Below are 288,358 nucleotides of genomic sequence, written 5' to 3'. Positions count from 1 at the left end.
AAGATCAGCTGGATTGAGAAAGCAAAATTTATACCATTGTCCCTATATCATAACATATACTTATTAGTGCCCATAGACTCAATTACTAGCTCCAATCAGATGACTATTTGAACTATATATTCAGCCCAAGTCTCTCCTGAGATAGTCATGTCATCCACGATGAGTACTTCCATGTGCCCTGAAACCACACCATAATTATGAAGGCCTGGCAAGAAACCTGAAATGACAGCCAATTGGGTTCTGATAATAATACTGATTGGGTCAGCACTCTGGTCAATTAAATGTAACTGACACTATGAATCTAAGCAATCGAAAAACAACAGGGTCACAGGGTGGCCCTACCTCAAACTCTCAAACTCTCGATTTGATCTAATGAAATAAGTGGCCCAAGATAAGGACAAATCCAAAATACCAATACCCCAATAGCTAGAATTATTTCAGTACATGTAATAACCACAAAAACACAAACTACAAATGTGCATGAAATGGATTCAAGATATGAATGTTCATATTATTTGTCAATACTATACCATAACAAAATCATAAGAAATAGCTTCATCTCTAGACCCAGACTAAATAAGAGCAGATGTTGAGGATGTACTTAAATATAAAGAAAAACTTTTCATTTAATATAAATTTGAGAACTGCTGCCAGATAATGAAAAGATGGAAATAATAATGCTGTTATCTCAAATGATTTTGAAAGGAAGGTAGGCATACTTAGAATGGAATTTTTAAAGCCCTATTTGTCAGGGAACCAATACAAATATCAGACCAATAGTAACTCAAAAAAGCCTAATTCTGCTATTGCCATGACAAAAAATGCATTCGTCTATGCTATTTGACCAAGAATGTAAAAACAATTAAGGACTTGTATACATAGTACATGCTGCAGCTGTTTTGCCACAGTAAGGAGCAAAGGAAGAAAGGTGGCACTCACTAGAAATACCTCCTAAGGTCAGTTATCAAAAACTACTATGGTGGCTGTAGCTTGAGAAAATTATTGAGGTAAAATAATAGGAGATTATATCAATTCCTAGTCACTTCATACAACAGAAACTCTGAAGACTACCTTATTTGATTAGAGAAAATAAAAAATGAATATCCAAAATAGAACTCAGAAAATAAAACAGAAACTCTTGCTTACTGTGTATGAGGAACTGTGCTAGGTACTGGGGACGCATAAATAGCAAAAACAATCATGTCTGTTCATAGAAATGGAGGATTTGTTTTAGAGATTGTGATTAGGTCACATTAAGGGAGCTAGACTTGGACAGTGATGTAGATTATACAGTGAAGTAGTGGAAACTGCAACATATCACTACAGGCTGCATAAATGTAGGAACTGCTAAATACTTAGCAAGATATGATCAGGTGACCAGACTTCTCACCAGAAATGACAAATTCTCCATAATAGAAATATGAGCCCTGAAACATCCTTGAGAATTAGACAAATAGACTATGCTGGAAGAAAGACATCATTACAGACAGAAATGTTGCCTATAAAACATCCAGACAAAATGCTAATCCATAAAAATCTAAGATTATTTTTCAATACCTTTTGTCATGCTGAACACTCACATCTCCAAATTACATGGAATGAAAAAATTTCAAAGTATCAAGACCTTATGAGAAAAATTCTAACCACATGAGAAGAGGATGAGATAGATATCATCCCATCATCCCATCTGGCCCAAAGATGTTCCAAAGATGTTTTCAATGAGTCTATAAAGATAAGTGGATTTGTCTTCAATTTTTTAAAAATAATTTTATCAACCTGGATAAATCCAAAAACATTAAAAATAAAATAGCAATAATAGATTAGCAACTTTTTCTTGGAACTACCCTATCTGAACCTATTCAGAAAGAATGAGAAGGATGAAATGAATGGTAATAATAGCTATTTACATGTAACTTTAAAGTTTACAAAGCACTGTATCTCATTTAGTTTCATCATCTCATCTGACTCTCACAATTATCCCATAAGAAGATATTATCCTCATTTTATAGATAAGGAAACTGAGACTAAGAAAGATAGTTCACTTGATTTGCTCACCAACTAATAAGTGTCAAAAAGTAGAAAATAAGGTCTCTTCTGTCACCAAGTCCAGCCCTTTTCTCACTATACCCTATTTTTCCTTGGGCCTCAGTTTTTCTACTTAAAACATGGGGAGAATTATCTCTTTTTGCTGCAGCATAAAAATATTATATAGTTCTTATACTTCAATGATTTGTGATTTTGTTGACTCTCTCTGAGATTACAGGTCACAAACCCTAAACTTAGTAAATGGTTCAGGAGTTGCTGTGGCCAAAAAATTCATCAACCCACATGTGGCCAACCTGGTAATGAGCTAAACAAAGCTGCCCATATGATCTGTCAAAGGGCAAATGAGTGAAGGATGTCTAGTTTGAAAGGGCCTGTCAGAGCTCACACTCTGCTGGAAAAACCATGATAATCCAGTCACCTCAATGCCATGATGAAGCAGTTGAGCAAGGACTTTAATGGAAACACAGGAAAAAATAAGAATCCATGTAAAGGAACTCAGTTCTATAAATATTTGTTGGTCTGACTGATAGGGCACTAAACGAGTAAATTAATTCAGGCAGAATTGTCATTTTTGTTGCTTTGACCTACTCATAAGCAATTAATATTTTTCCAATTGTCTGGATCTGACTTTTTTGTGTGAAAAGTGTTTTATAATTGTGTTCATATACTTCCTGGGTTAATCTTGGCAAGTATATTCCAAAGTATTTTATATTGCCTAGAGTTATTTTAAGTGGAATTTTTCTTTTCTATCTCTTGCAGCTAGACTTTATTGGGAAAATATAGAAATGCAGATGATTTATTGGGTTTATTTTATATCTTGCATCTTTACTAAAGTTGTTAATTATTTCAGTTAGTTTTTTTAGCTGATTTTCCAACTATACCATTATATCATCTGCAAAAAGTAAGAATTTTGTTTCCTCATTGCCTATTCTAATTCCTTTAATTTCTTTTCCTTCTCTTATTACTATAGCTAGCATTTCTAGCACAATATTGAATAAGAATGGTGATAATGGACATTCTTGCTTCGTTTCTGATCTTACTGGAAAGGTTTCTAGCTATTACAGATAATTCTTACTGTTTTAGATATACTGTTGTTGTTTATAAGAGGAACAATAACATCTTAGGATGCCTTGACTGGTGTGCAAATTGAGTTTAAGTGAGACAAAGTTATACCAAGTCATCAGCCTCTTACTCTCTTCCAGAGTCGTCTGACAAGATTTTTGGCAAGACAAAAAGTCAGTTAAACTGGTGATGGCCCAGGATGCCGTGGATGACCTTGGCATCTTTGATGTCTGACTAAGCTCTAAACACGCTACAGCATTTGTTTCAGCCACTCTCATGGCCATTAAAATAAATTGTTCTCATATGCCCCTTCTGCTAGAAGTTTTCATATGCTTGGGCTAGACACCTCCCCCCCACCCCCATTCACCAGTGGGTTTGAGGTCTGTTGGTTACCCTCAAACTGGTTTAGCCCATCTGCTGAGAAAGTTTCACTGGAGAGAGGTGGCTACATAAGCTACAGCTTCTTGGGACCACAGGCAAAACATAGACACCAGAGCCCTCAGAAAGGCTTGGGCAAGCCCTCACACCAGAAATACTAGTCCTCCCTGAACACCCTATAAATCCCTTTAGATATACTACTTACCATTTACTCCTATGCTTTCTAGTGTTTTTAATAGAAATGTTTTATTTTGTCAAAAGCTTTTTCTCTAGAACTCCTAGCTTCCTTTAAAAAAAAAAAAGATTGTCAGAACTAGAAGGGTCTTAAAACAGAATTTCATTTAGAACAGAATACTGGATGGAAATCAGGTCCTAGAAACATCAGGGCTAAAAAACAATTTAAGAATGAAGAATGTCAGAACTGAAAGGGAAATTTGAACCTAGAGGGTCAGAGGTGGGTGGAAATTTAGAGTCCAGAAAGTCAGAGCTAGGGGGATGAACTTGGAAAACCAAAGTGGGAAAGTTGTATGATCAATGACAAAATTCATCTAAAAAACTAAATCTAAAAAGACCTAAAATATTAAGGGAATTTGTGAAAAAAAAAATGAAGGTGGCTTGGCTGTACCAGATCTCAAACTATATTATAAAGTGGCAACCATCCAAACAATCTGGTATTAAGAAATAGAGTAGTGGACCAATGTATGGATTAGACAGTCAACATGCAATGGTAAATGACCATAGTAATCTAGTGTTCGAGAAACCCAAAGATCCAAGCCTTTTCAAGAATTCCCTATTTGACAAAAACTGCTGAGAAAACTGGAAAACAGCATGGCAGAAATAAGGTATAGACCATCATTTTACTCCATATACCAAGGTCAAATCATAATGGATACCTGATTTAAAATAAAGGGGATACCTTTAACAAATGAGGGGAGCACAAAATAGTTTACCTGTCAGACTTATGGATAAGGGAAGAATTTAGATCAAAACGAGACAGGGAAAGCTGTGAGTTTCAAACAGAAAAAAATAAAAGAAGTGGTTTTGCGTCAAGGAATATGGGTTCAAATCCCACCTCGACCATTCCTGTGATCCTGGTCACACCACTTAGGTTATCTGGGCCTGTTTCCTCATCTGTAAAATGAGGGGCTTGGGCTCCGAGGTCTCTGAGCTCCCTTCCACTTCCAAGTTCATCTTGTGCCTCATTTCCCACAGGAGCCTGGCCTTCCCAGACCCACGCGTAGCTCCACGAGTAACCCCACGCCTGCCACCCACTCGGTACCAGGTCTCCCCAGGGGGACTGAGAGACGAGGGCTGGAAGCTGGAGAGAAATCACTGAAGGTCGGTGACCCCTGACCCCCAAGTGACATAACTCAGGCAGACAGAGCAATACCCGGATGGTGACCTCTGACCCTGAGGTTATGGGACCTGGAAGCCAAGCCGTGTTCACCCTACCAGACTCCTCCAAGCCCAGTGAGATGCCTTCACCCGATGTACGCACCAGTCAAATTTGCCCACTTGGTCCTCGTACACTGCCGCCGCTAGGACCAGGAGTGCGGCCCAGAGCCACAACCGAGCGGCCAGCGCCGCCGCCATGATGGGGAAACCGGCAGCGGCTCCCGACCGCCGCCGGCCCGGCATGCACAGCGCTTCCGGCCCAGTAGAATCACGGAGGGGGGAGGCGCAGGCGCGGGCGCCGGAGCTGGGCGTGGAGGTAGGGCGCAGAAACGACGGAAGCTAGGATCAGGCACTCGCCAGAGGCGCCTTGAGTCGGCCGCATCCCAGGAACCCTCGCGGCGCCGGGGTCCTCGTAGGCACTGCCGGCAGCCGCACGTGTTGGGAGCATCATGCCTAAGTCCAAACGTGACAAGAAGGGTGAGTGCTGAGGGCATCCGACCCGGCCCGGGAAGCGGGGGCCGCTGTGGCGAGCCTTTGGGCGGCTCCTAGGGAGCCAAATACCCCGACCCCGTCTCCGAGCAGCTCGGACCCTTCGCAGATTTCTCTGGCGCTACGATCATTGCTCCTACCTTAACAGATGTAGAAACTGGGGCTCGGAGAGAGGCAGGGCATTCCCTTCCTCCAACTTTATGGATGAAAATGGGGGTCTTGGTGATGACCAGTCAGCAGTTCGTCCAGGGTCACACATTAGAGAGCACCCTGAGGCCGCATGGACTGTGCGCCGGGAGTCGTATTGAGCGATTTGCAGTGTTTATCTTTCTTCATCCTAGAAACAACTCCGGAAAATGGGGGCTATTATCCCCGTTTGATAGACAGGAAAACTGAGGCCCACAGGGTGAAGTGACTTGTCTAGGGTCACACAGCTAATGTCAGGCTGGATTTGAACCCAGGTCTTCCTGTTCCCAGACCACTTGATTGCCTCAATTCTATTAACAAAAAATCTTGTCACCCTACCTCCTGGGGCAACCCAAACGGGGATGGAGTAGAGGACTTGACAAACCTTCCAGTACTGGCCATCATTTTACCCTACAGTACTGCCCTCCTAGCACCCAGGGAAGAGACCCCAGGGACAAAGAGTATATGTAGTACAGGGAGATCAACAAGCATTTGTTTCCTTACTGTATACCAAGCTGTACTAAACAAACATTTCAGATTGGAGTCAGAGTCTGGGTTCCAGCATCAGCTATTCCAGGGAACTTTTCCTTTCTGTTGCTTAGTTTGCTTTTCTGTAACATGAAGTAATTGGCATGTAGTTTTTAAGGTCCATTTCAGTATTATTTGTAGTGATTACTTCTCCACCCAAAATTACTTATGCAGCAGATCAGTAGTAGAGCTGAGTTTTGAACCTACTTCTCATGATTTCCAAGCACAATTTTTTGTACTTACTTCCCCAATGCAGCATTTTTTTTAACCCTTACTTTCCATCTTGGAGTCAATACTGTGTATTGGCTCCAAGGCAGAAGAGTGGTAAGGGCTAGGCAATGGGGGTTAAATGACTTGCCCAGGGTCACACAGCTACGAAGTATCTGAGGCCAGATTTGTACCCAGGAACTCCCATTTCTAGGATCTCAATCCACAGAGCCACCCAGCTGCCCCCATAACATCTTTCTTTAAAAAATTAAAAAAAAAAAGAACTTACCTTCTGTGTTAGACTCCATACAGCATATTGGTTCCAAGGCAGGAAAGGAATACGGGCTGGGCAATGGAGTTTAAGTAACTTGCCTATGGTCACATAGCCAGGAAGTGTGAGAATTTGAACCCAGATCTCTTATTTCTAGGCCTGGCTCTCAATCCACTGAGCCACTTAGCAGTCTCCACTATATATATATATATATATATATATATATATATATATATATATATATATATATATATATATATATATATATATATATAGTGGAGACTGCTATATTAAATCCAAACTTTGTTCCAGTAGATCTAGTCACTGGAAAGGTTTAGGCACAAGGAAGGTGAGCTACCAAGGGGTCTATAGACACTGACACTTTGGAATTTGAAATCTCCATGTTGGGCTGAATAAAACAGTGTGACATCCCCTGAAAGGCATCTGTCCCCAGTTTTGGTGTGGGACAGTTAACCTTGACCTGCCTGGTCACTGCTGTGTCTATTCAATTACCTGGAACCCATCAAAACTTAACACATGTACTCTTCTTTGTCCCAGTTTCCTTAACGAAGACTGCCAAGAAAGGCTTAGAACTCAAACAAAACCTGATAGAAGAGGTAAGAGGAACATCTTATAATTATTTTCTATCCCTCCCTGGACAAAAAGCCAACTATTTGAGAAAATTGGGGGCAGAGCTGTGGGTCAGGGAAACTCAACTTCTTCAAACAGTTAAAGAATCTCAAAACTTTCAGTTCTCCTGACCACAGTGGATAGAAGTTGCCAAGAGGTAGATTTAGCCTTAAAAGAAACAAGAACTTTATCACAATTAGAGTGGCCGAGACAAGAAAATTGGTGAGCCCTGTTAATAAAAAGATTCAGACAGAGTCTGGATGGCCCCCTAGGGGATGGGAGATTTCTGTATGAGGTGAGAAAGACCACTAAGAACTGAGGAAAAGGGAAGAAAGCATCACTTGAGTGGATATTTGAAAGAAACTAAGGATTCTGTGGGAAAGAACTAAAGAAGGAAGGAATTTCAGATGGGTAGCACAGCAAATACAAAGCTATGGAAGTGAGAAATGACAGTGCTTATAGAATCAACAAGACCTGCTGATGAGGAGTGGAAAAGAGGGAAGAGTGTACTGTGACTCAAGTTGCAAATCTAAGAAATTGGAAGGATGGTGATACCCTCCATAGAAATAGGGATTCTGCTCTAGGGAGCTGGGCCAAGTAGAAGTCCCAGCCTAATCGTTTCCTAAAATGTTGAAAATTCAACAGATATTTATTATGTGCCTGCTACGTACACAGCACTGTGGTATAAGCTTTGGATAAGCTCTGACCCCTCCCTTCATGGTCTATGGTCTAATAGGGGTTAAGGTTAAGACACAAGGAGATAACTATGGTGCATATTATTACAGGCTCAGGGACTTAGCAATTGCAGGAAGAAAGTGATGGGGAAGGATTGAGTTGCCTAACCCCTGGGCCCCTTGAATCTTCCCACAGCTTCGAAAATGTGTGGATACATACAAATACCTTTTCATCTTCTCCGTGGCAAACATGAGGAACAGCAAACTGAAGGATATCAGAAGCGCTTGGAAGCACAGCCGGTAAGGAGGGGGTCTGAGGGAGAGCTGTTCATATCCAGGGCTGGGGATACAAGGGTATACTTCAAAACAGAATCTGCTTGTAAGAACTTAGAATTCGGCAGAAATTTTTTGGAAACCAGCATTTACAAAGCACTGTAAGATCTATAAAGTTGATCCAGGTTGCACCACTAGGATAAGATGTGGGACTGGAATTCAAGTCTAGCATTCTGTATCCACTGCCTCTCACATCAAGGTGATACAATTTACTTATGAACCAGCAGTTTTTGATGGATAAAGATCCAAGCTATTGACAAGCACATGAAAAAAATGCTCTAAGTTGTTAATATAGAGAAAATAACTTTTGAGGTTCTAGCGCACATCCATCAGAATGGCAGATGACCAAAGAGGACAAGGACAGATATTGGAAGGGTTGTCAGAAAAACAGGCACGTTGATTTGGCATTCAAGGATTGGTGAACTGGTACAACTGTTCTGGAAAGATTGGGAATAATACCCAAAGAGTAAGCAACATGCACAGCCTTTGACCCAATTTTTTTTTTTAATGAATTAAAGGGGGGCTGCTAGGTGACTCAGTGGATTGAGAGCCAAGCCTAGAGATGGGAGACCCTGATTTCAAATATGACCTCAGACACTTCCTAGCTGTGTGACCCTGGGCAAGTCACTTAGCCCCCATTGCCTAGCCCTTTCCACTCTTCTACCTTGGAACCAATGCACAGTATTGATTCTAAGAAGGTACAAGTAATTTATTCTAAAATTAATTAATTTTTAGAAAAGGAAATAAATTGAAGTTTGGTACAGTCCAATTCCAGGCCGATTCCTTAAGACTCTGAAGGTCTTCAGAATTTTTTCCATCCCCTTTGGGTCTGTGAAGTCCATTGTGAATATTTCCCAGGCTAGGGGCATCTAATTTCCATTGTTGTAATGCCTCAAAGCTTACAAAGTGCTTTTGTTACGGCTTCCCATAGTATAGCCAGGTTAAGGACTGCCCCCATTTTAAAACTGGAGAAATGTAGGTGGAGGGACCTGCTGATAGGCATACAATGATGACATGTTTCCTAGTACTTGAGTCCTGATATCTTCTACCACCTTGCAGAATTTTCCTACAAGGCCCAGACAAGATGCCTTCTTGATAATCCCATTATCTTTGTCTTCAGGATTTTCTTTGGCAAGAACAAGGTCATGATGGTGGCTTTGGGCCGAGGTCCTACTGATGAGTATAAAGACAACCTACACCAGGTAGGTCCCTGCTCTTGGTTCTTCAAGAGGAGTGATCCCAGTACAGCTGACCTCCTTTAACCAGGACAGCTACAGACACTAGGAAAGAGTGAGTCCTGGCTTCTTCAAGCTCTTAGGCTTCTGGGGCCTGGGTCTAAGCATCTGGGAGGCCCAGTACTCCCTTCTCCATAGCCACAGAACACCTCCTCCTCCCCAGTCATTCACCCCTTTCTCTTCAGTCAGAGAAGCTTTCATTTTTCTGCCCTTAGGAGCAATACAGAATAGAAATAGCATCAGTGTGGTATGGAGCATCTTCCCCCACCCCATCCTGTCTGTTTTTGATGTTCTGTGGATCATCCTTTGGCAAGGCCCCTGGATCCCTTCCATCTAAGAATTTTTTAATTTATTTTTAAAAGATTACAAAAGAAATTAATTCTATTGAACTACAGTGATCAAAATACGGGTCTGGTTTGTTGTTTTGTTTTTTAAAAGCATGCTCATAGGTGTCTGATCAAGGATCCCAATGCTAATGGGAATGACCTCACTGCAAATTTGGCAGGTGGATTGGGTATTGCTAACATAAGAAATTGTGGGGAAATGAGGAAAAGAAGGCCGTTTGCCCCTGGGCAGGACCAATGAAAGCACCTCCTTAATTTGATGTCTCTGAGCGTCTTTGATCCTCTGATGTCTGGCCCTCATCCATCTGACTTTACCTTTTCCTTCCTTCCCCCTTGCATTTTTTAGCTCTATACACTTCCCAGTTCAAACTTTATTGCCTTAACCCAATCTTTAGATTTAAATTGGTCAGATGTACCCTCATCCACTTTGGTGGGAGAGTATGACTGTGGAACCTTTTTACCTGTCTGCCTAAGAGCTAATGATTCTTTTGTGTACAAAAGTAATTAAAATGCCTTGACTGATAGAGGAAAACGTAAGGCACTGAATGGCTTCTCAGCAGGGCCATGACAGGATCAGGTTTGGGGGACTCATTATGCGGAAAGTCCCAGAGCCACCTAGTAATGACATGGATTGCCTTGCTAAGAAATGAGTTCCTTGTCCCCAGTCCAAGCAGGCTGGAGAAACTCCTTCAGGAATGGTGTAGAGGGGATTTCTGCCCCAAGGTGGAGGGAATGAGTCCCCAGTTTCTGCTCCTGGGAGCTTTCTTTTGACTTTAGACTTTTTTTGTTTCTTGAAGGTCAGCAAGAAGCTGAGGGGTGAGGTCGGTCTCTTGTTCACCAATAGAACGAAGAAGGAAGTAAATGAGTAAGTTTTAAGACTGCAAAAGGAGTCAGAATTAGGGACAGGGAGGGTTTTTGATTGAAGAGAGAAGCAGACATGGCATCTGAAGGACTGTGTCTGGTGGCATCTGTTCCTGTCTCTGGCCAGAGGGCTGCAAGCTCACAGCTCAGGCCCAGAGACGTGGTGGTGCTGGGAGGATTTCCAGGATCCCTGCCCCTCTTCATGTTTAGTAAATAAATGCTGGCTGGGTGCAAGGCAGAAGACCAGCCCCTTCCTGTGGGTCCTTCAGGGGTAGAGTTTCATTCTGATAGAACTGAGGTCAGAAGGACTGAGCTGAAAAATCAGTATGTCACAGGATGGTCCCAGCCCAGGCTCCTTCATCCGTAGATACCGTGCTAGAGAAAGAACGTAGATACCGTGCTAGAGAAAGAACGTTTTGCAACAGCCTGACCAAATTCCTATCCTAATAATGCCCAGACTAAGCTGGGAAAGTGGTACTGAGCAGCATGGGGGTGCAGTGCCATCACTTTTGATCACCTCTCAGCCAGGATCATCCAACCAGAAAGTGTCTGAGGCTGGATTTAAATTCATGGCTTCTCCATCACTGTCCACTGAGCTCCCCAACTACCTCAGACAACAGAAATAGTATCAAGCCCAAAGTCAGAAAGTTCTAGCTTCATTTATTAGGCAGCTCTTCTATTTAAGAAGGTCATGAGATCATAGCTCTAGAGCTGGAGGTGGCCTCAGAGTCCTTCTAGTCCAGTCCCACCCATTGTATAGATGAAGAAACTGAGGCCCCAGAAGGGGAATTACTTGCCCAAGTACAATTATATCAATGCATACAAGGTGGGATCTGAACCCAAAGCCTGTACTAGGTTCCAAAAGTGGCCTTGTAGCCTGGTTCAAATTCTATCTCTGACACTGTGTCTGACACCCAGTCTTTCTGGGCCTCAGATGTAAAATGAACAAAATAGATGAGATGACTGCTGCAGGCCCACAAGCTCCAGATCCATGAATGTGTGATACAAAGACAAGGCAGTGACATCTGGCTCATGAGAGCCCCTCATTGTGTGGCAGGGGCAGTCAGTGATTTCTCCCCCACCCCCACTCTTTGTATCCCAGGTGGTTCAGTAAGTATACAGAAATGGATTACGCCCGAGCTGGTAACAAAGCGACTTTCACTGTCAGCCTGGACGCAGGGCCCCTGGAGCAGTTCCCCCACTCTATGGAGCCTCAGCTAAGGCAGCTTGGTCTGCCCACAGCCCTCAAGAAAGGTAAAGGACGCTGGGTTAGGCGGGTGTTAAGAACTTGGCCTAAACCTCCCTCTCATCTTTTTTTTTTTTCATTACACCATTTAAAAATTTTTTATTTTAGTTTATTTTTTTCAGTTACATGTAGTTTTTGGTTTCTCCCTCCCTCCCCTCCCTTTCTTTTTCTCCCCTCCCCTCTCCAAGGCAAGTAGATAGTCTGATTATATATTATACCAGTGCTTTTATATAATACATATTTCCATGTTGCTCATGTCCTGATAGAAGCCTATAAAATAAAATCTCGTGAAGGACATGAAGGTTGACATACCTTCATCTGCGATCAGACTCCAACAGTTCCTTCTTTGTCTGTGGAGAGCATTTTTCATCATAGGTTCCTGGTGATTATCTTGGGAGCTTGCTCTGCTGATAATGGTTTCATCCTCCACAGCTGATCATCATATAATAGTTCTGTTACCATATATGGTATTTTCTTGGTTCTGCCCACCTCCCTTTGCATCAGTTCATATAAGTCTTTCTAGGTTTTTCTGAACTCATCCTGTTCATCATTCCCCAAGTAATGAACAACCCCTCAGTTTCCAAATCTTTGGGACTACAGAAAGAGCTGCTACATATTTGGTACAGGTGGTTCCTTTTCCCTTATCTCTGCCCTCGACTTTTTAGAGGGGGTGGCCTGTGGGTGTGGAATATCACATAAGCCATCAGACAGAGTGGGCACGATGGTTGCTTTGGCTAAATGGCCTTTTCTTCTCCTTCTGTCTTTTTTGTTCTCTTCCACAAGGGGTGGCCCAGTAAGGAAGAAAGGGGAAGGTTTATGTTAAGAAAGAAATGATGATAAAGGAAAAACATTATTGGCCAAAATGAAAAAAAGGAAGAGATTAACTCCATCACCCGTCAGAGAAGCTGCCATTTGCCTTCACTGGCAGGTATCTCTCCTGATCCACTGGCCTCGAGTGGTAGTACTGAGTGACAGGAGAGCACGGGGGCTAGAAAGCATGCCAGCCTCGTGGAGGTGGCTCCTAACTTGGAAATGAGAAGTCTTTGGAGCACAGGCTGTGCTGGGGCTCATCTTCAGCCTTTGGAAGATCTGTCACTTCAGGGAAAGGTTAGACTCCTTTAGTTTGGCCTCCAGGACAGAATAAGGAGCAGTGGGTGGAGCTGGAGCTCTCACCTTCAGTAGGAGCAAGCACATAGCCCAGGCTGGGAAGGGTCAGGTGGCGAGTCATTGGCAGAGGTCTTCTGAAAGTCCACCACTTGTTCAAGGAGGGCCTATACCACGACCTCTTCTAAAGACCCTTCAAGAAAAGCAGTTGGGGCCAGCAGGGATCTTAGACAGTTCGGACGCTGAGCAGAGAGCCCACTTCACTGGACCCTCACTCCCTGCCTGCCATCTCTACAGGTGTTGTGACCCTGCTCTCTGACTACCAGGTGTGTAAGGAGGGTGATGTGCTGACCCCTGAGCAGGCTCGAGTCCTGGTGAGTAATGGGGCTCCTTCCTCCTCCTCCTCCTCCTCCTCCTCCTCCTTTCCCTCCTGGGCCCCTCCCTTCCCCCCCAGGCTTTCCACTAGCCCTGATCCATCTACTTTTCCTTTCTGCAGAAGCTGTTTGGGTTCGAGATGGCAGAATTCAGAGTTAACATCAAGTATCTGTGGCAGGCTGAGTCAGGGAAGTTTGAGCATCTGGGGGAGGATGCGGAGGAGGACTACGATGACAGCAGCTCCTCAAAGGAATCAGAAGACTCAGAGGATGACGATTAACTGCAGACAGCCCAACCCAGGAGCCCCCTCGGTCAGGCACCGGACTTGGCTCTGTTCCAGCCTCTCAGAGCTGCTGCCTCCCCTCAGTAAGGAAAGAGCAATTGATTTTGCAGGACTCTCAGGAAAGAGGTGCAGGGCATGCGTGACTTTTTATATAGAATAAAGTGTGGCCAGAGGAGTGGGTGCTCTCCCTGTGGGCAAAGGGAAGAATGTGGCTCTGCTGTGGAGTCCCACTTCTTTCTGGTTTTCAGCCTAAACCATTCTGTCCAACGCCTGGAGGCTTAAAGGGAACGAGGTAAAGAGGAAGGGATGGAGTTTACTCTCCTGCACTTCTCTCCTGACCTTGCTAGCTTCCCCCTGTACCTGGCCTTCTCCAGATGTCTGTGATAGGAAATACCAAAGTTGGGAGTATGGAAGGAAAATGCAGCCTTTACAGAAGAAAGTGGCCCCTGGTGCCCCTGGGATGAAGCCAGCAGCCATAGGGAGGCAGGGTATCTCGGACCCTGAGAGGAGAAGCCAGGAGAAGTTGGGTTCCTTCGTGTGCAAAAACCTTTGAGTGTTAGTGGTATGAGATATCCTGGATTAGACCATATATAGAGATGTCGTAAGACACGAACCACTGGGTAGACAGGGACCACTTCACATTTTTCATTACCTCCCACAACACTAATTCATTTATATAGCACACTTTGAAAATTTGCAGACCCTCTGAGGTAGGTGTGACGAGTATTATCTCCATTTACAGCTGAGGAAACAGACTAGGCTTCCCCTGCCCACGTTCACACGGGAAGTAAGAATCAAAGGCAGGATTCCAATTCGAGTCTCATCCCACTGTGCCCTGCTGTTTCTCATAGTCTGAGAGGCGCAGCACATCGGAGTGCTTGCTTCCGGAGTGGCGCAGAGGCATTTTCAACAGTCCCCAGGCTCAAAGTCTTATCATCCTGGGCAGGGCTTCTTCCATTTTCTGTGTTGAGGACCCCTTGGGCTGTGTCTAATGAAGCCCATGAAACCTTTCTTTTCTCCCATATTTAAAATTCCCAGGATCACAGAGGAAGCCAACTATTTTGAAATAACATTTGTCCAAATATTTTCAAACATGTTAAGAGCCCCTGGTCTAGGATCAAATTGGCCTTTTTTTCCTTTCACCTTCCCAGCAAAGACCTCACCTTCTGTAAGAAGTCTTTCTCGGGCCGCATTAATGCTAGTGCCTTCCCTATGGTCGTTATCTTCCCCATTTATCCTGGAAATATCTCGTTTGTACCGAACTATCTGCATGTTGTCTCCCCAATTAGCCTGGGAGCATAATAAATGCTTGTTAGCTGACTGTCTGACTTTTCCAAATCAGAAGAGGGAGAGCTTGGCCCAAACCTCCCACTAGGAGGACCTGCAGACCCATGTCTAAGAAGGAAGTCCCTGGAACCTCCATCCACTGAGGCCCAGAGCCAGGAGAGCTGGGGTCCTAATCCCAACTTCCTGTCCTTGGTCCTTGGCTGGGAAACCTGAGCTTGTTTCCTCCATGGAAGAACAGAAATACATGATCTCACAGGGATGGTGGGGACAAGGGAAGCCCATGCCAAGCAGGGGTTTGCACTGGCAGCCACGTAGCTGGGAAGATGGAGTAATAATTTGATCAGCATTTATTAAGCACCTACTATGTTCCCAGCACTGTGCTGGGGATATGAGAAGTCAGAGCTGGGAAATCCTGTGAGATTTAAACCCACTTCTTTCCAAAGGCACCAAGGCAAGGTCTTCCTGGGCCAAGCAGAGTCAAACTTGCTTCTTGTTTACTTTCCACCAGAGACAGGCTTCACTGATTCCTGAAGCTTGACCAAGCCCGAAAAAAGGCTCTTTGGACCACAGGGGATTTCTGGCCTTTAGAAAAATGCATGCGTAAAACCATTAAAAGACTTTTCATGGTACAATGGCAGCCCCATAAGTGTTCTGTTCTCAGAGTAACAGCATTCTTAGGGCACTGTGAGGTTTGCAAAGAACTTTACACAGAATCTCCGACACAACAACTGAGGAAGACAGGCACTGCCAGTGACCCTCTTACAGATAGGGGAAGAGTGACTGGCCCAGGACTCTGGCTTCAGATGAAACCAAATTAGACCTCTGGTATTCCCAATTGAGGCCAGAGTTCCACTCCAAAGTTCAGGCCCTTCTCCAGAAACAGCTGTTAAGCCCTTATTAACTCACAGAATCGTCCAGGTATCATTCACATTTTTCAGATGAGGAGACGAGAGGTTTGTAGGCTATCTGATTACATAATTAAATGTTTATTTTTATAATAATTGTCAAAAAATAAATAAGAACCAGGGGGTGGTTAGGTGGCTCAAGGGATAGTCAGGCCTGGAGACTGGAGGTCCTGGGTTCAAATATGGCCTCGGACAATTCCTAGCTATGTGACCCTAGACAAGTCACTTAGCCCCAACTGCCTAGCCCTTACTGCTCTTCTGCCTTGGAAATGATACACTTAGTCTCAACTCTAGGACTGAAGGTTTTCAACAAAATCAAAAGCCAGGATCCAAACACAGTTCTCTAGCACTTCCCATTCCAATCAAAAGGTCCAAGTTTTGTTTCATGTTGTGGAACCCTTCCCCAGTAAAAGTACCTTTCTCATTTGGGGAGAACCCAAATAGGAAAAGAAAGGGAGCCCCCCGCAAAGAGGGGGCTGCTGTGGCATGAAACAAGCCAACTGCCCCCAGACTGAAGGCCCTGGGGCTGCTTTTCCTGGAAAAGATAGGGGAGCCAGGGGAGGAGAGATGGGCTTGTTTGGTCTAGTAGGATGGGCCAGAGGGCAGATTTAGGATCCATGGCCAGGAAAACCTAAAATTACAAATGGCCAACAGCAGGCTGGGTAAAGTGCAGAGGAGTCTTATTCAGACAGCCTGGTTATATGGCTTGGGGATTCATCCATCGGGAGGCTTCAATTCATTTTTCTTAATCCTTACCTTCTGTCTTAGAATCCATACTGTATTGGGGTTCCAAGGCAGAAGAGTGGTAAGGGCTGGGAAATGGGGGTTAAGGGACTTGCCCAGGGTCATCCAGTTAGGAAGTATCTGAGGCTGCTTTGGAATCCAGGTCCTTCCATCCCTGGGCCTGGCTCTTGACCCACCCAGCTGCCCCCTCCATGTTCTAATTCTCCCCCAAGGCCCCAGTGAACCCTGAACCCCAGAAGAGCCCTGTTCATCATCCACTCCAGGCCACTCTCTGGTTCAACACCTGCTTTTATTTATTCCAAGAGGACAGGACAGAGCAGCCTCGGCCCTTGTTCTTGCTACCAGAGACAACCACAGGGCAGGAGGCCAGAAAAACCAGGACTCAGAATGGGACGGTGTGAAAGGCAGAGCTCAGGCGGATGTAGATGAAGGCACAGGCTGGCTGGTGGGGCTCGGGGACAGCCAGGGTCAGTGAGGGGGGCCTCTCTCCCCCAGCCCTGGGGCTCGACCTAGCGGAAGTAGTTGGGACATTCGTGGGCCACGAGGTGCCAGGCCTGGTCAAAGGCCCTCACCACCTCGGGCTCCAGGGGGCCCTCCTCAGACGCTGCCAGGTTCTGCTGCAGCTGCTCCAGGCTGGACATGCCCAGGATGACGGCGTCTCCCCGGGCACCCTGTGGAGAGAGGAGGGAGAAAGCCAGCTAGGTGGGCGAGTCAGTGTTTAATAACCAGCACAAAGCCCATCATGTCTTTAGCAGCCCGAGGCTCCCCCGGTGCTGAGGCTCCCTCTGCAGACCTCCTTCCCATTATTGTGGCATTCTATGTGTCAGACCAAACCACAAGATAGCTTATTCCCTCCCTCCAGGTCTCCTTGTCCCCATTTTACAGAGGAGGGAGTTGAGGCCTGTGGCACGAGGCTGGACTCTAACTCAGGTCCCTGACAGGGAACAGGAAGGAGCGAGAAGGGAATTCAGAGGCAGATGGAAAGATGCCCATTAGGGGACACTCAGAGGGAGGAAGAAAGTGCCCAAGGACGGAGAGTGCATCCTGGCCACACAGTGACCCAAGGTGAGGACAGCCACAGGCTCAGGAGGTCCAGAGCAGACAGCCCAGCCCAGACCGGGAGCTCGTCCCAGGGGAAGCCATCTTGTCCCTTCTCGGCCTCCTCAGCACTCATCGGCCGAGGGCCTGGGACGTGGGCAGCGTCTCTCGATGCTCCATGACGGCCCGTCTGGCACCTGCCCTTCATTTAAGGAAAGGCACCGCGGCATACCCGGCCCAGGCATCGCCGTTTCCCTGTGCATTACCGAGAGCGTTGGAGGCTCTCCCTCAGGCCCTTTCCCTGTAGGCTGCCTGCAGTGTGTCCCTGAGAGGCCCCCGGGGCGGCGCCGGGCCATTACCTGCAGCCCCGAGTGGTGGTACATCCATCGCAGGGCTGCCGACGTCATGCTGGGAGGGCTGGCCCCGTACGAGGCCGCCAGGGCTTTCTCCACAAGAGCAATGGCCTGAAAGTGATGCTCCTTCCAGAACCTGTGTGGAGTGGACACAGGGGGAGGCTCGCTGGTCAGCCGGCCCAGACCAGCCTCAGCAGGGCCTGGCAGACAACCCATGATGGGGTCCATCAGCCGAGGCTACTCAGCAGGTGACCCCGGGGGCCGTCCACCCCGAATCTCCCAGTGAGGACCCCGAAGCCCCCAAAGTGACCTCTGCTGATTCACGTGTGTTACCCAAGAACATCACTGATCCCCAGGATCCCCCAGCTCGTCCCGTGACACCCCAAGGGAAGGCACGTCTTAGGGCTGGTCGCCACAGTCTGGGAAGTGTCCAGAGGAAGGTGGGGACCCTCCAGGGCACAGACTACAAGACGGGCAAGAGGATCTGGGGGTCTGGGGGTGTCGAGGCTAAGTTTGGGGGCAAGAGAGCGCGTGTCACCCACGTGAAGGGCTGCCCTGCGGAGGAGGGCTCAGCTTTGTTCTGCGTGGCACCACAGGGCACAAGTAGGGGCAGTGGGCGGCCGTGCCAGAGGACCCTTCCTCACAATGAGAGGGGTCCAAAAGGGGAGGGGCTGCCTGAGCATTTGGGGGGGGGGGTGCTGAGGTCTTCGAGCAGAGCTTGGAGAGTGACCTGTGGGAGGGTGACCAGGGGCTCTTGTTGGGCTCTGGGTTGGATCAGATGCCCTCAAAGGCGCTTCCCCAATTTGAATCATCTCCTACTTATCCCCTCTATGGCTTGTTTGCACATATTGGTGGCATGCTGAGATGGGAGCTCCTGGAGGGCAGGGACTGTCTTTTGTCTTTTAGCACTCGGTTTATTGAATCGAACTGAAGGTCCTCTCAGGCTCTAAGATGTGGGATGGTTTCCCAGAGGCGGGCCAGGGCTCATTCCCAGTGTCACAGATGGGGCAAGTCCAGGGTTTCAGAGATCCCGAGTCTCCCCCAAAGACCCCCACCATCTCAGACCTCCTTCCTTCCCCCACACGCAGCTCACCGATTCCTGTAGGTCTCGGACCAGCTATTTCCAAAGAAGCGGCCCAGAGGCTGGGATTTGTCCTTGTCTTCATACTTGTACTTGCCAGTCAGGAGCCCACCTGAGCACAAAGAGGAAATGAGATTCTGAGGATTCTACCAAGGGCGAAGGGCATCGTGGGGGCCGAGAGCTTGGCCAACAGTCAAGGCTGTAAAGGGGATCGGGGAGAACGTACATGGCGGCCTGGCCTCAAGCAAAGGAGGGTCCAACTTGGGGCCCTCGTTCACTCCCACGGGCACCCCTGAATTCCAACTCCATCCCACTCCTGAGCTGAACCCACAGAGTGAGGTCAAAGGACACCAAAATAGCCAAACAGATTAGATTTTGAAAAGTGGCACCCACATATAACTCCTGTAGCAAGTGCAGAGAGTGTTCTCCCTATTTGGACAGAGGCTAAGTAATGCCCATGGACACACAGCTAGCCAGTGTCAAAGCCCACATTTGAACCCAGATCTCCTGACTTTCACATCCTCATTCTACAATCCCATCCTAGACACTCTGGGATCCCCCCCTTTTCTGCGGGGGCCTCTCCTCATACCAGCCAAAGGGTTGTAGGCATAGAACCTCAATCCAAAGTGATGCAGGCAAGGGAACAGCTCTGTCTCCACTTGTCTGGTGGTGGCGTTGTACATGCCCTGTGGGGAGGGGGAAAGCACAGCTGGGGAGGAAGAGCTGGGGAGGCTCAGGGAATGGACAACCCTCCATACCAGACCAGGGAAGGAGAGATCATGAGCCAATAATACACTGGCTGGGGGCTCAGGCCAAAATGGAAGTACAGATGAGGAAACTGAGGCACAGAGAAAGGCAGGAAGTGGTAGAGTTAGGATTTGAACTCGGGTCCACTATCTCCAAAGCCAGGGCTCCTTTTACCACCTCCCTCCATGGGGTGGTGGTGAAAAGAACAAAGGCTTGTGTCACATGGGGCCGCTTGCTCCCTTCTCTGGTCCTTGGATTCCTCCCCTGCAAAATGAGGGGCAGGTCTCTCAAGCTCCTGGCAAGTCTAACCATCTGATGGCAGAAAGGGGCCCTGCCCTTGGGTCAAGGGGAACCTAGTCAAGGCCCACAAGGGTCCCCAGGAGGCCCAGCATCATCCCAGGCTCAGGCCGATTCTCACCTGGTACACAGTGGGGAGCACCCAGCCCTTGCTCTTGCAGAGGGTGCAGATTTCAGCGACTTCCCAGGAGGCGTAGTTAGAGAGACCGAGCTCTACAAACTTACCCTGTGGGGGAGAGACGGACAGACAGAGAGATGGAGATGCCATTATCAGGTCAGGGCTAGGTCTCTGCTCCAAGGTGCTGCCTTTCTATTTTCACCTCTACTTGTCTCCCCTTTTAGACTGGAAAAGAACGTCTTTGTAAGCAGGGCTGTTTCGTTCATCGCCAGCTCTAGCATAGTGCCGGCTCTTCAGCAACTGCTTGACGCTCTAAGAGCCCCTCCAGCTCGGACATTCCAGGTTCTGAGGGTCCTCCCAGCTCGGACATTCTGGGTTCTGAAGTCCTCCAAGCCCTCCCCGCTTTGCCGTTCTCTGCTCTCACCTCCTGGTACAGGTCATTGCAGGCGCTCAGGGTCTCCTCCACGGGCGTACCATGGTCGGGTGCATGGAGGTAGAAAAGATCCACTCGAGAACACTGCAGCCGCTCCAGCGAGGTCTCCAGCTGAGACCGGACACTCTCAGCCCTCAGTGACTTCCCATCCCAGGGATTGGCCTTGGTGGCGATTTTTGCTTGGGGAAAAAGGTGGTGGGAGCCAGCTGAGATTCTGTTCAACCTAACTCACCAAACAGAGTAAATCCCCTGCTAAACCCTGGACCCCAAGAGGCAACGTCTCCACCCTGCCCTTGCTGACCCAGTGCTCTTCCCAGGACTCAGGATGCTCTTCCCACAAACCGCACAATGTTAGAGCTAGAAGGGGCTCGGAGAGCATCTGGTCCAAACCTTTCATTACAGAGAGGAAAACTGAGGCCCCCAGAAAGGCAGGGGCTTGTGCGGGTCACAACTGGCACAAATGAACACAGGTTCATGAGAAGCATGTTGGGGCTGTGAGAGAATGCTGGATCTGGAGTCAGAGACTTTGGTTTCAAATCTTGGCTCTGCCACTTACTCCCAAGTCACCTTGGGCAAGTCATTTAAATTCTCTCTTTGGGCCTCAGTTTCCCCATCTGTAAAATGAAGATGTTTGATCAAATGGTCTATTAGTTCCCTTCCAGCCATATATTGGTGATCCTAGGATTCTGTGACTTAAACCTGTATTCTTTCCAGTATAATACACCACCTCCAGGTCATCCTCACATTCCAGAGCAATTATGATCCCCATTTTTCAGATGAAGAAACTGAGTCCTCCAAGAGGTGGCATGGCCTACATACATCACAAGCCCACATCTTCTTACTCTAAAACCAACATTCTTAGCACTCTGTTGTAAGGTTGTCATCTAATATCTCCTTCCTACAAAAGTAAGAGATAATAGTCAAGTGTAAAACACTGCTTCTTTCACTAAAGCACTGAAGGCCACTTTGCCAAAAGCAGCAAAAAAAAAAATCTGTGTAAGAAACTCTGGGAAAGTAACTTTACTAGATGTTTGAAACAATCTTTCAGAGGGCTTTAGGGAAAACCACTTCTCAGATAAGGAAGTCTATTTTCATAATTTGGACTTAAATTAAAAACTATAACTCAAATAATTATTTAGGGAATATGGAACAATTATATTCATAGCTAACAGAAAGGTAAACATTCTGAATTTCATATTAAAGATTATAAGAAGTACTTGTTCAGTCACTCAGTCATGTCCAACTCTGACCCCATGGCCCATCCCATTCCACTTCAATCCTCCACTGTCTCCAGAAGCCTGTCCAAGCTCACATTCCTTACTTGCATGGCGCTGGCCATCTTATCATCTGCCATCTCCTTCTCCTTCTGTCTTCAATCTTTCCAAACATCAGGGTCTTCTCCAATGAGACTTGTCTTCTCCTTATGTGGTCAAAGTATTTCAGCTTCAGAATTTGACTTTTCGGTGAATAGACAGAATTAAGTATTGACCAATCTGATCTCCTTGCTATTCCAGGGACTCTCAAGTCTTCTTCAACACCACAAATTGAAAGTGTCAGTTTTGTGGCACTCAGCTTTCCTTGTAGTCCAACTCTCACAGCCACACATTACTACCAGAAAAGCCAAAGCTTGGACTATACAGACGTTTGTTTCTGATTTTAAGTAGTGTTTCTGATTTTTAGTATACTGCCCAGATTTGCCATAGCTTTCCTTCTAAGGAGCTTTTTTAATTTCATGGCTATAGCCTGCAGTAATCTCTGGGCCCAACAATATAAAATCTGACGCTGCTTCCATCCCAGTGGCCAAGATCTTAATTTTTTTTGAAGTGAAGCTTCAAGCCAGCTTTTACACTCTCCTTGTTCACCCTCATCAAGAGATTTCTTAGGTTTTTTCTTCACTTTCTCCTTCAGAGTAGCTATCGTCTGCGTATTGAAGAGTGTTTTTATTTCTCCCAGCGACCTTAATTCTATCATTTGATTCACCCAGCCTGCTATTTCACATGATGTACTTGGCATAAAAGTTAAATAAATAAGGTGATAATATACAGCCTAGCTGACCTCCTTTCCTAATCTTAAACCAATCAGTCATACCATGTTGGAGTCTGACTGTTGCTTCTTTACCTACATACAGATTCCTCAGGAAACAAGAAAAGTATTGCCATCTCTTTGAACACATGGCACAGTTTCCTACCTATGAGCAAGCCCTGATTCAAATGATTAGAGGAAGAGGGATAGGAAACAACTAGATCAAAATATAAGCAAGAAAGGAAGCTGAGAGTGGGGAAGCAGGAATGAGGATGGAAGACTTAGGCCAGGCAGGTGACAGAAGACAGAATACAAATGCTCAAAGAAGAATTAAGGTGAGTTCTCATGGGAACTGTGCTGATCAGAAAGGAGGCGCTGCTTCACTGAAAGCTGACTGGCTAGAGCCATGTTGGTAAACCTATGGCATGTGTGCCAGAGCATGCTATGCTGGAGGGAGCTGCTCCCCTCCCTCTCTCCATCATGCCTGAGGACATTTCTCCCATCACCCACCCCTCTACCCAGCTGCCCAATGGGAACACTTCCTCCCCTGTCCAGGATAAGGGGGTGGCTCACATGTGGCATGAGAGTTGCAGTTTGGGCACTCAATCTCTAAAAGGTTCACCATCACTGGGCTAGAGGAAGCCATTATTGCCCTTGACTACTACCTACTGCACAAAATGGAAACCTTACAGAGGATTGCCTAGGTAGCTTTTTTATTGACCTACATGGAAGGAGGAAGGGGGAAATTGAGAAGAAAAGACAAGCTTTGAGCTTTCTTTGCAATTAACTATGATAAATGGAGAAGATGTACAGCTTGAGGGCTGATGAGAAAACAATGGAACCCCATGCTATTTGAAGAACTGGTTGCAGAAAGGTTATGTAGCCTTATTGCTAACTTGGGAGGGAAAAACTCAAAGCCTCAGAGAAGATCTATGGAGTTTGACATTTTTCTGAACTAAGGGAACTACTGTCACTGAAATAAATAGTTTAATACTTTCTCAGCACTATGACAAGAATGGCTTTATCTTAAAGCTAATCAATAAACATTTACTTATCACTTACTATATGCCAGACACTATACTACGTCGCAAATACAAAAAGAGGCAGGAGACAGTTCTTGCTCTCAAGAAGTTCACAATCTTACCGGAAGGAGCCAACAAATAAAAATATACCAAGGAGTTATATAATGGCTAAATGGGAAATAATTAACAAAGGGAGGGCAATTAGAATCAAAAGGAATTGGGAAAAGCTTCTGGTAGCAGACAGAATTTTAGGAGGGACTTGAAGGAAGCCAGGGAAGGTAGAAGGCAAAGACGAGGAACGAGAACATTCCAAGCATGGGGGACTGCCAAAGAAAAATGCCTGGAGCCTGGAGACAGAGGGTCTAAAAGAGCTCAAAACCATTTCAGCAGCCTTAGAGTAACAGAAAAGCAATTGGGCCCAAGAGAAAAGTTGTGAGGACCAGAAGGCCAGCAGATAGCAGAGAAGTAGTTCTATATGGTGCCGACTACTCTATGACCAAGGCCATCAAGGTCTGATGTCTACTCCTACCTCCTCCCCCAAGACAGTGTATGCTGTGGTAGGAGAATGTGACCCAAGTTTATGCACAGTTTGGTATATTTTGATTATTTGTGCTTGTGTTCTATTGAGTAAATGTTATAATTATTTAATAATTAAATGTTAGAATTGAGTAAAGGTTATAATTATTTTTATTCCTGCCTTCTACTGAGTAAATGTTCTATTTCTTGCTTTTCCCTTCTAAGGAGTAAATATTATTATTCTTGCTTTTGCCCTGTCGTTTAAACCCTTTACTTCCCGCTTAGAATCAATATCAATTCCAAGGCAGAAGAGCAGTAATGGGGTTCAGTGACTCACCCAGGATCACATAGCCAGGAAATGTCTGAGGCCACATTTGAACCCACAACCTTGGCCTGGTGCTCTATCCACTGAGCCACCTTGCTGTCTGTGTACATAGTTGTTTGCATGTTTTCTTCCCCTTAAACTGTGATCTCCTTGAGGGCAGGGACTATTGTCTGTCTTTCTTTGTACGCCCAGAGCTTAGCACAGTGCCTGGCACATAGCAGGGATTACATAAATGCTTGCTAAGATTCAGTGGTGTGATTCTGACTGATATTTGTATAAATGGGAAGCACAACAGTAGAGGGTCATGAACTAGATTGGCAAGTAGTAAGTGTATTCCCACCATATTCCCCTAGGTTCATGAAAAAAGGAGCAGGGTAATCAGGGTTCCACCCCCTGGGAGCATCACTCCTACCTGCCAAAATGAGTGTGTAAACCTCAAAATTTCTCAGACTTATGAATGTTAGGGGTTTCCCCCATTGGGGAATCTTCTACTTCTACTTGAGTGTGGGGGCTCCTTGCCTTGGGAATATCCCTACTCCACCCTACTTAGGACTGCTTTAGGACAGAGAGCTCCTTGAGAACAATGAAAAGTACTTTGATCCATGCTTATGGAAGGGACAGGAAGTTCTTTGAGTCATGACTGTTTTAGAATTGATACAATGGGATACTAAGTACCTATAAAGGTGGGCAACTTGTAAACTACTTAGACCTAAAAGGTGAAAACTTACTCAGAGGTTTTCTCTTAATGAAATTAGTCAACACAGCAGCATTTTTTTCTCTCTTACTAAAGAGATTAAAACTACTCAGCTGTGAATTCAAAATGGGCGGTCCTTTAGAAACATCTACAGTGATTGGTAGATGTAAGGACTTAGGGGAGGTGACATAGGAGATTTTGCCCTTAAAAATAAAAGCTCAGAGAAGAGCTGGATCTGATTCTGAGGGAGCTCATTTTGAGAAGACTCATTCTGAGGATCTTGATTTCTGACTCTCATTCTGAAGGAGAGTTCCTTGAGGAGCTCCTCTGAGGGACTCTGTCCCTCTGGGGTAGGAGCTCTGGAGGCTTTTGAGAGAGGCCCTTTGAAGCAATCTCTGGCTGGAAGACTCTTTGAGGAAGGACGCTGGCCTGGTGTCACTAAAATCCTTGTTTAGTCAGACCTTGTGGTGAGTGTTAAAAAAAGTGACTGATTTCTCTTTTAAGACTCAGGTCTAGGTCATATTGGCTTGAGGCCCTTCATACTTATTCCTTTCTTACTCTCTCTCTCTCTTTCTTTGATTACTCATTGTATTGTTAATTAAAATCTCTATAAAACCCAATTGACTTGGGTATTTGAATAATTGGGAATATTTCCCTGGCGACCACCTTATATTTGATTTTAAAACCCAAGACACTGTAGTGAAACATATTTCTGCGGTCAAATTTACTCACCCCGGGGGCAGCTGGGTAGCTCAGTGGATTGAGAACCAGACCTAGAGACAAGAGGTCCTAGGTTCAAATCTGATCTCAGACACTTCCCAGCTGTGTGACCCTGGGCAAGTCACTTGACCCCCATTGCCTAGCCCTTACCACTCTTCTGCCTTGGAACCAATACACAGTACTGATTCCAAGATGGAAGGGTTTAAAAAAGAAGAAGAAAAAGAAGTCTATTTTCCAAATTTACTCACCCTCTCTTATATCTATCACAATTTATATCTTCCACTATTTAATCACTACAGTTTAAGACCTCAACCATTTTAAATCTCACAAGTGTGGGTTGGGGGAAAGCAAGCAAACTCCAATTAAAGAAAATTATTTTACTGGACCTATTTCTTTAAACAGAAAAGGAAGGAGCTGGAGGATTGGATGCCCACCAGGATCCTTCCAGCTTTAAATAATGTGTTCAGATTAAATGGAGATTAGGGGGAAGAGGAAAAGGAATAGAAGACAGGAAGACAAAAGGTGAGGACAAATATCAAGTCCAGCCCTGACCTAAGAATTCTAAGTTAAAATGAGGTATAATTTTTATTGTGATCTTTTCATACCTGATTCCATTCAACTGCCTAGAATGGAAGAATTTAGTGAATTTAGTGAATTTTACTGAATATCACCTTCCTCCCTGTCTTTCCTTCATTCCAAACCAGAAATTCAACTCTCTCTCATAGTGAACTTTGGTTCTGGGCATGGGGAGGGAAGAAGAAGAGGTTTAAAGGTCAATGAAAAACGATAGAAACTCTGATAGCAGGTTTAGAGCTGGAAGAGACTTTGGAGGCCATTTAATCTAAAATTACTACTTTATAGCCAAATAAATTAGAGCCTTGGCTTTGGAGTTAGGAAGACCTTATCTACTAGGGATTCACTTAGCTGTGTGACTGAGAAAGTCTTTTAATCCCCCTAAGTCTCAGTTTCTCATTTGTTAAATGAAAAGATTGGACCAGATGATCTCTAAGATTCCTTTAGTTTCTAATTCAATGATCCTATCTATGCCCAGATAGGTGAAATGATATAAAAAGAGGCAGAGAAACCAGCACTTATTCTACTAAACTCAAAAGAAGCTAGGTGGTCACATGGCTGGTCTGGGATTCAGGAAAACCTGAGGTCAGATCCTACTTCTTCCTATGCAACCCTAGGCAAGTCACTTAACTCAGCCTGTTTTTTCCTCTGAAAATAAGGATGATGATTGCACATCTCCCAAGGCAGTTGGGAAGGTCACATTAGATAATAATACTTTGCTACTTAGTTGTTATTAATACAAGATGAAAAAGTCAAATTCCAAAAAAAGGGGCAGAAGCAACCATGGGAGAGAAAGAACAGTGAACTGCAAATGATAAGACCTGGGTTCTACACCCATCTACAATACATTCACTGATATAAGTTCATTTATTTCTCCAAATCTCAGTTCTCTTTATAATATAGGGGTTGAATGAAATCATCTCCAGGGTCCTTCACAGCTCTTTACATTCTGACAATTTACTTTGTAAGGTCCTTCTCCCAATGTGAGTTCTACAGTTTCCTCCAGCTCTAATATTTTAAAAATCTGAGAAGACAGCAGCTAAGGGCTGCTACTGGAAGGACAGTGTGGAATGACAGTGAAAGGGTTAGAGGTGGATCTTCTGATTTCAGTAGATTATTTGGCAGTCAGGGCACCCCTGTACTTCAACCCTCCAGGACAGACACTTCAAACCCTATCCAGGGCAAGGAAGACCCTGCCTCCCCAATGGAGACCCTGGACAATCACAAGTTTGTAAGATAACAGTTATCCACCTTAGTGGAAAGTCAAGACTCGGACTAAATGGTCCAAACATGCATGCTGTAAGGGGGAAAAGGGGTTAATTTATAAAAGGTTGGACTGGATTATATTTCAAATAGGGTCACCAGAAATTTAGAGTTAAATTTAATCTTCACAATGCAAAGGAGCAAGGAGAGCTTGGTCCAAGCCCCTGGCTTCCATCTAGCTGCCACCATCACCATCACCACACACACACACCAGACACTCAGGTACCTCAAACTCTTGGATGGGGGTAATGAGGGCATTTGGGGAGTACTGGTGCTTATTAAACTAGCTGATGCCCAATAGCTTGGAATCCTGTGAAGGCTTGGGCCAATCTCTCAAGGTTCCTGGGGTACAGGGGCAGGGAATTTCTGGACTACATCAGGGAGGCATTAGGTAGTGTCATAGGATGAATAAAGATACCTGGCAAGCCATCTGGAGATGAGCTATCACTGGGGCACCCGCGGTTGTAGAGTACAAGGCGGGGCGAGGGAGATAGAAGTTGGCAGGTGAAGCGTCCAAGGATGCATGCCCTCGATTGCAACAGGTAGAGGTCGGGGTTCCTTGCCCCCTGGGCAGGGCTGTGTGGGAATGGATGGGGCTGCACAGGCTGGAGACCCACAACTCAGGTCAAGGGTTCCAGGGCGCATGCCCACATGCCAGTCTTGGGGGATCGGGGTTGGCACGACCCCCGGGAGGCCGGGAGCCGTCTGGCTTACCTCTGCTGCCGCCGTCTCCCAGGCCCAGGCCCAAGCTGCCCACGATGCTCTCGGACTGGCCGTCGCTGTACATAAAGGCCGTGTCCAGCTCGCGGTGGCCGCGCTCCAGGAAGGCTTGCACGACGGCCGCGCTCGTTGACCCGTCCATGCGCCGGCCCATCTCCATCGTGCCCAGCACGGAAGCCGGCAGGGTCCGGGCCGCCGAGGAGGCGCGGACCGCTCGGGACATCACGGCGGTAGTGACGACGGTGGCGCGGACGCTACGGCTGCGGGAGCTGGCGGCTCCGCGGGCGGCTCGGGCAGAGCGGGCGGCTGCGCGAGCCACGGCGCGAGACGCGGCGCTCAGCATTGGTGAAGAGAGGACGCGGCAACCTGCGTGCCGAGGCCCCGCCTCCTCAGTGACGTCATCCAGCAGGCGGGTAGGAAGGGGCGAAGGTGGAGCTTCCGGTCTCAGGGACTGTCTGCAAAGTACTCTGTGCCGGAGTGGAAAGTGCAAGACCTGCATCCTCCGGGACCAGGAGGAAAGCTCTGGGTCTGGTTGATGCAGGCAACTTCTCTGCTCCCCCCTCTGACCCTTCTCCGGAGTCCTGGCGTCTGGAGATGAAAGGAACCTTCAGAGAGCCTGTGGTCCAACAGGCTTCTTTTTTTCAGTTGAGGAAACTGAGGCTCAGGGACAGAAAGGGATTTGCCTGAGGTCGCACTGAAGCTTGGATTCAACCTAGGACTTGTTTATCCCGCTGCCAGTCTGGACTGGGAGGGGCAGGAGGGACAGAAGCTGCCAGATCAGGTTATCACTTATTTATTAATTGTTCATTTATTATTTATCTTCTGGAAGGGACCCAGTAATCTCACGGGAGTAGGAGAGAAGTTCTGAGGATCCAGAGCCTCTTGTTCTCTCACCCCCATTCTCCTACCCTTCCAATACCTAAGCAAGGAATTTTTTTTTTTAAACTTTTACCTTCTGTCCTAGAATCAATTCTGTATGTTGATTCTAAGGCAGAAGATCCTAAGGGCTAGGCAATGGGCATTAGGTGACTTTGGCATGGGCATTGTACCCCCCCAAAACTCGGGCAGGCAAACTATTATCAGGGAAATTCCTTTGCTCTTAGGTCCTCCTCACTCCCAACCCAAAACATCTGACCTTGAGGATTACCCTCCTTTGATTGTCCCATTGAATTGAGATGGACAAAGAGACACACCTCATCTATCTAAGGTCTAGTCTACCCCACCCCCATACCTTGAGGCAAACCTCCCCCGACCCCCAACCCCTTGCTCCCGAGTCAAGTCCTCACAGTTGTAAATAGTATAAAATCCCCAGAATTTATGGGGGGGGGGGGGGACAGCTTTTCCTCCTATGCTGTCCCACCTAGGAGGCGGGCTTCCACCTCCTGGCCAGATTCAACATTACCTTCCAAATTAATAAATTTCTCTCTTTATTTTAAGCTAAGTTTTGAAGTCTTGCATTCTTGCAAAAGGTATCCTTCCCAAACCTTGGGGGTTCACCTCTGCACCCCACCAACTACTTGCCCAGGGTCTCACAACTAGGAAGTGTCTGAGTCTACATTTGAACCCAGGACCTTCCCATCTGCAGACCTAGCTCTCAATCCCACTGAGCCATTTTAATGAACATGCCTCCAACAACCAGTGGACAATGGGATGAAATGGAAAATATAAGTGATGTAGCAATAACTTCTATCAATCAAAAATCCAGCTAAGTGGTTCAGGGCATTGAGAGAGCGAGGCCTAGAGACAGGAGGTCCTGGCTTCAGAACTGACCTCAGATATTCCTAATTGTGACCCTGGGCAAGTTACTTAACTCCTATTGCCTAGCCTAGACCACTCTTCTGCCTTGGAACCAAATACACTGTGTTGATTCTAAGACTGACAATAAAGGTTTTTTTTTTAATGTATTTTAAAATACTTTAAAAATAAATGTGCTACAGTAACTGAAACATGGGACCATCAAATGTAATAGACTTTGCTACTAAAAGCAACACAATGATCCAGGACAATCCCGAGTGACTTATGAGAAAGAATGCTGTCCACATTGAGTGAAAGAACCGTTGGAGTAGAAATGCAGAAGAAAATATACAATTTATCACTTGTTTATATGGGTATATGATTTGGAGTTTTGGTTTTAAAAGATTACTCTATTACAAAAATGAGTAATATGGAAATATTTTGAATGATAATAAATGTATAACACAGTGGAATTGCTTTTCAGTTCTAAGAGGGGGTAGGAAAGAGGAGGGAGACAACATGAATCATGTAACCATGGAAAAATATTTTTTTAAAAAATAAAATAAAAATTATATTTTACAAAATGAATGTGTGGCAGATTTCCAGATTCCATAGAATTTGAACTGGGTTATCTGGCTTGACTAGGATTTCTTTTTCCCAGATAAAAAATTGAACTGAACTATACTGTCAAAATTACTAGAAACCATGTCATAAAATCTTTTTAAAATATTATGAATGGGCAGTTGGGTAGCTCAGTGGATTGAGAGCCAGGCCTAGAGATAGGAGGTCCTGGGTTCAAATTTGGCCTCAGACACTTCTCAGTTGTGTGACCCTGGGCAAGTCACTTAACCTCCATCGCCTAGCCCTTACCTGCCAGAGGCCATCATACCCTAACCAGTTGACAAGGTCACATCTGAGGTCTCCTGTCTTGGAATCAATACACAGTACTGACTCCAAGATGGAAAGTAAGGGTTTAAAAAAAAATTATGAACTTGATAGCAAACATCATTCTATATACAAAGAAGAACAGGAAAAGAGAAGTACATGTGAAACCACAAATTTCAAGTATATAAGGTTGGCTGGTTTGTTTTTAAATATAGAATAAATTTAACAGGGTAATTCCAATTCTGTTCTGCACATCTGTACCTCAATTTTCATATGCTTTTTTCTGTGTATTCTATAAATGTTTCATTAGCTCTCTTTCCCATTTTTTTAAGGTAGACATCACTATTCCTTCCCCTTTGCTCATAACTTTTTCTCCCATCTAAGTAAAAGGATGTTTTTTTTTTGTTTAAATTGTTTATTTAGATTGTTTAAATCCCCCTTTGAAATGAATAGAGTCAAGAAAAACAGAACTTACCTTGTCAGAAAACATGTATCTCCTTCTCCATCTAGCATCATTACTGGAGGTATGAATTGGTCTAACCATTCTGGAAAGCTGTTTGGAATTATAGTCCCCAAAGTTACTTAACTGGGAATACACTGTACCCCAAAGAGATCAAAGATCAAAGGAAATGACATATATTTTTTAAAATGTTTATAATAGAACTTTTGTTTTAGTAAATGGTGTGGCTCTCATTTGGAGAATGGTTGAACATATTGCATATGAAGGTAATGGAATATTACTGTGCCTTGAGGAACAAAGAAAAGGTTGGATTAAGAGAAAGCTAGGACTACTTATATGAATGATGCAAAATGAAGCAAACACACCCAGAAAAATTATTTATATGACTAAAGACTGTCAAAGAAAACAACTTTGAACAGACTTAAGAACTCTGACCAATTAAATGAATAGTCTTTTTCTGATGGGTTGTTGACAATATACAGAAAACCTAATTATTTATATGAGTTTATTTTATATCCTGTTCCTTTGCTGAAGTAATTGTTTTAATTAATTGTTTCTAGTTGAATTTCTAGGATTTTCTAAGTAAAGCACCATATCTTCAAATATCAGTTCACTTCATTTCCACTTTGTCTATCATTATTCCTTTAATTTATTTTCATGTATCATTGCTATAAATAGCATATCTAGAAATATGTCAAATGTAATAGTAACTAGAGGATATCTTTGTTTTACTCCTAATTTTACTGGAAAGAATTCTAATATTTCTCTATTACTAATAATTTTTGCCATTGTTTTAGATGCTTACCATTTTTCATGATAAGGAACTGTTCATTTATTCTTGTGATGTTTAATGTGTTTTTTTTGTTTTTTGTTCTCCATTTGAATAAGTTTATTTAGTCAATTTAGAACATTATTCCTTGGCTACAATAAACACATTATATCCCTCCCTTCCCTCTACCCACTCTTCCTGCAGCCAACGTGCAATTTCATTGGGTATTACTTGTGCCCTTAATCAGAACCTATTTCTATGTTGTTTACACTAGGATGTTCATTTAGAGTCTACCATATCCTTTCGACCCACGTATTCAAGCAGTTGTTTTTCTTAGGTGTTTTTGCTCCCACTGTGTTTCCTCTGGATGTGGATAGTAGTCTTTCTAGTAGATTCCTCCAAGTTGTTCAGGATCATTGCATTGGCACTAATGGAGAAGTCCATTACATTCGATTGTGTAGCAATCTCTGTGTACAGTGTTTTCCTGCTTCTCCTCTCACTCTGCATCAATTCCTGGAGGTTGTTCCAGTCCCCATGGAATTCCTCCACTTTATTATTCCTTTGAGCCCAATAGTATTCCATCACCAACAGATACCACAATTTGTTCAGCCATTCCCCAATTGAAGGGCATCCCCTCTTTTTCCAATTTTTTGCCACCACATAGAGCACAGCTATGAATATTCTTGTACAAGTCTTTTTCCTTATGATCTCTTTGGGATACAAACCCAGCAGTGCTATGGCTGAATCAAAGGGCAGACAGTCTTTTAGCGCCCTTTGGGCATAGTTCCAAATTAACCTCCAGAATGGTTGGATCAATTCACAACTCCACCAGCAGTGAATTACTGTCCCAACTTTGCCACATCCCCTCCAGTGTTCATTACTTTCCTTTGTTGTCATGTTAGTCAATCTGCTAGGTGTGAGGTGATACCTCAGAGTTGTTTTGATTTGCATTTCTCTGATTATAATAGATTTAGAACACTTTTTCATGTGCTTATTAATAGTTTTGATTTCTTTAACTGAAAATTGCCTATTCATGTCCCTTGCCCATTTATCAATTGGAGAATGGCTTGATTTTTTGTACAACTGGTTTAGCTCTTTATAAATTTGAGTAATTAGACCTTTGTCAGAGGTTTTTGTAATGAAGATTGTTTCCCAATTTGTTGCTTCCCTTCTAATTTTGGATGCATTAGTTTTGTTTGTACAAAATTTTACATTTTGTGATTATTTCTAGCTCTTGCTTGGTTTTAAAGTCTTTCCTTTCCCAAAGATCTGACAAGTATACTATTCTGTGTTCGCCTAATTTGCTTATAGTTTCCTTCTTTATATTCAGGTCATTCACCCATTCTGAGTTTATCTTGGTGTAGGGTGTGAGATGTTGATCCAAACCTAATCTTTCCCATACTGTCTTCCAATTTTCCCAGCAGTTTTTTTTTTTAATCAAATAGTGGGTTTTGGTCCTCAAAACTGGGATCTTTGGGTTTATCTGTCTTGCTGAGGTCATTTGCCCCAAGTCTATTCCACTGATCCTCCTTTCTGTCTCTTAGCCAGTACCAAATTGTTTTGATGAGCACCACTTTATAGTATAGTTTGAGATCTGGGACTGCAAGTCCTTCTTCCTTTGCATTTTTTTTTCATGATTTCCCTGGATATCCTTGATCTTTTGTTCTTCCAAATTAACTTTGTTATGTTTTTTTCTAATTCAGTAAAAAAGTTTTTTGGTAGTTCAATGGGTATGGCACTAAATAAATAAATTGATTTGGGTAGGATTGTCATTTTTATTATGTTAGCTCGTCCCACCCATGAGCAATCAATGTTTTTCCAATTGTTTAGATCTAGTTTTAATTGTGAGGAGAGCGTTTTGTAGTTGTGTTCATATAGTTCCTGTGTTTGTCTCGGCAGATAGATTCCTTAGTATTTTATAATGTCTAGGGTGATTTTAAATGGACTTTCTCTTTCTAATTCTTGCTGCTGAAATGGGTTGGAGATATATAGAAATGCTGATGACTTCTGTGGGTTTATTTTGTATCCTGCAACTTTGATAAAGTTGTTGATTATTTCAATTAGCTTTTTGGTTGATTCTCTAGGATTCTTTAAGTAAACCATCATATCATCCTCAAAGAGAGATAGCTTAGTCTCCTCATTGCCAATTTTAATACCTTCAATTTCTTTTTCTTCTTTAATTGCTACTGCTAGTGTTTCTAGTATAATGTTAAATAATAGCGGTAATAATGGGCATCCTTATTTCACTCCAGATCTTATTGGGAAGGCTTCTAGTTTATTGCCATTGCAGATGATGTTTGCTGATGGTTTTAGATTCATACTGTTTATTATTTTTAGGAAAGGCCCTTCTATTCCTATACTTTCTAGCGTTTTCAATAGGAATGTGTGTTGTATTTTGTCAAAGGCTTTTTCTGTATCTATTGAGATAATCATGAGATTTTTGTCAGTTTGCTTGTTAATATGGTCAATTATGTGGATGGTTTTCCTAATATTGAACCATCCTTGCATTCCTGGTATGAATCCTACCTGGTCATAGTGAATAACCCTTGTGATGACTTGCTGGAGTCTTTTTGCTAGTATCCTATTTAAGATTTTTGCATCTATATTCATTAAGGAGATTGGTCTATAGTTTTCGTTCTCTGTTTTTGACTTGCCTGGCTTTGGGATCAGTACCATGTTTGTGTCGTAGAATGAATTTGGTAGAACTCCTTCTTTGCTTATTCCGTCAAATAGTTTGTATAATATTGGGATTAGCTGTTCTTTGAATGTTTGATAGAATTCATTTGTGAATCCATCTGGACCTGGGGATTTTTTCTTAGGGAGTTCTTTGATGGCTTGTTCAATTTCTTTTTCTGATATGGGGTTATTTAGGTAATCTATTTCTTCCTCTGTTAATCTAGGTAATTTATATTTTTTTAAGTATTCATCCATATCACCTAGATTGCCATATTTGTTGCCATATAATTGGGCATAGTAGTTTTTAAAGATTGGTGTTTAATGTTTTTGAACAATAAATGGTATTATTTTTAAAAAACTTCTGCATCTATTGGCATAATTGTAATTTAAAATTAATATGATCTATTATGTTTTTAGTTTTCTTAATGTCAAACCTGCATTCATTCCTGCTATAAATCCAACACAAAATGTTTTTAAAATGTTTCTGTAGACTCTTTACTGGTATTTTATTCAATATTGTAAAATTAACATCCATTGGAGATATCTGTCTATAGGGTTTTTTTTTCCTCTGTTTCTCTCTCTCCCTGGTTTAGGCATCAAAACCATGTTTATCTAATGGAAAGAGTTTGGTAGGATCCTGTGTCCTCATTTTACAAATAATTGATATGATATTGAAATTGTTTTTTAACATTTCATAGAATTCACTATTAAAACTATCTAATCCTGGGCAATCTTTCCTTTGAGTGTTGCCTTTTGACTTGCTCAACTGAGCAAGTTTCTGAGACTGGGTTATTTGAATTTTCTATTTATTAGTCTGCTCATTTGAGAATTATATATATTTGTAAATATTCATCCATTTCATTTAAATTATCAGGTTTTTAAAAAAAACTCTTACCTTCCATCTTATAACCAATACTGTGGATTGGTTCCAAGGCAGAAGAGCAGTAAGGGCTAGGCAATGGGGGTTAAATGACTTGCCCAGGATCACACAACTAGGAAGTATCTGAGACCAGATTTGAACCTAGGACCTCCCATCTCTAGACTTGGTTCTCAATCCACTGAGCCACTTATGTGCCCCCTAAATTATCAGTTTTGTTGACATAAAATTGAGCAAAATGAGTTTTAATGCTTTCCTGATTTATTACAAGTTCTTTTTTTCATTCTTGATACTTGCCCATTTGACTTTCTTTTTAACAATCATTTATATATATTTATTAGGTTTACTATGATTTCTAATTATCATTTTGATTTAATTATTTTTGTTCTTTAGGATTAAATGATATGGTGTCCATTTAATTTTAAATTATTTCTTCAAATACTCTTTAGTAATTACTTTTTATTGTATTAAGTTCAGTAGGTTATGTTTTGATTTTTTTCCATTTGTTTATAGGATTTTTGTGCAGTAGTATGATTTTTTTAATGGTACTATGGACAAGTAAAAAACATGCAAATGCCTTTCTATTTCCAATTCCTTAATCATCCAAAATGCACCCAAGAAATTGTAGTATGTAGTCTCATCACTATCATTGTCTTCCATAATTATTGTCTCTATGATTTGTTCTCTGACCCATCTGTTAAGATTTCATTTTGTCTCTATTTGGTTCTATGTTTTTTGGTTGTCCTTTGTAAATCTTGAAATTTCTCAGACTTGTGAATGTTAAAAAAATTCCCCATTGGGGAATTCTCCATTGGAACAATTCCCTATTAGGGACCATTCCCCATCTAAAATGTGAGAACTCTACTTGGATCAGAAATGGGAGGACCTCTACTCCACCCATACTTAAGACTGCTTTAGGGGAGAAAACTCCTTGCTAAACAATGAAAGTACTTAAACCCATACTTATAATGAGGCAAAAAGTTCTCTAAGCCATGCCTATTTTTAGAATTAATACAATGGGGTGCTAAGTATCTATTAAAGGTCAGGCAACTTGTAAACTTGCCAGGAGCAAAGAGGTGAAAACTTATTCAGAAGTTTTTCTGATTCAAACTTACTAAAGGGATTAGTCAACCCAGCAGTGAATTCAGAATGGGCTGTCCCTTGGAAAACGTCTACTGTGATTGGTAGATGGAAGAACTTAGGGGAGGTGACATAGGAGAAAACCCCCTATATAAGAAAAAGCAGAATCTCTTGAAGGAAAAATCCTTTTGGAAAGATCCTTTTGGAGAAAAGCTCTTATGAGGATCGCTTGAGGAGAATCTCTTGAGAGAGGATCTGGAGAAGGGAAGCTCTTGGAGGACAATCTCTAAGGAGGTCTCGCTCCTCTGAGGGGACTCTGTCCCCCTGGAGGCTCTTGAGAGAGGCCCTTTGAAACATATTTTCTGCAGGGTCAAATTTACTCACCCACTCTTATATCTACAACAATTTAAGTCTTCCACTATTTTAATCACTAAAGTTTATCCCTCACCAATTTTAAATGTTACACCTTCTAATTTGATTACTACACTTTGATTGAATTATGGTCTATAAATGATACTTTCAATATTTCAATCTAATTGAAATTCCTCTCTTTCCTTTTTTGTAAAAAATGCCACATAATATGCAGAAGTACTGGTTCCAAAGTGCCATAAATATTTAAGTTATAAATTCACCAAGTTTGTTCATATCTATCTATACAGTGGTTTTCCTTTTATCTTCCTTAGCTCTGTACAGCTCTGAGAATTACAAAATGAAAGTCTCCTATTAGTACAATCACTATTGGTCTTTTTGCAATTGTGTTAATTTTTTCTTTATGAATTTAGATGCTATGTGATTTAGTGAATATAAATTTAATATTGATAGTGGCTTGATGTCTATGGTTCCTTTAAACAATAATATAATGTCCTTGTTTGGCTCTAATAATATTGTGGGTACTTATTTTCCCATTGCCTAATAACATAATTGTAACATTTGCTGTTTGGATACACCTGATGCATTTTACATTTTTTTTCCATCTTCTTATTTTTATTATGTATATCTTTGGCTTTTAGTAATTTCTTGTAAACAATAGATTGGTGGGGGGAGATGTTTTTTTGTTTTTTTTTTATAGACTCCACTCTGTCACTCTTTTTATTGGAATGCTTAGTCCATTCACACTTAAAGTTATGCATTAGGTTCCTTCTATTTGGGTTAGTACTAATAAGTTAGGGTTTTTTTTAAGATTTATTATTTATTTCTCCCTTTTTAAGTTGTTACTTTGTCTCCTAAATTGATGGAATGTAAATTCCACTCTGAAAATTCTCTACAATACCAAAATCATTGTTCTAGACAAAACAATAGTAATAAATGACATGTGATCTGACAATCCATCAATAAGAAGTTATGAAGCCTCTGCTTTATATAAGACCTATGAAAGGTGCTGAAAGAGTACTGTGGAGTAGGAAGATCTGAGTTCAAATCTCTCCTCTGATGTTTATATGGAAAAGTTACTTTTCTCTCTAGACCTGAGTTTCCTCATTAGGAAAAGAAAGGAGTTTGCAGTAGATGCCTCTGAGGTCCTTTTTGGCAATAAAGACGTGATCTCATGAAACTCCAAAGTGAGATAGTCCTTGCCCTTGCGGAGCTAATATTCTACCAGAAATGCAAGTTGAGCAAAGCCCTGTGTGAATTTCAGCTATGATTACTGCCATTTTTCCTGCACATTTTAAGGTTTACATACCTTCCTCTCCTGAAACCCTATTATGCAGCTATCCCCATTTCACACGTGCATGTGCTGAATAATGATTACTCATTTATAGAACACTTGAAGGTGTGCCCAGGTAAGCTTCACAAGGAGCCTTCAATAAGATGTAAAGTTTCCTGAGGAAGGTCAGTTCCCTGACTAGGGAGGGAAATCCCCATCCCAAGTTCTTAGACCCCTTCCCACCAAGGACTACCAAGGACAACTCTGAACCCCAGAAGAGCCCTGCTCATCATCCACTCTGCTTCAATAGCTGCTTTTATTTATTCCAACAGGACAGGACTCAGCCCTTGCTCTTCTCACCAGAGACATCCACAGGATGGGAGGCCAGAAAAACCAGGACTCAGAGAATGGGACATTGTGAAAGGCAGAGCTCAGGCTGCTGTAGATGAAGGCACAGGCTGGCTGCTGGGGCTCAGGGCTTGGAGATAGCCAGGATCAATGAGGGGGGCTTCTCTCCTAGACCTAGCGGAAGTAGTTGGGACATTCGTGGGCCATGAGGTGCCAGGCCTGATCAAAGGCCCTCACCTCCTCGGGCTCCAGGGGGCCCTCCTCAGACGCTGCCAGGTTCTGCTGCAGCTGCTCCAGGCTGGACATGCCCAGGATCACGGCATCTCCACGGGCACCCTGTGGAGAGAGGAAGAGAAAGCCAGCTAGGTGGGCAGGTTGACCAGCCTTATGAGTGGAAGCTTTGTGAAGACCAGGATTATGGCTTACTTCTCGTGTCTCCCCTGAACACAAGTCTATCATCTCATTGGCAATATTCTCCCAGTGGGCTCCCAAGCAAAAGGCAACAATCTAGAAAGATTCACTATCGAGACACCACAAGGTGGGGAGAAGAAGGTTTTATCCTTCCAGACATGTTTCTCATTTTTCCACCAAACTGGATGGTTTTTTCTTTCCTTACTCAGATTTCCATCTCCCACTTGGTACAAAGGTCATAGGCCATACCTGGCATGAGCTCCCTTCTCCTTTCCACCACTTAGCATCCTTTGCTTCTTTCAAGGTTCAATACCTTCTCCTGGAAGCCTTCTCTATTCCTCTTAACTGTTTCTGCTTTCTCACTCTCACTTAAACACACTGTAGGACAGAGGGTTTCCAGACTCAGTATCTACCCAGAGAGGGTAACAAGAGGGTTTCCAGACTCAGTATCTACCCAGAGAGGGTAACAATCTTATTGAATCAGAATAATAATTTTTCACATTTATAGAGTACTTTAAGGTTTGCAAAACACTTTACATAGATGATGTCATTCGATCCTGACATCTCACTTTATAGATGGAGAAACTAAGGCAGGTAGAGGTGAAGCGATTTGCCCATGGTCACATAGCTGCTGGTAAGTGTCCGAGGCTGGATTAGAACTCTGGTCTTCTGACTTCAAGATTAATGTACTACCCACTATGTCAATCTAGCTGCCTCTAAAACTGATTATCAAATCCCTGAGATGGAAATGCCAACAGTTATATAAGGGAATCCAGAGGAGAGTTAGTTAAAGGTTTCCTCTTTGATTCATTGTGTCATGGAAATAAGAGAAAGAAAGAAGGAAGGAAGGAAGGAAGGAAGGAAGGAAGGAAGGAAGGAAGGAAGGAAGGAAGGAAGGAAGGAAGGAAGGAAGGAAGGAAGGAAGGAAGGAAGGGAGGGAGGGAGGGAGGGAGGGAGGGAGGGAGAGAGGAAGGAAAGAAGGGAGGGAGGGAGAGAGGAAGGAAGGGAGGGAGGGAGAGAAGAAGGGAGGGAGGGAGGAACGAAGGAAGGAAGAGAGGGAGGAAGGAAAGAGGGAGGGAGGGAGGAAGGAAAGAAGGAAGGAGGGAGGAAGAAATGAAGGGAAGGAGGGAGGGAGGAAGGAGGAAGAGAGGGAGGGAGGGAAGGAAGAAGGGAGAGAAGGAGGAAAGGAAAGTGGGAGGGAAGGAAGGAGAAAGGAAGAAAGACCTAGGTACCAGCCTCTAATAGACACTGTGTGACTTTGGGCAAGTTAATAAAGTTCTCTGTGCCCTTAAGAAGTTCCCATAGAATCCAGGAATAAAGAAAAAATGTTCCAAATCAACAATTGGATCAATTCAAGTTAAATCAACTCTGCAATTGACAAGGATGATAGGAATAATAAAGAAGTGCTTGAAGGGCTCTGGGAAAATTGACACATAATTTATTTTACTGTTAGTGAAGCTATAAAGTCCTACCATCCTCCGAGTGACAAAATTGGCAATACTCTGACTCAGTAATATTACTAGAAGGCATATTTCCTTAAAGAAAGGAAAGGAAAGGGATCCAAGCCTACAAACATTGCTAACAGTTTCTTGTGTCATGTCAAAGACCTGAAAAATAAGACGTGATATCCTACAATAGGGCAAAATCTGAACAAATTTTGGTAGATGAATATTATGGAACAATAATGTGCCTCAAGATGAGCAATTTCAGTGGAACCCAGGAAGAAGTGTAGGAACTACTGTAGACTACAGGGAGGAATTGATAACCTGGTAAAAGCTAACAACTTGGGAAGATGTCTCACCTCTTATTGAACTTATCAGCCACTGTTCCAGAGACTCACCAGGAACTGTACAAAATGTCTTTTGACTGAGATATTAGATATAGAATAAAAAGTCCATTTTCGCAAATAAAAAAAAGCAGTTTTCGCAGCCTAAAAGGCAGAATTGTGACTGATTTATTACCCTGGAAGAGACAATTTCCTCGGCAGGAGTTCTTTAGAATGATGATAACACAAGTCCAGACCAAGAAAAAATTTAAAATACCACATATCTTGGGCAGGGTGGGGTGGGATGGGGGGGGGGGGGGGGGGCCCAGCAGCTAGATAGCACAGTGGATAGAGAGCCAAGCCTAGATTTAGGAGGACCTGAGTTCAAATCTGTCCTTAGACATTTCTTAGCTAGATGACCCTGGGCAAGTCTCTTAACCCCAACTGGCTAGCCCTTACTGCTCTTCTGCCTTAGAACTGGCACTTCATACCATTCTAAGACAGAAAATAAGGGTTAAAAAAAAAGTTTAAAATGGCACCAAAACTTTTGGGACATCTTGTATCTAGCAGAGAGGGAGATACTGATTGGGCCCTTTTAAATTCATCAAGTACTTTGCACATGATCTCTCTTTTGGGCCTCATAAGAGCCTATTAGGGTGAGTTTTTAATCCCCATTTTGCAGAGGAAGAGCCTGAAGTCCAGAGAAATCAGGTGACTTATCTAGTGCTACCCGAATACCAAGGGCCTGAGGTGGGCCTCCCACCCAAGCCTTCCTATCTCGATCACCAGCTCTTTATCCATTTTAACCAGCTGACTCTCACAGGACATTGTGACTGCAGGAAAGAATGGACGAATAGAAAGAATTTAAAAACACAGGAAACCTCATAGGAAGTGATTCAGAAGTGGCTCGGTGGCCCAGTGAAAAGAGCAAGAATAGTACCTGGAGTGAGGAAAACTTGAGGTCAAATCTAGTATCAGATGCCTACTGACTGTGTGACCCTGGGTAAGTCATTTCAGCGCTGTCTACATCAGTTTCTCTAATGATAAAATGAGGCTAACCAGGGCACCTACCTCCTAGGGCTGTTGTAAGAATGATATGAGATAACATTTGAAAAGCGCTGAGCACAGTGCCTGGTACATTGTAGGTACTGTATAAATATTTATTCGCTTCCCCTCCAGAATGAAGAAAGCTGAGCCCAGAGGTCAAGAGAGAGCTTTGCTGGACAAAAGAACGTCCTCACCTAACGAGGGGTTTCAGGAAGCTACTTCCTAGTTTCTTTATGGGTTCTTTGCCAGTTGAGTTAAAAATGTGTCCAGTTTTACTAAGAAGGACCAAGGGCAGAAAAACTCCAGCAAAGGCACTTCTAGAGAAGCATCCTAGAAGTAACACAAAAGCTGGGAATGGGACCCCCCTCCCCGAAGAGCTCAGGCCCCCCGGGGCGGCGCCGGGCCATTACCTGCAGCCCCGAGTGGTGGTACATCCATCGTAGGGCTGCCGACGTCATGCTGGGAGGGCTGGCCCCGTACGAGGCCGCCAGGGCTTTCTCCACAAGAGCAATGGCCTGAAAGTGATGCTCCTTCCAGAACCTGTGTGGAGTGGACACAGGGGGAGGCTCGCTGGTCAGCCGGCCCAGACCAGCCTCAGCAGGGCCTGGCAGACAACCCATGATGGGGTCCATCAGCCGAGGCGACTCAGCAGGTGACCCCGGGGGCCGTCCACCCCGAATCTCCCAGTGAGGACCCCGAAGCCCCCAAAGTGACCTCTGCTGATTCACGTGTGTTACCCAAGAACATCACTGATCCCCAGGATCCCCCAGCTCGTCCCGTGACACCCCAAGGGAAGGCACGTCTTAGGGCTGGTCGCCACAGTCTGGGAAGTGTCCAGAGGAAGGTGGGGACCCTCCAGGGCACAGACTACAAGACGGGCAAGAGGATCTGGGGGTGTCGAGGCTAAGTTTGGGGGCAAGAGAGCGCGTGTCACCCACGTGAAGGGCTGCCCAGCGGAGGAGGGCTCAGCTTTGTTCTGCGTGGTACCACAGGGCACAAGTAGGGGCAGTGGGTGGCCGTGCCAGAGGACCCTTCCTCACAATGAGAGGGGTCCAAAAGGGGAGGGGCTGCCTGAGCATTTGGGGGGGGGTGCTGAGGTCTTCGAGCAGAGCTTGGAGAGTGACCTGTGGGAGGGTGACCAGGGGCTCTTGTTGGGCTCTGGGTTGGATCAGATGCCCTCGAAGGTGCTTTTTAACTGAGATATGAGACGGCTTTCCTCAGAGGTGAGCCATGGGCTCATCCCCATTTTACAGATGAGGAAAAGAAGAACTAGACATGATGTCTGATACAAAGGCCAAGTTAATAATGAAAATGGGCCTAGATTTCCAGGCTAAGATTTTTTTTTTTCCTTAAACACCTGCCATGCATATCTTCTGTAAGAACCCCTGTTTAAGAACCAGGGACTCCTAATTCCAGGTTCAGTCCCAACAGTTCTGGCCAAGAAGGTGAATTCAAAAAAGCAAGACAGATCTTAAGAGGGGAGTGGCAGGGTAGAAAAAAAGCCAAGCAATTTCTTTGAAGCAGAGGACTCAGGCTCAACTGTGTCACTCAATCAGTTGTATTATTCATCTCTGTGTGACTCAGTTTCCCAATCCATAAAATGAAAGTGTTCACTTCTAAGGTCTACTCTAAAAGCCCAGGAGAGCCGGGACCACTGGATTCTGGACAGTTTCCTGACCCACAGGAAAGCAGGACTCCAGGAATCAAGGTGGATCAGAACATTCTCCTATCTCTCACCCAATCATATGCATCTTACCGTTTCAGGTAGATCTCAGAAAGATTTCCAAAGAACCGGCCCTTCGGCTGTTTTTTGTCTTTGTCCTCATACTTGTACTTGCCAGTTAGGAGTCCACCTGTAGAAAGGATGGACAGTTAGCACTCAGGGATTCCATAAAGGAATAAGAACATCCGCATGGGCTAAGAGCTCAGCCAAAGGCTGCACAAGATGGGGGTCTCACCCTTGAACTTGGCACCAATCAAGGAAGAAGTGGAATAAATAAAAAAATTATTAAACATGATTAAACTATGTGCCAAGCATTGTATAAGAGTTGTCGATACAGGAACAAAATCAAGTCCCTGCCCTCATACAGCTGACATTCTAAACAAGGGAGACCATATGGCCAGGTTCTATTTTGGTGCCAAAAGTATCCAAGATGGTGAGTGGAGGAACAGAGGAATAGACTGACATGCTCCATCCAGGGACAACGGCCATGGCTTATAAGTTTATAATTCCAGAAGTGGAAGGGAAGAGGAGAAAGGTAATACCTCTAGGGCAGAGGTACAAGAGACAGAATCAAATTAAAATGTAATAAGGAAATATTTAATGAAAACATTTTTAATTTTAAAAAATATATACTGAAATTAAAACTAAGTAATTATGTGAAGCCGCTAAGTGGCTCAGTGGATTGAAAACCAGGTCTGGAGACAGCCTGGCCTCAGACAGTCTATTTGTGTGACCCTGGTCAAGTCACTTAACCCCATTTGCCTAACTCTTATTGCTTTTCTGCCTTGGAACCCATACTTAGTATCCATTCTAAGACAGCATGCAAAGTTTTAAAAAAGAAAAAAAAAGTCACTATTGTGGCTTGCAAGGATCCTTCCATAAAGAATGGTGACCCCAAATGAATGGATACCTCTGCTCTAGGGCATGATACAGTTTAGGACTCCCATCCATCCCCACCCCTACCATCCCTGGACACTGTCTCTATCCCCTCCCTCTTCTCCTTCAAATTGGGCTCAGAACAGTGACTTAGGGAGTTTAAGGAAACCACAAAAACAATTCAGCTGTCTTGAGTCCTGTTTATGTTTTAAAAGTAACTCCTTGCAACAACTCTTCGGGGAGATCAGTATATTATTTTCCCCATTTGACCAAAGAGGCTCAGAGAGGTTGTAATATGCCCATGGACACACAGCTAGCCAGTATCAAAGCTCACATTTGAACCCAGATCTCTTGACTTTCAATTCCTTATTCTACAGTCCTGTTCCAGACATTCTCCCTCCCCCTTTTCTTCAGAGGCCTCTTCTCTTCATACCAGCCAAAGGGTTGTAGGCATAGAACCTCAATCCAAAGTGATGCAGGCAAGGGAACAGCTCTGTCTCCACTTGTCTGGTGGTGGCGTTGTACATGCCCTGTGGGGAGGGGGAAAGCACAGCTGGGGAGGCTCAGGGAATGAACAACCCTCCAGACCAGACCAAGGAAGGAGAGATCATGAGCCAATAATACACTGGCTGGGGGCTCAGGCCAGAATGGAAGTCTAGACTAACTGAGGCACAGAGAAAGGTAGTGTAGTAAGGGATTTCTAGAAGGGCGTAACAAGGCAGGCTGACAGCATGGGACCCTGCAGACCAACATTCCACCCAGAACTCCCAGGATTTGCACTGGACACAGAGGCAGTTGCTGGAGAGAGGGTTGGTGAACTCTGGAGGAGTGAGGCTGCTTTCTTCTGGTAGTCAAGAGAGCCATATATATATATATATATATATATATATACCTGACTTGCCAACTGTTAAGGGAAGGGTTAAAGGAAGGATTCAAACTATATATTTATAAATTAACAGTTTATTTATCTAAAGGGAGGAAGGGAAAAGGAATCAGGGATTAGCTAATTTATAACCCACTTAAGAGATTAAACCTCTTATACTTACATAACTATTCTAAACTAAATTTCTAAAGTAATACTTAAGGTTAAGGAGGTTTTGTTAAGAACAGGGCCAGGGACAAATGGGTCTAAGATCCTCACAACACCAGAGTCCTCCTTTGGGTCAATCAGCATTCCCAATAATAGCTCAGATGAAATCTTCTGCACAGCAGTAGCACCAGCTCCAGTAGCAGGGACAGGCAGGAAACAAGGAAGCCCAAAGGAAAAGGAACCACTGGCTCTCTGTGTCCACCCCAGAAATAACTAGATAGCACCCCTAGACTTTCTTGACTGCCAGAGGAAAGCAGCCTCACTCCTCCAGAGTTCACCCACCCTCTCTCCAGCAACTGCCTCTGGGTCCAGTGCCAGTCCAGGGAGTTCTGAGTGGAATGTTGGTCTGCAGGGTCCCATGCTGTCAGCCTGCCTTGTTATGCCCTGCTAGAAATCCCTTACTATATTAGGAAATGGCAGAGTTAGTATCTGAACTCAGGTCCTCTGTCTCCAAAGCCAGGGCTCCTTTTACCATCTCCCTCCATGGGGTGATGGAAAGAACAAAGGCTTGGGAGTCAGAGATGTGGACCTGAATCCCAGCTGGTACATTTCCTAGCTGGTGACATGGGGCCGCTTCCTCCCTTCCCTAGTCCTTGGATTCCTCCCCTGTAAAATGAGGGGCAGGTATAGATGGTCTCTCAAGCTCCTGGCAAGTCTGACCATCTGATGGCAGAAAAATGCCCTGCCTAGTCAAGGCCCACAAGGGTCCCCAGGAGGCCCAGCATCATCCCAGGCTCAGGCCGATTCTCACCTGGTACACAGTGGGGAGCACCCAGCCCTTGCTCTTGCAGAGGGTGCAGATTTCAGCGACTTCCCAAGAGGCGTAGTTAGAGAGACCGAGCTCTACAAACTTACCCTGTGGGGGAGGGAGAGAAAGAGAGAGATGGATATACCCTTACCAGGTCAGGGCTGGGACCCTGCTCTAAGGGTGTTGCCTTTCTATTTTCACCTCTACTTGTCTCCTCTGTTAGAATGAGAAAAAATGAGCAAAAAAACTGCCTGAATACAGCGGTTGAGGGGACATGACAGAGGAGAGACTCTAAACGAACACTCTAATGCAAATATTATCAACAAAGCAATGGGTTCAAATCAAGAAAACATGTAATGCCCAGTGGATTTATGCGTCGGCTATGGGGGGTGGGGAGGGAGGAAAAGAAAATGATCTATGTCTTTAACGAATAATGCTTGGAAATGATCAAATAAAATATATTTTTTTAAAAATGAGCAAAAAAAGCAGCTGGGTGGTTCAGTACATTGAAAGCTAGGCCTGGAGATGGGAGGTCCTGGATTCAAACCTGGACTCAGATACTTCCTGGCTATGTGACCCTGGACAAGTCATTTAACCCCCAATGCCTAACCCTTACTGATCTTCTGCCTTAGAATCAATACATAGAAGGTAAGGGTTAAAAAAAAATGGAATAGAATGTCTTTATGAGTGGGGACTGATTCATTCATCTCTAGCTCTAGTACAGTGCCTGGCACATGATTAATAAATACCTCTTGAATGATTGACATTCTAAGGACCCAACAGCCCTGTGTTCTAAGGTCTCTCCCAGTTCTGACATTGTCTGTTCTAAAGTCTCTCCCAGCTCTGACATTCCCTGTTCTAAGGTCTCCCCCAGCTCTGACATTCTCTGTTCTAAGGTCTCCCCCAGCTCTGACATTCTCTGTTCTAAGATCTCTCCCAGCTCTGACATTCTCTGTTCTAAGGTCTCTCCCAGCTCTGACATTCTCTGTTCTAAGGTCTCTCCCAGCTCTGACATTCCCTGTTCTAAGCTCTCTCCCAGCTCTGACCTTCTCTGTTCTAAGGTCTCTCCCAGCTCTGACAGTCTGGGTTCTAAGGTCTCTCCCAGCTCTGACATTCTCTGTTCTGAGGTCTCCCCCAGCTCTGACATTCTCTGTTCTAAGGTCTCTCCCAGCTCTGACCTTCTCTGTTCTAAGGTCTCTCCCAGCTCTGACAGTCTGGGTTCTAAGGTCTCTCCCAGCTCTGACATTCTCTGTTCTAAGGTCTCTCCCAGCTCTGACATTCTCTGTTCTAAGGTCTCCCCCAGCTCTGACATTCTCTGTTCTAAGATCTCTCTCAGCTCTGACATTCTCTGTTCTAAGGTCTCTCCCAGCTCTGACATTCCCTGTTCTAAGGTCTCCCCCAGCTCTGACATTCTCTGTTCTAAGCTCTCTCCCAGCTCTGACCTTCTCTGTTCTAAGGTCTCTCCCAGCTCTGACAGTCTGGGTTCTAAGGTCTCTCCCAGCTCTGACATTCCCTGTTCTAAGGTCTCTCTCAGCTCTGACATTCTCTGTTCTAAGGTCTCTCCCAGCTCTGACATTCCCTGTTCTAAGGTCTCTCCCAGCTCTGACATTCTCTGTTCTAAGGTCTCTCCCAGCTCTGACATTCTCTGTTCTAAGCTCTCTCCCAGCTCTGACCTTCTCTGTTCTAAGGTCTCTCCCAGCTCTGACATTCTCTGTTCTAAGGTCTCTCCCAGCTCTGACATTCCCTGTTCTAAGGTCTCTCCCAGCTCTGACATTCTCTGTTCTAAGACTCTTCCCAGGTCTGACATCCTAGGTTCTAGAGGGCCCCCTCTTTATCCTTTGTTCTCACCTCCTTGTGCAGATCATTGCAAGCCCGCAGTGTCTCCTCTATGGGGGTGCTGTGGTCTGGCATATGCAGGTAGAAGAGGTCCACGCGAGGGCACTGTAGCCGCTTCAGTGAGGTCTCTAGCTGGGACCGGACACTCTCAGGTCGGAGAGACTTCCCCTCCATAGGATTGGCCTTGGTGGCAATTTTCACTGGGGAGAAAGAAGAAGGTAAGAGGTAGCAGAGATTGAGTTCAATTCAAACAACAGCTAGTTAGTCCTCTGTGGAGCCCTATATCTGAACAGCTGACTTTTTTTTTTTAACCCTTACAGTCTGAGAATCATTTCCAAGGCTAAAGAATGGACAGGGCTAGGTAACGGGTTAAATGACTTGCCCAGGGTCATATAGGTAAGAAGTGTCTAAGGCCACATTTGAATCCAGGACCTCCCCTCTCTATCCACTAGGCCACCTACCTACCTGCCCTAACTATTGACTTAAAAAAAAAAAAGATTGCATTGATGCCCTTTGTTTTTATATCCTCAGTTTCCCTTAGTATCCTTAATTCCCCTCTCAGAGATTGTTCTCATGTACCAAAGAGTATGTGGTACAGTAAATAAATTAATGGACTTGAATAGAACTGAGCCCAAGTTCGGTGTGGGCATAGGGAAAGGGGTGGTGGAAGTGAAGGGGAGTTAAAGGGCACTGATTAGCAAGAAGGCCAAAGGTTTCTTAGGAATCATGGGAACAAAAGTTTAGAGGTAGAAGGCTGTTAGAGGCATTTGGTCCAAACCCGACCCTTTACAGGTGAGGAAAACTGAGCATTTACCCTTTTGGGGTCTCAGTCTCATCTGTAAAATGAAAGAGTTGGGATCTGAAGCCCTCTAAGGTCCCTTCCATCTCTAAAGGAACAGATCCTATGCCTGGAAATATCAAGTGCTTTCTCAAGGCCACACTGAGAGACTTGAACTTAACTATTTAAGATCCTCAGTTACAATACTGAATCCCAAACAAGATGAAATAGGAAATGCCGAAGTGGAATACTGTATAGGGCAAAGTGCCAGAAAGAACACCATGGCTGCAAATCTGGTCCCATCTCTGCAGCTGTGGCACTGTGTGACCTTAGAGAAGTCATTTCCATTTCTCTGACCTCGGTTTCCTCCTCTGTAAAATTGGAATTGTTGTGGCCGTTCACTTGTGTTCAATCTTGACTTCCTGACTCTGTTTGGGGTTTTCTTGGCAAAGCTACTGGAGTGGTCAGTCATTTCCTTCTCCAGCTCATTTTACAGAGGAAGAAACTGAGGCAAACACAGTTAAGTGATTTTTTTTTTCCAGGATGGCATAGCTATTGAGTGACTGAGACTGGATTTGAACTCCTGAAGCAGGGTCTTATTCCAAGTCCAGTGCCCTATCTATTGGCGCCACCTAGCTGACCAGCAAATAGGCAGCAGAACTAGAAATGATATGGAAGGTCCCTCAGTTCTGACATTCTGCTTTCTAAGATCCATTTGAGTTCTAAGGTTTCTTCCAGCTCTTACACGGTATAAATCCGAGATGGCAGCCGCTCAGGGAACTATTCAGGGCGGGAGGAGTTTGGAGTGAGAGTGGAAGAGTAAGACTGCAAGAGAGATTAGGTGGGGTACCAGCCGAGGTCACCACGATCTAGCCTCCCAGGAAGACACCCCAAGCTCCATTCAGGGCAGGGAAGATCCTCTCTGACTGTTTCCTCCTCCCCCATTGGAGTCCCTAAAATAGTGCTACAAGCTAGAGACAGAGTGGCCCAAAGATTTCCTCTCCCTATCCCCCACCCCCAAAGGGGCAGTCCTGATAGACCCCTTGTTCAAAGTCCTTCACCTGGCACGCATGAAAAGCATGGAGAGCTCCCGCTCCCGCCCCCTCCAGTTATGTTTCATTTCCTTACCGGACTCAACTCAGCCTAGATAAGCTACTAAGGAGCTAAGGAGGGCACGCTCCTAGCCAATGGGTGACTGACATGTTAGGATCCAATTACTGCTGGGGCAAGGGGCAAGGCTCTGAGGATGGGTTTGGGGAGCAGGGGCTCTCTCCAAAAGCCACGGGGATGCGCCACTAGAAGTCAGAGTGCTTGGGAATCGGCCAACAGTAGGAGGCAGAGACTATTCTGGGGAGGCGGGAGTGACCAGGAATTGCATGGTTCAAGGCGAGGAGGCAGCACCCTCAGAGATCGGGATGCAAGACCTCTGGACCCTCCCACCAGGTGAAAGCTGTAGGCCCAAAAGGGCCAGGAGACCCAAAATGTTTTTGGGAGGGATAGAGTAGCGGGGGATAGAGAGCCAAGATCAGGGGGTCACGGGCTGCAGATTTCGACGGGGATGGGATCTCAGCCTCAGCACTCAGGATTGGGGTTAATGCTTAAGGGGGGTACTGCCCGGACTGCAGCATGGGGTGGGGGAGGCTGGGGTTGCAGGGCCTCAGATCCCACAGCAGGGTCTGGCTTTGGGTGAAGGTGAGGTTCAAGTTGTACGGGTCTAGGTGGCGCGGACCCCAAGGGCTGGGCAGAGGCCGGTGCAAGGGGTCCAGGCAGGGCAGGGAACGGCTGCCTTACCTCTACTGCCTCCTTCGCCCAGGCCCAGGCCCAGGCTGCCCAGGAAGCTCTCGGACTGGCCGTCGCCGTAGATGAAGGCCGTGTCCAGCTCGCGGTGGCCGCGCTCCAGGAAGACGTGCACGGCGGCCTCACTGGCGGAGCGGTCCATACGCCAGCCCATCTCTATCGTGCCCAGCACGGAGGCCGGCAGGGCCAGAGCTCGAGCCTTCGAGGACATCACGGCTACTGCACGCGGAAAGTTCGGGGAGGGGGAGATACTACCTGTGTGCTGCAGGGATTCCGCTACAGCGGCTGCTGGGCGATTTGCGTCGGTCGCAGGCCCCGCCCATACACGTCACTCAGGGGCGGGAAGGGCGGGGCGAAGGCCGAACGGTCGCGGATTCTAGGGACCGTCTGCAAGTAGCCTTGCCGAGACGGAGGCGAAGGAGGTGGAGGAGGAGAAAAAGGGGAGAGGAGGAGGCACGGCGGGGAGGCAACTCCCGGAGGGCGGAGCAGTCTTAACTGATCAGGTGACCCGAGCCTGCTGGACACCCCCGAGCCGCCCGGGGCTGCGGGAACCGATCCTGCTGTCGCCCGAACCGTCTGCCTGCTGCGGTATGTTGGGGGTAGGGAGGGCGGCTGGTCCAAGGCGGGGCGTCCCTAAACCCTTGAAACTCCCCCCTCCGCTCTCCTCCAGCTTCCCAGGGCCATTGCCTGAACTGGCCAGGGCTTTACTTTCTCTTCTTTCCGAGGAGGCTCTAAGCGCTTTGAGATCTGGGTCTTGGAGCTGGCGCTGGAGAGGCACGTATGTTGATGCCCTGCGTACTCCAGTACTGGAGCTGGATGCTCCTCGGACCCCTCCGATCCAGTCCTTGAGCTCCGGGCGAAGAGCAGGCAACATCCCCTCACCCCGTGGCCCCCACCTCGAGCCTCTTCTCTAGAGTCCCGGCATCTGGGACTGGAAGGAACCTTAAGAAAACCTCTGGTCCAACACGTTCCTTTTTCAGATGAGGAAACTGAGGTTTAGGGTCAGAAAGGGATTTATTTGCTCTGGGTCGCCCCTGAGGTAGAATTCCAAGCTAGGTCTTGTTTATGTAGTCACAGCCTCCTGGGCAGGGAGGGGCAGGGAAGGACTGATGCTGCCCAGCCAGGTTATCATTTATTTATTGTTTGTTCATTAATTTATTTATCCCCTGGAAGGGACTCAGGAATCTGACAGGGGTGGGAGAGCAGTTCTGGGGACCCAGAAGTCCTGAACCCCATGTCTTCTCACCCCTATTCTCCTCTCCCTTCCATCAGCCAAGCAGGCAATTAAAGAGCGTACCTAAGCTGTCAGGTAACCCTGTATTGGCAAATTGCCAAATGTATGGTAGCTGTCTGGTCATCTAATATGGACTAAGGAGGCCCTACTGGTTTATCTAGACTTTTTAAGCAGTTCTTTTCACTCCCGGATTTTTGCCAAGAAAACACAGTGGGATCACTAGGAGTCTAAGGACTGAAAGGACTGAATAATCATCAATCCAGGACTGGAAGAAAGCCTTCCAAAGGATCAGACAGCATTCATTAATCACCTTCTATGTGCCAGGCACTGTGTTAAGCTATAGAGATACAAAAAGAGACCAAAGATAGTCCTATCCCTCAAGGAGCTTCCAATCTACTAGGGGACACAACAGACAAAAACAAGCTTCATAAAGGATACCTAAGAAATAATTCACAGAGGGAAGACACCAGTCAAGGGTTCGAAGGACCTGGCCCCGTGATTTTAATCTTGTATGAAAAATGACTGGATACACAACTGTGTGTCCTATGAGCAGGCCCAGCCCCCCTTTGTGAGATGCCAGCTTAGGGATCCTCCCAAATGCCATTGTCAAATCAACAGAAAAACCCAAATGAGGTCACCATCATAGCTGAATTATCCTTTATTGGTCACCTGCTATGGTGTGCTTAGTGTCTGGCGCTTAGTAGACATTTAATACATGCTAGTGATGGAATGATGAATTGATTTAACCTCTTAGTGCCCCTAGGAACTCTTTTCTGATTTAAAAAAATTTTTTTAAATCCTTACCTTCTGTCCTAGAAGCCATAGGTTCCAAGGTAAAAGAGGCTAGGCAGTGAGGGTTAAGTGACTTGCCCAGGGTCACACAGTGTCTGAGGTCAGATTTGAGCCCAGGTCCTCCCTTCTCTAGGCCTGGCTCTCAATCCACTGAGTCACCCAGCTGCGGCTCCTACCCCCAGGAATTCTTTAAGGAACTCAGTTACAAGTTAGTGATCTTCTTTGATTGAAAGTGTTTCCATTTTGATATTTCTTGTGGATAAAATAATAATTAAGTAACATGAAGTTACAAATTCTCTGAACAAGGTTGATTACATGACTAGGTGGGAAATCCCCTGTCCCTAGACCTTAGGTTCCTGTTGCTGAGACTTTGGCTCTCAAATTGTTCTCTCCTCTCACCACACAGATGATTTCACTGTTAGTCTATATTAGTGGTGTCAAACTTAAATAGAAATGGAACTACTAAATCAGGGGTCCCCAAACTTTGTACACAGGGGCCAGTTCACTGTCCCTCAGGCCACCGGAGGGCCGGATTATAAAAAAAAAACTTTGAACAAATCCGTATACTGCTGTCTGGGATAGTGGAGGCTGCAGCGCCGGCTGTGATGGGCTTGTCACACCTTGCACAGGCCCATCACCGCCACCACTATACCTGGCAGCAGCATACACAGTGCGGAATCCCCTCCCCCAGATCGCTGCTCACCATGCTGACAGTCTTTCATTGTGTAGCCCCATAATCCTTTGCACGGCGCCTTGTTCTTGTTCAGTTACTCTCAGTACAAGGCACAATGCAAAGGATTATGGCACCAGAAGTAGTACTGTATGTAACACCTTGCTTTGAGGCACCGCCACATACAGTGCTCCTCTCACTGACCACCAATGACAGAGGTACCCCTTCCAGAAGTGCAGTGGGGGCCATAGTTTGGGGACTCCTGCACTAAATCATATGAAAGGATTTCTGCCTCCCTATACAAACTCAGAAAACCACATATTAACATTATCTCTGTTCTGTTGTATTTTTACTTATTTTGTTAACTATTTCCCAATTACATTTTAATCTGTTGGGTGACACTGGGGAGTGTTGTCCACCACCTGTGCAGATATCCCTGGCGTCTCTGATGAATGAGTTATAGCCCATCCCTTGCCCTTTCTAAAGGCTAGACAGGGATATCAAAGGCAGAGCTATCCAGAATTCAGCCCGGGTGGGTTGGGTATTGGGAGCTGATTCAGGATTTTGTTATTGGATCTAGGTTTCTCTACCTTCAATGGCTGTGCTCAGGCAGCATCCTGATGAGAGACATGGTGGGGATGAGCATTGTGGGACATTGTGTCATTGGGTGTTGGGGCTGAATGGTTACCATGGCTTTCTAGTTATTCCAGAGCAGGTGTATAGAAATGGACCAGATCCACACAGTTGGGGAAGGGGGAGTCTCTGGACTGTGTTGAGAGCTGTGAAAGAAAATTCTTGGTTCTCTTTGCCTAGTTGAAGTTAAAACTTTGGTTAACAATAACTTAAGGGGGAAGCTCAGTGGATTGAGAGCCAGGCCTAGAGATGGGAGGTCCTGGGTTCAAATCTGGCCTCAGACACTTCCTAGCTGTGTGACCCTGGGCAAGTCACTTAACCCATTGTCTAGCCCTTAGCACTCTTCTGCCTTGGAGCCAATACACAGTATTGTAAGGTTAAAGGTAAGGGTTAAAAAAACAACACAAAAACAAACTTAAGTACCTCTACTCAGTACTTCACTAGATTATGAGGACAGGATTAACTCTCCTTTGTCTACTTTTGAATTAATATACTTATACTTAACCCTAAAGTAAGGGAAGTCCACAAACTCTTACTACAGGAGTTTATACCTCCAAAAGGAAGACACCCACCCCTAACTGTGAATCCTAGGAGGAGAGTTAACCCCTTTAGGGGTGAGAAGTGAAACAGGTATTTGGGAGATGGGATTTGAGGTGATAAATAAACTACGTAGGAACAGTAACAAAGGTTTACACTGTGGGTGATGGGGTAGGCCTGCCCAGGCAGAGCCTGGTCAAGGATCCAACCCACACACCACTCAGTTTACAGATTAGGCAAAAGTCACTGGAAGTTGTAATTTATTCTTTGAAAGAGGTTTGAAGAGAAAAGGGAATTCCTCTCACCATGTTTCTAGCTAAGAAACCCAGGACCTAAACCTTCGAGAGAGTTTGATGAACTAATCTCCCTCACCTCTCTCACCTAGAACCCTAAAATCTAGCTACCCTACCCTAACCCAAACCCCTTTTGATAGTTTACTTGAGGTATTGGTCTGTGGCTTTAGGCAGGGACCCAAGGGAGAGATTCCAAGTCCAGATAGACTCATATCTCTGCTTACTGACAGCTGCAGATGACTGAATGTTGGGAAACACGGGTCTCAACAGCAAGGATAGTAGGTGCAGGAACTCCACCAGGTATTTGGCAGCAAATCCTTCCAGGTGCTTGCAGTCAGCAAACCCCCAGAGAGAGTAACTGCTTCTGAGTTTCCAGCTCAACCCTCCTTTCAACGTTCTAGAATCTTTCCCTGTTGGTCTCATGCTCTGTCTTCTGCAAAGCCTACCTTTTCTTACTATAACCCTCTCTTCCTTATAACAGAGGTCAATCCCACAGACATTGCTTCTGGGCAGTGCTGGACAAATTGGAAACTGTGATTGGACCCTGCTAAGAGGAGCAGGGATAGGAGACCACCATAAAAGCCACGAAATCCTTCGGCTGGGGCAGTCTCCTGAAGTTGAGTCTCGTGGAGAGTATCTCCTAGAGATTGTCTTCAAGGGAACTTCACTGGAGACTGAGGCTTGGATCGTGGCTCCAACTTAGACTCTGACTCCTGGACTACTTTGTTGGGTGAGTGAAAAAGTTGATTCCCTTCCTAATTTCCTAAGAGACTAGCTTCTATCTTGGAGGAGGCCCTGGTTACTCATCACCAGCCCTCCTGGCTGAGGACTGGTATAGGTATATTCTCTAGCCTCTTTTCTTATTTTTCTTTTTTAAATTCTTACCTTCCATCTTAGAATCAGTATTGTGTATTGGTTCCAAGGCAGAAGAGTGGTAAAGGCTAGGCAATGGGGGTGAAGTGACTTGCCTGGGGTCACCCAACTAGGTAGTGTCTGAGGTCAGATTTGAACTCAGGATTTATTATGACACTTCTTAGCTTTGTGACCTTGTGCAAAGTCACTTAACCCCCATTGCCTAGCCTTTATTGCCCTTCTACCTTGAAACCATACACGGTATTGATTCTAAGATGGAAGGAAAAGTTAAAAAAAAAAGTCTACTGTGCAGTATGGCCCCGAGAGAGAGTTCCAGGCACAAAAGGGTTAAGTCTTCCAAGGCTTATTTTCTGGTTCATTCTGCTAAAATGGCTCTGAAGAAAACTTATCTAATATTGCTTGGAGTGAGATGCCTTCTTAGATCTCCTGAGCAATTTTGGAGAGGGAATTAGAGTTCCAGATTAGTGTCCTTGGAAGGGACTGTAAATTATTTAATTACGGGGAGAATAGAGTGAGTATCCACTCTAGGAGAAAATCCTTAGCTATTAAATGAGATAGCAGGGGGAGATTTGAGTTTGATGATCTCTGACCTCTTATTTTGTGAATTTCCAAAGTACAAAGCAGAGTTTCCAAGGGTCAGTTTGCTGCTATCCCATATCAGTTTGGGAAGAGACTAAGAAAACTGGACACTGCCACTACTCTTTAGAGAAAATCCCATTTTATCTTTTACTCAGAAATCAGGATCCAGGAAGCAAAATTATGCTCTGAGCTGTCCTTGAGGCCTCTGGAGTCTCCCATGCTTTTTAGTGTTCCCAGAAAGGAGAATGAGACAAGAGAGAAAAATAGCAGTGGCCTGAGGCTTGATACACAACTAAAAGCCTCAGAGCCAGAAGGATCCCAGGAGGAGTAATGTTCCCTGCTCCTCCCAACCCCCACCTTTTGAGGAACAAGCATTTTTTAAGGGCCCAACTGGTTTTCTGTTTTATTTTCTAGTGCAACACTTTTTAATGTGACTGAAGCTTCAAGAGATAACTTCTCTAATGCTAACACTTTAACCAGTCAGATATATGCAAGGATCCTGCCAAAGGTGGTTGGTTGTTGTTTTTTTTAATTAATTAATTAGTTATATTTTGAGTTTTGAGTTTTCTCCTTCCTTCCCTCCCAGCCCCAAACTAGAGAAGGCCCTTTGTGTGGATCCTTACAATTCCTATTTCCAGATATCAGTTCTTTCTCTGGAGGTGGATAGCATCTTCCTTCACAGGTCCTTTGTAGCGGATCCGAGTGATCCTGTTATTCAGAATAGCTTATTGTTATTCAGTTCTGTCTGACTTTTAGTGACCCAAAGGACCACAGCACACCAGGCATGCCTACCTTCCACAATCTCCCTAAATCTGTCCAAGTTCATACTTGTTGCATTCATAGTTACTCTTTGAACAATCTTGCTGCTACTGTATACGTTTCCTTGGTTCTGCTTATTTTACTTCTCTTTATTTCATGCAGGTCCTTCCATATTTTTCTAAAACCAACCTGCTCATCTTTTGTAATAGCCCAGTAGTATTCCATCATGATTGTATACCACAATTCATTTAGCCATTCCACTGTTGATGGGCATCTTTTCAGTTTCTAATTCTTTGCCTCCACAAAGAGGACTGCTATAAATATTTTAGAACATTTTTTTTGTTTTCCTTTTTCCCCTTATTGCTGAGCAACAGAAAATGGTATTGTGGGGTCAGAGAATATGCATAGTTTTATTACTCTTTGGGCATAATTCCAGGTTGCTCTCCAAAGTGATTAGATCAGTTTACAATTCCACCAACAATGTATTAGTGACTCCACTTTTCTGCATCCCCTCCAACATTTGTCATTTGCCCTTTTTCCTTTAGTCAGACACAACTAAACAACAACTGTATCAGATTTAGCCAATTTGATAGGTGCCTCAAAGTTGTTTTTCATTTACATTTCTCTAAACAAGAATAATTTCAAGCATTTTTTATATGACTAGATAAACTGATTTCTTCGAACAACTCTGTTCAGATCCTTTGACCATTTATCAACTAGTGAGTGACTCATATTCTTAACAATTTGACCCAGTTCTCTTTATATTTAAGATATGAGGTCTTTATTGAAGAAACTGCCTATAAAACAATTCTCTCCCAATTTTCAGCTTTCCTTCTCATCTTGGCTTCATTGGTTTTATTTGTATAAAAATTTTAAAATCTATTGTAATCAAAATTATCCCTTTTCTATCCCATGATGTTCTCTATCACATAATTGTTTTTTAAATTTGTTTTTAATCTTTTTTTTTTAATTTGGAGTTTCAAATTACCCCCCTCCCTACTGCAATAAGATATCAATAAGCAATAAGATATCAGTTATATATGTGGTCATGTGAAGCTTATTTCCATATTAGCCATCTAGCAAAAAAATGAAAAAACAAGAAACATAAAGAGAATGGGGGTAGAGGAGGAGTATGCTTTAATCTCCATTCAGAGTTCATTAATTCTCTTTCTGGAAGTGGACAGTATTTTCCCTCCTGGGTCCTTTGGAATTGTTTAAGGACTTAAGAATTGCAAATCTCTTGGCAGAGTACCTGGCATTTAATAAGAGCTATTTAAATGTTAGTTATTGTGGATAGAGCACTGGGCGGGGAGTAAGGAAGACCTGAGTTCAAATTTGACCTCTGATACTTACTAGCTGTGTGACTCTGGGCAAGCCACTTAAACCCTATTTGCCTCAGTTTCCTCACCTGTAAAATGAGCTGGAAAAGGAAATGGCAAACCACTCCAGCATCTTTGCCAAGAAAACTCCAAATGGGGTCCTAGAAAGTTTGGACATCACTAAACAATAACATTACCTTTATCATGATTATTGTTATTATTGCCAAGTAATAATGTGCTAAGTAAATGCTTTACAAATATCTCATGTGGCCTCAGAAGCCATTTAATCCAATCCCTTTTTTTTACGCTGGTGGAAACCCAAGCTCAGACTTTAAGTGACTTGTCCAAGGTCACCCAGGTAATAAGAGGCAGCTTGGGGTTAGAATCCAAGTTTCTTGACTCAGTTCCAGTGCTGTTTTACGTGTTGTCTCCTCTCCCATGAGATTGCGCTCTCCTTTGAGAGAAGTTTTGCCTCTGATCTTCTGTTTGAGTCTCCAGCACTTAGCAGAGTGCTTTGCACCTTGTAAGTGTTTAGTAGTAATGTTTCTTCAACCATCCATTTCCTCCCTAATAATAACAGTAATAATGGCTGAAAATCATATGCTGTTTTAAGGAATACTGATTTGACCTTCCAGAGGCTGATGCCATTATTAATGTCTCCCCATTTTACAGACGGGGAACCTGAGGTTAAGAGCTCTTAAATGACTTGCCTTGGTAAGTTGTTCTGGAGGTAGATTGGAAGGACTCCGTTCTTTCTGCCCCAAAGCCTAGCACTCTAGCCACAAGGCTATACTGTCCCAATCTCTAAATTATGATTATTTCTTGTGATCATTCTTCCCTAACATGTTAGGAAAAAATGAGAGGAAATGGAAAGAAAATCTGGGAGGGTCCAGATTCAAGGCTGGGGGCTCTGTGCTTGCCTTTGCTGAGGTCTTTCTCAGAATATGGGCTCCAAGGTTAGTTGGGCGGCTCAATGGTTGGAGAGCCAGGGCTAGAGATGGGAGGTCCTGGATTCAAATCTGACCACAGATACTTGCTAGCTATATGATCCTGGGCAAGTCACTGAACTCCCATTGCCTAGCTCTTACTGCTCTTCTGCCTTGGAACTGATATTTAGTATTCATTTTAGGATGGAAAGTAAGGATTTAAAGAATAAAAAAAGAGAATATGGATTCCAGTAGGATGGAAGGAAGACAAACTTTCAAGCTCATCAGTCCCTGATCCGTCCCAGGACAAGGTTCAGTTAATAGAAGCCCTTTAAACATTACAAATATTATAACTCCTTTATCTATAGCTCTTTAAGGCTCCCTGCAATGGATTTAGATTCCAAGGGGATGAGTTCAAATCCTGCTTCTTCTGCTTAACCCTCTTTGTAAACCTGGAAAAGCCATTCCCTGTGTCTGGACTTCATTTCCCACTTCTGTAAAGTGAGGGGGTTGATCTGAAGGCCTTAAGAGCTCTGATCAATGCTATACCCAACCACAATTCCAGAGCCTGTGGCTCACCTCCTGATGGACACGAGATGGACCAAGAGGTCAGACTGAGTCACACTTTTGGACTTTTCTAATTTCAGATTTTTTCTTTTTTGCTTGACTCCACCTATTCATTTACAAGGATTTCATTTTCACTTTTGTTTTTGTTTTCCATTTAGGGAGAGGGAGGGACTAGGGAGAGAAAATAGATTTTTGTTTAATGAAAAAAACTTTTTTTAAGTTGTTGTTGTTGTTTTTAAGTCATTACCTTCTGTCTTAGCATCAATTCTAAGACAGAAGAACAGCAACGGCTAGGCAATAGGGGTTAAGCGACTTGCTCAGGGTTACCCAGCTAGGAAGTGTCTGAGGTCCCATTTGTACCCTGGCTCTCTATCCACTGAGCCACCTAAAATGGATCCTTAAATTTAGTTTAGTTTTGTTTTTTTAAAAGAGGGGCTTAGATTAGCTTGTTTGTAGGTTCTGGATAGGTTCTAGATTTATTCTATCTTTGGATAGGGTTCTAGATTTGGGTCTAGAGGAGGCCTTGGGGGCCAGCTAGCTGAACCCCATCATCCTGGAGATGAGCAGAGAGACTCCTCCGACATCCCACCATCACCCCTTGAGTCCTTCTGCAGCTGAAAGGCAGCTCTCCGTGATAGGGACATCCCAGCTGCCTTGGGCTCACATAGAGCTCTTTAGAAGTGGGGGGTGAAGGGGAAGCTGCTTCTGGGTTTCTTTCACAACCAGACACAGTCACATGACCCCAACCTCAGCAGTTTCTTAGGGTCAGGAGACCAAGGACGTCTCTGGGGGAGGGTTCTCTGCACACAGTGGGGGATGCCTTAACCCAGGTGAAGAAGGAAAAAGAGCCCCTGGGAGAGCTGGGACGGAGGGGGAATAGCCCGCCTGGCTTGGGTGGGGAATGCGGTATCCAAAGGGCTCGGCCTGGGGGGGAATGAAGGACCTGCTTTTAATGAATGACGGGTTTGGGACTGCCTTGAGCATCATTTAGAGAATTTCCCCCTTTACTGCAGATTCACCTTAGAGACTCTCAGACATCGAGTAACGTGTCTGAAGTCACAGCCGGTGTGTCAAGAGGGGCCTTGAACCCTTGAGGCTGGCTCTCTGCTTCTCAGTAATAAAATAACCCACATTGCGGGCTCTGTTTTATTTATACTCTTATTTGCATCTGTGATTTCTTGTGCCAAAATCCTGACTCGGGGAGAGCAAAGGCTGCTGGATCTTTGTCTGCTTTTGTCTGGGCGTTGCTTTTCTTGTTCTATCCCCAGCATTTAGCAGTGCCTGACACACCGCAGGAGCTTCCTAGTGCTTGTTGACTCTTTTAATGTATTTTATTTTATTTCATTTTTTACGATGACACGTAATAACAATCGTTAACATTCACTTGTCCAAAATTTGGAGATCCAAATGCTTTCCCTCCCTCCCTCCTTGCCCCTTTCCCTGAGAGGGTAAGCGAGGTGGTCTGGGTTATACAGGTGTGATCCTGCAGAGCGTGTCCCTTAGTCACGTAATGGAAGAAGTCAAAGGAAAAAAGACGGAGAAAATAAAATGAAAAATCACGCCCTTCGATCCGTCTGGGATCCATCAGCTCTGTTCTCTGGAGGTGGAGAACATATTTAGTCACAAGGCCTTGGAGTTGTCTTGGGTTCTTGTATTGATGAGAATGCTAACGCTTGCTGACTTGGCCAGACTTGACAGCATGCAAACAAAGATTTAAGTTGACTATTTGTTTTTTAACCCCTCGCCTTCCATTGTAGAATCAATACTGTGCTTTGGTTCCAAGGCAAAAGAGTGGTAAGGACTAGGGTGTTAAGTGACTTGCCCAGGGTCACACAGCTGGGAAGTGTCTGAGGCCAGATTTGAACCCAGGACCTCCCATCTCTAGGTCTGGCTCTCTATTATCCACTGTGCTACCCAGCTGCCATTATTATTAAACCCATTTTACAGGGGAGGAAAATGAGGCAAATACAATAAAAGTCAGGCTTATCTCTGTTCAATCCTTTGATCCTTTCAGAGTCATTTCCGCTGCCAACATGGTGTGGAAGAACTTTGGCTCCCGGGTGCTCAAGGCTGAGAACTTCTCGGACTGTCCCAACGGCTCCCGCTGGATCTGGGACGTGTTCAGCGAGTGCACCCAGGACGGCTGGGACTTCGCCAGTGTCATCCTCGGCCTGACTTCCATACTCTGTTTCATCCTTGCTGCCTTCCCGTAAGTGGAGTCCGCGCAGTCGGCAGAAACCGTGAGCTCTGAGCCGGGGAAGGGGGGCCCTTCATCCGGGGGGCGGGTGCTGGGCCAGAGCCAGGGGCTCCGCTGCTGTCCTCCGCCAGGCCGAGGGGAGGAGGCCTGAACTGTCGGCCCCGACAGACGGAACTGGGGCGTCGAGGCAGCCCCCAAGGATGAGGCCGAGTCTGTGGTGGACCGAGCTCCTTTGGGGGCTGCGGTGTTCCCCCTCAGACCCCCGTGCGCGAGGGTTGTTGCAGCAGGACAGTGACCTCCTCTCTGGCCTCACTCACTTTGTGTTAAACAGTTGACAGAAGGGGACAGCTGGGTGGCTCAGTGGAGGGAGAGCCAGGCCTAGATACAGGAGGTCCTGGGTTCAAATGTGGCCTCAGACACCTCCCAGCTGTGAGACCCTGGGCAAGTCACTTGACCCCCATGGCCTAGCCTTGACCGCTCTTCTGCCTTGGAGCCAATACACAGGATTGACTCCAAGACGGAAGGTGAGGGTTTAAAAAAAAAAAAGAAAAATATGGAAATAGGTATCAAGTGATAACACTTGTACAACCTAGTGGAATAGCTTGTTGGCTCTGGGAAGGGGGAGAGAAAAGGGGAAGGAAAGAAAATGAACCATGGCTATTTTTAAAGTAAGTAAATAAAAAATATTTTGGGGGGCAGTTAGAAGGCTCAGTGAAAAGAGAGCCAGGCCTAGAGAGGGGAGGTCCTGGGTTCAAATGTGGCCTCAGACACCTCCCAGCTGTGTGACCCTGGGCAAGTCACTTGACCCCCATTGCCTAGCCCTTACCACTCTTCTGCCTTGGAGCCAATATTGACTCCAAGGCGGAAGGTAAGGGTTAAAAAAAAAAGAAATCAGTTGACAGAAGGAGGTTTACTGAGCCAGAGGAGGAGGCGAATACTCTGATCTGGGAAGGGATGCTCGTCCCAAGTAAAGCCTTGCTGCTCCCTCCAGCTAGTGCCACTTCTTCCACCCTGGTGGTCCAGGCCCAAAGCCTCAGGAAGGGGCTCCGACCCCTTGGGGCCTGGCTATTTTGTATTCAGGGGACCAGTCTCAGTGGCCTCAGCCTACGTCCCCGGAGCCAGTCGGATCTCCAAGACAATCTCAATATATTTTATTTTATTTTTTCATTCAAATAGACTTTATTTTCCCAATGGCATGTCATCATGTTCAACATCCATTTTCCAAAATTATAAGATCTAAAAACCGTCTCCCTTCCTCCCTCCCCCCACCCCATGGGCCGTACATGAATTATCACACGAAGCATCCCTTTCTTTATTTTCTCCATGAATTTTTCTCTAGTGTGAGCAATATCTATCTTCTTTCACAACATGACAAATATGAAAATATGTATTTTATGAAACACACGTACGACATCCCTTATATTTTCTATCTTGGGGAGGCGGGAAGAAGAGCACGGACTGCAAAATTTCAGAAAAATGAGTCAATCTTAATATATTTTTTTCATTTTTTCATTTTTTATTTAATTAATGTAGAATATTTTTCCATGGTTCCCTGATTCATGTTCTTTCCTTCCCTTCCTTCCTCTCCCCTCCCAGAGCCGAAGAGCAATTCCGCTGGGTTTTACCTGTATTGTTATTCAATCTTAATATATTTTAAAGAAAAATGAGACTAACTCTCCAGGGGCAGGGGGTGGGGAACACTATACCCGCCACGTCACACACCACCCATGGTGGGAAAGTCCTTGAGGTCTTTTAGATGAGGGATGTCAAGCTCAAATCAAAATAGGGACCCCTAAAGCATACTTAAGGACCCCACATCAACTTAGATAATTAATATCATAGCAAATCATATCTACATTTTATTGTATTTTAATTTTGTTAAATAATTTTGTTAAATATTTCTCGATTACATTGGAATCTGGTGTAGGCAGCCCTGCGGGGTCCTGGGGTTGCGTGGCTCACACCCCCACTCTTGAGACACTTCAACCACCCAATAACCTTTGGGACTATTCCTGGACAGCCCTGACCTCCCATCTCCATCAGGCCTTCCATCTAGTCAGTTACCGAGGCTCGAATCTACCCCTCTGGCCCCTCTTCATCCATTCTTCCCCCTCGGTCCCTGGGGCCACCATCCTTGGCATGGACCCCCCTCCCCCTCTCCCTGGCCTGATGCAATGACCATCTCACAGGCCCTCCTGCTAACTCTTCCCCCCCAGCCCTTCCTTTATGCAGTTGTTCCATTAGTCTTCCTTCCCCAGAGAGGAAATTCATCAGTTCAGTGCTAGGCTTCAAGGCAGAGAGGCTGGTTCAGATCCCAGCTCTACCCTCGACTTCCTTAGGTCTCAGTTTTCCCATCTATTAAATGGGGTGGAAGCAGGGGGTGGTGTGAATGGGTGGGACTAAAAAGCCTCGGAGAGTCCTAATTCTGGTTCCATTCCTCTTAATCTTGTTCCCTGTCTGAGCCTCAGTTTCCTTATCTGCAAGATGAGAGGTTAGAGTAGAAGTCTTTGAGGTCCCATCTATGATCCTTTGAACCCAAGTACAACTAGCTCCTCCGATCCTTTTCAGTCAAGTGGAGGGGACTGACGCCCCTCGGGTACCTTGGAGGGCCCGGGGGAGGACTAGTTTGGGTGAGGAAGGAGCAATTCTTGTTTGGCGAACTGAGACGAAATAGGGTGACGCCTCCTTTGTCTTCCTCAGCCAGTACTTGAAGGCCTGCAAGACGGGCAACATGGCCCACGCCTTTTCCATCTGGTTCCTCCTGGGTTGGCTGGGCGGAGACTCCTGCAACCTCATTGGCTCCTTCCTTGCCAATCAGCTGCCTCTGCAGGTATCCCTTCATCCTTGCCCCTGAGGCGGCCCTGGCAGGGCAGGGGGGCAGGCGGTGGGCCCAGCCTCGTGGGGTGGAGGGCTGGGGGGACCCTGGGCCAGAAGGTGTGCCAAGGCGACAGTGACCTGTCTGGGCTCCCGTTTCCTCACCTGTAAAAGAAGAGATGAAAAAAGTGCCAGGAGTCCAGAGAACCAAGGAAGTGCTGCTTCAGCTGCTTTCTAGCAGTGTCCACCTCCCTGGGCCTCATTTTTTCCTCTAAGTCTTATTTCCCGAATACTTGAAGGCTCAGAAAGCCGTTCCTCAATAGGTGTAGCAAGTACGATTATATCCTGGGTCATCGAGAAGCTGTCTCTTGCGGGACAGATTTTGGGAGATACAGACTTAGAATTACTTCATTGTATCTACAATAACTTCTTTCTGTTTCCGTTTTCTTTCTCTTTCCTAAGATTTTTAAGTTATAAATAGCTCTTTTTTATTTAAAAAAGAAAAAAGAAAGTCCTTTCCTCCCAACTACTCTGGGAAGAAGTTCCTGCAGATGTTACTATGGGCCTTTTCCAGATCAGTAAAGGGAGGCCCAGAGAGGGGAAGCCTCTGACCCAGACCTGGGCGTCCTGACTCCAAGGGGAGGCCGAGGCAGATCCTCGTCCCTCTCCGACATAATGTTGAGCCCCGCTGCCATCTTGGGGGTCAGGCTCTCCACACCTAGCCGGGTTGGTCCTTGTACGATAGACATCCAGCCCGGCACCAGGTCCACAGCCCGAGCTCCCCCCTTCCCTTTGAGAGCCCAGGGCCATCCTTTCCCCCTCCCCGTGGAAGCCTATCCGTGCCTTAGGAATGGAGTCTGGGCATGTCTCGGGGCTCTTTTGCAGACCTACACCGCCGTCTACTACGTGCTGGCCGACATGCTGATGTTCTTCCTCTACTTCTACAGCAAATACAAAAATCGGCGCTCCTTCAGTGAGTGGGGGGCAGGGGAGGCCGTGGAGAGGGGGATGGGGCCCCGGTCATGCCTGGGAGGGGGACAAAAGCCGGCCCCTTCTCCCTGTCCCGAGGAGACTCTCAGAGAGCCCGTCTCTGGTTGGCAGGCCTTTGTCCTCTAGAGAAGGAAGTGAGACCTCATTCTGGGGCCCTCTGCCGGCCTCGCCTCAGCTCCTGGGGCCTTTCGTCATTCTGCTTATCTCTAAGGATTGCCCTCTGCTCATTCTGGCCCTGGAGGAGATTCAGCTCTTCCTCAGAAACTCTTCAGAAGGCTCCCCGATTTCAGCTTAATCTCCCCCACCCCCCACCCGTCTTTGTTCACTCTCCCAAACCCCCACTCCGCTGCCCCCCCACCGAACAGGCCAGGCCACCGCCCTAATCCTCAGTCTTGTCCATGTCCAGTATCGGCCCCCATCAACGCGGCCTTCCTGTTCATCTCCTTCGGGGCAGTGGCGGCCAGTCCCCTCGTCCTCCAGCTCGAGCTCTCCGCCCCGCACGAGGCTTTCCGCAGCAGGACCCTCCTGGGCTTGGAGCCCACTGAGAAAGTACGTCCTGGCGAATGGGAGGGAGCCTGAGGGGAAATGGCCTTGGATGGGGGAAGGAGCAGAGTGGGGTCCACTCTGAGCCCAGGCTTTGTCTGGGGCCCACAGCGCTGCAAGAGCCGTTGAGCCGTGGGACTCCCTAAAAAGGGGCGGGTCAGTCCGGGTGTTCCTCAGCACCCAGAATGACTCCAGAGGGCCCAAGATAAAGCTTTGTGCTTGGAGTCGGACCTGGGTTCGGATCTAGGCTCTAATACGCTTGTTCGGGAGATTATATACAGGAGTGTAGATTTAGGGTTGTTAGCAGAGGGGGACGTTGGTTCAGATCTTGGCTCTGGGCAAACCCGGTAACCTCCGTGGGCTTTTGTGGCCCTCCCCATCTCCTTCATGGGGGTGGGGCTGGGTGGTCTCTGAGGCCCCTCCTAGTGTTTCAGTCGGGAATGCTGGGATGCCTAACATGTGGGGCTCCCCCTTCCGCCCCCCCCCAGGGCTTCACCAAGCAGGAGATTATTGGCTTCATCATCGGCTCCATCTCCAGCTTGCTCTACCTGCTCTCTCGTCTGCCCCAGATCTACACCAACGTAAGTTCCGGGAAGGCCTTTGGGCCCTCCCAGCTCCCCGGCTCTCCCTGGCGCCTGCTCTGGTCTCTGGCCAGGGGAACGGCTTGGTCCTCAGCCAGGTTGGGCTCGGGGTCTCCGGGGCAATGACTTCCTCTCCCCAGATGGCCCGGACACCTGAGGGGCCCCACAAAGGGAGGCTGGGGATCGCTTGGGACTCCCCGGCTTCGAGAAGGAGCCAGAACTGTGGGTCTGGGCCTGGGGGACTTTGCCAGTCTGTGAAGATGAGTTCGAGGGGAGGTGCCGAGGGACCCCGCTCTGGGCTGGAAATGGGGATGCCTGGGTCCCTCCCTCAAAGCAGAGCCAGTGGACGCTGGAGCCCTCCTGGTTCGGTCTGCCTGGCTTTCAATGGGCCCCCCTCAGCTGGCCCTGTTCTGCCCCCGCAGTTCCAGAGGAAATCCACGCAGGGCATCTCCTACTCTATGTTTGCCTTGGTGATTCTGGGCAACACGGCATACGGGCTGAGCGTGCTGCTGAAGAACCCCGAGCCTGGGCAGAGCAAGGGCAGCTTCCTGATCCATCACCTGCCCTGGCTCATCGGCAGCCTGGGCGTGCTCCTGCTGGACATCCTTGTATCCTTGAGCCGAAGGGCGGGGATCCTGGCTGTGCCTCCCTGGGCCAGAGATTAAAGTCTCAGCCGCCTGCCCCGAAAAGGGGGGCTTATTTGTATTATCAGCGTTCTCCATGTAGATGGGTCCGAAGGAGGGGGATGGGCATGTGGACCCGGCTGAGTAGAGCCTTCATTTCACTTGAGTCCGTCATCCTTGGATGGACCACATGCTCGGGAGAGGGGGGAGTCGGGAAGACCCAAGTTCGAGCGTAGCCTCGGACACTGGCTGCCTGTGTGACCCAGGGCAAGCAAGTCAAACCTCTGGGAACCCCAAGATTCCCCCAGGACTTCCCGCTAGGCCCTACGTTTCTTGGGGTTCTGTTTCTGCCTTTTTCTGTTGTCCCCAGCACTTAGCACAGGGCCTGGCACATAGGAATAAGCCTTTACTAAATCCTTAGTGGCTTCCTAAGCCCCAGGCTGGTTGGGATTCTGGCAATAAAGGAGTCAGAGACCCATCATCCTGCTCATGTAAGTCTTTACCGAGTGCCCAGTGTGCCAAGGGAAGTCCTTGGCATCATCCCTGCCCTCAAGGAATTTACCTTCTATTATGGGGGGCACAAACATATGAAGTAAACACGAAATGATTGGGGGGAGGGAAGATGACCCCTGGGAGGAGGGATGTAAAGATAAGGAATAGTCCCTGCCTTGTAGAATTTGCAGCCAAACTTTAGGGGACTTAAGACACAAAAATAAGATTATTTCACAATAAGTGTGTGCAGAGAGAAGCATCGGGGACGTGCTCTCTGAGGCCAGAGCTGGAATCTGGAAGGGCTTTCTGGAGGAAGGGGCATTGACTGGAGCTCTAAAGGCTCTTGAGGAGAAGTAGGGGAAATTCCAAGATGAGAGGACAACCTGAACATGACGAAGGGCTCAGCCTTGTCCAGGAGCGAAGCCGGGAGACGAGCCAAACCCTCGTCTGCAACAGTCCTTGACTCTGTCCTCCAGATTTCCATTCAGTTCTTCATCTATAGGAATCAACTCTCCTCCTCCCTTGAGAGGGAGCCCCTGCTGGGCCAGAATCGAAGCTGACCGCGTGCCAAGGCCGAGGTGGAGCCCAGGAGGGCCAAAGGACCAGGCAGGCCCCAAGGAGAGGAGCTCAGAAGGGAAGCCGTGGTGCAACCTGCTCATGACTGAGATGGGTTTAGATGCTAAGGACCTGGGGTTGGGGGAAGACCAGGGGAACCCTGAAGCTCTCCTGTCTCTTGCTGCTCTCCTGCCAGAGTAGTCTGATCTCTGAAAGGCTCCTTCCCTCCTTCTGTGAACCAGGCCCTGCCTCCCCAAGGACCAGACCCCAGTGGTCCCCAACTTCGGTCTCAGGCAGGGCAGGATGAACAGGGATTTGTGGTTGGAGAACTTGACTGTTTTCGGTAAGGATCACCAGGACGTTTCCCTTCAGGTTTCCCCTCAGCTGGGTTTTGCTCTCCCTGACCAGGAATCTCCCCAGGGGCTGGCCCCTGGTCCCAATGACTCACTGGGAACTTCTCTTTCCCCTGTATTTTATTCCGCACCAGATTTACTAGTAAAACTCATCCAAGGGGGCAGCCCTGTTTCTATTTCTTATTCCACCTGCGGTGGATTTGGCCCTGAATTCTCAGCTGCTCTTGGGGGGAAGAAGAAGACCAAAGCCCGTCCAGCGGACTCCAGGATCTATGCGCTGGAGCATACGGGCATGCGGGGTGGCCAGGATGGGAGGGTCTTGAAGGATCCTTCTAGGAGGATCGTTTGTGAATGTTGAACCTGGAGAAGAGAACAGAGCTCGGAAAAATGTCTTCTGGAAAAGGGATTAGACTTTTTCTGCTTTGTCCAAGGGAGGAATTACCCAACAGCACACTGCCATTCATGCCATATAAGGGTCAGTCGAAGGAACTAGGGATGCTTCGCTTTGGTGGAGAGAAAAAAGATAATAGCTAACATTTAACTAGCGTTTACTCCATGCCACACACGGTACGAAGGGTTTTACAATTGCCGTCTCATTGGAGAAGATGGAGCTGCTGCGGATTTGAAGGGCCCTCTTGGAGAATAAGGTTTGCTTGGTCCCAGAGGCGAGGCAAAGGAGTGGCAGGTAAAAATTCTGGAGAGGCAGATCTTGGTTTGATCTCTTACAAAGCATCCAAGATTGGAATGGTTTGCCTCAGAGGGCTGAGGTAGCCTCCTTAGAGAGCCTCAGGGAGGGGGAAGCGGGATCACTTTTATTCCTGCTAGATAGGCTGGAATGGGTGGCCTCTGGGGCCAATTCCCTCTAACTCAGAATCTATAACCCAGCTTACTGGCCCTGCCATCTGCAGTCTCCTTGAGACCCCAGTTGGCTTTTAGCCAGCTCAGCAGAGAAAGAAGCAGGCCCTGGGCACCATCCACCCAGAGCAGTCTGGGCAAAAGGCCAGCTTCTCCCCAGCTCCTCCAGGCAGCCAGAAGCCATAGGGATGTCTCGTGGAAGAGGGGACGAGGCTTGTGTTCTGGAGCCCCGGCGGGCCAGGGGAGAAGCAGGGGGCTAAGGCAGGGTCTTGGATCTGGAGGTTGAAAGACCTTCAGAAGTCATCAGATCCTGCCCTTGGCTTTACAGATGGGACTGGAAAGAGGCAAATTGAAACAACTTTTTGTTGTTGTTTTTTCTGCTGTGGAGGAAATTCTATCTGGCTTCTTGACCTTAGAGTATTGCCAGGGACACTGAGGTAGCATTGTTACCCTTGTTGTTATCCTCATTTTGGGGTAAGAAGCCCTGAGGCTCATATATGTTGGTCATTCAGCTGTAGGAACTTTAATAGTATCAAAGGCAGAATTAGGACACAAGTCCTTTTGTTTCTAGGCTGGCACTCCATCAAGGATAGCCTGTGTCTGTCTCCAAATGGACTGGGTTGCCAACTATTTAAAGAGCTTTATGGAAGAGGAATTGGGTAGCTTTGATAGGATAGTGTTTAGAGTGCAGGGCCTGAAGTCAAGAAGACTCACCTTCATGAGTTCAAATGTAGCCTCAGACATTTCCTAGCTATGTGATCCTGGGCAAGGCACTTAGCCCAGTTTGCCTCAGTTTCCTCATCTGTAAAATGAACCAGAGAAGGAAATGGCAAACCACTTCAGTATCTTTCTTTTTTTTTTTTTAACTTACCTTCTGCCTTAGAATTGATTCTAAAAGAGTAGTAAGGGCTAGACCCTTGAGTTAAGTGACTTGTCCATGGTCACATAGCTGGATGTGTCTGAGTCCCAATTTGAACCCTGGGCTTCCCATCTCCGGGTCTGGTGCTCTATCCACTGAGGCACCCAGCTGACCCCAGTATCTCTCTCCAAGAAAACCCCAAATGGTGTCAGGAAGTGTCAAATATGACAAAAATAACTGAACGACAACATGGTTCCTGCTTGCTGGAGAGCTTCATGCAAAGGGCAGATGGATGACCACTTTTCAAGGGTATTTTAGAGATGGTTCCTGTTTAGATACAGGTTAGATTCCATCGCTGCTGGGGCTCTCTCACTTGGGAGATTCTGTAACTCTGGTGACCACAGCTGTGAAGCTTAGGATCCTCTGGGGGCAGGATGAGACAACATTGGTCCCAAATGCACCTTGAGGCATGGAAAGTATCCGTTAACAAAAGAATGTACTACCTGCTCCTTCTGTGTCCTGGATAGACAAAGACAAAAATGAAATAATCCCTGCACTCAGGGAGTTCATATTCCATGGGGGATGGGGCAGAGGAAAAGGCAGGACATTAAAAAAAGAGTCAATGTGATATACTGGATAGAAAAATGGTCTCTAAGCCAGGACAGCCTGGGTTGGAAGTTCACCTCTGGTGGATCTTCGTTGGGTAGTCCTGATCAAGTGACTCGAATACCCAGTAATCTTGGAAACTGACCGTATAGACTACAGAAAAGGTGCCAACCTTTACTGGCAAAGGATTCAGACATTCTCTCTGATCATATACCAAAAAATATACAGCGATAGTGGTTGGGGATGAGGCCCCAGCTAGAATTAGAATAGCTCTCAAAGAAGGTGGCACTAGAACAAGACAGAGAAAATGATGGACAGAGCTAGATTTAATATTTTTTTAAAAAGCAGCTAGGTGGTTCAGTAGATTCAAAGCCTAAAGACAAGAAATATTGGATTCAAATATGACCTCATACTTCTTAGCTGTGTGACCCTGGACAAGTCACTTAACCCCCATTGCCTAACTCTTACTCCTCCTCTGCCTTGGAGCCAATACACAGTACTGATTCTAAGACAGAAGGTAAGGTGGTGTTGTTTTTAAGGACCATGATCTGAATTTGAATTATGCCACTATTAGCTGGCTAATCTTAGGAAAGTCACTTTGCTGCTTTGTGCCTCAGTTTACTCCCTTCAAGTTCTAAGTTCTATGACTTGGTTACAAAAGCATTGTCTGTGCAAGTTAGGAGGGATGACCGAAAGATTTAAACTGAATTTACTGATATTTATTCTCTGAGGTCTGGCTCCTCTCTTTGGACAGGAGAGCCAAAGGTAGTTGATGCCTCTTCTGCCAGTTTGGGGAGGGATGGGGAGGCCCAAAGAGTTCAGTAAGGCTGACTAATCCTTTCTCCAGTCTCTGGAAAGGGAGATCTGATAGAATTCTATCTATCCTTTGATTATCTCAGGTCTTGAGATATAGGTCCAATGAATTTGCCAGTGAAGTCTACCAAACCTTCAAAGAACAATTAACTCCATTATTACATAAATTATTTAGAAAAAAAGGGGGGGGGGAATCCTTCCAAATTCTTTTTATGACATAACATGGAACTGATATCTAAACCAGGAAGAGCTAAAACAAAAAAAGAAAACTATAGACCTGTGTTGGTGAACCTATGGCATATATGCCAGAGGGGGCTGCTCCTTTCTCCCTCTCCACCAGACATGAGGACATTTCTCTCATCACCTGCCCTCTGCCCAGCAGCCCAATGGGAGCACTTCCCCCCTCCTCTATCTGGGGTAAGGGGGTGGCTCACATGCAGCATGAAGATGCAGTTTGGGCAGCCAGCCTCTAAAAGGTTCTCCATCACTGCTATAGACTAATCTCCCTAATGAACATTGACACAAATGTTTTAAATAAAATACTAGGAGGGAGAATACAGCATTATATCACAAGGATCATACATTTTGTCCAGGTGGGTTTTCTAGTAGGAATGCAGGGATGGTTCAATATTGGGAAACTATCCACATAATTGACCATATCAGTAACAAAACCAACAGAGATCATATTATTATCTCATTAGATGCAGAAAAAGGCTTTTGGCAAAATAGAGATATGAGTCCACAGAAGGCAATTTGATTCTCTGGTGGTTGCTAAAGGGGAAGGTAGCCCTCGGCTTCCATCCACCAGAATTAGCCCCTTCCCAATAAACAACAATTACACAAAAGGTCATTGCAAATAGCAAGGAGCAAATAAACCCATTTATTCAAGCAAAACTGCAAACAAGCCAAATTATACATATTAGAATATAGCAAAGAACACACTAAAATGAATGAGCGTTTCATCCGGAAGAGACTTAGAAAAGAGAGCTCAATCTCACTTAAGGAGGTCCAATCTGGAAATCAAGGATGTGGAAAAGAAACAGCTTCCCCTCTACATCTGCGGCTTCTGCCTCTGTGCATCCCCCCCCCCCAAACTCAGGGAGCCTCCTAGGCAGGTACAAAGTAGGCACCAACACTCAAGATTCATGACTTTTCTCCCAGATACCCATCACACAATGCCCCAGGCTAAAGAAGTACTGGCTGTTCAAAAGGAAAACATTTCATTATTTTTGCTGATCTTCCTCCCCAACCCCTACCCCTACAACCTTGTTACAAGAGGCGGCTTTCTCAGAAGAGAAGGGGGAGAGGGAGATTTGGTCATAAAGGTGAAATCAAAACAAGAGAATGCAGTCATTTTTTTTAAAAGCCCATTGATACACAGTGGATAGGGCGTCAAACCTGAAGTTGGGAGGACCCAGGTTCAAATCTGGCCTCAGACACTTCCTAGCTGTGTGACCCTGGGCAAGTCACTTAACCCCCAATGTCTAACCCTTACTGCTTTTCTGCCTTAGAATGGATATTGATTCTAGCAAAGAAGGTAAGGGTTTAAAAAAACAAAAAACCATCGGTAAAGATGGAAGTGATTAAAATTCACTCTTACCTGGCCTCAGTGGCTAGAACTTGAAGCCATGGGTCCAACTCTGTGATGCTATTTGGAGTCTTCTTGGCAAAGATACTGGAGTGGTTGGCCATTTCCTTTTCCAGCTCATTTTACAGATGAGGAAACTGAAGCCAACATGGTTAAATGACTTGCCCAGAGCAGCACAGCTGGTAAGTGTCTGAGGCCATTTTTGAGTTCAGACATACGAGTCTTCTTGATTCCAGGCCTTGCACTCTCCACTGTTCAAATACCACTTCAGACAATTGAGTGATCCTGGGCAAGTCACTTTCTCTCCTCAGTTTCCTGATCTGTAAAATAGTGATAATGGCTCCTATTTCATAAGACTATTGTGGGTGCTCAAAGAAGGTATGTAAGGATCATTGCAAATCTTAAAGTATATCTATCTACAATACACCTATGCATTTATAATATATGTGCATATGTATGTATACATACACACAATGTAAATATGTATATATTGCAGGGGAAACAGAATTGAACATGGAGCCAAGAAGATATGAATTCAAATCCAGTCTCAGACACTAGCTGTGATTTCTAGCAAGCGGCTTAACAGGTGCCTGCCTCAGTTTCCTCATTTGTTAAATGAGGATAATAATAGCCCCTACTTCTCAGGGTGATTGGAAAATCAAATGAGAAAAATTAATTTAGCAAAGCAGGTGAGTTGACAGGTGCCTACCTCGGTTTACATATTTGTCAAATAAGGATCATAATAGCCCTTGCTTCCCAGGGTGGTTGGAAAATCAAATGAGAAAATATTTAACAGAGCAAGTGACTTGACAGGTGCCTGCCTCAGTTTCCTCACTTGTAAAATAAGGATAATAATAGCACTTACTTCCCAGGGTGGTTGGAAAATCAACTGAGAAAATAATATTTAGCAGAGCAGGTGATTTAACAGGTGCCTGCCTCAGTTTCCTCATTTGTAATATTTGGAACAATAGCACCTACCTTTAAGTTTTGGGGGATGACAAAATGAGAAAAACCTCTGTAAAGTGTCGAGCCAACCTTAACGTGCCCTAGAAAGACTGGCCAAACATCCGGTAGAGAGGCACCTTGTCCAGGGGTGTGTTGGGCTTGCATACCCCTTAGGTGCCTTCCAGACCAAAGAACACAACGGGCTCCTTTCTTTTTGTTCCTTCTAGGGAGCAGAGCCTGCCTCTGACGAATGATCCAGGATCCTCAGGTGCGGGGACTAGACCGCTAGAGGGCACCACAGGCCTGGAGAAGCTGTGCCCTGGCCGCAGGGCAGAGAGCTGTCTGTGGGCTTCTAGAGTGACCACTAGAAGAGCTCGGTTTCCCATTCATGCAAAGGCTCTTAGAATTAAGAAGTGGAGGGCTCCCAGGGTGCCCTAACTAACTTCCCAGGGTGGTTGGAAAATCAACTGAGAAAATAATATTTAGCAGAGCAGGTGACTTAACAGGTGCCTGCCTCAGTTTCCTCATTTGTCAAATGAGGATAATAATAGCCCTTACTTCCCAGGGTGGTTGGAAAATCAAATGAGAAAAATTGATTTAGCAGAGCACCATCTCTCCTGAGTCTGCCGAGGGCAGGAACTCACCCAGCCCAGAGCCAAGTGACCCTGCTGGAGCCACAAAGGGCACAGGATCAAAGACCTGCTCTTTGTTGGTCCTCTGGTCCATCCCTGCTCATTTTACAGCTGAGTAAACTAAGTCGCAGAGAAGTAAACCGACGAGCCAGAAGGGACCTCGGAGGCCATCTAGTCCATTTTTACAGATGAGGAAACTGAGTCTCAAAAAGGTTAAGCAGCTTGCCTGGGATCATACTGTGGCGGAGGAAGAATTTGAATCTGGGGCTACAGATTTGAGAGCCAGCCTTTTTTCCCCCTAGGTCTTCTCTGAGCCTCAGTTTCCTCATCTGTAAAATGGCAGGTTGGATTGAAAGACCTCCAAGGACTCTCCTGGTTCTAGATCTAGGATCAAAAGTCAAGTGATTGATGTGCCCAGGGCCATTTAGGCAGGGTCCCAGCCCACTGTCCTCCTTGACGCCAAACCCAGAGCTTCTTCCATGAAATGGGGGTGATACTAGTACCTCCCTCCCAGGGTTATTGTGCGGATCAGATGAGATAAAAACTGTAAAGCATGCTGCAGATCTTGAGACCCTCCGTCAATTGTGTGTCCTCAGGGGCTCCTGGAACCTCGCGGGCACCTAATAAGTGCTCAGAGTCTGCCTCCTCCCGCTGGCCACTTCCCTCTTCTCCAGGTGTTCCTTATCTCCATGTTTTCCTCTCCAGAACGAACCAAGTACTCTGAGCATCTCTGAAGAGAGGCTAAGAACAACCCGTTACCCCTGGCGGGGGGGAGGGGGGGGGCAAAGCCTGGGAGGCGGGCATAGGGCTGGCACACCGGCGATCCCCCCCCCCCCCATCCGCCCTTCTGCCCCCAGTTCCATCTGGTTATTTATTTTAACCTGGAACGTTCTGGAGTTCCAGCTAAGACAACATCCGCTTCCGTGCTGGCCGGGGGGAATTCAAGTCATCCCTCCCTGCCTCTTCCTCCCCCTGACCCAGGCTTTCATCTGAGCTGAAATGGCAAGACCCTGGAGCTCTGGGTTAACATTCGGGCCCAATTCTCTAACCAGTCCCAGATGCCCAAGTGCTGAACGGGTCAGGCGAGTGAAGCTCCCCGCCGGGCGCGAGGTGGGAAGGGCTCCGAGACGCCCTTTCCCAAAGCGGCCCTTAAAGCCAGACGCGTAACGGCCGCTTTAGCTCGCAGGATCGTGGCTCCGTAGCGGGGCTTTCCTCACAGCCCAATAGTCAGGGACAGAGGCGCCGAGATCTCGTGAGAACTCTGCTAGAAGCGTGATCAGACCATTCACAGCCTTTGACCGGCTCTCCTCACACGAGACTTGGATCCCAAGGAGGCCAAGGACAGAGGAAGTGTTCCGTGCGCGCTAAGGGGGGGAAGCGCTTCTCGCTTTTTGTCTCGGTCCTCCGTGCCCGAACGATGCTTGCTCCAGAGTCGGTGTCTCAAGGGCTTGCTGAGTTCTTGATGAGTTTGTAGGAGCAAAAACCCACCCCAAACAAACCATAAAACCTAGAAAGGAACTCGATGCCCATCCACCGGAGAATGGCTGAAAAATGGGGAGGTAGGGGGCAGCTGGGTAGCTTGGTGGATTGAGAGCCAGGCCTAGCGACGGGAGGTCCTAGGTTCAAATGTGGCCTCAGACACGTCCCAGCTGTGTGACCCTGGGCAAGTCACTTGACCCCCATGGCCTAGCCCTTACCACTCTTATGCCTTGGAGCCAACACACAGTATTGACTCCAAGATGGAAGGTAAGGGTTTAAAAAAAAAATGGGGAGGTCAACGGAACGGAATATGACTGTGCTTTAAGGAATGGTAAGCGATGGGGGCAGCTGGGTAGCTCAGTGGATTGAGAGCCAAGCCTAGAATGAGAGGTCCTAGGTTCAAATCTGGCCTCAGACACTTCCCAGCTGTGTGACCCTGGGCAAGTCACTTGAACCCCCCACTGCCTAGCCCTTACTGCTCTTCTGCTTTGGAACCGATACATAGTATTGACTCCAAGACGGAAGGTAAGGGGTTTTTAAATTTAAAAAAAAATAAAAGGTAAGCGAGATGACTTCGGAAAGAGCTGCAGGAACTGATGCAGAGCGAAATCAGCAGAACCAGGAGGACAGCGTACATTGTACACAGTAACAGCAATAGTGTACGATGATCATCTGGGCAAACTTGGCTACCCTCAGTGGGGCAACGATCTGGGGCAATCCTGAAAGACTGATGACAGAGAATGCTCTCCACCTCCAGAGAAAGATTGGTTGGAGTCGTCTTTCACATCAGTGTATTTATGGTTTTATTTGGGGGTTTGGGTTTTGTATGAGTGTGCCCTTACAACAGTAACCAGAAGTGTGTTTTGCATGACAAGAAAGAAAAAAAAAAGAAAAAAGAAACATCAAATACATGGATAGTTATGTGGCTCAGTGGATTGAAAGCCAGACCTGGAGATGGGAGTCCCTGGGTTCAAATCTGGCATCTTTCTAGTTGTGTGATCCTGAGCAAGTCAAAACCCTATTGCCTAGCCCTTAACACCCTTCCACCTTGGAACCAATACTCAGTATCAATTCTACAACAGGAGGTATGGGGGAAAGAAAGAGAAAAGAAAGAAAGAAAGAAAGAAAGAAAGAAAGAAAGAAAGAAAGAAAGAAAGAAAGAAAGAAAGAAAGAAAGAAAGAAAGAAAGAAAGAAAGAAAGAAAGAAAGAAAGAAAGAAAGAAAGAAAGAAAGAAAGAGAAAGAAGAAAGAGAGAAAGAAGAAAGAGAGAGAGAAAGAGAGAGAGAGAGAGAGAGAGAGAGAGAGAAAGAGAGAGAGGAAGGAAGGAAGGAAGGAAGGAAGGAAGGAAGGAAGGAAGGAAGGAAGGAAGGGTCAACTAGAAAAAACACAACTATTAAATAGTCAAAATCACTCTTTAATCAAGGGAAAAGGGGTTAGCGCTACTAATATGACAACAGAGCTGCTTCCCGAGACTGCAGAGTCTGGACGCCCTGGTCACTAGCCCCTGGGAGTGCCACTGACTCAGGATGGACTCCAGGGAACAAAAGAACTTGGGGAACCTATATACCCTTTGGGAAATCCAGGGGCAGGGAAAGATCATTGACATTACTATGGCTACAAGGAAAATGGGAGTGTTCAAACTACACTGACAAGATACAATCAAGCTAGGGAAAAGAATCATAGCTAGAAGCTAGGGTGCAAGAGAAGGGGGCTGCTTACAATAGTTACTAAAGGATGGTTCATGCCCAGGTCTGACCTTCCTGAGAAAGGTTCTAATACAATAGGGGACCTACCTAAAACAAAGAATGTCCTTAGCATATGCTTATCTCACCCAGGGTCATCATTTCCCTTCAGGGTAGATTTCTCATGGGAACAGGGAACAAGGACAAGCTTTTGGGGTCTCCAATCTACAAGCTAAATCTAAAATTGGGGTTCATCAGATCCCACTAGGCTACAAGTTTGGGATTCCTAAATTCCATGTTGATGAAAGAAAGAAAGAGAGAGAGAGAGAGAGAGAGAGAGAGAGAGAGAGAGAGAGAAAGAGAGAGAGAGAGAGAGAAAGAGAGAGAGAGAGAGAGAAAGAAAGAAAGAAAGAAAGAAAGAAAGAAAGAAAGAAAGAAAGAAAGAAAGAAAGAAAGAAAGAAAGAAAGAAAGAAAGAAAGAAAGAAAGAAAGAAAGAAAGAAAGAAAGAGGGAAGGAAGGAAGAAAGGAGGGAAGGAAGGAAGAAAGGAAGAAAAAGAAAAGAAGGAAAGAGAAACATCAAACACAGCTATGTGGTTCAGTGAATTGTAAGCCAGACCATGGGTTCAAATGTGACCTCTTTCTAACTGTGTGACCTTGGGCAAGTCACTTAACCCTTTTTGCCTAGCCTTTACCATTCTTCTGCCTTGGAACCAATATTCAATATTGATTCTAAGACAGAAGGTTAAGGTTTAAAAAAAAAAAAAGCAAACATCCAATACAAAGAATTCAGAGAAATATAGGAAGATTCCTATGAACAGATACAGAGCAAAGTAAGCCAAACCAAGAGAAAATGATTTGTAGTGACCACAGCAATAGAAAACAACCTGAAAAGATAGCAGAACTCGTGTCCATGCAATGACTGTGAACTCTAGAGGAGGGATGGTCCACGTAGGAGTGGAGGGAAAGACTCTATGTTGCTGAAGGTTCCATGCAAGGGATAGGGGTGCATGGACAGGTCACAGGGTGATGTCTGGGGCTCTGAGGATGTAACAATAGGGTAGATAGTAGGGCCTGTTTATCTCAAAGGTCACAAGAACAGAGCAGATGGTTAGTACCTCCTTTCTATTCATTATCTCAATTAACCATTTATTTATTTATTTTAAAGCCCTTACCTTCTGCCTTAATATGGAATCTAAGACACAAGTGTGGCACGGGCTAAGAAATTGGGGTTTCGTGACTTGCTTGGAATTGCCCAACTAGGAAATGTCTGAGTCCATATGGGAACCCAGGTGCTCCCCACTCCAGGCTTAACGTTTTATCCAGTGTGCTACCTAAGCTGCTCCTCAGTTAGTCATTTATTTAACATATTTGTATAAAGTCATTTCCATGTCATCTCCCCCATTAGACTGGGAGCCCCTCGAGAAGAGGGATTGTCTTCTGACTTCTTTTTTATCCCTAGCCCTCAGCACAAAGTCTGGCACATAGGAGGTGCTTTATAAATGTTTATTGACTGACCGCTTTTGACTGCAGGTTCGTGACTTGGTGACTTCCTTCTCATCAAAGCAGTATGATTGGCCATTTTTGCCCCACAGCCAAGGAGTCAGAGTAGTCTGGGTCCATGATTGTTAGGAAGGGCACTGTGGGCCAAGGGTTAAAATGAAGGAGCTCTGGACTCCCTATTGAGGGGATGGAGATGGAGGGTCAGCATTCAGGCAGGAAGGGGGCAGAGGGGAAGAGAAAAGATTTTGAGAGGAAAATAGGAAGAAGGGGAGATTCTGGAAGGATATAGGCAGAGACCCTGCTGGGGTAGGGGGAAATGGATTCCCCAGCATCTGTTTCACTGGATCCTCCGGTGGGATCAGAGTAGACAAGTGTGGTATGGGGCATGCTTTATCACTTGAGGGCAATGGGTCAGTTCCCTTAACCATCCTACTTTATTACAAGGGGGAAGTAGGTTGGGAAATAGCAGCAATTAAAAAAAAATGATCCCATGAGCATCTGGTTATGCTGAATTTCGTGATGGAGGATCAGGGTTCAAATCTCAGCTTTGCTGATGACCTGTTTGATTTTGGCAAAGTCTCATCCCTTCATTGGGCCTCAGTGTCCTCTGAAAAATGAGCCCATCAGATTTGAGGCTTTCAAAGTTCCTTTCTAATTCTGAGTCCCAAGATTCTCCTCATTCTGCTTGTCTGCCTGGGCATTGCACAGCCAAGATGGTGAAATGAAGGTGGATTCCAAGGTTGTTAGAATTTTCCTCCATGCCTCTGGAACCACAAGCCCAGAGCAAAACCACCGAGAGCCCCACTTCCCGACACCCGTCTACTGGAAAACCTGGCTCACCCCAGCCCCTCCTGGTCTCCTTGCAGCTGTACTGGGGCGAAAGCCTAGGTTGGAAATGGGCCACCTGGTTGCTCTGTCTCCCTGGTATGCACCTCTTAAAGGAAACCTTTAAAGAGCCTGACCCCTGGCAACTGCATCTGGTGGGTCCCAACCCTTTCTGGGAATGCCCTCTAGGTTATGCCAGTCTCATGGAGACGTGGCAAAAAGAGGGCACCAGGCATAGCTCTTTGTCTCTACAACCCCTGGACTGGACTAGACTGAAAATGGTCCCCACTTTCTCCCTTATCTGATCAATTCAGTCACCACAATGAGCTTCATCTTTTCTTTCTTTCTTTCTTTCTTTCTTTCTTTCTTTCTTTCTTTCTTTCTTTCTTTCTTTCTTTCTTTCTTTCTTTCTTTCTTTCTTTCTTTCTTTCTTTCTTTCTTTCTTTCTTTCTTTCTTTCTTTCTTTCTTTCTTTCTTTCTTCCTTCCTTCCTTCCTTCCTTCCTTTCCTTTCTTTCTCCTTCCTTCCTTCCTTCCTTCCTTCCTTCCTTCCTTCCTTCCTTCCTTCCTTCCTTCCTTCCTTCCTTCCTTCCTTCCTTCCTTCCTTCCTTCTAAAATCCTTAACTTGCCTTAGAATCAATACTAAGTATCAATTCCAAGGTAGGAGAGTAGTAAGGGCTAGACAACTGGGGTCAAGGGACATGCCCAGGGTCACAAAGCTGATTTATTTGAGCCCATCTTCAAGTCTGGCTCTGTATCCACCAAGCTACCTAGCTGCCCCACAATAAGCTTTCTAAAGACACAAAACAAAAGGCCATGCCACTTCCTGGCTCAAGAACTTTTAAGGGCTTCCTTCTAACCCTAGGATAAAATATGAACTCTTTGGCCTGGCATTTAAAGGTCTTCACAGACTTAATTTAACCTACATTTTCAGTTTTTTTATTTTTAATTTTTAAAAGATTTAATATTTATTTTTAATTTTGAGATTCAAATTCTCTCCCTTCCTCTAGCCTCTCTCCCACCCATTGAGAAAGTAAAGCAATATGGTACCCATTATACATGTGAAATTATGCAAAACCTATTCCCGTAATTAGCCATGTTGCAAAGAAAAAGCAAAAAGCAAGAAAAATAAAGTGAAAAAAATTATACTTCAGTTTACACTCAGAGTTTATCAGTTCTTTCTCTGGAGGTGGATATTCCTTTGGAGCTTTCTTGGACCATTTTATTGATCAGATTAGCTAAGTCTTTTACCATTAATACAATAGTGCTGTTTCTGTAGGCAATGTTCTGGTTCTGCTCACTTCACTCTGCATCAATTCTAGTAAGTCCTTCCAGGTTTTTCTAAAAATTCTCTGTCTGTCTGTCTGTCTGTCTGTCTGTCTGTCTCTCAGGCCCAAACCTGTTTTGCTTCCAATATCTAGAGTATCTCTCTCTCTCTCTTTTTTTACCTTTAACTTTTTTTCCCCCTGAGTACATGTAGAAACAATTTTTTTATAATCATTTTCTGAAATTTCAAGATTCAGATTCTATCCTTCCCTCTCCATTCCCCAAAGCTTTTAGTAAATAGTCTGATACAGGTTATACCAGTGCTTTAATGCTTTATATATTTCAATATTTCACATCATGAAAGAAGACACATAATTTACATACAATGAAAAACTCATGTCCTGTATCCAAATTTGGCTTCAGACACTTCCTAGCTGTGAAATCCTGGGCAATGGTCTGGCCCTTACCGTTCTTCTTAGAACCCCAGAACAATATGCTGATACATAGTATTGGTTCTAAGACAGAAGGTAAAGATTAAAAAAAAAACTCATGAGGGAAATAAAAAGAAAAATGTAGTTAAGATTTCAAAAAGTTTCTTCTTTGGCTTTGGACAGCATTTTTCATCATGGGTCCCTTGGTGTTACCTTGGAACCTTGTATTGCTGATAATTTATTATATATATTATAATTGCTGATAGTTTAATTCTTCATAGTTGTTCATTGTACAATATTTATATTACTGTATACAGTGTTCCCCTGATTCTGCTCACTTCATTTTGCATCAGTTCATAGAAATCTTTCCAGGTTTTTCAGAATTCCTCTTGCCATTTCTCATGGCATAGTAGTATTTCATTACAATTACATACCACAACTTGTTCAGTCATTCCCCAAGTGATGGGTATCCCTTCAGCTTCCCACTCTTTCTTACTCCAAAAAGGAGCTGCTATAAATATTTTTATACAAATAGGTCTTTCCCCTGTTGATCTCTTTGGTATTCAGACCTAGTAGTGCTGGGTCAAAGTTTTGTAGTCCTTTGGGCATAGTTCTTGATTGTTCTCCAGACTGGTTGGACCAGTTCACAGCTCCACCAATTTATGGATTACTGCCCTTGGTTTTCCTCATCTTTTTCAGTATGTGATTTTCCTTTTCTGTCACGTAAACCAAGTGATATACGAGGTAGTGCCTCAGTTCTTTTAATTTGCATTTCTTATCAATAGTGAGTCAGAGCATTGTTTCATATGGCCATGAGTAGTTTTAATTCTTCTTCTGAAAACTGCCTGCCCATATCCTTTGACCAATTATTAATTGGGGAATATCTTATATTCTTATAAATTTGAGTTAGTTCTCTATATATTTGATTTTTTCATAAGAGAAACTTGCTGTAAGTTTTCTCTTTTCCTGCTTTCTTTCTTTTTGCTGCATTAGTTTTGTTTGAGCTGCATTAGTTTTGTTTGAGCAAGCCCTTTTTAATTTCATGAAATCAGAATGATCCATAATGCTGCCTTTAATCCTTTTTATCTCTTATTTGGTCATAAACTCGTCCCTTATCCATAGTTTTGACAGGTAAAAGTTTTTATGTTCTCCTCATATGCTTATATCCATCCCCAGCTTTCTTAATCAACAAGTATTTAAGAAGTACCTACCCTTGCCAAGACTGTGGGCATCAGGGATACTATTAATAAACACACATATACCCTTATTTTCCATGAAGGGCAAGGGCTAGACAATTGGGATTAAGTGACTTATCCAAGGTCACACAGCTAGTGTCTGAGGCCAAATTTGAACCCAGGTCCTCCTAATTCCAGCCCTGGTGCTCTATCTACCATGCTACCTAGCTGTCACACTCCACTCTATTCTCAACATGTTGTCCAACTATTCCACTTTATGCTTAGCTCTGATGAAACCTCGTGGGTTTTTTTTTTAACTTTATCAAATATAATTCATACTCCTCTGCTTGACATTCTGAGCCCATGGGACTGTAACTGAAGTAGTTTTTATTATCCTGGATTTTTCATCCTCTTCACAATTTTTTTCTTTCTAACCCTTACCATCTGTCTTAGCATCAATTCTAAGATGGAATTGTGGTAAGGGCTAGGCAATTGGGGTCAAGTGACTTGCCCAGGGTCACACAGCTAGGAAGAGTCTGAGGCCAGATCGGAACGCCAGGCTTCCTGACTACAGGTCTGGTGCTTTATCCACTGTGCTACCTTCTTCCTTATCCTTATTGAAGTGGTTTCTCAAAAGACCTCTCTCTTGGTTTCTTTCCATTAACGAAGAACTCAAATGCTCCTGCAGGAAACCTGATTCTAGGCTCCCCCCACCAAATGCTAACAACTTTGCACTTTTCATGTGATATTGTTTATCATAGTAACAATGGGATCTCCTATTCCCATTAGAAGTGTGAGAGTAACTGACCTCTAGTACTTTAAAGCTTTGCAAAGATACAGATCTCATTTAGTGGTTCAGTGGATAGATGACTGGAATGAAGAGTCTGGAACACCCAAGTTTGGATCTTCCTCAGATATTTAGGAGCTAAATCAATTAACCCTTAAGACTTGGTTCCCTCATCTGTAAAATGGGGACAATAGCATCTAACAGCAGTGACATGAGGATCAAATGAAGAATGCATCCTGTGATGGGAACTGTGGGCTCTCAGAAGGCAGAGGCTCTTTTTTGCCTCTTTTTTGGTATCCTCAGAGCCTAGCACAGTTTATGCTGATTACTAGTAGGGTGGCACCAGACCAGGTGGTGGAAAGACTGCTGGATAGCCCCTGGAGCTTGGCAGCATTAAGTATTTTTGTGCAATATTAATGATTTCTTATGCAGCCCTAGGAGTGTCATTTCCACTGTACAGATGAGGAAAATGAATGCGTAACTACTAAGAGGCAGGATTTGAAACTTTCTCCTTGTCAATAATTCGACCACACCATAATCTGGTGCCACCTACCATATCTCATAATTTCTCCTTTCTCCACATGGTACACTCCTGACAAACCTACTCTGTGCCCTCATCCTCACGGACCCCCCCTCATATGAATCCTGCACACTTCCCCATCTCTGTACTCAATTTTCCTCTGCCTGGAATATCTCTTCCCTTCTTCCCTCTCTTCAGTTGTTGAAACCCTAACCATCAGTCAAGGCACAGCTGAATGTCACTTCTTTCAGGAAGGGAATGAGTGCCTCCTATGTACCACTTTACAAATATCTGATTTGCTCCTCTTATTCTTTTGCTGGCAACAATCTTTCCCTCTCAAACCTTACATAGTTCTGTTTTGGAATCTCTAATATACTGATCATGTAATACTGTATAGCAGCTATGTTCATCTTATCTCTCATACTAGACCATGTGGTTCAAGAGGGCAAAGGACCATGTTATCTCAATTTAGTATCCTCCCTGGGATTTGTGGGTGTGAGGGAACATCCCAAACAAAATGGCTCCTTGGGGGTTCAAATTCAAGAGAAGGGGAATCAGGAGAGCTCTTTTAAAGTAGTTGAATTCAAACTACCTGGAATAGATGAGTAACACCTGTGGGTAGGAATTGGCTGATTGCTGTGACCTTGGAAAGCTTGTGGAAAGGAATAAGCCAGGTGGAGGAACGTTTTAAAGGGATGAGAAAGAAATCTCTCTGTGAGGGTAAAATTAATATGGTTTGATTAAATATGAGTGTGGTCGCCAGAAATTATTATTCAAGTCAGAATGACTTTATAGCAATTTATTTATAAAAGAGGTAAAGAGTTAAAGGAAATGAAATAGACTAGATATTTACTACAGCCCGGTCTGAACCATGTAGGGCTTCAGAGGCCCCAGCAAAGGGGGCCCAGAGGTAAATTAAAAAAGGGTTTTAGTCATGAGGCTTCCTCCAAGACAAGGCTAGTACCTCCAGAAAAGCCAGGAAAGGGACTAAGTCTTTTTCACTCACCCATGTGGTAGTCCCAAGAGAAATCCAAGAGCAGTCCGAGGTCCCCAAGTCAGAGCTCCTTCAAGGTCAAGTTCCAAGGCAAAAGAGCTGGTCAAAGGAAGTTCTTGCCACTTTTAAAGACCCTTCCTTTTGTCACTTCCTGTGCCTTCCTTCCACTTTATGTGGACCAATTGCAATTATAGCTTTGCTTAGGACTGTCCAGAGGGCAGTCAGTGAGTTTTGATTTGTCACTCACTATAGCACATGTGGGTCACAGACCTCTCCATACTTAAGGATAAGTGGGGTGTATATATGCTTCTGGTGATTAAATCTAAGAATGGGCAGGGGAGTTAATCCTATCTTCACATCTCAACTAGAGTGGCCTAAACTTAATTCCTGACATGATGCTAAAATGTATTTTTAAAAGAATGGTTAGGGTATATCTAGGAAGGGAAGGGATGATCATCAGGAGCTGGTCATGCCAGACTAACCTGACTGTCTTTTTGGACAGGATTACTTGGCTACTCAAGAGAAAGTGGTTGTAAACTGTTTATCTGAATGTTAGCACAGCATTTGACCAAGTCCCTCATGCTATCCTTGAGAAAAAATAATTTAATACCAAGCAGGAGATAGAGAACACTACAAAATGTAAAATGAATTGGGGAATGGCTGAACAAATTGTGGTATATGATGGTGATGGAATATTATTGTGCTGTAAGGATTGATGATCTGGAGGCTTTCCATATGAACTGGGAGAATCTCAATGAAATGATGCAAAGTGAAATGAGGACTAGAAGAACAGTGTACACTGAAAGCAAAACACTGTGGAAAAATCAAATGTAATGACTTTGCTACTAGCAGCAATGCAAGCCAGGACACTTGACTTATGTAAAGTCTTATGTAAAGACTTATGTAAAAGGATGCTTGCTATTCACATTGAAAGAAAGCACTATGGGAATAGAAACACAAAACATATGACATCACCTATCACAGGTATATATGGGGATGTGATTTGGGGTTTAGGCTTTACAACCCAGTGGAATTTCCTGTCGGCTCTGAGAGTGGGAAGGGAAAGAAAATGAATCATGTAAACATGGAAAAATATGCTAAAAGAAAAAGATGGAGAGGCATGGGCTAGAAAATGGGGTGTCAATGGAGCTCATATGGAGTTGAGTGTAGTGAGTACTCTACTTCTAATTGCTAGTGTCCTGAATTAAAATCCTTATTCTGAGACCTGATCTAACACGTCACCTCATTGGTTGGGCCTGTATCTTCTGCAATGAGGGGTTTAGATTAAGTCTCTAAGATCCCTTTTCAACATTTCCACTAGATCCAGGCCTGTTCCTTAGGATGGCTTCCCCACATAGAAAAGGGAGTTGCACTTCAGGGGTGGGAGAACTGGGAAAGAAGGGGGCAGGCCTGGAGTCCTTTAACAGCATGGCTTTCATTCCATGTGGGTTCTGTGGTGACAAGGCCATCTTGGGATTGAGAATCACTTTCCCCCAATACTACTACCTGTGCACAGGACTCTGAATAACCCACAGGCTAGACAGGACTAGGGAATAAATCAAGAAGGTGGATGTTTACTGCTTCCCAGTTTCTTTTTATTATTTTTTTAAATGGTTTTCTTTTTTTTTTCCTTAAGTATGGAGGCTCAAGTATAAGATGTAGATTTATTTTTATTTAATTTTTTTTTTCAGTTTAAGCTTTACAAAAAAAACCAAAATAAAACAAAAAAACCCTTTTTGCATTCCATAAAAATCGACAGAAAAGCGCCTGAATTCAGGCTAGATAGAAGAGCAGAACGGTAAAGCAGATTTCCCGCTCCCTCCCCCCCCACCCTTCCCCGAAAATAGCATCTCCTTGGGACTGGGGGTGAGTCTAGAGAACAACACTGAGGACCCACCTCAGCCTCCTCTCAGAGCTGCTTCCCCTCCTCCCTCACCAATCCCTCTCGGGTCCCCCCACCCCCACCCCAAACAGCTCCCACACACACACGTGGAATTGGATTTCCAGTTTTTCCTTTCACACACCACAGTATTTCATAAATTTTTTTTGTTTTACATTTTTTACACCAATGTAACAAAAAAGGTGGAAGGGGATAAGGAGGGTCTGGACATACAGATGGATTGTGTTTGATGTCTATAAATGGATTGGGGAAGGGGGGGGGGAAGAAGGGAACAGGGGGGGGGAGAGAACCAAAAAAACAAATAAAACAAATAAATCAACCCAATAACAACTTGTGGTCTCCATGGAAACCCAGAAGGAAGGTCTTGTAGGAAAATGTGGTGGAAAGTCGGTCTCAGACTTATAGAGCTTTATTCACAGGAGATGGCGCAGCTCGGATGCGGGTTGTTAGGTGACGTGGGGAGGGCAGCGGCGGAGGCAGAGTTCTCTAAGGAAGGAATCTAGTGAGTGCACAGCGCGGCTTGTTAGCGGGAGGAGGAGTCTAACTTTGCTGCTTCCTCTTCAAAGCCTCCACCAGATCGTTTTTAAGGGCTTCTTGCTTTGATTTGTCTGCAAAAGTCTGCACAGACCTGTAGGGAGGGAGGGAAAAAGAAGAACACACCCTGGATTAGGGCTCACCAAGAGGAGGAGGAGGGAGGAGGAAGAGGGGCAGGCAGACCTTTGGCAGGGAGTCAGAAGCCCTGGCAGTGGGTGCCAGGGCTCACAGAAACAACACACACATGGTCTAAGTACAAAAGCGCTTTAATAGTGTCTCATTCTGCTGGGCTGAACAAGCATAAGAAGGTCCCTAGGACCTGGGGATGCTTCATGTTGTGAAGAAGCCCCAAAGTTTGGACAGCAAATCCAAATATGGCCTGGGCCTGGGTCCTGGCTGGGAAATGTCAATTCTGTGGCTATTCCAACACTTTCTCCATTTCCTCATGAGCACTAGAGAACTTTTAGTAAAAAAGAGAACAATTTAAAGCCAATGACAAAGATGCACAAGCAAGCGGGCCCCAACGTCCTTGTGAAGTTTTTCTTACTTCTCTGTTTGGACGTCTGCCTCCATTATAGCTATTTCCTGTGATAAAAGAAGATCCCTTGTTCCACTTCTCCCCCGGTCTCTGTGCCTGGGTATTGGGGTGGGGGTTTAAGAGTAGTCTGAGGCACAAAGGTGCACCGATAGACCATCGGAGTTAGACTAAGAAAGCCTGATATACAGGGGAAGGGTACCACGAGCCAGGGATTAGTATTAAGCCTCCAGGGCCAGGTGACGGTCCAACAGCAGCTGAGCTCATTGAGGTCAAAGTCGATGAAAGTCTGGAGCTTGGAGAGGGGACAAGGAATGAACAACTGTTGGCAACTGGATAGAAATAGGGATGGGTCGATAGGGAAAAGGAGCCCAAACTACATTCTAAGAATGGAACTCCAGCTCCATTAGAAGGGCATCAGGACAGTGGGAGGTCCTAGGCTGGCTCTCTAAGGGAAAGTCTTGGAACTTATGGACTAAACTGTGGCTGGGAAAGAAGGCTATGAGAGCAGCTACAACAAAAAGGGGTTTTTGGTCAAGCCCATGACCATCATTCAAAGTGTCCCCCCATCCCCTGAAGGTGCTACCTCCCCAACCCCCTGGGGCCCAAGTAGAGATAACAGCTTTGGGGAGTTCACCCTTCCAGGTTACGGATTCTGCCAGTACAAAGTTTACTTTCTGGATGGTTTCTGTTTCAAAGCATTTCCCTTCTGCTCTCTGGAGATACTGCTGGTATCATCTAGACAAATAGATCCCAGGCTAAAATGATGTTTCTTGTCCACCCTCTTCTCAGGCTAGCACTGAGAGGGGACATATGTAACATGAGAGCTGGGGGGAGACTAGTTGAGGTCAGTTCCTATTGTGTCAGGTGACCAGGGCTCTGAGAGCCACTGCTAAAGGCTCTGGCCTTTTTTTCTGCCCAGATACCAGGCCAGCCACACTTTATGGTGTCTTCTTCAAGGCCAGCCCTGCCCCATGGAGACCAGATACAAGGAAAGAGTCTTCTGGAAGTTGGGCCACAGTATTGCCTTCTCTTTTGGAGGAAGCATGCAAGCGGGCCTGGTTCTTAGTAAAATCTGATGGCCCTTTGGCAGCACAATGCTGTTGTCAAACAATGGGGTCTAACCATTCATCCATCCTAAGCCATCTAGGAGAGGCACTTCCCTGGCCCGAGTCTCAGCTGCTCTCCTGACCAATGGGATGGACCTGACCTGCCCGCTTCAGGGGCTAGGCCGCAGAACCAGAAGATGAACTTGTGTTCTTTCTACTCCATGACATGGAAAATGGAGGTGGCAAGAGGCAGAAATGTGGAAAAGCTGTGCCCAGCTCATTCTTCTCTCGAATGCCACAGCTGCTTCTGCCCCTTTGCCCCCCCGAGAGGCTTCTGGCTCCAGAGCAATCAGGCCCTCTGAGGGCAACATCCAACCAAGAAGTGACTAGATTTCCACATTCCAACCTCTGACCATAGTGTAAATGATGAGTCCATGGGCAGGCACACACACAAGCCCACCCCACCCCACCCATCCCCCCACTCCCACCTCCCCCAGCCACACACACACACACACACACACACACACACACACTCACTCACACTCACTCACACTCATCTAGTTGTTACAGAGGGTAGATGACATGACAGGCGCCTGCAGGATTAAGGTGCTTGCTTGTTAATAAACCCCCTGAGGATGTGGGAGGTTAGTGGCTGTACACAAAGACCGCCCAGTTTAGTGAGAAGCCTCCCTGTGCCTCTGCAGCGGGCGGGCAGGCGGTACCTGGATCGACTTAGTTATCGGGTTGGATGGAGATCTGGCGCTGAGTCAGCACTTGAGAAAGCTCCCTCTGCAACTGCTTAAACTTTTGGTTGTCAGGGATAGCATCAATAGATCTACAGAGAGTAGTTTAGAAATGAGTGAAGCTGGTGGGCTGAGAATGAAGACCCAAGGACAGGGAGTGGGAGAGCAAAGGAAAAACCAAGGGCAGAAACACACACAGGTCAGAAAAACAAGGGGAGGAGAGAGGAAGGGGAACCCAGGCCACAACCCTGCCCCTAGGTGAGGGACTAGGGCTGGAGTCTGGAGCCCAGCAAGCCTGCTCTGGCTTTTCTCAAAGGAGGGCAGAGGGACCTAAAGACACATTTCCTCAGTCTCCTCGCAGAAGCTGGCTGCCTTGGGGATGTGCGTGGCAGTGTCGGGGGTATATGGAAGTTAACACTTGCTGCTGGGGACCTGCTTTGAGAGTGGGGATCACAAGGGAAGTCTCACTCTGTGGAAGCAAGCCTGACGGCAGGGAGGTAGTCTCTCCCATGCCAAGGCACTAGGCAAAACTCCCCAGTTGGAGCGCTTGGGGTTGGATTTCCCGTCTGGGGATGGAAAAATCCCAGGGAGAGGGATGGTTGGGGGGTGGGGGAGGGAGAAATTAATTTATATTTCAATTCATTATATTTCAAATTGTAAAGTAAGCAATTTAGGCAAGTCTTGAGGGCAAACTCAACCTTTGGCACCCCAGTCCAAATCCTACCTATCCTGGTCAGTACTACCCAGTACTTTCCAAATATGGAAAAAATTGACATTCTTTTAGTCACTAGCTTTCCTGCCGCTACTTAAAAGAGGCAGTGATGTGGCTAGTGGTAGAGAGGAATCTAGGGACAAGGCTTTGTCTCTAGAGCAACTGTCTGAGCAAAACATTTCTGGCTTGCTCTGGCCATCAGCCGCAAGGCCCACTGCAGGAACCCTGACCAACTATGCCTTGACCCTACTGCCCAATACCAACATAACTCTGGGCTCCTCTTAGGTCCAACAGTCAAAAGCTCTGGGGTAACTGGAGGGAGCTAAAAGGGCAATCCCAACACCTGTAAAGAGATGCAGAAAATGAGAAAGGAAGCCTGTTGTTACCTGAGCCCGTTGACAATGTCCTTTGTTTTCCCAAAGTAGATCTCATTCAGCGTACTTCTGATTTTATTTTCCATATCCTATGAAGGGAAAATAGTTATCTGGAATCATAGCCGGCAGTTTGAAGAGCCCCATCTACCCAGAAATTTTCACAACCACAATCCCATCCTCTGTATAATAACTCTCCATGACCACCAGAGGGAAGCTTAGGCTCACACACAGGACAGAGAAGAGTTTTCTCATTATCCAAAGTGAATGGGCAGCTCTAAAGGCCAATAACCTATTTAGATTCCTGCTAAGAACACTCCCCCTCCAAGACCCACAACCCAGTGGTCACCAAGGCTAAATTATAACTGGTAATGTACCACAGCACCCCAGAACTTCAGGGCTAGAAGGGACCTTGGAATCCACTTAGTTCAGTCCCTTCATTTTACAGAGGTGGAAAGTAGGGCTCAGAAAGGGAAAGCAACTGGCAGTCCTACCCTTCTTGGGAGATGGGGTCTGTATGCATGGACATAGTCTATTAGGACCAGCTCTCCTCCTGAGTCAGAAGAAGCAGGAAGAACCCTGGCCTAGACCAACACACTAATGTGGTAACCAACTCTAATCCCAGAGTCAGTCTTCTTAATACCTCCAGGTTCCATTCTTACTCCACAAACTAGGGGTAGTTCAGCTCATGGGGACACGGAAAGGAACAAGCTAAAGTCTTGGGGGGTGGGGGGTGGGGTGAAGGAGAAACGGGACACTGACTACACTATGGGATGAGGGTGGCTTTGTCATGTGTGGTCCAGTCTCCATCCAACCAGATGGATAGGGAAGAATTTTCCCAGAGCTGAAAGCCAGAAAACCTGTTCAGAGTTGCTATGCAGCTGGAGAAAGACGAAGAAGACAGTCAAGGGTTCTAATCCCAGACTTGCCATTCATTTGTCTCATTTCCTCCTCTGTAAAATGAGTGGGTTAAATGGAATTATCTCTTTAAGAGGAAAAGGAGGGATGAAGGTACAAGCACTTATTAAGCACCTGCTATAGGCCAAGCAATGTGTCAAGATCTTTTCAAATGTCATCTCAAAGCCCCTTCCAGTTCTGAAGTGTCTGGTTCTAGAAGAGAGTCATGTAAAGGGTCCCAAAGTAGCAAGTAAGTTTCAGGGTTAACAATGTCATCACCTCTGGACAAGAGATCGAGTGAAATGCTTCACCAGCTTGGACACAAGCTCCAAAAAACACTTGTTCAAACTGGCAATCTCAACCTCAACCTCCCACTTGGAGAGTGTCCAAACCAACACAGCTCTGGGCCCTTTTTTCAAGTAGTTACCTCTACCAGGCGTCCAATGTTGGCTATATGTGGGGAGGAGTCACACACGGTTTCATCTTTCTCCATCTGTTAAAATTCAGAGAGGCCTCATGTTATTGAGAAGCATTATAGCAAAGGGTATAATATGTCCAAATGACCTAGTGCTGATCACAATCTTGGGCTAAATGAAGAGAGAGCTTTTGGGAGCCTGAGTTCCCAGGTTCAAAACTTCAGCCTGCTACTTGGCACCTATGTGACTTTGGGCAAGTCATTAACCCTTCGTGAATCTGTTCCATTCCTCTGTAAAATGAGGGAGTTGGGTTTAATGCCCCTCAAAGTCCCTTTTGATTAAAATCTATCACCATCCCCTCGCCACACGTCATACATATCAGCTAATAAGAAGCTTTAGGAATTGGGGTGAGACCAATTAACAGGCCAAGCATTGAGGAAGGTTTTGTTTGGGGATGGATAAGGCAGAGAAGGTGGCACTTGTAGTTAAAGCTGAACATTTTCTTTTCCACCTAACCCCCCCCCCCTTCTTTTGCAATGTCACTAAGAAGGCAGAGTAAAACCAGTGGGAGGAGTAGAAAAGGTACAATGCCTATTTTTTGGAGACCACCACAAAAGGATCCCTACTCTACAGGGGAGCCCTAGCCTCCCAAAGTCTGAATGATTTGATACTGGGCATTTGTTGAGTCTCCTGATCTCAGAGTCAGTCAATTCTAGAAGGGGACTTCAAGAGGTCATCTTCACTATCAGTGAGCCTCTAGGGCAAGGCTACCCTTAAAGTAACTCAGAGGGGTGATCATGTAACCCAGCAGAGAAAATAGATCTCAGGGACCTAGGCTTCACGATGCCCATCATAGGACCTGGAGAGTAAGAAAGAGCTGAAATTGTGGAATACAATCTGGGGTGGATGTATCACAGAAAGTGTGATCTTAAAATGGAAGAGTTCTCACATAGGAAAAGGGTTCGTGCTCATAGCAGTTCTTTGACTCAAGTCTAGGTAACCACTTGTCATGGGAAAGTAGAATTCATGGGGAGTTACAGATTAGACCAGATGGCCCGAAGGCCTTTTTGTTGCTGAGATTTTAGTCTAGAAGTTGAGGTATACCATTGGTTTGACCAACACCAATCTGGCTTAAGAATTCTGCTCCTCATCATTCTAGGGTAAGTAAAGGCATCCCAAGAAATCTATGCATCCCCAGTTGAGTTTAAAAGATATTTTGTGTTATTTAGTCATTTCAGTTATGAACAAGTCTTTATGACCCATTTGGGGATTTCTTGGCAGAGATACTCAAGTGGCATGTAATTTCCTTCTCCAATTCATTTTCAGATGAGGAAACTGAGGCAAACAGAGTTAAAGGACTTACTCAGGGTCATGTAGCTATTGCTTGAGGATGGACTTGAACTCATGAAGATGAGTTTTCCTGATTCTAGGCCTGGCACTCTATCCACTAAGTCATCTAGCTGCCTCTTAAAAGACATTTAGTGCATTGTTAAGTGCAAAGTATTACTATGCTGGGCACACTGTGTATGGGGAATGTACCTGGTACCAAAAATGAATACCAGGGAAATGTTACCTGTGCCCTTCTGGCTCTGTGCTCTGCAGTTTCGTCTTGTTACACTGTAAGCATGTACACACGTACACCCCCCCCCACCCCCCTCATATGTATATACATACACTGGAGACATGCATGCAAATGTGCACTTATACGGAGACCTTTCTGGCACTGGTGTCTATTGGCTGAGGACTATGATAACTGATGATAATTTCCTTGCTCATGCTCTGTAGACCCCTGGGATGATGAGGTTATGTAGTCAATATGGAGGGATTTGGAATCAAGTCCTGGCTCTAATTCTTACTAGATTTCAAACCTTGGACAAGCCCTTGAGCCCCTCTGGGCCTCAGTTTCCTAATCTGTAAAAAAGGGGATAATGACGCTTGTATTGACTCTCTCACAGGCCAGATGGACTTTCTTCTTTCCTGGCTAGTGTTGGGTGCGGTATGAAGACATTAGACCTAAAGACTTGACTTTCTAGTTGTGATCCTGCTACTAAGGATATAACCTATGAAGTACATTATGGTAAGAAGGCAAAAGGCAGCCAGCCTGCTACCTGTTCTTGTATGGTCTGTGAGCTGAAAAATCATTGAGTTTAGTTTGCTGACCTCTGGATTAGATGATCTATAGCTGCTATTACTACTATTCTTATTTTTCAAGTAAGAGAGACAATATGGTAGAGTGAAAAGAACTCTAGCTTGGGCCACAAAGATTTCCTAGCTGTGGTTTTGCCACTAACTATCTATGTAACCAACCCATGTTGGGCAGATTCTGCATTTCATCTCGAGAGGTATTGTGAATACAACTAAACAGTGGAGCATGGATGCTGAGAAAGCTAATGCAACCTTAGGTTCCATTTTTCTAGGTATTATGACAGTCTCATTGTTCTTTGCACTGGTCAGATCTGGTAGAGCAATAACCCTGATGTGTTTTAAGAAAGAGGCACACTGACAAGCTGGAGCACAACCAGCATGGTAAAGGATCTGGAAACTGCCCAGGACACAAATGACAGAAAGTCTCACTCTGTTCAACTATCTGAAGGCAGGGCATATGGAAGCGGGGAGGGAGAACTGTTCTGTGCAGTTCTAGAGGGGAGAACTAGCCAGGATCCCCGAGTAGAAATTACAAGGAGACCAAACAGGGAAGAATATCAAGGTCAAACTCTCTAACAGAGTTCTCCATAAAAGGAAGGGGCTGCCCTGCAAGGTAGTGGTTTGGAGGTATTCAAGCCAAGACCAAATGACCTCTCCTTGGTCAGGGGTGGTGTGGAGAAGATTCCTGCACTAAGTGGCAGCTTGCAATAGAAAACCTCCAAGGGCTTGGCCAATCTTGGCATTCTGAAAGACACTGAAGACCCTCTGGTATTGCCAAGATGGCTTTTTTGAAAGACTGGATGGGGGGGGGGGGAGGGGAGAGATGGAAAGCCTAGAGTATAAAATAATTATTTCTCAAGAAAAATTATGGGAAGAATCTTTGGAAATATGGATTTTCAGAAAACTTTGGGCAACCTTTAAGGCAGAGAAGGAATAGGGAAGGTCCCTGTGGAAGAACTCTTGACAGGCCAAGCTAGATGTTGCAGAATGTCCCTTTACAGTGACCATGAAGCTTAAAGGTTTACTTTAAAGCTCCTTACTTGTCTAACACATACTATACAGGTCTGTAAATGTTTGCTGAAACAAACTTGATAAGTAAACACTGATTTCCAAGATGATGAATTTAAATATAATTTAAAGCAACATGGGGTGGTGGTGTGTGTGTGACACATGGAAGCACGGGTGGGGATGGTGTCTACCTGTTTTTAAATGGAACTCATGGAAATGAACCTGCAATATTTCTGTGTCCTCTCTTCTCTAGAAATGGTTTCTATGTCCACAGTGAAGAAAGTTCAGAGATCTGCTTGGGGGTGGGGGGTGTAAGGGGGGAGGAAGCAGGGGCTAGTGGATTATTGTTGGTTAAGCTAAAAGTTGGGGGCTGAAAGAAAAGGCACACCTGACCCATATGCACCACTCTAAGCAAACACTTTTCCCTGCCCCCTAGGCTCCACAGAGAGGCTGGCAATCTAACTCCTGGCAACCCTAGGGAAGGGGCAGAGGCCAAATAGAAGTGAGGGCTCCAGTGGAGCAAACAGCAGGGGTCTGGAGTCAGGACAGCATTCTTGGCACAGGGTCCTGATCATAAGGGTGGACTCACATGGCTGACTCATTCTTCCCATTTATCTGCCTTTTCTTTGTCTCACAAAACCAGAAGTATCTTAAGGCCAGATTTCCCTAACAATTACACTGAAAAGCTCAAAAGCAAGGATACTTGCTCCAATGCCATTGCAACCAATGCAGCCTCAGGTGTGGACTGAGTCTCCTCTAGTGATAATTTCTTCACCCGTGCAGGAAGTTCCTCCTCACTAGAGGAGACTAAGTACCCTAACTAAATTAGGGCCTAAGTACTTTGAAATTCTACTTTGGGCAGGGGTGATGCGGCCAGAGGGTGGAAGGGCAAGAAGGGAAGAGCAAGATGGTTTGAGGAACAGCAGGGGAGTTCTTGGCACTCATAAATGTGTTTCTACAGGCTCTCCACTGACACCTCCTGCTGACTCCTTCTACACCTGGTCAGGGTCAGCTCACTGGCAATGTACACCAGCCAAAAATAGAAGTTTTTTTTTTTTTTGCTATGCATATGTTATACATTCTTATAAAAGCTGATGCCAGAAGAAAAAAACATTTTTTATGGGCCGTGAATACACAGATGTTTTGTGAGGTGATTGTGGTGATTCCAGTGGAGTCTGAAGATCCAGTACGGTGGACAACTGTTTCCTGCTTGAATTTGGGAGACTTGGAGAAAAGGTCTTGATTAGAAACTGTGAGATGTCATTTGGATTTTACAAGTGAATGGTCATATCTGCTCTGCTCTTCAGCATGCTAGCATTTTTCCAAGCTCACAATGTAAGATAAATGAGAGAAAATTATGACCTGGACCCACATTTCAGATGATGCTAAAAACATCTCAGTTTCCAGGATAGGTAAAGTGCAACTCACTTTTACAGGCACTGCAGAGGCAAATCTCGATGTGATTCTCAGACATCCTGGAACATTTCCATCATTTCTACTTCTAACATCAGTTAGTGCTGTTCAGCAGACCACCCCCATTCCCCTATTCTCTCAGTGTATAGTGAATGATTCCTGAGTTCTCCTCCTTAATGTAGAACTCTCTTTCTCTTCTCTGTCTGTCTCTATCCCCCCCCCCCCCGCACTTTCTCTTAGAATTGATACTAAATATGGGTTCAAAAACAAAAGAACAGTAGGCAATTGGGGTTAAGTGACTTGCCCAGGGTCACATAGCTAAAGTTTTTGAGGCCAGATTTTTTTCCTTTCTTTTCAACCAAGAACTAGGTAAACAACTTTTAGGCTTCTGGTATTCACCAACAATTAGATACCATTATGGTCAACCACTGGGCCCCCTGAATGCTCACTGTGGTTCAACCTAGGCAGTTCTTCATGTTGTTTTGAATCTAGATAGCTCTATGAAACACTAGGTACATGCCCACAGCTGTAGTCTTTAAACTCTCCTTGATGAACATGATATTCCCAACCTCTCCCCCAGCCCAACTTCCCTTTATTCCACCACATCTGGAAGAGGGGGTAATGGGCTTTTCCAGTTCATTGGAAATATATGATTTTGTCTAATTGCCTAGCTCAAGTCAGAAAGGATTTTCCTGTTCTGATAAATGGCTGGGGGTCTCCACTGATGTTTTACTGCTTGGTGATATATCATGGGGTGACTATTGCTCAGTGGGAAGTGAATTCAGCTTGCAAATGACTGGCCTAATCTCCCCTCTCGGCAGAATATTCCACCTTCATTGCTAAATATTGAGTGTCTGAAAAAAATATCAAATGCACATCTGCAGAGCCACAGCCCAGATTGGAAACCTTGGCTCCCTCCCCAGAGATTTATGTTTTCTCTTCTTTCCCACATCTCCCACTGTCACACTGGAGTGACCCTGTGATGCAACTTCCTCTTTAACATATTGCCACTTCTCTTGCTATATGTATTTTTCACTTGGACCCATCTCCTAATTCCCCTACATGAGGGTCTGACAGTGAGACCGATGCCTTCTAAGACTCCTAAACTGTCTTTGGTGTGAAGGCCATTCCCTCTAAGTGACACAGGATGTCAGTCTTCATAGTTGAAAGATCTTACAGACAAAAAATGGTGCTGCAGTCAACTTGTTGCTGTGGCCTCTGGTCCACTGTCAGGTCTCTCCAGCTTGGCAGGAACTAACAGGCCCCATGTTCAGGAGACTGAAATGAGGCACCAGCAGAAGATTTTCTTGCACTAAGACTTGGTTCATATACTTTTGACAAGATGGACATGCTTTGCTATGGTTTGCAGCTTGGATGGGGCAGGAGCAGCAGAAATTGCACCCCCCTCACCCTTGTTGTTCAGGTGCAGTCCTCAGGCCACATTGTGAGAAGTTCGCCCCTGAGTCAAGCTAATCTCATGTAATCTATATTCTTTCCAATAACAGCTCTCAAAGATGGGGATGGGAAGGTGGGAAATCAGATGAACTACTGAAGACTGTGACTGAGGTCACTCCACAGCCCCTGGAGATTCAGATGTCTATCACTGAAGGGCAATGAATGCCCTGCCCAACTTTCTATGGGGAAGAGAGATAGCTTTTCGTGTCTGGGCCATGTGTAATTCCCCAGGAAGACAGGGTTGGAAGTGAAGCTGAGTTACCTCGTCTGTCCTGGACTAAGGATGATCCTCAACAGGGTCTAGGCTGGTTTCCATCGCACTGTGTCAGATGGAAAAGCCACCCTTTTATGTGGCTCTAAAACCCAAATGCGGGTTTTTATCCAAGTAGGGGTCAAAGCTGGGACAGTAAAAGGGGGTCTGTGACCCAGGTGAGGGGGAGGATCTAATTATCATGGTTTGTTCTAAGTGTAAGTCTCTGTTTGGAGGGTAGGAATGGAAAGTTGAGGGGTGAAGAAGGGGCAAGAGGAGGCCAAAGGATAACATAGCAGGACAGAAAATTCATCCCAGTGATAACTATGTATTCACTTGGATACTCATAAATTTGTCACAGGGCTCTCCTATTATGGTCAACAAAGAGCAAAGGTCCAATCCACTGGCATCCATCCTAGCTGGTTCCTGTGAGACCCAAGAAGGAAGTGAAGCACTTTGCATTTGTGTAAGCAGTGCGGGGATGTTAGGAACCACAAACCTGGTTTTGGCCTCAGTTTGACCAACAATTAGTTCCACTACCTAAGGTGATTCTCTTCTCAGTTTTCTTGTCAAATAAGAGGTATTGGGGGCAGCTGGGTGGCTCAGTGGATTGAGAGTCAGGCACAGAGATGGGAGGTCCTGGGTTCAAATCTGGCCTCAGACACTTCCCAGCTGTGTGACCCTGGGCAAGTCACTTAACCCCCATTGCCTAGCCCTTACCACTCTTCTGCCTTGGAGCCAATACACAGTATTGACTCTAAGACGGAAGGTAAGGGTTAAAAAAAAACACCAAAAAATAAATAAGGGAGGTTCACTAGATGAGAGAATCTTTAAAGTCTCATAGAGCTAACACTATGACTGGCTACCCAAAGGCCTATCCCTCCCAGCTCTGATAAGATATTCTAGATTCTAAAGCCCTCCTAGTTTGGTCTTTGGTCATTTTTAGGGCCCTTCAAGTTCTGTCATCTTATGAATGCAATATATTCTGATGTTATCTGGAATGTCCATGTTCCAGGTGATAGTGGATAGAATGTTGTGTCTGGAGTCAGGAAGAGTGGAATTCAAATCTGGCCTCAGACACTCACTGTACACAAGACTACGTTGTCTCTGGGAGTCCTTTCTTAGGAACTTGGGCCATACTATGGGTTCCATTATGCCTGTTCCAGGTCTGACCTCTCTGGTACCAGTGTGCTCTGTGCTTCTTGGCACCTCACAAGTCACCAGAAATTGTGGAAGAAGCATTTCCCAACTGCTCACAGCTTGTGCTGACAGGAGGGATAGGAGTTACAGGATTTACAGCTGGAAGAGGCTACAAGACCAGAGTCCCAAAGAGATGAAATAATTTGCCTAGGCAAGGCCACTGATGTATAGAGTAGCAGGATGGATTTGAACCCAGGTCTCCCAACTATAAATACATAGCCTTTCCCCCCAATATACCAATACACTTCTATAGGCAGGATGCATTTGAGGATACCCCACCTTTTGAGAGGGGAATTGTCCAATTCAATTGTCCCACTCAACCATGAGATTTAGCCCAGTTTGTTCAGAGACTACCTGGCTTGTCCTCATCAATTTTTCCCCTTTACGTTCACTCCCTTTTAACCTTTACTTACACATTTGAAAGCAGCCTCAACTTTAATATGGCTCAGATGGTTTCTGAGCAGTGTTAAAATGATGACAGAAGCATGAATTTCTTCATTAAAGGCTCAAGAGCAAAAATTAGTTTGAGTCAGGCCCGACAGTCTCAGCCAAGGTGTGTTAAGGACAGACAGCCACTCACCAGCTCAAGTTTAGCTTGGCACAAGCTATCCTACACATCAAGCCCAGAACCAGACTCTGGCCATAGTTTGACAGCTCTGATTTAAACTAATAGGAAGGCCAAGGATTAAATATTTGTCCAGGTCACTATAAAGCAGGCATAATTATTATAAACAGTTTAGAGCAGTGAGTGATGGAGGGAGTGTCTCCGGACACAGATTTGTGATGTTCAATGAATTCCCAGGTGGCAGAGAATTCAGGAGCTGGGGAGAACACTCCTCTGGAGTCCCTTCAGCTCCTTCCTCCCTGAGGGTCCCAAGAGGACAAGAACATATTTCCAGCAAGGAAGGGGCTTCTGTCCAGTTGGGTAAGCAGCTCTCCTCCTGAAGGATTGTGCATGTAGCATTGCTGGAAAGCAGGGGGATGAATAAGTGAAGGGTTTCCTTTGGCATTAGGACCACTGATTCTATGGCTAGGAAAAGAGTGTGGGCCTTTTTCTTTCCAGAAGTATGTGTAGTCCTGAAGAGGGTCTCCCTGTTCTGGCAGCAGGGTGGTAGAGAGGAAAGTTCGGGGCAGGGGACCCTGCTCATCACTGCTTGATCACATTATACTGTTCTCCTTTTTCCACTGTCTTTGCTTAATGCAGACCTCTAGACTTGTTTGTGCTGACCTCCCAGCACAACTGGGCAGCCACGGTCCCATCTCCGTTTCTTAATGTCCACTGTGCCCCCTTCAACAACCTTCACCTGACTTGTCCCCGTGACTATTGTGTACTTGTCCTTTTCCCACTTAGGCTATGAGGAACTGGCAGAGTCCAAGTCAAGCCTACCCATGTAAGCCCAGCACCACTGCCTGTGGACCTGAAGGAAATAACTCTGAAAATGGGTAAGGTATGTGAGAATGGATGCGAGGCTGTACCTGTCTGGTGAGGCTGCCTCCAAGGTTCATGGTACCAGAGCCTGATTTATTGGTCTGCAGCCACAGCATCACTGTGGAGGTCAGCTTGTAATGGGCAGTGCGACCGCTGGATTTTTCCTGGTGGGGGATGAGATGGAGAAGTCAGAGAAAGCATGCACAGAGTACAAGTGGCCCACCCAGGATGGCTAGAAAGCAAACACACACTTGCATTCTCATCAAGGCAATCAAACTGCTAGCACTTACTGAAGGTTTACTTTGTGCCAGGCACTGAGGATACAAATACAATTCGAGGAACAATCTCAGCTTAAAGGGACCTTACATTCTAATGCGGGAAACAACACATACATACATGGGTATATACAGAAGATGTACAAGGGAGGGAAGACCAGAAAGGAAGGATTCTAAGAGATGAGGGTGAGGAGGGAATGCATTCCAGAAATGAGAGACACCAAGTACAAAAGCAGAGAGAAGTTTGTGTGTGGTGGACAGCACAAAGGTTCGCTTAGAGGATGTAAGAAGCACAATCATGTAGTAGCAAAGTTGTGAAGGGTCTTTTTTAAAATGAAGCCAAAGAGAGGAGGAATCTGTATTGGAGTCTAGAGGTAACAGGGAGACACTGGAAATTAGGGTAATATGTGTGTGTGACACAGATGGATTTGACAAACACAGGGACATGGTCAAACCCACACTTTAGGAATACCACCCTGGCAGCTGTGTGGATGGAGGACTAGCAGAAGATGAGAGGCAGGGAGATCAGTGCCAGGGCAAGAGTCCTCATTATCTGCCATACACTTTCTCTCTTCTCACTCTTTTTAAACCTTTGTTAACTGGTTTCTGACCTTATCAAATGAAAATATGCTCTCCAAAGTTACTGGTGATATCAAAATAGCTAAATGTGATGGCTTTTTTTTAGGACCAAGATGTTATGATGCTGCATCATGACACGTCTGGCCAGCATTGCCCTTCAGTCAGCCCACTATTTTTCCACTTTCATTTCCTGAATAATCACCTCTACTCTGCCCCCTAAGGGTAGGTAAGTCACCTTCTCTTTCTCTGACCTTTTATCTTAGTTCTCCTATTCAGCCCTAGTCTCTCTCTTGAGTGATAGCCTCCCCTAAACTGTTTACTGGGCTTTTCTAATTGTCTCAACTCAGATTCTGTCCTTACTTTTCCCTTCAAACTGAGCAATATTCCAAATATTCTTATTGCTGTCAAGGCCAATGCCATTTCACTGTCATTATTGACTCTTCACTTTCCCTGACTGCTCATATCCAATTTACTGTCAAATCCTATTGTTTCTCTTTCTATAACATCCCTCATACACATGGCCCCCAGCTTTGTTCAGGCCTTTGTCATCTCTTGCCTAGACTATTGCAATGGGTTCCTAATTGCTCTCTCTGGCTCAACTCCAAATCATCCTCCAGAAAGCTTCCAAACATAAAGTGCAGATCATTCCCTTTCTGAAGAAACAATAGTATTTCCCTACTATTTTTAGGATCACATATGAGAGTCCTGTACACTAACACCTATCTTCCTAGTTTTATGGTATATTACGGAGTAGCCAGACTGGCCTTCTTGCTGGCAGGCCCTATCTCCCATCCTGGTGCTTGGAATGCACTTATCCTTCATCTTTGGCTTCTTCAAGGCTTAGATCAAACTTTTCTTCTAGAGGAAGCCTTTCCTGATCCCCTATATCTTAAGATAAAGTTTTTTTTTCCTCGTTGGTAACCTGTAAGCTACTACAGAGAGGGAATACTTCTCTTTGTCTCTGGGTTCACTACACCTCACACCAAGTAGGTACTGAGATGTTTGATTTTGAATTACACATTTTCTTTAAAGATCCAAATCATTTTGAAATCTGATATACCCTTGGCCCCCTGCCAAATTACCTTGAAGACAAAGTGCCATGGGCTTGACTTAATTTTGTATATATTTAAGTATGTTTGTCTGATAGAACACAAGTTCCCTCAAGGCAAGGACAAGTTCCATTTTATCTTCTTCTCTCCAGCATCTGGCAGGGGATCTAGTGCATAGCAGAATCAATGAATGCTTGGTCACTGCTGAACACAGAGACAAGATACTGCCCCCATTGCCCAACTGTGTATTTTGTTGTTGTTTTTTTAATTGAGATAAAGGGGTTAACTATCTACAGAGGCTTAGCTTTTCCAAGTATGAGTCTGCATCTAGGGAAAAGACCTATTTTCAAAACTTCTGGTTTCTTTATCATTGTTATTACTATTATATAATTTTGACTTATCTTTGTCCAAATGGCTTCAGGGCATTTTCCAGTATTAAAAGGGTTTTTAACTCTACCTCATCCACCCTTTGCGTTAAAATGAGAAACATTAGCTACTATCCAGGATCATGGGGCTTAACTGTCCTGAATCAGATGCCGCCTCTTTTCCTGTGGTTCTGGCTCTTGACTGTGTCAGTGTTTGTACCTGAACTTCCACTACGTGGATGGAATCCCAACAGCCTTTGATCTTCTTTGATCCATCGCCAGCCTTCTTAATGAGGATCACTCCCGCAAAGCCATGATCCAGATCCCAGAGGTAGACAGAGGAGACACCGCCTTCAAAATACCTGTAAGGAAGGAGGCCCAGGTATTATTAAATGTGAAACGTTCATGCCTAGTTTCACCATCCAAGGCTCAGGAGAAAAGCACCTCTCATCTTTCCAGCCTTTCTCTTCCATTTGGCCAAGAGCTGCTTAACGATATTTTCAGGTACACTTTCCTATACTTTTTGGGCCCAGTTCTAGGACTCTGTTGGATTATCTCCTGGAATCAAGCTTGATCCTACAGTTTCAAAGTAACAACTCAGGAAGGTAACCTGGGCCTGGAGAGAGGGCCATCCTAATGTGAATCCACCCATTTTGAGGATCTCACATATCCAAAAGTAATGCTCTACCCTGGGTCATTTCTGTATATCCATAGGGGCAATGCCATGACATATCACCTGTATTCCTGAAGAACATTCAAGAGAAATTTAACAAGGATTCAAAACTGAAGCTATTATAGGACCTGGAATTTTACAGTGCCCTGGAGAAATCCAGCAATATAAGTTCTGCAAGTGTTCCTGCCTATTTTGTCAGATTTTAATGACTCCTTGAGCCAGCAAGCTAAATTATTAGTCAAGCCTACAATAATGACCAAATTAGCTTGAATCAGCCCACAACAAGCTTGTTAACACTATTTCTTTAGGCAGCTGATCACTGGATTCTAAAACCTGGAGAATTTTCCGTCCAGTCTGTCTGTAGGGAGGGCAGCTTCAAGTCAAAAGGGAGAAAAACAACTTTATGACTGTGGCATCCCTATGTGCTGGGGAAGAGGGAGGGTCACTAATTCCCTCCTACTTTTGGCCTGGTGACCACAAGGCCACATTGGAAAGACAGCTTGGAACCCGGCTGGCATTTTCATCAATCAGCTCCCTAAACAGTTTTGCAGCTGAAAAGTTTTGGGTCTTTGAGGCCTGCCAATCACTCAACTTCCCAAATCCATGATACCATGTTGTTCTTGGGTGGATGCTAACCCCATGTGCACTGGAACGCTGGAGGAAACAGAGAGGGTGGAACTAGCCTGGAAGGAAACCAGGAGAAATCTTGGGGGCCGGACAGCCTTCCAAAGCTTAGGGAGCCTCCATTTCTCCCCCAATTTTCTGTTTATGTCCAGAAAGAAAAATAGGAGTATGTTGACATTTTATAAGGTGGAACTGGTCATTTCCCATTCAGTGCCCCACCCTGTGGCCTGGCAAAAGGGAAAATTCTCCAGCTCTCCTCATCTTTGATGAGAAGTTTCTCTCCAGAGTTCCTCAGCTTTTTATGTCTCCTGGTATTCCTTCCTCTTCTTCCTCATGGCTCCTCTAACAAGGTCAAAAGGACCAAAAGATCTGTGGCAGAAGTAGTATGCTATCCAGATACTAACTGGCCTTGCTTTGGTGTTCAATGATAAATCACTGCTACTGAACTAGAGAATAACAACAATGCTGATAATAGTTTGTATTTATACAGTGATTTAAAGTTTGCAAAGCATTTTTATCTCTGGTGCCTCCTCAAAGCTCTTCACTGAAGTTAGCTCACATCCCTCTTTGGAACCAGGGTATCCCTGGTTGAATCAACTAGTTAAAACAAATAGCCCTCACTATTCAAGAATCAGTCTTGAATTTCCAGGACCTAAAGGAATGGCTGCAGCCCACAGCAATCACAAGTTCCAACCTGCCTGATACCACAGGTAAAGAGAGCAAAGGGATTGATTGCTATTTTATAGTCACCCAGAAATGTCAACCCAACAAGTGCTGTCGAGAGTTCCCCAAACATACTCTCTAAGACAACTAGCAGAATAATTATTACAGGGTCTACAGACAATTCCCCTGTTACATGGTTTATGGGCTTGCTTTGCGCGTGAAACATTAATTAAAAAGGGATCTCAACAAGCTTTTGGAAATTTATTTTTACCTACTGTACTTTGATCATAATGACATGGAACAGGGGAAAAAATAATTTTTATGTGGTTCACATTTATGAGTTTTTACATAAAGGCTTTTGTGGGTATTTTAAGAATGTACTAAAATGTTGTCTGAAACCACATGAAGCCATCTGACGAGGCTCCTGCCCGAGCTAACAGCACACACATGGAAGCACTTAAACTGGCCTTTGTATATTTAATGAGTCAAATAGTATTAATATTGTTTAAATGCTAACATGCCATTTCAATCAGGCAGCTTGGCCATTGCCGATGACTCCCTCTTGGGCTTCGCACACGTCAATGGGAACAATCCAATACAGCCATGTGTTGAGGGCATGCTGGGATAGGCATGAGCTGAAGCCTTCCGGGTGTTTTGCCAATGCCCAAGAGTGTCAGAATTTCACTGGTTTTCTAGGAGAAAAAGAAGGGAGCAAGCCTTTTACTGATCACAGCTGGGGGCAATGTGAGCAAAGAGGCCCTTCTCCTTCAGAATGATCTGTTTTCCCTTGTAAGAAGAGCCTTAGAATGACAAATAGATTGGAAAGCTCATGGGGACGGGTGGAAGAAACATACTAAATACAGATGGATTGTAGAGAATGGATAGCATTTAAATGGAGGTTTCCCAAAGAGAAATGTCTATTTTTAAGCACTGGTACATAAGCTAAAACATGACAATTATTACTCTATTTTTCTTTTTCTTTAAGTTAAGGAATGAAGAGACTCACTGAAGATCGCACAGGACTGATACCAAGTCCAGTGAGTAATCTTTCCATAGCATCATTTATGCCTCTTATTGAGCAGAAGACCAGGAACAACCTTAACATCAATTGTATCCTGTGCAGACAGGCAAAAGAAATCTAGTGAGGTTCTAGGTTTGGACTCTGGACTAAAGAGAACTGGGTTGGAATTCCAATTCTGATTGTTTCCTAGCTGGTGGTTTTCTGTAAATCTGTAAAACGAACATAGTAATATTTGGCTATTCCTAGTTCACTGTCTGCTGTGGGGAAGGCACTTTGTGACACTCTAGAAATGTGAGTCATTATCCTTATCAACAAGACAATTTCAATTTAACCTTCATAGTGGTTTAGTCTAAGAAGCAAAGGCAAATTCCTGAGTTGAGACGAAAGGCTTTATTCATCAGTAAGGCTCTCCTCCACCACAGGCCCATAGAAATCACTTTTCCAGGCTGAAAAATGTAATGGCTGACTACACAGCCTTTATGTCCATTAATTCCTAACCACGTAACTTCAGGGGTAGGGGGTGGGTGAAAAATGAAGCTCTCCAACCTAATGTGATTCACACTCAGAATGACCTGTTCCACGGAAGTGAGAAGAAAAGAAAATATTTAGGCTCAGAAAGCTTTATGAAGTGTCTGAAACTGAGGTGTGCGTAAAGACCCAGGATGGAAATCTCAGGAATCTGAGCTTTAAGTGTGAATTACTCAATCCCTGGCCATGGTGGGTGAGAGTGAGAGTGAGAGAGAGAGAGAGAGAGAGAGAGTGAGAGAGTGAGAGAGTGAGAGAGTGAGAAAGAGAGAGAGAGAGAGAGAGAGAGAGAGGGGGGGGGGGAGAGAGAGAAAGAGAGAGAGAGAGAGAGAGGAGAGGGAGAGGGAGAGGGAGAGGGAGAGAGAGAGAGAAGGAGAGGGAGAGGGAGAGAGAGAGAGAGAGAGAGAGAGAGAGAGAGAGAGAAGGAGAGGGAGAGGGAGAGAGAGAGAGAGAGAGAGAGAGAGAGAGAGAGAGAGAGAGAGAGAGAGAGAGAGAGAGAGAGAGAGAGAGAGAAAGAAAGAGAGAGAGAGAGAAAGAGAGAGAGAGAGAGTGTGTGTGTGTGTGTAGGCATTAACAGCTTATTTGTAGCCAAGACTCGCTATATCTACAAGCCAAGTAGAGAAAACAGTGAAATTAGGTGCACTAAACTATGTGGGACATTTATGTACTGTGAAGATTCAGAAAGAAGGGATTTGTACAGATTAAAAGGAAGGAGGAATTTAACTTTGAATAACACATTTATATAGTCCTTTACACCTTACAAAATGCTTCTGTAACAATAGCTGAGGTGGCTAGGGTAACTGTTATCTCCACTTTATAGAGAAGGAAACTGAGGCCCAGAGGAGTTAAATTACTTACCAAAAGTACCCAAAGTTCCCAAGTCAGTATTTGGACTCAGTTCTTTTGACCCTAAAATTGTTATATTCTACTAAAGCACTGCCTAGCTAAAGCTAGCAGTCATCTTTCATGGATCAGCAGACTATCCATAAGCCAAATCCAGCTTGCCACCTATTTCTGTATAGCTGAGAGCTAAGAATGAAATATAATAAAATTTTATTCAAAAATGTAAGAAGTCATCCTTACCTCCTTCATTCTGAGCAGTTTTACAAAACTGGACCTCAGTTTGTGTACTCTGCCTTGATCTAAAGAAATACAGCACATATGGGAAGGCACTAGGGAAACTGGCTTTACCAGGTACCTTAGCATTAGAAGCAGGGGAAGAGGGCAGGAGTCTTCTTCCTCCACTTTAGGTCAAATAAAGGAGCCTTTGTCCTTAAGAAGGCACTAGGACAGTCAGGTGGCAAAGTAGATAGAGAATAAGGGAGGTCTTGGGTTCAAATTTGACCTAAAGACATTTCCTGGTCATGTGAACCCTGGGGAAGTCACTAAACCCCCATTGCCTCACCCTTATGGCTCTTCTGCCTTAGAACCAATACTTAGTATTAATATACTAAGATGGAAGGTAAGAGTTAAAAAAAAGAAAGGCACTAAATAGAAAAACCAAGAAAGAATTCCTTAATCATTTAAAATCCTTTTGTGAGGTATTTGCTATTAGCATCATCATTTGGAAAATTATTCTTCTTGGAGGTTCATTCAAGATACTGGTGGTATTGACATACTAGCCTCCAGGACATTTTTTCTTTCCACCTCAATGAAACCAGTGCCTGGCTTAGTCTTTTTCTCCTCCCTAACTCCTACCCTCATACTAAGGGACACTTTTCTCTTTGGTACTCTCTTCTTTCTAAGTTTTCCTGGTTCTCCCCCTACTTATCTGACCCCTTCTTCTAAGGCTGGATTTTCATCCAAGTCATGCCTGTTAATCATGGGTGTTCCACAAGGCATTGTTCTAGGCCCACTACTCCTACCCTGAGGTGGCCAAATTTTCAAGGGCTGGCTACCTATTTTTGTGGGGCCCTTTAGCTAAGAAAGTTTTTTTTAAAAAAATCATTTTTAACACAATAAAGCTTTATTTAAAAATGAAAGAAAAAATACACAACACTCTTAGCTCCAGTACAAAAGCAGGATTTAGCCCTCAGTGCCATGGTTTGCTGTATCCTATTTCATTTGAAGATCTCATCAACTCCAAAGGATTTAATTACCATCTCTATGCTGACTATTTCAGATTTATTTGACCTCTTTTATGACCTCCAGTCTTGTTATTGCCAGCTGTCAACTGGACATCTCAAAATGGATGTCTTATAGCAACCCTCCCCCCTTCCTAACTTTCCTAACACCATCTAATTTGTTGCCACGCCCAATAGATTTTACCTACCTAACATCTCTGATACTGCTTCTGCCTGCTTGTCTGCCTCACTGCCCATTACAGTCCAATTTCCATTCAGCTGTCAAGGTGATTCTTCTTAAAGCTCCAGTCTGACCATGACATTCTCCTATTTAATCAACTCCAATGATAAAATGCTCTGTGTGGCCTTTTTAAAAAAAATTCTGTGTTAAGAATAGATACTAAGTATCAATTCCAAGACAGAAGAATGGTAAAGACTAGACAATGGGGGTTTAAGTGACTTGCCCAGGGTCACTCAGTTAGGAAGTGTCCGAGACTATGTTTGAACCCAGGACCTCCCATCTACAGGTCTTGTGCTTATCCTGAGCCACTTAGCTGCCCTTCTGTTTGTCTTTCTCTAACCCTCTACCTCTGAAGTCTTCCTACAGCTTTCCCATCATCATGTGATCCAGTGACACTGGTCTTCTTGTTGTTCCTTATAAAAGACACTATCTCCCACCTCCTTTGCTACCCCCTGTGCCTGGAGCTGTCTCCCTTCTCATCTCCCCTCCTGGATTTCTGGGCTTTCTTCAAATCCACATTAAATCCCCACCTTCTACAGGAATCCCTTCTCTGAGCCTTTTATCTCCAATTTTTCCTATTATCTATTTTTTGAAGATAATTGTTTATATGTTGTCTCCCCCATTAAAATAGGGAGCTCCTTTGTGAGTGAAGGGCATGTTTCTGTCTTTCTTTTTAAGCCTTAGTACTTAACCCAGTGCCTGCCCAGAGTAGGCTCTAAATGTTTGTTGATTGACTGACAAGATGATCCATGAGGCTTATTTTCAGCTTGCATGTTCTTTGCCAAGAGATATGAGCTAAGGCGACAGATAGTCTCCACCAGACAGTGACAGCTCATTTTCATTGGCTATCCAGCCAGAGGGCAGTGGCATTTGCCCATTGTGGGGAACCAGCAAGAGGTATATGGTCAGATTGAATATCAGGGCCTTCGGAACATTGCTGGATGGATGTCAGGGTTGGAAACACCCTCAGAGACCATGTAGTTCATCCTTCTCCTTTTAGAAAGGATGATGCTAAGAAGGGAAAACCAAAGAGCAGAACCAGGAACAGGGCCCGGGTCTTCAGTGGGGGCTCTTTACTGCTGGTCCCCAAGTCGGACGGGCACATATTGTTACTGGCAGGGATGTTTCCATTAAAAATTACTCTCTTTGACATGCCATTCATTCCTTTACAACCTGCTGCTCAGCCCGCCTTTTGTTCTGGGGCTGAATGGGCACAAATGAGAGAATGAACAGTTGGTTCTGATCAACAGAGACCATCCACCTCAGGTGTTCAGCTAGGAAAAAGAAGCAATATACACAGATGTGTAAATGTGTATAAAGGACAAAAGACAAACGAATGATCAAGAAGTCTGGTCTTCATTCCAATCCACCACAAATTCCCTTCCCATTCTTATTGTCCCAGTCTGCAGAGAATCCCAAGCAGAAATGATCCCCATTTTTTAAATCCCTTACCTTCTGTCTTAGAATTAAGCCTCTCTCTACTATAGTTTAACCTCCATTCAACTGTCAAATTGGTTTTCCTAAAGCTTCAGATTGAAACATTGGTTTTAAGGCAGAAGAATGGTAAGGGCTAGGCAACTGGGGTTGAGTGACTTGCCTAGGATCACACAGCTAGGAAGTGTCTGAAGTAAGATTTGAACCTAGAACCTCCTATCTCTAGACCTAGTTTTCTCTAAACTGTGCTACTTAGTTGCCCCTCGTTTTCTGACTATCATTCAGTATAGGAAGTAGAAGGAGAGTTCACTGGGGTCCTCTAGTTCAGCCCATCCTGAAACAATAACCTTTCCAGCAACCTTATAAGTAGAGACCATTCAGCTTCTTTCTGCTGGACCACTTCCATTGATGGAGACCTGTTATCCCTCTGGAAATTCCCACTAAAAGGGAGTTCATTCTTATCTTGAGCTATAAAGTCCACTTATTAATCCCTAATCAGCCTAATACCTCTTCCAAATGATAACTGTTCTAGGTCATGTCCCAAATCAGCCCTCTCTCCTCTAGGTAAAATGATGCCATTTCCTTCAATAGATCTTCCAGTGTGATGGGTTTTCTAGACCCCTACCCATTTTGGTCATCTTCCTCTGGACAACAGTTAGCATCTTATCAATGCTCCATTCAGAAGGTGGTGCCCAGGTGGTAGTAATGTAGTGTTCTAAGCTGTTCATGGAAGGCTGCTACATAAAGCTGGGATGCTACTTCTTGCATTAGCATGATTTAATATCTGCCAATCACAGAAGATAAACTTGACACCACTGAAAATGGTCAAAGTACTTGCCCTCATCCATGACTCCCCCAAGAGCACAGAGTGTTTGTGTATTCAGCCCCAGTTTACTGACTGTGGACCTGAGACAGGTATTTTACAGAGCTTCTTTCTCATATACACAGGTGCAATAGCCCCCCAAGCAAACATACCAATGAGCTTAGGCATGTGCAACTGCAATGCCAGCCCTACTTTACAAGGCACATCTGGACTGAGGCTGCACAATTTTCCAGCAATCTTTGCATGGCTTTGATTTTTTCTTCAAGAGAAATAAATCTCTCTCTGCTACAGGCATCAATCTTTGGCAAACAAGCTCTGCTTTCTGGAGGTGAGGGGAACTGGGTTGCCCTGGGTGATAGCCTTAACCTGTGCTACACTCATCCTCCAACCCACAGCACTGTGCTGGGGAAAATACACTATTTTTCCATTTTGCTTCAGCTAAGGTCCCTTTTTTTAAAGAAAGCCCGGGCATTTTATCTGTTCCTTGTTTCATTTCTTGACTTGCAAAATGAGTTAGTTGGATTAAAAACAGCTCTAACATTTAATCCAATTCCCCAAACATTTATGAGAAGTCAGTCTTTATGGGAGACAGCTAGTAGCACAGGGGACAGAATGGCTGAGCCAGCAAATCCTGTCTTGGACATGAATGAGCTCTGGGACTGAGAGAGTCACTCACCTTTTTTGCCTTTTAGTTTCTTTAGCTGCAAAATGAGGATAATTATAGCTCCAACCTTTCAGGGTTTTTGCAATGGTCAAATGAACTAATTTATAGAAGATATTTTTGAAACTTTAAAGTGCTATTATATAAATGCCCAGTACTATTTTTTAAAAGCCCAGTTTACAAAGGACTTTACCATAATCCTGGAAAGTAGGTGCTCCAGGGATTATTATCCCCATTATACAGAAGAGGATACTGAGGCTCGGAGAAGTGAAGACATTTATCCAGGGTCACATACTAGTAATATTAGAAGTAAAATTTGAACCCAGGTCTTCCATATCCTCTAATGTGATCCATTCTACTACGCCAGAGGCCCCAATCTAGTCCCTACACTTTGTTCCAAGGACCTGTATGGCTCTGACACTGTTTGATTTTATTGACTGTGAAGCAATAACTATGAAGACTGATAAGGCTGGGAAGTTGAAGGAAAAGGAGGAAGGGGAGAAGGAGGAAAAGATCCGAATAAAGGAATCAGAGGGGACTTTGGAGTTTCAGTTTAACCCCTTTATTTCTCAAGTCCAGAAAATGGAAAACCACCTAAGGAATTAAGAGTCTAGCCAAGCCTACCCAGCAAGTCATTGTCAGATCAGCAAGTCAGACCAAGGTGTCCCTCCTCCCAGAGGTCAAGGGAAAGGAAGAAAGAGAAAGAAATGTAAATCCTTCAGGATGCTGGATCTGGAAGAGCCTAAGAAAACATGGAGGAAGGGAGAGAGGCAGCAAGATGGCAGGGGCTCTGGGTGCACTGTGGAGTGTCCCAGGCTACTGTCTCTTGAGACCAGACTCTAGCAGAGCCAGCAGCTGATCAAATCATTCAAGGTAACATCACTGACACTGCAGCAGGGGCTCACAGGAAACCATTCTGTGCCAAGTGCTCCAGAGCTCTCAGAGCAAGAGAAAAGGAAGAAGGTATTACTCTAACAAAAGGGATAGAAATCCCTTCTTCACTTCAGCCAGAGTTGGTCTCATTTTCCAGCACATAGCCCAAAGCATGACTGCAGGGTGTTTGGATTTAGACACTTAGGAATTTTTAAAAGAGGGGCCCCCACTTTGTAACAGAAGGTTGGGGGTGGGGCATAAAACTTGCCCAGGGTCACCCAGCTGGGAAGTGTCTGAGGCCAGATTTGAACCTAGGACCTCCCATCTCTAGGCCTAGCTCTCAACCCACTGAGCTACCCAGCTGCCCCCTGGGATTCTCTTTTGTTTCAATGCAAAAGAAACATGTGCAGAGTTTGCCTGGTTCAGATCTCTTGGTGGGGTGGTGGAAGGCCAGGAATTCTAGAAACTGAAGCAGATAGGCTAGTAGTGTTAGCAAATCCCAAGGGACCCCTGCCCCATGCGTCCACCCTGCAGCACCAAGCTGTGAATGGGAAGCCATGAACTGACTCCAACTCCATTTTTTCTAAAGCAGGGACCTGAACCTCCTGTGCCTCACCTCACCTCACATCTCTCATTCCAATCCCCTCCTTGGCAAATGAAGCTTTGCCCCATAGCTGCCTAATGGCTTAGAAAGCTAGGAAGCCCCACAGCAGGCAGGCACCTCGTGTTCTCAGAGTCTCTCTTTCCGCATGGCTAAGAAGACATATATGTCAAAACGAAATTACTAATTATACTTCCGAAGAGCTGGATCTCAGAGCCCATTTTGTAAACCAAGCAGTTCTCTGAATGAGGGATACGTGACAGAAGTTGAGGAACTGCCTGCCTTCCCTAGAAGTCTTTGGAAACAGGAGACGTTGGAATCTCTCATGTCAGAACAAAGTATGGAACAGGCTGAAGCTGGAAGATGAACTAAAAGGAGTTCCCAGAATCTCATTTAGCCCTGAAAGCATCAAAAATATTGAATTTATATTGAGTTTCATATACTTTGAAGTATTTTCACACACAGTTCCTCAAATGCACTCACAATTCTGTGGGGGTAGGCTGAGGAGGCATTGATAACTCCATTTTTTAGATGAAAACATGATCCCAGAAATCTCGGAAACATGACTAGGTGCTATCAAATCCTTAGGAGACCAGAACCTCGAAGCCCTTTCTATTATGCAACATGCCTTGTAACATACCCTTTCAGGATTCATTCTCAAGACTCTGCTGCTGGTAGCACTTCCAAATGTTGCTGTTATCATAGTTGGGTTTGTATTATACTGACTTGTGTACTGTAATCCACTTGTTAAGAGTGTAAGCTCCTTGGGGGAATGGACCGCTCCATTCATTTATGCAGCGAGCATGATGCCTTGTTTGAGCACTGATTGTTTGCCAAACTCTCCCAACAAGAGAACCCAAGTGAGATGAGCAAGAGGTTCATGGAGCAGATTCTTTTCCACAAAAGATCTGGGCCATCACCTATTGATGATGGGTTTCTAAAGTGGATTTATCCCTCCACTTTACTCCATGCTCCTCCAGGTCATGCAGCCCATTGTGGCCCTAAGTTCTCCAGACAGGTCCCTGGAGGGAGGGCTCATATGGAATGGGAAAACACCTAGGGCTGGGTCTTATCTTTGATTGTCAGCTGAGCCCAATGGCCATGGGGGTGCAACTCCGGAGCAGATTGCCTTCAAATATCTCATTTTCTCACTGGAGCCTGAAAACAAACCTGGGAGACAGCTAGTGCAGGTGTTAACCTGTAGAGAATCTCTGCAAAGGGATGAACCTCAGAGGCTGCCCAGGTCAAGGCCTCTCAGAAGGCAGCATCCTCTCTACAACATGCCCACCCTCTCTTTGGAGGCACAAGCCACATACGCCTCTTGAGGCAGTCCTTTTTGCTTGTAATGGTTACAAAGGTCTCAAGTTTATACCCACCTCCATAAGCATTAGTGTTATTTCTCATTTTGTTCTGAGGTCAGGAATAGCAAGTTTAATCTTTCTTTTAAATGGTGACTCTCAAGTGATTTGCCCAGAGTCACACAATTAAGAAGTATCTGAGGCCAAATCTGAACCTGGCCTCCAAGCCTGGCACTTGATTCACTGGGCCACCTAGCTCCACAATGACTCTTTTAAAAAAATTATTCATTCATTCATTCATTTATTTTAAAAACTCTTACCTCCTACCTTAGAATCAATACTATGTATGGGATTGGTTCCAAGGCAGAAGAATGGTAAGGGCTAGGTACATGGGGGTTAAGTGACTTGCCCAGAGTCATCCAGCTAGGAAGTGTGTGAGGTCAGATATGAATGAACCCAGGACCTCCCATCTCTGGGCCTGACTCTCAAGTCACTGAGCTACCCAGCTAGCACCACAAATGATGACTCGAAGTCAATTCTATCTTCTTCCATTCACATACTTCAGCTTCAAGTTTTCTCTTCTCTCGGTTAATTGTCCCTGGGCCTCTCAACTCATTTGCACATGATCTGAAGGGCACTGAGGCCTCTGTCATCTCACACCTCTGGCTAACTTTGAGTCTTCAACCCACCTCAGATGTCTGGCCATGATTCCTTCCTACTGATTTCTGTGAAATATTTTTTGGAAATAATGTATAGAATATATATTTATAATTTACAGAAGCAGCTAGGTGCCACAGTCGAAACAGCATTAGACTGGGAGTCAGGAAGACCTGAGTTCAAATTCTGCCTCGGATGCTGGGTAAAGGACATTTGTCTTTCTCAGTTTCCCAATTTGTAAAGAATGGGGGTAATAATAAGCACCTACCTCCTTTAAAATGTGATATAAATGCTATTCTTCTTCCTATTTGTACTAGATTCTGCCCATCAAGGTCTTTTCCGGTTGCAACTATTATTTAGTATATTAGTTGTTATTCCCATTTGATAAGCATGTCACTTATATTTAATTAAAACTTCAAATCAGAGAGAAATGTTATTTGATTTTGACTTGAAGAATACCCTTATTTTGAAAGGGGGTGGGGAGCATAACATTACATCTTTTCCCTAAATTTTTCTCTCTCCAAAGAAAGGCAGAGTTGTCTCTTCTGGAGCCTCCATATTCTATTATTATAAAAATGATGAATACCTTCAGATAGCTTCAATTTGATTCCAAGATGCAAGTAAAAGAGCAGGGGGGGAGTCATAAGAGAAAGGGGAGAGAGGGAAGCCACCAACATGCTAAAATGGCCCCAAACTGGGGGCAGGAGGCAAACATCAACAACACAGAAGGATTAACTGAAGGTCCTAACATTTTAGCTATTTCTTGATGAAGCAGGATTCAGGACTGACAGAAAGAGTCTAGTCTTTATTCAGCAAACCTCTTTTTCCAGAGAAGAAAGGTTGATTAGAAAAGCTAATTAAAGCCTTTGAAGATTATCTCAGACCTGAAGCAATGAAGAAAGCAAAATATTGTTCCCTACCCTGATCCCCTAACCCCCAACTCTGGCCTTCATTAAGCTTTGATTTCAATCAATCGCACACCCACTAAAATTAACTTATAAGGCCAATAAATTACAACCGCATGTTTGAAAGTATTATCTGCTTGGAGTTAAGAGCCAAGGATCGCAGCATACAGGGTGCAGATGGGAGTAATCATCTTTAGAAGAAAGCTATGCCAACCCATTCAGTTAGAACATCTGGCCTCAGGCAGAACCAGGGTTAAGAGAAGCAGTTGTGAGATCCCAAACTGAAGCTCACAATGGAGGTTTCCTGTTTTCTCTGGGAACCTAGAACAGATTAGCAGATCCTAGGGTTCAAATGGGAATTCATAATGGGAATGCTCACAGAAAATCAGCTGATGAGGGTTGAAATCTCTTTCCTGCACAATGGACATCCCTACAGCCAATGGAGGTTGTTTTCTGACAAATGGGCTCTGTTAGGTTTACTGTCTTAAAAAACAAAAAGCAATCCATCCTCAAAATCCAGATGGAACCACACTGCCAGAGGAAGAAAGTAATCTAACTTACTGGCCAAGCATGGATGAGTTCTTTCTTTCCTGGGCCATCTTCTTTCTCTCCCAGGGACTAAACTCAAATGGCATTCACCTAAGTGCTCATGTGAATTAGGAAGAAAAAGTCTTAGGAAGGAAACTTGGGGTGGGGGAATGAAGTAACAAACAGACAGAAGGGGAAGAGAGTGATGAAATTTAAGAAGACCAGAGGTGATCTTAAGTACTCCCAGCACCAATACCCTGGCTGTCAGCTCCTAAGAAATTTCAGCAAACTGACTAGTTCAATATTAAAGAGTTGGTAGGGGCTAAGCTATCAACAGCTCCCCAATATTTATTCTCGAGGGGAAAAATGATTACCATTACCATGCTATAGGTCCTTTTTTTTTTTTACTGATGACAGAACAGACAGTCAAGAAAAAGTGAACTATTTTGTTAAAAGGGGAGCTAGAATGGGGGAAATGGTGAATATAATTTGAACACAGCCTGAGGGAATTCAAAGGGAGCAGTACTTGTTATCCAACTCAACATTTTGCCTATTACCCGATCTTGTCTCTGGTTTGGGGAAGGAGGAGCAATTATAGGACTATACCAAGATTCTTCAACCATAACTGAAGAATGTTTTATAAAAAAGGTCAAGAGGAGGGATGGCATTTGTTTTCTGACTCCATCCCTCCTGGTACCATGCAAAAGGCAAGATGGGCACATTCAACGTGGAATGAATGCTGAATTAGGGATTAGGAAGGCAAGGCTATAGTTCTATCTTGGCCACTGGAGACCCAGAATCTGAAAGAGCTGGAAGGAACTGCTCCTAGAGATCAGCAATTTCTATAAAAGCCCCGAGGAGAGGTAAGTGAAACTCTTCCTGAAAACCTTTGGTGACAAGGACTCACTCATGAGGCATATTTTCTCAATCAAACCACTTTGCCTTTCTAGACTTCATCTTCCCCAAATAGAAAATGAGAGGTCTAGTTTAGGATGTGTCCAAGTTTAAAAAAAAAAAAAAGGGCCATTAGAATAGAAATCCACATGTACAGTGGACCAATGACATTTCCCCCCCAACTCTCAATGATCTAAGGCTGCTGACCTAACTCCCAGCACCAGTATGTTACATATAGGCCTCAGCAGGCTGCTGGAAAGGCGCTGCTGGTTTCTTGGGGGACATAGTCACTTAGACAAAGACACTGGGTAGGCAGCTCAAGCTGCAGGGGTCCATGGGCTACATGCTGGACTCTCAATGAGACTAGAAGTCTAGAAACAGGCCTGGAGGTCTGCTTTTCAGTCTGTCCTCATGACTGCCCATTGATTCCACATATTGATCATTTGTTCTGATCCTTGAAGAGTTGAGAATTCTTTAAAGAAAATCAGGGATCAAAAATAGAAGTCAGAAGAGGGAATTCCAGTTCCCCCAGTAGAAATGTTGGCTTGAGAATGAAGGTGATACTATTTTCCTGCAGGTTAAAAAAAAAAAGGTGCCTGCCAAGAAAACTACCAGCTTCAGCTCTCTGGAAGCAAGTGGTTTGCATGTCTATGGGGTGGGTTACATTTCAGTTCTAAGACCCTCTCTATTCATTTAACAATGACTTCAAAATAATGAATAATAAGGAGACTCTGACTGCAGCAAAAATTGAGGGCTAATGGATACTGATGCCTAAATATATTAGGCTATAAAAACTAAAGCTATCTGATGATGAAAAGTTGTCTCATAATGTCCCACATGCAACATTCAGTTTTTAGGCCAAAGCTCACTAGGAAAAGGGGACCCTAGGATGCTTATTTTATATTTATTCAAATCTCCTCCCTTCTTCAGGACCTTGGAAGATGAAGTAAAAAAACAAAATCCCTATTCTTAGTGAAGCCTGGCTTGGCTGGCCTTTTGAAAATAAAACAATGATGTTGGCTAACTTGCCTCAGCCTAAAGGAAGAGGCTCACCAACAACTTCCCGAACCCTTCCTTAGTATCCATGCTGCCAAAGGAATCAGATGAGTGCTGTACAGTTACTCCTCCACTAAGGACTTCCTAGGATACCTGATTGTGATGTCAGGCATGGATGGGCTGTGTATTTTCATGAAGAGCAGAGCTGAAAAGACTCAGAAATACTTGACCTGAACAACACTGTCTGACTGTCCAAAAACCAGCTTCGCATGATGAGGAGAGGTTCATTCATCACTATAGGGCCTGGTCACCAGATGATGATTTTTTTCTAGCTAAAGCAACTCCAGAAGGCTATTTACTAAGGTATAGATGAGTTTCCAAGTGCACTAATGGAGGGAGAATCCACTTTGATTAAAACCGTCTGGGAATATTGGCACCACAAGAACTAGGTTTAAATCCTAGCTTTGTTCTTTACTATACCAACATGATTATGGTATTTTCCACCTCTATGGGCTTGATTTTTCCTTGTTCAAAATGTAGGGATTGAATTTGATGAGGCAACTCCATGCTATAATGAAGAGGGCACCAGATTTGAAGCCAGGATGAAATATGTTCAAATCCTAACTTAAATATAAAGTTATACATGACCCAAGGCAAGTCACAATTATCTATGTGCCTCAGTTACCTCATTTGTAAAATGAGAGGGATTGGCTTGATTGTCTCCCAGGTCTCTTCTAGTTTTAAAGTCTATGATCTAATTTAGGCAGGACATCAGTTATAGAAAAAAAGGAAATGGAGGCATAAAAGAAAAAGGAGAGAAGAGAATGGAAGAACAGAAGAACAAAAGGGAATGAGAGAAAGGAAACTAAAGGGAGTTTTGCAGGGGGAAAGTGTGCCGCGGTATGGATCAAGGATGAAGTATAATATTAGATGACTTCTTGGGTTCCTTCCAACTCTAAACCCTTTTAAAGTACAGCCACTATAAAGTGAGGAAAACCAAGGGCAGAAATTATAATAATTTTGGAGCACAGAGAAGTAGAAATAGGATAAATATTGTAATGATTCCTCTTCTCATGGCTGTCTCTTTGAGTCTCTCTCAATCCTAAGCCCTATTCAGTACTGTCCCCCCAACCCCTAGCTTGTCCAAAAGCTCCATAAAAGTCAGCATGTCACAGGCTACCTTAACTAAAAGTTGTAGACATGAGAAAGAAGTAGCAAGGGACAGGATACCACCACAAACAATAAAGTCTTCTATGGCACAAATATGGTGCTGATACCCAAGTCAGGAAGAACAAAAACAGAGAAAGAAAATCACAGGCCAATTTCCTTAATGAACATAGATTTAAATAAAATGCTAGCAAGGAGACCACAGCAATATATCACAAGGATCATTCACTACGATCGGGTGAGATTTATACCAGGAATGCAGGGCTAACAGCATAATTGACTATATCAATAGTCAAACTAACAGAAACCATCTGATTATCTCAGCACATGCAGAAAAAGCCTTTAACAAAATACAACACCCATTCCTATTAAAAACACTAGAAAGCATAAGAATAAATAATCCTTTCCTTTAAAATGGTAAGTAGTATCTATCTAAAACCATCAGCAAGCATCATCTGTAATGGTCATAAACCAGAAACTTTCCCAATAAAATAAAGGGTGAAACAAGGATGCCCATTATTACTCCTATTATTGAATATTGTACTAGAAATGGTAGCTTTAGCAATAATAGAAGGAATTAAAATAAACAATGAGGAAGCTATCATTCTGTAGAGAATCCTAGAGAATTGATTAAAAAGATAGTTCAATTAATTACTAACTTCAGCAAAGCTGCAGGATGCAAAATAAACACACACAAATCACCAACATTTTCATATATTTCCAACAAAGTGCAGCAGCAAGAGATAAAGAGAAAATTTCCTTTAAAATAACTCTGTACAACATAAAATACCTGGGATCTACTTGCCAAGACAAACACAGGAAATATATGAACACAATTTCAAAACAGTTTCCACGTAAATAAAGTCAGATCTAAACAACTAGAAATATACAAATTGTGGGGGGGTAGACTGAGCTAATATAATAAAAATAACAATTCTACCCAAATTAATTTGCTTATTCCATGTCGTATAAATCTAACTATGAAAAAATATTTTATAAAAATAGTAACAAAATCTATCTGGAAGAAAAAAAGATCAAGAATATCAAGGGAATTAATGAAAAAAAATGCCAAGGTGGCCTCTCAGTACCAGATCTCAAATTGTACTATAAGTAGTAATTATCAAAACAATCTGGTACTGGCTAAGAAACAGAATGGTAGATCAATAGGATAGATTAGATGCACAATATACAGGAGTAAATGAACTTAGGAATCTAGTGTTGATAAATTCAACATCCTAGCTTTCAGGATAACAAAAACTTGTTTAACAAAAACTGCTGGGAAAACTGGAAAACAATGTGGCAGAAACTAGGAATAGACCAATATCTCACACCCTATACCAAGATATGGTCAAAATGGGCATATAATTTACGACACAAAGGGTGATACCATAAGCCAATTAAGAAGCAGTCTACTTGTCAGATAGATGGAAAAGGGAAGAATTTATGACAAAATAAGAGGTAGAAAATATCACAAGATATAAAATGAATAATTTTGATTATATTAAATTTAAAATGTTTTGTACAAACAAAATCAATGTAACCACGATTAGAAGGGAAACAATTTGGAAAAAAAAATTTTAATCAATTTTCTCTGATAAAGACCTCATTTCTCAAATATATAGAGAACTAAGTCAAATTTATAAGAATACAAGGCATTCCCCAACTGACAAATGGTCAAAAGATATGAATGAACAATTTTCAAATGAAGAAATCAAAGCTATTAATAATCATGTGGGAAAATGTTCTAAATCACTCTGGATTAGAGAAATGTAAATTAGAACAACTCTGAGATACTACTTTATACCTATCATATTGTATATGTCAGAATAATAATAAATGTTGAAAGGATGTGGCAAAATTGTGACACTAATGCATTGTTGGTGGCGTTGTGAAATAATCCAACCATTTTGGAGAGCAATTTAGAACTAGGTCAAAGAACTATAAAACTGTGAATACCCGTTGTTACCCTGAAATACCCCGACTAGGTCTATAACACAAAGAGATAGTTAAAAAATTTTTTTTAATGTATGTGTGTGGGGAGGACCCCTACTTGTACAAAAATATTGATAGCAGCTCTTTTTTGTGGTGTCAAAGAATGGGAAATTGAGGGGATTGTCTATCAATCAGGAAATGGCTTAACAAATTGTGATTTATGATGGTGGTGGAATACTATTGTGCTATAAGAAATGATAAGCAGGATCATTTCAGAACAAGCTAGAAAGAGCTACATGAATTGATAGAGTGAAATAAGCAGAAGCAGTAGAACACAACACACAGTAAATGGCAATATTGTGGAATGATCAACTGTGATAGACTTACCTAATCTCAGCAATACAATGATGAAAGAATGCAGATCAAAACATATGGTTTTTTCACTTTAGTTTACTTGTGTTTTTATTTGGGGGTTTTGGTTTTATGAATATTCTCTTACAACAATGACCAATATGGAATTAAGTTTTGAATGATAATACACATATAACCCAGATCAAACTGCTTGCCATCTCCAGGAGGGAAGGAGATAATTTGGATCTGATAATTTAGGTAAATGTCTGATGAAAATTGTTGCATGTAATTGGGAAAATTTTTATATTTAAAAAAATTAATGACAGAAACATTGATAGGGACAAAAATCAAGTTCATCATTTTTATTTTACTTTAATATGAAAAATTTTCTGAACTTCAGTGGCTGCCTGGTTTTGTTTTTTTTTTAAATGGCTAAGCTAGGTTCAAGTGATAGTTTGCTGATCCCCATTCTATTCTAGAGCATCACCATGCATCCTGATTGGGTTCATTCTTCCTAGGGAGACAGCTAGTGCTGCCAAAGAATTCTCTGCCCACTCACTGCCACTAATGTATTCATCCACAGCAGGGTTTCTTAACCTGGGGTACATGAATCTATTGACAATCTATTGACAGATTTCAGGGAGCCTCGCTGGGACTTGGATGAGGAAAAATATTATGTATTTAACATTACTAATCTCTAAGTAAAATTCCCTTTGACTAGTTTATAAAACACTCTTTTGAAAAAGGACATCACCAGGGATCCCAAAGGGTCTGTGACAAAAAAAAGGTGAAGAATCCCAAATCAAGAGTATGATCTTCTACTCCCCAGACCAAAAGACAAAACTAATTTCAATACTTGTGCCCTCCATAATCCCATTTATAAAGTACCTCCTGTGGGTCAAGCAAGGATGGCCCAAGTTAGAAGGTTATCCTCACTTCATGACAGGATATGGGGAGTAACCACTTTTCCTCCACTTTGCTTTTTTTTTTTAAACCCTTACCTTCCATCTTAAAATCAATATTGGGGGTTAAGTGACTTGCCCAAAGTCACAAAGCTGGGAAGTGTTCCACTTTGCTTTTCCATGGGCTAGACTCATCTCTTTCTTAAATAAGAGAAGTGATATAAAAGATCCAAATTTCCTACAAAAGAGGATTCAAGGGTCTGGAGAGCACGATATAACAGGAAATACAACTCAGGGGTAAAAAAAACAACAGAAGGTATTAGGATAAAATTTCATTTAAAAAATGTTATCAAGGACATTATGATGCCAAGAAAAGGAGATGGGCTGGTTCTATAGAGAGAATGAGAGGACAACTACCAGCCTGCAATAGAAGGCATGGCCTATCTCACCAAGCCCAATAATGATAGAAAGCACATCTTTGTTCATCCTAACCTGAAATTATGTCAATGTGATGGAGCTGCTCTTTGGACTGTGGTGACTCCCAAACTCTTTACAGAGTCCTCCCCCTCTAAGCACATTTGACTTTGAGTTCGTTACATGGAAAGCCTTTGTTCTGGAGTCAGAGGTACCTGGATCCAAACCTTATCTTATCTGTAATTAATGCTTGACTAATGCTGAAACCATAGCTTTTGCCTTTGATGTTTAACTAGTGCTAACTGGTGAGAACTATAAGATTTCACGGTGAGGGTCCTGTTTCTATTACTGTCCCTCACTAACCTCTGCCTACCTCTATCAATACTAATTCAGCCAAGCTTTGTGGTTTAGATTGATTTTCTCAATCCTCTCTGCTCTTTATTTGAAATGGTTGTATAGTGAGCTTCCAGTATATGGCCACTTTTCAGATAACTGAAACTGCTTTTTAAAAGCAAGGCTTGAAAGTCATGGATATAGGAGCCTTCTGGTCTGAGAACTTCTTCCACTGACGAAGACTAGGAATTCATCGAAAATTTAAATTTATGAAGAGCTGCCTTGAATAGAGAAAAATTTGACAAATTACCAATGATTACGCATATAAGGAAATACACCATGGTCAAAGCCTATCAGAGACAGAATCTGAATTCAGGTCTTTATGACTTGGCAGAGGCAAGGCCTCTACTCACACCATCTGCCTCTCATTAACGAAGCTAGCTCTTTCTTAAGACTCTTTTCAATACTGTGACTCCACTGCTGGGGATACTGCCTCCTTGGGTGTGGATCACAATTGCTCTAGGCCTTAAGAGGATGGTCACAAGTCCCTGGGACCCAAGAAGTCATTCTGGGGAGGAGAACCCTTTGCAGGTCAAAATTTTATTCTGAGTTAATGATTTTTGATGGAACTCTGCCTAAAATATATTCCATTTATCTACCTTTGCAAACAGCATATGCCTGGGTCATGATGCTTCTAAATCGTTATTCTAACCCTCAATTATTAGGCACTGAAATTATTTTTGAAAACCCTGTGCATCCTTTATTGATTCCCTTAAGGATCACCAGGGGGCACATTTTTCAGTATCTGGTATATAAAATGCTTTTAATATGATTATTCTGGTTCTTTAAAAGTCACAAGCCACCAGCTCTCAGGTGCTGATCTTTGACAGTACCACTAACTAATAAGAGTCAACAGGCCAGGGGAAGGTTTGACTGATGAATTAAAGGTACATGGGTTGTTCCATTGGGTACACGTACACACACACACACACACACACACACACACACACACACACACACACACACACCCCCCAAGCATATAACTATTTTCACCACTCGGAGGCCTTTTTCAGCTGCTTTCTAAGGAAGAGTTTTAGATGGTTTTGTTTTCTATGAAGTCCAAACTTCAGGAAAAGAAGATGTTACTAATTTTACCTTATTTCTTTGTGCTCTTACCCATTCTTTTATAGCACAGTAAGTATTAGGAAGGGGGTAGGAGAGCGGAAGGAAGAAAGGAATGGAGGAAAGAAGAAAAGAGGAAGATAAAAAAGAACAATATTGTACAAAGTCTCCTTTATGGGCTCAAGGCTGTTGGAGCCCTAATGAATACAGTACTGCACACCTGTCAAATCTCTCAATTAAGAGGGCTGGGAGAGGTCACATTGTACAAGGCTTGCTCAAATACTGTATCAGTTATGTGGTCTGAGAGAAGCGACCATTTCCTCCCCCCTGCCTCAGGACATTATAACAAAGCTTAATGAGATGAATAATGAAATAAACTTCAATTTATATGGTAGTTTCTCCCAAGGAGCATATAGTGCCTTGCTCCCAAGGAGCTATTTTAAGTTGGTTACATTGCCATACATCTTATGCCTATAATTAAGTCTCATTGAGGTCAAATTGATTAAGGAAAACTGGCAAGAGATAGCCTAGCTTCTCATTCCCAAGTCTGATTTGCCCACATCCCAAGCCCTGGCTCTGGGAGGATCTAACCAACTTACAGGTCTCGGTACTGGTCAAAGGCATTGTTGGCTTCTACCTCCAGCTTACGTAGGCGAGCGGATGGCATGGCCCCATCTTCCAATGGTGGGTCATACCTGTTGCTCCAAGGTGACCTGCAGGGAGAGGAACAAAAAGACAACCTCACATCAATGAGTCTTTGCTGGAAGCAAAACCTTAGAACAGTAGACCCAAGACTTGAGCTGATGATATTTCAGGAAGTATGCTATTACTAATAGCTAAATAACTGTGGGGATTGTGGCAACAAATAACCCTTGTGGGAAATTCTCTGATAATTTACACAACCCAGACACTTGAAACACATGTTTATGGAATTTTCTTCCACTAAGTTTCTCTTGATTTGGTGACAACTTTAAGAGACCAGGCCACACAAAGATTGGTTATAAGAACTGAGGATTGAGGTTACTTTAACCAGGAGAGAACATTGGGGGCAGACAGGGGGGTGACCGGAGAGAGGATCCATGTATTTTTGAAGGGCTGTCATGTGGCAGAGGGATTAGGCTCATTCTCTTTGGTCTCAGCGAGAACAAAGGGTACAAGAAACAAAGATGCAGAATTCAGCTTCATATAAGGACAAATTCCCAAAGATGAGAGTCATTCAAAACCAATGGACTGCCTTCCTTGGACAAACACAACAAGTTCTTGACTGGCAAATGTTCCAGCAAAGTGTAGATAATCATATCACTGGCCAGGGATGTTGTGAAAGGGATTTTAAAGTCAGATATAAATTGGAACTGATGTTCTACAAGGATCTTTTCAACAATGAGATTTGGTAATAAATGGTAACCTTTATTTTTTTTGCTATCCATGTGGGAGTTAATATAATACAGATTCCCTCATGCATAATCTAAATGTGCTCTGAAGCATTCTAATTGGTTAGATGACCTAAGTTGGCAGTAGATGGATAGACTCGGGGTGGAGTGGGGTGGGGGTGGGTGTTAGGTGAAGAGGCAGTTTGGCCTTTCTCAAAGCAAAGGATTAGGCAGTGTCTAAACAACTCTATTACTAGGTTAGCAATCTGTAACTTATTCAGTGTGGGGACATTGCAGACCATCCGGCTCCACTGAAGACTAAAACTTGTACATAGTATGAACAACAATGTGCATCAGTCATGAGAGTCTGCAATGTGCTCTTTAGACAACATTTCATTTGAGCTTAACAATTATTTCATGAGGTAGACTTTGCACGATTACACAACTACATTACATGTCAAAGACATGATTTGGTTTTAGGTCATCAGGGCCCCAGATTCAGCATTCTGTCAAATGCTTTAATGCACAGTTGTAGAAAATTGCTAAGACAAAACATTGCTCTGTAGCCAAGCTGGTGATGAATGTGTTCAAACTCAAGTAAAGTGGTCCTGGGAGGAGATATATGGTCCAATACTGGGCCATGTTGCCCTCCAAGCCTTTCTTACATAGTAGGATCTGTTGAAGCTTGCACTCCACTGGCATGGGAATAAGAACCCAAGGTCACTTCTAAGCCATAATGAGACATCAGAGTGGAACTTTAATAGGTTATTATAATCATTATTATCATCCTCTAATTAATCAAGGCCTATTCTACTGCCTCTTCATGGTATGGAGATGACTTTAGTTTTCTAAAGTCTATGTCATCACCACAAGTTGTGACAAAGTTCTGCTAAGTTGGAAAGACTCTGGGTATGCTCTAGAAAAGGACTGTCCAAAGACAAGCTTAGATCCCTACAAGCCTCATCCCTAGATGGTTGGCTACCATAAGATGACTTTTCTTTGGCCAGAGCAATGTATGAGCTCTTTATTGAAGCACAGAGGAATCTCTGGCCCATATAAAGACAGAAGGATGAAGATATACTGACATAATCATGGATGATAGAGGCTGCTTCTGTTGGCCATTCCAATGGTCCCTGGCCCTCTGAATGCCAGGCATATAAAATCTGAAGTAATGAAAACCAGCTTAACACAAATACTAGCTGGGATACTTTTTCCCCTTTAAATGCATTTTGCCACATCAGGAAAACATTTAATCACAGAGAGAGGCTTGAAAGAGGGCTGCAAGCTGAAAACCTACTCATTAATATTTGCAGGTGGGATTCAGCGGGTTGGGTTTTTAGAGAAAGGAATAGTATTTAAAAAAATGAAGTGGGGGGGGGGGCAAAGAAGAGATGTGGGGAGGGATAGTGCAGAGACCATATAAGAAAAGAGCCATTTACCCTCCCTCAGGTTTCAAAATCTTAGCATTCCCATGGTATGACACACTACTCTCATTTCCTCTGTGTATAACAAAATTTCAAACAACACTGGATTTCTAAATGTCCTGGATTTCTGTTTTAAGCTTTTTTAAAAACACCACCACCACCACCATCTTCTAGTCCTCTGAGTCTATCAATTTCCATTGTGCTTCACAAATAAAAAACCTTTGCCTCATTAGCCAATGGCTATCCACTGAATACATTTTCACATCCAAATTTAAGCTTAAAGGTAAATAAGCTGGATTTCAAACTTTCCCTGAATTTACCAGCAATGGAGGATAGGAGTAGTGATGGAAGAGTTAACCATATTTGGCATTTAGGCAGGTGAGAGCAGGGCTCTTTGGGCGGCAGCCCCCACAGCTTGACCAAAAGCAGCTGGGCCCTTTGGAACTTATTACTTACAAGGCGATCATTTTCTCCACTTACCGCAATGCTGGTTCAGAGTTTGCAAAAATCAAAGCAAAACAGAAGAATGTGAAGGAAGGCTCCCCACCTCCCCCCTGGCTAACCAGCTGTAGGTTTTACACTCCAGTTGGTGGGTAGGGTATACACCAAAGAAATCAGAGGAGAGAGCTACAGAAGAAAGCACAAGAAACACCCTACCTCCCAAAGTACAAGCAAAGTACTTAGGTCAATCTCTAGCCCTCCTACTTGTTCAACTGAAGTTATCATACTTCAGATCAATTCAACTCAACTGTCACTTAATTAAGTGCCTACTATGTCCCAAGCACTGGGCTAGATGCTGAAGGACATAAAAATACAAAGAGTTCCTGCCTTTAAATAATTAAAAATCCATTTCTGATCCCAGTATGTGTAAGAGGACTAAGATAAAGTTTGGGAATTCTAAAAAGTACATTGGAAATTGATAAAAGGGTGAAAGGGGGCCTATTGAGAAAGAGGTAAGGCAATCTGGTTTAAGTGTAATTACAAGGACCTTAACTGGGATCAGAAGACCTGAGCAGGAGTTCCAGCTTGGACATAACCTATGTGGAGAATCCTCACTTCTTTTGGAGTCTTATTTCTCATCTATAAAAGAGAAATTATAATCTTTTACATATCCCACCCTCTACCAATGGTTATGGGGGGAGTGCTTTAAAAGATTTTTGTCTTTTAAGACTTTGTATTCTTTAGAATACAGTTACGAATTTCTTGTAGAAATCATTCTCAACTCTACCAACCCAAACATTAAGGAGGCAGAAATGGGTGGAGAACAGAAAACAGAACAAATCTACACATGAGTGCAATTAATTTGAAAAAGCATCAAAGGCAGATGTTCCCAGTGGGGGCTGCAGCTGAGAGAAGGAAATGGAAGAGACAATCCTTATGTCCCACTGGAAGCCCTCAGGAGACATCCTGGAATTCTATGTTAGTGACCCCTGCAATGGACCTGGAGAGAGAGGGGGCAAATGTTTCCTCTGTTGTGAGTGATATTTAAAAACCAAACCAAAGAAAGATCATCTCTTTCCCCTTAATTTCAGAAGAGAAACAGCAACAGGATAGGTTGTCCCAACAATGACCTGCAATCAAGCAAGTAATGGTGGTGCAGTGAAGCGTATGTAGAGAGCATAGCTCATTTCTGAAGATAATTAGCGGTGGGACTGAAGCTGATGAACTTCTCTGGCCTCTACTCTATAAACTGCTAAAATTTGTAGAGTGCTTTACAGATATTAATTCATTTGATCCACACAACAGGCCTAGATATAGATTCTATATTACAGAAGAAGAAACTGAATAAGAGAAAGGTTAAGTGAGTTTGTCCAAAGTCACAGATCTAATGTCTGATACAGAATGTGAGCCAGGCTCCAGACCCAGAACTCTAGCCACCAGATCTGGGAAGGGAGTGTGCCCTAGAAGATTCTTGGGACCTCCTCCGACCAAAAACATCTCTTCTCACCATAGGTAGGGCTGAGCTCTACTTGCTAATCTGCCAGATACATCCTTTGTGAACTCCTTAGTATAAACACAAATCTGCCATTTTCCTTGTATTCCTACAAGGATCTAGGAATCACTTAAAATGTCTATAAAATTGAAATGAATGGGTGGTACCCCCAAAAAGCAACTGACTACAACTGTGTCCTCTTGAGTAGGAGATCCTGCTAGGTCCTTTTTATTGTAAATGTTGAAAAATAAAATGTCAGAATTAGAAAGGGATTTAATCCTAAAGTCAAAGAGCTTTTGGCCATTAATAGTTAATAACAATAATTAGAAGCCAGAATTTACACAGCACATTAAGGTTTGCAAAGTTTATAAATATTATCTCATTTGCTCTTCACAACAGTGCTCAGAGGTAGGTGCTATTATTGTCTGCATTTCTGCATAGAGGTGAAACAAACAGAGGCTACATGACTTGCCCCAGCATCACACATACTAGGAAGCATCTGAGACTACATTTAAACTCAGGTCTTCCTGAGTTCTCTGGGCCCAGTGATCTATCCACTGCACCAACTATCATTTAGCTCTATTTTACAGGTAAGGAAACAAAGCCCCGAGGAGGGAAATGGCTCATGGTCAAACAACTAGAAAGAGGCAGGGCCAGACCTTGAGTTGGTTCTCCAGATTTGTAGCACAGTGTTCTATCCATTCTATTGTAATTCTCCCTTCTGATTCCTGAAGCAGACAAGTAAACTGAGTGAGTTTCCTAACAAGGTTTTGTTTAAAAGAGGTTTGATCAGACAGAGATGATCTGATCTCTTTTATAGACAGCTGGCCTAGAATTTTAAAGAAGCCTATGACTTACATTTCTCCTGGCTTAGAGACTGGGACATTTCAAGCCTATATTCCTGGAGCCAGGTGTAATTGTAGCTGGAAAAAAAATACTAGCCCAAATATTTTTAGTGGAAGGGCCACTCTGCACACATTTAAGAGCTTAAATGGAGGCTGCTTGAAATAAGACAGATGGAAAAGAGCACTTAGATTTCAAAAGTCAAGCTTTTCATTTCCTTCTTGAGAAAGCTTTTTGTTTCAGCTAACAGGTCTCAAACAGTGTTGTTGGCAACAGCCATCCCATAAGGATTCCATTTAAGCAAACTATCAAACACAGTTAGGATGGAAATGTGTGGAGAAAGTCAAAAGGCCTTGGAGTCTTTTCATCGAACCTCAGAGCTAGCAAGGGTCACCTCACCAGCCCATCACTAAACCACAGGAGTAAAAATGTCAAGGCAGCTGATATCCTTCTCTCCCATGACTTCTCCTTCCTCTCAACTATCTCCAAAGGATCAGCTGGCCTCTCTAGCACCATCCCTTTATTTAATTTAAACTTGATTCCTGAAAAGGAAAATGAATTATTATTCAAAGTCATATGTCTGACAATTGTCAGAGATGGAGTCTAAACCTAGGCCTCTTGCTTCCCAGTTTGAGGACTTTTCCTCCCTCCGCTTATATTCTTATATCATGGCAGGGACATCTGGGAGCTCTCAGTTTTGTGGGGTCAACAATGGCAAGGCAGAGAGCATTGTCTTTTAATTCCTCTCCAACCTGCACTCATTGGGCTCAATTCCCTAGAGCCTGGATGCCCTCTGTCTCTCCTTTGAGGTCCGAGGGCATGGATGGCATCACTTAAAGGGATCATGGTACTGACCTTTCAGAGGGATATTCAGAAAGCTCCCAGAATGCTGGAAACCCCAGCCTGGGGCCAAGAGCACAAAAAGAACCAGGAGAAGAAAAGCTGGGGAAATCAGATTCCACCTCACAGGAAATCCAAGAATGGCAGAATTCACCAAGACTTGGTGGCTTCTATGTGATCTGTATAGGGTCATGTACCTAATGTCTGCTACAGAATGTGAACAGGTCTTCCTCTGCTTTTCTGGAAAGACTGTCAGAGCTAGAGCAGCCTTAGACCTTAGGTACCTTAGAAAAGAGAATGTCAGAGCTGGGAGGGGCTTTGGAACACAGAGTATCAGAGCTGGGAGGACCCTAACAGTACAGGATGGCCAAGCTAAGAGGGTTTTATAGCGTTTAGTTCAACCCTATCTTTTGACAGATGAAACAAAGCCAACAAAAAGAGATGTCTTTACAATCATATTGTAGACAAATTATGACTTGACTAGGTTCTCCAGACCATTAGATAATCCCTAAAGTCCTTTTTTATTCTAAATAGTCAGTGGTTCTAAGGGTCTGGCTATCCCTGTCTGCCCCTCCACTTTCTCTCTTCTATGCCTTAGGGCACAGTCATGATGGCATTACACCCAGTGAGCCCTGATTACTGACCCTGAGGGCTGAAAAAGTTCAAATGCTCACACAATAGTAAGTGAGGGTAAGATCTAATTACTGATAGTAGGAAACTTAGGCCCAGTCACACAAAGTGTGACACCTAAGGTCACCTGGAGCTCTCTAGTGGGCATCCTACCATTCTGATACTCCCCTTACAAACGGAGTGTACATGTCTTGACTCTTTTCAATACCTACCAGTCTAGGCCAACCCACTGCCTACTTTCCTAAAGGAAGGAAACCAAACATAAGAACAACAATAACTAGGTATGAGTTGGAATTAATTTCTTGGCTCTAACCTGCTGGAAGACTTTGAACCTGCCACAAACTCCCTGGGGCCCTTCTAAAATGAGGGTGTGGACACCACTAGGACACAAAGGACTGCCTGGGCTTTAGAGTCCCCATTCTGAAGGGCTTTGTTTTGCAGATCAGTTTCCTCACAGTATCACTTCTAAGGTAACTACTACAATTTTATAGATGAGGAAACAAGTTCAGAGCACACAGCAAACATGGAATTAAAGCCAACTCTTTTCATGATAACATTGTTTCCCACAGGAGTGGAGAGACCTCTGATATCCTGATGGTGTCAGGATGAAGAAAGCAGACCACTAGAAACATGAAATACTTAATCTCTGGGTGAGAGGGCAGGAGATCCTAGGGAGCTCAGCTGGAGGTTGGTGAGATGGTAACAATCCTCAAACACCTCAGCAATGATAGACAGATGGCAGAGATGCACAGATGTAGCTCTCTCTGACCTGTGGGCGGGACATTATAGCACAGTTCAATGGCATTAAATAGTACACAGCAAATCCAGAGTGATGTCACACATGCTCAGGTGGCTTTCTGGGAATATCAGCTTCCCATCTCTTAATGAAACCCTGGGTCTATGCCATTCTCATTAGAGCTGAACCAGGGCATCAGGCTCAGGAGAAAGCAAACTGCTGAAAAGTAGTCATTTCTTGCAATGGTCTAGTAACTAGGAATTAATTGTGCTAAGAGCTCAGTTATGATCATGGAAGTATTGAGAGAAGGGTTGTCTTGACATGGGCACATTTTGTTTGGGAGACCTGAAGCAATTACTTTGATTCACATCTATATGTAAATTCTGGCTAGGGTAAAGAATTGGGAAATTTGGCTTTGAAATTAAAAAAAAAAATCTTTTATAATATCCACTACTGTTCAATGAAGTTAGTGAGACTTTAATGTGAGCTTTTGAGAACATGTATGTGTGCAGATGGGGGAAAACATGTACTACTTGCAAGTAAGAAATGGGTATTTCTGCAAATTAGAGAAACAGAGAGAAAAGACCTATTCATGTGCATACACACAAAAAAATGTATCAGGGTTTTAAAAAGCAATGGTATTCATATAAATGTCCATTTTATTCTGCTCAAAAAAGTCCCAAATCGAAACTAATGAAAATAAACAGCCCCATAGCTGTTTCACAACTCCTATAGTTGATAAGCATTTGTTTAAGAGCCTGGGATAAAAAGGCAGGCAAAAGACTGTCCCTGACTTCAAGGAACTCATAACTGAATGGGGGAGATGATAGGCAAACTAATGTGTACAAACAAGCTATAGATGCAATAAATAGGAGAATCAACAGAGAAAAGGCCCAAATCAAGAAGGTTTGGGGTAGGGTTTCTGACGAAGGGAGAATTTTAGAGAACACTCCAGGCACAGATGCTGCAACCTGAGGAAATTCTCAGAGGTCAGTAGAAAGTAGGCAATGAGGAAAAGAAATTATCACTCTTTGTGGATGATATGATGATATACTTAAGAGAATTCTAGGAAATAAACTAAAAAAGCTAGTTGAAATAATAACTTTAGCAAAGTTGTAGATAGAAAATAAAACCACATAAGTCATTGGCATTTCTATATATCTCCAACAAAAATCAGCAGCAAGAGTTAGAAAAACTCCATTTAAAATCACTCTAGACAATATAAAATAGACAAACACAGGAATTTTATGAGCAAATTACAAAACACTTTTCACACAAATAAAAGTAGATCTAAACAATTGGAAAAATATTAATTGATCATGGGAAGGCCGAGCTAATATAATAAAAATGACAATCCTACCCTAAATTAATTTACTTATTCAGTATCAAATCTATCAAACTACCAAAAACTATTTTATAGAACTAGAAAAAAACTAAATTAAAAAATGTGAAGGATGGTGGCCTAACAGTACCAGATCTTAAACTGTACTATAAAGCAGTGGTCATCGAAGGGTGGATCAATGAAATAGACATGAGGTAAATTACCTCAGCAAATTACCTCAGTGTTTCATATGTGAACTGGAACTACCTCCAGGAATTGATGCAGAGTGAAAGGAGCAGAACCAGGAGAACATTATACACAGAGACTGATACACTGTGGCACAAATTGAATGGAATGGATTTCTCTAATAGCAGCAATGCAATGCAAAGGACAATTCTGGGGGACTTATATGAGATGAGAAAGAACACTATCCACATCCAAAGAAAGAACTGTGGGAGTAGAAACACTGAAGAAAAACAACTGCTTGACCACATGGGATGATGGGGATATGACTGGGGATGTAGACCAGTGGAACTGCATGTCAGGTACAGATAGGGAGAGGGGAGAGAAAGAATATGAATCTTGTAACCATGGAAAAATATTTTAAATTAACTAAATAAAATTTTCCAAAAAAAAAAGGGGGGGGCATTTAAGTACCAAAAAAAAAATCCAGTGTTTCATAAACTCAAAGTTCCCAGCTTTTGGGATAAGAACTCTCACTATCTGACAAAAACTGCTCAGAAAATTGGAAAATGTTATGGCAAAAATTAGGTTTAGATCAGTATCTCACACCCTATACCAAGATAAAGTCCAAATGGGCATGTGATTTAAACATAAAGAGTGATATTATAAGTAAATTGGGCAAACATAAAATAGTTTACCTATCAGAATTATGGAGAAGGGAAGGATTTAAGACCAAACAAGAGATAGAGAATATTATAAGATATAAAACAAACAATTTTGATTATACTAAATTACAATTTTTTTGTACAAACAAAACCAATACAACCAAGATTAGAAGGGAAGCAACAAACTGGGAAAATTTTTTGAGAAAAAATTTCTCTGATAAAGGTCTAATTTCTCAAATATATAAAGAACTAAGTCAAATTTATGAGAAACCAAGTCATTCCCCAATTGATAAATGGCCAAAGGATATGAATAGGCAGTTTTCAGATGAAGAAATCAAAGCTATCAATAATCATATGGAAAAATGTTCTAAAACCCATCTTGAGAGATGCAAATTAAGACAACTCTGAGGAACCACCTTATATCTAACAGATTGGTCAATACAACAGTAAAGGAAAATAATAAATGTTGGAGGGGATGTGGAAAAACTGGGACACAAATGCATTGTTGGTGGAGTTGTGATGACCCAACCATTTTGGAAGGCCACTTAGAATTATGCCCAAAGGTCCTTAAAAGAATGTATACCTTTGATCCAGCAATACCACTACTAGGTCTGTATCCCAAAGAGATTTAAAAAAAAAAAAGGAAAGGACTGTTTGTACAAAAATATTTATAGTTGCATTTTTTGAGGTGGCAAAGAATTGGAAACTAAAGGGATGTCCTTCCATTGGGGAATGGATGGACAAATTGTGGTATATGATGGTGACAGAATACTATTGTTCTAAAAGACCTATGTGAACTGATGCAGAATGAAATAAGCAGAAACTGGAGAATATTATACACAGTAACTGAAATATTGTGGGATGATCAAATGTGATAGACTTTGCTACTAACAGCAACACAATGATCCAGGATAATTTTGAGGGACTTTTGAAAAAAGAATGCTAACCACCTCCATAGAAAGAACTATTGGAGTTGAAATGCAGATGAAAACATACAATTTCTCACTTATTTATTTGGGTATATGATTTGGTGTTTTGGTTTTATAAGATTACTCTCTTACAAAAATGAAAAATATGTAAATATATTTTGAGTGATAATACATGTATAACTCAGTGGAATTGCTTATCAACTCTGGGAGGAGGGAGAGAAGAGAGGGAGACAACATGAATCATGTAACTTTGGAAAACTTATGTATAAATTTGTTATTTTTTTTTTTATTTAAACCCATATCAATACAGTGTATTGGTTCCAAGACAGAAGACTGGTAAGGGCTAGGCAATGGGGGTGAAGTGACTTGCCCAAGGTCACACACATTCAGAGCCAGGCTTAGAGAGGGGAGGGTCCTAGTTTCAAATCAGACACTTCCCAGCTGAGCGGTCCTGGGCAAGTCACTTCACCCCCAATGCTTAGGCCTTACTGCTCTTTTAAGAATCAATACTGTGTATTGGTTCTAAGACAGAAGGTAAGGGTTTAGAAAAAAAAGAAAAGAAAGATTTCTCATAATCATTATGAATTGGAAATAAGGAAACTTAGTGGGTTGAGAAACAAAGGTCCTGGGATCTTATTGGGCAGCTCTCCTTCCATGACCCCAGATTGCTGCCTTCCTCTCTTGGCTTGTTTCTTCTTCCAAAGAGAGAGTGTTACACTAGATGATCCCTTGGTGTTCTCTTGCAATCCCATAAACAGATGAGAAAACTGAGGATCAGGAAGGTTAAATACCATTTAAGAGTTAACCTTGATGAGCCCCAATTTCCCACAGACTTGTTGTGGGGTCAACTGCTCAAAGTTTGACATTGCCCAGGTTGACTGAATTTTTGGGCAGGAGCTCACCTATATGAATCTCCATCTCTGTTGTAGTCACATAAAAGGTAATCCTTTCCCACCACCTTATCTCTGGCAATTTTCAAGGGCTGATCGACAGAGGATAGAAGATCTTCACACAGGCTGGGGACCTGCGAGGTAGAAAGGGAAGAGAAAGGGTTAAAAATGACACATTATCACTTTGAGGATGGCAAGTGGCCACATTGTGTCAAGTGAATGAAAATCTGGTTTCTTGATATTTTGCCCAAACTACAGGACTGGTCTTTTTTCCCCACAAATGTATCTTTGACATTAGCCATGTTCTTTCTATAAAGAAATTTAGAGGAGTCATAGCCTTTCCTCAAAAATAAGCTCAATTTTTAGAAGTTACTAGTGCAGCCTAGTAAAAATGAAGCACGTACTGTATATCTCTGCAGGTGGTACGCTGAAGTATGAGAACACTTCAAATATAAAGTAATCAAAAAGGGTGGCTAAAAGAATAAACTGATCATCCCTGCTTGAGAACTCCCACAGGCTCATGGCCTGGGTGGAGCCATACTTTGTAGGCAGCTCACTGGCTAAAAAGATCACACATATCTGCGACACAGGTAGTGTTTAATGGTTCCTTAATTCTAGCTGCTCTCTTCTTCCCTTACTCCAAGGGTGACTCACTGGTGGGATGGCTATATAGGAACCCCATTTCTGCTTGTGGCAGAGGCAGAAAGGCAAGCATGGCCAGAAGGAAAGAGCTTGGCTTGGATCCAAGAGACCAGGGTTTTCATCCCAGCTCTAATGCATTTCAGCTATGTGATTCAATGCAAGTCACCTCACCTTGGTGAGTGAAGAATACATCTCTTACTATTTGCTGCTTTAGGGAAAGTGGGACCTTTGGAAGAATGCCAGCTGTGGGTTTGGCATTAATGCCTTCTCCTACAACGCCTAAGCCCAGAGTGCTCCTCTGCAGCTGCCACTCAACTGGAGATGGGGAGAGGTGTTACTGTCAACCTGGCCAGGTCAGCAGATAAGCAAGCAGCTTTATGTAAAATGGAGAATGCCCTCCTCTCCAAAACGTGTGTGTGTGGTACTATAGAAAGAGCCGAACCCTAATTCTAATCCTGAAAGCTCCCATCCCACTCCCTGGGCCTTAATTTTGACATCTATCAAATGAAGGGGTTGGAACAGTGACCCTCTATAGCTATGCTGGTGAACCTGTGGCATGCATGCCTCCAAATGATGGAGGGGGCTCCTTCATTTTCCCTCATCACAGCCCCTGAGTAAAATTTTCACATCATCCCTCCCCTCTGCCCAGTAGTGCAATGTGAACACTTCCTCCCATTTGGGGTAATGTGGGGGGCTCACAGGCAGTCTAAGGGTGCAGTTTGGGAATGCTGTTTCTAAAAAGTTTGCCATCACTGCTCTACAGCTTCCTTAGGTCTAACATCTAGTTTTGCAGAAGGTCAAAGTGCTTTGGAAAGTAGACAACCCTTCTCCCATCCCCCTAACCTCTATGGAAGCTCTCTTCTCTTAAAATGGATTTTTTTTGCACTTAATCTTTCTTTTCACTTCCATGTCCTCATCTTATGATTTCTTGAAAGCAGGGTTAGGGTTCTATGTACCTCTAGATCTTCAAGGTCCAATATATTACCATCCATATAGTAAGAGCTTAATTAAAGGCCTGTGGAATTAAAATCCATATTGTCTGCCTCCCAAGGGTAGCACATGGAATTTGTAGGTTAGTGTCTGTCAAGCAATGATGTCCTGGGCAGGGAGGGAAGGAGAAGAGGGAGGTTGCCTACTGGTACCTAGGCTCATCTCTCACAAGCAGAGTGGATTCAATCCTATCAAAGCAAGGACACAATGCAGGAGGTGGCATGTGATACTCAACAATGACTGGGCTTGCTGCCCAGTCTAGAGATGGAATTCATCAATATTTCAGAATTCCATAGCAATACGCTAACCAGCATGAGAAGAATGGTAATTTAATTTGCAATCCAGACTTTTTGGCAATGGCCTGAAAGGTGTTGAAACACATATGTAACCCTGCATGTTATGGTGATTCGCTTTGCTCTGAAACATTCATGATTTGACATGGCTGATCACTTACTGTTACCTGAGCAGCTGCCCTTTGTGACTATGTTTGTGAATTGGATTCCACTGCATCAGTTCTGCTTACTTGGATCAAAGATGAAGCTGCTTTGGAATAATAACATTCTCCAAGTCATGGGGATGACAAGTTTGGCCCGAAGAGTTACGCCTACAGACCTGGGCTGTGCCAGTTGCCCTGTGGTTGTTAGTGGTCGGTCACAGCCCAATCTGCTCTTTTCCTCCAGACAGGCTGGACCATAGACATAGGCTTTCTGGAAGGCACTTCATTTCCCCAGAATGCTGTCCCCATTGCAATTGGTCCACCCAAATCCTACTCAGGCTTCAGGGCATGAGGCAATGTGGTCTGTTACAAAAAGTGCTCCAACTAGAGAAAAAAGATGTGACTTCTAGTCCCAATTTCACACTTGTTTGGGAAAGTCATTTTTACCTCTCTGGGCCTCAGTTTTCTCATCTCTAAAATGAAGATAATGGCTGTCCTGTAGAAAAGGGCTTGCTTAAGGAAAAAAATTTTTTCATTGGAAAGAGCTATAGGAATAGAAGTTACTATTATTCTCCAGGACTCAGCTCAAATCTCACATTCTCTATGAAACCTTAACTGACCAAATCAATCTAAAGTAATTTCTTCTCTGCTTGCCCATACAATTACTAGCCATACAATTTCTTTCAAATTACTTAAATGATGCCTTGACATTTATTCTCGCCTTTGTGAACTTTTAAACTTTTTATTGGGATTTTTTTTTAAACCCATACCTTCTGTCTTAGAATCACCACTGTGTATTAGTTCTAAGCCAGAAGAGTGGTAAGGACTAGGGAACGGGAGTTAAGTGACTTGTCCAGGATCACTCAGCTAGGAAGCATCTGAGATCACATCTGAACCCAGAACCTACTGTCTCTAGGCCTGGCTCTCAATCCACGGAGCCACCCAGCTGCCCTACTTTTATTTTTTTTTTAATAGATTTTGTCTTTCTAACTCTCCCATATTCTAGTTGCTCTCAATTCTTCTCTGCCCAGCTGCTATATTTTCCTTCTTAATGTATGATTGTAACCAAATCATTCCTCTGCTCAGAGCCCTTTAATGGCTGACAGATCTCTACAATCTGGAGGAGATAGTCAAAAGAGCATTTAGTTTGAAGGCCAAGAGTCTAGAGTCTAGTTTTGTCACTTACCACTTAAGTGATCTTGGACAAGTCACTTTAGCTCTGTCTGGCTTACCTCTAATCTCTTCTGTTTCTAAATGGAGACCTTCCCTACCAAATCCTCCTCCTTCTCCCTCATTGCATATTATTTCCTTTTGATTCTGTGAAACTACACAAAAAGAGGTAAAGTATCAGCAGAGACCCAACATGAGAGAGAGACAGAGAGAGAGAGAGAGAGAGAGAGAGAGAGAGAGAGAGAGAGAGAGAGAGAGAGAGAGAGAGAGAGAGAGAGAGAGAGAGAGAGAGAGAATAAAGAGAACTAACTGAGTTTGGAGCCAAAGGATCTTGGATTTAAATCCTAATACTTACTACTAACTATATGAGATGTCAGAAAAACCCCATGCACACTCTGTGCCTCATCTGTCAAAGGAGGGAGCTAAACCAAACTGCCTTTAGAGCCTATGAGTATTCACAATTTTTCTCAATCCATTTTCTTGCCACCCTCAGGTCCAGAAGCCCTATCTAACTGAGATTCCAGCTCTTTAATGTATATTTCTCTGGCATATCTTGCTAGTAGTAAGTTCTCTTGTCACTTCCTAATGCTCCCATGAAGATCAAATTCACCCATGTATATCAGTCATTAGAGAGAGAGAGAGAGAGAGAGAGAGAGAGAGAGAGAGAGTGTGTGTGTGTGTGTGTGTGTGTGTGTGTTTTTGCATATATATTCTCCCTTTCTGGGGTCTCTAAAGGCAGGGCCCATGCCTCTTACCTCTCTTTAGCTCCAGCACAACCATCATAGCACCCCAGTATTTAACTATTGATTCCAATCAACACTTGTACAATACTTGAACCTGTATTGATTTCTTTTTTTAAACCCTCACCTTCCATATTGGAGTCAATACTGTGTATTGGCTCCAAGGCAGAAGAGTGGTAAGGGCTAGGCAATGGGGGTCAAGTGACTTGCCCAGGGTCACACAGCTGGGAAGTGTCTGAGGCCAGATTTGAACCTAGGACCTCCCCCATCTCTAGGCCTGGCTCTCAATCCACTGAGCTACCCAGCTGCCCCTCCTGTATTGATTTTAAGACAGAAGATAAGGGTTTTAAAAAAATGCAGATAGTGGGGAACAGCTCTGGATTCTAATTCAAAAATTCAATTCAACCAGCATTCATTTATTTAAGCACTTACCTTTTATCTTAGAACCAATACTATGTATTAGTTATTATAATAACTAGCATGATAATAAAAATTTAAATATGTTCTGTATTGGTTCTAAGATGGAGAAGCAGTAAGGGCCAGGCAATTGGGGTTACATTGACTTGCCCAGGGTCACCCAGCTAGAAGTGTCTGAAGTCACATTTGAACCTAAGACCTCTCATCTCCAGGTCTAGCTCTTTATCCACTTTTCCACCTAGCTTCCCTTCAACCAGCATTATTAAGCACCTACTCTGTGGGGCAGCAGCATGGTATAGTGACAGAATGATAGAAAGGAAGACCTGAGTTCAAACCCTATACCCTCAGCCACTTCCTAGCTACAACACACTTAGTCTCAATTTCCTAGCTCATAAAAATGAGAAAGTAAGACTCAATGAACACTTAAAGTCCCTTCTTCCAGCTTGAAAGATATGATTTTCTTTTCTCCTCTCCTCTCCCAGAAGAATGCATTTGAAACCCAAGATAGGATCATAGTGCCACAGAAGTAGGACAGAAAAGGACTTTAGAGATAGAACATTTAGTTCAATCTCTTCATTTTTACAGATGATGAAACAAAGGCTATATATATATATGACTATACTAAAGTCACCCAAGTAAGTAAATTTTGGATCAGGATAACTTTTCACTGTACCATGAGACAACCTTTCATCCTGTTGTTGCATAAACCAAATGCTTTTCTCCTATCTAGAGCAATAGCTGATCCCATGAACAGATACAAATCAGAAGTATCCGGCCACAAGTAAAGTTGGTGTTTATGTATCCATATGGTTCTACTTTGCCTCTTCCTCATCTCCATTAGTTATTAAATGTTGAAAAAAAATTATTCAACCAGGAAAAGGAAACTGGAGCTACTTGAGCTAAACTTTTAATCTCTCTCTCTCTCTCTCTCTATGCATGTATGTGAATAATCTAATCCACGGAGCCCTAGTTTTTAAGAATTGCATCCTTTGTACTTTGAGATTTTTCTTTTAAAGACCAAATGACCACATGTTCTCTTTTGATCTGAAAACTGGCCATGTGCCCATCGCGAGAGAAATCAGGATCTAAAACAGTCTGTTCACCCTGCTGCACATATTTTGATGAGTAATACTCATGAAAACCGTATGGAAAACAGTTCAGCTTCCCTTTCCTCCCCAAGCATTTTAGAAATTCCACTGGTAGCCAGCAGGGGTCTCTCTTTACAATTTTTCCAGTGAAAGAAAAGTGAAGTTACTTTGGCTTTGTTGAGCAGCACAAAAATACTCTCTCTTAAAGAACATACAGACCCTACTTTCAATCAATTGATGATCCACCAACATTTATGGAGTGCTTATTTGGTGCCAGGCACTGTGCTAAGGGCAGGAGGCCAGAAGCTTGGTTAACAAATAGTGGTCCTCCACTCTTCTGTTCCATCATGCCTTTCCATTCCAATCCCTCACTCTCGGAGACTGATCTCTGGCCTTCCCTGTATATTTTGTGGCACAGACTTTGAAGCTGTGGAAGGAACCTCAGAGATCACCTACTCCAATCCAATCTTTTTATGCTAGAAGAACACTGGGATTCAGGGAAAGGAAATGACTTGTCCAAGGTCACACAAATAGCAAAGCCAGGATCAGAACCCTGGTTTTTACTTTGTTTCCCTTACCTTCTGAACTCTTGACAGTATTTTGAAACAATCAGAGAATGTCAGAACTAAAAAGATCCTAGTTTAACCCTCTCTAATTATAGAAGAGAAACCTGAGGCTCAGAAAGGTCAAGTTATTTGCTTAAGGTCTAGTCCGTGACAAAGTTTGGGATTAAAATCCAGGTTTTTGACTCCTAGCCCCACTCTGGGGCTTCACTGTGACTTTCTCACTAGGGAGATGCCTCCATCTTGCAGTTCTCTCTTCTGACTGGTAACTCTGGTAATTTCAAGGAGTTTACAATCTAATAAAAGGAGAAAGGCAAGGTTACAGATGTCTGAAAAGAAGAAGAGTGAAATAAGTGAAAAGGAAAGATTCAGGAAATCTAAGGATACACAGCTTCTATTTGGGTGGGTGGGGGGGAGGAAGAGGAGGCAATCTGCTTCTCAAAGCACTTCCATCTTGTGTTGAATTAGAAAGATGTTAGTATGAAGGGAGTTATAGATTTTAGCCAATCCAACCCTCATCTGACAGATATGGAACCCAAGATCCACGGAAGGGGAGAGGTTTATTGGAAACCAAAGGCTCAAGATTCTATGGCACTATATATCCCTCTCTTTTAGAAAAGGGATAAGCATTTCTTGACTTCTCATTCTTTAAGGTTTGCATAAAACTTTTCAACATGTTAACCATCCTGACAGTACCCCAGTTGTTACTGTCCAACTCTCCTCCAAGTCTTGAGTGATTATTTCAAGAAGCCTCCAGTCCATGTTCAGACTTCACTTCTGGCTCTACTTCTCAATCTTCAGACCATATTTCTTTACCTGCATCCTTGCCTCCACATGGGTCTCCCCACTACATCTAAAATTCCCCTTTCTTTCAGGCACCTTCCCTTCATTAGAATCAGAAACTTCATGGGGCAGCTGGGTAGCTAAGTGGGTAGAGCCACTCCTGGAGTCAGGAGGTCCTAGGTTCAAATCTGATTTTAGACACTTCCTAACTGGGTGACCCTGGGCAAGTCACTTAACCCCCATTGCCTAATCCTTATCACTCTTCTGCCTTTGGACCAATACATAATATTGATTCTAAGACAGAAGGTATGGGTTAAAAAAAAAGCTGCAAAGGTAGATCTTTTTTTTTTTTTAACTTCTATTTCTACTTCCAGTGCTTGGTACAGTGGCTAGTAAATATTAAGTGCTTATTTAATAAATGCTCTCTCATGACATCTTATCCATCTATTCCTCCCACCCATAGCTATTAGTCTTCTTTCTATTATACTGGGCTGCCTTCAATTTGTTTTTGCCTCTCTTAGAGTAGGACTCAGGAAGGGGGATATTTAGAAGGAATCAAAAGGAACTATCCAAGGGTGTACATGAGTATGACTGAGAAACAAAAGAATTTTGCTAACCCCTGGGGGTTATCCTCATTTAGCTTATTTATAATTGTTGTAGCCAAAAGTAATTGGCATAGGTTGACCCTAAGATGGGGGCATTTATAAGGGACCTAGCACCTTCATTTGCTTCTGGGGACCCCCAAGGGCTGCTGTGGGGATCACCAATCAGGGAAAGGCAAGAGCCAAGCTAAAGAATAGAGGCTACCTGTGAAGGACCTGCAGCTGCTGAAGTATGGGGATTTGTATGCTCAAAGATGTCACCGGACTTATTTAGTGGTACGTCTGCTTTGCAACTATGCAAGATGGATGACTATTCTTCATTCCTGGTGATCATTTATCCTAGTGAAAGGGAGTAATTGTCCTTAAATGAGCATTTCAAAAAGGGAGTACATTTTATTCCACTTCTTACTATGGAGTATGAGGGCCATTATCATAAAAGTTCAAGAATTAAAGCATCTGTCTATGTGGTATAGTATCAGGAACCCTTAGGAAGGCATTTAAGACCAACCACTTTCCTGTTCCATTGACAAATTCCTTACTGATATGTTTCCCAGAAGTTATGAGCAAGGAAATAGTAACTCTTCTTCTTGCCTAGATGCCCTGAGACACTATTCCCCCAAACAGAAGCTTGACTTTAGCTGTTCTCAGTTTGAATGACCCTTGCCATTGGGAAGCAAGAGGCCTGCCAAGAGAGGAAGGCCAGTTTTTGTCAAGTTCAAGATCCGTCCAGAGATACACTGTGGTACAATAGAATGTAATGGACTTCTCTCCTAGCAGAAATGCAATGATCCAGGACGATTCTGAGGGACTTATGAGAAAGAATGCTGTCCACATCCAGAGGAAGAACTGTGGGAGCAGAAACACAGAAGAAAAACAACTGCTTGGTCACATGGGTCAATGGGGATATGATTGGGGATATAGACTCTAAATGATCACCCTAGTGTAAATATCAATGGTATGGAAATAAATCTTGATCAACGAAACAAGTAAAACCCAGTGGAACTGTGTGTCAGCTATGAGGGTAGTAGGAAGAACATGAATCATGTAACCATGGAAAAACATTCTAAATAAAATAAATAAATGAATGTTTTCGATTAAAAAAAAAAGGAATCAGCAGGACAAAGGAAAGAAAATGAAATTTGGCCACACTACAAGGCAATGGGCTTTAAAAAAACTATAATTCTGATGCATGTAACCATAAACTTCCCTCGTTTGTAACATAGGTATGCTCTGAGTTTAATTAACCTAACTACTTCCAGGCCAGGTGCACAACTGATCAGCTGTGTCCAGAGAGAAATTATATACCTTCCCAAACTGCTGATCCCTTCTAATGAGGGCTTGGGCCCTCAGGGCAGGTGGCACAATACCAAAGCATTTTTAAAAAATAAAATAGAGGGGAAAATCTCTGAGAAAGCCAGCTTAGATCTGTTGAATATAAACAATAAAAACTCAAAAAACTCTAAGGCTTTTATGTTTAAAAGTATCTTCTTCATAGCAACTCTATAAGAGGCAGTAAAAGGATTTTACAGAGGAGGAAACTGAGGCTCAAAGAGGGAAGTGACTTGCCCACTGTAACACAACAGTACATTTCAGAGCAGGGTCTGAAAACAAAGATTGCTGACTACAATTCTGCTTCTATTTCCACTATATCACATCACTTCTAGCAACTGGACTTTCATCAACCCTTGTTTGTGCCACCATCCACCAGCTACTCCACTGATTCAGATCTGACCTCGAGGCTTATGTAATCCCAGCAGGGCCAGCCCTAAAGTCAGGAGCCTTGCCTTGGATTCTATCATGTCCTGCCCCTACTTCATCCATTACCTCTCAATCTGGGCTCATACATAAACTATTGATGCTTGATTAATGTCTTAATATTAAAGCAGATATAAGCTAGTCTGTGAAGTTTCTGAGATGAGGGATGCTGGGGAAGAAACCAAAGGGGATGGGTGAAGCTTCTTGAAACAATTGCTCCAAAACCCTGGGAAGAGTCTGGCTCAGGCTCTAATCATTGAGGATCTATGTGCCACCCAAACTATTCTTGGGGAGCTTATGATCCAGTATAACACTTGATAACTGACTCGTGCTATGCTCCTTATCAACTTCCTCATCTATAAAATGAATACAATGATGCCATCTATCCACCCAAATAGCTGCCTGGGTTCTGAGCAAAAACATTCATGTCAGAAATTGAACAAATAAAAATAAAATATTTTTTAAAAATTCATGTCAACCAGAACTCTTGAAGTTTTTTGTGTAGCAAAGCAAAGAATAGGCATAATCAAGCTAGGAACACCTATCTCTGCATGGGCATCCTAATCTCAAAGATTCATTAGGATGAGTAAAAACTGAGTGTGGGCCCCCAAATAAGAATATCCTTTGCAACAGTGCCAGGTGGAAACATCAAGTGAGGAATGACTGACTGCCTTCTTCCCACTGATACTCCTAGGGGACAAGCACCCCAGCAGGACTAGGCTGGCTTCTTCATTCTTGGTCGAGATCTGCTTCTGACCCTTGGTGCTAAGGATTGCTCCCATCCCTTTTCAGCTCCGTTTTATGGGTCTTCCTTTACTAGGATATAAGCAAGAACTGCTTTTTTGCCTTTCTTTGTACCCTCAATCAAAGCAGGGCTCCAGCTGAATGCTTCAATCTGGTTAATCACTACAGCATAGGAAAAAAAGCCCCAACTCCTTAGGGCTAACCCTAGAGTTCAGTAGGAACATAGGAGCTATTCTGTGTGTAACTGGCCAATGCAGAGAGAGATGGGAGAGGACTTCTAGAGCATGCAGCATTATTAGTCACTGATCTTCCAACATATGCTCCTCCCCCAACCTCCACCCCATGCAAGTATAGACCCCTAGAGTATTTTGGTCATTAAATGATTTGGCCAAGGGCTGATCCTATGACCTCTTAAAAACATGTCAAAGGCCATCTTTGGAGGGAAAAGCAGAAGGCCACTATGGTTTCCCCAACATAGGATGCTTAGGCTTTGCTCTTGATACCACTATTAGTGGGAAGAAACAAAATCCTTTCAGGGTCCCACAGGGGATGCCCAGAGGCTCTATGATGCACATTCCCCAGAAGTATCCTTTCCAATAAGGCTGACAGAGTTAACAAGATTTTCACTTTGTAGAGAAGCACCCAAGTTGCTAACCTGCTTGATGTTCTCTTAGAAAGGATAATGCAAACATTAGCAAAGTTGCAGGATACAAAATTAACCCACATATATCATCAGCATTTCCATATATTTCCAACAAAAAGCAGCAAGAGTAAGAAGGAGAAACTCCATTTAAAATCACTCTTGACAACATGAAATATTTGGGAATCTATCTGCCAAGAAAAAGGAAGGGAGGCAACAGGAATCATGTAACTTTGGAAAACTTACGTGTAATTTTTTATTGGAATAAATTAAGAAATTTATAATATAATAAGGAAAAAATAATTATACAGAAATGATGGGTTTACAAAATACCTTAGAGAAAAAAGGTTAAAATTTATAGACACAATCTATTTTACCCCTTCGTTGTATTTTAAAATACATCTTTATGTCATTAAAAAAGGATAATGCAAACTATAAGGAAAAAGAGGAACAATGTAGCAGAAAGGGGGCTGGGCTGGGATGTGACATTAAAATTTTGACTTTTTATGAGAGACTCAGGGTTCCTTTCACTAAATTGCCCTGCTCATACTTGAAATATATTGAAAACAACAATTTAACAGGACCAAAGAGATGTAAAATGCAATGATAAAAAGCTACCTTTTGTACTAGTTTGCTCACTCAACAAATATTTATGAACCACCCACTCCCTTGTGCACACTTGGGCTGGCCTGGGTTTCCAGCCCACAAAGTGGGGACTGGAAAGAGACCTAACTTTGGAGCCAAGCCCTAGAATCCAATTCTCACTCTGCCCCTGGTTACCTATATGTGACCTTTAGGCAACTTCTCTGGACTCTTGTAAAAATTAGGGGCATGAAGAGCTGATCCTGAGACCTCTTAAAAACATGTTGGGGGCCATCTTTGAAGGGAAAAGCAGAAAGGTGCTATAGTTTCCCTATATGGGGATGTTTAGGTTTTGTTCCTGGTACCATTATTAGTGGAAAAGAAAACAAAATCCTTTCAGGATCACACAGAGGATGCCCAAGATTTTCAATTTGCAGAGAAGTACTCAAGCTACTAGCCTGCTTGATATTCCCTCAGCAAGGATGATGAAAACATATTTTCAAAATCCACTAAAAAAGAGGAAGAACAGCATGGCAGAAATGGGGCCAGAATAGAATCAGAGTGAGCCCTGGGGCTCCCATCTCAGCTCTTTCACTTGCTACTTGGTGGACCTAGAATGAATCCTCTCCTTTCTCCAGACCTCCAAGAGGAGGCTGAACCAAATGATCTCTAAAAACTAACCCCAGGGGCAAATCACTTTCCCTCTGTGCACCTCAGTTTTCTAATCTGTGCAGTAAGGAGGCAACGCTGATCTTTGATTATATTCTACATTTGATTACATTTCCTATTTGGAAAATATTACTTCTGGAAAAGGATAGTTTTTGTTAACAAAGATTTAAAAGCAATGAATGAAAAGCACTTAATAAATTTTTACTTTACACCAAATATTATGCTGAGGATAGGAACAACAAAAAACCAAGACAAACCCTTCCTCAAGAAGGTTATTGTTGTAGTTGTTCAGTTGTTTCAGTTATGTTTGACTCTGTGACCTCATTTGGGGTTTTCTTGGCTGGTGTGCTTTGCCATTTCCTTTTCTAACAGATGACAAAATTGGGGCAAACAGGGTGAAGAGACTTGCCCAGGGTCACACAGCTAGCGTCTGAAGTCAAATTTGAACTCAAGTCCTCCTGATTGTAGGCCTGGCGCTGTTGTCTGCTGTGCCACCTACTTGCCTTGAGACAAGGATGTTTGTGGTTGAGAAAGTCTCTTTTCTAGACTTCTCCCCACCTCCTATCCCCAGAGCAAAGCCATGCAGAGAGCAGCTAACTAACGTATTCTTTTCAAAAACAAAAATAGTGCTGATTTGATTACTACTGGAGGGAAGAGGGAATGAAAGTGAAAGGAAGGGTGGGCAGGGAGATGGCCAAAAAGGTACAATATGGAACATATTTTGGGGTCTAGGGCCAACTAAATGGAGTGGGTCATGTATATTTGTGCCAACTGACTCACCAATCAAGACAGCTCAGCTCTAGGCCAATGGTTCCAAAATTCAGTGGATTATGAATTGATTAAAATCACCTAAGACAAGGTCTTAAGAAAGTCAGGATATCCCTGGAGATGGGGACAATGACAAGTGTGGCATGACAGTAAAGAGACAACCAAGATAGGCAGTTGGGATAGGTAATTATAAAGGAATGCAATGATAGGAAAACATTCTACTTGAATACTTGACAGTAACTATGGCCCTTCAGTGAGAGATCAAGAACCGTGAAAATAAATGGAGAGCACTTAATTCATTTATGCACATGTGGACAGTAAAAGGCAAAGATATCTCTGCTAGTCACAGAACAATAAGAAATAGCTATGATGGCTACCTTAATTGTGTTTCTCAGTGTAGGAAAGAGCCTAAGAAGCCAAAGTGAGGAAAGAAAAGACTTTCAAGGTCAATGTTTTCTGTCTTTTATAGTAGGCACTCCAGGTTTCTGCAAAGTTGGCCAACTGGGAGTTCCAAATACAAACTTTCAAAGGATCTCAATGTTTTCACTGAATTCCAATAATATTTCCTTGTTCCTTTTGAATGGAATTCTTCATGTTTCGGTTACAAAATAAAAATATTTTGAACTGAATGAAAAAGGCCAGTGTTGGCACACCAGTTGTGGGATGTGAACAATACTCTGCCCCCTTCCAACATAAAATCACCCTTAGTTCATGTGCCATTAACGCTAAAACCTGGATTCTTTCCATTTGGGCCCAGTGTTCCATCAGGAGTCATTGTCATTCTATTGAATCACCAGGAGAAAATGGCCCCACTTAACAGGAAGAAAAAGTTTAATCTATTTTGTATGATGGTGCTTCTAATGAGGAAAAAAAATACCATCCCACTCCACAGCCCTTGCTCCCCACCCACCCCCACTTTTTGTTGGTCCTCAAGGATGGAGAACATGTTGGCATTTGGATTATTAAAGACTGGATCTCTTTACTAAGAGTCCAAGTCATGGAGAATTTTGAGATCCAATCTTCTTTATTTCACAGAGAAGAAAACTGAGGTATAGAGGAAAGAAAATGACTCATAAGTAGCAGAGCTGGGAACTGAGCTTGCTCCACTATGGGATGAGCCACCATCTCATTTAATTCTGTTTCTGGAAACCTCTTCAAATTTATCATTGTGTGGCCCAGAGGTTACTGACTTTCTTTAAAAAAAAAAAAAATCCAAGTAACCATCACTTATTCCTCTCCCCTCACTCCAAAATAAAAAACCTTGTAACAATGAAAGCCTTAAATTTCAAATCCACATTCAGTCCTTTATTTCTTGATGCAATCACTAGGGATACAAAGACAAAGAGAAGAATCTTCAAATGACTTCTACTGGGGAGATAATTTGAGGAGAAAAGCACTAACAACTGGGGTAAACAGGAAGCAGCACCTACCACAGGGCTCAAAGGAAGATAGAAATCCTAAAAGGGTGAGGCAAAGGGAATATGTTCTAAGTGGCAATGAGGGGGCATAGCCTGTGCAAAGTTAAAGAGCCAGGAGATGAAATGTCTAATTAAGGGAATGGCTGTCACAGGAAACTAGGTGATACTATGACTAGAGTACCCAACCTGGAATCAGGAAGATAGAAATTCAAATCTGACCTCAGACACTAGGTCTGTGGTCAAATCCTTTAAAGCCCTGTTTGCCTCAGTCTCTTCAACTTTAAAAATGGGAATAATAACATCACCTACATACCAAGGTTGTTGTGAGGCTCAAATGAGATAATTGTAAAGCATCTAGGACAATGTCTGGCACATGGTAGGAGCTATATAAATGCTAGCTATTGTTATTAATATTAGTCTAGTTTATCTGAAACAGAGTTCATGGAAAAAAAAAAGGCATCAGCCATGATTAGACAGGACAGAGGAGATTCATATGCCGCTAATGTGAAATCCTTGAAATATTGCCCAATAAAGAAAAAGTACTCTTCTTTTTTTGTTGGGGGGGAGGGGGGGATCTATTCATCCCAGTATTATTTTAACTTTTTTTTTTATTAACAACTCCAGTAAAGGCATAGATTCTCTCATTTTCACATGATCAGATTAGCAGATGTCATAAAGCTACAAGAGATAACCTAAAGGCTCACCAAAAGGAGATTCTGAAGATCTTGAGCTACAAGCCTGGACCAAATTGAATACCTTCCTTTTGGGTATGAGATGGGAAGGCTGTGGCCTATCTTCTTAGTATAAATCAATAGTATAATATGGCACCCTAGAAAGGTAATACAATCTCAGGTTTCAATGAAGAAAAACAAAGTGTCCAGGCCTGGAGAGGTGAGAGATGGCCTTCCAGTATTCTGCCTTTGTGTACCCATGAATACAGAATGGCATAGAGTTCCAGGCATTTCAGGAACAGTACTAATAAGCTGGAAAGCACCATGGTGAAGGCACTCAGGACAGTGAAGTGCTACAGAATTAGGACTGCTTCAAATGAGATGATATATGAAAAGAGCTTTGAAAATCTTAAAATGCTACTGCAATGTTAGCTATTATTATAATTAGTGTTTATTAAACATATATTGAATGACTGATAGGCTGAAGAACTGTAAAAATGGAGATTTGAACCCCAGACTTCAATCCCCAGAAGTCCTTGGCAGTTCCCAGAATTCCCTAGAATCTCACCTGAATTCCCACCTGGGCCGAGAACAAAATGGGTATTTAAACTGACTGTACTTGCTCTCTCTGCTTCCACTTCTAAGCACACGTGTCTCTCAAGATGTAGTAAGTGAAATTGAATGGGCTTACCAGACCTAGGTTTTTCTTATTTTGTATTTCTTTATCCTTGATTTCTAATAATCTTTAATAAATCTCTAAAAATATAATACTTTTGGCAGAAAAACTAATTTAATTTTTACAGAACCCAGGATGTTAAGCTTTGAAAAGAGAAAATCTAGATGGCCATTGTGACTGCCTTTAAGTACTAGAAAGGGTCAAAGAAGCCACACAACTCAGAACAGCGGCAGCAGAATTCAGGCTCCAAAAAAGGAGAACTTTCTACCCATTAGAGTTATTCTAAAATGCAGGGGTCTGATTGGGGAAGCAGTGGAGTCCCCTCCTGGGAGGTCTTCAAACAGGAGCTGGACAGCTACCATTTTGTAAGATATATTGAAGAAAAGATTCCTATTCAGGAAAAGGTTGGATAAAAAGGCCTTGGAAGTCCTTTCTCAACTGAGATTTGGGGATTAAAATCTCTCTCTAAAATGCTAAAATGCTGGGCCCTAATGTGATCTAAGAATTTAATAAGGTCTAAGGTGGCATTTTATCCCTTATGGAGACCCCTGCCCACATCTGAGTTAAAGTGTACCATCTCTTTAAGGCAGACTACTTTTAGCAACCAGGTCTACCACTGAGTCTCTAAGGCTTTATAGTAATAAGACCTAAGCCAGTGAAATATTTTAAGAGTAGAGACAAATAGGTTATTCCCAACCCCATTCTAACAGCATCTCCATTATGAAATGAAGCCCTACAGAGCCATAAAGAGGAACAATGATGATTAAGTCAGAGAAGCTGAGATAGCATATTTGCATGGAAAGAGGCCTAACCTAAGCAGAGGCAGGTGGGCAGGCAAGGTACCTTGGTTACTAACTAGCTGAGACTCTTCTCTCATTTTTACACGACCTCCACCAAAAGCCTTCTCACCGAAAAGACCTCCACCCTGGCCTGAAACATCATTTCAGGATGGGCCTCAGTTATGCTCTCCTCATTTCCAGTTGAACTCATCATCCAAGCTTCTCCACCTCCCTGAGAGCAGTCCTTAGGGCCCTCCCTCTCCTCTATCTTCTGGTTCTCCTGTATTTATATCTCTAGTGCTTAGGCTCAAAAGGGCTTATTTCATCTGCCTTTTTATCAATCTATGTGACTTTAGGCAAGTCATGAACTCTGTGAGATTCAGTTTCCTCTTCTGAGGCCCAACTCAAGCACCATGGTCTCCAGAAAGCCTTCTGTGGGTCCCCACCCTCCCACGTGCAAGAGGATCTTTTCCCTCCTTCCTTTTCCCAGCCACCCTCTTTTGCTCTGATCCCATTCTATCTTGTGTTCCCATAAATGTAGACATATATCTCTCTCCTCTTCTCTCCACCTGAGTCTGAGTCCCTAAGGTCTTTATTGGTTTTGTACTCCCAGCACCCAGCCTGCTGGAGGTGGTTTATAGACATTCTCTGAATTGACCCAAATCAACAAAAGCTCCAAGCTCCCAAAGCCCCAGCAGCACCTGCACACATTCCTGACATTCTCATCAGGCAAGACTGAGCCCGCTCTCCTATTTCCAAAGCATGTACAATGTTTCCAGAGCTGATGGTCTCAAGAGGGCAATGCAAGCCCTCCTATGAGAATCAGGCCATGCACATGCCTGCCAAAAGGAACTGGTGAGAGGTCAAGGTTTTCCCTTACTTAATAATTAGGAAACCAGATCTTCCCAATTTATGATGATTTTACTCAATACAAAGATGAGACCCAGCTGAAGACACCTTCTTTTTCTCAATACGTGTGGAGATGGAAAGCTACAGGAGAGAGAGCTCTGGTTTCAAGGTCTAAAAACCCAGGTTTACATCCCAACTCAGCCCATCACTGCCTATGGGGTCCGGGGCAAGTCACTTTTATTCTTTAAGCCAGAGTTTCCACTTCTGTAAAATATGAAAGCTGGGCTAGATGGTCATTAAGATCCTTTCTTAAACACAATCAGGCTATTTACTGCCTAGGAGGGATAAAATCTGAATTGCAAAATGTCAGAAAACAATTGTCAAAAATTGTTTCTATGTGTAATTTTTTAAAAAGTTTTTAAAAATACTATGAAGACTCTCATTTCCCAGTGTGCAACTTTTCTTACAGCTTTAAGACCCAAGGGCTTCCTCAAAATTAGGAAACCAACATGCCCCTATGTGAAACAAATCATTTCCTTGGTGACTGAGCAATATGAGCTGCACTTCAATAGACCCCCTTGGGCTTCCCTCTCCCAGGTTTCATCTTAAGTCTCTCCTAGGCTTCTCCATCTGTTTTTCTTGGTATTCCAAATTAAATAAATCTTTTTTTATCTGCTCACCCCTCCAGATTCTGCACAAACTAGTTTTCTTGGAGTAGTTCACCCATACTATGTGTGCTGGCTAGTAACCTACCTGCCCTTTTTACCACTAGCATCACATCAGAAGGGTCACAGGATCTAGTGGTGTCTACAAGGACCTCTGAGACCATCATATAGTGTGTCTCCCCCCCACCCTTTTTACAGTGGAACCAGACCTACAGAATCCCTAAATCTGAGGCCCAGAAAGAAAGTCAGTCTAGGCTAGTGTCTACCATGTGCCAGGCACTGGGTTAAGTACAGGGAATAGACCCTGCCTGCCTTAAGAAGCTGCACACTGGGGGGCAGCTGGGTAGCTCAGTGGATTGAGAGCCAGGCCTAGAGACGGGAGGTCCTAGGTTCAAATCTGGCCTCAGACACATCCCAGCTGTGTGACCCTGGGCAAGTCACCTAACCCCCATTGCCTAGCCCTTACCACTCTTCTGCCTTGAAACCAATACACAGTAGTGATTCTAAGACAGAAGGTGAGGGTTAGAAAAAAAAATTTTTTTAAAGCTGCACACCGTCTAAGTAACTGGCCTATAGTCACAGAGTTTAAGAAAGCAGAAGTAGAAAGAGAACCTAGACACAGTCTCTAAATACAGGCTATCTTTCCACTGTACCAAGTCAGGTCAATGTTCAAGTCAGTCTGGTTTCCAGAAAAGTGACTAAATCTCATAGAGGAGATTCACATCTTAGCCTTCTCAGGGAAAGCATTTGGTGAAAGGAGGAGAGACGCCAAGAATGGACACTGTGACTGAAAGGTCCCCTTGTCCATTCACGTTAACAGGCAAATCACAACTCTACCAACTATGCAGGTTGGAAGGAGCAGGAATGGGATCAGGGCCCAGCCTTTGACTTGAAGTCCAGTGAACCTTCTAGTCTGCAACTGACCCTCTAAAACCTAATCTCAGAATTCCCCACAATCAACTGCTCTCCAAAATTACAGAAAACAATAGTGCCCCTTATCTGCAGTTTTGCTTTCTGGGATTTAATGGCCAACCAGCTAGAGGTCTGACTAAAGGCAAAAGAGGAGGGCTGTCTTCTGCTTTCACTTTCACTTTTAAAAGCTTTTTGAGGGTGGGGGGTGGGTAAGAGATATATATGCAATGCCAAGCTGAGAGATAGGAGAGAGAGTACATATGTAAGAGGATCAGCAGGTATTCACTTATATTGCAGTTTCAGCCATCCATGGTAGATCTTGGAATAAGTATTCCCTGTGGATACTGGGGTGTACTGCTTCTAAATCAGCAAAGGAAAGGGGCTTCTGCTGTCTAGTTTTCAAAACTTGCCAAATGATAAACTTTTCAAAAAGATGGAACTGAAGCACAATTTTAAAGAACCAGAGAAACTATATACAGTATAGTTAAGAGGCTCTTTAATTAGGAAAAGACACACAAATTTGCCACAGAGCTAGATTCAAATGGCAAATGTCTCCTTAGTCTCTGGAATGGAAAGTAAACAGGTGGTTATAATTGACAATTTCTCCTTTTGGTGGAAACTTAGTTCAAGAATGAAGAACTTGATCCTATCTTGGGCTTCTGGTCTCCTCCAAAGTCTCAGGGACCTAGGAACTGCTTTGCTTCAAATGCAGAAAATATAACAAGGATGATCAATCAAGGAAGGTGGGCCATATTCTCCCTTTCCTCTGTTGCCCAAATACTATGGAGGAAGCTTTTCTGACTCTTAGGCTGGAAATGTAATTAGAGTTACAAGGGCTAGTTTCCTTGTTTTAGTGTATTTAGCCTCTGCACACATGAGCTGTGATCCCTTTCCACTAAAACCTTCCTTGGAGGGCCCCCAGAGGTATGGAAGTGACTCAGAACTAACAAGGTCATGGATGTCAGCCTAGAGAACCAAGCTCTTCATTTTTACATATGAGGAAACTGAGAGGAGCAGCTTCCAATGGCATGAAGGATGAGTCTCTAAAATGACTCAAAAGATAATCAATAACCACAGTTCATTGTATTCAAAACAACTGACCCAGGCAGGCCCTACCAAAGGCTAGCCAGTGCTTAAGAGAGTTCTATGCCCTAATGAAGCAACATTAGCAGAGACTGCCTTAGAGAACCTGTTTAAAATAGAGGCTGGGCTTATTACTCAGGATTACTAAGTGACTTAAAAGACATTAGGATGAGAACAGGCTCATTTAAAATGAGTCTACATTTATTGTGATCTGGTTTTAAGCAGGTCGTTGAAAGCAAGATACCTTAGGAGAATGATCTCTCTTTGTCCCTACACACACATAGACCAGTCACACTCCCTGAATAATGTTTGGAAATGTACAAATGAAATAATGTTAAACATTTTTTAAATTTAAAAAAATTAAAAAAAGATTATGGAAGTAGAAAGCCCAAAAGGAGATGGGCAGGCATTGAGTTTAAAGTAGCTAAACTTCAGAAGATCTGTTCCTCATTGTTCCATTCCTAATTCACGTTTGGGAATAAAGGCAAAGAAAAGAAAAAAAATCTCTTTGCATTCAAGATAATTTCCAGCCTGGGGGCAAACCTCTAGCCCCCAATTCAACAGGGTTTTCTTCAGAACAAAAATTATATTATTTTAGCTCCCAGTTGACAGCACTCCTGGGCTGATGTGCATTCCAGAAGAGAGAAAATGAATGCTAATTCAAACCCTAGTATTTGGCTCCTCATCTCCCCTCCTGGTTGCCTGCTGTTAGGCTTCCCAAGGCTTCTTCTGGCCAAACTACTTCTACCACCTGCAAAACCCAAGCCTGCTCCCAACTGGCAGGTCTCTTGTTACCCACAAGGCAACTAATTCCCCAGGACCCTAAATTCTGAATTCTTTGGAGAGCTTGTCCAAACCTCTTTCTCCCTTGGGAAAGTGAGGGACTTGGAATTTAATTTATCATTATTTGCAAGCAGACTAATTGCAGGGTAAGCCTAGGGCAAGGCAGCCCACTCTAGGGCAAATGAATATGGTTCCTTGTGCTGCTTCTCCTGGGAAGGACCTTGGGAGACTAATGATTGATGGTCTCTCTAATAAGCTCTAATTGTGGACTTCACAGGAGCTACAAAGGAGGGAGCTACAACAGAGGTGGTGAAAGAGCAAACCACAAACTGTCCAGTTAATGAACGAAAAGTGTCCTGCCTGAAGAGGGCCAACAACCCACCTCCCCTTTTCTGTCTAGTCTCACTCCACCCCAGTTCCTTCAAACACTCACTGGAAAGCATTTGGGGGCAGTAATGGTCAGCTCTCCAGCAAGGACAGGATGCAAATGACCCAGGAATCAGGAGGGAGCAGGGAAAAACCACTTTGTGCTCCCTGTCACCACCATTCTCTCCTAGTAGATTAATGCCAGAGAAGGGATGGGAGCTTCCACTGATGGCTCACCAATAGGGGTCTGAATCAAAAGGGCATTCTATTTCTACTCTGGCCTCTAGTGCTTGCCCCTTGCAGTAAGTGGTTCGCTTAGGTGCCACCATTGCCAGGCTTGGAGGGGAACAAAAAGGGTGAGGGCAGAAGAAACAAAAGGGGGCAGCACTCTACACATTTATTACCCACTCCAGAGGGCACAAAGGATACAGAAATGTCTTGCCTATTGCCCTACAGCTCCCCACTGCACTGGAGCCCCAGACAAGTCCAACCAAGCACAAAGGAGCAACTCACTCTTAGCTAGCCTCCTTTCTGCAAGGTGAGAGGCCTATTAACTGTTAAAAGCTGCCTCCACATCCCAAGATGCTCCCTGGACAGCACAGCTATTTTAAAAAGGTTTTATCTTTGCTCTTTTAATACCAGGGGCACTTTCCAACAATTCCTTCCAACCAGAGAGAATTTTCACTTGTTATGATCTATGTACTGTACACATATATATGTTGTATCTTACCAACTAGAAGTCCCCAGTTTATTTAGTTTGGAGATAGAAACCCCACGTTTAGACCTTGTCACAGGAGAGTTTTCTCCCTGAGGGAATGATGTCCTATTTCACTGGTCTCAGGCTAACAATAGATATCTGGGTAGTTTATGTGGAAATAGCTAATTCCATCAGAGGTTAAAGATCTCTTTTGCCCCAATGGTTTCTCCCCCTAGGCTAAAGTCCTTTACCAAGGTGGTCCCAGCCCTGGGCTGGGTCTTTCCCTTTTGTGTTCATTGTAAAGCATCAGTCCCTCACAGTTAAGCCTGTCTGGAGCCCCTTTTTCTTTCTTACCATTGTAAAGTCAATCAACTGTCCCTCTCATCCTCAGTCCCCAAGTTTTACCTAGAAAGGTATTTAAGCTCCCCAACTTTAATGGCTCTTTGGAATTGTCATTCTCTTACGTTTGGCATTCCCAGGGGTCAGTGACCAGAGTGGCCAGAGTTCAATCCTCCGACTCTGTGCAGTCGTGTGTGGTGTGCAGCTCTATGTCGAGGCCTACTAGCACTGAACCCCTTTTGCCCTTGATTAAAGAATGATTTTGACTATTCAATAGTTCTGTGTTTTTTCCCAGTCAACAAATGTCAGCAAAACCATGGGCCTGGCACACAAAACTACATGGACATTTCATTTCAGGAGAGAAAGAGTACTGGGCCTCACAGAGCAATGAAAGGCCTTGGACAAGAGGTCTGCCCCTGGGCAGATTTGATGTTATTGGTGAACAAATGCATTCCAGACATGGGAGGATGGCTTGCATGAAGAAAAGGAACCCTAGTGAGTACTAGGGAGACTGAGGGGCTAACAAAGCACACCCCTCTGCTCCCCAAATAAGTCTAAGCCTTACTAAACCAAATCATTCTGATACATTGGCACAAATTATGTGCCAATTGAATGACAAATGAATTGAGAGAACCAAGTAAAGACTTGGATGAAGTGATACAGAGCCACAATGTACACAGTTAACGTAGAGAGCTAGGGAAGCTCTGAAATGCAATATTAACAGCATAAAGACAAAGGGAAAAAGCTAGAATTCTATTTTACCAAGAAATATTGGGATGTTGTTGCTGAATCAAAATAAAATGTAACTTAAAAAGAAAAGAATGTATGTCTCACCAGTACCTTCAAATAAATTCTGTGACTAGAATGTGATGGAATATGACTCTTATAAAGAGAATGAATATAATGAATACAAAGAAGCATAGCAATACTTTAATGAACTGATGCAGAGTGAAGTAAGCAGAACAAGGGCAATAAGAAGAAACAACAAAATAATCAAAATGGAAAGAGACACTGGGAAATATAGGTGATATAAAAACAAAGATACCAACGAAAATGTGTTGGTGGAATACTTTAAGGGTTCCCCCACAGAAAAAGGAAGAGACTTGAGCATGGCTTGAGAGGGCAGAACCAGGAACCATGGGTAGAAGCTAAGAAAGGGAGGTCCAACAGGAGGATGAAGGCAGCCTGTGGAGTTTCCAGGGAAGCACAGATGGCTGACTGTATTGGGGAAATTTGTTGAGAGGGGATATGGGTGCCAGAATTCCAGAGAAATGAGAACTAGCTGTAAGTACCAAACAAAGGGCCCAAGGGAATTTAAGGATAAAGGGGGAAGGTGGTAGCTATAGAAGAAAGGAGTTAGCAGAAAGCATGAAGTGAATGAGGCCAGACCCTTGGAAAACACATGATGGAAACCTCAAACTGGAACACTGTAAGAGAAATTGCACTTTTAGAATGAACCAAATGAACAGCACTATGCGGTCTGAGCTGTAAAATCATGCCAGGATCTTGGTAATACAGAATCCACTAAAATCTGAACGAGGCTGTGCTTCTTTCTACTTTTTTGGGGGGAAAAGTCTTGATAAGCAAATGGGCAGAGCTACCTCCTTTTTATGTAGAGCACATGTGAAATGGCCTTTTCTTATTAATCTAATCACAAAACAGGCTTTTCTCTTGGGTAGGATGAGCAAACTGAGACCATACATACTCACTCACTTCCCTGCTCCTGATTACATTGTTGCCTAGGCTGAGAAAGTCATTTCCCTCTTCCTTTCAAGCCCAAATCAAGCATTTTCTCCTCCAAAAAGCTTTCCTGGATACTTCTAGTTCTTCCTCTCAGTCTTCAGTCAAGATCCCCTTTGTACTCCTCTAAAAAAAGGTGTATTGGGGAATGGCTGAACAAATTGTGGTACATGTTGGTGATGGAATACTATAGTGCTAAAAGGAATAATAAAGTGGAGGAATTCCATGGAGACTGGAACAACCTCCAGGAAGTGATGCAGAGCGAGAGGAACAGAACCAGGAGAACTTTATATACAGAGACTAATACACTGTGGTACAATCGAACGTAATGGACTTCTCCATTAGTGGCAATGCAGTGATCCTGAACAATCTGCAGGGATCTAGGAGAAAAACACTATCCACAAGCAGAGGACAAACTGTGAGAATAAAAACACCCGAGGAAAAGCAACTGCTTGACTACAGGGGTTGAGGGGACATGTCTGAGGAGAGACTCTAAACGAACACTCTAATGCAAATACCAACAACATGGAAATGGATTCGAATCAAGAACACATGTGATACCCAGTGGAATTGTGCGTCAGCTATGGGAGCGGTGGGGGGGTGGGGGGAGGAAAAGAAAATGATCTTTGTCTCCAGTGAATAATGTTTGGAAATGCTCAAAAAAAAAAAAAAGGATAATTAAAAGGGGGCAGCTTTGGAGTTAGGAAGCCTGGAGCCAAAGCCCACCAGAGAGGCAACTGATGTGAGTAAGTTAAATCCTCAGAGCCTAAGTTTTGAGTTTTCTTTTCTGTGTAAGGAGGGATAGTAAGGCTTAAAAGCTACTCCTCTCTCTGGGTTATTGTGAGGAAAAGTATTATATCCCCTTGGTGTGAAAAGGGCAGAGATCAAGTTTTATTTCAACTTTGTATTTCCCCCAAAGTCTAGCATTGGACACTGTACACAGTAGGTCAGCTGTCTATCTACTATGCCATGTTGCCCGTTTCTCATTCTTCATCGGATACCTCCTCTTTCCTCCCTCTCTACTTCTATAAATGTGTACATTAATATCTACATATATGTAAAATGTCAGACATAAATATATATCCTTTACATACATAAAAAACGGCATTTCTTCAAACTTGTATGTTATGATTTTCACTATTTTGGACTGAATTGTCTCTCAATGATTCCAAATTTTTAAGGTTTTCCCGTTCTTCTAGAATGAAGATTGAAGAGAAAACTTAGTGGTGATCATCACATAATAATGATAAACTGATTAGGATGACTAAAGGAGACATCCACCCAGACATCCATCCTCTAGAGTTTACTAGAATCATTCCTACAGGATTTCCTGAGAAGCACTAACACATGCATCAGTTTAGCCCCAAACTAAGATCTACCTGTAGATTCTCAAACACTGCCCTGGTCAATCTCTAAATCATTTGTGACTGCTCTAATTCCTCTCCATCATGTCCTGCTTTTCAACATTTGCCTGGATTCCTACTAGAGAAGGGCAAATATCTCAGTGAAGAACTATGTAGGGTTGATTATGAAAGCTGTTTAGCCTGGAGAAGGGAAAACTTGGTAATGACACAATAGCTGTCTTCAAGTATCTGAAGGGCTGATGAGTGGAAGGACGATTAGCTCTGCTCTGTTCTTTGCTAAAGGGAAAAACTCCCTAATAATTAGAGTTGTCCAAAAGTGGAATTCAAATCCACAAGCACTTGGGCTGCCATGAGAGGAAATGGGTGTTGTGAGAGATCTTCAAGACTATTTGGTAGGTTAAAAAAGTGCTGGGTTTTTTGGGTACAAGTCAGTCTATGTGACTGCTGGGGGGGGGGGGGGGCGCAGCGAGTCCCTTTCTCCAATTTGGAAATCAATGGTTTTATAAAATGACTTTGTCCTCCAAGGTTTTTCAGCAAACAGTAGCAGAGCTGGGTCCTAGGTCTCTGGCTAGTTCTCTTCTTCCTCCTAGCTTGTGAGGGCCACAAACAGCCATAAAGAGAGATGAAAAAGGCCCATTCAGGTTGTGAAGTATGAGATCAGATTACCTTTATCCTAGTCAAACTTCAAATGTTATTAGTGGTCACAAAAGCAGCCAGACCCAGCCTTGACTCTGACCCCTTGGCTGTCTTGGTGCTAAGCAGACTGGTATCTACTACCTTTTCATGGAGGAGATATCTTCCCCTACAGTTAAGGAGTTAAGGATTGGGGGGGTTGGGGGGGGAGGCTCTACTCAGTTTTCATTACTATCTCAAATATCTCTATCAAGAGCCTCCTGGATTTCCTCCCTTCCAGGCTAAATATGCTAAGCTTTGCAAGCCCTAACTGGCTTATAATGCACCACTGTGGAAAGTCAAGAGCTGTGACCAGCAGCACCTGTAAAAACATACTGAGGAAGGATGCTTGGGGGCAGGCAGGGCACAGTTTCCCAAACACCAGAAGCCAGGTGTCCCAATATATGGTCCCAGCCTGGTGAAAAGCAGCTATTAGCACAGACTGCTTTTTATCTTTCATACTACCATCCAAGAAGCATGGACCTCAGCAACATATATGCATCCATGATATTTCTTAGTTCATAATCTAGCTTTGACTGCCCTGACCTCTGCCAGGATCTGGTTCCCAGGCCCTGGAGTTGGTGACTCCGGAAGAAAGTCGGGACAGGTTTCTTGAACTGTTCCTTGCCAAGTCTTTGAGGCAAAGGTGCTAAGCCTGGATCTTCCATCCAACTCTAATATCCATAAACATGGCAACATGATTTTTTTCTTGCTTCAAAAAAACCTAGCTTTGTAAGAATCCCCACATGGTAGGGGAATTCAAGTCAGTCAGGAGGCTTAAGAAGAGAAATTACCCTCCACCCCACCCCATTAATAGCATTATAGAATGCAGAAATGGAAGTAAGATGATACAGCAAAGAAATGTGTTGTGGTAGAGAAAAGATAGGGGTGGACTGAGAAGAAAGCTGCAAGTTCAAGTCCCTGCACTTTCTAGCTGTGTATCCTCAGCTTTCTCACGTGTAAAATGGTGATAATATTTGTACCACTTATCTTACAGGGATGACACAAAGAAATTGATACATAAATGTGAGCAGCTATCATCGATGGGAATGTGTAGTGATTAAAGTCCTCTATTTGGGTCCTCAACAAATATCATTCTATTAAATGAAGCCAAATCCTGAGGACAAGCCTTTATCTGGAGAGATCTCAATGAATATACTGATTCTGAGCACCAGGAGGAAAAAGGTCAAACCACAGCACTCTGGAGTCACAAACCTTTAATGAGACTCATGTGAACATTTTGAGGTCAAAAGGAAGCTTCGTTAACATGAATACATAGTTATTAAAATGCTACTCTATGGTGGGGTATGTCAACGTGGAAATCTAGAAGTCCCCAGTGTATTTAGTTGGGAGGTAGAAACCCCAGGTTTTGACCTTGTCACAGGAGAGTTTCCCCATGCAGGAAGGTCCCACTTTATCAGACAATGGACATCCACTTCAGCTTTGGCGCAGTAGGTAGCGCATCAGTCTTGCAAGCTGAAGGTCCCGAGGAGGGTATGATATACTGAGAAAGGCTTCTGGAGACAAAAGAGGCACTTGACTTCAGATGGGGTCAACCTCCCACCTGAAGTGGATGTCCATTGTCTGACGAAGTGGGATCTTCCCTCAGGGGGAAACTCTCCTGTGACAAGGTCAAAACCTGGGATGGGTTTCTACCTCCCAACTACATAAACTGGGGCTCTCTAGATTTCCACGTTGACAGGTATAAATAAAGAAGAGCAAGACAGTTCCTGTCCTCAAGATGCTTTCATTCCGGTAGGAGAGCTGACATCAAGAGGGAAGTGGTGGCCAGGTAAGGCAATGGCCCAGGTGAAGCAAAGGATCCATAGCCCCAGGGCATTCTGGGCTAAAAATGAACTCTTCCTGGCATGGTCTCTGGCAATATGGTTTGGAGGGTGGTGTTGCAAGCGGGGGCAAGGAGGAATGACAGGAGAGTGAAGATACAGATAAAGCTCCAGTAGCCCCCAACCAAGACCTCTCTGACAAAACAAAAACTCCTCTTGCCTACTGTTTGGAGCCCTTTGCTGCCTTATTTCATAACATGTTCCTTTGAAGTAGGGACTGCTTGGGTTTATATTTCTAGCACCCAGAAAAGTGTCTTACAAAGAGTTGGAGCTTAATAAATGTTAACTGAATTAAACTGAAATATAGCTAATATTCAGAGGATAATAGCAATTAGGTTTAGAAGGACCATAGTAAGCCAATTGCCTAGTTTTACAAATGAAGGCTACAATAAAGTTTACAAATGAAGGCTAAGTTTAAATGAAGATCAGGTGAAGAAGAAGACAGATTTGAGAATTACAAGATCATAAAGATTACCTAATTAAAGCTACTAATCTTACAGATAATGAAACTGAGAACCAGAGAAGCTAGGTGTTAGAAGCAGAAAAATAGGTGGCAGAACTCTGATTCTAACCAAGACCTCCTGATTCATAGTCCAGGGCTTCACATCCACATTGTTATTGCCTGCCCCAAACATTCCAGGAGTTGTAAAGCCCAAGTTAAAATTTCCATAGTAACTTTAGACACATAAGTCATCCAATAGAGTTAAATGGAAAAGAAGTACTGTGAATTGTCACTAACATGGAAGGAAGGATAGGAGTTCCAGTTGGCAGAGCAATGGAATTCCTCCAAATGGCAGACTGAATTCTTAACAGCTACAGACCTTCCTGCAGTAATCCCTACTGATGGCATCTGTGGAGAGGAAGGGGACAAAGGCTACTGCAAACACCTCCAGCTTTACATTCCAAGTGAGCAGATACAGAACTTGCAAAAATGTAGTTTTCAGTCAAGAAAGCAAAGAAATGGCCACTAAGGCCCAGTTGGAGAACTGAGCTGGAAAAGTTGGGCAGGGATGGGGTGGAGAGGTCACACTTGCGTGGTTGCTCCTGTGGGTCAGCATGGGCCAACTGGTACCAGTACACTCAACCCAACAGGGTGCAGAGCCCAAGGCTGGCTTTAAAAGTCACAAAGGGGCAGAAGAGAAAAGTGCCCCCTTCCTCAAAGGGCTTATAAGTTTCATAGAAATACTCATGATTAATGCCTTTCCCCTCATTAATTTAGAAAAATGATTTGGGTTTACTAAGACACGAGAGAAATGTGAGCTGCCAGATCATTTTTTTAAAGGTATGTCCATACAATCCTAACATCTGATAGACTTACATTCAATACAAACAAGACCTTTAGTAAGCCCTTATTATGTGTGTAATGACTAGGTGTTAGAGATAAAGATGAAAAATAACCCAATTTGTTCTTAAGGAATTTATAACTACATATAGTCATATAAACTATAACCAATGGGTGTGGAAGAAAGGATACTTATATGAAACATGATGAGATCTCCTCTGTATAGAACATTTTCAGGCCAACAGTGCTGTCCTCCTAACAGTTCTGAACATAGTGTAAAACTGGATCCTTCTTTTAATGGGGAAAAAAATCTAAAGCTCTGGGAAGTGTGAGGGCTTACAGGAGGTTTGATCAAGGCTAAGGTAAAACAAACCAAGGGAGAGTAGGGAAAAGGGCTAAGAAATTCCAGGGGGAGGGGGAGATTCTTTACCCTATCCTTTCTAAAGGGGACACAAGAGTCAATTTTTAGTCAGATGAAAGATGGGGAGAAAATCCATTCCCAACTTTTTTTTTTTTAAACCCTTACCTTCTGTCTTGGAGTCAATACTGTGTATTGGCTCCAAGGCAGAAGAGTGGTAAGGGCTAGGCAATGGGGGTCAAGTGACTTACCCAGGGTCACACAGCTGGGAAGTGTCTGAGGCAAGATTTGAACCTAGGACCTCCCGTCTCTAGGCCTGGCTTTCAATTCACTGAGCTACCCAGCTGCCTCCCCATTCCCAACTCTTAAGGAAGGTCTGAGTAGTGGAAAGAACATATTCCTATCCAAGACTATATCTCAATGGTAAGCCAACCTAGAGCATGGGGAGAAAGGGATATGATCTCAAATCATCTCACTTGGGGGAAATTCAAGCCCTCAGCTAGAACTGTCACGTGGTATACAGTTTCTTTCCTTGTGAACACTGAGATGGGTCCTAAGTGGAGTACCCACAAGTGTCAGGGCTGCTTAGTCTAGATGGGAGCCAATGTACATTGGTGCCAATTGACCTTAAATTAATATATATCAGTCTTTTAAAGTGATTTCAATATCACAGGCTGCTCCTAGATAGAAGGCAACAAACCAAGGCTAATGTGAACACAGTAATGGTCCCAGCACTGGGCAGCAGCACATTCCATGCACACTTAGCAATAGGTTCATGAAATGGGCTGCTGAGAGCCTTCTCTAGAGCACACAACCATTTGCTGAGCATTAATTCAAGAAAAATCTCAAACACTTGATGAGGGCCCTATGTTGGATATTACAAGACACACAGGGAAAGAATGATATGGTCATTGCATTCCAAGAAAGCAGAGGCCTGGGCTGGGCCCTGGGCCCTGGGGGGAAGGTAGAAGGATGAAAGCAGCCTAGGTCTCTCCTTCAAAGAGGTTGTGGTGGAGTGAGATCTGAAAAGAAACCACTTCTTCCACCTTCCTTCCTCCATTCATTTGATCTGAAGCAGTATTAGTCCAACTGGGTCCAGAGAAAACAGGTCCTTTCCTCCTTGAATGGGATGAAATAAAGGCTACAAACCTCATGCTATTTAATGCCCTGATTAATAATATTCAATATTTGTCCTCACCAAAAAATTCAAGTATCTTCCACAAACAATGAGGGGAGACAAGTTAGTAGGAAAAGGGGACTCTCCAAGAAGCCCCATTACCTTCCTCCATCATCTGTAAGCTAAGAGCTTCTTCATCTTTAAGCAGGGACATCTGCCTCCCTGGCATGGCAGGTCTGGAAGCACAATCTCCCTGGTAGACTCAACCCAGGGAGGGGACACACAAAGGGCTCACTCAACTGGGCTCCTTCTGTCATTCAGATGCAGTCCATTTACACAGCTAAGTTGCTCACATGAAACACCCCCCCCCCCCCATTTTCCCAAGGAATGGAGTTCATTAAAATCCTGCTGGAGGCCTTTGGCTCCTGCACATCTTTCCCTTATAAAATGGTAACTCAAGGCTCTCCTGGAGGGATCAGTTCAGAGAAGTCAGCAGAGGCTATGTGGGTCTGACTATGGAACAACGAATTATTCATGCAATTCTCTGACGTGAACTTCAGAGACAGTTACTGAGCATAGGCAGCAAGAACTTAAGAGTCAGAAGGCCTGGGTTCAAATCCTAACTCTCCCACTTAATTACTCCAAATGGGCCACTTCACCAAAACTCTTTCAAGTTTCTTTTTCTATGGAATTGGGGAATGTAGGATGGGAACTGTAGCAGCTCTCTACTAGCCCACCCAATCTGTGCCTAGACAAGCCCCTCCACTGACCTGTATCCAACAAATGGCCATCTAGCCTGTACCAGAAGCTCCCTGGAAAAGAGGAAGCTCATGACCTGTCAAAGCAGACCACTATTCTACCCGGGTCAGCACTAATGGTTATAGCAAATTTTCCCTGACATTCAGCCCAAATCTGCCCTTTTTCAGTTTCTGTTTATCTTTCCTAGTTCTCCTATTTTACTTGCTGGATATCAATTCTCCCACATGTAAAATGACTGGTGAAGGAGTCAGATCTAGGGTTCTTAGCCTGGGGTCCATGAGATTATTTTTCTTAAAACATTTTGATAATCATATTTCTAGGAAATTTGTTCCCTTTGTAAACTCACGTGCCTCATTCTTTGCATTTAAAACCATGATTCAAAGAATGGTTCTATGACACAGAAAGGGTTTAGGACTATAATCCTAAAGATTTCTTCTGAGTTCTAATGATCTGAGGATGAGAACAATGGTGACAGCCCCACCTGCACCACTGACCTCATAGAGTTCAAAGGAGACCACATCTCTGTGCAATGTTAGCTTTTAAATGGAGCCTGATGGGATACTGGAAGAGAGGGAAGACAAATGGGTTCAAATGAGCTCAGTGAGGGACATTCCCACATGCCAGAGAACTGGGTTTGTACTATCTCAGCACTATTCACCCAGGCCTCATTTGAATGTAGCAGCTGAGGGGACCACCCATGGAGTGAATGAGCCAACCCTGCAGGTTGGCCTCCTTAGGAGTTATGGTTTGTGTGCAGAGACCTTAGAATCATGCCAAAGTTCCTTTTTATAAGAGGCCTTTTTGTTGTCAAGTTATCATCGGAAATGACAAAAGAAACTGAGGCTCAAAGGCAGACTCTCAAATACTAGGGAGTTCCCAATTAAGGCACTTCTCATCCTATACTCAACTACCTCTCAAATAATAAGTGCCAAAGGACAACCTGGAATAGGGGAAATGCAGAATATCTGGAATTCAAATACTGGCTCTTCCATTCCCAAGTTGGGTGAAGAGCCCTGGGAGATGTAGTCTCCCAGGCCAAATCATCACCAAACATCTCTAGGCCTAAATTTCTTCATCTGTGAATAGATTTAATGTTCTCTAAGATTCTCTGCTCCCATTCTGACTCTTATGATCCCCTAAGTGAATCCCTAGTTACTTCTATTTCTAATCTAAATGTGGATTAATCACACCAAACTGGAAAGACCCCAAGAGTGAGGAATGCCACCCCCCCCCCCATATTTAAGTTCTCTGCCAACATCTAAATGAAGGGATGATTTCTGTGAGCCTCTCCCACACTGAGGGTTGGGAGCATATTCTGCACTCAGGTTGACCATACAAAGCAGTGCTTAAGCCTGCCCTTTCTATTTTGGGAGGGGACCTCCCGCTACTAAAGGAGGAATATGCTGAGACCATCACAGATCAAATTATCAGCTGCCTGGTGAAAATGTCAGGATATTTCCTCTTACCTCAGCCACACAGGTCCAAGAACTTTTTCTACAAAGGACCCTTGGACTCTTCCCACAAAGGAGAAAATCAAAGCAAAGACTCGGATTCCTAAGGGACAGGGCAGGCCTCAGGGCCACTGGGGAAGCCATGGAAATTGCCAACCTGTACACACAGGAAGGTTTTCTAAGTAGATAAGCAGATTTAAGGCTATTTTTGGTTTAGTTTTAAAAGGCAAAGGACTGATGCCCTGGGGGAGTGCCAATTCTAAGAGGTGATTGCCTCAGCTCAGGGCTCCAATATAACCTCCCCCAAGACCTGACTTTCCCTGCCAACAAGCAGAGATGCAAAAGAAGGTCAAAAACTTTTGAGAGCTGAAGGTGCTTTTGGCTTTTCCAACTTTGACCTTCTCTGACAATTTCCTGGACTAAGAAGTTACATATTTATTTTTGACACAAAAGCCCTCACCACAGTGCACATGGATGCATCAGAACACAAGGGACACATGGATCACTGAGTACTTGGCATTTACTCCAACCTCTTGGGTTGCAAAGTATTTTACAAGTACAGGAGCCACTCAACATTGTGAATCAGGTACTACAAATCTTAAAAGCCCTATCTGACAACAGAGGAAACTGAGGCACAGGAGGAGGGTAGGGTAGGAAATGCTTGCTCAAAGACATCTGCAATGCAGAGAGGCAGAGCTGAGCCTGGATCCAAGCGTGCTGCCCACTCCTTCCGCCTCACCTGGCTGCCCAAGCAAGATGAAGCCCACACATGTCAATGAGAAAGGAAGTGGTCCCCTAGTCAAGACTTTCCATGGTGCCCAAGTGACTGAGACAGACACACATACATACAAAGCTTTAAACTTCAGTTTTCTCATGTAAAATGGGGATATTCATGCCTGTAGGATCCAATTCATAGGGCTACACTGAAGATGAATGAAAATGTACCTAATAATATTCTATAAACCTTAAAGTCTCCCAAGGACCTAAGACTATACAGACTAAAGCCAGCTCAAGCAAAGAAAGGTATGGTTAGAGAAAGTAGACCACCCTGGCCTGGCTGAGTGCTTCTCTTCAGTACTCATCTGCAATGAAGCCAGATAAATTCCCCTACAGTTCCTGGCAAAGACATCTAAGGAATGACATTTCCTTTCTGGAGAATGTTGGCAAGTCCCTAAAATTCCTGTCTGTCTAAAAACCATAGCATTTTTTTGTTGTTGTAAAAACAATGTCCTCTTCATTTTGGGGGGCAGGTGTGCATGGGAGGAATGCTTACAATTTGCACAAAATAGTTTCCCTAATTCTACAACATCTTATTAATCACTGGGTACACGAAACAACGGCACCTATTTTGGGTTTCCAAGCTTCTCTTAGAATTCAGGGAAAAGTTATAAACTTTTTAAACTGGGGGATATTCAAGAAGGAATAAACTACAGATGAACTTAACTGCAAAAATCCTGCTCACAAATACAGTAAACACCCATTGACTCCAAACATAAAACAGATAGTGAGCTCAATAACCAGTTTAGTTATAATGATGACATTAATGACAAAGACTAAAAAAAAAAGGACTATTTTCTATTCTGGTTGCACTGCTTGTCAACAGAGAATGAACACAAAATAGATCTACTGAAGGTGAGGGCTCTTAGAACACAGGATGAGAGACCTGGGAAGGAGACCTTAGAACAAAAGGGACACACCTCAGAATACAGACTGTTTTAGAGGAAAGAAAACAGCTAGTCCAACTGCCTCATTTTGTAAACAAAGTGAGACCCATAGAGGTGAGATGTCACATGTCCAGGTCATCAAGACAACCTGAGCAGGCTGGAGCTCAAGTCCATGCTCACTGTCTCTCTGCCAATGATCTCTCTGTTTTTACCATGCTCCTTCCTGTGTACATTGACACTTTGTGTTTAACTGACAAGGTTCTGGAATTCTTTCTACATGAAGACTAAAAATGTGCTCAAAACAAGTTCAGGCCCTCTCACATTCTGCTTCTTCAGAAATTCCCAGCCAGGTTCAAGGTCTCTGAGAACATTTAGTTAAATGACAGCATTTGATTACAAAGGGTACCCCGTTCTCAGGTCATTCTGGACAAAGAAGAGTTTTCCCATATTTCATTCACCCTTAGAGCATTCCTATTAAGTAGTTAAGACCAAAATGGCTTCAATTCACAGATGAGGCCAGGAGAGCCCCAAATGCCCCAGACTGAACAGTGACCTGGGGCTGACAGGGAAAAAAAAAATCAGGTTTCTTGATTTATGCTGCTTCTCCAAAAGATACTTCCCGGGCTGAGGCTGGGTATTTTCTCTGCCCTTCCCTCATGCCTAGAATGCTCTTCCTCTTCATCTGTCTTCTGGCTCTCTTCAAGTCCCAACCCAAATCCTGCCTTTTCCAACCCTTCTCAGTGCTAGTGCCTTCCTCCCATTTTCCCTGTCTTCAAGAGTTTATCTGGGCAGAGTTGTTTGCATACTGTCTCCTCTATCAGACTTTGAGTTCCTCACACTTCTGAGCTTAGCACAGGGAGCTAGGCCAAGGTAGGTACTTAATCCAAACTACTAATAGACATTACTTACATAAACAGAAAATGACTTACTCATCTGAGATAAAGTGGAATGCAAGGAGAGCACTGAGCACGATGCTCACTGCCCTGCCTGGATGACCTTAGATAAATCCCAATTTTTCTGAACTTCAGTTTCCTGAGCCATGGAAGTAAGATATGGGCCTCAGGATCTTATAACTCTCCATTATGCCCCACTGCCCTGCTTCCAAAAGTTAATAATGCAGGAGTTCTATGCCTATAACTTCCTGAATACAGCCCCATCTCTCTTCTGACACTGTTTCCACCCTGGTATAGAACCTCATCACCTCAAGTCTGGACTACTGTGATAGCTGCTGGGTTGTCTGCCTGCCTCAAGTCTCTCCCTGCTCCAATCAGCCAGGCTGTATCATACCCACACACCACTGCTCCTCTAAACTCCAGTGGCTCCTGATCTCATCCAGGATTGAATATAAAACCCACTGCAAGTCTTGCCTAAGCTTGCTTCCTGTTACCTTTCTAGACATTCTACACCTTACTCTGCCCCACATGTACTCCTTTCTTCAGTGGCACTGGACTCTCCTTGCTGTGGCTCAAACAAAACAATCCTTTTCTACATGCAAACATTTCACTCACTGGCTATCTACCCATGCCTGGAAGGCTCTCCTTCTCCTTTTCTGGATTCTCTGACAAGCCATATCTAAATCTCTTCTACAAGAAACCAGTCCCAGACTCCCTCAATGTTCATGCCTTTGTGTTATGTTGAGAGCTTCTCTGTTCAGAGATGTTTGTATGTTGTCTTCTTCATTAAGACTATGGATACCTCAAGAACAGGGACCATCTTTCGCTTTTCTCTCTCTCACCAGTGTTTAGCAAAGTCCCTGGCACTTAAAAGACACTTAATAAATATCAGAATTCTTTCATCTACTTCTTTATTGTATTGGCCATGTGCCTTTATTATTTTGTCTGTGTGATATGGGTGAGCAGTCTTCCTAGAAGACTGCATGCTTTATGAGGGCAAGAGATGTGTGAATCATTGCTTCAGACATGCCAGGCACTCAATCATAGTCAATTTCAACTGTAGAGTTGCTTAGAAGATGGGAGGTCTAGTCTCAGGAGAGGCATTTTCTCAGTTCTTCAAGTCCAGCAGAAGAGGTGACCGATGTGAACTTTAAAATTACTCCACCCTACTTAGACCAAACTTTAGGAGATTTAATTTAGCTATCTCCTGATCTTAACAATGGAGATACTTGGTCTAACAGAATCAGGAATGCCTTGTGAACTTACATTGCTCCACCCTACTTAGTCTAACAATGTCAGGAATGTCTGCAACCATACTTAAGGATTAAGTATCTAGGAGGATGGATTTTGATAGACATGTGCAGAAACAGCTGACAGACACTTGGTCTGTCCTAAGTTGAGCTAAGCTACCATTGGTACAGATAAGATGCAGGAAAGTGATGTAAAACCATCTATATAAGGCGCATCACTTCCTTTCTTCGGGCTCTCCCTTTCCCTGGAGAGGTGGATCTGGCTGGTGACTTCCTGTGAGCAGGCCTGGGCGCCAGTTTGATCCTGGAACTTGAGCCTGGAGGAGCTCCCTCAGATAGCTTCCTTGAGACGTCTCCTGGTGAGTGATAAGACTGACTTCTTTTCCCTTGACGCTCAGGGGAAGCCCCCTTGGCCAAGGCCTTTAACTCCTGCCTGGCTCAGCCTGAGCTGGAGCAGTTTAAATTAACTCTTTTCCTCTCTCTCTCTTCTCCTTAATTCCTTCCCTCTATATTAATTAAAATCACCATAATTTCCAGCTGACTTGGGTATTTTACTATTTGGAATATCCCATGGCGACCAATAATTAAATAATAGTTTAGGTCACAATGCTAAAATTATCCTTACACTGGTAAATCTGCTTCCATGTTGCTGACTGGCCCAGCAGTCTGCGTCTTGTCAAAGCCATCCTCTGATCTCTCCTCTCACCTGCTTCTGGAGCTCTGTTTTGATTTGGTCAGGCCATATTCTGTTACTTTTTTTGCCACAAAGCTCCTTTTCCCCAATCTCAAACTCTGTCCCCTGAGTGGAAGAATTTCCCACCTTTGCTAATAGCAGACTGGTTCCCTAGAGTAAAAGACCATTGACTGAGGAACACTGAAAGGTCCTGAAGCCAGGCGCTTACCAAATCAATCAAGTCGCTGAGGTTTTTTTCGATTTGTTGAGGAGGCAGACGCCTCATTAAGTCCAAGGCACAATCCAACTGCTGGTCACTCTGAGAAAGGAAAGACAGAAGCAAAATCAATATGAAAACAAACAATAATAGCCCAATGATAATTGTAATAGCTAACATAAAAATAACCCCAAACATTAGAAATAGAATCTACTCAAGAAATGAGCCTTGGATTTTTAATTTTTCTATTTATGAACTTTAAAAAATCATCAACAAACATGAACATCTCAATATATAAAGAACAAAAAGAGTATCTATGAAATCCCAAACTTCTGTTATATAGTTTAACATATAGCATAGTCTAATATATATATATATATACACACATAATATATAGTCTAATATATAGCAAATATTAAATTTAAGATGGAAGTAATAAAATCACCCCCCTTTGAGACATCTCTTTTCAGAAATGGCCAATACGCCTATTTATTTTGCTTAACATGTGTGTGTGTGTGTATATAAAACAAAATGGATGAAAAATGTCAAGTCTTGTGAAGTGTACTTAGACAGGTATTTCACTGAGTTTGTAGGAATATCCTTGAAAGGAGCTGCAGAGAGATAAGTTGCCAGGCCCAGAACAGAATGCCCAGAGAAATCCCATCTGAGAAACCATACAGTTCTTTCAATGACCCAAGATGGTCATAAAGGCACATCACTATAAAAGTCCTTCATAGGGGGATATATAACCATGAATTATGGAACATCAAGATAAAAAAGGGCTCAAATTACAGGTGGTTTCTAGAAATGGATCAAAATATTACCAAGGTAGGCTTGCATAGACATGGCATATGAGGCAAAATTGGTATTAAAATCTCAGTGGCCATGTCCAAAATGATTTCCAGGACAATCCCTTATTCATTCCAAACCTTGACACTTGAATATAGAATTCTAAAACCAAATTCCCCACCTTGCTTTCCTAGGGGTAGCATAAGCTGGATTTGAATAGCTGGGATTTCATGGGATCATAGATTATGACTTTGCTGGAAGTATCCTAAGAAAGCATTTATCATACAATCCTCTCCTGTTCCCATATTACAGATGAAGAAATTAACTCTGAAAGAAGTGAACTTCAGTGGATTGAGAGAGCCAGGCCTAGAGATGGGAGGTCTTGGGCCCAAATCTGGCCTCAGACACTTCCTGTGTGACCCTGGGCAAGTCACTTAAACCCCATTGCCTAGCCCTGACCACTCTCCTGCCTTGGAATCAAAATACAGTATTGATTCTAAGATGGAAGGTAAGGTAATAAAAAACAGAGTGAGCTGTTTTGCCCCATGTCTTGCCAATAACCCTGTGCCCTGTGAAGTCCTCCCCAACTATCCTAGGCCTTCTCTTGTCCACAGAACATTAAAGTGAGCCTAAATGCTTCTCTTGTCCACAGAACATTAAAGTGAGCCTAAATGCTTCCAACCAAATGGATTCAAAGTCTTTAAACTAGTCACTAACATGTTTCCAAGTTATATGAAAGCAACCTGAGAATATGTTCTGAAAATCTTGCCATATAAAGATGAAGAAACACATAATGGAAAGAATTTGAAAGCAAAAGTCCTGGGAAGGGGGTTTTCATCTAAGCTACCTTACTCTCATCTGTCTGTGTAACCTAGAGTCACAATCCCCACTGGGCTTCATTCATCTGTAAATAAGGAGAGATTATACTGGCCCAACTCCAGGATCCTAGGTGCATAGATGCAGAGCTGGAAAAGACCTTGGAAGAAGTCATCCACTTTATTTTATTTTACAGATAAGGAAACTGAGGCTCAGGAAGGCAAGTTTTCGTAGGGGGCAGCTGGGTGGCTCAGTGGATTGAGAGTCAGGCCTAGAGACGGAAGGTCCTAGGTTCAAATCTGGCCTCAGACACTTCCCAGCTGTGTGACCCTGTGTTGACCCCCATTGCCTAGCCCATATCACTCTTCTGCCTTGGAGCCAATACACAGTATTGACTCCAAGATGGAAGGTAAGGGTTTAAAAGAAAAAAGAAAAAAGGAAGGCAAGTTCTATGAGTCTCACTAAATTAGGACCACTCATTCAGAATTCATAGTAATTTCAATGGAGACTGGGTAGAGGTTTAACTTTTATTTTTCTAAGGAATACAAGATAAAAGAGGGAGTTTGTAAGATTGCTTAAGAAAAATCTTTTTATTCAGTACAAGAAAATGTACTGCAGGAGGGAGTGCCCCCAGGAGCTGATTCTTAGCTTTGCTGCCTTACCCCTCAAAGGGAGGCTGCAGCTTTCAGAGTGTTCCAGAGAACAATGAATTTGAAGCCAGAGTCTACTATATAAGCATTCTATGTACCTTTCTGGGCCTTAATTCCTATATATGTAAACTGGTTATGACAATTGAAATTTACACATCATAATCCAATAAACATAGATTTGGTCCTTACCATGTGCAAAACACTACAGAAAGATTGTCCACTCACACTATGGGGAATAAGAGTATGTACAGATGAACTACACCAATGAGTGGCTGCCTATCCAGTACAGACACCTCAGATGGGCAGTGTAGACACATTAGCAAAATCCAGAATTTAAGAGATGATTAATATGTTGCATTTGGGAAACTTCACAGTACCTGCAGCTCTCTGCTACATAATTAACTAGCTTCCTTTTATGTTAGATCGCTATCTGTCTCCTACTATTCTTTCCAGAGTTAGCTTCACTTTATTATATCCCCGAACTCACTGTCAGGGAGCCAAAATACTCCTTTGTTCCCCACTGTCCCTTTCTGATCCTCCCTCTGCTGTCATAACTCAGTAACCTCATTTCCTCTGAGGTTCCTCCTATCCAAACATATCAAATCAGGTCAACAAGCATTTATTAAGTACTTATGATATGCCAGACATTATGCAAACATCTGAGATACAAGGGAGAGCAGAAATAGTCCCTCTCCTCAAAGGGCTCACATGGTAATGGAAGAAACAACATGTAAATAACTAGGTCCATACCAGACATATACAGAATAGATATAGGAAGGTAATCTCAGAATGAAAGGATTAAGAGCTAAACTAGGTCACAAGGTTGCAGTCTGGCTCATTCTCATGGAAAACACCCCACAGAAAGGTTAGCTATTCTTCATCATTCAGAGAAAGATAGTTGGAACCAACAATGAGCTAATGATACAGAATGATGTGAAAAAGGAGCCTGTGAGGGGTAAAGAAGATTCTGTGCAGGAAGCCTATAAGGGACATGGATGGGAGCTGCATAATTGGGCTAACGGGAGGGGCAGATGGATGAGGCTCCTCAAGGATGAGTTCATAGAATCATGGGCAAATGGGAACATCCTCCTCCCAGGCTCTTCTGACCTAGGAGTGGACAAACCCTTTTCTCTGCTTAGTTTGTCAGAAACATGGGTGGGATTTTCTCTAAAACTCCGACAGTAATTCCAACTACTCATAAAAGGAGTCCAGACTGGCCTGTATTAAGAGATAGAACTAATCTGTCATCTATCTGCAGGCAAACAATTAATATGCTCAGGGGATTAAAAAGTTTGTTTTTGCAACTGCTTGATCACATGGGTCGAGGGGATATGGCTGGGGAGGTAGACTCTAAATGAACATCCTAATGCAAACACCAACAACATGGAAATAGGTTCTGATCAAGGACACAAGTAATACCCAATGAAATTGCGCATCAGCTGAGTGAAGGGTGGGTAGAGGGGAGGGAGGAAAATAATGTGATTATTGTAACCAAGGAATAATGTTCTAAATTGACTAAATAAATTAATTTAAAAAGTAAATAAATTTACATTCTTCCTAAAAAGAAAAAAAGTTCAATCTATTTTCTGCCACGTGTTCAGGAACAAACTGTGCTCCAGGGCTATTAGCTGAAGAACTCTCAGACAAACCCCAAACCAACCCACACTGCTTGTCTAGAGGTCGTATGGGGAAAACTGCACATTCTGGATTAATAATCATTGTTTTAAGCACTTCTCCCACTGACTGATTGTACTCCAGCTCTCCCTCTGGGGAGAGCAGCCATGATTACAACCATGCATGGAGAGAGATGCCTCAGCAAGACCAAATACAGACATTCCCTTTGGATGACTCGTGCCCATCGAAATACTCAAAACCCCATCAAGAGGCCCTGGGAGACAGTGGCAAAAGCAAGAATCCTTTAACCTTTGAGGTCCCTCTGGTTCATCCTGAGTCTCTATCAGAGTATCCTCTAGGCTAGGCTTTGGTAGGGAGGGAGAGGAAAAGAATGTTTATGACTAAAAGACACAGTGCATTATGGGTCTCTTAAAAATCTACAAGTCAGGTTGTTGAGAGTGAGATACAGATACCGAGTGAAATATAGCCTAAGAAACAAAGGCTAACAAAGACCCTATATTCTCCGATAGGGGAACAGTCAAGGTAATTTGGAGGAAAAGGGAGAAGGGGGTATCTGTACTTCCTTGCATCTTCAGAATATCTTCATTAATTTTCTGTTACTTGCCAAAGTGTTCTACATGCCTTTTCTAATATCATACTTACATTCTACACTTCTCTTGCCTTCTTAACAGAAGAACCAGGCAGATCAATTAATGCAAAATTATAATTTTGTTTTGAAATAAAAATGTTCATCTTAATATCTCTAGTTTTCTTGTTTTGTGGGCTTTTTAAAACTACAGTTAACTGATGCAGTTTGAAGTATATTTAATTTCCAGGCCCTTATAGTGTTAACTAGAAGAAGCTAAACAAGCTTTTTTTTCTTGATGGTTTCATGAACATCTATTATGAAGCTATGCTATGATGTACAGAAGAGTTACATGCTCCCTTTTTCCTTTTTTTTTTGTCTCCTTCCAGGCAGGTCTGGTTGTACTGACTCATTCCTTCTATTCTTGGGCTTAGGCTGACTCTATACCAGCTACCCCACTGCTCTCCAATCAATTGGCTCTGTGCTCTCAAAAGTATATAACTAAACTTTCTTCTTAAGCACTGAATGGTCCATATAAACATCTAATTTTGAGAGGGAGCTACTGATAAGTTAATGTGATTATTTTCATGATTTAAAATGTTATAAGATTGGGGCAGCCATATAGAGAGGTTTACCAAAAAATGCTTTAAGTCACTTGATTAGAGAAATACAAACTAAAACAATTCTGAGATAATCATCTCACATCTATTTAAATTAGCTAAAATAAGAAGGCAAAATGACAAATGTTGGAAGGGATGTGGAAAAATGGGGACACTGATACACTGTCAAGTAATCTAACCATTTTGGAGAGAAATTTGGAATTATGCCCAGAGAGTTACAAAACTGTACAAAACTTAGACCCAGCAACTGGGTCTGTTTCCCAAGATCATGGAAAAAGGAAAAAAAAATGTTTGTTTCAAAATATTTATAGCAGTTCTCTTTGTGGTAACAAAGAACTTAAAAACTGAGGGGATGTCCATCAATTGGGGAATGGCTGGACAAATTATGGTATATAATTGTGATGGAATACAACTACACCATAAGAAATGATGAACAGCATAATTTTAAAAATATTTTATTTTTCTTCAATTACATTTAAAACCAATTTTTAAACATTTTTTTTTATTCTGAGTCCCAAATTCTCTCCCTTCTTACACCCCTTTCCACCTTGAGACTATAAGCAATCTAAGATTTTACATGTGCTATTATATAAAACATTTTCCCATATCAGTCATTAAGTGGAAGAGCTATTAAATGAAAAAAAAGGAAAGCAAAAGGAAAGCAAAATATAGTATGTATCAGTGTGTATTCAGTCACTATCAGTACTTTGTCAGAGGGCAGAGGGCACTTTTGAGCATTAGTTTCTGGGACTGTCATGGATCACTACATTGCTGAGAATAACTAGGTCATCCACAATTTTTCATCAAATAAATAGTGATGTTACTGTGTACAATGTTCTTCTGGTTCTGCTCACTTCATTTTGCAATCAGTTCTTTCAAGATTTTTCTGAAATCATCCTGCTGGTCATTTCTTATAGAACAATAGTAATCCATCACAATCATAAACACAACTTGTTTAGCCATTCCCCAGTTGATGGACAACCCATGAAAAAGTTAATTTTTTTTTAATGTGGTGGGGGCAGCCAGGTAGCTCAGTGGATTGAAAGCTAGACCTAGAGACAGGAAGTCCTGGATTCAAATTTGGCCTCAGATACTTCCTAGCTATGTGACCCTGGGCAAGTCACTTAAAGGCTCAGATACTGGTAATAAATTATTTTTTTAATTAAAAATTTTTTTAAAGGTCAAGACTGGGGGGGTAGCTGGGTAGCTCAATGGACTGAGAGCCAGACCTAGAGACAGGAGGTCCTAGGTTCAAATCTGGCCTCAGACACTTCCCAGCTGTGTGACCCTGGCTAGGCAAGTCACTTGACCCCCACTGCTTAGTCCTGCCTTGGAACCAATACACAGTATTGATTCCAAGACAGAAGGTAAGTTTTTATTAACGGTAAGGTTTTATCAAAAAATTAATTAATTAATTAAAAAAAAGTCAAGACTTTTTTTTAGGCACCATAAGCACACTTGAAAGTTCTGCACCTATCTGACAACCCTGAACCTAATTCTTCCATACTAGAGAACCTCACAGAATGATTCATATCCTGTGATGAAGTGCTTTCACACATACAGGGACTCAAGAGAAGAGTTAATTAACACTATAGATGAAACATTGATCTGAGGCTGGGATAGCTACTATAATGGATACCAGAAGGGGATCCAAAAAGATGTTGACAGAATAGTACAAGAGAATCTTTTTTTTTTTTAAACCCTTACCTTCCGTCTTGGAGTCAATACTGTGTATTGGCTCCAAGGCAGAAGAGTGGTAAGGGCTAGGCAATGGGGGTTAAGTGACTTGCCCAGGGTCACACAGCTGGGATGTGTCTGAGGCCAGATTTGAACCTAGGACCTCCCATCTCTAGGCCTGGCTATCAATCCACTGAGCTACCCAGCTGCTCCCAGTACAAGAGAATCTTAGAAGAAATTAAAATGGGATAAAGTCCTGTCCTAGTGTATAAGAAGTCAAGTGCACAAGAAGTTGGGAGGTAGAAGGCAGTTAGATTCCCATTGTCTAGCCACTAATATTCCACAGATGTCCTGGGCCATTTTTTCCTCCTTGTTCTGATGTACCAAAAGTGACTAATCCCTCCACTTTGTTAAATGACAGCACTCATAAGCAGTGCACACCAATTCTATAACATCAACCATCCCCAGCTATGGGGAGAAGCCTGGAGAGACCTTTCCAAACAACAAAAAGTGGGAGATGGAAGCTGGGCCTCTGCTAAAAAATTCTTAACTTTCTCTTTTTCCAAATCATGGAAAAAGCTGATTTGGATTAGGGTGGTGGCCCTTGGCCAATAGAGACAGGGATAAGAGAGGATTTCTTCACATGTAAGATGGCTTATTTTAATGAAACTTCCCCCTAAAGAGATTTACAACAAGATGGATTAGACCAAGTTATCTACAGTAGGGGCTTGAGGGATGGAACTATAAGGGAAGGATCTTTGTGATAACTTTGCAGACAGTACAAATTAATAAACCTGAAAGAACACAGGAAGATTTAGGATAAAATCAAGCTTTTGCCAATGCAAATATTTCAAATGGAAAGAGAAAGCTCCACTTTATGACCTGAGTTAAAAAGAAACTGGGGGTAGGGGGTGGGGAGGTGGTAGTGGTGGTGGAGGCATTTATATAAAAAGCCATGTCATTTGGCCTTTTTCTTCCAGGCTCCTTGGATTCCCATTCAGGGGGCATGGATAAATACAGAGACTCCACCCAGCAACCTTGTGCCTGTTCTGGTCTGTGTGTTCTCTCCTACCCTCAAGGGCCAGAGCCCACCACAGCACACTGATAAGGCACTGGAGAACCCTAGAATTGGACCATCCAATATAAAGTGTCCTACACAACAACTCCCTCCCCCCACTATACTCAGCCTTTAGCTAAAGATCTCTGGTAAGAGGGTGCCCATTTCAGGACAGTCCATTCTAATTTGGGGGGAAAATACCTCTAATAAGTAAGGACCTTTTCTCTTATAGTAGACCCCTCTGCCCCTGGTCCCCTTAAGCCACAGACCAGAGACTCTTGTCTAGGAGGATATAACATTTTCAACTGGGAAATTGCCACTCTGAGGCCCTACTGCCCTAACCAATACATACTTGACCTTGCCCACTCTTCCTAAATTGGCTTCAGCCATGCTACCCATTATTCTTCCCACCAATTTCTCACCAATCACTTGAAGGAAGTCAAGGAAGCTGAAAGGCAGAGATGAGGAAGGAAAACATTCAGGGCATTGGGGGGAGGGGGGTAGTTAGATGAAATGCCCAGAGCCAACATGTGGAGATGTGAGTTTCTTGTTCAAGGAAAACAAGGAGGCCAGTATCACTAGATCAGAGTAGAAGACTAGAAAGGTAGGAGGAGGGGGGAAAGGGCTAAATTACAAAGGTCTCTGAACAGCAGAAAATTTTGTATTTGATGCTAGAAGTGGCAGGGAGACATGGTCATATGATATTTGAGGAAAATCATTTTAGGGGTCAATTGGAGCAGGGAAAGACTTGAGGCAGGCTGTTATGATTGTCCAAGTATGAGGTGATGAGCCTGCCCTGGGGGCTGGGGCGGGGAGGCAGCAGTTATTATAGGAGATATGGACACAGGAGAGGGAGCCAGGATGATGGCTACTTTGCAGTCCTGAGAGATGAAAAGAATGGTGGTGCCCTCTCCAAGAATAGAGAAGTCTGGAAGAGAAAAGGGCTCCAAGAAGAGATAATGAATCCACTTTTCTGAGTTTAAGAAGTCTATGGGACACTTAGTTGGAGATGTTTGCAAGAAGGTGTGAGAGGTGAGACTACAGGCCAAAAAAGAGGTTAGGGCCATTCAAGTAAGATTTAAGAATCACCATACCTGACATCTAGGGCCTAAAAAGCCTAAATTTGGAGTTCAATATGAGAAGAGTCACAACTTTGTGAAAGTTTTCATCCATAGCAATATAGAAAACTCTCTACTAAGATGGAGAGAAGCTGGTATTTCTGCTAGTGAAAGGATCAATGCCCAAATCACAGCATCTCTCAATTTTAAAATCTCAAATCATCTAATCCAAATGCTTTTTAAGAGAAGATGCCCTCTGAGATACCAACCCACTGTCTCCCAAATTTGCTTCTCTACAACTCCCTTATTGCTTCTAGATCTGCCTGTTCAGTGTGAGCAGGACAATATCTCTTGGAAGTAACAGCTTTCCATAGCTGAAGATAGTTGTCAGGTGCACCCCCCCTCCCCTATCTTCTCCAGGTTCAATCTCTTAGTTCTTTCAATTAATAGCTGCTAACATTTCATAGTGTTTTTACTATGTGCCAGACACTGTGCTAAGTGTTTTACAATGATTATCTCATTTTTATTATAAAAATATTTTATTTTAACCAATTACATGTGATAAATTTCCACATAAGTTTTCTGTATGGATTCTGTAAGGATTCAAACTGTATCCCTCTTTCCTCTCTCTTCCTCCCACCTCCCCTACAGCAAGCAATACTTTCTCATTTAATCCTTAAAAACCAAGGAGGTACATGCTATCATTATCTTCATTTTAGAGAGGAGGAAATGGAGGCAAACAGAAGTGACTTGCTCAAGGATTGCACAGTTGATATGTATCTGGGATGGGATCTCTCTGACTCCAGGCCCAATACTCTCTCCACTGTGGCTCCCAGCTGCCCATATGTCATGAGTTTGAGACCTTCCATCTCTCTAGTGACCCTCTTTCTGTGGATGCTCTCTCCAGTTTATCAGTGAAATCCAAGTGCCTCAAAGAGCATGGAAATGGAGATGAACAAAGATTTGTGCCTCAATTTCCTCATATATAAACAAAGATTTAGACCCCAATTTCCTCATATGTAAAACAAAAGATCTAAAAAAGTAGATGAACACTAAGGTCCCTTTTTGGTTCTCGAAATAAAATGTATATAATATTATCTCTGCCCTGCCTGCCTCACATAGTATCTTAAGCAAAGTGCTTTAAAAATTTAAACTATAAATGGGGAGGGTTCCATAGATGGGAGATAAAACAAATAAGATATTTAGCTATATTCTAGTCCAAGACATCTGAATTTCAAAATGAAAAAGTAGAAGCAAGCACATGTCTAATATGTAAACTGGTTTTGCATGATTTCATTGGTATAACTGGTCTCAAATTGCTTGCCTTTTCAAGGAGGAAGAAAGGACAAGAGGGAGAGAATTGGAACTCACAATTTTAAAAAATGAATGTAAAAAAAATTATTTTTTTGAGCCCATACCTTCCATCTTGGAATCAATACTGTGTATTGGTTCCAAGGCAGAAGAGTGGTAAGGGCTAGGCAATGGGGGTCAAGTGACTTGCCCAGGGTCACACAGCTGGGAAGTGTCTGCGTCCAGATTTGAACCCAGGACCTCCCATCTCTAGATCTGGCTCTCAATCCACTGAGCTACTCAGCTACCCTCTCAAAAAAAAAAATATATATATATATATATATATAACTGGGAAATAGATATATTTTTTAAATAAGGATTAAGTAGTGGGTCAGTATTGGGCCTGACCTGTGGTTTTCATTTTGACAGGGTATTTCCAGGGAAGAAAACTCCCTTATCTTCAACTTATGAATCTAAGAGAAGTCAAAATGCTAATGTCATGTCAGGCTGCATTAAGACAAGCATAGTTTCTAGAAGTAGAAAGGTCCCACTGGACTATGCCCTCAACAACAAGAAAGAACTCATTTAAATATTATTTGTAGTTCTGGGCATTTAAGGAGGATACTGATAAGGTACAGCATGTCCAGAAAAGGACAAGCAGCATGGTAACATTTCTAAAGTCCATGTCATATAAGGATTGGATGAAGGAAAGGGTAGATTTAGCTTAGAGAAGAAAAAATTCAGGGGAGATATATGATACCTGTGTTCAAGGACCTTTATGGGAAGATGGATTAAACTTGACCCCTGGGCTAGGGGGCATGACTGGGGGGCAAATAGAAGTGGAAGCTGTAAAGAGGCCAATTTAAGCTGAAGAGAGGGAAAATTAATTAGAAATGAGAACTGCCCAGAAGTGACAGGATAGGGGAGTGGGGTGATGGGGGGGAGGGGAGGAGACAAAGGGAAGATGGTATAGTCATATTCTCCTCCAAACTTGAGAATCTGCCATAATGAAATTCAACAGAATGCCTCTTCCCTCCCACAAAACTGAGCCACTTGGTCTACGCCAAAGTTTTAGGAGGCTGTGGGGCCTTAATGAGTTTCATGTTTCCTTGACATTACAGCACTTTCCCTGCACTTGCAACAAAGTCCAAGAAAGCACTCCTAAGGGAGGAGCAGAAGGAAACATGAAATCCTGGAGCAATCTGGTTGCTTTGAAGGACTGAGAAAACACAGGGACCTCAAAAAAACAAATCGCCAAGAGAAATTTCAACTTGGAATGTGTCTCTCTTTACTCTATTTCCTGTAAGGATGCCCTGTTTGCTGGTCTCCAATTATAGCATTTGTTTCCTTTAAAAGAAAGTTTTCTCTGGCTGGACACTTTGGCTGTTTTTACCTTCACAGGCTTCTACCTGTTACAAGCCTGTAGCTTTTCAATATTACAAGAACTAAATCAGCTAACAGGTTCAGTAACTAACTTCCCATTAGCTAGCAGCTAGGTGGCACAGTGGGGAAAGTGTTGGACTTGGGATTTAAGAAGACCTGAATTCAAATACTGCCTCAAACACTTCTTGGCTTTATGTAACCCCCACAAGTCACAATCTTTCTTGCCTCGGTCTCTCCTTGTGTAAAATGAAGATAATTATACCCATCCTTCAATTTAAAGGGTTGTTGTGAGGATCACTCTAAAAATACTTTGCAAATTTTAACACCCTAAGTAAAAGCTAGCTCTTATGAACTATCTTTGTTAAACATGAACATCATTTCAAGACAAACAAGAAATTAAATATTATTTTCAGCAAAAAGAGAAGGAAAGTTGCTTTCCAGTAGTTATAACAATTAATCTATACCTCATAGACTTTAGCACTAAAAGAGACCTTAGAGGTCAATAATTTAACCTCTGTGGGCCTCAGTTTCTTCATCTGTAAAAAAGAAGACTTTAAATTAGCTGAGATATCAGGTTACATCCAGCTCTAGATCTATTTCATGACCTAATCCAGCACCTTCTTAGTTGAGGAAGCTGTGGCCTGGAAAGGTATATATGATTTGCCCAAAAGGTCACACAGTTAGTAAATAATGCAGCTAGAATTTACACTCTTCACTCAAAATCCTATATGCTCTCTTCACTCCACCCAGGAGTTTCACTTGATCTGGTTTAGGGATTTTGGGGGTTTGCCCACCCTAACCCATAAGACATAAGTCAGACTTGTACTCAGAATAACCACCAGATTTAGCCAGGCAAGTCTCACATGAGCATCTCTTGAAAAATCACTTGTCTTCAAAAGAGAGCAAATGAGCTGGGCAGTGTTGGTATTGCCATGTTAAATTTAATAGATATTTTAAAAAATGTTAATTCTGAGGTTTGGAAGACTAGGCTGTCCTAGAATTCTTTTCTAATCTCAATTCTGCCATTAAGTAGCTATGTGAGTCCTTTTGTAAGTCATTTCCTTCTTGGCTCTCCATTTCCTCCTCAATAAAAAGAGATGAGACAGAGAAACTAGACAAGTTCTAAGATATTTCTGACTCTTTCTTCCCCTTCCCCTTCCCCATCTCTAGTGTTTGCTTTTTCCAATTGTTATCTGTCTCTATGCTGTATTTTTACCTATGTGTGAACATGCCTCTTCCTTCTAGGAAACGATCCATCCTTTTGGGGAAAGGCTTTCTCATGTGTATAGAATTCTTCTCTACAGGCACAAAGCTAGGTGTCTTATAAATGTATTATTATCTTCTTTTCACCTAGCTGTTTTTGCATCTAGTCAGAGCAGGTCTATTCAGGGCAATGCCAGGAAAAACACTCTAGCCTAAGTATCTTCTCTGATGATTTGGGAGAAGGTGCTAGAGAAAGGAGAGAGGTGGGACAGCTACTCTGTACACGAACTACAGATGCATTTGTGCTCAAAATCTGTTAACAAAATCTAAGTCTTCCTTCAAAGAAATGTGCTGAGGGAAAGAAAAGGGGGCATCAGCTGAGATTCACAAAAAAAAGTCCAATGCAGAATGCTAAGAGAATTAGGTACTGACTCTCTGCATCCCTAATTATAATCTTTCCCTAACAGATTTTACCCATGAGAACTCATTAGAAAAGGGTTAAAAAAAAAAAGGAATGTGGTCAAAATGGGCCTTAAGTAAAAATAATCATTTAGATGAGTAGCTTGAATGGAATATTACTCATTCCATAAAAAGCACTGAAATTTCATGGATCATGGTTCTAAAAGAGCCTATCCCTCTGGTGGAGAAAGTTAGAGACCCAAATTAAACTATAGCTGGCCAGGTCAAACCAAATCTATGGAAAAACCCAGTATCACTAGAAGAGATGGGAAATGAACCACAAGGGAAACTTGGACTAAGATAATACAAAAAATATGAAAAATTCTGTGATACTGGGAAGATTTCCATGAATTGAGATACCAAGTGAAATAAAAAGAAACAAGAGTATATCCATTGCCTTTTTGGGTATACACACTTTTTTCTTTGCCTTCTCAGAAAGTCACAGAGCACTAGATCACATTCAAGATCCTTCATCTCCAAGGCCAATTTATCTTTCTAATGTTATTAGTTATTCCATATGCCAAGAGACCTGCCTCATCTCTTTCCTCCAATTTTACGAATACTATTTATTCATTCATCCTTACCACCCAACAGCTGCCACTCTGCTTCTGATTTCCTCAAACCTTCAGGAGCTAGGCCAGAGCTTTCTTCATTTGTAAAAACCTTTACCACCATCAAGGACAATTCCATCATTTTGCAAAGGAGGAAAAAAAGGCTCAGGAGGGCATTGTTTATACCATGTGTTCAAGATTTACACTACACTTCAATTTGGCTATTATCATTTTTACATAGGACTCATCTCTACACCTAAACTGCAAGAGTTCCAGAAAGGTAGACCCAGTCTGCCTTACTTTCCTGCATACATACATAATTACATATCACTCAATAAATAACAATAAATAAATCATTGTTGTGCTTTGAGTGCCAAGAAAACAAAAGGGGATTATATCCCCTAGGATACAGAACAAAGACTTCCCAAGAATAGGTGACAACAGCCTAGTATGTGAAGAGGAAGGAGAACAAAAAGCCAAACAGAGAAACTGGCCCCTAAAATGCACAAGTGACATACTGGTGAAGTTCTCACTCTGCCAGAATGTCACCTGGATACTGTGGGCAAGTAATGTTGCCCCTCTAAGCCTTAGTTTCCTTCTATGTGAAATGGACTTGTTAAGACTAGACAACTTTTAACAGTCACTTTCAGTCCTGGAGTGAATGCTCCCAAGTCTTAAGTGTGAACAGATCTGGATGCATCCATCTGCCCTGAAGCTTGTTGCTATAGTTACATCCAGATACCATCTGTACCACTTGGGATACACAATTTTGTGATCTCTATTAAGGTCTATATCCTGCCATCCCAATAAGAGCATGCACTCTTAGAGGGCAATTTCCATGCTTTGGGCCACTTGAGTCCTCAGTAAACAATTCATACATGAATTACTCCCAGATTGGTTTTCTCTTGTCCTCACCACCACCATCATTATCACAGCCACAATTCTACAATCTCAGTCAGACCCAATATTGTTTCCCCACCTCTGTGACTTTGTATAGGTAGTGCCTGAGTTTGCAGTAGTCTCCTTCTTCTTGTCTACTTATCTCTACAAATAATTTCATGCCCCTCTTTGAGATCAGGGACTTGTGGTTTTGTTTGCTGCTATGAGGAATGCACAGGTTATGTGACAAGAGCTTCTTGAAATGAAGTGAATCTCAGTTGGCTGTTGCTGACACAGATGATACCATAATGGACGTCTCTGAAGGGCAGAGAATGAGGCAATCTGGGTTATGTCAAGATCCTATAAAAGAGGACTTGGGCTTTGGACTTTGGGTGCTGGATGAAGATCGGATGAGCTCAATAAATCCTTTGTGGGACATTACCCTCTGAGCTTAGAGTCTTTCCTCTCTTCTGATGTCTCCTCTTAACCCACACCCCAGTTCACTGAAAATGAAATCAAAGTCCTTAGAGTCAAGAGCCATTTTTTTTGTGTTGTTAAACTGGAAAAAAAAACCAACACAGAACTACTAAATAGTCAGAAAAACCAAGTCTTTAATTAGGAGAGGGATGTGGTACAATCCTTAGTCGTCCACAGAGTCATATGCTAAAATCCACACACAGACCAAAGCTCTGGTTACTCTGGCTACTGATCCCTGGGAGTGTCACTAGAGGATGGCTCCAAGGAACCATGAAAGTTGGGGAACTTATATACCTCTTGGGGAACTGAGGATAGGTGTATAGTTGATTGGCTTTAAAATGGTTACAAAGAAATGAAGAGTTTGGGATTATTAGGGAGAGGTTGATGCTTTACAATGGACACAAAAGGGAAAGATTCAGCCAAAGGCTAGGTTACCAGAGAAAGAACTTTGACGCAATAGGAAAACCTACTAGGACAACAAAAAAAGGTACTTAACCATCTGACTGAGACTGCTAGCTCCACCTAAGGTACTTTAGGCTTATTGTTAGTCTGAAACTCTAAGTCTGGGATTTCCCTCTGGATAAAGAAATTCTCATGTGACAAGGTCAAACTTGAGGTCTTCAGACCGCACAGCTACAAACTTGGGGTTCAAGATTGGGGTTTCTAGATTCCAAGTTGACAATGTGAATGGTAAGTAAAGCGAATAACACATGCCTCTTCAGGTCTTTAATTTCTTCCTCTGTAAAATAAAGTAGGTGAATTAAATGATAGTGGAAACTCTAATATTTCTTCCATGTCTGATGGTCATTCTACTGTCTAGGATCAATCATTTTATGTTCTAAAGACTCTCTCAGTTCTAACATTCTTTGTTCTCAAGACCCTCCCCCAGCTCTAAATCTTATCTTTTCATGTCCTTCCTGACTTAAAAATACTCTACTGGAATTCTGACCAATGAATTATTAGAACTGAAGTTTTCTCTATGTTCTGACTTTTCCTAGTTGTATCCAAGGGGAAAATCATTTCAGCTCTCATCTGCGAAATGGATGTGATACTTTTAATATCTACCTTGTCAACATAGAATCTAGAAACCCCGAACTTGTAGCCTAGTAAGATCTGATGAACCCCAAGTTTTAGGACCAGCTGATAAGCTGGAGACTCCAAAGCTAGGACTGGTTCCCTGTTCCCATGAGCATCCATCCTGAAGGAAATCTCAGGCTAGCAGTTTCAGATTGAATAATGGACCCTAAGGTAAATGACAATCCCAGTTAGGTGGGGCTAAGCAAAACTGAGTGACTTCTTAGCACAGTTAGTCTCATAAGCTGAAGTTCTGTCCTTTGAGGATAGAACCTGAGTTCTATCCTCAAAGGGGATGATGGTACAATGGGAGAAGCTTCGAAAGGCAAAAAGAGGCCCTCAGCTTTGCTTAGCCCCACCTAATTGGGATTGTCATTTACCTCAGGGTCCATTATTCAGTTTGAAACTGCTAGCCTGAGATTCCCTTCAGGGTGGATGCTCATGGGAACAGGGAAACCAGTCCAAGCTTTGGAATCTCCAGCTTATCAGCTAGTCCTAAAACTTGGGGTTTGTCAGATCTTATTAGGCAACAAGTTTGGGGTTTCTAGATTCCATGTTGACAACCTCCTTCAAAGAGAGTGACTGTGGGCCTTAAATGAGGTTGTGCTTGTAAAGGGCTACATATGGAAAAGTACTTGATAAAGTCATCTACTATTAGTTTCTTTATGCTTTCTGTCTATAACAGTGGCAATTAAGCATTGAATCACTTACCATGTTGAATATACCATTCTGGGAATTTCAGTTCTCTGACTTTGGGTGACTTCAGAGAATTACCCTGGCAAGACTAGGAGCAAAAATGTCAAGACTGGAGCACACACAACAAAGCCATGAAAGAGGTATTCTGTGGAGGGCCTTAAAAGTCCCAGTTTGGGGCTTCTATATTTGGAGGGAGGGGTACAGCCAAAGAAATCATGATCCGGAACAGGTAACACCTAGAAACTAATTAGCAAATTTAAAGGGGTTGGTTTTATAACCCAATACTATTCAGGAACAGGAGAAATAAAGTGGTCTGTGTAGCTCTGCCAAAGGTCACACACACAATGAGTCACCAATAAAAAGAAGGTCAAATTCAAGACTTGAGCCAGTACTGCAACTAAGTGGGAAGGTAAATATCCTCAAAAGGTGAGATACCAGCCTTGGAGCCCATGACACAAGTTCTGCTCCTGGTTTAACCTTAACTCACTTTCTATTATTGTAGAGCATTTTGCCCTTTATAAGCCTTTGTTTCCTCCTCTGTAAAATGAAAGGATTGAATTAGAACTAGATGATCTCTAGGTCCCCTCTTGGCTTCAGCATTAGTCATTACTCAGAGTGTCCAAAGTTGGTCAGACGAATTGAAATACTAACATCACTCATGTACAGTTAGCGCCCACAAGGCAGGATTTCATTTATGGGTCACTGATAGTTCACCAACAGCCAGAATACATCTGGAATGACACCAACCCCACCCCCTACCCGCCATCCCTTTGCAAAGTTTTCAAAGGATTTGTTTTCAACACAAGCCTTTAAAAATCTCTCCCCCTCAGACATTCAGTATGGCCTTTTTTCAACTGAACAAACAGTTATTAGGTTCTTGCTTTTGTAGGCACTGCAGTCAAGTACAAAGATTAAAAAGAATCAAGAAGGGAGAATAGCAGAGGGTTGAATCTGGGAGTTCAGAAGTCAAATCCCACCAGACACTTCAGGAACAAGGCAGGCAATTAACGACAACCCAGAGCCGGGGTTCATCTGTAAAATGGGCATAATACCTAAAAGCAACTACTCATTAGGGGTTTCCTCACCTGTAAAATGGGGATAATATTCTACCCAAATGCTCTTATTCTTTGCATCTGCGTTTCCAAGACCCAGCTAAGTTCAAAGTTCAGCTCCATTGCTCCTGCCTCCTACCCAGGGGCTTTCCTAATATGCTTCCAAATTTTTCCTTCTTCAAAGATGCCTTTTCTTCTCCAAATTACTTTGTAAATTTACCTTGTACATATATTTTAGATTTACTTATCTGTGGATATTTCTCCTATAGAAAGTTAAGTTCCTTGAGGGCAGGCTTTTCATTTCTGCCTCTGTAGCCCCCTAGCACAGAGCTTAATTGAATAGTACCTACCTCAGGGGATAATCAGCCAGACATGAGATAATACAGGTGTGTATCTCAAAAGTTTTTTTAAATCGCTTTAAAAAAATTAATTAGGATTTTTCAGTGTACAGAGAAGTTTTCAGTGCTATTTTTTTCTCTCTCTCTCTAAAAAATACTATGTTATATGGAATGGCTCTCTGGGAGATATGGGAAATGGGAAGGATCCTTGGGATAACAAAAATGATGCAAGGAACAGAAAATAGAATTAAAACCTTTTTATAAAACCGCATCAAGTCTTTTGTAAACCTTAAAAGGGCCAGAAGTGTCAGCTATTATGAAAAATACTATACTTGTTGCCTTCCCAAAGCTCACTAATGTAAAAGGAGAAATGTGAAGGGTGGAAAAATTCAAGAGAAAATGTGTTAAGGCCAAAGGAGAGAAATTAGTTACAAAGGTCTCCTAAGCCATGTGAGGAGGTATTTCTTGGAAGAAGCAGCTCCCGGGTTGGGCCTTCAACAAGCTAAACTTGGCAGTGATTAAGGGAACTCCCAGAGGTGTTAGATCCCACAAAGAATCAGCCAGCTAAGGAGCATATATTCTATCCTAGAGGAAAGAGGGAACAACCAAGGTGTTATGGGCCAGAGGAATGGCACAATCACACCTGGGATTGAGGAAGAGGGTTTTGCAGTGGCTAGCTGCCAATGGATGGATTAGACAAGTGTCTGGAGGGAAGAAGGCTCAGTCAATAATCACTTGAGGGCTAACACTAAGGAAAACTTCTCTTTTTGACTTGATTTTCAGCCCTTAAATATACTTCATTTTCTTAGTATTTAAAAATTGGAGATGGGGGGGGATTCAATTCCACTCCCTTTCATTGCCCACCACCCTAACACCCAGTCAGCCTTTCCTTCTCTCCACTCTTCAGCTCACACCATTCTCAAATCTAACCATCCCACAGAGCCATTCCTAGGAAATCCCCTCCCCATCCTTCAAGACTAAGGTCCAAATTGCCAACTTCCATTCCCTACAAAGCCTCTCCACAGTTCCTTTACTCATTCACTGCCCAAATGATCCTTCTTTCCTCTTACTCCAGTGGACCCCCCCCATTTTAGAAAGTATGGTGCTTCTTTGTCCCATATATCTCCCCAACTAGATTGTGAATTGGAGTAGGTTATCTTCTCCAAGTTATTTCCCATTGTACCCAAGAGGTGCTCGAAGTCTGCAGAATATGAAAAGCCAGCCAACCAGTCAAATGCTCATTTGCGTTGCAAATATTATGGAATGGCTGGCAGTGTGCTATTGTGGAAATGAGGGAGGATTTGCAATCAATAACTGGGTTCTGGTTCTGCTATAAGCAATATATGTGATTTTAAGATTATTTCAACTTCCTTCAACAGAGTTCTTGTACTGTTTCCTTCTCTATAGAATGAGGAGGGTGTCCTACAATTTACATTATTTCTAGGATGTCTTCTAACTTTGAATCTGTGATCTGATTATACCTTTTAAAAAAGAGGAGCAAACAGAAGCTTCCTACATTTCCCCACCCAGTGGATGGAGCTAGAGTAGTGTTAGCACAATACTATTTTATGGGGTGTTGGGAAGAAAATGCTAGGTAACTTTGAATAATGCTTTATAAACTGTGGCACCATTATGAATGAAATTTGTAGAAAACCTGTGGGAAATTCCCCCAATATTTGTATTGTAAAATAGATCAAGACTGCTAATTCAACCGCCAAAGGGCCGTCCTTCTTGAGAGAAGCCCCCAAAGCAATGTGCTCTGGAAAACGGAAGCTGCCAGGCCCAGGCTGCTCTCCCTTACAACATTCTGCTTTTCCACCTTCAAGTCTCTCTTTTTTAATGAGGCAAACTGACTCCTTAGCTAAGAATCAAACCACCCCAAGTAATTTGATTCAAGCACATCGCCCTGCATCCCTTAAGAATGGTACTTACTCAATACTTTCCAGTTTACTTGGATCATGTTAAAGCAGATTTTGATGGGGATCAATTTTTTGTCCCCTGAGAGGCAACAAGTAGTCTCACAGCCAACACATTCTCTGGGAAAGGTCCATTCGTAGCTATCTAATTCAGCAGCTAGACTTGCTCCTGTCCAAAACAGCTATTTCCCACCCATGTGGACCCCATTAACCCAGCTATTTCTCTTTGCTTATCATCTCCCCATAACAGCAAGCTGAAGTTTCTACAAAGATGTCCACTTAGCCACCTGCTCCTCCTCCCCAGTCAAATGTCCAGTTTGGGCCTAGATCTCTCCATAGTTACAAGATTCTGGAGCTAGAAAGGACCTCCTGAGTAGCTGTGCTGTAATAGAAATAGCACTGGACTTGAAGTCAAGGGACTAATTCTTGCATTTACTAGTTGTGTTAATGCAGACAAATCATTTAATCTCACTGAGCTTTCATTTCTTCATCTGTTAAATGGGTTCAACCACACTCAAAGGAAAGCATAAGTACATGTAAAACGGTTCATAAACCTTAAAAGTACTATATAAAATGTCAGCAAAGTCTAACCACCACCCTCCTTGTTTTTAAACAAATGACATGAGGTCAGGAGACAAGTGACTTGTCCAGGATCTTAAAGGTGTAAGTCCTTTGAGTGTGAATCCAATGCTTATTCAACTTGACCCTGGATATCCTTCTAGAAGAACCCCTCTACCAGGAGGTTTGCTCCAGCTCCTCCTAATTAGGTGAGCATGGAAAAAGACCCTTCCCTTTTTAGAACCCCAGGTTCCTCTTCTGTAAAACAGGGAGAAAAGTAACACTGCCTAGTTCCAAGGCCACAGACAAGCAAAGGCTGTTATTGCCACCATGCTCGAGGCAGCTCAGCTGCTAAAGGAGATACTGGGCTGAGGAAAAATCATTTTTCAGACTGATGAGGCAATGGGAAGATGAAAGATGACATGACAAGTGGACTGCTCGAGGCTTGCCCCCTCCTGACTTCTTCCCATCTGGTTTCCATCTGACCCCAGCAGCTGGCCAGGTGGTTTTCATTTGTAGATGAAACCCCCGACAGTTCCAACAAAACAGAAACTCCTGACCACACAAAGTACTCTGGGCAAATTCACACAAAGTGCATACACACATCTGTGGCGCTAGCCAGTGACTGACCATGGTGGTGGAATGGGGTCTCAAATGAGGGACATCAGCCAATGACAAAGACATAAAACCAGCTGGGCTAATTCTACAAGAGTCAAGAACCAATGAATAAGGCCAAAGACAGATGCTTCCAGTATCTAACTATGTCCTTTATTAACATTAATAGTGTCCCAATGAGGCTCTATAGTAGTGACTCCCAGCATCAGATAAGGGCAATGGAAAGCTAGTTTGGTTTTGATTTCCTGGGGCAGGAGGGGCCCTGCTTTTCCATGCAGTTCTCTCCCAGGGGCATCTCAATCCTAGAGAAGTAGAGACAATGACAGAACTTGGGATCACCAAAATGGCACTAGCAGAGCAGAACTGGACCTGAGACTCTACTGTGGAAGGAGTTAACTGTGAAATACTCTCTACTTTTTCTGAATATATGGAGTTTTCAATGACACTCAGGATAAAAATAAAATATAATAAAATAAAAACATCCACCCCTCCACAGAGTTCTCTCTGTGGTCTACACTGGCTTGAAATTAAGAACAAAGCACAGAAGCTTGCTGTCTCCAGGGGACTGTGTAGACTCTTCTTGTGTGACTCCATGATAAACAGTATTTGGTGAGAGTTCTTAAGTGGAAGACATACTAGTGGGAATTTATTTTGCAGAGACATTGAGTGGGTTTTATAGCAAGGATGACAGACAACAAACAGAGGATCACCCCCAACCCTCACCTGATTTAGAAGCTAAATGCATGGAAACCCAAACAGCTGGCCAGGAGGCTCAAACCTTGGTGGGAATGAGCCAACAGTCCTGTTATCTGGATAGAAATGAAAATAGTGAGCACATGATTGTCTAAATACCAAAACTGCACAGCTACACTTACCTCATGCTAAGCAATGATGGTTTTACGTTGATTTTTTCATTATGCTTATATGTTAGAGAAAGAGAGAGATGTGTGGTAGGTAGGCAACATGTCACCAATAATAACTTAAACTCAAAGAGTGGCATAAAAGAGATCAAGGATGTATATAACCAGGAGAGAAAAAAAAGGCAAGAGCTGAGAACAGATGGGTGGCCCAAGTACTGTACAAATATTTCCAGACAATGAGCCCTGGTTCCCACCTTGCCAGGCTCAGACCACACAGGAAGTTAGTGCAATGAATCTGCAAATCCTAAATAAGCAATGTACTTTCCCTAAGGCCTAATGCACACATGCACATATACATATTTCTAGTTTTTCAAAAGTATGTGGCTACTATTGTGACATAAAATATTTCATTGAGTATAGCCTTTTTTATCATTATATATATTCTCGATCAGTGATATGAGGCAACAGAAAAAGCCCAGGCTTGGTATCACAGGATCTGGGATCAAATCTCACCAGATACATTCCCTAGACCAATGATGGTGGACCTTTTAAAGAAAGAGTGCCAGGTCCTGTCCCCCCCCCCCACTCCCATTGGGCTGCTGGGTAGAGGGGTGGGTAAAGTGAGTCCTTAAGCACATGGAGAAGGGGAGGGAGTAGCTCTACCCTGAGTCCCTCTGGCTTTCTGGTAATGAGCTCTGGTGGGCATGCCCACAGAGATGGCTCTGTGTGTCCTTTTTGGCACACATGCCATAGGTTCACCACCACTGTCCTAGACCTTCATGTTCTAAGATGTGATATGAGAGAGGGGTTGACCTAGACATTCTCTGAGTTCCTGTCTAGTTCCAAAGCTCTGTTTTTAATAATAAAAAGGGGTCTCCTCTTCCATCCAAACTTAGTCAGAACCAGTGATCTAGAGGAAGGCCTCTACTAGCATCTTGGGTGGATCTTCAGTAATAAGATTTCTGGAGGGACATGGACAAGAGTAACATAGGATGAGAAAGCATAGATGGGTTGTGCTCTGGCTGTACAAAGGGAGAACCCATGTTAATAAAGCTGTGATGGAATCAAAAGAACACTAGACTTGGGATTGGGATTCCTGGTTTCAAGTCTGAGCTCTAATGATAGTTATGTGACTATGGGCAAGTTATTGACAATCATGTCAGTCTCAGTTTCCTTGTCAATGGGAAATAAATTGCCTGTCTACAAGAGTGAGGGTGAAGAAAGTGCCTCATCAGTCTTTGGAGGTACAATGTGGGCTATTCTAGATCACGGTGCCACCTCAGTACCCAACATGGAGCTTCCCTGGCTGTTGAATCTTTTGTGAGGCAGCTTGAAGAGGTTTCTCCTTGTAGAACTTTCCCACTCAGACATATGGAAGTCCTTGGAAACATCAGCCCAAACAATCATGACTTCAATATGTTGTCAAGGAGGAGAAAGTGTCCAGTCCAAGTGCATCCTAATGAGATTTTCCTATGAATCTTTATGATGACTTTGAGATTTTTCCAATGGAGCTTAATACATTAAGAACTTAGTCCCCAGGCAAGACAAATGGAGTAAATTGGCTGTCATTCCCTTGCTCAAGTTCACTCACTACCTCTCTTTAAACATCACTGCCTACATTGAAATCAGCTGCTGCCCAACCATACCAATCTTCTCATATCACCTCCCAACATATTCTGCACTCCAATGACACTAGATAGGTGGTCCCTGCCCTCCACCACCCAACACCATGACTTTTCTTTTCTTTTCTTTTTAAACCCTTACCTTCTGTCTTGGAGTCAATACTGTGTATTGGCTCCAAGGCAGAAGAGTGGTAAGGGCTAGGCAATGGGGGTCAAGTGACTTGCCCAGGGTCACACAGCTGGGAAGTGTCTGAGGTCAGATTTGAACCTAGGACCTCCCGTCTCTAGGCCTGGCTCTCAATCCACTGAGCTACCCAGCTGCCCCCCACCATGACTTTTCTGCCGGTTTCTTTGCTCACAGTGGGTTCTATACCCCAAAACAACACTTCTTTCCTCTTCATTTGTGGAATTGCCACTATGCTCAGACCTCCTGACTACAGTCAGTCCAGATGTTCTTTCTCATGTGAGGCATGACAGGAGTGGAGAGAGCTCTGAAGTTGGAGAACATGAGCTCACTTCTCACTTTTGAAAATACCCGTGTCTTTCAGAAGTGTCTCTCAGAAGACACTGGCAAGATCTCTATCATCAGGCAAGTCATTTCATTTCCCCAAGCCTCATTTTACTCATGTGCAAAAGGAAGAAATCAGATTAGTTGGCCTGTGAGGGCCCTCTTAGCACTTGATTTGATCCTAAAACCATGACAGTTTTGTGTGTGTTCCTCATTTAGACAGTAACCTCCATGAGGGCAGAGATCATGCTTTATCTAAACTTGATGTCTACTATGATATTCTGCAATTAGTAAGGCATAAGTCATTTTTTTAAAAGTTAAAATGGGTGTTCAAATCTGGTATCTTCCACTAAATGGGTAAATTAAGCCTCAGTATCCTTAACTATAAAATGAAGAATTTAGATGTGATGCCCTAAGTTTCCTTCTGGTTTTAAATCTAAGATCCTAAGAACTGAAACCGAAGTCCACAAGCATAGCTTTCTTTTTTTGGCAATCTCCTGACTTTCCAACTACTTCTTTACTCATTAGGGGATAAGAAAGGAACAGAGAGCACATGTTGGTTTGATTACAATACAAGTCTGTGTATCTTTGTTCATGTTCGAAATCTGATCCATCTGGGTTAATTTATCTCTGGCTGCCCCAAATTCCTCTCAATTCCACTTTTTGATTGATGCTGACAACCTTGGGAGCAAGCTTCAATCCACCCTTCCCCAAAACATAATCCTTAAACATCTATTCTTCAGGTTGAAGTACACAAGAAAAGCCTGATGCTTTTGCTATGTAAGAACTTCAGACTCTTGCCCCAGTGTTGGGGGCAGGCAGAAGCTGATGGTTCAAATTCTCTCCCAATCGGGATTAGAAGCTTAGAAATATGTATGACTAGTGTGACCTTGGAGAATTTAACACCACCAGTCAGTGTGGCCCTCTGAAAAAATGAGGGTTGCATTCTAAAACTAACTTAAGGAGCAGTCTAGAAGGAAGCCCTGAATTCAAATGGCAAAATTATTTGTTTTGATGGAGTTGAATACCCATTCCACTTTACTAAACGCATTGACTGTTGTTAGAGATGTGAACCAGTCCATCAATTTGAAACTATGCCCCAAGTTGTTTAATCATTTTTAACTGAGCAAAACCACAACTAGCCATATATCCCAAAGAGATCAAAGAAAAAGGACCCATAAATACAAAAATATTTATAGCACTTCCTTCCACGATAGCAGAAAATCCTGGAAACTAAGGGGGTGCCCCACTTATTGGAGAACAGCTAAACAAAATGAGATAAATGAATGTAATGCACCATAAGAAATGACAAAATAAACAATTTCAGAAGACACTGGCAAGATCTCTATTGCACTGACACAATTCTGAAGAGAACAGAACTAGAAAACCAGACAACTTATACCAAGAACATTACAAAGAAAACTTCAAAAGACTCTAGAACTCTGCACAATACAATGATAAGCCACAATGCTAGAGGACTGAAGAAGCATGGTACCCATTCTCATACCAGCAAGGTGAAAGAACTTAAGTGTAGAATAATTAAGATGTGTATTTTTAGGCACAGCCTATGTAAATCTTTTTTGCTTAACAAATTTGTTAAGGGTTTTATCTAATTTTATTGTTTGATGGAGGTGGTAGAGGAGGAAGAAAACAGATAACAAACACATGCTAAAGAAATAAATGAATAAGGATAGCCTTAAAGGATCACAGGTAGTTTAGAGCTAGAAAGGGCCTTAGAAATCACTTTATCTAAACTCTTCAATTTATAGCCAAGGAGACAGATTAGAGAATGGAAATGATTTGTACGCAGGGTCACCAAGCAAGTTAATGAAAGGGGCAGATGAAAATCCAAACAGAAAATTGATAATTGAAGTCACCTCACATTTGACTCATCTAACAAAAGGATGTACTGCAGGGAAAGGCTTCCTGCAGCATCCGTTCAAATAAGATTTCCTAGTCCATTTGAGGCATCTAAGCTGATAAGTGCTAAGCTGAATACCTGTCATTCAAACCACACCTGTTGTATAAAGAGAAAGTTTATCTGTATTTCAACATCCAACAGATACTACTAAAATCAATGCCTGTTACAATAACCACAAAGAAAGAAGGCCAATGTTAAGAAAAATCCTCTGATTTCAGAAACAAGAAGACAGACCCACAAAAAGCTAAGTGAGTATAGTAGATAGAGAACTGGACCTGGAAATTGGGAAGACGTGAGCCCAAATATGGCCCTAAACATTTACTTGTTGTGTGACCCTGGTAAGTCACTTAACCTCTACTTACCTTGGTTTTCCCATCAGAAAAATGGGGGGAAATAGTGGCACCCACCAGGGTTAATATGAGAATTAAATGAGATATCTGTAAAGCACTTAATACAGTGCCTGGCACATAGTAGGAACTTAAATAAATGCTTTGTCCCCTTTCCCTTCCCTCTCCCCCTTCTCCCAGTAAGGTCATATATATGACAAGTCTTGTGCCAGACTCAGAAGTCCAAACAAGCATGCACTGCTGGTGGAGTTGTGAATTGATCCAACCATTCTGGAGGGCAATTTGGAACTATGTCCAAAGGGCACTAAAAGACTGTCTGCCCTTTGATCCAGCCATAGCACTGCTGGGTTTGTACCCCAAAGAGATAATAAGGAAAAAGACTTGTACAAGAATATTCATAGTTGCACTCTTTGTGGTGGCAAAAAATTGGAAAATATGGGGATGCCCTTCAATTGGGGAATGGCTGAACAAATTGTGGTATCTGTTGGTGATGGAATACTATTGGGCTCAAAGGAATAATAAAGTGAAGGAATTCCATGGGAACTGGAACGACCTCCAGGAACTGATGCAGAGTGAAAAGAGCAGAACCAGGAGAATATTGTACACAGAGACCGATACACTGTGGTACAATCGAATATAATGGACTTCTCCATTAGCAGCAATGCAGTGATCCTGAACAACTCTGAGGGATCTACAAGAAAGAAACACTATCCACATTCAGAGGAAAAACTGTGGGAGTAGAAACACAGAAGAAAAACAACTGCTTGATCACATGGGTTGATGGGGATATGATTGGGGATGGAGATTCTAAATGATCATTCTAGTGCAAACATCAACAGCATGGAAATAGGTTCTGATCAAGGACACATGTAATACCCAGTGGAATTGCAAGTCAGCTATGGGAAGGGTGGGGGAAGGAATATGATTCTTGTAACCAAGGAATAATGTTCTAAATTGACGAAATAGAATTAAAAAAAGAAGTCCAAACAAGCATTTGGAGATTTGGGGTTGGGGTGGGTAATTATTTAATGAACTGAGATTATAGTATGGAGGCATGGAATGCCTTGTCCAGCTGGTGTCCCATGATTAATAAAAGCTGGAGTCATGATAAAAACTCAGGGAGCTGAAACCCTTGTTTAGTTTTTCCTATAACACTTTACAATGATGGTCTTTGCCATCTCATCAGATTCTTGAGCTCATGTGAGCAGATCTTCTGTTTCAGAAAGATAAAAGAATAGAAATAAGGTAGAAAGTGAGAAAAATACACTGGGAGAAATGAATCCAGCTAAAACATAATCACATTCCAAGACCATTTTAGAAAGATTAGTGTATGTATACAACAACAGTCCACCATCACCAATGTTGATCTTCCAAATAATTGACCTCCAAACCTGCCCATGTTTCCCTCATTCTTTTAAAAAAAGTTCTCATTCAATTCAATCAGTCCTCTTAGCTATCATTCTAGATCTTCTCCTCCCCTTCTGGGCTAAACTTCTTGAGACTGTGTGCTATTTTCCAGAAGAGTAATAAGAGACTTACATATGCTACATATCTGTTTGCGTTGATCTCCCCTTGGAGAAATTTTAGCCCACATCATTTAGACTACAAAGCCACACTCGGACACCATTCTTTACCTGGTGTTTTCAGTGTCTATGAGAAATTAATGGGCCCTCTAGAGCAACTGCATTCCAAACCAATAAAGTCATGTTAAAAGTCCTAATCCTCTAGATCTTTGAGAGTCTAGATGCCCATGCATGAAAAGTTGGAAAGGGCTTCCTGCTAGATGGTCTCTGAAGTGCCCTCTTCCTCTCAGATTCTGTGGTTCTTTAATCTGAGGACAAAATGACCCTGGTATGGGCACAGAGCTTAATATATTCAAAAGTACATGAATCACACCATGATGATCTAAGGTGACCTGAGACTCAATGGGAAATGTGTCCACATATTTCTAAACAGACCTTTAGACTGTATCCTCTTCTATAGGTGTAACCACAAACTTTTCTTAGCACTTAAATATGAACCATAAGTACATTAGCTAGTCTTCGCTGTCACAAGAAGTTACTTCTGTAAAAAATGCCATCCACAAGCCCACTTTCCTCTTGGCAATACCACTGGAGTTACCAATGATGTGCAGGAAGCAGACACTCAGGGTTGGCTCTACACCATGGATGTTAAATGTGCCTCTTCATAAACTGTGGGAGTAAAAACACCGCTGAAAAGCAACTGCTTGACTACAGGGTTGGAGGAGATAAGACTGAGGAGAGACTCTAAATGAACACTATAATGCAAACTCCAACAACAGGGAAATGGGTTCGAGTCAAGAACACATGTGATAACCAGTGGAATCATGCGTCGGCTATGGGAGAGGGAAAGGCTGGGGGGGGGGGGGGAGGGGAGGAAAAGAAAACGATCTTTGTTTCCAGTGAATAATGTATGAAAACGACCAAATAAAATAATATTAAAATTAAAAAATAAATAAATAAAATGAGAATGTCAAACAAAAAAAAATGTGCCTCTTCACCAAGGGACCTGAAGTCAGTTCTTACCCAACTTGCATCTGAAAAAGCTCCATGGGGCACTCCAAACTGAGTTTTACCTGTTTTAAAGGAGAATTCTTCTCTAAAATAACAACAACAATAATTTTAATTTTAAAGGTTAAAATTCCAGCATAAGGGTCAGTTTGATTAATTTATCAAGCACTTTGTGTTCAAGAAATTAAGCAAGAGGAGGGGGCACTAACACACAGGAATAAATCCTCTACTGGGTTTTTTGTTTGTTTCAGTGGCTGTTCAGGATACCTAAAAGCCACAGGACTGGCTCACTTTTTAAAGATTTTGCTGAAGCATAAGAAAACATCTTCAGAGAGGGGGGAGATCTCAATGCAGGCAGAGGGTTGAGTAGGTGCATAATACTTACTATGCCAGGAGCAAGGCACCCTAATACCAAACATGAAGTGCTGAGCCAAATTAGAGGAATCTCAGTATCCTTCAGTGGAAAAACTAAACATTTGATGGGGTTTTATGGAGGGAATCTCAACTAAGATCTCCCAAGTCTGAATTCAGTCCACAGACCAGGGCTGCAGCCACATGTCTTCGTTCCTCTTGGTTGCACCTGGGTAAAAGGAGCTAAGAAGGATCATTGGACCAATCTTAAAGAGGGGCTTTTGAAGGTTTTATGCAGGAAATGAAATAATGGCAAGCATTCCTGACTAGTGCTTGGAGATTTAAAGAGGAGGGGGGAGAGTACAGCAGAGTGCAAGGGTGGAAAAAGGTGTTCAAGAGCTCTGTTCAGCCCTACAAAAGGCAGGAAGTTCTAAGAAGAAGGCTTCCATTCTACCCAGGGAGGAAGTCAGAAAAAGTTCAATTATAGCCATTCACAAAGGGAGGAGTCCAGGGATTAATGGACTCCTTAATTTTTTAATTTCCTGGGGTTTAAAGCTAATTAGACCCTAAGCAACTGTAAGTGATCAAATTTCAACCCAGTTCATTTAACAACTGAAGGTGGGCTTACGGCATAGAAGACATCACTATGCCCTGGGGACCACTGACAGAAGACAATGCATGCCTATGGCTTTCCTCGGTACTAATTAGGAACCTCTAAACCTCTAATTCCCCACACAAAGACATGGAGGACAGCTCAGAGGGGGCTATTATGCAGCTTTATCAAGGCCCAATCCAGAAGTTTGCATGGGTGAATGGCTTTGTACACATTGCAGCTCTCATTCAGAGGGTGCCTGTATGGAGGCCTCTTCCCTGCTTTAACAATTCCTCCATCTGATGGGATGAAGCTAAAAGGCATCTCAAGCATCATCTCATCCAAACTTTCTTTTATACAAAGGAGGAAGCCCAGAGAGGGCAGAGGAAGAATTCTATAGTGAAGAGTGCTGGATCTGGAGTCAGAAAGAAAAAGTCCAAATCCCAAACAACACTGTGTGACCTTAGGCAAGTGAATCCACCCAAACCTTGGATTCCTCATTGGTAAAATGGCATTTTATATTTCACATCTGCCCACAACTGTACTGACAAACTTAAATCAGGTAACATATGTAAATCAGTCTGGTAAACTTTCACATGCTAAGAAAAGTAATAGCAAATCCTATTATTCATTTTTTTGACTATTCAACTGGAGGGGATGGGGGAAGAGTTTGAGAAAAGTTTTGATATTTTAAAGAGATCTCTTATTCTCAGACTGGTTGAGAAACATTGCTACAGGCTTAGTAACTCACTTTCAAAGTGGAACTCAACCATTCATTCATTTAAGCATCTAATTCTATTCAAGAAAAGAGTTGGGGCAGCTGGGTGGCTCAGTGGATTGAGTCAGGCCCAGAGACCAGAGGGTCCTGGGTTCAAATATGACCTCAGACACTTCCTAGCTGGGTGACGCTGGGCAAGTCACTTAATTCCCATTGCCTAACCCTTACCACTCTTCTGCTTTAGAACTAATACCCAGTATTGATTCTAAGAAAGAAGGCAGGAGCTTAAAGAAATAATTTTAAAAAGAGTGACTGAACACTGGGCTAATGGCTCCCTCTTCTCAGGGAGATAATCCACCCTCTGCACCCCAACCTTGAAAGGAATGATCATGGAGATCAAAATCATTTTCATAATAATTCAGAAACATTTTCATTTCTCTTCATTTCTCTTATAGTAAATATTGATAGATACAAACTCTTTGGTAAGTTCCCAGGCATTTTTTAAAGGAAAAAGGGGCCCCCCTTCAGATCTCAGTCTAATGTGATCTGTTATCATTATCCATCTCCCCAGTCTTCAAGTTTTTTGCTTTCTTTTGAGTGTCTTTTCCTCTCCCAAGTCTTCTTTCTTCTCCTTGACCAGGCCCTGGAACAATCAACTGACTAGTCAGTGCATAAATGTTTATAAAGCAGATAAAGTCATCCAAGGGCCAGCAGCTAGGTAGCTTTAGGAAGAATCATCTAGAATTATGTAGAATCATTTCCTGAGTTCAAATCCAGCCTCAGACATTTACTAGCTGTGTGACCCTGGGCAAGTCACTTAACCCTATTTGCCTCAGTTTTCTCATCTATAAAATTAACTGGAGAAGGAAAGGGCAAACCATTCCAGGATCTTTGCCAAGAAAAGAGGGGGTCACAAAGAGTCAGACAACTGAAAAATGACTAAACTACAACATAATACTATACATATTCAACAGATACTTTAAAAATCTGTGCTGAATGAAGGAAGAAGCCAACTTGAACCTACAGCTTCCAGCTACATGCAATACACAGCCTCCATCCAAAAGATAAAATCATAGCTGGTATGACATAGGAAGATGACTAATAGTAAATGTCTAGTAATTCACCAAAAAAAATTATAAGGGAAACAGGCAGTAATAATGCTTATGCCTTCCAGTGTCTATGCATAAAGGTCAAAAGAACAATAAAGTGAACTAGAAAAAAAAATAATACACAGCTCAACAATTATGTTGATCACAGTAAAAACAAGATGGGCAGCTCTAGAATCTCGAAAGGCCTAAAAATTCTTTTATCACCAATCCAGGGAGGTAGGATTAAGCCAATTTCAAAGACAAGGAAATCAAGTCTGGAAAAATTAAAGTTAACTTGCCAATAGACTGAAACACTACTGCTACTTAGTAGCAGAGTCAGGTCAAGAGGTAGTTCCTGAGTTCTATATCCTACACACAGACACCCCTCACTGCCATTCTTGTTGACAAATGACTACTCTACTGGCAGCTATAGCCTCCAAAGGCCTAACTTTCTATGGAGCTCCTTAAGCTACACCTTGACATCTGGCAAACAGAAGTGGTATCCTAGCAGGAGGAAGACCAAGTGCCCAGAGAAATGGCATTCTGAAACCACATAAGGGCCAGAACTTGTAGCAAGTGAAAGTTACCCAGGTATCTTTCTACAGTCTCTGATCTAGGAAATAAAAGCTATAAATAAGGGTGTACTCAGTCTTCTTGCTCTGCTCGTGCCTCCACCAGGGCTGCTGTGATAAAGCTGGGCACTACTGGCTAGTTTCCCTAACAGAAAGCACAATCTTACCTCCTCCATATATAAATGAGAACACTAGATGGAAGGCAGCAGAGTTGTCACAGGTATGCCAGTTGTTTCTTTTATAGAGGAAGCCTAGCACTGGGGATAAAGAGGATCCCCAAAATCTAAGTCCTGCCCCAGACAAAAACACAAGTCTAGGAAGGCATAAAAGATTATCAAATAGTGAAGCCTTCTCTACCAGGCACATGGCAGCAACCTGGAATTTCATCAGGGTGGAGGTTACCTGGTGAGGCAGTCCAGTCCTCCCTCTACAAATTCCAGTTTTAAGAGAACTGCTTTGGGACCCAGAGAAGTTAAAGGCTTTGCCTGAGGATGCATACACCTAGATGTGTACATCAGAGGCAGAACTGGAATTCAGACCTTCCTGACTCCAGGACAACCAAACAAAGAGTACAGCACCAAGGAGTTGACAGAGGAGCAGTCAATAAAGAATACTGGCAGCAGAAGGAGGAAAAGGAGTCTCCAAAGGCAGGTGGCTTTCTGGGGATGGGAAGGGGATCTGAAGTCATGCCCACCAAACCTCTGTGGCCTCTCTCAGAGGGCCTTCAGATGACCCTAGATGAAAGATGTGATCTCAAAGGGCTCTTTCATTTCTAATATCTCAGAGGGGCACAGTAAGGTCAGGAAATAGTCCAAAGTCATCTTAATTCCACTGGGTTGTTTTGTTTTGTTTTGTTTTTTAAACAAAGTGCCACGTTCATCTTTCTGAGGCAAATATTTTGTAAACCTTTAGAGTGCTGCCATACATTTTCCGTGACCTTGGGGCTTGGGGGGAAAGTGGGGAAGAAGAAGGAATATTTTAAAATAACACAGTGTACAAGGTATTGGAATAATAACTGAGAATTACTGGTGTAGTGGCAGTGAGCTCAGATGTCACAAATGTGGGCCCTCCAAACTGGTAGCTGGTCTCCATTAACCTTGCTTGATGAGTTGGTGTCTATGCTACACTCAGACCAAACTGCATGCTGTGCGAAGGAGGGACCCTGCCCAGCCTCCCCCAAGGCCACAGAATCCACTGCCCGCACAGAAGCCCAGCAAGCACTGTATGTTTCCAGCACAGGCATCTCCCTTTTGCCAAAAAGTAAGCCTTTTCCAAACAGGTTTCCGGATTAGCTGACTCAAGACTTCAAGCTTCCTCTTCCATCCATTCATAGCATAGACTGTAGAATCAAATCACTGGATAGGACTTTTCCTGATCATCCAAGGTATGGGACCCTGCCCCTTTTGAAGCACTATCATAGCCTGCTCTTCCTTTGTGCTCAGATACAGCCCTTTCTAACAAACTAAACTCTCATTTTAATCTCTAAACAGAGAAGAGAGAAATGCTGGTGAGAAAAGGCGGCAAGGGATAGAGAACTCGTGTAAAACCTGCTGTTTCATCGAAGTAACTAAAAAACTAAATCTTAAAAAAAAACAAAAATGAAAACAACCAACCACCATTCCTTCCTGTCAGATCCGTTATTCCAAGATAAGGTTGAATAAGCCTTATATTAGACATATTTCAACACTTATGGGATTGGAGATGATGGCACTGTAGGTGCTGTCTCTCCAGACGTAAATGGAGGTCCTTTTACAACCTGGATAGTCTCTGTGACCTGCTATGGCTGAAAAAACAAAACAAAACAAAACAACAAACTATCATCTTATATTAAACTTCAGGCAATCCACCTCCCAGACACTTGGCTAGGTGGGTCCTATAAAATAATGTCAAATACTATGAATTGTGTCTCCCAACTCCTCCCACACACACTATCAGATGAACATAGGAAATAGAGGGATTTGGGGGGTGGGGGGTGGGAAGAAGATAATGAAAGTGTGCTGAGATTACCTAAGAAGAGCTCCAAACCCCTCCTCCTTACACCAATGGCAAACAATGGTACCATAGCTGGCCAAAGGTTATGGATGCAACATTGGAAACATGACAGACTTAACTGTCTCCTTTCTCCCAGAAACTTAAAAGATGGTGAGGAGAACTCTGGGCCAGGAAGTAGAAAGCCTCTAGTATGAATAGGGCTTCAGACACTTGCTGGCTGTGTGACTCTGGGCCAATTACTGAACCTTTCTGTGCCCTGTCTTCTCCTCTTGTAAAATGAGAAGATTAGGCTTGATAATCTTCAAGGATGCTCTATAAAATAGGGAAAGGGTTACTGGTCAAAGTCTTTAGCACTGGAAGGGAGAACCTAGTCCAACCACCTCATGTGACAGAGGGAGAAACTGAGGTCTAGATAAAAAGTTATCTGTCAGGGGAGCTGGTAGCACAATGGATAGAATGTCAAGCCTGGAGTTAAGAGGATCTGGGTTCAAATCTGATTCAGGTATTTCCTAGCTGTGTGATATTAAGTAAGTCATTTCACCTCAAATGCTTAGCCCTTGCCACTCTTCTGACCTAGAACTGATACTGAGAGAAGGTAAGAGTTTAGAAAAATTAAGTTAAAAAAATTTTTTTAAGTTACCTGTCCATCCAAGGACCCAGAAGGTAGAGTTTCCTCACCTAGGAGTTCCTTATACCTTTAATAAAAATAGCAAACCTTCCTCAGGCAGGAAGAAAGTAGCAGAAGCAGAACTCCAAGCTAGGCCCTCCCTTTGGCTTGGGCTCTAGATCTACTATGCTAGGGTGTGGGAAATGCTTTGATAGGAAGGTGCTTGCCTGGGATTCATGAAGACTGAGCTTCATCCAAAGCCCCTGCTGACACATACCAGCTGTGTGACCTTCATCACTGTCTGCTTCAATGAGACCCAGAGCAGGTAGATTAGATCACAGGTGGGAAGGTCCCAGCAGGCGGGACCCATTCTCTCCCCTCTTCCTCAGTGGTCTCAACACCACTCCAAGGTTCTAAGTTTCAGAGAAGGTATCACCAGAATTGGCATTAGTTCTTTCCCCAAGCCAGATGGTTCTCTATTGTGGTCACTGAACAAAATAAAACCCCTCAAATCCAGGGCACAGGATCTACCAACTAAAAGTACTCCATAGTCACCAGCATACTGCTTCCCCCCACTCCATGAGAGGGTGAATTGTGCAAAGAGCCACTTACAATTATATTCTGGGGAAAATAAGTTTTTGTAGGCTGCCCTAGGAGCTAACTACCAAAGTCAGACCAGGTAGGTAGTACAGCACATATTGCACAGGGCCTGGAATTTGGAAGACCTGGTTCATATCCTGACTCAGACCCTGAGCAAATCATTTAATCTCTGCATTTCTCAATTTCCTGTAAATCTAGCATAATAACTGTATAATTGAAAATCTATTACCCTAAAAAAAGAACTACATTTCCCAGGAACCCACTGACTTCCTGTCCTTATGTACTTCCTGTAGATAGGGGATATTAGGCAGGGACATGGAAGGTCCTACTACCTCCTCTTTACTTCTGGTCCCGAACTTGGTGGTGGTAAGGCGGGTGTTTGAACTGGCTGATCAGCCATGGGCACGTGATCTTTATTTCATATATTCTTTATTCCTTGACTTCTAATGATCATTAATAAATGTCTTAAAATATAATATTTTTATTATTGAGATTTAATTTTAACTTTTACCCAAAGAGAGTTGGAGTTTTCAAGGGTGGGTGAGGTGGGCAAAAAGCCTTGGCAGGAGAAACGTGGCTTTAAAAAAAATGTATCTAGGCTATCTTAAAAAATTGAGCTGTTCTTCTCCAACTAGTGGTTGCCATCATTGTAAAAGTTACAATTAAATCTCGATAATAAAAATATGTTTTAAGAGATTTATTTAGATCATTAGAAATCAAGGAATAAAGAAGATATAAAATAGAGATCATGTGCCCATGGCTGATCAGCCAGTTCAAACACCCGCCTTACCACCACCAAGTTCAGGACCAGAAGTAAAGAGGAGGTGGGGCTTTCCATGTCCCCACCTAATATCCCCTATCTACAGGAAGTACGTAAGGACAGGAAGTCAGTGGGTTCCTGGGAAATGTAGTTCTTTTTTTTTTTTTAGGGTAACAGATTTTCAATTATACATAACAACACCTATCACCTTCCAGAGTTGTTTTGAGAACCAAATGAGATCACTGAAAAGTGCTTAGCACAATGCCAGGCACATAGTAAATGCCACACACAAGTACTATATAAACATTAGCTACTAGTTATTATTAAGAGAATGCTTCCTCTGGAAGAAGTAGCTACAGAGGAAAAGCAAAACATGACAGCAACATAAGCACATTTCTGTCCTCTCCTGGCTGCAGTGGCCACTTTCCCATGGCCCTGAAGCTAGGAACTATAGGGACTAAGTAGGAATCTCCAAGGGGATGCTTCCATCATTCACAGGCCCAGAAGAAGCACAAGCAGGACCCTCTCCTACACAGGAATGCTAATAAAAAGGCTAGCAATCATTGTAAACTCTACCTCAGTTGGATAAAATGGCAGTTTCTACATAGTTTTTCAATGAGTAATGTTACTGCTTCCCTACCTAAGACAGGGGAGAGAGAAATTAGTATTTAAAACACAAAAACTCACACTCTAAAAATTTTTAATTAGAACTTAAAATTATTTCAAACATTTGATATTCACAGACATCTGCATATAAAAGTTTTAATTTAGGATATTAAACCTCAAAAACCATCAATCATAACATTTAATTGTGTAGTGTTATGAGACAGTTGTTTAATAATTTTCTTTAAAAGAACCCCCCTCCCAAATAGGTCATTTGTGGTTTCCAAAGAAGTTCCACTATAGAGTAATTAGAAAAACTAAAGAAAAACATTGTACCCAATGGGAGTGAAAGCGTAATCTTAAATATCCCATTAAGTAAAGCAATGTTTCATTTCTAATATTAAACTGAATTTCATTCTCTAGTTAACAAGAACATGAGTAAATAATAATGATCTCACCAATCCTGTTACTTCTACTATAAAAGAAACCACATTTTGGTACAGTAGAAAGGAGGCTGGATTTGGTATCAGAGTGGATCCAAAACCTCTATCTTCACTTTCTCTTCGTATAACTCTGGATGAGTCACTGACACTGCAATAGGCCTCAATACCTCAGGTGTACAATGAGGAAAGTGGGCTTGATGACCTACCTCCTCAAAGATCTTGAGCTCTAAATCCAGAATCATCAATCATTTGATGACTGAAAGTGTTTTCTTCCCAAAAATCTTTCAAAGGACAAAGGACATACAGATGATGTTCTCCTCATTTTACAGATGAGGAAACAAGGCTCAAAGTGGAAGCTACTTGCTCACACTCAAAACACTCAGATTCAATAGAATCTCCTGAATCCAAGTCTAACTTGGGAATGCTACAATGGGGAAAGGGCTAGGCCTGGAAGATCTGAGTACAAATCCAAAGAAAGGCAAGTCACTTTAACCACTTTCTGACTCAGTTTATAACTACAAAATAGAGATGATAACAGCATCTGCCTCCTAGGGTTGTCCTAAGGTTCAAATGAGATGATAATTGTAAAATGCTAGCACATAGTAAGAGCTCTATAAATGCTTATTCCCTTCTTCCTTGCCACTGATGTGACTGTGAAAGTATGATCAAGTCCTTTCCCTTTCCCTAAAAGTACATTAAGACAATAAGTGATTAGTAGACTATCAGGATATTTAAATCTGACTGAAAGTTGACCATCTTGCAAAGGCAACCAACTAAAAAGCCATCCCAGTTCAAAAGCTGTGAGCTTCAGCAAACTTCACTTACATAAAAATGCCCAAAAAAGGTTCAATCTGGTCCCTCTGATCAGCGTTTGAGGCTGTGGTTTTGAAAGAGGATACGATTTCTCAGACTTGAGCCCTCAAACACTGCACTTCTGCTTTCCTGTCACAGAAGCCCCTGTATGACATATCACAAAAACCCATTCTAAACAGTCAAATGAGGTCCTAAAATTGAAATTAACACCCAAGAACTAACATTTTCCCATGCTTGACTATGAAAATAATAATTACAATTAAGGGAATCTGGAATTGAAAATAAAATTAAGCTGGAAAAAAAGAAAATAATTAAAATCGAAACTAAGAAGCACCACATTGAAATTTCTAACCATCAGAAATGCTAAAACATTTATTGTACCTGATGTCCGAAATAACTATGAGAGGTGAAGAGGGAGTACATTCCCAATATGGGGGACACCACATGTGGAAAAATCATGGATGTTGGGGATGGAATATCATATGGTCTTTCCAACTCTGAAACTCTATGTCCTTTAAGGTCCCACGATGGAACAACGAAAAAACACAGGATTTGAATTCAGAGGTCTTGGGTTCAAATCTTGATCTGTCACTTAATGTCTCTCTGGGCCTCAATTTCCTTATTTGTAAAATAAGAGTCTGAACTACATCAGAGATATCAGAGAATGTAGCCGATAACACTACTGAGTGCAGCCTAAACCAGATTAATTGGAAATAGTTAACAAAATTAATAAAAACACCGTAAAACATGGATAACGATAATGTGGGTTTTCTCAGTCAATATTCAACCCTCAAAGACCTTTATGTAGAGTTTGGTAGGCCCTCGTTCTACTTGAGTTTGACACTACCAAATTTTCAGTTGTTTTTCAGTTGCCTTTGACTCCTCATGACCCTATCTGGGGTTTTCTTGGCAAAGGTACTGGAGTGGTTTGCAATTTCCTTCTCCAGCTCATTTTATAGATGAAGAAACCAAAGCAAACAGAGTTAAGTGATTTACTCCGAGTCACACTGCTTGGAAGTATCTGAGGCCAGGAACTTAGTAAATGAGTCTTCCTGACTACTCACTCTATACTATATCCACTATATCACTGAATTAGATGACCTCTAAGGTTCCTGCTGGCTATAATCTATGATCCTATAATCTCCTCTAGCCCTAAAACTACTTTCTTTTTTTTTTCATTCTGAATTTAAAAAACCAAAAATCAATCATTTCTATTTGCAAAACACAACAGAAAGGATTGTATATAAAACTGGAAACCTCCATTACATACAGCAAGTTTTTCCTTTTATGTATAAAGTCAGGCTGTATCCTACTAAACTGTGTTTTCTTCTAGTCTTCTTTCTGGCCTGAGGCAGTTTTCTATGGGGTCTCTCCAAATTTTTATATTCTGCAGAAGTTTCTCCCAATTTAACACTGCACCTTCTCTGTTCAAAGTGGATCCAGGCTCTCAAGTTCTGTAATTCTATGGCCTCTCCCAACTTTGAAGATCTATGACTTTATTAGCAGAGTGCTACCAACAATTGCCCCAACAGAGAATCTATAAAACAAACTAATTATCAAATTACAATATATGCCCAAAGCAATCTAGTAAAGTCTAAAGTACTGTGGAAGAATACAAAGAAAATTAAATCACAGTCCCAGACTTCACAGAATGTCGGCTTCTTCTGAGAAAGGGTCTTGTCTGATATAGCCAAAGTGTCAAGCAGCTTTACAAAAAACAGTCCAAGACTCATAAAATAAAGCTAGTTTTGCATTAGCAAAGGAAGAGATAAGCAGTTCCACCCTGAAAGCATTCTGGTCTAAAGGTCTCAAATAAATGTTTCTCCACCTGGTTGCAGGGAAGGAAAGCAGGATACTGCTTCTTGGGGACCAACACCCACTAAACTATTGTCAACTGTTCTTCCCATTTACTTTTTGATATTTGAGACAGGATTTTAATTTTTAATGGATTTCCTTTGCTTCAGTTGTTAAGATGCAGCAATTTAAAATATTTTTCTTCTAACAAAACTTGCTTTTGAGCTTTCGGTCCTGAGTAGCCAAGTCTCAGAAGCCAAGCAAAAAGCCTCTTGAGGTCACAGAGCCCAACTTAAAAAAAAACTATCTGGGTTTAGTGGATAAAGTGCTGGGCTTGTAGTCAAGAAGGCCTGAATTCAAATCTTGTATCAGAAAATTCCAAGCTATGTGACTCTCTTAAAAGACTCTTGGAAAAGGAAATGGCAAACCACTCCAATATCTTTGCCAAGAAAACCCTAATGACAGAAGTCCAAGGGGTCACAAAGAGTTGGATAAAATTAAAATAACTGAACTTTCTTCTTGTGTTGATAAAGCACTTCATTAAGCTTCCCAACATCTGTTTCTATTGGAACATTTCTGAAGTAAACATAACTTACAGATTTGGTACAAATTCACAGATGGGGAAATGCATCTGCCCAGCTGGGTTACAGGACTCTGAAAGAACTGGATGCTTACCCTTAACTTCCCCACAATCCTGAGAATGGAATTCCTAGGGAAACCCCAACCACCTAAGGATCCTTCCTGCTACTCCACATTTTCTACCTTATTCAAGAGTGGGTAGATAGAACTCCTTTCAGATATTGGAAAAAGCACCTCATAGCTAACTGCAGAAACTCTGGGAAAGTTGTTCATTCCAAGCATTTCTTAAGCATCTATTGGACCCATTCTGGGAATGATCATGTTTCTGATCCCTTCCCCAAAGTCCATCAAATAATGCAAAAGTATTCCTAACAACCAAGGACACATTTTATGGTAGCATAAAGCTGGTGTTGCCTTCCTCCCCACCTCCTCCTCCCTATCCTGCTAATATTTTACTGAGGCAAGAGGTCCACAGATAAGAAACACTGAATATATTTTAAGCTTATTTTGATGCATGGATATTGGTTTTACTGGTTTTTTATCTCCTCTTCCTTATAAACTTTTTTTGTTATGTGGAATGATACTCTGGGAAAGGAAGGGAGGGAATTTGGATGCTGTAAAAAACCAAAGATATTAATTTTAAAAATTAAAGTCATTGTCAACAAGGAAACGCACAAATGGAAATAGAAGGGGGTTGATGAGATCATGAGTGAAGAATAACAGATGGAGTGCCAGATGGCCTACTGGGATCCACAAAGTAACCAAAAGAACCAAAGAAAAGTGGCTACTATCAAATTGAGTAGATCCTCTGAAGATTTATGGATCGCCATGAACAATCAGGATTTTCATTGAATAGAGACAAATGGGAGGTGAAGTGAGGGGATTGCTTACTGCACTAAGAAATCAAGAAACCAATCAGTAAAGCTCCTGGATCCTCAAAAGAAAAGCATGCAGCCAGACCATGAACTCATTCATGTCCTCCCCCCTCCAGTGACTCATCCTGGTATGAAGGGGACTCTAGGCTTGTGAAGGACAAGCCCTGACCAGCCCTACATCAAGCTCAAAAGTATTCCAGTTGAGGTCCAGCAGACAATGAACTGGACTCACTAAATGCAGAGTGATACTCCACAAGAAAGATGATCCTCCACAGCTGGAGACCTTTTGGGAGCCACTGCAAATGATGAAGATTAAGGCACCAAAGAGCTGCTTTCTTCACACAATTGAGGACAATATAGGAGGACCCAAAAGTACTCACATGGAAACCTAAAGTTTCCTCTCTTGCCTTGAGTGAGAGAAAGGAATATAACATTCTCCTAGATTCCTCTGACCAAATACCTCTTGAACTCTTGCTATCTGCTTGGCACATAATCCCTATTTATTCCCAAAAGACTCACAGTCTAGTTGGGGAGTGTGAGCACATCACTTACTACTCATATTCATATGTTAAGTGCCATATGGAAGGTACAATGGAAAGGCTAAAGACAGTCAGATGGGCAGCTAGGTGGTGCAGTGGATGAAGCACTGAGCTTGGAATCCAGAAGACTCATATTCATGAGTTCAAATCCAGCCTCAAACACTTACTAGCTGAGTGATATTAGGCAAGTCACTTAACTGTTTGGCTCAGGTTTCTCATCTATAAAATGAGCTGGAGAAAGGAAATGGCAAATCATTCCAGTATCTCTGCCAAGAAAATTCCAGAACTCATAAAGAGTCAGACAGGACTCAACAACAACAATAAAGGCAAGCAGAGGGAAGAAAGGATCCCTTCAGTTTTTATTGATCAGAAAAGCTTTCATGAAAGAGGAAACTTTTAAGACTGGCCTTTAAAATAAGCAATATTTTCAATAAGAATTAGATGAAAACAAAGAAACAAGTTAAGGCATGTAAGTTAGGAGGATTTCAGACTGGTTGGGACAACCTCTTTCTGTGAGAGAAATAGGATGAGACTAAAAAAACAGATTGGGGTCAGTCTGTGGAAGATCTTAAATGTCAAGTGTAGAGGTGTTTCAAAGCCCTATAGTTGTGAAATGATCCAACCATCCTGGAGGGGAATTTGGAACTATGTCCAAAGGACACTAAAACTGTGCATATCCTTTCATCCAGTAATACCACTACTGGTCTGTATCCCAAAGAGATTATAAAAATATTTATAGCAGCTCTTTTTGTGGTGGCAAACAATTGGAAATTGAGGGGATGCCCATGAATTGGGAAATGGCTGAACAAACTGTGGTATATGATAGCAATGGAATACTATTGTGTTGTAAGAAATGAGCAGGATGATTTCAGAAAAAGCTGGAAAGATATGAAGGAACTGATACAGAGTGGAATAAGCATAACTGGAAGAACATTGTATGTAATAACAGCAATACTGTAAGATAATCAACTATGAAAGACTTAGCTATGCTCAGCAGTCCTATGATCCAGGACAATTCTGAAATATTTATGACAAAGAATGCTATTCACCTCCAGAGAAAGAATTGTGGTGATTAGAAGATCAAAGCACATAATTTTCCCCTTTAGTCTATTTGTGTTTTTATTTGGGGGATTTGGTTTTATAGGAATATTCTCTTACAAAAATTCTCTTACTTCCAAGATGGAAGTAAGTTTTATATGATAATACATGTATAACCCAGATCAAATTGCTTATCATCTCTGAGAATAGGGAGGGAGACAATCTGAATTTTGGGAAATGGTATGTATATTGAAAATGACTGTTGCTTATAATTGAGAAAATAAAATATATCTTTTTAAAAATCCCATAGTGACTCAATCAAGGTCATCCAGGTAAATAAAAGTCAGGATTTGACACCAGGTTTTCTGGCTCCAGAATTCAGTGTTCTTTCCTCACCAGCACATCTCTTTTCACAAGGCAGCTGGGAGTCATGAAAGTTGGGGGTAGGCTAGGAGTGCCATAATCCAAAATGTACCATTTCGAAGAAGTTTAATCTAGCAGTGGCCTACTAACTGGAATGAGATTGAATATCAGTTAAGAGACCATGCTTAGGATGTAACAGCAAGCCTCTGAACCAGTCTGGTGACAAAAGGAATAAACAACAAAGTCCCAATGTGTACCTAAGAGGTATGTTTGTAGGCAGGTACCACAGGGCTGAATGAATACTTTGATGACTGCCAGGAACACTGTGAACCTCTAAAAGGCTAACACAAGAATCAGGTAAAGGCCACAAAATGCCAAACTTCAGCCTATGACAAGATGCTTCCCAGCAAAATCTGATTTAAACTGCACTCACTGGCTGCCAATGCACCCCCGTTCTGGGAAAAATTTTCCAGGCAAGGGATTTTTAAGTAATAAAGATGTTCACCAGAACTACTTTTTAAAAAGGAACCTCCATTGGCACCAAGAGGCTTAATTCCTTCAGCTAAAGTAACCCGTCACTATACTAAAAAAGAACTGGCATTTCTAAAGTAAATCCTCTCAGATTCACATAGTTTTATAAACATTATTACTTTATTGACTCCTCACAACATTCCAGAAAGAGAAGTGTTAATATCATTCCCACTTTATAGGTGAGGAAATTGAAGCAGACAGAGGTGAAGTGACTTGCCCACAGTCATACAGCTAGTATCTGATTAGCATTTGAATTCAGATCTTCCTATGGACTAATTCTCCGTCCATTGTACCACCTGGCTGCTTTTTTTTTTTAACCTTTACTTTCTGTCTTAGACAATCAATACTAATTAACTGTTCCAAGGCAGAAGAGGGGTAAGGGGTAGGCAATGGGTGTTAAGTGACATTTCCAGGATCACACAGTTCTGGTTGCCCTTCTTAAACACTGTTTCCAGAACTAAATTTAAGACTCTAAATGAGATATGATGAGTAAAATAAAGGGATGATTTCCTGCCCAAACCTGGATGATATGCCTCTCAATTCAGCCTAGAAAAAGATTAGGGCTTTTTTTTTTTTTTTGCTACCACATTAAAGTTAACTCATGTTGACTCTATAGTCTATTTAAAAAAAAGGTCTTTTTCAGAACTGCTACCTGGCCATGCATCCCTAATCTTGTTCTTGTGAAATTGATTTTTTTGTCCCTAAGTGTGAGACTTTATATTTATCCCAGTGAAATTTCATCATATTAACAGCATTTGGCCCAACACACACTAGCCTATCCCTCCAACCAGCCAATGGGTCACATGCCAATCTAAGAGAAACCTTTTTATCAAGTCATTGATAAAAATGTTGAAAGGCAGACTCAAGAACAGATCCCTGGAGGATTCTCCTAGAGAAAGAGATCTTTTGCCCCACAGATGCTGAACCACGAACAGCAGTTACTCTTTGAAGCAACCATTGAACTAGATCTAAATCCATCTGACTTCAATTACCATTATTTAATCTATAGCTTTCCATCTTCTTCACAAAAAGTGTATGAGATACTTTCTCACAAGCTTTGCAAGTCTAGGGAAACTCTATTCATGGCCTTTCCATCAATTACTTTATCTTTTCCAAAAAGGTAATACAAAGCTGGCCCTGGCCTGGCATGACCAAGGTCATAAATCTAGCTCTTTCTCAATGTTCATCAACCAGTTCTTGAATGACCCATTCTTGAATATTCCAAGGAATTCAAGTCAAGCTTCCTTGTTTAGAGTTTGTAGATTCTATTTTTATTTCTTTTCTGAAAATCCAAGCAACAGACAACCTTCTCTGATTTTGTGGTCCTATATTTTCCATCTTTCAAAGATCACTGAGAGGGGGACTCAGCACCATTTTCAACAACTCTTTCAGGATCCAAGAATGTAATTTAAATGGTCTAGAGAACAAATTTCTCACAAGCAGGTATAGATGCTCTCTTAATCATCTCATTTCTTATCTTGGTTATTAGCTGCAATAGTCATTTTGCTCCCTCACTTCCAGTACAAAGGTCTTTTTCCTTAGTAGAGAGAACAGGAACAAAACAAGAGTTGGAACACTTCTGTTTTCAGTATCATTGTTCCACCAGCCCACTTGGATTCCTTTTTTTCCAAATCAGTTGAAAAACAACCACACAAATGAGAACTAATATGACCACTCTAGAGAACAATATGGAATCATGCCCAAAAAGCAAACTTTCACCTAGCAATACCACAACTGGGTCTGTAATCCCGAAAATATCAGAACTAGGGAAAAAAGACCAACTTGTACAAAAATATTTATGGCAGCTCTTTTTGAAGTGGCAACGAACTGCAAACTGATGGAATAAACAAGCTGTGGTATCTGATTATAATGGAAAACTATTGTGCCATAAGAAATGATGAACAGGATCAATTTAGAAAAAACTGGGAAGACCTATATGGACTGATGCAAAGTGAGCCCTCCACTCACTATGACCCAAATTATCTCTGACAAGCTGCTTCTCTCTTTGGCTGGCTCTCCCCATGAGAATGAATTATGTACAATGTTGTCTCATCTTCTCTTTCTCCCACCCTCCCTTTACTTTTCCTATTTTTTTTTTTGGAACCAGTCATGCCATCCCTCCAGAGCCACAGGACAGCCTGAGGCTTCATCCCCACTCCCTTTTATGCTATCTGCAAAGTCAAATTTGCTTACTCCTTCCCACTAGGAACCCTTATTGCTCTTTGTTGTCTAGACTATGGGCAAGGTATATAAGCAGCCACCTGAGGCCATGGGTTTCACTAATTTTTAAAAAATATTTTAAAGTTTTTTTCTTGGATTTTGTTTCTCCATGGCTATTCTCCTTTCTCTGTAGCTATTCTCTACAGTATCTAACTTGTAGGATTGAAATAAACAATCTCCCTTCTCCATCCCTTTTAGTTAGGATCTGAGTTCCAATCCAAGGTCAGCAACTAACTGTAACCCTAGGGAAATCACTTTACCTTTTGGAGATTTCATTTTCCTCCTCTGGAAAGAAAGGAGGTAGTTGAGTAGTCACAAGTTCAGTTCTAAGATTCCTTCTAGCTTCACTTGTGATTCTGAGGCTTGTACTAACTCACAAGGACATGATGAAAAAAATCTCCTTAGAAATCTTAAAGTTGAAAATGGGAAACTATTGTTAAAATCACCTTGCATATGAAAAAGTGAAGTGATGAGGTTAAGGGCATGAAGAAATGTTGAAAGTGAACATGGAGATGTCTTCTGGCTCCCAAACACAGAGATTCTTTCACTAAGATTCAATATCCTTGGCTGAATCAAAACCAAAATTGGATCTCAACTTACTATTCATTATTATCAGCCTAAGGTCATCATCAATCACCATATCATAATATTCCACAGAAAAACATGAACTAAAGCATTGTATAATTGAAAATCTGTTACCCTAAAGGGGAACTACATTTCCTGAGAGCCCACTGACTTCCTGTCATTACGTACTTCCTTTAAACAGGGAATAAATATCCAGGGGGCAGTCCTGTTTCCTCCTCTTGGGTATGATGTAAAATCAGGGGTAATGGTGGTAAGGTAGGGATTTGGAAAATGGCTAACCAGCCATGGGCACATGGTTTTTATTTTGTACCTTCTTTGTTCCTTGATTTCTAATGATCATTTAATAAACCTCATAAAATATTTTTATTATTAGAGATAATTTAATTTTTACAGCATGGAGACTAGAATGAACATGACATTTAACAGGACAGTGTTGAGAAAGATAGTGTTCTAATTGAGGGGAAAAAATTCTTTTAGGAAGAATGGAAAATTAGGCTTCACAGGTAGATTGGTTATATGGCTTGTAAAAAAGTATGAGAAGGTTTGAGAAGGTCCAACTAGGAGTATATGAAGATATTTCTAAAGTAATAACAAAACTTACTAATGGAAAAAGTACTAGACTAGCTCTGGAGGATGTAGGATCAAATACTACCTTTGACACTTAGTTGTACAACTTTGAACACATAAATCACTTAACCAACCTACATAAGCCTCAAATTTTTCATTGGCAAATTAAGGAACTTAAACTAGGTAGGTTGGAACTGTAATCCTCTGACTACAGAAAGAATACCTTATTCTTTCTGTATATGTAATGTATAGGGAATGTAATTTTTAAAAAATCAATAAATTACATTTTTTTAAGGTTAAGTACTATCTAATCTGGAGCTGGAAGTTCTTTTTATTTATGCTTTTCAGATATTCACACATGTATATTCTTTCTGAATGTATACTTACTCTTTCCTTATAAATTAAAAATATATATATATATTTATGAAAATTCAGGATTGAGAACTAGTTCTGTCACTAACCATATATAGGTTCAGTTTCCTCATCAATGGAGGAGATGCCATCTCAGGTCTTAGCATGTTATGTTCTAAAATCCCTTCCAACTTTGAAATTCTACAAACTCGTAATAACCCAATGCGGAGCTCTTGTAGATTTCTAAACAGACAAGTAACAACAGGATTTCAGGAAAATCAGTCTACTGAGGGTATATGCAGGTTGGATTGGGAAATGAAATGTCACTGGGTGGGAACAATGGGACTAGAAAGAGACACATTCCCCTTCAAAAAAAAAAAAGTCCCCCCAAGAAAAGTCACCAAAACAGTGTTTTAGAACCATTCTCCACAAATCCCCAAGTATGCTACCATTATTCCCATTTTATAGAAGGAAAAATGAAAACTCCAAGGAAGCCAAATTAAAGGGCTATAAATTTAGGACAGGATGAGCCCACATATGTCATCCAAAAATTTCCAGAGGAGGAAATGGAGCTCAGTTTTTGGACAACTTGCACCATATCACTGAATCACAATAAATCTGGAAGAAAAGACATTGTCTATGGGGGCCTTATTAGGTTAATAACAAGTTTAATTCAAAATTAATTTTCCACAGGATGTTTCTTTAAACAAATAGAATCTTACTGATAACTACACCCAAGGATCAAAACTGCAGAAAGGAAAGAGAACATGCTTAACTGCCAACTAAACTTATCTAAGGTGGGTGAAAGGAACAGAAAAGTTTCCAGAACAAAAAAACCTCTGGAAAGACATATGAGCAAGAAAAAAATCAAAAAGGTCTCAAAAAACTTCCCTGTCCACTCCCATCCACAACCCCCCCCCCAAAAAAGTTTTGTTTTTCTCCATATGGAGACCTTTCAGACATGAACAGAAATTGCTCAAAAATGTCTGAGCTACTTCCTTAAAGGAACAGAGAGGGTACAAGACTTGGGCACAGATAAGCAAACTTTAGATAAATGACACTTCCCCTTAAGAGGTCTCAATTTCCTCAACTATAAATAAAGTCCAATTGTAAAACTGGATTTGAAAGATGTTTCCCAAGAACTGAGGGCAAAAGGGAATGTAAAGGAGAGAGTCAACAAACTCATAAAAATAAGCAAATACATCTCTTCAAGACTGAATGTCTCACTAATGTATTGCTGGTGGAATTGTGAATTGCTACAACCATTCTGGAAGGCGATTTGGAATTATGCCCAAAGGTAAGAATGCATGCCTTTTGATCTAGCAATACCGCTACTAGGTCTGTATCCCAAAGAAATTTTTTTTAAAAATGAGGATAAACCTATTTGTACAAAAATATTGATAACTGTTTTTGTGAGAACAAAAAATTGGAAATTATGTGGAATGTCCCTCAATTGGGGAATGGCTGAACAAACTGTGATATCTGATGGTGATGGAATACTATTGTGCTATAAGAAATGATGAAACAGTTGATTTCTACAAGAACTGGAAGGACTTACATGATCTGATGCGTAGTGAAATAAGCAGAATCAGGAGAACATTAACTGAAACATTGTGGGACAATCAAATATAATAGACTTTGCTACTAACAGCAATACAATTATCCAGGACAATTCTGAGGGACTTATGAGAAAGAATGCTACCCACCTCCACAGAAAGAACTGTTGGGAGTAGAAATGCAGAAGAAAATATATGCTTTATCATTTGTTTATTTGGGTATATGATTTGGGGTTTTGGCTTTAAAAGATTACTCTGTTACAAAAAGGGATAATATGGGAATATAATTTGAGTGATAATACCTGTAAAACCCAGTGGAACTGCTTGTCAACAATAGGAAAGAGGAGGGAAGAGGGGAGGGAGACAACATGAATCATGTAACCTTGGAAAACTTATGTATAGATTTGCTACTGAAATGAAATAAAGAAAAAAAAAATTTAAGATTTGAATGTCTCACACTATGTATTACTATTTTTCAAATCTCTATAAATGGTGTTATGATTATAACATATATAACATACACAATCATTTAAAAAGCATAAATGAACCTTTACTACCTTTTTGCCATTTTTCTCAATCAACAGATGCCAACCAAGAAACTATCATAAGGGGCAGCTAGGTAGCACAGGAGACAGAACATCAGGGTTTATCAGGGTTTGGAGCCAGAAGTTGTGTGTTGAAATCCAGTCTCAGACATTTCCCAGCTGTGTGACCCTGGGCAAGTCATTTAACCAAATGCCTAGCTCTTCTGCCCTCTTCTTCCTTGGAACTGATACTTATGTCAATTCTAAGTCAGAAGGGTAAGTTTTTTTTTTTTTAAAGAAACTATCATAAGGAGGTGTTAATGCTTTACATTAAGGATGTTCCCTGGATTAGGCTTTCTTTAAGGTTTCTTTGACCTAGTCTAATGTTTTATGTTTTAAAACACTGTGTCCTAAAGTTCCTTTCTGTTTTAAGAGCTCATATTTACACACTATACAAGGTTTACAAAGTGCTTTCTTCACAATAATCCTTATGAGATTAAATAGTACAAATAGCCATCGCCACCAGTTTTCATATGTGGGAACAGAGAGCTTGTGGAAATATCTTGCTCACGGTCAGATAACTTGTTAAGTGGCTAGATGCTCACACCTATGTTTTCTGACTCCAACATTTAAGAGTTTTTGCAACCACTGCTGTTGTAACATTTTACATTTTAAGATGCCTTCTTTCCAGGACTGACATTCTATGTTCTAAGGCCCTTCTAAATTCTGACTTTTATATTTAAAGCCCCTTTCAACTTTAACATTCTACAATCTAAATAGCATTTCATGTTTACAACAAAAATCAAAAGCCTCTTAAAGAAGCAGGATTAATTGGCACCATTATATAGATGAGGAAACAGATGCAGGTTATAAAGTAAAAAATGTATTCCTTGGAGTCTCCTTCTCAGACCAAAAAGGCATAGCTCTTAAAACAGCCTCCAACCCCCATCCCCACCCCCACCCCATCTTTAACACAGATCAGGGCTCCCTGGCCTTCTTCACTAATCACTCCATCTTTAAAAGTGATTCCCACTGCTAGCACATCACTGCCAACAGTCATACACACAACACAGACTCTGGCAAGAGGACAGCTGCTGGGGTTTCCCCAAAGTACAGTGAATACTGTTCTCTGTAGAGTGAAGAAGGCCAAGTTCTTTCATTAGTGGAGAAAGACGTGAATGGATATAGTTGTAGAGGTCGTCTTTCAAGATGTCATTTTCATTGGCAACCTCATGAATACATCTTGGAAAATGAGGTGGTTCAGTGGATGGAGAGCCAGGCCTAGAGATGGGAGGTCCTGGGTTCAAATATGGTCTCAGACACTTCCTAGCTCTGTGAACCTGGGGGCAAGACCTCATTGCCTAGCCCTTACTATTCTTCTGCCTTAGAACCAATACATAGAATTGATTCTAAGATGGAAGGTAAGGGTTTAAAAAATAAAATGAGTTGTTAAGCAGAAGAGATAGTATAGAAGGACTGAGCTGGGATTTGAGATTTTCTACATGGCTTGACTGCTGGTGATCTTTCTATCCTGCAGCTGTTATCTAAGGCATGGAGCTGGATGGATATATATATATACACAAGGCATTTTCCTGGGCAAAAAGCATGGATTGTGATTTTAATATAAGGGTATAAAATCCCACTATAACAAATATAGGCCTATCCAAAGCTTTGTCTAATTATCTAGGATTCAGAAATCTTTAGAATCTCTCCAATAAAATCTTTTAAGATACAACCTGTAGAAATTAGTAATGGCTCTGGGAGTCAGTCTCAGCTGTCACAAACCAGCTGTGACTTGGAAAAGAAACACTGACAGTTACCTCACTTGTAAAATGAGGAGAACCTCTAAAGTTCTTTTCAGTTCTACGTAAGGTAACTGGATGAGATGACCTATACTGCTCCTCCCAACTCATCTGACATCTTGTGTTCTAAGGTCCTCTAAGCTCTGCTATTCCATATTCTAAGGTTCCCTCCCAACTCTGCCATTCTGTTCTAAGGTTCCTCCCAGCTCTGGCACATTCAGTGCTAAGATCCCTTCCAGTTCTAAAATGTTTAAGAATATAATCAGCTGTCTCTACTGCTACACAGGATATTGAGTAAGATTCAAGTCTGATACAAACTTTAAGCTCATCAGCAAAAAAGGCAATAAAATTCAGTAGGCAACCTCTATATTTATAGGTATCCATTATGCCAATTAGTCCCATGACAGGAAGGCCCTTCTTAAAGTACCATGGCAACCATTCCTTGTTTGGAATTTCAGGAAATATTTTTTCAGTGATCAATATACACCAAATATAGCTTTAATGAGTCAAAATGAAAGCTTCTTAAGTTAAAGCCCTGGAAAAAAACATTCCCATCAAATTCCTCTACGTACGGGGGACTTTATCGTTTGTCTCAAGAAATATCAATTTCTTGACATAGAGGAAGGAAACCCCTCCCAACAAATTCTCTTTTATGGAAAGTAAAATAACAAGATAGTCCCAGATGGGAATTGTAAACATATAGCAAAATCAAGCAGTCAGTGCAAATCTTTGAAGGAAGTTGTTTAACTTCCTGTAATGCTAAAGTTAGTGTTGTTAAAGAACTGTGAGCACCCATGAGAACTCTGGGAAAAGGGACTTTAAGCACATAGGTGATGTTTTTTCATTGGTCACAACCCATGTTATCATTCTGGAGTATCTATCATTCTAGACCAAGACAGTTGGGATCTAGAATAAATAAGCCCATAACAATCACCCTGGAGATATTCATCCCTCCCTCCCACACACCTTACATAGTACATCAGTTGCTAAGTCCTGTCACTTCCACCTCCACAGCATCTGTCTCCTTTCCTCCATTTCCAAGTCTTTCCAGCTCCCAGCTCATGTTAAGTTTTTAAATGATCAATGAAAAATCTCTCTATACCAAGCACTCTTAACCTTGGGGAGAAGGGGAGCATTTTTGGACAGGTTATTTTTTTTAATAGAGCACATGAATATGGATGCCCTTTGCTCTCCTTTTTAATCTTTGTGTTTTATGCAATTAAAAACATTTTTTTCTGAGAAAGGGTCACAGGCTTCATGAGAAGACTACCAAAGACTACCAAAGAGTCTAGAACACAAAAAAGGATTAAAAAGTCCATTTGATACTTCTCTTTAGCTCTTGCCAATCAATCAACAGGAAGTTGCCAAATGCCTATTATTTACCAAGCACTGTGCACTAGAGGTACTAGGGATACAAAGAAAATATCCTATAATTATTTGTATGTAGCATATGAATTTGATTTTACTGTTTCTAAGGACATTTCAAATTCTAGCATTCTGAAATGATTTCTTCCCCATCATTTACAGCTAATCATTATCAATTTGATGTCTGCATCATCTTTTGCTTCAATCTCTTCTTGGCAATTTTTATGGTCATCATGCTAGTAGAGAACTTTATTACCTGTACTAATACAATAGCCTGCTAGGTCATCCTGCCTCTATTGTCTCTCCTCTCCAATCCATCATTGACATCCATCACCAGATTCATCTATCTTATGCACTGAGCTCACAGATTTCATCTCCAAGAAGTCCCTACTATCTGCTGAGGAAAGTTCAAACTCCTCTGCCTACCATGCAAGATTCTCCACAAACTAGAGCTACCCTCTTCTCTGGCCATCTCTGGCCAAGAGGGAGGAAGACAATTTGGCTCTTATAACTTCAGAAAATGTATGTGGAAAATTGTTATAAAATGTAACTGGGAAAATAAAAAAAAATTTTTAATGCTTTTTCACTCATTAATTCTTATCTAATAGCGATCCCTTTTTCATATATATACCCTGATCTAGCCAAACTATAAAATTCTCTTTCTCCCATAGGTCCTGGTCTTTTTGATTAGGGCATTCCCTATTCCTAGTACTTGCTTCCTTATTCAAATGCTTCCCCCACCAAAGCCTTCTCTACTCTAGTCAGTTACTTCCCAGAAACATCAAAAGCACTTTGTTTTAAGATTTTCTTTGTAAGATTGCCATTGTAAGACCCAGGACTGAGTTTTATCTATATTTTGTATAAATACCTCTGTTGTTTATTACAACAGCCACTTAATAAAGATTTGATGAATTTGTAAATGAATACATCTGCCTCTTACTCAATAGAGTAACCCTTCACCCTGGTAGCTTTTCCCTTCTCCTTTCTCAACTCCCCAAACCATCTCCTCCCCTCAAATATCCAGTGTCCTCAACAGTTGCTACCACAACTGTCCAGTCTACTACCCACTTTTCCTTCCTTCCCCACCCCCCATCCCTGGATCCAAGAGTTCCTCTTGTATTCTACACCCCACATATTCAGTGCTCTAGCCAAATTCCTTACCGAGAGAACACATTCTTTGGACTTTTTTGCTTCCATGTCTTTGCCTCAACATTACTGTTGCCATCCATTACCACCTCCTCCAAAACACCTTCCCTGATCCTTTCTACTCTCCCATCTCCTTTCTCTTCTTGATGCCCCAATGAATGCCCTTAAACATCACCTAGGTCTTAGTTTTGTACCTCCAAAGACACACTTATTATGGATAGTCACTATTTTCTTATCTCTGAGACTGATACCAATATTAAATTTCATAAAGAGAAAGAAATATATTTCAATCCTACCTCTGTTAACAAATACTCAATAAATTAGTCAAGAACCTAGACTGAATTTTGTTTAAAAAAAAATTAACTAAATAAATGTCCATATCCTTTGGGTCAGAGATTCTTTTGCTAGGCATACATATAAACCAAAAAGATAAAAAACATAAAGTTTCAATGAGCCAAAATATTTATAACTGTAATTTTTTTGTGGTAGCAAAAAACTGGAAACAAAGTAAATGCCCAACAATTAGGGAATAGCTAAACAAGTTGTAGCACATGGATGTAGAGGCATGAAATAGGAATATAAAAATATCTGAGAAACACATAAGACTTATGATACCAATGACTGTATAATGAGCAAAATGAGGAAAACAATTCACAACAAAATAAGTATAAAGAATTTGTTAAAAACTTCAACACTATAATAATAATGACCAAGTTTGCTTTTTTTTTTCCTTAAACCCTTACCTTCCATCTTGGAGTCAATACTGTGTATTGGTTCCAAGGCAGAAGAGTGGTAAGGGCTAGGCAATGGGGGTCAAGAGACTTGCCCAGGGTCACACAGCTGGGAAGTGTCTGAGGCCATATTTGAACCCAGGACCTCCCCCATCTCTAGGCATGGCTCTCAATTCACTGAGCTACCCTACCCAGCTGCCCCCTAAGTTTGCTCTTTTAAGGGAACTGAGAAACTGCATATTCCTCCCTTCTTTACAGAGTATGGTGTGACCATGGCTGTGGAATACTCCATACATTGTCAGACAAAGCAGATGTGTTAATTTTTTTTTAACTTTTTATTCTTTGTTACCAGGGATGCCTCACTAGATGAGGGAGGTGAAAGAATATGTAGAAATGAAGGCAATATAAAACAAAGCATATCAAAATACACTTTTAAAAATTCCTTAAAGAAACTAGGATAGGGGCAGCTAGGTGGCTCAGTGAATAGAGAGCCAAGCCTGGAGATGGGAGGTTCTGGGTTCAAATCTAACCCCAGGCACTTCTTAACCATGTGACCCTGGGCAAATTACTTAATCCTAGCCCTTCACCTCTTTTTTGCCTTGGAATTTATACTTAGTATCAATCCGAGAGACTAAGACTCTAGACAGAAACACCTCCATCTAAAGAAGAAAAGAGGGTCTAAATACATAGATAAGGGGTTCTTAACTGTTTTTTTGTGTCCTTTGGCAAAGTGATGTGGTGACGCCTATGGACCCCTTCCTCAGAATCAGGATTTTAAAACACAAAATAAAATACAAAGAATTACAAAGGAAATCAATTGTATTTTGGAATAGTTTATCAAAATATAACCAAAAGAGTTTACAGAGCCCCGTTTAACAAGCCAGATGTTTAACCTGGGCCAGATGATCTCTAAAGCCACTTCTGGCTCTAAGTCCTGTGAGATTTAAAATAGTGAAGACCATAAACTGTAGTGAGTTAAAATGGTGGAAGATATAAATTGTGATAGATATAAGAGAGGGTGAGTAAATCTGACAGCAGAAAATATGTTTCACTACAGTGTCCTGGTTTTAAATCAAATATAAGGTGGTCGCCAGGGAAATATTCCCAATTATTCAAATACCCAAGTCAACTGGGTTTTATAGAGATTTTTAATTAATAATATAATGAGGAATTAGAGAAAGAGTAGGAAAGGAATAATTATGAAGGGCCTCAAGCCAATATGGCCTAGACCTGAGTCTTAAGAGAGAGAATCAGTCAGTCTTTTAACACTCACCACAAGGTCTGCCTAAACAAGGATTCTAGTGACACCAGGCCAGCTCCATCTCAGCTGACTTCACCAGAGAGCCTTCCAGCCAGAGACTGTTCCAAAGGGCCTCTCTCCAGAGCCTCCAGAGGGACAGAGTCCCCTTAGAGGAGCTCCAGCGAGACCTCCTTAGAGATTGTCCTCCAAGAGCTTCCCTTCTCCAGAGCCTCTCTCAAGAGATTCTTCCCAAGCGATCCTCATCAGAGATCCTCCAACAGGAATTCCTCCAAAGGGATATATCCTCAAGAGATTCTGCTTTTTCTTATATAGGGGTTTTTCTCCCATGTCACCTCCCCTAAGCCCCTACATCTACCAATCACTGTAGATGCTTTCCAAAGGACTGCCCATCTAAATTCCTGCTAAGTCGACCAATCTCCTCAGTAAATCTGAACCAGAGAAAACACAGCTGAGTCAGCTAATCTCATCAAGAGAAAACTTGTCCGACCCTTTTAGGTACCTAGCATCCCATTGTATCAATTCTAAAAACAGGCCTGGCTCAAAAAACTCCTTGCCTCACCATAAGCATGGCTCCAAGTACTTTCTTTGTTTAGCAAGGAGTTTTCTGCCCTAAAGCATTCTTAAGTATGGGTGGAATAGAGGTCCTCCCATTTCTGATCCTGGCGAGTTCTCACATTAAAATGGGGGATGTTTCTCAGTAGGGAATTTGAGGATTCCTCAATGTGGAGTAAAATTTTTAACATTCATAAGTCTGTGAAATTTTAAGGTTCACAGTCCTATGTTTCCTAAATCAGGACGGGCTTGGAGAACACACTCAGGCCTCATTTTGAAGGTCTCCAAATCAATCAATCAATCACTTGAGGGCTCAGTATAAGTTACTATGCAAAAGTTATGTACCAAGGAATATAAAGCCCTATTTCTAACGAATATTTTTTTTTAGGCAAAAAGAAAACAAACTGAATTTATTTACAAATTTACAGGTCTCCATTCTATGCAGCAAAGGAAATCTCTAGAAATATTAGAAAATTGCCCAGTTGATTTTCCACTCCATAGATTTTTTTTTAAATCATCTTATTGTTTTCATAGGTCTCTGACCAAAGGCTAGAGGGGAGGAGTTATGATTTTAATAATAAACTTCATACCAAATTCTTCTTGTTCATTAGCAGAAAAGGAGTCAGTGGCCAGCTCTGCCACTGCAAACATATTCATCAGTGTCCCTGGTGATTCATGTTTCCACTATTTCTTATTTTCTGAACTGTCTTCAGTTATAATAACCTGGCCATCTCCAGCAGTGGAAGAGCAAGTTGAGGTTATGTCTGCCTTCTCTATAATATGTAACAGTGTCTGAGGAGCTTACAGTCTATTTTACAATTCATTTCTGTCTCCCTAAGATTGAGGAGGTCATTTGGAAACCTTTCCAACAGATCCAAACCACTAAAGTGGGCAAGGTAGAGGTTTCACATATCTCTAGGCACTTGCCAACACCTTCAATCTCAACAGAGCATTTCCATCTTCACCCTGAACTCAAAGCAGACATAAAAAGCAAAATAATCATCAGAAAAGCAAGGCTGCTTTTTAAATAAAGAATGAGGCTCTTTATTATAGGTTACCAGCAAAGTCCAGCAGCAAGAGTTAGAAAGAGTCATTTAACTTAAAATCACTCTAAAAAATATAAAATACCTGGGAATCTACTTGCCCAAGGAAAACAAAGGAATTATATGAACACAATTACAAAACACTTTTCACACAAATAAAGTCAGAGCTAAAAATATAGAACTAGAAAAAATAACAAAATTTACCTGAAAGAACAAGAGAGGTCAAGAATATCAAGGGAACTGATGGGAAAAAAAATGTGAAGAAAGGTGGCTTAGCAGTAATCAGATCTCAAACTGTACTATAAAGCAGCAATCATCAAAACAATCTGGTACTCACTGTCAACGTGGAAATCTAGAGAGTCCCAGTTTATTTAGTTGGGAGGTAGAAACCCCAGGATTTTACCTTGTCACAGGAGAGTTTCCCCCTGAGGGAAGGTCCCACTTCGCCAGACAAATAGACATCCACTTCAGCTTTGGCGCAGTAGGTAGCGCATCAGTCTCTCTCAAGCTGAAGGTTCCGAGTTCGATCCTTGGAAGGAGGGTGTGATATACTGGGAAAGGCTTCTGGAGACAAAAGAGTTATGTGACTTCGGATGGGGTCTACCTCCCACCTGAAGTAGATGTCTATTGTCTGGTGAAGTGGGACCTTCCCTCAGGGGGAAACTCTCCTGTGACAAGGTCAAAACCTGGGGTTTCTACCCGTAAACCAAATAAACTGGGGATCTCCAGATTTCCATGTTGACATCACTAAGAAACAGAATGGTAGATTATATACACATATATACAGGGGGTAAATGACTATAGCAATCTGAGTGTTTAATAAACCCAAAGACTCCAGCTGCTGGGAAAATTGGAAAACAGTATGGCAGAAGCCAGGTATAGGCCAATATCTCACACTCTATGCCAACATAAATCAAAATGGATATATGATTTAGATATAAAGAGTGTTACAATAACTAAATTAGGAGAACACCGGATAGTTTATCTGGCAGATCTTTAGAGAAAGGAAAAATTTATGACCAAACAAGAGTTAGAGTATAAGATATAAAATGAATAATCCTGATTGTATTAAATTAAAAAGGTTTTGTACAAATTAGTGCAATCCAGATAAGGAAACAACAAACGAAAAAAATTTCTTTTGTTCTTCCAAATGAACTTTATGTTTTTTGTCTAATTCAGTAGTTTTTTGGTTGTTCAATGGGTATGGCACTAAATAAGTAAATTAATTTTGGTAGAATTGTCATTTTTATTATGTTAGCTCGTCCCACCCATGAGCAATCAATGTTTTTCCAATTGTTGAGATCTAGTTTTAACTGTGTGGAGTGTTTTGTAGTTGTGTTCATATAGTTCCTATGTTTGTCTCGGAAGATAGATTCCTAATATCTCTGATAAAGGTCTAATTTCTCAAATTTATAGAGAACTAAGTTAAATTTACAAGAATTCAAGCCACTCCCCAATTAACAAATTGTAAAAGAATATGAAACAAGTAATTTTCAGATGAGAAATCAAAGCAATCAATACTCATATAAAAAATGTTCTAAATCACTCGATTAGAGAATTGCAAGTTGAAACAAAACTGAGGTACCATCTAACAACTATCAGATTGTAAATGAAAGTGGTAGATGGGGGGAGAGGTTGGCAAAATTGGGATACAAATGCAGTGTTGGTAGAGTTGTGAAATGATCCAACCATTCTGAAGAGCAATTTGGAACTATGTTCAAAGGGCTATAAAACTGTGCATACACCTTTTAATACCACTAGTTGGTTTGTATCCCAAAGAGATAATAAAAAAGGGGGAAAGACCTATTTGTACCAAAATATGTATAGCTAACTGTTCTTGTAGTGGCAAAGAGCTGGAAATTGAGGAGGTGTTTTATCACTTGGAGAGTGGCTGAACAAATTGTGGTACATGTTGGCAATGGAATACTATCTATTGAGCTATAAGAAATGATATACAAGATGATTTCAGAAATAACTGGAAAGATCTGCAGGAACTGACGTAGACTGAAATAAGCAGAACCAGAAGAACACTGTACACCCTAACAACAATACTGATGTGACTGTGAAAGTAAATGAGTCTGTGAAAACTTGGTTACTTTCAGCAATGCAATGATCCAAGATAATCCTGAAAGACTTAGAGAATGTCATTACTTCCAGAGAAAGAACTGTTGTACTATCAGTGTATTTATTTTGGAGTTTTGGTTATGTAGGAGTTTGCTCTTAAAACAATGACCAATATGGAAATGTGTTTTGCATGACAATAAAAAAACAGGCTCTTTCCTGAGTTTTAAGGAGACTCATCAGTACTGTCCAACCAAAACAAAGACATAGCCAACTTGCAAAAATTAACTTTGGGCTGCAAAAGCAGATACTTGTTTTTTTTAATCCCAAACCTGAAAAATGTTTGCTGATATATCAATAACAATGTGTTGTTCTTTGTGCACCAAAGTGACCCCTTTGTCCCAACCTTGGGAGCTCACACGTGCTCTGAAACACTTTTCTCCAAAAGCAATGTCTAGGTAGGATAGTTACAGTAATACAAGCAATATTTTATTAAATATTTTAAAAAATAACAATACAATACCAAAAAAAATCATGTTTATACAAGGCAGTATTTGCTGGGAGAAGAGAGAACAGGGCACTGTACTCACAACCATCCTGAGGGCAAGTCATTTGGGGTATCAAGACCTCTTTCTCCTAAACTGCCACAGGACCCAAGAATATCAAGGGAAATAATGAAAAAAATAATGTAAGGAGAGGGGGGGGGGGGTTCCTAGCAGTACTAGAGTTTAAAAACTATACTATAAAGCAGTGGTTATCAAAACAATTTGGTACTAGCTAAGAGACAGAACGGAGGATCGGTGGAACAGACTTGGGGTAAATAACCTCAGCAAGACAGTGTATGATAAACCCAAAGATTCCAGTTTTGGAGACAAAAATCCACTATACTGACAAAAACTGCTGGGAAAATTGGAAAACAGTGTGGGAGAGATTGGGTTTAGATCAACATCTCTCACCCTACACCAAGATAAATTCAGAATGGGTGAATGACTTGAACATAAAGAAGGAAACTATAAGTAAATTAGGTGACAATAGAATAGTATACCTGTCAGATCTATGGGAAAGTTTTTAAGACCAAGCAAGAGTTAGAAAATATTACAAAATGTAAAATAAATAATTTTGATTACATTAAATTAAAAAGGAATACTATTGTGCCCAAAGGAATAATGAACTGGAGGAATTCCATGTGAACTGGAACAACCTCCCGGAATTGATGGAGAATGAAAGGAGCAGAATCAGGAGAACATTGTACACAGAGACTGATAGCACAATCGAATGTAATGGACTTCTCTACTAGATGCAATGATCCAGAACTATTTGGAGGGACATATAAGAAAGAACGCTATCCACATCCAGAGAAAGAACTGGGGAGTAGAAACAGAAGAAAAACAACTGCCTGATCACATGGGTCGATGGGGATGTGATTGAGGATGGAGACTCTAAGCAATGCAAATGCAAATATTAATAATATGGAAATAGGTCTTGATCAATACACATGCAAAACCCAGTGGAATTGCTCCTTGGCTATGGGAAGGGAGTTGGAGGAAGGGAGGGAAAGAACATGAATCATGTAACCAGTGAAAAAGAGTCTAAATTAATTAAATAAAATTTTTAAATTAAAAATTAATTAAAAAACTAATTAAAAAAAAGAAATTGAACTTGAAAAAAATTAACTCTGAGAAGTCTCCAAAAAAGGGAGAGACCTTAGAAATCATCTTGTCCAACCACCTTATCCATTTTACAGATAAAGAAAAAGAGGCTGGATGAAATGGTCTTCAAGGTCACTTTCAAATGAATATTGAAAAACCATTTCTTAGGGGCAGCTAGATAGCACCATGAATAGAGAACCAGGCCTAGAGACTTAGAGGTTCTGGGTTCAAATTTGACCACAGAAAATTCCTAGCCGGGTGGCTCTGGGCAAGCCACTTAACCTGGATTGCCTAACCTTTGCCATTCTGTTTTAGAACTGCTACTAAGACAGAAAGTAAAATTTAACAAAACAAAACAAAAATGAAAGCATTTAAATCTTGAGTACTTAATATCTGTGAAAAGGACAATGCTAGCCACCAGAGATACAAAAAGAAAAGCAGGACAGGCTCGTTCTCAAGGTGTTTATTTCTAACAGGAGGAGACAACCCACACAAGAAGATTCAGCTGACTGATGGAAAGGTCTAGTACTCCTGAAGATACAGTAGCAAGGCATCTTCTTTATAATTTCCATTGATGAAAACCGTATCTTTCTTTACTCGTGTTGAACTATTTGATGGTGTTAAGCCTTTTGTGGCAACAATCTAAAATTCTATAATCCAGGGGCAGCCAGGTGGCTCAGTGGATGGAGAGCCAGATTTAGAGACAGGAGGTCCTGAGTTCAGATCTAGCCTCAGACACTTCCTAGCTGTCTGGGTAAGTCACTTAACCCCACATTGCCTAGCCCTTACTGCTCTTCTGTCTTGGAACCAATTCTTATAAGGATTCTAAGATGGAAAGTAAGAATTAAAAAAAAAATTATATGATCCTAAATGGATAATGAAAGTGTACTTATCTCCAGAGCTACCATCCTCTTTGAAGGAAGAAACAAAATACATATGGGCAGAGCAAATTCTCTAATATCAGATCCATTCAGCTCCCCAGTGAACCGGCTAAGCCAATGGGTCTTAGGTGTTTGATCCTATGACCAACAACCTAAAAAATGAGTTAAAAAACGAATGGTCAAGCCCAGAGATACTACTACCCTGCACCCATTTATGGAACAAATATTGGAACTGCTAAATACCAGAGCAGTGAATGTATCAATAAGACGAGTCTACTTGAGGTACTGAAGTGAAATGTTCTGCCTAGGATCATACACCATTATGTGCCAAAGGCAAGCCCATAACTTTCAAAGTTCATCATTCCATCCAACGGGCCAAGACACTTCTCTAACAACACTATTAGAACAACAAAAACCAGCACCAGCATGGTGGCTTTGCCACCTCAACTCATTTTTGTTTTGTTTTTTAATCTCTTACCTTCTGTCTAAGAATCAATACTAAGTATCAGTTCCAAGGCAGAAAAGTGGTAAGGGCTAGGCAATGGGGGTTAAGTGTCTTGCCCAGGGTCATACAGCTCGGGTGTCTGAGGCCAGAGATTTGAATTTAGGACCTCTATCTATGGACTTGGCACTTCACCTACCCTGCTACTCAACTGCCTCTCTCAACTCATTTTAAAATATTCTTTTAAAATAGAAGCTCGACCACTGTTTGGCTCCACATAATTTCTTTCCATTGACTTGCACAGATTTACACAGTGACACAGAGAATGAAGATCCATTTCTTTCTTTCAGACCTCTCCCAACTCTCCCCCCCCCCAATCTGACACTCTCCCCTCTTGCATAAAACAATAAGCCTGGGCTATCTACAGGTCTCCTCTCTGTCTCCCTGTAACCACAGACAGAACTAGGGCTTTGCAACTCTTACTGTTGTGGCTTCAAACCTGTAGCACCAGAAACTGCAAACTCCAAAGAACCTGCCTCCAGCATAACTCAGGGAAATGGAAACCAAAGAAAAGGCTATTCCATGTTACACAGTCAATAGCTGATCTCCAACTGCTACAAAGGTTTTCAGGGCTTATTCAAATAACTGAAAAAGGCTTCTATATGTCCTATTATCTAGCTAAGTTATATATAAATAGCAAAGGGCCTCTATACACCAAAGTAATCCTTTGGTGTCACTCAGTTCAGCCAGTAGGGATGATCCTGAAGGTATCTGACTATGTTGTAGAAATACAGAGTTCTAGAATGCAGGACAATAAAATGTCAGTTAGGGAGGACAAAATGTTTAAGATGGAGAAGAATCAGCATACAGAGTTTCAGTGTTGGAAGGAATAAGGTGGTAGTAATCCAGCTAACTTCTGACCTGCTCAGTCCACATTCCAAGTACTGTGCTTGATTCTGAATATTAGAGTCTAGGTAAGTCAGAGGCACTAGAAAACTCCGACCTTGAGCTCCTGTTATAAGGGATGTGAATAGACCAGAGGCATTTAGTCTAAAGAAAAGATGCTGGAAGTACTATAGCTGTGGTTAAAGGTGGTTGTTTCAGGAAAAAGGGATTAAGTTTAATCTGATTGGTTGCAGAGGGGAGAATTTTAGAGTGGTCACAAACATGCAAATCTTGATTTGACTTAAGGAAAAACTTCAAAAGTGCCAACAGGTTGCTTCTAAAGCAAGTGGGTTTTTAACCTAGATTCCAAAGACCAATATATTTCAAGTGAACTCAGATGGAAAAGAATTGATCTCTAATTAACATTTACTTCCATTATTTAAAAACCATCTCCTGAGGAGGAATCAAGAAACTACACACTTCACTAGGCTACCAAAGGGGTATAAGCAACAGAAAAGGATAAGAACACCCCTGCTCTAGAGCTAGGGAGATCCCCATTGGAGATCTTTGGACAGAGCCTGGATTGACTACTTGGGAGGATATGCTGTGGAAAAAATTCTTTTTCTTCTAAGGATTAGCTTAGATGTCCCCTCCAACTGAAATTCTGCAATACAGAATGTTAGAAATAGGGGCTTGAGAACACAGAATATTTAAATGAGAGGGGTTTTAGCCTTGAAAGAAAAGCTACAGGTCATCCAGCTACCATTATACCACCACCACTACCCTCTCTTCTTCTCCATGCTTCTCTTTTGTTGTAAAGTAAAGGAGGCTGGGGAAGAAAGTTTGAAATAATTGGCCCAAATTTGCACGGCTACTTGATGAAGATTATAATAATAACATTTATATAGTGTTTTGAGATTTGTAAAGCATTTTATAAATATCTCATTTGATCCTTTGATCATTTGATAAGACTTCCTATTAAGCTTTGGAGAGAAGCAAAATTTCAGGCCTTCCTAAAGAAAGGAGCTGGTGAAATGCCCTGGTGAAGGAAAAGTGGCCCTGCACAGCCTAAAATTGTCTTGAAAAAGGATGTAGTTGAAAAAAGATGCTCCTAAAGATTCTAGAATCTGATAACCTAGTCCCCATGATGGCAAACCTATGGCACAGATGCCAAAGATGGAATGTAAAGATCTCTCCATGGGCACCCCAATTGTCGCCTGCCAGAGTTAATTAGCAGAAAGGCAGAAGGACACTCAGGCATAGCTGCTCCCTTCCCCCTCTCTACTGTGCCTCCCCATCCCTGAGCTCAGTGGAAATGCTCCCCTGAGCAGAGTGCCCAGGCCACTCCCCTCTTTCTCCCTCCCCTATATGGGGTAAAGGGAAAGGGGGGAGCAGGAGAGGGCACAGCACTCAGTCTCTTGAGTAGGGCACAGCAAGCAATCTAGGGAGGAGGTGGGACACTGCACAGAGTATCTAAAAGGTTCACCATCACTGACCTAGTCAAACACCAAATGCCAGTGATGGCAAGTCTATGGCATGGGTGCCAAAGATAGCACACAGAGCATTCTCTGTGGGCACACGGCCACCCTCCCACACCCCCCAGTTTGTTACAAGAAAGGCAGAGGGACTTAAGCAGAGCTGCTCTCCTCCCCCTCACCACCATGCCTAACAACATTTTTACACATCACCCACCTGTCTGCCCAGCAGCCCAATAGGAACACAAAGGGGTTAAGGTGGGCAGCTCATAGATGGCAAAACTGGAGAGGAGCACTCAGGCCGGCCCCCCTTCCCTTCCCTCTCCTCCCCACATTCACTGAGGACATTCCTCACTTCCCCCACCCCTCTGCTTAGCAGCCTAATGGGAGCCCTTTCTCCCTCCCCTGTGTGGGGTTAAGAGGGGGCAGACATGACACTCAATTTGGGGGGTGGGCCAGGGCTGGGCCAGCATTCCATCTCTAAAAGGTTCGCCATCACCATCACTAGACCATAAAACAGCTTACATGGTAAGGTGTAACAGGTGTATCATATATAGACCACTTCCCTGTATATTAAATGCAATTCACCCACCTTGCCTCTGGACTCATTTCAACTTCCAGAATCAAAATATTTTCCAACCTGGCACCACCAGGATTCCTGCTATCTCTGTACCTGAGCACCCAGAAATCTGGCTTCCCAGCAACACATAACAGACCAAACAAAACAAATGCTGGTCCAGTCAACTCTGCCCTTCCTATTCTCAAGTTTGCAGGCCTCAAAACCAAGCTACATTGCCATTCCTGCACTAAAAGTAATCAGAAGGCAAGAAGGCTGTGGCTAAACCTCACTGCTTGAGGTGTGTAGTACAGAGGAGATAGAGAGGTTGAACCATACTTTTCCCAGAAAGAGTGAAGGTCAGTTTGGCACTGCTGTTGAGAAACAGTCTAATTACCACTGGAGTTTATACATATTCAGAAAAAGACACTAGTTTTTGCAGAACTCAAGGCACCCTAAAAGCAATACTTTTTTGGTGAGTACAGTGCTAACAGTCCTCCCCCCCTACTGTTTTTAAGTACAAAATTTAATGCAAAAAAGCCCACATTCACTGTACTGCTTGGAGGAGGGGGGTCTCAAAACTAATGTGCCAGCTCTGAATACCTGCATCAAATTTAGGTAGGTTATGCCCCAACTCTCCCAAATGATTAGCTTGTAAATGATTCTACCATATAATGCTAAGAAAGGAAATTCTGAACTCAAGAAAATGCCAGTAATATGGTATCATAATATTATTATAATATATAATACCATATGATATGTTATAGATATTATACAAAGGATCTTTGAAGTCAGAAACACACCTAAGTCCTGACTCTATCAATGACTTTAGGCAAGTCTTAAAAATCACTCTATGCCTCAGTTTTTCTATCTGTAAAATATAATATTCTTTGGGCCCAAAATTGGCTTGAATAAAACCTGAATGTGGCCTCTCAGTACAATTATTCAGTACAGCTGCATCTTTCTTTCAAAGGACTATCATTTTGGGGTTGTGACATATTGGGGAACACCCTTAAATATAGATCAATATGATAATTGAACTCTCTACCCTGTTATATAGTATTACAGGGAAGATTAAATGAGATAAAGATGATCATAACTGAAAAGTACCAAGTAAGTTGGCATTATTATTAATTTGAATGGGACACCATTTGCCACTCACTCATCCCATCTCAATTTTTTAAAGTACCATTTTGGAAGTGATGACTGATCATATACTCTATAGAAATTCAAATTTCTATCACATCCAATATTTTTTCATTAAAAAATATTTTGTTTGATAAATGTAATTTAATCAGCAAGGAAGAGGCATCTTATAAAACTCCATTAAAGAATTAGCCAAGAATATTTTTAAGATAATGGTCTCATTGATGATCTTAAACTGCAAAGGATAATATTAAGTTTATGGCAAAAGAAATGTAACAGGATAGTATGGGCAATAAATAGCTAAGTTCTAAATCCTATTCATTACTAACCATTTAAGTTTTAACCTGCAAAAATTTGGTATTCTTAAGGCCTCGTAGAAAATAAGATGATGAATTTATCTGAAATTACTTTGAGGTCTTTGGGAACAGACTTCAGATGAAGGTTATTCCTTAAGAAGATATTAAAACGAGAAGTCAGAGACATTTGGACGAGATCCAGATGACCTTTGAGGAAGAAGTCACAAAGGACAACTAGCAAGTTCTCCCACATGTCCTTGGGTGACAATATCAGCTAGAGAACAGTGAGAGGAATAGAACATTAGCCTAGCCCACAGGGTCATGAGATTTAGAGCGAGAAGGGCCCTTACACATAAAATAACCTTAGTATATTCTAGTCCCCTCATTTTACACAGAATGAAACTCCAAGCAAAGAGTACTGCTAAGACCCTTGCCCCAAGGTCCCAGAGTCATTACTGGATATAACTCTGAGCCTTAATTTGGGCAGACCTAGGTTCAGATCAGCTTCTCATACTCAGCAGTCCTGTAACCCCACACAAGTGCAGATCTTCACTCACCATCTAGGAGTTGATGTTTCCTTGTTGGTAAAAATGAAGATAGCAATATATCATAAGGTGTTTGTGCAAACCAAGTGAAATAATGTATATACAAAGTGCTTGGTAAACATTATGGTACTATTCGAATGGGAGTTATTAACAATTAAATCCAGGGCTTCTAATCTCAAGCTTAGTGCTCTTTTCCACAATCTGATCTGCCTCAATACTTAGAAGAGCAAATATCCTTTATTAGCACACTGGATGGTACACAGAAAGCATTTAATAAATATTTTCTGTAAGACTGAAGTATCAGGGATAGGATCTGAATTCCCTTACTTAACCCAAAATCTGGCTATCTGTTGACTCCTTGTGTGATAATACAATAAAACCAAAGGAGCTTTACAGTTAGGAAGCCTTTATATATATACACACATTCTTTCACTTCAGCCTAAAAATTAAATGAGGTATAAGCACTCCATGTTACAAAGGAGAAAATGGAGACTCAGAGTTTTAAGTGAATTTGCCCAGAAGTGTGCCCTTGACAGTCAAAATCATTCCTACAATCTCTCCCCACCCAAGGCTGTTTCTTCAAGTACTGATTAAGCATCCACCTGGCCCAGAGAACACTGACAGCCAAAGGTAACCTAGTCCCCAAATAATATTCCACTGAGAGCCTGCCACAAGGGGGAATAAGGCTTGCCTACCTGCATTCATACAATGAGGCAGCTGTAGCATGCACCATTATACAAACCAAAAGGTCTAGAGGAACACATTAGTATCTACTTTTCAAAGTTTCATTCACTTGCAACCATATTGCAACTCAGCTCTCCCTGTCAAGATACTCCTCTGAGAATCAACTTTCGAATTATCAGTAGGCAAGGCCTGGATTGACTCGATGTAAGCGAGATGACTAGCTAGATGGTACTTTGTGGACAGATGCCTGACCTGTGTTGACCCCAGCCAAGCCTCTTGGCCCTTGCTTCATCATCAACTTTCCTCAACTCTGCTGAAGCAAGGGTTGGACCAGACACCCTCTAATGTCTCTTCAGCTTTAAATCTGTGAGCCTCTGGCTTGCAGGCAGGTCACTTGTGGATGTTCTCCAAATAAGCCAATTATCACAGTCAAAGTTCTCTCCTGCACCTAATTTGTCTTACCCCCCCCCCCCCCTCCCCAGCATTCTCCTGAGAGTATACACCTTTGGGAATAGAAATCAATTTCACTAGCACAATATAATCCAAGGGGGAAATTTTTCTACCACAAAATAAAAACTAGAAAATCCATTTGGGGGGACGGGGGGGGGGGGGGGGGGAGACAGCTAGATAGCTCAGAACCAATTGGTTCTAAGACAGAAGGTTAATAAGAGTTTTTTTAGAAATGTCTTTTTAGAGTCTTAAGATCCTAAACTGAAAACTGACCTTAGAAGTCATCCCATCCAAGCCTTACTCTTTACAGATAAGGAAAGAAATATCTCCAGGGAAGTCAAATCCTATGGTATTCTCTCCCCACTCTTCCTTCAGCACCTCAAAGCCTAACCTAGGGTACCTAGCACACTGAAAAAAGTTGGGAGCATTGTCTGTCACTCACTCAAAATCTAATCTACTCAAGGTAGAGAAACTCAACCTAAGAGGGTTGGCAACAAGGAATTTCTGAAGGTCAACTGAAGTGTGAAAGAGGTGTGGTACACCTGGGTGGTGGAGGGAAGGCCCTTATCAACAAAATGAAAGTTTGTTGAAATGCTGAGGTACTAGGAAATTTTTCTCTCTGGAAAAAATGATAAATGACTGTTCACTAAACATATTCACAGAATCCATGCACTGAAAAGGGGTCAAGTTTATGATCTTATAGATGAGGATTCTGAGGCCAAGGGAATCTGGATCAAGCAGCACGGACCCTAAAGTCCCTGTGCTCAGTAGCAGAGCTAGGAGATCTCAGCCCTAGGTTCTAAGCTACTTCATGTCCAGGCTGAGAAAGGAAGCCATTTTAAATTCATTTTTTAAGTGACTTAAGATTATAGACTGGGGGCAGCTGGGTAGCTCAGTGGATTGAGAGCCAGGCCTAGAGAAGGGAGGTCCTAGGTTCAAATCTGGCCTCAGACACTTCCTAGCTGTGTGACCCTGGGCAAGTCACTTGACCCCCATTGCCTAGCCCTTACCGCTCTTCTGCCTTGGAGCCAATACAAAGTATTGATTCCAAGACGGAAGGTAAGGGTTTTTATTAAAAAAAAAAAAAGATTATAGACCATACTTCCCCTTCCCCAACTCTGAAAACTTGTTTGACAGGATCCAGTAGTATTTGTCAAGCTTTTGCCTGGCTTTACTGTCTAGACCATGGAGCCAAACAAGTAACTTCAGGGACAATTATGGTCTAAGCAGACAGCGAGGCACTGGTCCCGGAGGTCTCAAAGGGTGAGTGTAAAACTCAGGGATTTGAGTCCCTAAATCTACACCCAAACAAGAAGTATACAAAACAACAGACCAATTCTGGGTGTGTGACTATCACCATATACTAACATAGAAATGTCACCACTGAACAAGTCTGGACCCCTGAGTCTGACTGTGGTTACATGTCCCTGGTTTCTATGTACCTCAGGCTCTTCATGTAAAACTGGGGGTAGGGGGTGGAGTGTTTCAAATGATTAAACTGAGCTCTAAGGCTCCTCATTTCTGGCTCTGACATTCCAAGTTTTTAAGCAACACATTTTCCCCTCTCATACCTAAGAGAGACCTCTTCATGTCATCATGAAATCATCTCCAAAACAGAAAAATATTAAATGCCATCAAGGTGTCAAAGGGTGGGGGTAGGGTAAAACTGCCCATCATTAAATCATTAGAAGGAAAGGGCTATTCTACTGAAAAAAGATGACAAACAGTAAACTCTCAAGAAATAGATAGATACTCATTGTCTTCCCAAAAGTAGCTTGGTAAAGACTTCTAGGCATGGCATTTGAATGGAATTTCAAATAACCCAAAAAACTTTCCTTAAAGTTCAATTGTCATGTTCTAATGCTTAAAGAGATCTCTAGAAAATGAAGATGAATCTAAATGGATTATGAAACTTCCTCTGCTTAGCCATTGGAGGCAGAACTAAAATGCAAAAAGGCAAATTCTGTTAACGATTACTGCTGTCTGAAAAGGAGATGGTTGGACTGCCTCTGGAGATAATGAGGCTCCCAGTCACACACAGAAAGCAGTAAGCAGATAGATGCTTTAAGACCACTTCCTAGCAATGTCCCAAGACTTAACTCAGTTCTGGGTATAGGTGAACTAGATCTCTAAGAGCCTTTCCAACTCTACAATTTCATCTGAGAACTTATTTCTACAAGGAGGTAAACTTTCATTCATCATAAGAATTCACCAAATTTATGCTAGATTTGGAATCAGAGAAACTAAGTTAGAATCCTAATTTTTTGGGCAGCTGTGTGGCTCAGTGGATTGAGAGCCAGGCCTAGAGACGGGAGGTCCTAGGTTCAGATATGGTCTCAGATACTTCCTAGCTGTGTGTCTCTGGGCAAGTCACTTAACCCCCATTGCCTAGCCCATTCAGCTCTTCTGCCTTAAAACCAATACACAGTATTGATTCTAAGACGGAAGGTAAGGGTTTCAAAAATGAAAATTAAATTAAAAAAGAATCCTAGCTTTATGCCATGTGACCTTAAGCAAGTTATAACCTTTAATTTTCACTTGCTCCTATAAAATGAGACAACTTCAAGTGCGCTTCCATCTAATTCTTTGACCCCCACCCATGATGCTTTACAGACTACAACCCTTAATGGTTATATTATAGACAAAAAAACAAAACAAAACACAACCACTCAGTGACCAACCTTTTGACTCTCATGAAACCTATATAGTAGCTAACCTGGTGCTGGGACCAAAACACACACACACACACACACACACACACACACACACACACACACACACACACAAAACCATTGTAAAGAACCATATCTAAAGTCAAGAAGAACTAGGTTCAAAACTCAATTTGCCAACCTGTGTGACTTTGGACCAGACACTTAAACGCAGTGAGTTTCAGTTTCCTGATATGGAAAATAAAGAAAGGTTACCAGAATAATGATCTCCAAAATCCCTTCTTCCAGTTCTAAATCTTCTATGGTGCCTATGACTAGCTCATATTTACAGATAGGTAGGACCTACCAGCTCTTGGGCTTCACTGGTTTCCATGATATTAATTCAACTAAAAATACTAAGATCTTACAAAGACAAGTGATCCTCCGATCTCTTTTGGTCTGGAAGACAAAATCTATTTCTCCTAGGTGAGACACTAAAGGCCATGGACTTAGATGGTCTTCAAGAGAAGTTTCCTTCTAAAGGCATGTAGTTAACAATAGTTAGATAATAGCATATAGAGAGCCAGGCCAGGAGTCAAGAGGACCTGTATTCAAATTTGACTTCGGACACTTCCTAGCTGTGTGAACCTGGGCAAGTCACAACCTCCCAATTACCTAACCCTTACCACTCCTCGTCTGTCTTAGAATTCATTTTTTTTTAAACCCTTACCTTCTGTCTTGGAATCAATACTGTGCATTGGTTCCAAGGCAGAAGAGCAGTAAGGGTTAGGCAATGGGGGTTAAGTGACTTGCCCAGGGTCACACAGCTGGGAAGTGTATGAGGCCAGATTTGAACCTAGGATCTCCCATCTCTAGGCATGGCTCTCAATTCACTGAGCAACCCAGCTGCCCCCCCCCCCCCTTAAAATCTATTAAGATAGAAGGCAAGGGTTCTTTAAAAAAATAAATAAATAAAAGCAAGCCATCTAAATGTACTTCATTTACAGAGGAGTACTAAAGTCCAGTAACCTGGTCCAGGTGAAAATACACAGTGGATTGTCAAAAAAGATTGTGCCTAGAAGGCTCTGGGGCTTCATTAGCAAAACCAAGAACAGAGCTCACCTTTCCCAAAGGCTTTTTACAAAAGGCATTTCCACTTTTTGTCACCTGGCTGTTCAGGATATAAGAAAAACCACGCCTGTTCACAGGCTGCATAGTGCCTGGTACAGTGTGCTTGCTGTACAGTGGGCGTTCAATAAATGCTCCTGACTGACAGGGGCTGGATTGTGTGCTCATCCCAGTCTGCTGACAGCTCCCCCCTCCCACTGTGACCGAGGGAGGCTCAGCCATTCATCCTTGGCCCTCAGAGGAAGTCTGCCCTTTGGGCATAGGAAGCCAGGTCGCCAACCACTCCAGGGGGGCACCCAGTGCACCCTCATCAGGCTGAGTCTGGAAAGAGGGGAAGAAGAGCTGGTGCTAGGAGAAGTAGGGCTGCCTGCATGCCCTTACTTCCCTCCAAGGCTCCCACAAAGCTGAGGACATTTCCTATAAGTTTCAGAGGGGCTGACAGCTCCAAATCTTGGGGCCCCCTCCCTTACCTACCCCGGCCTGAGTCACTTGTGCTGCACCCTCCAGGTTGAAGGTGTAGATGGTATACGTAAGAAGAAAGAGGTTCTCTTGGTTTAGTGATTAGGGGAACAGGAGAGAAGAAACAGGAAGGCATGGAGTAAGGGGCCCAGAATGGCCCCCAGTGCCGGTCAGAGCCCAGGAAGTGGGTGGGGACAGGGTTGGGGCACCGTCATTCCCCTCAGCCTCAGGCTGGGCCGGCCCTGCCCCGACTTCTCCATGGGCCCCCAAAGTCCAAGTCTCCCTAAGTCCCTCCACGCATACCTCCTCTTCTGGAGCAGGAGACCCCCTCCTCACTCCCTTCCCCCACCACTCAAAAGGACCCTCCCCCTCCAGCAAGGCTGGCTCCTCCGCCAAGACAGGTCCCGGTGCCCCTCCCCCAGCAGCCAGTGCTCCCCCTCCCCAAGAGAGCAGGCCCTGCCTCCAGGACTGTACCCCCTCTCCTGGCAGCAGCCCCTCCCCCCTAGGAGTGTTCCCCCTCGCCCCCCACGGGGCCCACCCTTGAGAGGGGCAGAGGCAGGCAGGCAGGAAGGGGAACCCCTGTGACCAGGGCAGGGGGCAAGCCTTTACCATGGCGGCGGCCCCACTTCCAGTCCCCGTCGGTCCGCTGTGTGTGACTCTCCTCAAGCAGCGGCGGCGGCAGCAGCGGCGGCAGCAGGGCCCAGCGCTTCCACTTCCCCGGGTGCCTAGGAGTGAACATCCGGGTCACCGGCTCCCCCGCCCCCTCCTCCGCCCCCTCCCCCCAGCCTCGCCTCGCCTCGACTTTCCCCCCTCACGAGCTTTCCTCCGCCCCGCCCCGCCCCCGTCTGGGCCTAGCCCCACCTCGCGCCGCCCCATTCTACCAATAAAGACGCGGCTCCGCAGCTATCGCCAAGTATGGAGCGCGACGTGGGGCGGCCCCAGCGGGCGGGGCCCGGAATGGGGAAGTGAGAAGAGGGGGTGGGAGGAGCGAGGGCGGGGGAGGGGAGGCTCCGGGAGGAGGAAACTGACTAACTGGATTCTCCGCTGCGCGGAACTGCTTGGGTGGAGCACCGAGCCGGGGAGGGTGTTGGGAAGAGTCTCCCTAGGAGCAGCTGCCCCACACAAGAAAAACTGCCCCTACAGTCCAGACTGACTTTAAAATCAGAAGTCCCATCGGCCTCCCAGCGTACTCTTCTGCTGCTGGCGACCAGCTGGGCAAACTGAGGCTAGACTCTTGGCCTCTCTGGGCCTTACTTTCCTCATCTGTAAAATGAAGGGGTTGGACTAGATGACCTCTAAAGTGCTTTCTGGCTCTAACATTCCCGGATCCTAGGTCCCTGCCAGCCCTGACATTCCATATTCTAAGGTCCATCCCAGCCCTAACATTCTGGGCTCTAAGGCCCCTCCCAGCTCTGACATTCTGTTTAATTTTTCCAGGAAATAGTTTTCCAAGACATTTTCTAGCCATCTCCCCATGCTATCTATATTCCTCCACCAAATACAGAACCCTAGGCCTCGAGCTCTCATAGATACCATTCTGATCATCAGAACTGAACTCTTTCTCTCAATACCACCCATATCTAATCTGTTTTTTCTAATTTCACAATAACTCTCCTCTATGCACCTTTCTCTCATCTTAGACTGCCACCACCCTGGTGCAGGCAAGCAGGCTCTCATCATTATACACCCAAGCAGACTGTTGCAATAGCTGGCTAGTTGGTTTTCTTGTCCCAAGTTTCTCCCCACTCCAGTCCATCCTCCAGTTGGCTGTCAAGCTGATCTTCCTTACCATAATCATGTCACAACCCTCTTCCCCAGTTTAATAAACTTCAGTGAATCCTTATTACCTCCAGGATCAAATACAAAACCCTACGTTTGGATTTTAAAGCCCTTCATAATCCAATCTACTTTTACCTTTCCTGTCTTCTTACAATTTATCCCCACTCCACTCCCCTACCTATACCACCAACCCTTCTTTCCAATCCAGGAAAAACACTAGCCTCTCTGCTTTTGCTGGCACATGACAATCCATCTCCCCATATCTCAAATTCTTTCCTTCATCTCTACCTTTTAGCAAAAGACCCATTTTCTGCAAAAAGACTTTCCCAATCCCCTTTAATGCTACTGCTTTTCTTCTTGGCACATTGACAATTCAGGAAAACAGCAATTGTCACCACCCCCACCCCCCATTCAATAAATTCCAATACCTTCCTGTAACCTCCAGGAGCAAATATAAATGTCTAGCCTTTAATAAATATAAATGTTTCTGTCTGGCCTTTAAAGCCCTGCCCCCTTCCCATCTCCAAGTTTCTTCTACATTATTTCTCTTCATGCTCACTGGAGTCCAGTTACATTGACCTATTTGCTGTTCCTTACACAATCTCCCATATCCCCACACCTTTGCACTAACCTACTCCCCTGCCTGGAATATGCTCCCTTCTCACCTTTGACTCTTAGAATCTCTGGTTTCCTTCAAAATTCAGTTTAAATAGAACCTTTTGCTGGAGGCCTTTTCTGATTCCCCCAGCTGCTAGTCTCTTCCCCTCTAAGGATACTTTCTATCTCATTTGTATTAATTTGTCTTGGATATAATTTACTTTCTTTATATGTATCTTCTACTATATATAACTCTGTGTCTATGTTGACTCTAATAGGAACATAAGCTCTTTCAGGGGCAGAGACTAATTTTTCTTTTTTTTTTTATCCCAGCACTTAGCACAGTACCAAATATATACATAGTAAGCAATTATTTGAATACTGGTTATTTCAAATATTCTACTTGTTAATGTTCAATGGTGTCTGACTCTATGATCCCATGGACCATAGCTATCTCTAGGGTTGTCTTGGCATTTCTTTTTCCAGTGGATATATTGTGAACAATTCAGTTAAGTGACTTGCCCAGGGTCACACAGCTAGAAAGTATGTCTAAGGTCAAATTTGAACTTAGGTCTTCCTGACTCTAGCTAGGCCCAATACTCTAGCCACCGAACTACTTAGCTGCCTCCCAAAAATAAGTTGTATAATAAAATTACTACTACTAATAGCTAACATTTACATAGAGCATCTTAAGGTTTACAAAGAAATTACATGAAGTTGACAGAAGGGTAAAATGGGAAAATGTGGGTAAGAGCTCTTTATAAACATAGTATTAAGGTAGGCACCTCAGAGATGAAGATGATGATAATAATTAGTATAAGGATGATGAGCAATCAGGGGTCTTAATCAGATTTTCCCTTGGCCACTTGCCCTGAGTTTTAGCATAATACATTCTACTGTTCTGTCTGAAAATGAGAAGAGAACTCTCTGCACCCAGAATCCTAATCCATTTATTAAATGCTTAGTGTGCGTTCAGAACCATGGGAGGCTTTGGAGATACAAAGAAAAAGGACAAAAACAAAGCAAAACAAAAGCAAAAGCCCACACCAATTCTTACTCTCCAGGAGCTCATATTCTACTGGGGTACAGTGGAGACTGATGAGTAAATGCAAGTTAATTTGAGGAGAGAGTACTAACAGCTAGGGTGATCAGTAAAGGCTTCACTTGGGGAAGTTGAGCTTTGAAAGAAGCTGAGAGACAAGGAGTATTTTAGGCTTGGGGGACAGCCAGAGCAAAGACAGGGAGATGGAAGATGAGGAAACAATTCCAGGCTAGTTTGCCTGGAATATTAAGTGGGTGGAGGGAAGTCATATGTAATAAGACAGCAAAGGTAGGTTGAAACCAGATTGTAAAAGGCTTTAAATGCCAAGTTGAAGAAGGTGTTTTATCCTAGAAGCAATCCAAAACTCTTGGCACAAAGAAAACTCAGGAAAACAGCAATCCAATTGTAGGAAAAGCATTGTATGTAACTATGCAAACTGTCTTGGTAAATTCCTGCAGGGCCTCAGAAAACCGAGCAGAACTGAGAGCAACCAGGAAGAAGATTTTCATTGGATGACATAACACTGGTTGGTGAATGGTCACCCAATAGAATCAGCTATGGCTAAGACCACTCTGATTACAGATGCCAGAGCTGAGCAGAATACTAGGAAAGCTCTTATCAAAACCCATTATTTCAACAGATGAAGAATATGAGGCCCAGAATGAAGCAGTGTCTAGCTTAAAGCCACCCTGTCAGTAAGCCCTGTGAATCAGTAAGCAATCAGTAAAGCACCAGCAGCTGAACTTTATTCTAAATCCAAATGCATTGACCTTCCATTATCTTGCTCAGCTTCAATCTCATAGTTCTGAATTACCCTACTAGAAAATTAATAATCAGTTGCCCACAAGGCAAAAAATGACATAGCACTTTATAGTTTACAAAACTAAACAGTTTCCTTGTATTTTAATGGGCCCAAGTCCTCTTTTTAAAATTCAGATTTAAATATAAAACTCTCACTTTGGGGGATACTAGGTAGTAAAGGGGATAGAGTGCCAATCAGGAGGTCCTGGGTTCAAATGTGGCCTCAGACATTCCTAGCTGTGTGACTGACTAGGCAAGTCACTTAACCCTGATTGTCTAGCCCTTGCTGCTTTTTCTGTCCTAGAGCAGATACTAATACAGAAGGAAAGGGTTTAAAAAACGAGTCTCATTTTAAGGAGAATGCTCAGAAAATGTGATGGTTAGATTTCAAGTTAGGAGGTCAGTTAGCCTATATGTATATATCATGGCATCTTAGACTCTGGAGCCAGAAAGGGCCTTAGAACTCAATTGTTATTTGTTGTTCAAGATGCTATAAGGATAAAGAATTACAAGTGAGGAAATTCCTACAAGTCACAAATCAGGTATTTTTAAAACTTATCCTTCAAAATTGTTTTATCTTTTGCTATAGAATCCACAAGTTCTTTTTATAGGGGAATGGCAGTGGCAGGTTCCTAGGATGACAGGATTTAGAGCTAGAAGGAACTTCTGAGATAATTCCTTCATTTCCCAGTAGCTGCTGTTCTTGCTTTCAGATTCCATCATCACATTCCCCAGCCCTTCCCCTCACCCCTCGCCAGGATAAGTTCATCACCAGGAAACTCATAGTAATTGCTTCAGCTTTGATACTCCCTCCTCATCAGTAAACTCAATTCCCTCTGGCTCTCTTGTTTGGAGGGTAGAGCATAAAACTCCAACAACAAACTTCATTAAAGAGAGACCATCCTGGCAGTGTGACCCTGGGCAAGTCACTTAACTCTCATATCCTAGCCCTTACCATTCTTGGTAACTTTGGAACCAATAAATAGGTGCTTAATAAATGTTTATTGAGGTGTTGTCTTGAATTGTATCATATTTTATGGATTACTATGGCTGGGATAGGGAAGAGTTGTATGTAGCAGGAACAGGATTCAAATCCAAATTCCCCTAAAATGTTTTTTAACCCTTAACTTCTGTCTTAGAATTGATACAAATTTCAGTTTCAAGGCAGAAGAGTAGTATCAGTCAAGCCATTAGGGTTAAGTGATTTGCCCTAGGGTCAAAAAGCTAGGAAGTATCTGAATCCAACTTTGAACCCAGGACCTCTCATCTCCAGGCCTGACTCTCTCTCCACTGAACCACCTAGCTGCTTCTCCCATTAAATCTTTCTTTGACACAGCAATTCTCAAAGTTTATGGTGCCAGGATCCTTTTCTACTCTTTTTAAAAACTATTGAAACATTTGTATCAACCTATGTATACTAACATGTGGGGAAAATGTAATGTATAAATAGGGGGTAAAGAAAGACCAAATAGAATAATCATTCTCACACAAAGATTCACATGGGAAGGGGAGGGGAAGAAAACTCCTATAAGAAGGAGAGGAAGAGAGGGGGGGGGGGGTTACTTAAACCTCAATCTCAGGGAAATCAGCTCTGAGAGGGAAAAACCTCCAGATCCATTGGGATCTTGAATTCTATCTTACCCAACAAGGGTAAGGAGAAGGGAAAACCAAGGGGGGGAGGGGGAGAGGGAGAATAAAAAGGGAGGGTAAGAGAGGGGGGAGGGGGAGGGAACAAAAAGGGAGGGACTAAAAAGGGAAACATCAAGGGAGGGGACAAGGGGGACTGTTTCAAAGTAAATCACTGGACTAAAAGGTAGAGCCGAAGAAGAAAAGGTTAGAATTAGGGAAGGCAATCAAAATGCCAGGGAGTCCACAAATGACAATCATAACTTTGAACATGAATGGGATGAACTCACCCATAAAACGTAGACGAATAGCAGAATGGATTAGAATCCAAAACCCTACCATATGTTGTCTTCAAGAAACACACATGAGGCGGGTTGACACCCACAAGGTCAGAATTAAAGGATGGAGTAAGACCTTCTGGGCTTCAACTGATAGAAAGAAGGCAGGAGTGGTAATCATGATATCTGATAAAGCCAATGCAAAAATAGACCTGATCAAAAGGGATAGGGAAGGTAATTATATTTTGTTAAAAGGGACTATAGACAATGAGGAAATATCATTAATCAATATGTATGCACCAAATAATATAGCACCCAAATTTCTAATGGAGAAACTAGGAGAATTGAAGGAAGAAATAGACAATAAAACCATACTAGTGGGAGACTTAAACCAACCATTATCAAATTTAGATAAATCAAATCAAAAAATAAATAAGAAAGAGGTAAAAGAAGTGAATGAAATCTTAGAAAAATTAGAATTAATAGACATATGGAGAAAAATAAATAGGGATAAAAAGGAATACACCTTCTTCTCAGCACCACATGGCACATTCACAAAAATTGACCATACATTAGGTCACAGAAACATAGCACACAAATGCAGAAAAGCAGAAATAATGAATGCAGCCTTCTCAGATCACAAGGCAATAAAAATAATGATTAGTAATGGTACATGGAAAACCAAATCTAAAACCAATTGGAAATTAAACAATATGATACTCCAAAACCGTTTAGTTAAAGAAGAAATCATAGAAACAATTAATAATTTCATCGAGGAAAATGACAATGGCGAAACATCCTTCCAAACCTTTTGGGATGCAGCCAAAGCGGTAATCAGAGGTAAATTCATATCCCTGAATGCTTATATTAACAAACAAGGGAGAGCAGAGATCAATCAATTGGAAATGCAAATGAAAAAACTGGAAAGCGATCAAATTAAAAACCCCCAGCAGAAAACCAAATTAGAAATCCTAAAAATTAAGGGAGAAATTAATAAAATCGAAAGTGATAGAACTATTGATTTAATAAATGAGACAAGAAGCTGGTACTTTGAAAAAACAAACAAAATAGACAAGGTACTGGTCAATCTAGTTAAAAAAAGGAAGGAAGAAAAGCAAATTCACAGCATTAAAGATGAAAAGGGGGACAGCACCTCCAATGAGGAGGAAATTAAGGCAATCATTAGAAATTACTTTGCCCAATTATATGGCAATAAATACACCAATTTAGGAGAAATGGATGAATATATACAAAAATACAAACTGCCTAGACTAACAGAAGAGGAAATAGAATTCCTAAATAATCCCATATCAGAAATTGAAATCCAACAAGCCATCAAAGAACTTCCTAAGAAAAAGTCCCCAGGGCCTGATGGATTCACCTGTGAATTCTATCAAACATTCAGAGAACAGTTAATCCCAATACTATACAAACTATTTGACATAATAAGCAAAGAGGGAGTTCTACCAAACTCCTTTTACGACACAAACATGGTACTGATTCCAAAACCAGGCAGGTCAAAAACAGAGAAAGAAAACTATAGGCCAATCTCCCTAATGAATATAGATGCAAAAATCTTAAATAGGATACTAGCAAAAAGACTCCAGCAAGTGATCAGAAGGATCATTCACCATGATCAAGTAGGATTCATACCAGGGATGCAGGGCTGGTTCAACATTAGGAAAACCATCCACATAATTGACCACATCAACAAGCAAACTAGCAAGAATCACATGATTATTTCAATAGATGCAGAAAAAGCCTTTGATAAAATACAACACCCATTCCTATTAAAAACACTAGAAAGCATAGGAATAGAAGGGTCATTCCTAAAAATAATAAACAGTATATATCTAAAACCAACAGCTAATATCATCTGCAATGGGGATAAACTAGATGCATTCCCAATAAGATCAGGAGTGAAACAAGGATGCCCATTATCACCTCTACTATTTGACATTGTACTAGAAACACTAGCAGTAGCAATTAGAGAAGATAAAGGAATTGAAGGCATCAAAATAGGCAAGGAGGAGACCAAGTTATCACTCTTTGCGGATGACATGATGGTCTACTTAAAGAATCCTAGAGATTCAACCAAAAAGCTAATTGAAATAATCAACAACTTTAGCAAAGTTGCAGGATACAAAATAAACCCACATAAATCATCAGCTTTTCTATATATCTCCAACACAGCTCAGCAGCAAGAACTAGAAAGAGAAATCCCATTCAAAATCACCTTAGACAAAATAAAATACCTAGGAATCTACCTCCCAAGACAAACACAGGAACTATATGAACACAACTACAAAACACTCGCCACACAACTAAAACTAGACTTGAACAAATGGAAAAACATTAACTGCTCATGGATAGGACGAGCCAATATAATAAAAATGACCATCCTACCCAAACTTATTTATCTATTTAGTGCCATACCCATTGAACTACCAAAATACTTCTTCACTGATTTAGAAAAAACCATAACAAAGTTCATTTGGAAGAACAAAAGATCAAGGATATCCAGGGAAATAATGAAAAAAAACACATATGATGGGGGCCTTGCAGTCCCTGACCTAAAACTATATTACAAAGCAGCAGTCATCAAAACAATTTGGTACTGGCTAAGAAATAGAAAGGAAGATCAGTGGAATAGACTGGGGGAAAGCGACCTCAGCAAGACAGTATACGATAAACCCAAAGATCCCAGCTTTTGGGACAAAAATCCACTATTTCATAAAAACTGCTGGGAAAATTGGAAGACAGTGTGGGAGAGACTAGGAATAGATCAACACCTCACACCCTACACCAAGATAAATTCAAAATGGGTGAGTGACTTAAACATAAAGAAGGAAACCATAAGTAAATTGGGTAAACACAGAATAGTATACATGTCAGACCTTTGGGAGGGGAAAGGCTTTAAAACCAAGCAAGATATAGAAAGAATCACAAAATGTAAAATAAATAATTTTGACTACATCAAACTAAAAAGCTTTTGTACAAACAAAACCAATATAACTAAAATCAGAAGGGAAACAACAAATTGGGAAAAAATCTTCATAGAAACCTCTGACAAAGGTTTAATTACTCATATTTATAAAGAGCTAAATCAATTGTACACAAAATCAAGCCATTCTCCAATTGATAAATGGGCAAGGGAAATGGATAGGCAGTTCTCAGATAAAGAAATCAAAACTATTAACAAGCACATGAAGAAGTGTTCTACATCTCTTATAATCAGAGAGATGCAAATCAAAACAACTCTGAGGTATCACCTCACACCTAGCAGATTGGCTAACATAACAGCAAAGGAAAGTAATGAATGCTGGAGGGGATGTGGCAAAGTAGGGACATTAATTCATTGCTGGTGGAGCTGTGAACTGATCCAACCATTCTGGAGGGCAATTTGGAACTATGCCCAAAGGGCGACAAAAGAATATCTACCCTTTGACCCAGCCATAGCACTGCTGGGTCTGTACCCCAAAGAGATAATGGACACAAAGACTTGTACAAAAATATTCATAGCTGTGCTCTTTGTGGTGGCCCAAAACTGGAAAATGAGGGGATGCCCATCAATTGGGGAATGGCTGAACAAACTGTGGTATATGTTGGTGATGGAGTACTATTGTGCTAAAAGGAATAATAAAGTGGAGAAGTTCCATGGAGACTGGAACAACCTCCAGGAAGTGATGCAGAGCGAGAGGAGCAGAACCAGGAGAACATTGTACACAGAGACAAACACACTGTGGTATCATCGAACGTAATGGACTTCTCCATTAGTGGTGGTGTAATGTCCCTGGACAACTTGCAGGGACCCAGGAGAAAAAAACACCATTCATAAGCAAAGGATAAACTATGGGAGTGGAAACACCGAGAAAAAGCAACTGCCTGAATACAAAGATTGAGGGGACATGACAGAGGATAGACTCTAAATGAACACTCTAATGCAAATACTATCAACAAAGCAATGGGTTCAAATCAAGAAAACATCTAATGCCCAGTGGACTTACGCGTCGGCTATGGGGGGTTGGGGGGGGGAGGAAAAGAAAATGATCTATGTCTTTAACGAATAATGCTTGGAAATGACCAAATAAAATATATTTAAAAAAAAAAAGAAAAAAGAAAAAAAAAACTATTGAAGACCCCCAAATTCATTATATAGGTTGTATCTATCAATGTGTATTATATTAAAATTTTTAATATCTTGGTATTTAAATGGGCAGCTAGGTGTTACAGTGGATAGAGAACTGGACTTCAAATCAGAAAGATTTATCATCATCCTGAATTTGAATCCAACCTCAGATACTTACTAGCTGCATGATCCTAGATAAGTCACTTAACACAACAGTTTCCTCCTCATCTGTAAAATAAGCTGGAAAAGGTAATGGAAAACCTCTCCAATATTTTTGCTGAGAAAACCTAAATGGCATCACAAAGAGCTAGACATGACTGAAAAAAGACTAGCAACTACAAAAATTCAGGTTTGTAAAGTGTTTGTCTTCTGATAGATATTCATCACAATGCTGGGAGATAGGTACTAGAATTCTTCCCATTTTACAAATGAGGAAACTGTTACAGAGAGAAGTTATATGATTTTTCTGGGCTCACACAGTTTGTATGTATGTGAGGTAGGATTTGAATTCAGAACTTCCTGCTTCCCAAACCAGTGCTCTGTTTGCTAGTCCACCTAGTTAAATAATTTTATATGACTTAAACTATCATGGATGTTTTAAAGAACATGCTTCATAAACCTTAATACTATAGCAATGTGAGTAAATTCTATTAGAACTAAAATCTCTGGTTTAGGACTGTCCAAATTATGGCAGTTAAGGTCTCAGGCATCAATTTGCCATTGACTACTATTTTTCCTCCCAAAGTAGACTCAGAATCTATGGTTTATGTGCACAACTATAAGTGATCTTCCTCCCCGAGAATGGAACAAGTTTCTACCCTACATCATTTTGAAAGAACATGTAACATGAGGGAGGAGACCAGTGGACCGTCAACAATCTCCAGTGTTTTTCTAGTGTTTCCAAAAGCCCAAGTGGTTGTCAGGGCCAAGAGCATGATCTAGTCTGTTAAACACAAGCATCTTGGGGTTTGGAGTTGTTCCTTCCTTAATAGGTACATGGAAGAACTAACAGCTGCTGTCTGTTTGGACCACAAGTGTTTGCATTATAAGCATCTGCTGAATCTTGCTTTAAGTGATGGGCTGGCCTCCTCCAATGGAGGCCAGCTGTTGGAAGGCTTTTTTGTTTTGTTTTTTGGGTTTTTTTTACTAGGCATGTTTAGGAGAACTCATGCTTTGTTTATTAAGATACCAATCTAGTTGCCCTCTGGAACAGACTTTACAATTAGAAGGGGGTGGGGCAGGAAAGGGAATGGAAATTTGTCCAAAGATTTTATTCTGATTTCAGAGCCCACCAGAATCCCAGGCTGCATCAGGGACTAGGCTCCTGATAGCTAGGCCAGAACTCTAGGAGACAGTCTCTCCTGGAGGAACTAAGTACTTTGTGATTGGATGTAGGTTTATAGGAGAAAATTATATAACAGATAATAATAGCCAAGATCCAAGAGTAGATTCAAGAAGCTACCCATTAGCAACATCTATATGATCTTATCCTATAATAGTCAGTGAAGTTTCATTGAAGAAAGGCCAAATCATACAAATTTGTTTATGGAAATGGAGGAGTTTATGAAAACAATTCAGGTCCAGTTTGTCACCACCAAAAAACATAGATGAATTATCTATAAGAAGGCTAGATTTATTAAACTACAAACTGTGTGACATCACTGCAGGCTGAAAAAAATTTAGTACCTACCAAATACTTAAAAAAAGTTATGGCTGCCATGTTGTCAGGGATCCTACTTCAGAAGCTCACTACTGTTGATACCTGAACAGCACCACACTAGAAATATAAACTTGAAAATACCCTCAAGAATTAAATAAACTAACAGTCCAGGAACTAGAGTATTAGCACAGACAGGATAATGGCCCACAGACATCCTCACATTCTTAATCCATAAAGTGTAAGAACAATGATTTAAGTAGATATTACCATTCTAAATACTCACAATCTCCAAGTAACATGGCATGAAAAGCTTTCAGAACGTAGAGACCTATTGGAAGAAATCAAAACCATGTGAGAACAGAATGAGGTACATATAATTCCTGTTTCCTTATCTGATCCTGGTGCTCCTGAAGATGCTTTCAGTGAGCCTACAGAAGAAGAATTGGAAAAGACTTTGACTATTCTACCTATCACATGGTATATAGATCCCTAACCATTATGATCAGCCTCTTCTGTACATAGTTTGATTTTGTCAATGTTCCTCTTAAAATGTGACAACTAAAACTGAACACAATTCTACAGATATTGTCTAACCAGCATAAACAGAAAATGATTACTTCCTGTAAACTGTGCATTAGACACTTATTAACTACTATCTCTTTGGGGAAAAAAAAAAACCATCATGGTACTCCTGGCATATTAAGATGATGAGCCACTAAAATTCTAGATACTCAGATTTTTAACTTCTATTTATCTGTCTGCCCTTCAGTTGTTGAACATAGTAATTCATGGGTTACTAAAAAGAGCTGGATATGAAGTCAAAGAATGTAGATTCACATTCTGGATTTTCTGCTTATTGCACGTGTGGCCCAAGGACTTTCTTTGACCTCTGTTTCCTCAGATGTAAAAGGCTGGGGATTGGACAGGATGACCCCCAAAGCCACCTTTCAATTCTCTATGATCCTATGAGCTTACAATTTTATAATGGCTTTGTCCCTTAAGTCATTTCCTTTACTTCCCTCTCCCATAAAGTGAAAATGTTGGATTAGATAGTCTCTGAAGTCATTGTTGGGGGTTGCCTTTCTGTTCTGACTTCTGAGTCCTAATAGGATAACCTATCTATATTTTCTATGATATTCTTTGGTCTCTTCCAGATGCAACATTCCATGTCTTAACATTTTATACATAAAGATCTCTACAATCCTTGATATTTAGTGTTCTAATGTCCTTTCCAGTTCTGATATTCTGTGTAATTTTTTGTGACAGTCTAAGGATTCCAAGGACTCATTTTGCTTTGAAATTCTGTGATTTAAGGACCTTCTAGCTCTAACATTCTAGGTTTTTTTTTTTTAAATCCTTACCTTCTGTATTGGAATCAATACTCCAGGGATCCCCAAACTATGGCCCGCAGGCCACAAGCGGCCCCCGAGACCATTTATCTGGCCCCCAAGACCATTTATCCGGCCCCCACTGCATTTCCAGAAGGGGCACCTTTTTCACTGGTGGTCAGTGAGAGGAGCACTGTATGTGGCAGCACCGCAAAGTGTGGCATTGCTCACATACAGTACTACTTCCTGTGACATAATCCTTGATGTGGTGCCTTGTTCTGAGAGTAACTGAAAGAGAACGAGGTGCCGTGCAAAGGATTATGTGGCTGCACAATGGAAGACTTCAGCATGGTGAGCGGCGATCTGGGGGAGGGGATTCCGCACTGTGTATACTGCTGCCTGGTATAGTGGTGGCAGTGATGGGCCTGTGCAAGGTGTGACAGGCCCATCACAGCCAGTGCTACAGCCTCCACTATCCCAGACAGCCGTATACAGATTTATTCGGAGTTTTTTTTTTATAGTCTGACCCTCTAACAATCTGAGGGACAGTGAACTGGCCCACTGTGTAAAAAGTTTGGGGACCCCTGCAATACTGTGTATCGGTTCCAAGGCAGAAGAGTGGTAAGGGCTAGGCAATGGGGGTTAAGTGACTTGCTTAGCTGGGAAGTGTCTGAGACCAGATTTGAACCTAGGACCTCCCATCTCTAGCTCTCAAACCGCTGAGCTACCCAGCTGCCCCCAACATTCTAGGTCCTAACATTCTACCTTTTCTCTTTCCCAATCTACCAATCCATGATTATGATTTTATTGTCTATGTAAGATTTTGTCTTCCAAAATGCATAAATGGGGCAGCTAGGTGGCACAGTGAATAGAATGCCAAGACTGGAATTGGGAGGGTTTTAATTCAAATCTAAACTCAGGTATTTTCTAGCTGTGTGATCCTGGGCAAGTCACTCAACCTCATTTTCCTATCCCTTGCCCTTCTAGCTTAAAGTTGTTCCTAGGAAAGAAAGTAAGAGTTAAAAAAATTTTTTTTTAATTACTTGTTTAGTCACATAGTTGGTGAAATTAGATTCATTCCCAGGTAAGCAGAGAGGACCCCAAAATTGTAACTATTTAACATACTCTTTATTAACCCTGACTACATATAAGGAGATGTTTAATAAATACTTTGAATGATAATAGCAGTGATGATAGACTTAGAATTATCTGTAATTGGCTTCCTGGCATACCCCTGTCAGGAATTCCTGCAAACCACTCCCACTGTCCTCCAAGACACCATGATAAAGCAAATGACATACTGTAATGCTCATTGCTCTATAGACATCATCCACCAATCTGCACACCCAAATTCTCAGAATGTTCAGTAGAGGTCAGTTGAAATTACAATCATTTTTACCAGTCTACAACCTGTGTTTACTAGTCTGGCCAAAGTTTTTCAAGGCTCTAGACATAATTTTTGTATAGAGAACTTTCATCAAAGAAATGGTATAAAGCAGTGATAATGAACCTTTTAGAGGGGTGGATGATGTCAGAAATGTCTTTAGGCTCCTGTGGCAAGGAGGAGGGGAGCAGCCCAGCTCCACATCCCTCTGGCTTCCTAGTAACAAACTCTGTGTTAGATGTTAAAAGGGATTTTAGCAGGAGCAAGCCCCACAGAGAGGGCTCTGAGTGTCCTCTCTGGCACATGTGCCATAGGTTCACTACCACAGGTATAGAGTAATAGAAAGGATGGAAATGTGACCTCAGAAGACCTGTATTATGTGTCCTAACTCTACTGCCAATATCTTTTGTGACTCTGGGCAAATTATTTCATTCTTTCAAATATTAGCACCCTCATCTATGAAATGAGAAAAATAATATTGAGCTTTTCCTTGTCTGCAAGAAATCTTGTGAAGAGCAAATGAAATCATCTGTGCACTTTGAAAACTGTAAAGAATCATAGAAATGTCAGCCATAATTGTTAATGGTGGGGATGATGACAGTGGGCCTACTATGTTTATTTATTGAGCTATATATGAGACTAAACAACTAAAAATCTGTCATCCCTTTCAAGACCCTGAACCTCAACCCAAAGTTATTACTTTTAAGGCCTTAAAATTGGAACTCAAAGTTGGCTGAGAAAAAGGGATTTCAAATGTAAATGTAAATGTAAGCCAGGTTAGAACTTCAACAAAAATATATCCTTCCCTCACCCCTTGGGATACAGCTGTGAAAATTAGTCGATTTTCAAGGGAGATTCTGGATAAGTCATTCTCTATGGACCTTAGTTCCTATTCGATAAAATGAAATGGTTGGACTGGATGAGCTCTCTAGATTAGAGTTTTTAAGTCTTCCAAAATTATTTTTCTTTATGTCATTGTCCTTATACAAATTATTCTCCTGGTTCTATTCATACTACCCAGGATTCTCTGAAATCATCTTTTTAAAACATTTCTTATGACTCAATAATATTCCTTTTTTTTTTTACTAACTCATTCCTTTTATTATTTTAACAATTTTTTAACAATTGCTTTTTGACCTTTTGTAATTCAAATTCTCTCCCTCCATCCCATCTCTCACCCCTCCCCAGGAGGTAAACAATCTGGCGTAGGTTATTCCAGGGTTGTCACAATACAAATTTTCCTATTCTTCATGTTGTGAAAAAAGACATACATCATACCTGTAAGAAAAAGCTCATGAACGAAATAAGGGAAGAAATGGCATGATTTGATCTACATTCATACTTTGACAGTACCTTCTTTGGCTGTGGATAGCATTTTTTTTTCGTGAGTCCCTTGGAGGTGTCTTCAGTCTTTACATTGTTGATAAGTTTAGTCCTTCACAGCTGATCATTTTACAATATTTCCATTACAGTATATAATGTTCTTCTGATTCTGCTCACTCCACTCTACATCAATTCATACAAGTTTTTCCTGTAATCATCCTATTCATCATTTCTTATGGTACAATATTATTTCATTACAACCATAAACCACAACTTGATCAACCATTCCCCTATTGGTGGACATTCGTTCAGTTTCCAATTTTTTGTCACCACAAAAAGTTACTATAAATATTTTTGTGCGTGTAGATTTATTCTTTCCCCTTTGCTATGATCTCTTTGGAATATAGACCTTGTGCTGATATTTTGGGGTCAAAAAATATGAATAGTTTTAAAACCTTTGGTGCAAAACTCCAAACAGGTCCCCAGAATGATTGGATCAGTTCACACCTCTACCAACAGTGTTAGTGTTCCAATTTTCCCACATCTTCTCCAGCATTTATCATTTTCCTTTTTTGTCTTACTAGACAATCTGATAGGTGTGAGGTAGTATCTCAGAGTTGTTTTAATTTGCATTTCTCTAATCAATAGTGATGAGCATTTTAAAATAATATTCTATTATATCACTATAATATAATTTGTTCAGTAATTCCCCCAAATGATGGGTAATCTCTTATATCCTAATTCTTTTATTCCTTCTTCCCCCCTTTATCACTTTTCCTACAGAATCAGAAAGTTTGATTTGCTTTCAGCTATTCTCTCTCTGTACTATTCTCCCTCTTACCTGGTACCCCATTCCCACTTGTTTTTATTGAGTTTGATGTATTTCTAAACCATACTCTAAAAAAGAGCAATATTTAGTACCATTTCCAGGATTGTAGCCAAAAGAGATCCAAAAGAACTCATTTGTTCAAAAATGTTTATAATAGCTCTTTTTTTGTGGTGACAAAGAATGGGAAATTGTGGATATGCCCATTAGTTGGGTAATGACTGAATAAGTTGTGGTACATGATTGTAATGAAATACTATTGTGTCATTAGAAATGTTGAACAAGATGATTACCGAAAAATCTGGAAAGACTTACATGAACTAATGAAAAGTGAAGTGAGCAGAACCAAAAGAACTCTATATATCATAATACCAGTATTATAAAACTGATCAACTCTGAATGACTCAGCTATTCTCAGCAATACAATAATCCAAAACAATTCCAAAGGACTCATGACAAAAAATGCTATCTAGTTCCAGAGAAAGAACTGGTAGAGCCTGAAGGCAGACCAAAACATACTATTTTTCTCATTTTATTTTCTTCATAGATTTTTGGGTGTATTTTGATATGCATCTTCTTCTATGATATGATCATTTGGAAATATATTTTGCATGATAGCACATTTATAGCCTGGATTAAGTTGCTTGCTATTGCAGGGAGAGAGGAGAAAAAGAAGGGAGGGAGAGAATTTGGAACTTAAATTTTTGGAAAACAAACACTGAAAATTGTTTCTGTATGTAATTGAGGAAAAAATTAAATATATTTTAAAAATTAAAAGTCTGGGGGGAAAAAGCAATATTCAACCAGTGCCTACTGCCACTACCCTTTTCTTCCACGTTAGTATACTCTTCTTCTGACCACTTCATTCATGAGAAATAAATTCCACCCTAACTTCTTCCATTCCACACTAGTGTATTCCTTTTATTCTACCTTCTTTTCCCCCTTTTAAAACCTCCAGAACAACCAATCCATTTCCATGTTCTCTGTTTTATTTATTTAATTCCCTCAATATCCTTTGAAGATATTAAGATTTTGAAGGGACACTTTTTTCTTCCTCAATTAGAATATTAGTACTGGACCATCATACAGTCCCTTCTAATTACTCAATTCAATTTACTCTTTTAGGATTCTCTAGGCTTGTGTATTTGTATTTCAAAGTTCCAATTCAGTTCTGATATTTTTGCCAGAAATGCTTGAAAGTCCTTTATTCCACTAAAGACCCATTTTTTTCTCCTAAAGGTTTATTTTCAATTTTGCATTTATTTTTAAAATTATGTCTGTATCTTTTGCCTTTTGGAATAAACAGTTTTCATTTAGTGTAAATGGATTGTTATGTAGTCTCCCCACTCATCTCATGGGGCTCCAAGTGGCCTCATCTACTCGAAGGCTCTTAGGCCCCACTCAGCCAGACCAGCTTCAGTTCTAAGAGCCAGGACTCCTGGTATGGACCTGTACCTACACTGTTTTTACTGCCCAAGAACAAAATGGGAAGCCCTGCCAGGTATGGTATATGAGGTACTGCCACCCTCTACCCAGTCAAATTTACATAAAACCAGATTGGTCTGTACTGTATTCCAAGATCTTCTGTTGTTCATAGTAGAAGCTGCCAGGTTTTGTGTGAATCTGACTATGGTTCTTTGGTTCTTTAAGTGCTTCTTTCTGGATCCTTGAAGTATTTTTCTTTGATGTAGGAACTCTGAATTTTGGCTGTGGCATTCCAAGGACTGTTCTTTTTTTTTTTTCCCAGGAGGTAATTAGCAGATTCTATCTTCTCTTTGCCTTCTGACTAGAATACATATGAAAAGTTTTTGCTTATGATTTCATGAAATAGTGTATCTGGGATTTTTAATCATAGTTTTTAAAGTCTAGTGATTCTTAAATTATATCACCTTGACCTGTTTTTCAGGTCAGTTATTTTTAATATCAGAGATCTTGCATTTTCTTTTATCTTTTCAGGCTTTTGATTTTATTCTAATACTTTTTTCTGCATCATTGAGTTATTGATTCCTATTTGATCTATTCTAATTTTGGAGGAACTCTTTACTAGGATGTAAGATTTATCACATTCTCTTCTAAGCTATTCTCTTTCCATTTTTTTCTTCATAGATTTTATTTCATTTTTTATTTCTTGCTTCATTTCTTCTAGGTATTCATGTTGTCCCTGTGGAGAATCCATTCTCCACCCCCACCCCCCACTTCATATCACAATTTCTAATTATTACAGAGTTATTCTTTTGTTTTTGGAGATTTTTGGAAACATAACCTTCAATATTGATTACTTCTTAATTACTTATCTCTCCATATTTACTCTAGAATTGAGACTTTGGGTCAGGGCCAGGCTTTGGCCCCATTGCTGCTGTTGGAGATGGGACCAATCCATTTTGAATGGAATCACCCTAAGTTTTCTGAGTTTCTGTACTAATCTCCATCTCTCTTCAAGGGAAGAGTTGGACCCTCTTTGAATCTTTGAAGTTCATAGCACTAATTCATCAGGGCCATCTGTAACATTTCAAGACAGAATGGAATCACTGGGCACCTAGTATGTCCTAATCTGAAGACTGTCATACTATTCTTGTTGCTGCTACTCCACAGGTCTTCCAAGGTCCTACTCTGTGGCTTTCTGACCTCCCTAAGTCTTTCTAGAGATGGAATAGGGTGGCATGCTCTCCCTTTATTGATTCCAGACCCAAAATACCAAGGGCTATATATTTTTCTGGCCCTTTGCTAGTTGCACTAGGAGGCTAGTCTTCTTTGCTTGCACTGGAAGTGGCTTTGTTAAATTTCACCTTTCTATTTATTGCTTTCTAACTTATTTATCTACTTTTAGGACAGAAGATTTGCTAGAATTTCTCATTAGATTTCCTAATCATTATTTGGTCTCATTTAAATTTTAGGGTTTTGCTGTAATAGGTAAGTGAAAGCTAGGAGATCTGCTTCTTAGTTAGCAATTTTTACTGGAAGCCTATGATATCTTATACTTTAAAGTCACTTCTAGCATTCTATGCATTCTATGCTCTAAGGTACCTTCCAACCCTGAAATTCTATGTGCTGAAATTTCTTTTAGTTCAAACATTCTTTATCTTGTGGTCACTTTAAGCTTTGACCTTCAATGTTGGGAAGTCCTTTCCAGACAGGATATTCTTTTTCTATTTGCTAAAAGTCTAGTTTTAAAATCCATTTCTTCTCTGAAATTCTTTGTTCTAAAGTCCCTCTTAACTCTGACATTCTGTGTTCTAGAGTACCTTCCATTGCTAATGATCTATGATGCTTATTCAGTATTAGTATTCACTCCTGAAAATTGTTATAGTAGATACCCCAAACTTCTGTAAAATTGAGATTTGAACTCTGGACTCCATTCCTCAGGAGTCCTTGCTAGCTCCCAGAATGCCCTCTAATCTCACTGAATTCTCACCTGGGATGAGAACAAAATTTTATTTAAAGGGTCTTCTCCATAGGCGGGCACTCTCTCTTTTTGGACTTCCGTTTTGGAGCAGACGTGGCTCTTTCCAGAATGTAGGTGAGGTCTTGTCTAGGCCTCTGGCCTAAACACGTGTTTTTTCTTACTTGTATATTCTTAAATTCTAAAATCCTTAATAAACCTCTAAAAAATATAATACTCCTTGCAGAGAGAAACTGATTTCTACCTGCCTCAGTCTCCCCTAAATTTTAATCTTTACACTTCCCAGGAACTGAGAACTTCAGTGCTTACTAAAAATGAAAGAACTGAAGGTAGTATAGAGTAAAGAAGTAAAAAAAAGTCCTGCTTCCTAAGTATGAAGAAGAAAAAACTCACCATTAAGATTTTCCTCTGTGCCCATGGGATTTCACCCTGGACCATCTGATAATGTCGCTATGGAGATGGTCTCCATACACAGTTGAAAAATTCCAAAATGAAAGGGAAACATATTTTTCTTCCTCAACTAAATTATTTGGCATCATTTCAGAGATCAAGGCAGTGTCATCTGGGGTAAATTTGGAATGCCAAAATCTGTTCTTTTAATAATCTTTTCTTCCTCTGTAAGAATGAAGAGGCCATCTGAGTATCTGCCCATCTGAGGACACTCTCCAGCAAAACATATTGCAAGAGTTATAAGAAACAGATAAGAAAACTGAGCTTCTCATACCCTTTGGTTTTTTCTTCTTCTTTTTTTTTTCTACACTCTGCTGGGTCCAATGAAGGCAAAAGAAATTGTGGCTTTGGAAAAGGTTTTGCTGGTAGGACAAATTGGAATTAAGACCCAAGAGAGTAGGGTTTGGTTGTTTGCCACTGATCCTGATTTCTGATCCAGAAGGGGTGGAGGGAAATATCTTTTCAGGCCATGATAATTCAAATCTCTAGTGTATTGACATCTGCTATAACTGACATCTGTCATCTCTATTCTTTGTGTTGTTCTCTAGGGCTCAAAGAGCTCTTTGAACTGGTGACTTGGGTATGCCCTGATCTCAGAAGTAAAACTAGCTATTTTTGAACCTCTGGCAAGTTTCAAGAACTGTGGTGCCCTTGCTCAATCTCTGTCCTGACTTGACATGAATACTTCCTTCCCCCTTCATGTCCTGCTCTGACCATTCATTCATTCATTTAGCAAGCATTTTTTATTTGAAAATTTTTATTTAATTAATTGATTTAGAATATTTTTCCATGGTTACATGATTAATGTCTTTCCCTCCCCTCCTCACACCCCTTTCCTGTAGCCAAGAAGCAATTCCACTGGGTTTTACATATGTCATTGTTCAAGACCTAGTTCCACATTATTATTTGTATTAGGGTGATTGTTTAGACTACATCCCCAAATATGTCCCCATTGAACCATGTGATCAAACAATTGTTTTTCTTCTATGTTTCTACTCCCACAGTTCTTTCTCTGGATGTGGATAGTGTTCTTTCTCATAAGTCTTTCAGAAATGCTTTGGATCATTGCATTGCTGCTAGTAGAGAAGTCCATTATATTTGATTGTGCCACAATGTATCTGTCCCTGTGTACAATGTTCTCCTGGTTCTGCTCCTTTCACTCTGTATCACTTCCTGGAGGTCATTCCAGTTCCCATGGAATCCCTCCAGTTTATTATTCCTTTGAGCACAATAGTATCCCATCACCAACAGATACCACAATTTGTTCAGCCATTCCCCAATTGAAGGGCATCCCCTCATTTTTCAATTTTTTGTCACCACAAAGAGCACAGCTATAAATATTTTGGTACAAGTCTTAGCAAGAATTTTTTGAGACCTTACTGTATGAAGATCATTGTGTTGGGCATCAGGGATACAATTAGTCAGTGTTTATTAAACACTTTTTGAACTCTTATTCAGGTTACCAGTTCCAGTCCTCAGAGCAAGAATAGCACCTGCTTCTCTTAAGGCTAAATACAAAGAAACTCCTACTAGGAGCATGGAACATCAGGATATTACTTGATAGAGAGAATACCCCAAGACCTGAGAGAAGAACAGCTCTAATCAGTAAAGAACTGGCGCGATATAACATCAACATCGCAGCCTTAAGCGAAACACGCTTACCAGAAGAGGGATCACTCAGTGAACCCACCACTGGATACACCTTCTTCTGGAAAGGTAGAGCCTCAAATGAAGACAGAATCCACGATGTTGGCCTGGCCATCAAGACCAGTTTGCTCAAACAGCTTCCAGACTTGCCTGTGGGCATCAGCGAGAGGCTCATGAAGATCCATTTGCCTCTCAGCAAAGACCGGTATGCCACAATCATCAGTGAATATGCCCCAACACTGACCAGCACAGAGGAGACCATCAAGCAGTTCTACTCTGACCTGAGTGCCATCCTGCACTCAGTGCCCACCATTGACAAGCTGATACTACTGGGAGACTTCAACACCCGCATTGGCCAGGACCATGAAAGATGGAAAGGAGTGCTCGGCAAACACGGCGTGGACAAAATGAACAACAACAGCCTACTGCTACTCAGCAAATGCTCAGAGTTCTAACTCACCATCACGAACACTGTGTTCAGAATGGCGAACAAATATAAAACAACATAGATGCACCCAAGATCAAAACAGTGGCATCTCATTGACTACATCATTGTACGCCGGCGAAACATCCAGGATGTAAAGATCACCAGAGCCATGAGAGGAGCTGAATGCTGGACAGACCACCGATTGGTTAGAGCGACTCTTCAAATGCGCATTGCGCCTCGCCATCCAAAAAGCGCCCAGACAGTTCACACATTTTACAGCGTGAGTCGTCTTAGAGATCCATCTTATTTGCAAACATTCCAGTCCTGCCTGGACAACAAGCTGTCTGCCAAGAGACCACTCACTGGAAGCTCAACCGAGCAGTGAAGGAAACATCAAAGGCAGTCCTAGGCCCAAAACAACGCAACTACCAGGACTGGTTCTGTAGCAGTCCACCCCTAGCTATGGGCAAGGGAAACAGTTGGTATGTACAGATTGCCTTAGAAGAGAGCATGCTCAGTCTTGAGCATGCTCAGTATTGCACATGGCTGGGAAAGCCTCTGACCCTTGACCCCAGCTTCCCCCAGGTTAGGCGGGAACACAGGTTTCTTTGTGCTCACCTGGTTAAGCGAAACCACACCTATACCTTGTCATTAACCAATGATGATCATCCCTGTGTACTGTGTATATTTGCATATCAAAGACTGTATATAGCCCAGCAAGCTCCCCTGCTCTCTCTCTCTCTCTTCTGCTCTTGCTCCCTTCCAGCTCGCACTGATGGCTGTCCTTTCTGGAGCCTGGCTTTGGGCCAGGCTCCATCTTTAATCTTTCTCTATCATCTCTCCGACCTGTGTGGTATTAAATCTGGATCTCTGGACTGGTAAAAGCCTTTGGAAGGGTCCTTTGATCAGAGCTTGGCTGTGGCTTATTGGTAATTAATAAAGACTCATTCCTGCCACCTCATATCTCTACTTCGACTCCGTCATCCCCCTCTTGGTATCTAAAACTTCTATCCTTTCTCTATCTTCCTACCTTAAAGCTTCTCTCTCCCCTCTGAGGAAGCTTTAGGTTCGATGAGAACAACACTGCTATTGAAGACCTATTGAGCAAGAAGAACAAAGCTTTTATGGAGTAGCAAAATAACCCAAACTCTGCTCCTAAAAAGGACAGATTCAAGTCTCTCCAAGCCACGGCACAGCGTGAGATCAGGAAGATGCAAGACCGATGGTGGGAAAAAAAGGCAGAAGAAATCCAGTGGTTTGCTGATATGAAAAACTACAAACAATTTTTCAGTGCCCTCAAGACAGTCTATGGGCCATTAAAACCCACCACCACTCCCTTGCTATCCTCTGACGGTGACACTCTCATAAAAGATAAAAAAGGCATCAGCAACAGGTGGAAAGAACACTTCAGTCAGCTTCTGAACTGATCCTCTTCAATCGACCAAAGCACCCTTGACCAGATCCCCCAAAACCGCTCCATTGAACAACTTGATGTCCCTCCTTCAATAGAGGAAGTCCAAAAAGCCATTAAACAAATGAGTGCAGGCAAGGCACCCGGTAAAGACGGGATCCCAACTGAGGTGTACAAGGCCTTAAATGGAAAGGTGCTCCAGACATTCCACATAGTACTGACCAGCATATGGGAAGAGGAAGACATGCCCCTAGAACTCAGAGATGCCTCCATCGTAGCCCTATACAAGAACAAAGGCTCACGAGCAGCCTGTGACAACTACAGAGGCATCTCACTACTCTCCATTGCCGGAAAGATCCTCGCCCGTGTTATACTCAACAGACTCCTGTCATCTGTTTCCGAGCAGAACCTGCCTGAATCACAATGTGGCTTCCGACCAGATCGTAGCACCATTGACATGGTCTTCATGGTGAGGCAAATACATGAAAAATGCCTTGAGCAGAACCTGAGTCTCTACATTGTCTTCATAGACCTGACAAAGGCGTTCGATACAGTGAACAGGGACGCATTGTGGGTGATCCTCAGCAAGCTTGGTTGCCCAGCAAAATTTGTCAAACTGATCCAGCTCTTTCATGTCGACATGACAGGGGAAGTCCTCATCCTGGAATCAAACAAATTAAAAATCCAGGATGAGTCTCTCTGTTGTCTTTGTTTTTGCAGTCAGGCGGCGAAGGTCAAATAGTGAGCCATCCACTATTTGATGTAGATGCCCAGGTCTAGATCCATCACAGCATGTCATAATAGTTGAGTGAAAAATAGGTTGAATAGTACTGGAGCGAGGACACAGCCTTGTTTCACGCCATTGGAGATGTTGAAGCGATCGAAAGTCTCTCCACCAGATAGGGGTTTTTAATTTGTTTGCTTTCAAGTTTTTTTTATTTGCATTTCCAATTCAACGATCTCTGACCTCCCTAATTTGTTAATATATGCACTCAAGGATATGAATTTTCCTCTGAGTACTGCTTTGGCTGCATACCATAGGGTTTGAAAGGATGTCTCACCATTGTCATTTTCTTCAATGAAATTATTGTTTCTATGATTTGTTCTCTAACTAACTGATTTTGGAGTATCATATTATTTACTTTCCAATTAATTTTTGATTTGGCTCTCCATGTACCCTTACTGATCATTATTTTTATTGCCTTATGATCTGAAAAGGTTGCATTTATTATTTCTGCTTTTCTGCATTTGTATGCCATGTTTCTATGACCTAGTGTGTGGTCAATCTTTGTGAATGTGCCATTTGCTGCTGAGAAGAAGGTGTATTCCTTTTTGTCCCTATTTACCAAAGAGATTTTTTAAAAGGGAAAAAAGACCTATTTATACAAAAATATTTATAGCAGCTCTTTTTGTGGTGGCATAGAATTGGAAATTGATGGGATGCCCATCAATAGGGGAATAGCTGAGGAAGTTGTGGTATATGATTGTAAAGGAATACTATGGTGCTATAAGAAATGATGAGAAGGATGATAGCAGAAAAAATTGGAAAGACTTACATAAAAAGATGCAGAATAAAATGATCAGAAGAAAGATAACATTGTATATAGTACAGCAATATTATATGATGAACAATTGTGAATGACTTAATTATTCTTAGTAATACAATGACCTAAGACAATCCCCAAAGACTCATGATGAAAAATGCCATCTACCTCCAGAGAAAGAACAAAAGGACTCTGAATGCAAACTGAGACATACAATATTTCACTTTCTTTTCTTCATGTTTTTATTTGAGTTCTCTCCCACAAAATGACTAATATGGAAAAATGTTTTACATTTAAAAAATTATTGTCTTTGGGCAACTAGGTAGCACACAGTGGATAGAGAGCTAGCCTTGGAGTCAGGAAGACCTCGGTTGAAATTTGGCCTCAGACACTTCCTAGCTGTGACCATGGACATGTCACTTAACTCTCTGGTTGCCTAGCTATTGCTGCTTTTCTGTCTTAGAATTGATATTCAGACAGAAGTCTTAAAAGTTAAAAAAAAACTTGTAAAGGGCGGGGGAAGAATTTATTGTCCTGGGATGGTTGTAACATGATCTACATGGACAACAGAGCTAGATTTGGAGTCCAAAGACAGTTGGGACTTCTAGCTCTGCTACCAATTGGGTAGATCTTTTTATTTGAGACTTATAGACCCTCTGTCACTGACAGTCTTCAAACAAAGACTCAATGACCAAATAAATGAATGGAGTTTTTTATTAAATATTTACTATGTGCAAAATACTATGTGGGGTGATGGAAAGTATAAATGGAAAAGTAACTCAGTCCCTGCTCTCCAGGAGCTCACATTCTTTTTTTTTTTTAATTTTATTTAATTAGATGATTTAGAAAAATTTTCCATGGTTATAAGACTTATGTTCTTTCCCTCCCCTTTCCCCATTCCCTTACCATATCTGATACGCAAGTTCACTGGGTTTAACTTGTGTCATTGATCAAGATCCATTTCCATATTATTAATATTTGCATTAGGGTGATTGCTTAGAGTCTGCTTTCCCAGTCATAGCCCCATCAACCCATGTGATCAAGCAGTTGTTTTTCTTTGTTTCTTTTTCCACAGTTCTTCTGGATGTGGATAATGTTCTTTCTCATATGTCCCTTGAAATAGTTCTGGATCATTGCATTGCTACTAGTAGAGAAGTCCATTACATTTGATTGTGTCACAGTGTATCAGTCTCTGTGTACAATGTACTCCTGGTTCTGCTCCTTTCATTATTCATCAGTTCCTGGAGGTCTTTCCAGTTCACACAGAATTCCTCCAGTTCATTATTCCTTTGAGCATGATAGTATTCCATCACCAACATATACCACAATTTGTTCAGCCATTCCCCAATTGAAGGGCATTCCCTCATTTTCCAATTTTTTTGCCACCACAAACAGTGCAGCTATGAATATTCTTGTACAAGTCTTTTAAGGAGCTCACATTCTAGCGGAGGAGAAAGTCTCTATTAAAAGGTTCCAGCTACAAGGCATATACAAAAATTTGCCATTTGCCATTTGTCAAGGAGGCTGTAGAGGGGATTCTTGTTCACATATGTACTGGACTGGATGATTTCTGAGATCTCTTCCAGACCTAAAATTCTCTGATTTCTGGAGCTTCAGTTTTCTCATCTGTGAAATGAAGAGACTTTACTACTTATCTGCAAGAGATTCTTCCAGCTTTAATGATTCTCCAAAAGATTTTTCTAAATGTTCCAAAAAGTTCTCCTTCCTTTCTGAAGGAAAAGTTAAGGACTAGGAAGTGCTATGAGTACAATAGAATGAACATTAGAGTCAAAGGACCTGGGTTCAAGTCCATGGCTCTCTATCTTCTTGCCCTCTTTGGTCCTTGTCTGTAAAATCCATCTCTCTAAAATGAGGTTAGAATAATTGATCATTAAAATCTCTTTTGGCTTTAAATCCTATGCCCCTAAAACATATCTAGGAAGTTAAATGTCAGAGCAGGGAAGAATCTTAGAATATAATGTCAACTTGGAGGAACCTTAGATTATAGAATGTTAGAACTGAGAAGGATTTCAGAATATAAATATCAGAGCTTGGAGGAAACTTAGAGGTCATCCAGGCTAACTCTCTCATTTTACAGAAGGAGAACTGAGGTCCAAGAGTTAAAATTAAAATTCTCTGGACACCGAATCTTAATTTATATGTATTTATTAAATAATAAAAAGCTGGCCAGGGAAAGAAAAGGCACTAGACAACTATGGCCAGCTCTTACCTTCACTAGCCTCCCCCCTCAGCCAGCTATGGTCAGTTTCATAGTCAGATCTCAGGCATGCAGGTACTCTCCTAGTTAGCCTCAAGCCTCACTGTGTGTGTGCCAGGGCTTCCTAAGGCAGTGCTACCTTGCACTGGCACTCTCCTAGGCACACCCCCTTACCAGCAGCCACACCATAGGTGGACCAGAGCTTTCCTAACCACCTCCTTTCCCCAAAAGTTCCAGTGCAAAAGAGCCCTCCTTTTCCCTTGTCATGATGTCCCTTTCCTGAGCATCTCACCTCAATCCAGATCCAGAAGTCACCACATGGCCCTTAAAATGGTCACCTAGCACCAGCACAGTGTCTTCCAGCATTAAATGGGGGACTCTAGCCATCACCTCAGAGAAATATGGTCAGAATTGATCTTTGCTTTAAAATCCAAAGTTGTCTTGACAGGCTAGTGTTAAATTTTCACAAGGGCAAGGAAGCAACTTGCCTAATATTCCCCCTGAAAAATGGAAATGCCTCATGATGAGCAGTAATGGAAGAGACCTTATCAGCCATCTAATACAAAGCATACCTAAAGGAATCCTAACTTTAACAAATAAATATTGATCTATCCTCTGCTTGAAGACTTTTTTTTAAGACCCTTACCTTCTGTCTTAATATCAACTCAGACACAGAGGAGTAGCAAGGGCTAGGTAGTCAGGGTTAAGGAACTTGCCCAGGGTCACAAAGAGAAAATGTCTGAGACTAGTATGGAACCCAGGACCTCCAGCCTAGTGCTCTATCCACTGTGTGGTCTAATTGTCCCTTAAAGACTTTCAATGAAAAGGAACCCACTATTCTCCCTAGGCAGCCTCTACCACTTTTGTACAATGCTAAATTTTAGTAAGCTTTTCCTTATATAGAATCTATGTTTGCTTCTTTACAATATCGCCTATTATTCCTAGTTCTGTTCTTGGTGCTGTACACACTGATTCTTTTTATTTATTTATTTTTTCAGTTACATGTAGAAACAGTTTTTGATGATTGGGGTTTTTTTTGTTGTTGTTGTTGGTTTGTTTTAAGATTCAGATTTTCTCCTTCCCTTCCTTCACTCCCTCCATGAGGTAGTGAATAGTCTGATAATAGGTTATATCAGTGTTTCATGCAACACACTTCCATATTGCTCATGCCATGACAGAAGACTCTTAACACCCCTGCAATAAAAAATCTCGTGAAGGAAATGAAGTGAAAGATGGCATACTTTGAACCATAATCACACTCTAACAGTTCCTTCACAACTCATTTTTCTTTGGTATGGTGGCCCCTCAAATACAGAAATTCAGCTATTCTATCTCCCTTGAGTTTTATTTTTGTACTAAATATCTCCAGTTAGTTCAGCTTATCCTTAAATGACCTGGACTCCAGTCCCTTCACCATTCTGGTTGCCCTTCTCTAGACACTCCCTGATTTAACAATGGCCTTCTTAAACTATGGTACCCAGAACTGAACAAAATATTCCAGAAGTGGGCTGAACAGGACAGATGATGATGAGATTCTGATCTATTCACTCCTGGAAGCTATGCCTTTATGTAGCCAACACTCCCATTGCTTTTTTTGACAACAATGTCCCCCTGCTTACTTACCATTGAGCTGTCAGTGCACTGAAATTCCCAGGTCTTTTTCATTCAAACTGTGTACCTAAACTCATTCGGTACTTATGAAGCTGATATTTTGAACCCAAGCATAAGACTTTACATTTATATCTAATGAGTTTTAATCTTATTAATTCATTCAACTTAGTGGTCTAGCATGGCAAGATCCTTTTGGACCCTGGATCTATCATTCATTTTCTCTCTCTCTGATTTGTGTCATTTCCAAATTTGATGATTATCCCATCTATCCCATTATCCAAGAGAGAAGGAGAAGGGAGGACACAAGAGAAAGCGATTTTAGAGATGAAGGAATGGGCAAGGATCAGTGCAGGATGAAATACATAAATGAGGGGACACTTTTGTCAGAGCAACAGCAAATGAAATCCAGGACAACCCTTCTTCATGTTGGGCAACTGGCCATTATCTGTTGCTCTGATGATTATACTTTGTACATCCCTGTACACTCAGATAGCCAAGCTAAGTAATGCAGGATTTTGATGAATAGGACTAAAAGAGCATTTGGGGAGGTGAGTTCTTGAGTCAGTTTGGAAGAAAGTTAAGGAGATTTATTGTTCAGGAATCAAGAATCATTTGGTGAGAGCCCAACTTTCTCCAACCATATTGGAGACAGCTGGTTATCATAAACGCTCAAAGGAACAGCCTCTCCTTTGCTTAATTGGTTTTAAGGAACAGGTTCAAATCCCAATTATGATGTTTACTGACTGTGTGACTCTAAGCAAAAAACTTAATCTCTGAGACTCAATTGACTTAATCTATAAAATGAGAGAGGATGTGAAAAAAGGAAACAAGCATTTGTTAAGTGCCTACTATGTATCAAGGGCACTATCCTAAGTACTTTTACAATTATTATCTCATTTGATCCTTACAACAATGCTGGGAGGTAGGTGCTATTATACCCATTTTATAGTTGAGGAAACTGAAGCAGGAACAAGTTAAATGACTTGCTCAGAGTCGTATAGCTAGTTGGTTTCTGAGTCTGGATTCAAACTCAGATCTTCTGGACTCCAAATCTCACACTCTCTCTTTTGTGCTACCTAACTGCCAAATGGGTATAATAATATATATATCCTTTTCCTCACAAAGTTTTTGGTAGGAATAGACTTTGTATTAACCTTTCAACTTAAAATCAATACTAAGTAGAAATTCTAAGACAGAAAAGCAGCAAGGGCTAGGCATTGGGGGTTAAGTAACTTGCCCAGGGTCACAGAGCTAGACTGTATCTGACACCATATTTGAACCCAGCACCAATCATCCATCTCCAGATATGGCTCTCTGTCCACTGAGCTACTTATCCGCTCTCCCCATTCTCTTAGTAAATTGTCTCTCACTTACACTCTCCATATGGTACATGCAAGTTGTCTTCATCAGGATGAGAATCCCATTAGTACAGAGGCTGTTTGTATCTATGATTCCACGTTATTTAATGCTTAATAAACACTTGTTGGTTGATTGAAATGTGAGCTGTTATCCATTTCAGAGTGAAGGTTTGGAAGCTGTCTAGTCCCTGCAAATAGCCATTTGTCTAGTTTCCATCTCCCACTCCCAGTCCAGACTGAAGGAGTCTCCAAGCAATCTTGGGAACTATTCACAAATCCAATGTCTCTGTGCCTAGCTTCTACTGAACTCCAGTTTTCTTTCACTGAACTGTTGTTGTTTTTTTTTTTGGAAACCTGCAATATTTTTCTCTATCCCCCAAAGTAATTTGGTTTATCTCTTGTGGCAAACAAATACACAAGTATTTTCTTTTTCCTTTATTCATTTAGTTCCATTAGTATCTTCAGGTGCCCAAAAAGCTAAAGTCAGAAATTAGAATCATTTGATCTGATAAATGGAAGGGAACTCAGAAATCACCTACTTGCAAAAGTGAGCTCAAAGCCTTTCTTTCTTTTTAAGTCTTTCTGCTCTACTAAGCATAGAATACTAAGCACTGATTCTAAGGCAGAAGAGCAGTAAGGGCTAGGCAATTGGGGTTAGGTGACTTGCCCAGGATCACATAGCTACAAAGTGAAGAAATCCAGATTTGAACCCAGGTTCTTCTGATTCCAGGCCTGCGACGCTATCCACTGTGCTACCTAGTTGCCCCTTCAAAGTGTCTTTAGACTTCAGTTAGTTTTATCTGTATATAAAGGCCAGAATGTAGCTAATAAGATGGAAGGCTTTGTGTCTGAGGCTCAGTTTTAAGTCTCTCTGCCTTTTCCCCATCAATTCAACATAGAAAGATGGAACAAATTTAGCTAGGAAAACTGTGGAACTCCTAACTCTAGAGTTGTTTGGTAATGATTGAGTTAATAAACCTCATAAGGATTATGAATAGAGTATAGTTTAGCTTTCAGTGATTAAAATCAAGAGTCCTAGAGAATGCTCACCATGAGCTAGAGTGAAGAAGTCTCTGACAAAAACTCAAAACCCTGGCCCAGGAAATCAGATCTAAATGAGATTTATCCTGAAGGCATTAGTTAGTGGGGAAGGTCTGCCCTTTGTTCTAAACTGCTTGGTGTGTTATGTCTGAGAATTTGATAGAGATGAGAATTCTCCTGGCTTAGACTCAGAAAAGAAGACAGGATACTTGGGGGGGGGGGGAAGCTTTTTTATTGGTCTATGTTTGGAACAGCTTTTCTAAAATAACCATTAAAAATAAACCTCTGGCTTTTGTACTGAAAGATCATAGCAGAGTTCAATTGGCAAAAAGGAAAAAGCCAGGGATAGAGATTGTGTATCCACAAGGAATGAGCAGAGCAGTGTCCATTTGGCAAATTACAAGTCCAGTGGAAAATAAAGGAAGTGGTGCGATGATACCACCAGAAAATATCAGTGACCTGTAACACTAGTGTTCCCTATATCTTTGCTTCTCCAAGCATGTTTCGTATAATATATATATCCATTCTTCTAGTTGTGTCTTTGTGGGGAAATGGGATTTAGTTGTAAAAGATGATAAAAATAAGCAAATTAGTGGAACATGGAAGAAATTATCTATTAGATTTATAGTTAGGGAAAGAATTTATGACCATACAAGAGATAGAGAGATTTACAGGAGATAAAATAGATCATTTTGATTACATGGGATTAAAAAGACTTTGCACAAACAAAACCAATGCAGCTGAAAAGAGAAAAAAGACAGAAAACTGGGAAAATTCTTTGCAGCAAGTTTCTCTGATACAGATTTTATTTTAAAAATTCATAGAGAAATGAGATAAATTTTTAAGAAAAACCTAGTTGTTTACTTAGTCATAGCAAGGAAAGGATATTCAGGAGGGACAAAGCACCAATCTAGGTGGGTTTCACTTCCCTTCCTCTCTGTTGTCCATGATGATCTATGATCAGATGTTTGCAGGAGGAACCAGGTGACAATTCTTACCATATATTTTTATTTTGGGCCTTGGGGAAGCTCCATCAAGAGCTTGACTTTCTAGTCCCTTTTGAGCCAATGAAATCTGAAGGATGTGTTTGAAACCTTTTGAGAAAAATTAGCCCAGAATGCATAAGACAGGTCCTTAAGATACTGCTGAAATTAAAAGTGCCTATTTAATACCCAGCAAGATGTTAAGGTCAAATTTGGAAAACTCTCAGTACAGTCTTTAAAAATGTGAAAACACATACAGATGCACTAGAGGCATACAAAACAAAGTATTATATGAAGTCTCAATGGGAAGATCATTCTACCAGGAGGAAACAGGAAAAGCTTTATGGAAGAGGTAATTTGTTAAACATTAAAGAATGGGTAGAAATTTAGATGAGGAGAAGGGGGAATTATAGGCAAAAAGAATGGACTGGCCAAATGCTATGTTGCAATGGAAAAAGAGGGGGCTTTAAGAGATGGCTTTTTGAGGTACTGAGTAATTTGGGATCATGAAAGAACTTGCTTTCAAAGTATAACCCAGCACTATATCTCCCAATACCATAATGGGACTGGTGAATTGTCCATCTGTAGCCTCTGACCCAAGATACATTAGCATAATGCTATTTATATATAGGAGGCATTGGAAAACCTTGCCCTAAATAGGAAATTCTTCTTTTTCTTGGACTCTTTGTTGTTTGTCCCCCATGACACATATGAGTGACTGAGATGAGGATATGTCACCCTCTTCTGCACAGCTCTTGATAACAATATTCAGTAGATCTTGTAAAAAATTAAAATTAATCTCAATAATATTACATTTTAGGAGATTTATTAATGATCATTAGAAGTAAAGGAATAAAAAGGTAACACAATAAGAAACCACGAGTCCATGGCTAATCAACCTGTTCAAAATCCCTGCACTTACCACCACCATGCTCGCAAAAGGAAGCCAAAGAGCCCCAGGCCTGGAACTCCCACTGCCTAATATCCCCTGTCTACAGGAAGTACCTAACAACAGGAAGTCAGTGGGCTCCTGGGAAATATAGTTTTTAGGGCAACAGATCTCTAATTATACAATCTTTAAGTAAAGTGAAGGTTATCATTGCCCTCACCATAGAATATTGTATGATATAACACGTACAAGTACATAATTTGCTAGAGGAGAGCCTTTAAACTCTGGGGGCATTGTGAATAGAGTATTGAATTTAGAATCAGGAAAATCTAAGTTCAAATTCCATCTCAGATGCTCACTAGCTATGTGGCCCTAGACAAGTAATTTGATGTCTCTCAGACTCATTATACTTATGTACAAATTGGGAATAATAATAGCACCTGCCTTCTAGAGTAATTATGAACATCAAATTAGATAATATATAGGTAAAATACTTTACAGACTTTGAAGTATTATGTAAATTATTGTTATTATTATTTTTAATCAAATGCTTTTTAGAACTAAACAATAGATATATAGAGGTCATATTTTTGATATTTTTCATTCAGTTGTGCAATTTTGAAAAAGTAGTTAGTATATATATAATTTTTTTAAACCTTTATCTTCCATCTTGGAATTAATATTGTGTATTGGTTCTAAGGCATAAGAGTGGTAAGGGCTAGGCAATGGGGGTTAAGTGACTTGCCCAGGGTCACACAGCTAAGAAGTCTGAGACCAGATTTGAATCCAGGACCTCCTTTCTCTAGGCCTGGCTCTCAATCCACTGAGCAACCCAGCTGCCCGAGTTAGTATATTTTTTAAAAAGCATCTTAAAATCCTCCCTTTTCAATGTAGACTCTAAATGATCACTCTATTGCAAATATTAATAATATGGAAATAGGTCTTGAACAATGATACATGTAAAACCCAGTTGAATTGCTCATTGGCTATGGGAGGAGGGAGGGAGGAGAGGAGAGAAAGAATGTGAATCATGAACCATGGAAAAATATTTTAAATTAATTAATTAAATAAATAAATTTAAAATAAAATAAATATAAATAAATAAATAAAAAATAAAATAAAATAAAACAAAAATATATAACTATTAAAAAATCCTCACTTTTCAAGTTTCTATCAACTATGCCCATGACAGATTCATAGATCATATCATTGGCATTGGTAGCACTAGTGTATTTTTTTTTGGCAAAAGAACTATGATCTTTTACATTCTTTTAGAATCTGTTTGAAATATTGGTAATTAATCCCCAAATGCCTTTAAAATGTATTGCTTTGAAAGAAAAGTCCATCTGAAAAAGAGACAGTGTGACAAACAATATGAGATAATGGGAACTTCATCAACTCTAAAATATTGATGAAGCCACCCATCATGAATTCATTGTTGGAGTCACATGATGATCTTCTAAGGAAATCTTTAAATGGAGTTTTTTGGAAATTTCTATAATTTCTTCTAATATAAAGATTTTAAATGAATATTATATTCTGTTATGCCTGTGCAAATAATTCTCTCATTTTGTATTGTAAGGCATATTTTTCACCACTAAGATTTAGTTCAATAAATTGCCTGAATGAATTAAAAATTTTTTAAAAATTAAGTTAATAAAATAAAATGTATTGCATCCAAACATGTATCTCATATGTCTTTGATCAGATCTAGCTGTTCTTCCTCACTTCCTCTTCTTTGGGGTTACCATTACTTCCTCAAAATATATACTGAGATGAGAGACTATTCCTGCTGATCAGAATAGGGCACGATGGAAACCAGAGAAGATTTGTTTCATCCTGCATCTGTATATTATCTCCTTGTCAATTTAATTTGCAGTTACCCTATGGATAATCTCAAACTAAGTTTACTCTGGATTTGTCTTTTTCAGCAGCATTTCAAGAATTTATGAAGTCATATTGCTTGTGATTTTCTATTCCTTTTCTTTTTGCTTGGTAAATGATCCTATATTATAATATAAATTCTTTTGCTTTTGATTGCCATATTTTTCTCTATTTAATGAAGTTAAATATTTATTGGCTGGGGCAGTTTTTTACATCATTTGGCACCCCCATTGTGTTGATTTTTTTGCACTTGTAAAAGTTCCATTCCCTTAGAAATGGTGATAGAGCTGATATCTTTACTTTTGTCTACTTCCCAATTTTTAGAGTTGACAATTTGCTTAACTAGGGCAAGTTGGAGTTGCTATAATAATCATGTACTGTGCTGCCTTCTTATTTTTATTTTTCTTCTTTGGAGTTTACATAAATATTTTTTCCAACCCATTGATGATATAGCATTTTACTGATATTACTGAGTATGGAGTTAGTTTTTTTGTTAGTTTTTTGTTAGTTGTTAGTTTTTTTCTGGAACTTTCCCACTTCATCATCCTCACATGGGAATGCCTGGCTTCTCCATTGCTTCTTGCTCCCTCTGGAGGGCCCTCTGCTCCTCTTTCATTGGTCTGAGGTGGTCCTTCTCCATGTTGCTCTTATACCTGTATCAGATAGCTGGGGCTGGTACACTATTTTCCCAGAAATTTGTAAAGGCTCCCAGACTAACTCTGGATACTACAGGGTCTAGAAATCTTTTCTCTCTTCATAGATTCCTCATTGTGAGCTCCCATGGTCTGCCCCTCTTCACAACCCAAGTCTCAATGGCCAGGGGTCACACTCCTTGAAGCTACTCCCTTTCTTAAGACATTGCCTCTCCATTTCTATGACTTCTTACAGTATGTGCCTTTGTTCCCCAGTGGATATTAGTATTAGTCTCTATTAATCCACAGTAGTTCCTGTTCAAAACTATATGGATGATCTAAATCACTAATAATTAGAGCAATTCAAATTAAAACAACTGATGAAGGCAGCTAGGTGGTTCAGTGGTCTGAGAGCCAGGCCTAGAGATGGGAGGTTCTGGATTGAAATCTGGTCTCAGACACTTCCTAGCTATGTGACCTTGAGCAAGTCATTTGCCTATTGCCTAGTCCCTACCAGAAGCCTTAGAAATAAAACTAAGTATTTATTTAAAAATGAAAGATAAAGGTTTTAAAAAAAACTATTGAGGTACTACCTCTACCTGTTGGATTGGCTAAGATGACAGAAAGGAAAATGTCAAATGCTGTGGAAAAATAGGTACAGTATTGCACAGATGGTGGAGATATCAACTTGTTTGTCCATTCTGGAAAGTCACGGGGAAATATTTTCCCAAAGCTGTTAGTTAAATTGTACATATTCTTTGACCTTTGAAACCACTTGGTTTAAAGCCCCAAAGAAATCAAAGAAAGAGGAAAAAGACTTAGATATACAAAAATATTTATAGCAGCTTTTTGTGGTGGAGAAGAATTAGAAACTAGGGAGATGTCCATCAATTGGGGAATAACTGAACAAGTTATAGAATATGAATGTGATGGAATACTATTGTGCTGTAAGAAATTAAGAGAACGGTTTCAGAAAATTCTTGGAAGATGTATATATATGTATATATATATATATACACACATATATATGTATAGAGATATAGATATAGAAATAAACTGATGCAAGGTGAAGTTAGCAGAACCAAGAAAACAATTTACATAGTAACAGCAATATTATAAAGATAATCAACAATGAAGACTCAGATCAACAAAATGACCCACCACAACTCTAAGGAACACATGATGAAAAATACTATACACTTCTAGTAGAGCTAGAGTGCAAATTGAAGTTTACTTTTTTGTCTTTGCCTTGCTTTCCCTCAACTGAGAACATGGCTAATTCTTAAATTTATTTGCATGATTTCATATTTGTAATGGGTTTTGCATTTTCAATGGGTTGGGGAGAAGAAGAGGGAAGAAGAGTATTTATTTTTTGTTTGTTTGCTTGCCTTTGTTTTTGTTTTAGAAAAAGAGTATTTGGAATGGAAAATTAAATTAAATTTTAAAAAGAGAGAGAGGAACCAATATGGAGGATGGTAGATGACAGAGACAAAGATGGGAAATGGGTGGTATACACAGATTATACTGACCTAAAAAGATAAAAAGTCATTGAGGGATAGTGTTAGAGGAATAATCTGGAAGTGTAACTACCTTCAAATAGAGACAATAGTGTTCCTATTGGCTTCTAGCTGCTTCCTAGCAGGGTTACATGAATGCACATGTTTTGAGGATAAGTCTATATATGGTATCCTGGCATCATTATGTGGTCCAAGCTTATTCCCTCCAGAGGCTGAGCAATTCTCTGTCCAGGTTGACTGTGCTCATTGTCTCTCTGTGGCACCAGCTCCTTTCTGATAGGGATCATATGGATATATTGCCCTTTGGCACAGGCTTTTTTCCAGGCTTATATGAAGCTTGGAGTCTCCATGTCATTGACCTACCACTGTGCTGTCTGCTTCCCAAAAATCACATATCAAAAAAGCTGTCCCTGCCTCATTGCTCATCAAAAATCACTGAAGCTTCTAAACTGGAGGCTCTTTCAGAGTAGAGACCATTTTTTGCTTTTCTTTGTAACCCCAGTGCTTAGCACAAGGTAGGCACTTATGCTTTTTGACTGCCTGCCTGAAGCCACATTCTCCTTTCCTTCCTTCCTTCCTTCCTTCCTTCCTTCCTTCCTTCCTTCCTTCCTTCCTTCCTTCCTTCCTTCCTTCCTTCCTTCCTTCCTTCCTTCCTTCCTTCCTTCCTTCCTTCCTTCCTTTCTTCCTTCCTTCCTTCCTTCCTTCCTTCCTTCCTTCCTTCTTTTTTCTTTCTTTACCTTACCTTATTTCTTAGTATCAGTTCCAAGGCAGACTCAGACACTTTCTTAGCAAGAGCTAGGAAATTGGGGTTAAATTAATTGCCTAGGGTCATACAGCTAGGAAATGTCTGAGTCCAAATTTGAATCCAGGTCCTCCTAACTCCAAACTTGGCACTATATCTACTGGGCTACCTAGCTGTTTCAGATTCTCTCCCTTTCCATGATGTTTTGCCACTTCTGCTGATGGATTTGCTGGGATCCGTCTATTACGGGGACCCCTTGCTTAACATAATATATGGGTTTCTGAAAAACTGTGTGCAAATTACAGTGACCATATTTGAGTTTGGAATCAGTGGGATGTGTTCTGACCAGGTGGTGGAGAAGAAGAAACCATATCTGAAATCGTCAGCACTGTCTGACCAGGCTCAAATATATGACCAGTCATTAAGGATGCTGCAACTGTTCCAAGAAGACACTCCTCCATGGCTAGACGATTAGTAGTCATTTTAAAAAACAAACTTTGGTAAATGAAATCCCTTTTTTTCCAGACTCCTAAGATCATTTCAGAGATAAATGAAGTAAAATAAGAAACACTAGTAGAGGAGATGACACAGGTACTAGTTTCTGCTCTCTTATAAACAAGCTGTGTAATGTTGGACAGGTCATTTAAAATCTTTGGTTCTCTTCATTTGTAAAGTGACAGGGTTAAATCAGATGACCTGTGAGGTTCCTTCCCACTCTGATATTCTTTGTTTTAAGCATTTCCTTGGGTTCTAACATTTTCTGTTCTATGGCCTCTACCAACTCTAATGTTGGATGCTCTAAGATTCCTCTGACATTCTGGGTTCTAAGGTCCTTTTTATCTCTGATATATTGTAGGGATCCTCTTGGATCTGTCATTCTAAAAAACTATGACTATCTTTTCTCTTCATTCCTTTAGGGAACAGACAATATTTTTTGTTTGTTTGTTTTAAAATACTGAGTCTCTTTCCTCTTTCTTCCCCCCCCCCAATCTTTTATACTGCATTGTATATGAAATTCAAGCATCTCAGGAAGCTATTATTTAAAGAAAATATTTTTTTAAAAATCAATGAAACGTTTTTTATTAATTGTAATAATCAGTCATCTCATTTATATGCTTTGTAAGTTTGTCTTTGGGCTCACTGATTTTCCTTAAACGCATTGTGCTTACACACTATTTCCTGGCAGAGAAAAATGGGTGCAGTTTTGAGTCATCCCAGACTGTAGTCAGCTAGTTCACAGGCATTTATTGACTGAGGAACATGAGCTGGGCCCCTTACTAGATGCTGTCATGAATCTTTAAACATCAAAACCATTGTTTCCGAAGACAAATAAAACTCTAGGGTCAAATGAGATCCTCCTTGTAAAGCAGAAGAAAGCAGCAAAGCATTAGGGGGTATTCTTCAACTAACATATTTCCTATCTCTTTGTAAACAGGAAGCACTACATTCACAGCCTCACAGTCAGGGGTGAGTGATACAGTCCTGTTGCCTAGACACTGTGGCCCTTATTGAGGAAGCTTAATATGTTCCAAGAAAGATGCAGAAAGTTAAATCATACATTTTTAATTTGGATGTGGAGAAAAT

The 288,358-nt window shown here is 42.1% G+C and overlaps 6 protein-coding genes across 11 annotated transcripts in view; 2 read left to right on the top strand and 4 right to left on the bottom strand.

The window, feature by feature from the left end:
- Window positions 1-5,124, bottom strand: part of EMC1 (ER membrane protein complex subunit 1) — a 39,825-nt gene extending 34,701 nt beyond the window's left edge. For both annotated transcript variants that reach the window (XM_001366661.3, XM_007491282.2), the window contains exon 1: window positions 4,985-5,124. In XM_001366661.3, coding sequence (XP_001366698.2) covers window positions 4,985-5,124 — 140 coding nt within the window. The remainder of the gene's footprint in view (window positions 1-4,984) is intronic.
- A 95-nt stretch (window positions 5,125-5,219) lies between these two features.
- MRTO4 (MRT4 homolog, ribosome maturation factor) lies at window positions 5,220-14,968 on the top strand. The gene is made up of 8 exons (XM_001377901.5): window positions 5,220-5,358; window positions 7,121-7,179; window positions 8,063-8,166; window positions 9,320-9,401; window positions 10,576-10,643; window positions 11,742-11,893; window positions 13,287-13,363; window positions 13,486-14,968. Exons 1-8 carry the CDS (start codon window positions 5,331-5,333, stop codon window positions 13,642-13,644), a joined length of 729 nt encoding a protein of 242 aa, XP_001377938.2. The 5' UTR covers window positions 5,220-5,330; the 3' UTR covers window positions 13,645-14,968.
- A 1,885-nt stretch (window positions 14,969-16,853) lies between these two features.
- Window positions 16,854-29,623, bottom strand: LOC100027693 (aflatoxin B1 aldehyde reductase member 4-like). The gene is made up of 7 exons (XM_016422081.2): window positions 28,500-29,623; window positions 20,642-20,829; window positions 20,221-20,325; window positions 19,645-19,741; window positions 19,068-19,167; window positions 17,981-18,110; window positions 16,854-17,254 (listed from the first exon to the last, which is right to left on the bottom strand). Exons 1-7 carry the CDS (start codon window positions 29,002-29,004, stop codon window positions 17,093-17,095), a joined length of 1,287 nt encoding a protein of 428 aa, XP_016277567.2. The 5' UTR covers window positions 29,005-29,623; the 3' UTR covers window positions 16,854-17,092.
- Window positions 29,624-38,925: 9,302 nt separating this feature from the next.
- LOC100027677 (aflatoxin B1 aldehyde reductase member 2) lies at window positions 38,926-51,258 on the bottom strand. The gene is made up of 7 exons (XM_001377869.4): window positions 51,042-51,258; window positions 48,485-48,672; window positions 46,640-46,744; window positions 45,232-45,328; window positions 43,956-44,052; window positions 42,610-42,739; window positions 38,926-39,312 (listed from the first exon to the last, which is right to left on the bottom strand). The coding sequence occupies exons 1-7, from the start codon at window positions 51,256-51,258 to the stop codon at window positions 39,151-39,153; spliced, it is 996 nt and encodes a 331-aa protein (XP_001377906.2). The 3' UTR covers window positions 38,926-39,150.
- A 238-nt stretch (window positions 51,259-51,496) lies between these two features.
- Window positions 51,497-69,541, top strand: SLC66A1 (solute carrier family 66 member 1). 2 transcript variants are annotated; one of them, XM_007491279.3, is made up of 9 exons: window positions 51,497-51,635; window positions 55,688-55,936; window positions 62,244-62,438; window positions 65,127-65,256; window positions 66,126-66,213; window positions 66,637-66,779; window positions 67,262-67,354; window positions 67,777-67,962; window positions 68,946-69,541. In XM_007491279.3, the coding sequence occupies exons 3-9, from the start codon at window positions 62,263-62,265 to the stop codon at window positions 69,027-69,029; spliced, it is 900 nt and encodes a 299-aa protein (XP_007491341.1). In that variant the 5' UTR covers window positions 51,497-51,635; window positions 55,688-55,936; window positions 62,244-62,262; the 3' UTR covers window positions 69,030-69,541. The 2 variants fall into 2 exon arrangements, with proteins under 2 accessions (XP_007491341.1, XP_001377877.1); XM_001377840.4 differs by lacking the exon at window positions 51,497-51,635 and adding an exon at window positions 54,851-55,506.
- Window positions 69,542-87,985: 18,444 nt separating this feature from the next.
- On the bottom strand, window positions 87,986-249,089 carry CAPZB (capping actin protein of muscle Z-line subunit beta). Of its 4 annotated transcripts, none has more exons than XM_056795690.1 (10): window positions 248,857-249,015; window positions 175,247-175,336; window positions 138,136-138,257; window positions 126,959-127,072; window positions 104,879-105,020; window positions 102,438-102,554; window positions 93,502-93,567; window positions 92,193-92,269; window positions 91,074-91,186; window positions 88,627-88,861 (listed from the first exon to the last, which is right to left on the bottom strand). In XM_056795690.1, the coding sequence occupies exons 1-9, from the start codon at window positions 248,857-248,859 to the stop codon at window positions 91,084-91,086; spliced, it is 834 nt and encodes a 277-aa protein (XP_056651668.1). In that variant the 5' UTR covers window positions 248,860-249,015; the 3' UTR covers window positions 88,627-88,861; window positions 91,074-91,083. The 4 variants fall into 4 exon arrangements, with proteins under 4 accessions (XP_056651669.1, XP_056651667.1, XP_056651668.1 ...); XM_056795688.1 differs by lacking the exon at window positions 248,857-249,015 and adding an exon at window positions 247,783-247,934; XM_056795691.1 differs by lacking the exon at window positions 91,074-91,186 and having other exon boundaries at window positions 87,986-88,861; window positions 248,857-249,089.
- Between the last annotated feature and the right edge of the window lie 39,269 nt (window positions 249,090-288,358).

This window comes from Monodelphis domestica, chromosome 4 (assembly GCF_027887165.1).
Source record: "Monodelphis domestica isolate mMonDom1 chromosome 4, mMonDom1.pri, whole genome shotgun sequence".
NCBI classification, from domain to species: Eukaryota; Metazoa; Chordata; class Mammalia; order Didelphimorphia; family Didelphidae; genus Monodelphis; species Monodelphis domestica.
The sequence above is the reverse complement of the archived record's forward strand: the minus strand, read 5'-3'. Positions and strand labels throughout refer to the sequence as shown.

Coding starts and splice junctions, on each gene's coding strand:
- CAPZB (XM_056795688.1), bottom strand. CDS start 247,875: ATGCAGCCTGTGAACAGGCGTGGTTTTTCTTATATCCTGAACAGCCAG. Junction 138,258..175,246: donor TCAGCGACTTGATTGATTTG/GTAAGCGCCTGG, acceptor TCTACCTCGCAG/GTCCCCAGCCTGTGTGAAGA. Junction 91,187..92,192: donor GACATTGTCAACGGGCTCAG/GTAACAACAGGC, acceptor TACTCTCTGTAG/ATCTATTGATGCTATCCCTG.
- LOC100027677 (XM_001377869.4), bottom strand. CDS start 51,258: ATGTCCTCGAAGGCTCGAGCTCTGGCCCTGCCGGCCTCCGTGCTGGGC. Junction 45,329..46,639: donor TGCTCCCCACTGTGTACCAG/GTGAGAATCGGC, acceptor CCCTCCCCACAG/GGCATGTACAACGCCACCAC. Junction 44,053..45,231: donor TGCCTACAACCCTTTGGCTG/GTATGAAGAGAA, acceptor TCCTTTCTACAG/GTGGACTCCTAACTGGCAAG.
- SLC66A1 (XM_007491279.3), top strand. CDS start 62,263: ATGGTGTGGAAGAACTTTGGCTCCCGGGTGCTCAAGGCTGAGAACTTC. Junction 66,780..67,261: donor GCTTGGAGCCCACTGAGAAA/GTACGTCCTGGC, acceptor GCCCCCCCCCAG/GGCTTCACCAAGCAGGAGAT. Junction 67,963..68,945: donor TGCTCCTGCTGGACATCCTT/GTATCCTTGAGC, acceptor TCTGTCCTCCAG/ATTTCCATTCAGTTCTTCAT.
- MRTO4 (XM_001377901.5), top strand. CDS start 5,331: ATGCCTAAGTCCAAACGTGACAAGAAGG. Junction 7,180..8,062: donor AACAAAACCTGATAGAAGAG/GTAAGAGGAACA, acceptor ATCTTCCCACAG/CTTCGAAAATGTGTGGATAC. Junction 13,364..13,485: donor CTGAGCAGGCTCGAGTCCTG/GTGAGTAATGGG, acceptor TCCTTTCTGCAG/AAGCTGTTTGGGTTCGAGAT.
- LOC100027693 (XM_016422081.2), bottom strand. CDS start 29,004: ATGCAGGTCTTGCACTTTCCACTCCGGCACAGAGTACTTTGCAGACAG. Junction 20,830..28,499: donor GGGAGACGGCGGCAGCAGAG/GTAAGCCAGACG, acceptor TTTTTCCCCAAG/CAAAAATCGCCACCAAGGCC. Junction 17,255..17,980: donor ACCACCACTCGGGGCTGCAG/GTAATGGCCCGG, acceptor CTCTCTCCACAG/GGTGCCCGGGGAGACGCCGT.